This window comes from Cetorhinus maximus, chromosome 7 (genome assembly GCF_964194155.1).
Source record: "Cetorhinus maximus chromosome 7, sCetMax3.hap1.1, whole genome shotgun sequence".
Lineage (NCBI taxonomy): Eukaryota > Metazoa > Chordata > Chondrichthyes > Lamniformes > Cetorhinidae > Cetorhinus > Cetorhinus maximus.
In genome coordinates, this window is record NC_135885.1 from 72,332,999 (window position 1) to 72,620,254 (window position 287,256).

The following is a 287,256-nucleotide window of genomic DNA, read 5'->3' on the forward strand; positions in this document are numbered from 1 at the left end:
TTCCAGTGTATGAGTGTCCAAAACAATGACCGGACATAGTAATGTACACTGGGAAGCTTGCTCAAGTTCAGCGTTATTCAGGTTTGAGAAACTGATGAGGGCACCCTGCTTTTTATCAGAGGGGAAAGGCACCATTTTGTAGGAAGTGGACAGGTGGACATCTTGGAGGTGGAGATAGTGACACAAGGGAAAGGAAGTAAGTGACCATCCACTGGGCGGTGATGGGGAGGAGGGGGCGTGTGAAGCGGATGGAGGAAACTCCAGGGGCTTTGGGGTTTTCCAATGGGTTTACAGTGATGATTACTTATGACACAGCTGAAGATGGCAACTGAAAGGCAAACCTCAAGCATCATTACAGTAAATTAAAACAAATTATCAGCCAGAGGAGAGGAGTTGGTGAAAAACAGCAAATGATTATTTTAGGGAATTCTATCGTTGCATAAATAAATAGCCTTTTCTGCAGTTATGGCTATGGGCAGAATTTTACAATCTGAAGGCGGATGGATGTCCCTCCCAATCTGGTGTAAAGTTGGGCAAGATGACATTGGGTCAGGTCATTGACGTCATTCCATCTAATTATGGAACACAACCAAAAGTCAAAAACCTGCCAGCCATCCATTTAAAGTCAATTATGCAGTAGTTGAGGCAAATAAATTGTCAATTCATCAATATTTTAGGCAGCTCATGTAATGTGGTGGCCGCATGGGAAGAAGGGAATCACAACAGTGTGCTCCAAAGGTTTTGAGGATAGGATAAGAGCCAGCACCAGAAAAGTACACTGAGGAGGAAGAGGCTCCAGCTGAGTATGCAAGAGAAGTCAATGAAGTTGTCCTGTGATTACTTTGTGGATAGGTTGAGTTACTGAGGGGTCATCTGTGAAGGACTCACTGGGAAGAGGAGTTTGAACCAAGGAGGGGCAATTGAAGAACAACCTGGAGCAACAGAAGTCAAGGTTGCCATGGAAATAGTCTACACCAGTGGAAGCTACTCCAATCAGGAAGAAGAAAGGAGGAGGGAGAGGAGGGCTGCAGCCCAGGGCAACACAACCAACCTGCCAGCAACATGGATGTCATGGTGATGGTGTAGGCCCAGAGGGCCAGCAAAGGGAGTGTGGGCACGTACGTCCAAGAAGACACTATCCTGAGGGAAGGCTGTACAGGCAGTGCTCCAATTACCTTCAAATGAGTGAGCACCAGTTTTGCAGAAGACTCCATCTCTCCAGGCAGGCAGTGACATCCATCTGCAACATGATTGCTCAGGAGATCAGTTCCAACTGCCTTTGGCACTGAAAGTAATGGTCGCCCTAAACTTCTGTGCCTCAGGAGCCTTTCAGGGATCTTTGCAGCATTTTGCAATCTTCAGCCCATCACTGTATCAAACTAGTGATGGTCGCATTGTTCAGGTAAGTAGAAACTTTCGTATGGTTCATCATTGATGATTAAAATAGGTTGAGAGACTGAGAGTCTTTGGGGCTATTGCAGGCTTCCCTGGAAGACATGGGGCCATTAAGGCATCCGTGAGCCAGCCAGGGTCTTTTGTTAACCAAAAAGGTTTTCATTTCTTCAACGTCAAATTGACTGTGATCACTGTAAACGCATCTTACAGGTGCCACAGCTACATCCACAGGCACGTCCAGGTGCCAGGGCTGTTCTCACTTCCTGCTCAAGCGGGTGGCTGCTTAATAGGAGACAAGGGCTATCCATTAAGGACGTGGCCTATGACACCCATCAGGCATCCATAGACCCAAGTGAAACAAAGGTACAATGCAAGCCATGCCTCCACCAAGACAACCATAAAGAGAACCATAGGTCTTCTAAAGATGAGAATTTGTTGCCTCAGCTGCTGTGCTGGAGCTTTGTAGTACGTCCCATATTGTATACTCTTGATCATTGTCATGTGCTGTGTGCTGCACAACATGCCAATGTGAGATGAGAAGAACTTGTGGATGATGACATGGAGGACCATTCTGCATCCTCAGATGATACATCCAGCAATGACTCAGAGGAGGTACAAGATTTTGATCATGACGACGCACATGATGGCAGAGGCTAGGTGCTAGGGAGAAGGGAGACGCCCTCACGATGAGGCAGTTTAACTAAGGCTTTGCTGGCCTCTCCAAAACAGCAATATGGAGGCAACATCTGGTTCTGTCCAGGTCTAAGAGGCAAACACTTAAGACATCCAAAAGTCTCGCCTCTGCAAACATCTCTTACAAGGGGCTCTGATTTTCATCAGGTGGTGTCATGGCATTGCGACCCGTCAATATAAGGGAGTCCCCAGTCCTTGCAACATGTAAAAACCATAGAAATTGTCAAGAATTTAATAAAAAGGTGAACAACAGAACATTCAGTCTTACACATTGAGCAAACACCAGTGATGCTCCTTCTGTGTCTATAGTGATTTCTTCATTCTTTCACAGGTGCTACACCATGGTTCTCCCCCATCACTGCCAGCTGGACTGGAGGCAGGCTGCTGATCCTTATGTTCTGTTGGCCCCCATGACCTTGGCAGACGTCCTCTGATTGTCTGAAGCCGTGAGGATCCTGGCATTATGAGGGGTGCCTGCCTGGAGGCCTGCTCTGTCGCTGCAGCAACCTGAGGTGCTGGTGTCATTGGCAGAGGTGCGGAGCACCTGTTGTAACCATCAGGAGCGCTTTGAAAGGAGCCCCCAGATGCAGACATCTGCTGCTCATCTGCCAATGAGAGGTCCAAATGGCCCTTCCTGCTTAACGGAGATGAATGAGGACCTAGTAGGGACTCCAGGTGCCTTGTCTATCTTTTGCATTGGCAGTGCCTACCTAAGGTCATTGTCAATGTGAGGGCTTACAGGTCTGAATGCATGCCCAGAATCCCAATCATGCTGCTGAGTCAAACTCTCATGAGAGTCGCCAATCGCTCAATGGAGGAGGCGACATGTTCGGAGAGAAGGTGAATTCCTTCATTATCCATTCGAGGACGCACATAAGCTCTGGAATCTCCTCCAGATCTTCATGCACCTCCCTTTGGGCATGACTCCACAGGATTGTCATCTGTCTGTGGCTCAGCTTCTTCCTGGTCACCCACACTCCTCTGAAAGTCAGAGGCTTGGACTGTCAAAGCCTCCAACAGCTGGACCGGTGGTCGTGCAGTCCTCAAACCAGTAGGTGGAACTTCAGCCGACGCGCTTTTGCCAAACTCAGAGGTACCAGTATCTGAGCTGGTGCTAGGTGCTGAGCAACGATGGAATAGTGCACCCTTTGAGTTCCCCTCCTCCTTCTCAGAGGTTAACTCTGGACCCCTAGGGTCAATGTTTGGGCTGCCGAGTGACCTGAAGTAGTAAGATGGGTGAATGCTGAATAATGAGGAAAGGCACTGAGTAAAAGCAGATGCATCTCAGACACAGACATGAAAATATGACTCATGGGCCAAATGTGGTGTGACCTCCACCCATTGCACCACACACACCCATGTAAGAAATGGTACTTTTCAGATTACAACATTCTTATAGAATGAGCAGGCACTGTATGAGGCCAGCTTGCAAAAGGCTATTTCTCGTTTCAAAAACAGTCCCTAGCAGTCAAGGACTGAGGTAAAATATAGTAACCAGGGTGTCCAGTGACACCTCTTATTTATACGTGTCTGGCAGGAGTTAACAAATGGCACCCAGCATGACATAAGATAAAAGGTGGCCTCAGCCAAAGTGACGGACAGAGAGGATGGAGGAAGACCGGGGGAACAGCTTCCTAGCACCTCAGTTAGTTTGAGAAGAAAGAGGACAAAAGACTGCTGCAAACAAACAGACAAGAGACTGCCACTTCCAGCTGAGAGATAAGCTACATTGCTCATTTCTTCCTTGGGATCGGTAAAACCACTCTCACCTATCACAGTTGTATGCTTTACCTGTCTGTTTAGCTTATGCATCATTTTTAATCTGTTGCTTAACAAACTGCTTTAAAACCACTTATGAGCCCAACAGCCTTTTTGGGTAACTGATTCCCAGACCTTAAACTGAAAATTAGTGTCAGTAGTAGATGTCACAGTGGTCAAGATCATAGACTCAAGAATCAACAGTTTTATTTCATGTGTGGAGAAACCAGGAATATACAATGGCCTTGGCACATTACAAAGGTAGCAACCTGGCAGAGAAAGCAGGCGTATGCAGGACAAAAGACCTCCTGAAAAATTTAGGTTGAAACCTTCACTGAAGCTTCCGTGCTGAGAGAAATTAAACATGATAATTTTAGTGAAAGGAAGTTGCGGTGTTTCTTCTGTCTGAAGTCTGTCTTTGAAAAGTGCATGTGATCGATTGTTTTGATTTTAATGCCGCCCATCTTCCATATAGAACTATAAGTAGTTTAAAACTTCGTAATGTCATGTTTAATGTTAGCAGTACACAGGCGTGCTCTGCTTTCAGTTCGTATATACTAGTTTATTTTTGCGAGAAACTCAAGTTATGTCTTGGTTATGAACCAGTATTTCAAAGTTGCACAAAAGTATTGAAGTGTGCATGAGTCTGTTTTCCTGTAAGGTCGTGAACCCAGAATTGGAAAAATATAAAAACTCAATTACATTTTAAGTTAAAGGTGATAGTGCATATTTATTTTGACCAAATTTTCTTGTACAAATCAAAGGCACCAAAGAGGTTGTTTCACAATAAATAAGTTTCAATCTTGAAATTATGGGCTGAGTCTTCTGGGGAATGGCAATAACAATAGGATTTCTTTCTCAGCACCACAGCTCCACATTTCTGGCCCGAGCTTCCGAAGCAGGGCTACTCAGAAACGCGGAGTGCACCTGTTCTCAGAGACCTTCCATGGTCATCGGGGGATGCCAAGCCACACCCCCTTTTTACAGCACCTGCTGCCATATTCTGGTAAGTCTTCATTCACTAACACACTGAAGAACTTTGGGACATTAATACGGCTTTTCACTGTATTAGTGAATGAGTATGAGTGAGGTAAGTGGGTAGGGTGGCATGGTGGGTAGGATGAACATTATGCCCACTTCTGCCTATGGACCCACTCCTTCCCCGTTAAATTCTGTCCTATAAGTTTGAAATGGTCAGTTTTCTCCCAGGTCTTGTACATTAATAGATATTATGGAACAGAAGGAGAAGATCCAGAAAGTGTAATGAACACCTTTTAAGTTGTGGTTCATTTTGGAGTTAGCGACAGAAAATAATTGGATGGCCAACTTACAAAAGAAATTTGAGTAAGATGTTTAATGAATAATCTCACACCTGTGACAGAGCCTGACCAATTAGGTAAATGCAAATTAAACACAGAGGGTGGAATTTAATGCCCACCCCTCAAGGCAAGTTCCAAGGGTTGATTAGGAAGGAGGATTTGAGGTGGAGATCCTGCCACTTTCCCCTGATTAAGTCCAGGGCAGGAGTGCTTGAGGGTGGCCTTCCCACCCAGATGCCAATTGAGGCCATTAAATGGGAAATTAATGCCCACTTAAGCCCCTCAACCCACCGCCACTGATGTTTGAGTTTGCTTGTGGAATAGCCGGGGGTTGCCAGGGGGGCTCCTTCATTCAAAGTCACTCAGTGCTTGATCAAGCCACCTGGCATCTGGAAGGGGGTTGCCCTCCGACAGCCATGCGGCCCCCTTCTCCCTACCTCTCAACGGTGACCCCCTCATTGTAGCCCCCACCCCATCATCATTTACCTTACTCCAGTGAGCTCTGGTTAAAGCCCAAGTGTTTTACCGGCAGTAGCCACCGTTCCTGGTGAAATTGCAGGGAATGGACTACTGTCAGTCTCTAATTAGTTCTATCTAGAGACATATCATACGGAAGATAGGAGAGGACAAGAGTAAAAAATAAATAGGAAAAGGCTGCTGAAAAATACATGGATTGGGATTGCAGTGATTACAAGTCAGGGGACTAGTGGCACTAATTAGAATAGAAAGGCATGATATTGTAAATATGACATAAAACTGGCTTCAGCCAGGGCAAGACTAGGATGAAACCATGATCAGTTACAATATTTTAAGAGACATAGAAAATGAAACAAATACATTAAAATACTTATTAAAAGAGACAATTTCAACCACAGGTAAGGAAATTGTATTATGATGGTGCACAGGCAAAGATTGTCTAGGTGGAATTTTTTTTAAATGAGGAAGGATTGTTGTGGTTAAACAGTCTGCCAGCATTCACCATCTAAGCCAAAACATGAAGCATGGCCACTTGAACAAGAATGCCTGGCACACATTAAACCATCTTCTAGTATGATCAGCACCACTGGCACAGGAAGGAAAAAACCAAAGCACTGGAGGTGCCAAAATTCAGTTGTGGTATGAGGAGGGAGACGGTGGCATAGTGGTAGCATCACTGGGCTAGTAATACAGAGGCCCAGGCTAATGGCCTGGGGACACGGGTTCATAAAATCTGGAACTGAAAACTAGCGATAGTGACCACGTAACTATCAATGATTGTCATGAAAACCCTGATCTGCCATCCTCGTAGTGTCTGACCAACACGTGACTCCAGACCCACAGCAATGTGGTGGAATCCTAACTGCCCCCTGAAAGTAAGCCACTTGGTCATCAAAGGCAATTAGGGATAGACACCTACATCGTATGAAAGAATTAAAAGAAATTTTATAAAATTTCCTACACGACAAACTGACATGATTTATTTAAAGAAAATATGATAACAGGAATAACAGAAATATAATCTTTAAGACCTTTTAAACGCTGGATAAATGTAACATCAAAAGGCACATATGTAGAATGAAAGAATTAAAGAAGGGAGCAATGAGAAACAAGTGCGTTTTCAGTTACAAGTCCAGTACATTCTTACATGGGAAAAGATGGAGGCACTGACCTCGCATCATTTCTCTGTTACTAAGGTATGGAATTGTTCACAAATCCAGTGAAACACAACTTATATTTGAATCTAACTGTCTGACCAGCAAACCATAATTCAGAGATGTAATCTTAATACAAGATACTACAAGTTAATAATCTAATCAAAGTTATGGATCATATTAGAAAATGTAGGTATCAAATTAACAGGGTATGATTTCAATTACAAAACAAGATTCATTAGGTTAAAAAAATGCCCTTTCCATTGGTGATTAGATAGTCTGACCCCCATCACCAAGTACAGACTTACAGGCAAAATGTAAAATTTCTCTTCTAGGTAACATGAAGACATCAGTTGTTGTAAATTAGGCAAAGCAAGTTGTGCTGTGAACGGAATATACAGCAATCGAGTCGAAAATCGGTAACATTCAGGAACTATATTCCAATTAGAATATAGCTTAATGATTAAGAGAAGGGTATGTTTCATCTTACAATGACACTAATGCATTTTTCGCCTCTTCAATCCACTTTTTAAAGTATTCAACTTCCAGAGCTCGTGCTTTCCCGACAGAGGTAGGGTCCTTATCATTTCTAGAGCGTAGATCTAAATGATGAGCTCCTTCAGGAATAACTATGGCAATCAGTGTATCAGAGATCGATTTAGTCACCCCTCCACTTGCCCAGGGATCCAGGCCACCATTGCTATGAAAAGTAAACAGTACATGCAGTTAACATCAAGCTCAAACAAAATTATGCAGAATAAAGCACTGGTGTCCCCCGCTTAAAGTGTGTTCTAGTAACGTGTTTCCATCTTAACAGCACTGTTAAATTAGGGACATTGCCTAGTAGCAATGTTGCCACTTCTGCTTTAGCGCTGTTACTGAGCCTTCTTCCAAAGCCAAAATGCAGCTTGCTGTCTCCCTCCCCGACCCTCCTGACTCACCACCTCTCCTGGTCATCGACCCTCCCGCTCTGCCAATTCTCTCCCTGACCCTCCCGCTCACCGCCATAAATTTGCTGCAATTAAGGCAGATACCAAGAGATCTGTTACACAGACTATATTAGCTCCTAGTATATTAAAGCTTGGACACCAAAACCCAGACTGAGATTTACTACTGCTAATGAATTCCTTTACTTAACAATTGCCCTTTGGATGCATCATTTTTGCTGTATACTGGAAGAAACTATCCATACAAAAGTACTTCATAAATTGAAGGACGGAAGCAATATTCACTGGATGAAGTGGCTTATCGACAGGGAAACGTGGAAATACATACAAATTCAAATGCTAATAGCAGGTGATGTATAAAATTATTGATCCAAAATTGTGGAACATGTTATAGATATTATCTATCTAGATATTGAAGATATTCAAGGCTGAGTTACATTTTTGATTGAGAAGGAAATCAAGGGTTATGGGGGGCATGCAGGAAAATGGGGTTAATGATCTTATTAAATGACAGAACAGGCTAGAGAGGCTGAATGCCTAGTCCTGCTGCTATTTCTTATGTTATTATTAAAAATGCAACTTGTTGTCATTGCAATGACCATCTTGGCTGATTTAATCTTCCCACAAATAAAAGTGATATCTGGTTTCTGATGTGAGGCATCATAATATAATATTTTGCCAATAGTAGAAGGCAGAGATAAAAGTCTCAACAGCTTGATTGTTTCACAAAGCTCAAGCAGTCTACAGGAAATCTAATCTTTAGGCTCACCAAATCCACATACTGGTCTTCCAAACTATTTGGAAATACATTGTTCATTTATAGCTGCTTACTGTTGAGACAGGGCAAGGAAGGCAAATACTCCTGCACAGCTTCCAACATGAATACTACCTAATGACTTACTTGGCAGGGCATCTGCTTTTAATTCAGTTGTGAATATCCCATTAAAAGATTCTAAATAATCACACAATATAGCTACTTGGTAATCAGGAAAGAAGCGCAAGTTAAGTACAAAGATCTTTTCACTACCTATTCATCCAAATCTTTCTAGTAACCATTAAAAAAGGTTAGTACCTGACGTCCCCAGCCAAACCACTGCACATTCTTTACATCTAGAGGTTTTCTCCATGCATCAGCAGCACCAACATGACTCTAATAAGATTTATTTCTTTTTTCTAAACCAGCAACTCTATTCTTATTTAAAAATACACTCTGGTTCCCAGGTGATACTTGAAAATTCTTCCAGTTTTTAAAAACACACCTGAAGACAATATTGCTGTGTGAACTGATATTTTTCCCACCATAGAGTGTAGTGATCCAGTCAGGTCTAGGACGTAGTCCCCAGTCTTTCTTGCAAGTATCAGAAAATAACTGTAAGTCCCACGGCACCGGTTCAAACATGTCATTGACTCCATCTGAACAGAAAGGCATCACCATTTCTGTACAAGTCTGACAACAAAAAAAAGTGACAAAAATATAAATCTGTGACCAATTTCTTTAGACAGCCTGGCTTAAATTGCACATACATTAGAAACTCAGTCATCAAGGAAGTGAGAATGTTGAAATCCTGTTGGGAAAAACAGCTTTCCCAATTAAGAACAAGTTAACCTGTTAAGATGAAAAACAAAGCCCTGTAGGTGGCATGTGCTGCCATTAACTTATGAATATGGTAGACTCATCGATCTTTCACTTAGCCATGAATATATGCTTGCATGGTGTATTTGAAGAGAAGAGAACTTAATACCTTACAGTTATTGAGGATTTTATTAAAGTTAAACAAGTGTTAATCAGGCTCATCACTGTCACATTTAAAAATGCAGAAAATTGCTTCTAAAGATAAATTTGAAAATTTTACAGAAGCAAAGATTATTTTTCTACTATAATGAACTTAGTCTTCAAGTAGTTAACAAAATAAATCAAGTTTAATCACTTACTACAGAAATTGAAGACTGTTTGTTATTTTGTTCAGCTTGTGTCATCAACAGGCACAATAAAAATCACTGTTCTAATATAAGGAAATATGACAGTCAATTTGTAGATAGTGAGGTTCCACACACAGCAATGAGATGAATGCCTAGACTCAGACTAGTTACAGCACAGAGGAGGCCATTCACCCCACTATGTCCGTGCCAGCTCTCTGCAGGAACAACGCAGCTGGTCTTGCCCTTTCCCTGTAGCCCTGAAAGATTTCTCTCTTCAGGTGCTTATCCAATTTCCTTTTGAAAGCCATGATTGAATCTGCCTCCACTACACTCTCAAGCAGTGCACTCCAGATCCTAACTGTTCACTACGGGAAAAAAAAATTCTCATGTCACTGTTTGTTCTTTTGCCATTTGTCTGAAATCAGTGTACTCTAGTTCTCAACCCTTCCATCAATGAGAACAGTTTCTCTCTATCTACTCATGATTTTGAACATCTCTATCAACCTCCTCTCAATCCTCTCTCCTCTAAGGGGAACAGCCCCAGCTTCTCCAATCTATCCACATAACTGAAGTTCCTTAAACCCGAAACAATTCTCTTAAATCTTTTTTGCACCCCCTCGAAAGCCTTCACATCCTTATGAAAGTGCAGTGCCCAAAATTGAACACAATACTCCATTTGAGGCCGAACTACTGCTTTATAAAGGTTCACTATAACTTTGTTGCTTTTGTACTGTGTGCCTCTATTTATAAATCCTAGGATCCCACATGCCTTTTTAACCAATTTCTCAACCTACACTGCCGCCTTCAAACATTTATGCACATATACCCCCGGGTCACTCTGTTGCTGCGCTCCTTTTAGAATTGTATCCTTTATTTTATATTGCCTCTGCTAGTTCTTCCTACAAAAATGCATTACTTCAAACTTCTCTACATTAGATTTAATCTGCCATGTATCTGCCCGTTGCATCAATGTATCGATGTCCTCTTGAAGTCTATCACTATCCTCCTCACAGTTTACAACACTTCCAAGTTTTATGTCATCTGAAAATTTTTGAAACTGTGCCCTGTACACCCATGTCTTGGTCATTAATATATATCAAGAAAAGCAGTGGTCCTAGTACTGATCCCACTACATACTTTCCTCTAGCCCAAAAAACAAAAGTTCACCAATACTCTTTGTTTCCTTTCACTCACCCAACTTTGTATCCACGCTGCCATAGTCCCTTTTATTTCATGTGCTTTGCTGGCAAGCCTATTATGTGAGACTTTACCATATCAACCAAATTACCCTCACTGATCTGTTATTTGGTCAAAAAACTCAATCAAGTTAGTTAAACACAATTTCCCTTTAACAAATCCATGCCGGTTTCCCTTAATTGCTCCACACTTGTCCAAGTGACTGTTAACTTTGTCCAGGACTATTGTTTCTAAAAGCTTTCCCACCACCTTGGTTAAACTGACTGTCCTGTAGTTGCTGGGTTTATCCTTGTGCCTTTGTTTTTGAACAAGTGTGTAATATTTGCCATTCTCCTATCTTTGGCACCACCCTTGCATCTGAGGTAGATTGGAAGATTAAAGTCAGTGCCTCCGCAATTTCCATCCCTACTTTCTTCAATATATGCAGCCACATCCCATTCTGGTCCTAGTGAGTTTCAACTTTAAGTACAATCAGGCTGTCTAATACCTCCTCGTTATCAATTTTTAGCCTATCCAACATCTCAATAATCTTCCCTTCATCTGTTCTAGTGATGTTAGTTGAGGGATAAAAATTGGCTAGGTTCCCACAGAAAACACTACTACCATTCTTGAAACAGTGTCATAGGATGTTATGCATCCACCTGAGGGGGCAAGATTCACACCTTAGCCAAAGGCAACAGCCCTGACAATGCAGCACTCTCTCAGTAGTATGACAGAGTATCAGCTTGGATTACATTCTCAAGTCTCTGAACCCACAACCTTCTTACTCAGAGCAATAGGCATTATCACTGACCCAACACTAAAACTTGCAAAAATGTCTCACTAATGTTTTTCAAGGTTGTGTCAAACCTATAATAACTTATTTATTATATTTATTAGTTCAAAGAAACAGTGTTAGATTTATGAAATGCACATTTTTTAAAAAAAACTTAATATAGCTCCTCAGAAGGCACAGCAGATCTGAAAATAGAAAACAGCAGCACATTTCATTCAGGAAAGTCATGCTTACTCTGGTTATAAATGTCAGTCCAACACAAGTAGATGGATAAGAAAGTAGTTTGAAATAATACTGATGTGCAAGTCTGAGATGAGAAATTCCTAACTGTGTCTTTCCCTTTCTTATTCCTACCATATAAAATGTTAGACGGTCTCTCATCAGAACAGATGTGATCAATTTAGATGCTGTTGCCCCTGCTGCAGAGTCTAAAACTAGGGGTCAACCATTTAGGACTGAGGTGAGGAGAAATATTTTCACTCAGTGGGTTGCGAATCTTTGGAATTCTCTACCCCCAGAGAGCTGTGAATGCTCGGTCATATTCAAGGCTGAGATCAATAGATTTTTGGATGCTAAGGGAATCAACAAATATGGGGAAGGGGTTGGAAAGTGGAATTGATGTAGAAGATCAGTCATGATCTTTTTGAATGGCAGAGCAAGTTTAAGGGGCTATGTGGCCTACTCCTGCTCCTACTCTTTACTCTAGCCCATGGAATGAATTTATAAATGTTTTCTAAAACAGATCAATTTCAAGTAGACAATTCTAGTGAGCACTTCAAAATTGTGGAAGAACCTGATCATTTTAAATATCGAGGGTTTATTTGAAATTTGTTTTCAGGATGGGAGGTGACATTTGTGAGATGACATAGTGGTATTGTCACTGGACTGGTAATCCAGAGACCCAGGGTAATGCCCTGGGGACCTGGGTTTGAATCCCAGCACGGCAGATGGTGGAATTTAAATTCAATTAAAAAAATCTGGATTTAAAAGTCTAATGATGACCGTGAAACCATTGTCAATTGTTGTAAAAACCCATCTGGTTCACTAATGTCCTTTAGGGAAGGAAATCTGCTGTCCTTACCTGGTCTGGCCTACATGTGACTCCATACCCACAGCAATGTGGTTGACTCTTAAATGCCCTCTGAGCAAGGGCAATTAGAGATGGGCAATAAATATTGGCCTAGCCAGCGACACCCATATCTCATGAATGAATAAAAAGGACACATTTCCTGCCCAGTCCTCATTGGTGGTTGGCCTCCTGGAACTGCTGGAGTCCTTATGGTTAACTTTTCTTCAAAGTGCATTCAAAGGGTGTTTAACTTTCTAAATTCTTTCTTATCCCCTTGAAGCATATTGCGTCTTCAACTTTGCCAGACCAATTTACCTCAAAGGACATCAGAAGATGCACAGAATGTGGTGCTGAGCCCACGTCTGCATACTACAAACTACTTGTGTCAGGTCTGGCAGGATGAGGAGGAGGCAGCTAGAAAACAAGATAAACAAACCTATGAGATGTCCTTTTAGGTTAATTTTCTTCAATTACTATATTTTCCCATTAGAATCAAACTGGAAGAATAATTTGGCATGTTTAATTTAATCCTGCCTGGATACCTTATGTACCTCAGGAAGGTCTATTTGTCAGAACTTAAAAGTGAGCAGAAAGGTCAGGTCATTGTAAGGAAATACCAAAACTAATATCACACAAAGTTCCTAGGCAGCATGTACTATGATCTGCTGTCACTGCACAGAAAATTGCTCATATTAGAGTACATTTATTGGCATGTTCATGTTACATCAACTTCATACAATAGTGCTCCACATGTAACAACATTCACCTGGTAATACCAGCCTTGATCATCAAGGTTGGAAGTTGCAGTCTGCGATATATTCAGGCACTCTGCATTGCCTGTGTAGTTATAATATACATTCACAGCCTGAAAGATGTTTTGCAGTAGCGACTCTGCTGATAGTGAAGGATCCTTAAGAAAGGTGCAAACAACCTGAGAAGAAATAATTTTAAAAATGGATTAACATGTCTTTGAAGATAAATTAGTCAGATTTTAGTAAAATTTTCAAGTTGATTAGATTGATAAAATTAATGAAATAAAGGTATATGCACATATAAACTTTAAAATGTATCTACTTCAAACCCTCCTCACCCCCACGTGTATCTCCACTGAGCTATAAGACGCTGGATTATTTTAATTCTCTAATACATAGGATTTTGTGCAGGTTTCTGTAGTTTGCATATAAAGCTTGGAGAGATTTTGACAGGTCACAGCAACCCCACTGCACGAAGAATGCACAGCATCACTTGGCTTGTTCCATTATTGGACTATCTTGGCACCACAACAGTGGTCATAATTCTATTAACCATATAAATAAAATACACTTTTTGTTCACTGCTAGCCCTATATGTATGTGTTACACCGAATTTGTGAAACTGCCCATTTCATGAAATGGCCAATCAAATTGCTCATTTCTTGAAATGGGCAGCCTACTTGCACAGTTCATGAAACTGGCAGTTTGACCACCCAGTTCATGAAACTGGCATTGGAAAACTTGCCCAATTCATGAAATGGACAACTTTTATGAACATAAAATTTAATTCACAAATGTATAATCTGCTTAATTCTGTTTACTGTTCTATGTTTCATCTAGTATTATATCCAAACCATTCAGATTTAGATTATATTCATCAATGATTACAATACAGCTGAAACAATTCATAAATGCATAATATGCCTTTATTCAATGTACATTTCAGATTCATTGTGACATCCAAGTTTTTCAAATTCATTGGTTTATGTTCTGTTTTATTTCATTCAGGATCACACCCAAACCATTCAGATGGCTTATACATCAATATTTACAAAACTAGCGTAAATACAATTCATACATATTTAACATGCCAGCATTGGTCAACATTGTCACAGGACTTGTGGCTGTGACAGGCAATGTCACAGTCGAGGTCTGCTTTCAAGCAGAACGTCATCTTAATAAGCAGTTACTCCTGCAAATGGCAACTCTGGAGGCCTTGCCCACGACAAACACTTGGAGCACATACAATCTCACAAGGCTGAGTTGTTCTGGTGGAATGTCTTCTGCACTCATCCACTGTACTGCACAAATTCAAACTGATTCCTGGCAAGTTTGCCTTTCACAATCTCCTTAGCTGTTCGAATGGTGTAGCCAGTCCCATCTTCTCCCAGCACCACACCTATAACATTTGGTGGGTCACCTTGGCTGCAGTCAAATGCTGACTCTAGGACAGCCACATTGTCACCAAAACCAGCAGCCTGCAGTGACCTTGTGCTGCGGGCCATCATCTGCTTGGCTTGCTATGTAATGCCCTGGTGTGCCACCTTCCTTGCATGTCTGGCAGGATGAAGTTCTTCATCAGATTTAGGGTCATGTGTAATGAATGATCCAAAGGCCTGCTCAGGGTCATTCATGGAGGATAGTCCCAGGGATGTCTCAAGATCATCCATGTTGAATGATCTGAGGGCTGGCTCAGGATTGTCCATTTTGGGTGGTCCAGGAGCTGACTCAGGGTGATCTATGGTGGATGGTTCTGGGGCTTGCTCTGGATCTTCTGTGTTGGATGGTCCAGAAGCTAACTCAGAATCATCCGTGGTGGATGGTTCTCAGGCCAGCTCAGGATTGTTCATGGAGGATGGTCCAGGGGCCCAGTTCAGGATCAGGATTTTCCATGTTCTCCTCAAGAAGTCTTTCCACTTCTTCTTCTTCACTGACTGTGGAGATTCTGTTGAGGAACTCATCTGGCAACTTTGATCTGAGGCCGCATCGTGGTTTGTTTCCAGTGAGTGTTTGGTAAGGTGCCATCTTTATAGCTTCATGGTAACTGCTGTTCATTGCCCACTGAACAAAATGGACACTATAGCTCCACTGAGCAGAGTTGGTGTCACACATCCAGGCCATTAGCTTCAACTTCATTTCACCATTGCTGCGTTCCAGAGCCTTGACTCTAAGTATGTCTGGGATGCCCGTTGACCAACACCAGTTCTTCTCAAGAGTGTTGCCAGTTCGTGGATGACTTGTGCTGTGAACTCCCTTCCATTATCTGACTGAAGAATATGTGGAGCTCCGATGTCTAAAAATATTAGAAGCAGGTCATGGGCAACTTCAGCTGCTGTCTTGGATTTCAGAGGATGAATGGTGTGGAACTTGGTCAGGTACACCATGTAGTGCAGTATGAAACGATAACTTCTGTCCTTCATAGTCTGCACGTTAACCAGGGCTACTTGTCCACATTTATCCAAGCTGTTAGCAGACTCAGGCCTTACAACCACTCCTGTTGCTGTCTCCTGCCTGCAATGCTTTTCTATGCATCTCTCACAATGACTGATGTACTGTCCTATAAGAGACCATTGGATGTTTGCATAAATTTCCGAAAGTTTCTTGAGTCTTATTTTCACCACCATGGCCAGTTCCAATGTGGGCTTGCCGCACGATGTCCAGGACTGCTTCCTTGGTAGCCATGCACTTAATATTGTTCTTGGTAACCTTGTCCACACCACCTAGAGATGTAAGCATGAAAGTTTTCAGGATGTGATATTCATTTCTTGGGAGTTTGTCCAGTTTTCCCATGCTTGAGGGCAGCAGTAACCTTCTGTTCGTATTCAGCAGATGACAAAACAATACAGCTCTCAATACAGTATCACAGAATCTTAACAGTGCAGGAGGCCATTCGGCCCATCGAGTTGTACTGGCTCTCTGAAGAGCATTCCAGCTAGTTCCACTCCCTTGCCTTATCCATCTGCCAGATACAGTCATCCATCTTCAGTGTTTGCATGGGTTTTGATAGTATACATTTCTATGCTTATATACTAGTTCTACAAGAGGTGTGAATGCCATCACATTTTCATCTGAGTACAACAAAAGAGAGATGAACTTGTCACCAATGAACTGTTAGGTGTTACTTGCCATATGAACTTTTGAAGTCAATGCCATGTTATTTTCACTCCAGCATGGAATTCCACACCTTCGATCACCTGCTGTGAGCCTTTGAAGTCAAATAGGCAGATGTAAACTGGTCCTTTTGAAACTTGCATTAAATTTTACACCTTCCACTGGCCACCATTTGTGCTTTTGTAGACAAACTTGCTTTCCCAAATTTACAATGTTCATGCTGTCACTGGGCAACTTAGTACATTATGTTAAGCTTGTACAATGCTTGAGCAACAATTCCATGAATAAGATTTTAAAACTCATACACATAGCATTGGCCATTTCATGAAATGAGCAGTCAAACTGCCAATTTCACGATCCATGCAACGTGTTTGCCAATTCATGAAATCAATTTGACTAGTGCCCATTTCATGAAATGAGCAGTTTCACAAATTGGGTGTAACACCTGAATATAAGTCACTGCTAGCCTTATATGTGCACATATAATTCACTGCTAGCCCTATGTGCATAGTGATATTAAAAATTAGGATGATAAATATTTATAAATTCTAATTTTTTATTAAGCCAATCAGTGTTAAACCTGAGATTTAGTGAATATACTTTCACCAAACGCATTCCACTGTCTCTATTATTATACAGGTTATCAGTATAAAAAAATAGTTTACAGCATACCCTCAACAAACCCAAGGAACACTTTATTAATCTTCAAGATGATACTGTGGGTTACACAAACTTCGGAAATATAAAGTCAAAAACAAGGAATGTTAGTCAATGATTAAAGAATCAAAGATATTTCAGCTCCGAAGTTGCTCATTCCATTCATTTTGCCATAAGTGTTATTTATTCCTGCTTCCCTGCTCTTTACCAATACTCTTAACATTTTTGTACACCTTCAAATATTAATCAAATCCTTTCTTAAGTGTTTTGATTATCTCTGCTTTAATAATCAATCATCAAAAATACCTATCATATTCTAATAACCCCCTACATGAAAATATTCCTTCTAGCTTTGTGATTTGTATGTCTATTACCTATCCCAAAATCACGCCCTCAGGAGTGGCAGCTTAATTTTCTTTAAAAAAATACATATAACGGCATCATTTATTAGCTGTGAATGAGGTTAAACATGTGGCAACTAAACATGCATAGAATTCATATGTCCCACCCTTTACTGCATGGTATCGATTGTCAGAACAATGTGTCAAAATGCAATACATATTCAAACAACCATTTATGCAAAAAAATCTTTTAACACACTCATAGATATTGAGCATGGCAAATAGTTTGGAAATCATCCCAGTCAACGAGAATTAGAACATCTTGATATTCCTGATCTCATCTGTTCTTAGAAGTTAAGTCAGGTCAGGCCTGGTTAGCGCTTGGATTGCAGAAATCATTCTGGACAAGACACTGTGATAGCACTTCAGCCAAAGCAGGGTATATATAGAATGCTCAGATTTCAGCGTTTAAGAATTCCCGCAGCAAGTATTGTACTGGAATCTTTCTTCTTTTTCCATTCCACCTCCTGCTAAATGGATTTAAAATAGTTGCATACGTTAATTACCTTAATAGGCCAGGCAGGGAGAGGTTGTAAAAAGTTGGCCTCATATGGGTAGTCCACCATAGCCAAATTAACCCAAGTGTCAATCAGCCATGATTTGAAGGATGCCACATCAGATGCTTGTAATGGTGAGCAGAGATGGAATGTACGGGAAAGAAAGGTTAAACCTTCCGCTAAAAATGGGGACCAAAAAAAAGAGATCAAATGTCAAAAAATATTTAAATGTTACATTAATTTGGAAATGTAGGAACATAGGAACAGGAGTAGAACATTCAGCCCATTGAGCCTGCTTTGCCATTCAATCAAATAATGGCTGATCATCTACCTCAATGCCGTTTTCCTGTGCTATCTCATATCCCTTGATGTCATTAATCTCCAGAAATCTATTGATTTCTGCCTTGAACATGCTCAACTGAGCTTCCACAGCCCTCAGGGATAAAGAATTCCAAAGATTCACTACCCTCTGAGTGAAGAAATTCCTCCTCATCTCAGTCTTAAATGGCCTACCCCTTATCCTGAGATTATGTCCCTTGGTTTTAGACTCACCAGCCAGGGGAAACATCTCATTACCCCTATTAATAAAGCCCAGGATACTGTATGTTTTATTAATTGCTCTCTTCACCTGTCCTGCCTCCTTCAATGGTCTATGCACATATACATCAAGGTCCCTCTGCTCCTGCAGCCCCTTAAGAATTGTACCTCTTATTTTATATTGTCTCTCAATGTTCTTCCTGCCAAAATGCATCAACTCACATTTCTCCGCATTGAACATCATCTGCCACCTATCTGCCCACTCCACCAACTTGTCTATGTCCTTTTGAAGTTCTATACTGTCCTCCTTACAGTTTAAAAAGTAACTTAAACTCCTTCAGGGGTGAAAGTGACTTAAATTTCTTACCGGTACAGTCCTATCCACACCAATGTAGTTGAGTTCTAACCACCCTCTGACATGGCCTCGTAAGTCACTCAATCGTATTAAACCACATTTAGTGGTTCAAGAAGGTCCATCCCCGCCTTCAGGACAGCTAGAGATGCCCATATTCTAAGAGTAGCACTGCCTATGTTAAATCTGTTTTATAATGCAGAAGCAATAAACCACATCACAACAAACATCCTGTTACTGATGGGAACTGAGAGCAAGTTGGTTGAGTTAATTAAGGATGGATCTTCTTATTGTAAATAAGCATTTGATAATTAAAGTCAATTCAGTAGTATTGTGAGCAAATTTCTCAGAAATCAGCAGGAAAGGGCAGTTACTTCTTTTCTTTGCTGATTTGCGATCCAGATTTGCACTTGTGACATCTGAAGTGCGCTGTATATGTCACAAAACATTATATGCATTGTGGAGCTCCTGTTGTGCCAGGGGAGGGAGAAGAAATTGTACAGTAGGCAACATGTAACTCAGTCAAGTATTAGTTTGTGTGTTTTGTTGAGAAGGGAATAATGTTTGCACAAGACTGTAAGTGTGGGGGTTATTATAATAGATCAGAAAGCACCTTTTTGACAAATGGGAGGGACTTAAAAGTTTTGCTGCAATGCATTATATGTTTTTCAGGAGGAGCTTGGCAAATAATCTTAGCTGATTAGGGACATTCAAAGCTTGAGTCTATGATGCACTGACTACAAAATCATATTGTTGTCTTCCTTCTATTTAGACTTGCATACAATCTATGTATATCATTCATATTAAACTATGAATCCATCTACAAGCTACTTTCACATTCCAAGTCAATTTTTCATTTGCTTCCCTTATTCTGAAAATAATTTGCTCTCTGTTCATCCCTGTCAGCCAGCATTAACTATGGTAATTCTCTTGGGTTTTCTTATTAAACGTCTGGCAATCATTAATTAACTTTTTTTAATGTGCATTTGCCACACACAGCTGGTCTGCGATCAAACTACTTGGGTGGAAGCTTCCTGAGACTTCAGTGAGTAACTCAGCCACACAGAACAGCTAGGTCTCAAGTTAGATTCCCAATTGATTCTGTGTTGAACCACTCAATGGGTAGAATTTTCCATGCCCACCGGCAGCGGGCATGATAGGTGGCGGGCACGGACAATATGGCGCGATCTGGTTCACAATGGCAGGAAGGAAGGTCACAATCGTCCGCTCAGCCCGCCGACGGTGGGCCGCATTTTCTGCCTAGTCAGCAGGGAGCTCATTGTAATACATCAGCATCTCATTAAGAGGCCATCCCGCCAGGTTCTGGACCCCCAGTCCACGTTGACGGGAAAGCAAGTTGACAAGCTTCATAACGACACACAGGCGACGTGCACTTGGCGGCCTTCGCTTTGGGGGAACTGAGGTTAGTGAACAGCATCGTTTTCCACAGCTCGCCAGGGTCATCTGTTGCTCTGCAGGCTTCAGGGGCACCGGGATGAAGTGCTGCCCTGGCCTGGAGGTGACTGTAGTCCGGGGGGCGTCCTGGGTCAACTGCTGCCTGGCCCCGGGTGTGTGGGGGCGGGGGGGGGGCGCGCGCGCAGTGTCCAGGGGCAACTGCTGCCCTGGCATGGATCCCACGCACAAGCAATTGAGGTAGGGGGCAAGGTAGGCGAAAGAAATGGCTGGGCAGTAGGGACACTTGTATAAAATGACCATCCCTCTGCAACTGAGACAGTTCAGGCGCAGCCACAGTGATATGACTGGGGTCCTAGCCTGCCCGCTAACGCAAGCGATGTGAAGACACCAATGTGCCACCAAGCCATCCAGACCTTACCCCCCACCACCCCAGCACAGACTGCAAGTCTGCAGCCACTTTATTGGACTGCGCAGCAATTGGACTGCACAAGTTGTACAATCTCCTCGCTAACGCTGGCCACATAGAAGTCACTGCTGGAGGCATTCACAGCCTCTTGTCCAAACTGGAATGCTGAGATTACCAGTGTTCCCCATGTTGCAGGTTGACAGGGCAGGCATGCAGCACATTCATCTGTGGCCACCCGAGGAGTGGCCAGTACTTCCCAGGAAGCGTTAAGGAGTGGTCACACAGGGTCAGAGAAGGGTGCCAAGTACACCAATGCTAACCATGACTCTCTCTTTCATGCTGCAGGAGGACCACATCAGGATCATGGATCCTGGTGACCTAGCTGTGTGCCTGATGGCCTATAGAGAGCAAAGAAAACGAAGGAGAGCGCGACTGAGGCCCCTGGTCACGCAAAGGCAGCAGCAACATTAGGAAGAAGGGGCTGCTGGAGCTCCCGCACACACTGCCCAGGAGCGACAGTGAGTCATGGCTGGTCATCACCTAGCAACACCCAGGGCCAATAGGCGCCGCCTGTCATTCCCGCAGATGACCGAGAACCAGAGTCACAGATGACTGCACATGTCTAGGGTTAGACCTGGTCACTTATATCTGCCACTCACTGCAGGACTTGGCACCAAGGAGACATGGAGGGCATTCACTGCCAGTGGCTGTGAAAGTGACTGAGGTGCTCAATTTCTATGCCAGCGGCTCCCTTCAGAGCTCCGCAGGTGACCTCTGTGGGATCTCATAAGCCACCAACCACAAATGCACAAGGTCACGAATGCCATCTTCTTGAGGGCACACAACTTTATGCATTTCACTCGGGACCGGGACAGCCAGGATGCAAGGGCCATTGGATTCGCCCAGATCTTGGGATTCCCACAGGTGCAGAGTGTGATCGACTGCACCCATGTGGTGCTCAGGTCTCAGTCGCTAGACACGGTGGACTTCTTCAACCGCAAGGGCTTCCACTCACTGAATGCGCAACTAGTATGCGACCACCAGAAACACATCCTGTAGGTGTACACGCTGCTTACATCCTCAGTTGCTCGCAGATCCCTGCAACCTCCCAGGACCCACGAAGGCTGTAGGATTGGCTCCTCGGAGACAAGGGCTACCCGCAGAGGCCATGGCTGAAGACACCGTGCGGTCCTCTGCAGCAGCGCGATGGTACAATGAAGCTCATGCTGCAGCTCGCAACTTGGTGGAGCAGACCATCGGGATGCTGAAGATGCGGTTCCAGTGGCGGGGCAGATCTGGTGGTGCCCTGCAATATAGTTCACAGAGGGTGTCATGCATCATCGTCATCTGCTCTGCCCTTTACAATCTGGCGCTCCAACAAAGGGACGAGCAGGCTGAGGAGATGGAGGTCTCCTCGGATGAGGGAGACGGCAGCAGGGATGAGGGTGAAGAAATCCTCGGTGGTGACGATGATGGGGATGAGGCTCTCGCACTGGCTAGACAAGGTAGGCACACTCGAGAGGCCCTCATAGCTGCCAGATTTGTGAAGGATGCTGACAAAATGCAGTGAGGTGTCCCCATAAATCCTTGCATCGCAGTTGTGAACATTTGACTCCTGTCTGACTTATGGCAGCACCAAAAGCCTCTATGAGAATTCTCCTGTCATGGAGATGCAGTGGAGGCCCAAATAGTCGCTCGATCGCAGGAGGATGATGACAACATGCAGTGAGGACACTCCACGAAACTTCACATAGCCTCTGTGAATGTCTGACTCCTGACTGATCAAGGGCAGCTTGCTTGCGCTCCACGATCAGGGCCATCTCATGGAGATGCAGCCATGAAACTTTAGACGCATCCGATGCTGTGTCCGCCTTCACCACCTGAATCCTTCAGGAGCTGGTGCACATCATCAATGGTTGCAGGCGCTGGTGTGATGGGTGCCAGCCCCACCTTAAATGTCCTGAGAGCATGCAGAGAGAATGAGAACACTTTGTGGCATCTGCCCACTACATTCTAGCAGCAATGACCAGCACCGCCAAGGAGCAGGCATCAGTAATGTTTCCAGGAAGTGAGAGGCTGGACCATCACTGTGGTCTGAAGGCTGCACAGAACACAGGGAAGAGGCCTTGGACTGAGACACCTGCCTTTTATCTTGTGCAGAAAGGTTTCATAACTGAGTGACGAGAACACTGCTCATCAGAACAAGGAGCTACAGGCAGGGAGTCATTCTTAGGAGTTTATTGACTACAGTGAACAGTATGTACAAGTGACCAACACCTGTGTCCAGGCTGTGTAACTACTTTTCCTTAACTTTCCTAACCCTGCCACTATGTCTTGGTGCTCCATGGAGATCCACAGCGGAGGTGGAGGCAGCCTGCTGACTGTGACGCCCTGTCTGTGATGACTATGGCGGGCGTCCTCTGGAGGGCCAAGACTTGGAGGGCCCCGGCCTGCTTTCGGGGTCTTGCTGTGTGGCAGTGGCACCTTCCTCGGCCTGTGAAGCTGGAGTTGCAATGGTCGTAGGAAGAGGGGATTCGAATGGGCCTGACACTCGCGGAGTCACCTGGGTGGATGACCCTGGGGTGTGCACATGCTGATACTCCTCCCTTTGGGTGCCCAAGGGCCCCTGGCTGACTCCATGAGGGGAAGGGGTAAGCCCATGTAACAGCGCAGGAGCAACATCCTGGACCAAGGTCTCCATGGTGGCTGCCATCCTGCCAGTGTTGACCTCTGTGCGTTGCAATTCCGGCGCTATCACTTCAGCCTGAAGATGGATGGACTCCTCCATCATGCCTTGCAATCTGAGAAGTGCAGCAGACATCCTCTCCTTATGTTCCCTAGTTTGCCTTTGCAGCTCCAGCAACTGTGACATGACCGATTCCAGAAGCTCGTCATCTAACTCGGACTCAATAGGTTCCTGGCCTCCAGCAGCCCTCTGAATGCTGGGGACCTGGGAAGCCCCTGCCGCCGCCTGCTGTGGATCAGACTTTGCACTGTACTCACCACTATGTGATCCCATGCCTATTCTAGAGCTAGGTCCCACTGAGGTGTGTCTCTCTGCGCTGGTGGAGGGTGTGGGTGAGTGCCATGACGGAACTTGTAGGGGGGTGCATTCCGGTTCCCCTTCCGATGTCCCTTCCAAACTGGCTTGGAGGCCCTGGGTCATGGATTCCATTGGCTCTTGGGAGTGATGAGCCTGTGGAAGCAAGGGGAGAAAATTAGTTCAAGGCAGTGGCCTGTGGTACAGAACACATTACTCACAGCTTGGTTGTCTGCTGGACGTTGCACTGCTGGATCCTCACTTGGTAGAGTAGCGCCGACCTCACCGTCAGCACAGGACCGATCCCGATCATCGCCGGCCAGCTGGGTGGCTGTGTTCTCAAATTCCGTAAGGACCTTGAACTCCGGCATTCCTCCACCGGTCTGCAGCCTTTCCCTCCTGTTATGCGCCAATTTGTCCTGCATGGAGAGAGGAGAGAGTATATCAGGACGCCTGCCGGGCCAGATGATACATGTGCCTGTCCTGTGCAGGTGGTGAGTGGTCCCATGGATGGGCTGAGGACAATGCAGGTGTGTGTGAGTGTGTGAATGGTGATGTCCCTTGAACTGGCAGTGAGGGTCCTGTGGTTGTGTGATGGGTTTGAGTGTGTATGAGTTGAGAGTGATGAAAAGAGTGACTTACCCTGGCAGAACGAAAATCATCATTCATCCTCTTGCGGTACTAGGTGGCTGTCCTCATCTGTGGGGCGTTTGCACTGACCACTGCCTCCCAAGTTGGGTTGGTGCCATTGCTGCCCATCCTGCGGCCAGGGAGGGGGTACAGGACATCCCGATGGGCCTCCACGGCATCCAGTGGTTGCTCAAGGGACCCGTTGTTGAAGCGGGCGGCTGTAGTCTTTTTACCTTTGCTGGCCATGTCTCCCGGGCAGCGATGGTGAGCTGGTAGTGATGAACGCTGTGCTGGTGGCTGCCTTTTAAACATGGTTGCTGGTGTGAAGCAACAGCGGGCTGATGGCAGGAGGGCAAATGAGAGCCCACCCTCCATGGAAACGGCATGTTTCCTGGGAATGCATAAATAATGAGGCAGGTTTGGGACAATACCACGTGAAAACCTGCCATCGCCGGCAGCGGCTAGGATGCCATTTTGCCCGCCCGCTACCACACTTAGTGCAAATCTGGGAAAATTCCACCCACTATCTTTGCTGTTGACAGCCTTGGACCAAGCAAGTGAAATTTAGCCACAGTTACCATTTATTATTGCTATCCAGGGACCCTTGCTGGAAGGAGGATTGAATCAGGATGAACCGTAATATCCTGAATGCTTTCACCACTTTCTTACTGGTATGCTGTACTGGGCTGAACCTGCTTAATTTCACCTCTGCCCTCCTTAGATAAGGGGACCAAAACTGTACACAATACTCCAGGTGAGGTCTCACCAAGGCTCTTTACAACTGCAGCAAGACTCCTGTACTCAAATCTCCTTGCGCTGAAGGTCAACATACCATTCGTCTTCCTAATTGCTTGCTGCACCTGCATGCTAACTTATAGTGACTCATGAACAATGACACCCAGATCCCTTTAGACATCCACACTTCCCGAGCTCTCACTATTTAAAAAATATTCTGCCTATTTTTTCTACCAAAGTGAATAACTTCACACTTATTCACATTATATTCCATCTGCCATGTTCTAGTCCATTCACTTAACCTGTCCTCTTGACCAAGTCCTCTTGAAGCCTCCTTGCACCCTCCTCACAACTTACATTCTATAACCCAACTTGGTGTCATCAGCGAATCTGGAAATATTACAATTGGTCCCACATCCAAATCATGTATATAGATTGTGAACAGCTGTGGACCTAGCACTGATCCTTGTGGTACCCAACTAGTAACAGCCAGCCATCCTGAGAATGGTCCATTCATTTCTACTCTCTGCTTTCTGTCTGTTAACCAATTCTCAATCCATGCTAGTATATTTCCCCCAATCCCATGCACTCTAATTTTATTTACTAACCTCCTGCATGGGATCTTATCAAATGCCTTTTGAAAATCCGAATATACCACATCCACTGGTTCTCCTTTATTAATGCTACAAGATCCTCAAGAAACTCCAACAAGTTTGTCAAACATGACATCCCTTTCATAAATCCATGTTGACTCTTCCCAATTTTATCATTCTTTTCTAAGTGTCCAGTTATCACATCCCTAAGAATAGATTCTAACATTTTCCCCACTACTGACATCAAACTAACAGGTCTGTAGTTCTCCATTCTCCCTCCCTTCTTAAATCGTGAGGTTACATTTGCTACTTTCCAGTCTGCAGGAACCTTTCCAGAATCTACTGAATTTTGAAAAACCACCAATACATTCACTCTCTCTCTAGCCATTTCCTCCAACACTCTAGGGTGAAGCTCATTTGGTCCAGGGGATTTATCAACCTTCAATCCGGTTAACTTTTCAAGTACTATCTCTTTACTAATACTAATTTCTTTTAGTTCCTCAGTTTCACAAGTCCCTTGGTCACAGAGTATATCTGGGAGATTTTCTGCTAATTCTTCCATGAAGACAGAAGCAAAGAAACTCTTTAGTTTCCCTGCCATTTCCCTGTTCTCCACTATAAATTCTCCTGTCTCCACCTGTAATGGGCCCATCTGTCCTAGCTAATCTTTTCGTTTTCACATGCCTAAAGAAGCTTTTAGAATTCACCTTTACATTCCTCGCAAGTTTGCATTCATTTTTTTTTCCCCTTTCTTAATCAGTTCCTTGGTCCTCCTTTGCTGGGTTCTAAATTGCTCCCAATCCTCAGGCATACCACTTTTTCTGGCATCCTTATAAGCCAGTTCCTTTGATCTAATGCAATCCTTAACTTCTTTAATTAACTATGGTTGATTTACCTTTCCCTTTGGGTTTTTGCACCTGAGAGGAATCTATATCTGTTGCAGACCATGCAGTACTTCTTTAAATAATAGCCATTGCTTGTCTACTGTCAAATCTTTTAATGTATTTCCCCAATCCACTGTAGCCAAATTGCCCTTCATAACCTCAATTTCCTTTCTTCAGAATTAAGACCCTAGTTTCAGAATGAACTATATCACATCCAAGCTTAATACAAAATTCTATCATATTATGATCACTATTTTCCAAAGACTCCTTTACAGCAAGGTTATTAATTAGCCCTTTCTCATTACACAACACTAACCCCAAAACAGCCCGATCCCTAGTTGGCTCCTCAATGTACTGCTCCAGAAACCCATCCCATACACACTCCGTGCAGTACTTCTTTAAATACTAGCTATCGCTTGTCTACCATCAAATCTTTTAGTGTATTTTCCCAATCCACTGTAACCACATTGCCCCTCATAACCTCAACTTCCTGCAGGAATTCCTCCTCCAGAGCATTCGTGGTGATTTGGTTAACCCAGTCTATGTGTAAATTGAAGTTGCCCATCATTATTGTATTACCCACGTTACATGCATCTCTAATTTCTGATTTATACCGTGCCCAACATTAGCACTACAGTTTAGTGGCTTATAAGTAATTCCCACCAATGCTAGCTGCCTCTTGCTTTTTCTTAGCTCCACCCAAACTGATTCTACATCTTGATCCTTCGATCCAAAATCCTCTCTTACTAATGTTTTGATCTTGTCCCTTATTAAGAGTGCTACCCCACCTCATTTTCATTTGTGCCTATCCCTCCTAAATGTCGAATATCCTCGGATATTCAGTTCCCAATCTTGGTGACCCTATATTGTCTCTGTTATATCAATAGCTACAGCTTCGAAATCATAAACTAACGTAAACAGACTTGTTTTTAGCCAACCTGACGACTGTAGCATTTAATGAAGCGAGCGAAAATGGGCAGCAACACTAGAGCAAGATTAGACAGGAAAAATGCTCAACACTTAGGTAAATGTGCTTTCTTGGGCACTGGCAAGGATTGGTGGCATGTATTACAGTCTACTGTTGTATTATGACGAGAGATATTATTAATAAAGTCAGGCTTAAGTCACAACACAGATGGTTTCCAAATCAAAATATAATTCCCCAGAGAACCTGCAATAACAGTGTTATTTTTCCTACTGCAATACCATCATGTTGTAAGGTAACTGTGCCACATCACGTGTACAACGTTAGTAGATAAAATGGACTAAAATTACACCCCATGACCAATAAATGATGCTGATCATCTTATTAAACAGTTGACATATGTAGCACTACAAGGACACCAGGATATTATAAACAAAGAAAGTAACGCGATGTTCCCTCACTTAAGGCAAAATTAGTTTTAACGCTTGATTTGGCAAAATTAAAAACAAAAGGTAATAATAGTCAAATTCAAACAATTTGTAAATTATCTTCACATGGAAAGGAAACATTTCTGTGTTTTTAATTACATCTACAGGTACCGTACCCCATATCTGTGAAGCTTGGGACCAAACGTGTGCTCGGTCCCAACTGCACCCAGCGTCAAGGCAGCTCAGATACGTGAAGTTCTCCCGCTTGAGCTGATGCAGACCCCAAAATCTCCCTCAGTAACTTTGGACCCATAACATGAGCCATCTCTCAGAAAACAATACATTTCATTCCACCCTGCATGGAGGTGCTTCCGGCTCTTGCAACGTCCTTGCCCTTGTTGGCAGTCTGGACAGGCCGTGGTGTTCCATCCTGCTGTTGGAGGAAGCGGGATCCCCAATGGGAGGCTTTCTACTCGGGAGGCTTCCCTTTATCCATTGGGGACTTGGCATGGCAGGTGTTGCACATGGCAGTTCCGTGCAAGTCAATTCACAGAACCCTGGCTTGCCTGTAATTTTGGTGAACAAAAGATCCAGGAGCAGGAGTAGGCCATTCTGCCCCTCGAACCTGTTCCACTATTCAAGAAGATCATCACTGATCCAACTGTGGCCTTAACTCCACTTTCCTACCTAGCCCCCCATAACCCTGGACTCCCTTGACAATCAAAAATCTAACACAGCCTTGAATATATTCAATGACCCTGCCTCAACTACTTGCTGGGGAAGAGCATTCCAACAACACCTCCAAGAGAAGAAATTCCTCTTCTTGCTAACTTAAGTGGGAGACCCTTTATTTTGAAACCGTGTCCCCTAGTTCTAGATTCCCCAAAGAGGGGAAACATCTCAACATCTACCCTTGTCAAGCCCCCTCAGAACCTTGTACATTTCAATAAGGTCACCTCGCATTCTTCTGAACTTCAGTGAGTATAGGCCCAACCTGCTCAACCTTTCCTCATAAGATAAAGTCCTAATCCCAAGAATCAGCCCAGTGAACCTTCTCTGAGCTGCTTCCAATACAAATACACCCTCCTTAAATAATGTGGCCAAAATTGTACACAGCGTTTGAAGTATGGTCTCACCAATGCCTTTTACAGTTGTAGCATGACTTCTCTACTTTTATACTCCACTCTTTTGCAATAAAGGCCAACATTCCGTTTGCCTTCTTAATCGCTAGCTGCACCTGCATGCTGACTTATTGTGATTCATGTACAAGGACACCCAGGTCCCTCTGTACCACAACATTCTGCAGTCTCTCTACATTTAAATAATATTCTGCTTTTCTAATCTCCCTGCCTAAGTGGACAACCTCACATTTTTCCTATATTGTACTCTATCTGCCAAATTGTTACCCAGTCACTTAACCTATCTAAATCCCTTTGTAGATTCCATGGCCCCATGAAAACTTAATCTCCTGCCTATCTTTGTGTCATCAGAAAATTTAACTATCTGTGCTAGAAAGGCTAAAAATTTATACAGGAAATGTACTAGAAAAGCTGGCCGTGCTCAACGTTGTTAGGTCACCGGGGCCAGAGGATGCTGAGGGAAGAAGGATGGAAACTGCAGAGGCATTTACCATGATCTTCCAATCTTCCTCAGATACAGAGTGGTTCCAAAAAAAGATAAATCCAAAGCTACAGGTTAGTCAGTTTAAGCTCAGTGGTGAGAAACCTTTTTAGAAATGATAACCCCGGTGACCTAACAACGTGAACCATGGCCAGCTTTTCTAGTACATTTCCTGTATAAATTTTTAGCCTTTCTAGCACAGATAGTTACATTTTCTGATGACACAAAGATAGGTAGGAGAGTAAGTTATCAAGGGGTCATACAGTCTACCAAGGGATTTAGATAGGTTAAGTGATTGGGTGACAATTTGGCAGATAGAGTATAATGTAGGAAAATGTGAGGTTGTCCACTTTGGCAGGAAGATTACATTTATATAATATTCTGCTTTTCTAGAGAGACTACAGGATGTTGTGGTACAGAGGGATCTGGGTGTCCTTGTACATGAATCACAAAAAGTCAGCATCCAGGTACAGCTAGTGATTAGGAAGGCAAACGGAATGTTGGCCTTTATTGCAAAAGGGTGGAGTATAAAAGTAGAGAAGTCATGCTACAACTGTAAAAGGCATTGGTGAGACCACACTTCAAACGCTGTGTACAATTTTGGCCACATTATTTAAGGAGGGTGTATTTGTATTGGAAGCAGCTCAGAGAAGGTTCACTGAGCTGATTCTTGGGATTAGGGCTTTGTCTTATGAGGAAAGGTCGAGCAGGTTGCGCCTATACTCATTGGAATTTAGAAGAATGAGAGGTGACCTTATTGAAATGTACAAGGTTCTGAGTCATTTGGACATGTGTGGATTAATTAAGGAAAGCGAGCATGCATTTGTTAAAGGCAAATCATGTTTCAGTAGCTTGATTGAGCTTTTTGATGAGGTTACAGAGAGAGTAGTATGGTTGTTGTGGTTTATGTAGACTTCCAAAAAGTGATTGATAAAGTGCCACATAATAGGCTTGTCAGCAAAGTTGAAGCCCATGGGATAATTGGAACAGTGGTCACATGGATATGGTGTGGGCTGATTGCCAGGAAACAGAGAGAAGTTGTAAACGATTGTTTTCTGGACTGTCACAAATGTCTTGTAAATGTCAGTGTTTATGTTTGGAAATGTACCTTTAATTCAAAATTTAACAGAGAATTCCAGTAAACACCTTAGCTCGGAGACACGCTCATGTGATTGGTTACCATGATGGTTAGAAACTCAAATAGAAACCCACTGAAGTGTGATCACTTTTGATCCGGAAGCATTAAGGGAAATTTGTAATTATTTTAGAATGTTTCCAGAATCTGTAATTGTATTTTTAAAATGTTTAAAAAGCACTTTTAAGAGTGCATCACTGGTAAAGGGGTCAATTATAATTTTTGGATAAGAAGAAATACTGGCCCATGTGACCTGGCAATCTTTGACCTGGAAGCAGTACCAACAAAGAAGAAGTTTAAATACAGAAGCCGTGTGGCAGATAGAAAAGAACAAAGAGGAAACAGAAGAGTCGGAGAGGAGAGGCCAAGTTGGCGATGGAATCTTGAGCAGTCGCAAAGCATGTTTAGGACTGCTGCCGCAGATTCTGTCATTTCTGAGTGACTGAATGCCCAGAATTGGCTATACTGTGTGGAGGTAAAGGCAGTTTCACACTACCACGACCGACAGGAGCTGAGAGTTGAAAAGGTTCCAGAAGGTCACCATACAGGAAGATTGCAAGGGTGGAACCCTGTTTATGTGGAAGCTGATGTCTACGGAGAATCAGTCAAGCCCCTGAAGAAAGGGCACTGGAACTCTGCTGGGAAGAACTGTGTGGCTGAAACTGGGACCATAAAGTGGAGTGGGCTGCCTAGAAAATCAGTGTGATAGTCTGTTGTATCTGCTATTCCATGTGTAATTTATTGATCGACTGACAGTGATTTGCCTGTTATGTTACATTTAATTTACATTGATTCTGACCAATGTTAAAGTAAAAGTTACAAAAAGCGAAATCTTCATCTGGAAGGTTGTTCAGTAAATTTGGATATTTTGGTTTATGGATTCCCATGCAGATGTAACAGGACTGGAGGGAGGCATGCAGTGGTGTTTCCCAGGAGTCAGTACTAGGATCACTGCTTTTCTTGATATCGCTTTATGACCCAGTCTTGAGTTTGCAAAACTTGCAGATAACACAAAACTTGGAAATATACTGAACTGTGAGAGAGTTAGTGATAGGTTTTCAAAGGACATAAGATGGTCTTGTAGAATAAGGAGACATGTAACAAGTGCAATTTAATGCAAAGAAGTGTGAAGTGATACATTTGGTAGAAAGAACAAGGAGAGACAATACAAGCCAGAGGGTAAAATTCTGCAGCAGGTGCAGGAACAGAGACACCTAGAGATATACATGCACAAATCATTGAAGGTGGCAAAAAAGGTTTAGAAAGTGATGGAAAAAGGTCCACAGGATCCTGGGCTTTATAAATAGAGGCACAGAGTTAAAAAGCAATGAAGCTGAGACTTTATAAAACACTGTTTCGGCCTCAACTGCAATATTGTGTCCAATTATGGATGTAGCACTTTCAGAAGGATGTAAATGTTTTAGAAAGGATGGAAAAAATATTTATGAGAATGGTTACAGGGATGGGGGATTTGAATTAGGTGAACAGGTTTGAAAAGCTGGGGGTGGTTTCCTTAGGGAAGCTTGAGGGGCGATTTGGTAAAGATGTTGAAAATCATGAGAGGCGTAAACAAAGTAGATAAAGAGAGACTAGTCCTACTGGCAGAAGGAATGAAAACCAGAGGATACAGACTTAAAGTAATTGGCAAAGAACCAAAGCCGACATGAAGAATTTTTTTGCTGCAGCAGCCGGTGGCTACTATCAAGAATGCACCGCCAGTAAAGGTGGTGGAGGCAGATTCAATCATGGCTTTCAAAAGGGAATTAGTTAAGCGTTTGAAGGAAAAAAAGTTTTCAGGGCTACGGGAAAGGGTTCGGTGTGGGTCTAGCTAAATTGTTTTTGCAAAGAAATGACACAGGCTCAATGAGCTGTATGGCCTCTTTCTGTTCTGTAATTGTTCTATGAATCACTCACTTAAACTGGCAATATCCCGTTGCAGCTTCTTTGCATCCTCCTCCCAGCTTACTTTCTCACCTAGCTTTATATCATCAGAAAATTTGGAGAGTGTACACTTAGTCCCCTCAGACAAAACATTGATATTGATTGTAAATAGCTAAGGCTAAAGCACTACTCCTTGCAGCACTTCATTAGTTACAAACTGCCAACACAAAAATGACTCAGTTACTCCTATCTCTTTTTCAGTCCATTAACCAATCCTCAATACTAGGTAATATATTCCCCAATGCTATTAGCATCTTCTGCAGCACCTTACCATCTGTAGCACCTGTTCTCTGTAAACAAAAGGATATGTTTAAGTCTTGGGCCTTTTTTGAATAACCCAGAGCTTGGAGAGCCTATAGTTCCCTGTTGCTTTCTCCATGACAACATCTCGGCCAATCAGAGTCCACTTGCCAACCAGTCAGTACCCTTTTCTCCTCTGGTATAAACTGTTGTGATTGTTTGAAATTTGGCATTCTTGCATTTGTCCCGATCAGTGCAAGACGACAAATTTCAGAAACATCTCTCTTTTCAGTAATATACATGAAAATAGTACAAATTGGCAAATTACTTAGTAAAAAGTAAACAAACGGGTATAATCTGAAAGGTGAATATAATGTCTGTATTTGTAATGCTATTTTGGTCAGGACTTGGGCTGATCCAGATTCGTAAAAGGAATACTCACAAACATAATGACATTCTAAGAAACAACGGTGCTTTCACATCAAATTTACAGCTACTAATTGGTGTATTTTCGCAGGGGAACAAGTATATGAGAGGATAATCCTATTTTTCCCTAACTCCAGGAACATGTATTGTGCAGCACAGATAGAATTCTTCTTTTCCACATTTTTTAAACATCAGTGAGTTACATGGATGTGCAGAGCCATTATATAGGCTAACATGTACAATGCAAGAAACTCTTCAGCTCCACAAGTTACTTTCTCAGACCTAGAGAAAAAGATAGTGAAATTGAAGTAAAATTATTTGAGATTTTAATCTATTGGGAAACGGTCAAACTAATAAGAAATAAAAACTGCAACAATTGTCAAATCTCAGACAGGGCTTTGTTACCTGTGGATGACAGGTTATTTATTGCATCCCAAGAATTCTTGATGCTTTCAGCACAGCCTTGCCCACTCTTCAAAAAGTCATTGGTTACAATAGTGTAGAAGCTTCCACATGGCGTTAACTTTTCAAACTGCCAGATTGGAGCAGAAGCAGCAAGAGCTCTACAACACAAACACAAATTGCTTCAAATTCTGATGTTCAAATATTAGTGGAGATTAATACTTAATATGATTGTATGCAAACTGTCCACTATTTTAACAATGATTGTTGGGAATTTATTTCAATACTGGTAGGAAATGGTAGGAAAAGAATTTCATATTAACATATTTACCAACAGTTCAGTCATCTTCATATAGCACAATTTTAAGGCCAAACTAATTGCACAAAAAAGCACTTGTTCCTTTCCAGGTTTCAATATTATAAAAAATGTTCAAAAGAATTACAAAAAAGGCCCACAAACACACACTATTTGCACCAGACTTAAAATTTGCCAGTGTAAAACATCTGGATCTGCCACAGAATCATACTTTATTAAATAGATTCATTACTTTCAAAATGGAACATCTGAACTAAAAGAAAATTGTCTAAAGACCAAGAGGAAGTCATTTATTTTACTTCAAAAGTTGTACATTCAAAAACAGTTCAAAATTTTGTGGTAATTTAAACTGTACCCAATTGTTTAACACAAAGACAAAGATTTTTCTCCTGTGGGTACTTTCCCTTTCCTCCCAAACTAATACTCACCCAACAACAATGTTTGGATACTTCATCCTAAACCAGGCTGCTAGCATTCCTCCATAGGAGCCACCAATAGCAATAACAGGACTAGTCTGAGCTCCAGGGATGGTCTGTTTGAGACTCCTAATCAGAACTGCAAAATCAGCCAAAGCTTGCTCAGAGGTGAAGTAATTCAAGTGCTTAAGATTCTAAAAGAGAAACATTCGTAAAATGTAATTCCAAATAACAAGAGAAAGTGAATATGTCATCTCTTAATAACCTGTGCACATTTCAAAATATGTCCATGTGAGGAAAGTTATTTTTATAAATAGGTAAACAGTATAAAGAGAACAATTAGGGAATCAACACAAAATGAGCTGACAATTACCATACATACAGCATCAAACAACTTGGGAAGACAGCTGAAATGCAGGAATCTTTTGCCAGTGGCTTGGAAAACCATTGTGACTTTGTCCTGTTTATGCTATACCAAAGGTATTGGTCCCAGGGCCAAGACAGCACAAGCACCAGCAGCAAACGTACAGCATAAAAACAAAGTACGAATAACGTAAATAGGATAGGATCACTGTGTAGTTTTAATGTGTTACAGATGGCCATTTCAAAATATACATAACAATCTACACTAAATATGCCTAAGCATTTAGTGGTCAAAGAGTTAAAACACTGTTACTGTCCGTTCATTATTTTACATTCTTTGTATTGGGCATTTGAACTGTTTCCAGTGAAGCAATTTTACTGTATTCATCTGAAAATGGCTTTGAACACAGGTTCAACTTTTGAAAAAGCAAGAAATATAACCAAGTACTTATTACTTAAGGTCACAAAGTACACGAGGGTAGTAAAAGCAGCATTTGTCTGATTAAGTAAACTGGGATGGAAAAAATACTTTTGCATGCAGATCCTGACAATCATTTTCCGTTTCTTACAGACTACTTTGCAAGTTGTTCCCATGGTCTGTGACTTATGGATTCACTTCCTTAGTCATGTATTTCTGTTATACAGGGACCAAGAGCTCTAAGACAGGGTCATAATTTGCCACCGACTGTTTCATAAAATTATCCAATACTCCAAGATGAGTTAAAAAGGAAAGGAAACACCCATGGCAGCCCATATCCATGGTGCTCTTGCATCATGTTCTTCCCCCACTCAGTCCACTACCTTTCCGCTGCATATGAAGTTTAAAAATCAAAACCAAAATCACAAACGTTTGTTCTACTGCATGCCTAGATTCCCTTCTCCCATACATGCTCGCTCTCTTTCACTTTTCCCTCTCATTTAATTCACTTCTGTGTTATTTTAAAATTTACTGCCTTGAGAGCAGGAGCAGAAGTAAGAAAATCTTTTTGAGGCTGTGGGAATTTGGCAGTGAAACCTGCCCCGCTCTTCATGCCTCTTCTGGTGGATATCATTGAATCAATTCAAACATAGTCAATTAAGGTTTATAGCTGTAGTACGAGTTGCATTTTATGCACATTCAACTCACATTTGTCACCATAAACAGCCATCACCCACACAGAATTACCTTCCTTGTTCCTTTTCATTCGTCTAATTTAGCTTTCAATGCTTCCTGACAAACTATTTTGGAATTGCTGCATCCTTCCTCACCAGCACACAAAGACTGACTGCTAAGCCAAAAGTAAAAGGCATAGGGCATGGCTAAAAATTACATTATAAATCATATTTAGAAACTGAACAAGCATTTTTCTATATTTTATACACCTTAGTCTTTCATATTACCAGTCATCAATTCCAACATCTTTCCCTTTCCTTGTCTAATTTTAAACATCTTTTAATTCCTTAACTTAATTCCACTGTGCAGTTGATGTAGTTTATATGGATTTCAGCAAAGCCTTTGACAAGGTCTCACATGGGAGACTTATAAAGGCGGCAAATGCACATGGGATACAGGGTAATTTGATAAGGTGGATTCAAAATTGGCTTAGTTGTAGGAGGCAGAGGGTGATGACAGAAGAATGCTTTAGTGACTGGAAGCCAGTGTCCAGTAATGTACCACAGGGATCTGTGCTGGGTCCTCTATTATTCGTGATTTATATAAATAACATAGATGACTACATGGGGGGTAGGATTAGTAAGTTTGCGGATGACACGAATATTGGCCGGGCGGTTAACAGTGATGTTGAGTGTTTTGGGCTACAGGAAGATATAGACTGGATGGTTAAATGGGCAGGTAAGTGGCAGATGGAATTTAACCCTGAAAAGTGTGAGGTGATACGCTTTGGAAGGAGTAATTTGGCAAGGAAGTATTCAATGAACAGCATGACATTAGGAAGCTCTGAGGAACAAAGGGACCTTGGCGTGTGTGTCAATAGATCTCTGAAGGCGGAGGGGCATGTTAGTGGGGTGGTGAAAAAGGCACATGGGACACTTGCCTTTATCAATCGAGGCATAGATTACAAAAGTAGGGACATCATGTTGGAGTCGTATAGAACCTTGAAGAGGCCAGAGCTGGAGTACTGTGTGCAGTTCTGGTCACCACATTATAGGAAGGATGTGATTGCACTGGAGGGGGTGCAGAGGAGATTCAACAGGACGTTGCCTGGGATGAAACATTTAAGTTATGACAAGAGGTTGGATAGACTTGTTTTCGTTGGAGCAGAGAAGACTGAGGGGCGACCTGATTGAGGTGTACAGGATTATGAGGGGCATGGTCAGGGTGGATAGGGAGCAGCTGTTCCCCTTAGTTGAAGGGTCAGTCACGAGGGGACATAAGTTCAAGGTGAGGGGCAGGAGGTTTAGGGGGGGGAATGTGAGGAAAAACTTTTTTACCCAGAGGGTGGTGACAGTCTGGAATGCGCTGCCTGGAAGGGCGGTGGAGGCGGGTTACCTCACATCCTTTAAAAAGTACCTGGATGAGCACTTGGCACATCATAACATTCAAGGCTATGGGCCAAGTGCTGGTAAATGGGATTAGGTAGGTAGATCAGGTGTTTCTCACGTGTCAGTGCAGACTCGATGGGCCGAAGGGCCTCTTCTGCACTGAGAGATTCTGTGATTCTTAGTCCATTAGTTTTTTGATTTTTTAAAATTTAAAACAAAAACCAGGTGCTGATCAAAGAACTAACTTGGATTTAATGTGCCTGGCAGAGGGCAAACTGAATTATAACTAGAGAATTGTGTCATAATCATCAAGTTTCATGGTTCATAACAATATTTAAGAGGTCATTTTTAGTTTCGGGAAGATTAAATTTGTAAGGGTAAGGTAATTAAGATGCTGGAATTTATAACTTTCCAGAACACCTCAAGTAGTGGCAGTTCAAAAAGTGACCTGTTTTTAGTTAATAAGATCAGAATAAGAAGGGAGAAAACTTAAACGATGGATGTTCCATTTCTGAGATTTAAATTAGGTATGTCGTTCCCAGATGAAAAGAAGCTATAGGAGTCTTTAAATAAGGGAGTTTCTTGGTAGAATCAGCAAATCTGGAAGAGAGGGTCATTAACTCCATTAGAGATATAAATTATTTATGTAGGTCTCCAAATCAAAGGTTTGGTTTTGAAGCTAGGAGTTGATTAATGTAAATTTCTATTTGGAACATCTAATGGTACGCCCTGTTGTTATGTAGATAGGTTACAGGGAACTGCCCTTTTGTGTAGGGTTTGTGTGTGTGTCTTGCTCACAGAGCCAAGCAGTTCAGCTTGAAGAAGCCAAAAGACTTTGGACTTGGAGCTGGAAGCAACTAAGTTTGTGTATAAGCCCCGAGTTTAAAGGCTGAGGAAAATAAATTACCAAGAGTTGTGGAACAGCTGTGGACCAGCCGAATAGAGCTATCAGAAACCAGGAATGTTTCTAATTTTCTGTTAAAATTCATTGTGCAGGAATTGAGAGTGAAGCTCAGGCTCGAGCCGAAAAGTCCCAGACCTTACAAGGGAGCTGTGAAAAAGTTTGGAGTTAGTCCCAAGAACCTGATTAGTAGCCAAAGACTTTCTGGAGGAAGTCATAAGGAAAAAGAGGAGATTGATTGAGAATTTGAGTCTAAAGTTTGTGAGATTGTGTTCTATATGCTTTTTGAGGTAAACTGTATGTAATCACCTAAGAGGGTGTTTATCCTTGATCTGCTATTAACTCCTTCTGCTGACTTAACTTTATGCGGCTATCAACACCTGTTAGTCTTTAACACTGCATTACCACTTCCTTTGTATTGTGTCCATGACATCTTTGTTAAATCTCTTCTGAGTTCCAACCTATCCCTGACCAAAAAACAAATAAAACCCACCATATTTCTATCACGCTTCAGCTCTGAAGAGTCATACAGACTCGAAACTTTAACTGTTTCTCTCACCACAGATGCATTACTAGCATCTACAATGTTTATTTAGTTGTGTTTGCTCTGTTTGATGCTTATATAGTAAAATTAATTTGTTTAAACCATGGAATCTTGTGGCTTCATACTATCAGTAAACAACGGAGATTTCAAATTTGTCTTTTAATGTTTAATGATCTCTATGGGGATCGTAACAATTGTGATTCCAGATTTCAGAACAGAGCTCAATACCAATCACAACTTGCACTCATATGGTGCCATTAATGTAAAGAAACGTCTCAAGGCACTTCACAAATAGGTGATGACTACAGACTATTCTGCTCCCTCAGCCTGTTGTGCTCAGGAACTTCGCCAAGCCGAATGTGTGGATGAGACTCTATGAAATAGCCGATTGTCTAAATAGTTAATCCACAGAATATTTTTCGAAAACTATTTATAGTATTTATTTTAAATGCCATTACCACAGTCCATGTCAAAATAAGACCATTGGAAAATCTCGGCTTACATTTCCTTATCTGAAGATCACACTACATTTTCGATTCAATGGCATTAATTGAGCATTACAATAGTAATGCTATTGTGGTCAACACTAAATTTCTATTGCATTGAAATAGCATGATTTTTCTGTAGTCAGGTTTGTAGCAGGAACAGAAGACAGTGCTAGCACGGTATTGCAGAGAGCAAAACATTTGTCTCTGAAACTGACCAGATAGAAGGTTAAGTTTGTAATGTGTTTTCTCCAAACTTACACTGAATGATTTTTCCCCAAAAGGCATAGACTCTCCATAATAACGGTGTTCAGCAAACACTAACATGGCTTCCAGTTCCTTCGATACTTCCCACATAAAACCCTGAAAAAAATCATACATTTAAAACCTATGATTTTAACATTGATTATATAAAATGAAATCAAGAAAAAGATGTTGTGATCAAGTAGGGTAAAGTTAAAGAGAATATGGAGGAACAATATGAAATTACCTACCTTGGGTATGGTCTTCAGTATTTCAATGTTCATATAGAACTAGGATATGCCATCGTGCACTACTTTGTTTTTTGAGGTGGTTTGTGGGGGTGGAGGTTGTGGTGGGTGGCAGGGATTAGAGGAGAAAGGAAAGATCACCATCTAAGGCACTGATCCTTTTAAGGATGCCATGTGCTTGCACTAGAATTTATCTGGGTAATGCCCCTTTATTTGCTGTAAGCTACCATTAGTCCTTTAGCCATGGCAGTCAGTAAAGACAATACAAACATATCTAACTGAACCAGCTAGACAGAGGAATATCAGAGAAGTAAATTAGAAAGAAGAAAGGAAAAGCAAAAAATGTAAGGAAATACATTAAAAATTAAGCCAAACAGCAGGAGTGAATAACGGAGAGAAAGAAATAAGGCAAGTGGGGGCAACAATAAAAATAAAATGTGGAAAAGAAATGAAAGGAGGAAGAAAGGAAAACTTTGCCTAAGCATTTAAGATACAGCATTAATTTTGAAAACTTTTCACTGTTTTATATAAGAAAATGTAGAAACTAATTTACCACGGCAAGGTTCTACAAACACAAGGTGATCAATGGTCAGTTGACCTGTATTTTTTTATCCTTTTAAGTAATTGAATGCACTTTTGTTCCTTTAATGCCTTGTCTTACTGAACTTTTATATCATTTAACAGTTTTCTATTAAGCAATTATTCAACCCATGATGGGCGTATCAGTTGTTTCTTCTCCCTCCTTTGTTCCCTCCTCTTGGTCTTAACCTTATTAATTTTTAAGAACCTTTTCCTTTTAAGTTCTGATGACGGCATATAACAGAAACATTAACTTCTGTAAAGAATAAATAACAAGTTGTGTATTTCCAGCATCATCCACCTTTATTTCTAGCTTTCGCTGATATTTCCACTCACAACAAGGAAAATCCAAAGCAACACATTCTATTACCCAATTTCCATGGCCTCTACTCAGCAATGGGTTTGCCAAGGCTTTGTTCCCATAGCTGTCGATTTGATAAATACCATTAGTTCTGTACAACTAGGATAAAGCTCCGCACACATCTACGAAGTGATACTCCCATTCAATGGAAGAACAACAACATGCATTATAAGGCACAGTTAACATAGAAAAACATCCCACAGCAGTTCACCGAGGCACAAGGAAAACAGACACCAGCCAAAGCAGGAGGAGCTAATCTTAGCCAAATAAGTGTGTTTATGGAGACTTAAAGGGAGAGAGAGAGGTGGAGGAGTGGAAAGATTTAGGGAAAGAATTCCAAAGTGTGGGACCTAGGTGACTCAAGGCATGGCAATCAATTGACTGAGGGACCAGGGGGAACAAGTGGAAATGTACAAGGCTGGGGTCAGAGAAACAGAGGAAGCATGGGGGGAGTGGTTACGGAGGTGAATCAGGCTTTAAAAAGAGAGGGGGGCAAGGCCATGGAGGGACAGAAACACATGATTAACCCCCACCCCCTAAAAAAATAAGGCTTAATGGGTCAATACAGAAATCTGAAGGTGTGCTTATTGTCCAAAAATTGGTGTTGAAAACTTTTGAAACTAACCTAGCTGAAAATGACAAACAGCTTTCAAAAACCAAAATTTTTAAAGAGTCTCTAAAAAAGCTGCTTATCACTACGGAAATTTTTAGTGTAAAGTATATGCTTAAACCATAAAAAAAACTTAGTCTCCACCAGCTAAGACACGTGGCAACAGCAGAAGGCAAAATACTGTTCAAAAAGAACCTAAATAAAATGAAGTGGGATAGATCATCCAATTTCATCCAACAAAATGGCAGTATAAGATCACAAAAGTTTTGAAGAGACAGTATCCCTAGGCCCGAATCACATGTTCGTCAGGCACATGCGATCAGTGGGTCTGGAAGCAGACATGAAATGCGCTTCCGCCTGCTATCGGCCCCCGAACGCAATTTCACGCTGACTGGCCAATTAACGGCCAGCCAGTATGAAACGCTAGCTGAGAAAGCCTCAGCGCTGCCAGATGCGGGGGTGGGATGGGGGCAGGCGTTGACAAAAGTGAGGGTGCAGGTGGGCGCTTCTAGCGAGCTCCCTGAAGGCAGATAGCTGCTGCAGAGCAGCCTCAGAGAGCTGCAAACCTGGACAGATTAAATGGCAAGAAAAAAAATATACCAAACTGTGTCTATGCATCACATTCAAGCACCTGACAGCAGAACTCAAAAAAATTCAGTCCCTATATATTTTTTTTAATTATATTTCACCCCGGACATATCATCCTACCCTGGATTGAGGTTTCAGCAAAAACAGGCCGATTGGCTCGTCCACCAACCGTAAAAATGGACGGGCCACCTAAAAATGATTTCAATTGCCTCCTTAATGGGCTTAATTGTCCACTTAATTGCCGGCGGGCGCGCTTCCAACTGGCATGCACGCCCATCAAGCAAAATATCGCGTAACTGTACAATGACGTCAGCACGTGTACCCAACGTCTTCTCATGCGATTTCATGCACTGTCAGGTTGGGCACCCGCACAACCAGTGTAAAATTCTGGCCCTAGAGTTTCATTGTAAAGAGGAGGAATGAAGTAGGCAGAAATCAGGCTGACACTAAATAATAGTGGAAAGGAGGATGCAGAACCACCAGCTAAAATAAAGTTAATGAAGATAAAATAAGGATGTCAAAAATTTAACCTAACTTCTGTTTATAACAATACAATGAACAGAATGGGTGACTTAGAAGTGTTGGGAAGTAAGGAGAAAATAAGCTTCATAGGGATAACCAGAAGCTTGACTAATGAAGTGAGGGGAATGGAGAGTAAACCTACAAAGCTTGTCTGTGCTTTATGGAGAAAGAGAGAGGGGGGGCAAGTGACAATACTTGTCAGGGAGGGGTTATATGTAACTAAAAAGGAGTATTAGAAATGTGTTGAATCTCACAGATTTAGAAGACAGAAAAGTGAAAGGAACACGCTGTGGGACAAATAACAACAGTATGGCTATATTACTTTAGATTTCTAATTAGTGTTGAACAATTGGAATTTAGAAATACAACACAGCGTCTTACTGCTGTTGCTGGAATAGGTTGACGACTGGGACCAGGGACAATATTGAAAGATTTTGAGCAAAGCATAATCCTTTATCTGCACAGTCCTTCATGCATGCCAATATGCATTTGCAACCTTTCTGACCACTGAAAAATTAGCAAAAGAAGTGAAAAACTGATAAAACACAAAAACAACAGTGAAAGTACAAAGCAGAATAATCATAAAATCAGATGACTAACATAGCAAAAAAGATCATAATCCAGATGAGGAAGTAAAAGCCAAGGAGGAAGCAGAAGAGAACAATTGCAGGAAGCTAAAAACTGAAAGCATGAAAAGAGAAATCACAGCTAAGTTCGCCAATTTTAAAAACCAATATACATGCTGTAAACATTCTAAAAAGATTTCTGTACACAAGAAATTCAGTCCTTGTAAACTATTGCTCAAAACATTTTAAACTTTTTGAAAAAATAGTTCAGCAGATTCAACTGTATAAAATGGAGTATTCTTTTTAAAACACAGCTCGATAGTAAATTAGTAACTCTGTATAGTATATTAAAATCAATTGGAAGCTGCCGTATCTTCCCGGTATGCTGTTTTTTTTTCACATAATTAACATTCTATGACATGGAAATTCTTTAGCAGACTTAGAAAGTGGTAAAATCAATTCACAGTATCATTGTATACACGAAAGCATTTATAGGGTCAACTTCCCCGGGTCTGGATCAGTTAAAAACTGCATCATCTGAGCTCAGTGAATATCAGAAAATCAATGTGCATGTCTATCAAAAAACCCATCCAATTTCCCATATTCACTGTATCCATGCTATCAGTACAGCTGGCTGCCAATATATCACCCCTTCTAGCTCATTAAATAAGCAAACAATGTATAAAATTATGTAGTTATTTTAGGTTGGAAAAATTAAATAATAAACTCAGCACTGCCAACACTGCAACACTTTAGCATTTTAATTACCCCAACTTAATTATACAAGAGTATCAAATCTATAGTAAGATAAAATTACCTGGGTGACAATAAGTAGCTATGTTTCCTGATTGCTATCCACTATCTCTCCTGGGAAGTACACAAATGATTTTCTGGTGAGGACAAAATTGAACTCAGCCAAGGCTCCAGCTCTACGGTTAGCACTTTCTAAGCTCATAACTGAAGAATGGCCATATTGGGGTGTGTTTTGGTGGGGGGGGCTTGGGTGGAGGTGGAAGGGAAACAACACACACAGCTATGGCAACAAAAGTCAATGATTTTAGGACAGAGACAAAAGAGAAAAAGAAAGAAAACTTACAAAGTAAATTGGTCTTACCGTATTGTTACAGAACCATACGATGTCTCCCTCATTCCCTGTATAGAAAAGAATGGGGCCGCCATTGTGATTCCAATATCTGTCTGCTATCAAGTACCTTTGCTTGAATGTAACATCTTCAGCAAAACCAAAGTGATCAACCTGTGAAAAATATAATCTTCATATTTAGTTAATGCTATAATTTAGCTAGCTATATTTTTTATATTTTTCTGACACTAATCCAGTATATAAATGGCATTAAATATTTGTTTGGACTAATAGATTCCCCATGGTATTTTAAACCTGGAGTGCAGTTTGATGGTTTATTTGATCCTTTTGTAGCCTAAATGCAACAGCATTATAATACAGCAAATCTATGAAAGGAATATATCAAAAGACTATCACAAAGTTTAAAAAAAACGCATATGCCACATATGTTATAACACAAACTCAAGATTATCACCAGAAGAATGAAGGGGAGAATTTATCAAAATTTTTCTCATAATTATTAGAACATGAAACGCTTTACTATAAGTGACTGTTGAGGTAAGTAAGGCAAAGTCATTAAAATAAGTATAAAAAGATGCAGAGATAAAGATTAAGTTGTTCCAGTTGAAGAACTGGTATCAGCATAGCTTTGTGGGCCAAATGGCCTCTTTGCTATCATAATTATTATCCTGTGAACTCTCATGATGCAGTGTAAACATACATACATCCCCAAAGTTCTCCACAATAGTATAACTGCGTGATTACATGACAAGCTACCACAGTTATTCAGGGTATTATCATGTGTGTTATATTCTCACCAAACAAGAACTCCCACATTGCATTCTCCTCCCAGTCAGGCGTAACTTTAACTTAATCATCCATTGTGCACCAAAATGACTGCCCATTATACATACAACTCACTCAAATTTCCTTTGCTTTAAAATCAGGTTGTTGGCACTCACACAGAATTGGTGCACAGCAGCTGGAAATCCCCAAGCGAAATTACCATGTCAAGCTAAGGGTCGAGACAAAAACACAGGTCTTTTGGGGAAACTTTCTGAAAACCTTGCAAACATTAAATGCTCAATTTTATAACGATATTGTAGTGAGTTTTTTTCAGAATTGCTTAATCAATGCGCGTGTGTGTTTTATGTTGTAAATGCCATTTCTACTTCCATACATCACCAGAGTAAAGGAAAATGCCCATTAACAAAGTGAAACTCTTACTGATTTGATTGGTTGTTTGTGTTGTAGTACTTTCTGATTTATGGATGGTGGCTTAGAAAAGAATTGAGGGATTTAATTGCTTGGTATCACATTCACAACTTGGTACTTCTTGTGGAATCCCATGAAATCCATACATCAGATTTTCTTGCTAATTAACAAGATAAAACTTAGACACCACGTCTGATCATAAATCAGATGATTTTTTTCACTAGTATTGATAATATATTACATTGAAGTATATTTGTAACCTTGTTTGTGATGTGCCTTGGTTGAAGGGGTTGAGAGGCGGCATGGTGAGACACCGTGGTCTGTTTTATAGACCCCAATGGAAAAAAAAGGCAAACTTCAGCAGAAATTCAGGCAGAGTGTGGGTGCATGAAAACCAAAAGATAACATCTTGGTAGAATTTCAGAGACCTAAATAGAGGTAGGAGAAAACAATAGTGCCATGTATCCTGGACAAGATACCTGGGTATCAGGGCCACTGTGTTATAATTGCTTTGGGCAGTCGCTAGCATGGAAATGTCAACATACTGATAAGGGTCGAAGAGTAAGAAAAACAAATGACTTTAGGGATCTCGAGACACCAGCCTGGGAAGCCAGATTGGTGTGCCATATGTCTTCCAATCGGGCAGTTAAAGTCATAAAGAAGAAAATGATTGGGTTAAACAGTTCTCCATAGCAATGCTGTGTAGCAAGAGAATAAGAAAGAGTGCCTTGAGCATGCAGGGTGTTTGGCCAGAAGTTTGAGACCATTCCGCAGGCAAACCTCTCGGAAGGATGGGCTGGCTAGAAAAGCGTTAACAAAACTGTCCCCACACACACTAATTTTAAAGCCTCCAGCTTTCAAATAAACAATAGGTGGAATCATCCCAGATTTGCACCAAGTGCTGTAGTGGGCAGGTAAAGCAACGTTTTACCCACAGGCCACAATGGTAGCTTCTCACGCTGTATCATCCCAAACCCACTGTATTAATTATGCATTCCCAGGAAACACGCCCTTTCCATGGTGGATGGACTCTGATTTGCCCACCATGCCGTCACCTCTCAGCTTCATCACACCGGGTGCCACATTTAAAATGCATCGATGCGTATACCTCTCAGTGATTCCAATACAGGACTGCTGCAAATAAGACATGGCCCTGGAAGGCAAGACGACTGCAGCCCCCAGGTTTAGTGACACGTCTTTCGAGTGCCTTTTGGACACCGTGGAGGCCCACCGTGATGTCCTCTACCCCCACTCTGGCTGCCAGAGGGGCAGCAACATTACCACTCCAGCTTGGCAGGTGATGGCAGCGGTGATCAGTGTCAATGCTGCAAAGAAGAGGTTGGCCATCCAATGCAGATACAGGATAAATGATCTCATCCGTGCAGACAGGGTATGGCAACCATCCCATCACTCTAAATTCACACACTCAAGCCCATCACATATTCACTGGCACCTCACTCACTGCCAGCTCAAGGGGCATCACCACTCACTCTTTCACACACACCCTCACATTTCCATCTGGCCTCATCTGCTCTGGAGACTGTCTCCTCAGCCCTCACCATCTTGAGGCCACTTGCACAGATCAATTTGTGTCCCCGAACAAACCCTGGGATACCCCACTTCATCAGTGCAGCCTCTTCCATTGCCTGAGGCCACTTCTCCTATTTCCCCAAGCAAGCCCTAGCCCTACAGCCATGCAAAGCCACCCCCGCCTTATGGCTGGTCTGGTAGGTAGAGTCCTGCCTGTGAGCCCCACTAAAAAAGTGCTGTGCTGCTGTCTGCAAAGCCTGGCACTGATGACTGTGAGTGCTGCCCGAAGCAAGATAGGCAAACAAAGCTCAAAGTCCCAAGCGAAGTGCAGCTCGTCAGGTGCGCGTCACTTATGTGCAGTTGTGAAACATGTCGGCGTGATTTGTGGGCGAACAATCCAGCAGGGGGGCGGGATGAGTCCAACGTGCTAACCTTATAATGATATGCAGATGTATTAGAATGAGGTTCCCGACGTCCGATAGCGGGAAACGCAGCCAAGCACGCCCGACGCCAGCAGGCCGACGAGTCCACAATGTTTTCAAAAGTAACTCCAAATTCCGAAGTCAAACCACTTGTCCCACTTAAGTTATACGTTCTGTTTCTAGATGATATGCATCCAAAGTAACTCTGCATCAACTCAAAAGCAAAACTTAAGCTATTGTAACCAAACTCCAACAGTTTGCATAACCCATCTGCATCCATTGAATAAAGTATGAGGGCACTCATTGTCCTACAAGTTATATAATTTCAACCTAGTGATGACTGCTAAGACACGGAACACTAATTTAAAAAGTCACTACCAGCTTTAGGTTCTTCAGTTCACACCTATATTAGACATGCCACATCTCACAACTTTATCAGGAGATTCACAATTTCAAGGTAAAATTAAACCCCAATCGCGATCTCGCAAGAGGACTCTAAAATCTCAGGATTTTTGATAGACATTCAAAATGTGCCTTTCGAAAGTCCTGTTCCTCTGTAGATGGAACTTTGTGTCTTCAGATCAACACAAAGACAAATGTGTGACGATACTGTGGGAGGATCCTTACAAGTGCAAGGAGGCTGCTCTTTTGAAATGGGAACCAAAAGACTCAAGTTGAAGCACAAATCTACTTTTATACTGCATGCCACCCATTGCCTGACTGTAGAACCTACACAGCAAACTAACAGTAATTTCACTGAAATTAACTTCAGTTTTTAAATCAGGTCATCTCGCATAAGCCTTAACAAATCTAGCCAAGTTTACTTTCCAGTCAAGACCTGGGATTGAAAGCTTCAACTTCTTTCCCTCGGCCCAGGAGCTTGGCCCTGTCCTGGCCAGTTTCATGCTGCCTTAGGTTGCCCTGGAGTGAAGAACCACTTCACCATTTTGGTATTGGGCAACAGTCTGGTGACTGCTTTGCACCATATGATGTGGCTGGTCAGAGTAAGACTTAAATTAGAAGGGCATTCTGGAAAGCCACACCATCACCCACTGCCATCTGCTTGTATCCAGCAAATGAAGGGTATAATACACTGGTTTATTGATGAGGCTACAGAAAGTAAACTATCAAGGCGGATTGGACACTGCTATAGACACCTGCCTTAAGATTTGTAGGAGTGTGAGAAGACTCCTGAGGTGCACAAGTCTCTATCTTTTGCTTATTTATCCCAGCCCACATAATCTACAAAGAAATACATTCAGTTGCCTCTCGAATCAGCCTTTTAAATGGAAAACATTAGCTTGATTTGTTAGTATTTATGATGATAATGCCACACTAGTAGCACACACAGAAACTCAGCTACAAGACTCATGGATTGTCTCTCCCATGCTGTAACTTGTTCGCCCTCCCTGTAAGCGTCAAGAAAACTATAATTATGGGACAGGTTGTCTCTGCACTCGATCACTCGAAGTAACACCCTGTTGTAAGTGATTAGTAAATTCTGCTACCTCGGGTCCACGATGACAGACAGTCTCTCTCGATGCAGAACTCAAAGCACACATGGGGCTGGATATTGCCCTCATGCCCAACACATGGCATGCAGACGTGGCAGCGAAACTGACCGCCATCCACAATCAGGCCCTGACCATGATTTCACGTTGGCAGGTCAATTAAGCCCCGCCCAGCATCAAATGCAACTTGTCACTGGCCAGGAAGGGCTGAGCATGGGCAGGAGGCCTGTTTGCCGCCGGGTCCAATGACGATCCAGCAGCCAGTATAAAGAAGGCCCAGAAAGGCTGCCAGGAAAGGACATCTGGCTGCCATCTGACGATGCACTCCAGTGCAGCAGCAAAGGATAGGCAGGAGGGAAGGTCGGGGTGGGCATTCAGCCCCCAACCTTTTGGATGAGTGCCCTGCTGTCCTCCTGGAGGAGATGGCTGCCAGGAGGGGCACTCTTGTCCCCAGAGTTAGGAGGAGGAGGCCATCACACCTCACCAAGAGGGTATGGGAGGAGGTGGCAGCCCGGGTGAGCAGCCATGATGTGGCGCACGTGGGTGCAGTGCCAGGAGTGCTTCAACTACCTGCTGGCTCAGGGAGAGCGAGTACTGTATTGGCATGGATCAGTATGCAGTGGTGTTAAGGTGTGGCCATCACCCCGTAGATCTTAGCGGTGCTAGAGTCTATGTGCCAACTGTCAATCACACTGGAGCTGGCCAAAGGGGGTGAGCCCTGGCTGCTTGGACGAGTGCCTTGCAGCTCCAGGTCCACACTCAGATGTGCCCTGCAAGGTGTTCCTCAGGTGGGGTTTGCCAGGCTGCAATGGCACTGCAGGTAGAGTGGACTAATCAATGCTCCTCTGTCCTTTCAGGAGAAGACAAGCCATAGCCAAGCATGTACAGGCAGAGGCCCACCCAGCCTTCTGCCACTCTCCCTGTTCAAGGAAGATACCCTGGAGCTGGAGAGGCGGCACACTCCCCATGCATCCTGTCACAGAGAGGCAGGGGTGCCAGACGAAGGTAAGAGCGCAGTACAGAGGTTAGACTTTCGGATTGTGCAACCATTTTAGTGCAGTCTCCTCACTGATGTGAGCCTCGAACCTGGCGTCCCCATTGATCATTGGAAGATGACAGCACCATGATGCAGATCTCCATTGTCTCACCAGAGTGCCTGGCATGCACAGTGACAGTGTGATGACTTGAACTAACAACATGCCTTTGTTCTCCTTTTTAGGTTTGCAAGCAGGCGTTCGCTCTGCAGACCTCGAAGGTCCACTCCTGACACCAGAGGACCACCGGGTGTCACTGTCACCTGCATCACACCTGCTCTCTGAAGGAGGCACCAGTGCAGATACCAGCACCTCGGTGGCCATTAGGTTGATGGCTAGTATCTCGGTGCAAAGTGGTGAGGGCACTTCACACTCGCTTGAGGTTCAGGCGAAGGCAGAGAGTGTGCCCAAGGCGATGCTCAGTCGAAGGTTGATGATGAGCCTCTGGAGTCGTCCATTAGGCGGCAGATGCTGGATGTACAGCGAGATGTGCGGGTGCATCTGGCAGAGATCCATGAGAGGGTGCATGCCATGGTCTCCGTGATGCAGGAGTCCATGCGGAGCATGACCACTGCGCTGACCGTCATGGGGAAGCGCGTTGCCTCCTCCATTGAGAGTGGTGACTCTAATGGAGGCGCAGCTCCAAGGACAGAATCAGGGGTTCCTGGGGTTGTGCTCGGATGTGCAAACCCTCACACAGGCAATGACCTCAGGTCAGTGTGGGAGATGGATGAGGCACCTGGTATCCCAGCTAGGTGCCCGTCCATCAATGGTGTACAGGGAGGTCCAAAGTGAACTCACGTTGGTGCACGAGCTGCCTGTTGTCTCTGCAGGCTCCTCTCAGGGCACTCCGGATGACGGCAGCAGCTCCTCCGCCCCTCCACCAGTGACCGTGGCATCTGATGAGGCTGTGGCGGCTGGGGAGATACTCACACTGGCAATGCTGCTGACATTTTTTATCTTTCCCTTGGATGAGGTTTAAGGAATTGTCAGCTGGCTACCTGCCCGACGAGCAGAAATTCACACGGTAATGGAAAATTTCAGGCAACTACATTGTTAAGGGCCTTAAGTGGTCTATTAATTAATGGCGGGCACCGCTCCGGCACCTGCTGACCGAAAGGTTACAAGAGTGCGCGATGACATCATCACATGCTATTTTACTCCCGTTCAGGTCAGGCGTGCACCCACCTGCCGGACAAAAAATTCAGCTCATAGGGAAAGAAACAACAACCTTTGGCCAACTCACAAACGTGCATGGAATTACATCAAGCTGACTCCTGGGACCAAGATGCAAGTTTATGAGGACTGTATTCTCAGCGCCTCATTATATGTATGTGTAACATGGATGATTTACAGCTATTGCAAAAGTAAGCCTAACAATTTCCATCTTCACTGATTGCAGTGCATTCTGGTCATGTCATGGAAGGACAAAATCATGAATATGGCAATTCTCTCACATATATCGACACTCATAAGCAGAGGTGACTTTGCTGGCTCAGGCGTGTTCGCAGGATCGAAGACAGACATATACCCAAGGAATTTCTGTATGGCAGACAATGTAGCTGGAGCCAGTAGACCAGTAAGACGCCCAAAGTTCCACCTCAAAGAAGCCTGCAAGCACAGCATGAAGGTTCCAAACATTGATTATCACATCTGGGAGAAACTAGCCACCAACAGAGGGAAATGGTGACATCACCTGTGGGCCGGTATGTGCCACCATGACAATCAGTGGCTACAGCAGCTTGGCAACAGGCACCAACACCGAAAGCAACCCACAAGGACATCTGGCAACCAACTGCCTCTCACGGATTAGTCTCTGCAACCATCGGCAAAAGTGCACTAGTTGAAATTAGCCCATCCCAATGGATTTGATTTGCTGCACAACCATCATCTTCTGTAGATGAAAAGACACCAATGATGTTGTTAGTCTGTAACTCACCACGTCTTCCCCACAGACTCTTTCAGGGCATCACATAAGAAATTCTCTATTAAACAGGAGCCAGAGCTTAAGTAAAACACTGGAGTCATTAAAGTATGATAGCTCTGGAATACTGATGAGTAAATACTGCAGAGGCATGATGATTTTTAAAAATTCTAAAACCATAAATTGGAAAATGAAGTCACATTCTGGGATTACATCTTAAATCTGGAACTCACTAGATGGAGAATTTACAGGATCAAACCCATACCCTACTATTGCAATGTCATTCAAAGTCTAATATGCTGCCACGACTTTTTATATTTATAGGTTTAGGCTTGTACAGGTGCCATCTTCCCCTAGAGCCAGTCCCAGTGTCCCGGGAATCTAAAGCCCTCCCTCCTTTGCCATCTTTCCAGCCACACATTCATCTGCCTATCCTCCTATTTTTGTACTCACTTGCACATGGCACTGGGATTAATCCAGAGATTACTGCTTTTAAGGTCCTGCTTGCTAATTTTCTACCTAGCTCCCTACATTCTGTCTGCAGGACCACATCCCCCTTCCTACCTAAGTCATTGGTACCAATACGGACCACGACCACTGGCTGTTCGCACTATCCCAGAAGTATGTCCTGCAGCTGCTCAGTGATATCCTTGACCCTGGCACCAGTGAGGCAACATACCATCCTGGAGTCACATCTACGGTTGCAGAAACGCCTCTCTGTTTCCCTGTCTATTCATTAATAGGCTTAAATAACAACCTGGCACACTGGGTCGATAGCATAAAATGCCACAGGGCAAAGAGAATCAGGTTGATCTTTCCCAAAGTCACAAATCTAAATTTGGATACTTTAAAGAAGGAAGAAACAGAAGCCTCTTAGGAGAAGAGGAAGAATAAATCGTCATCATTGCCGTGATCTGTTTCCTTGTGACTACAGGAAGTGTATGATCTGATAAACGTTTTAACACTAATACCGGCTTTTTGAAGTTCAGTTTTCACAATAGCTGAAGTTATAGTAAATTACAATTTGTTGATTATTGCATGCAGCCTTTATAAACAACCTAATTGAAGCAAATTCACACTTTTACATTTTAAACAATGAAATAACGGGTCACTGTTTAATGTGGGGTTGAGGTTACATTCAGATCAGCCAGGATCTTAATAAGCAGCAGAGCAGGCTCGAGGTGCCGAATCGCCTACTCGTGCTCCGAATTAATATGTACATACGAAATGGGTTGCTACTCAGTATAAATATAAACTGGAGGAGCATATTTTACAAAAAGAAAGAGAATTAGATTCGGTCACAGGCGAAAGGAAACAATTATTAATTTGAGATCAATGAAATGGGAAGGCAGCTTCCAGAGTCCGGGGCACAAACACGCTTAATTTCTGTGCTAAAACTCGAGTCCGCAGTTGGAACTTGTTATGTGAAACCAGGAGGTTGTGCAACTCTTCAGTAATGAGGATGTTTGCGGTCCGGCTCTGCTGAAATGTTTCTCTGAAACAAACTCGGTGCTGAGATTTCCAGTTAAACTTACCCAGGCGGCGCTGGCAATCTGCACATTCATTAGCTCAGTTATGATAATTCAGGGACACTAGGTTTAAACACCCCACTCACCTTCTGCTGGAAATACCGAGTCTCATAATCAAATTGTTCCGTGTGTCCAGAGGCCCACTGGCCGGACAGAGCTCCGGGCCGAGAGCGGGCGTCAAACGCCGAGTTGCAGGTTGCCAAAGCCAAGGCCGCAGTCGCTATGGTGACCACCGCAACCGGCAGCTCCATCGCCATCGTCAACAGCAATGTGAAAAAGTGAGGGAAAATGAAAGGGGCGCGGCCTGACCAACCGATAGGGGAGGGGCTTGAGAAGGAGGCGGGCCTAACAGACAGCGGGAGGAGCTTGAGCCAGGGGTGCAACTTGAGAAAGGGGTGCAGCCTGACTGAAACGGGAAAGAGCCCAAGGAACAGGGGCGGGGCCTGATTGACTGATGGGGGCGGGGAGCAGAGGGATATGGGGGCGGGGGAGAGGGATAGGGGGAGGGTGGACACACAGGGTCCGAGGGATATGGGGACGGGGGACACACACACAGGGTCCGAGGGATATGGGGACGGGGGACACACACACAGGGTCCGAGGGATATGGGGACGGGGGACACACACACAGGGTCCGAGGGATATGGGGACGGGGGACACACACACAGGGTCCGAGGGATATGGGGACGGGGGACACACACACAGGGTCCGAGGGATGGGTGGGTGGGATTGGGATTGGGGGGGACACACAGGGTCCGAGGGATGGGTGATTGGGATTGGGGGGGGACACACAGGGTCCGAGGGATGGGTGATTGGGATTGGGGGGGACACACAGGGTCCGACTGACGGAGAAGGGACGGGGACACACAGGGTCCGACTGACGGAGAAGGGACGGGGACACACAGGGTCCGACTGACGGAGAAGGGACGGGGACACACAGGGTCCGACTGACGGAGAAGGGACGGGGACACACAGGGTCCGACTGACGGAGAAGGGACGGGGACACACAGGGTCCGACTGACGGAGAAGGGACGGGGACACACAGGGTCCGACTGACGGAGAAGGGACGGGGACACACAGGGTCCGACTGACGGAGAAGGGACGGGGACACACAGGGTCCGACTGACGGAGAAGGGACGGGGACACACAGGGTCCGACTGACGGAGAAGGGACGGGGACACACAGGGTCCGACTGACGGAGAAGGGACGGGGACACACAGGGTCCGACTGACGGAGAAGGGACGGGGACACACAGGGTCCGACTGACGGAGAAGGGACAGGGTCTGACTGATGGAGGAGGGACAGGGTCCGACTGATGGGCGGGCAGCGTCCGACTGATGGGCGGGCAATGTCCGACTGATGTGGGGCGGGGGGGGACAGAGTCTGACTGAAGGGAGGGAAACAGAGTCTGACTGATGGGGTGGGGGGACTGGAGCGGGGAGTGTAGCTGCTTGAAAGAAGAATGTAATTCAGAATGAAGGGTAATTGACAGTAGACAAGAGAATCATCAAAGAAGAAGGAAGCATAGTGTAAACATCAGGAGTGTTCAACTGTCAGATAGATGAGAAATGTAACTAGCAGGAGAAAGCGAAGTACAGCTGACAGAGGAGTAAAATTGCAACGTAATGGAGGCAGAGGTGCAAGTTGGTAACTGACAGGAAGCAGATGGACAGTAAACAAAATGTGGAGGATTTGTATGTGTGTAACTGGCAGGAAAAACAATGCAACAGAAAGGAGATGAATCAGGAAGAAGAGATTAATTAACGGAAAGACTGCAGGTCATTTCTATTGTGCAGCACTGACATAAAAGATTCCAAGGTTCTATTTGAAGAGAAACTGGGAAGTCTCCCTGGTGCCCCGGCCAATATCACTTAAAAAGAAACAGAATATCTGGTCATGTCCCTGTTTGCAGAACTATGTTGTGCATAAATTGTTTCTGTGTTTGCCTACATCTCAACATTGAATACAATTAAGAAGCATTTCATTAGCTATGAAGTGCTTTGGGGCATCCTGTATGAAAAGTGCCATGTAAATACAAGCTCTTTCTTGTTTTATGTATTTTCCAGATTTTCGCCCCTAGTGACCTGCATTTTCACCTCTACCAAGGGTTCACATGCTTGAAGGTGGCAAGTGGAGGGGAAAGTCTATATATTGAGATGCCTAAAGAATCAAGCCAGGGGTGAAGTTGAATGGTCTTATCACATCCATTAGTTCTTGTATCGTCACAGATACCTCAGTGGCATCTCTCTTAGCTGTTTCCTTTCAATACAAAAATTTTAAAAATAAACCAAAGGAGTCAGCAATAAGTAGCATCTATGTTGAAGCATAAAGCATTCAAAACAAAATTGGAGAGTTAGAACCTCTCTTATGCAAAAGTAACTCTAAATTTGTATAAAGCGTGTTATAAATTCGGATCTGCCATAAGTATCTTCTAGGTTCAGGTTTCATCCAGTACCACTGGAGTGTTTAAAAAAAATCTGGAATCTCGAAACATTGTTTCCAGGAATATATTTTAGATGCCCCATCTGAAAACTAATATAGGCATTGGCACACTATCATGTGCATTTAATCCCTCAGAAGCAGAGTTTGCCTCAACTGTACTGTTATTAACATATGTTACACCAAGGTTCACTGCTCCTTCTTAGGCTCAGGATCGAGGATGATTTGCTTCCAGTTCCAGTTTGATGGTTTCTGAGATTGCTGATCAGTCCAATGCGTGATCTACAGACTCTGCCACATTCTTTCGAGTTATCAACAGTCACAGATTGCAACTCTTTTGAGTACAATCACAGTTCTTGGATTCCAGGAGTGGGACATGAACCCACAACCTTCTGATTCAAAGGCGAGGGTGCTATGGACTGAGCCACAGCAGACTCTGCCACATGCTTGGCAGGTGGTGATTGTAGGGTTGGGTAGATGAATTGTTTGCAAGTTGTGCGTTCGCTCTGAGGTGTCGACTGCACCTCTCTATGCACCTGACTAAGCCTCTCGACAAGTTTGGTGCCTTTCCAAATAAATTTCTCCATTTTGGTCAGTCACAAGCCCATGAAATCGGCAGGGATGTTTGATTTCTTCAGGTATGCTTTGAGGACCGTCATCCTGGGAGTCTCCTGCCATGACCCAATTCAGAGTAGAGTAGTTGTTTCAGGAATTTGGTGTCAAGCATAAAAACATCTCTGGCCCAACAGAGACGGTTTTGGGTGATTAGCCCCCTGATGTTGGACATATTGGCTTGGGAAAGGAGCTGCTTTTGCACCTCCTTTCTTACCACAAGATTTGGAAAATCTTGCAAAGACACCACTGGTGGTATTCCTCCAGTGCTTTAAGGTGACTGCTGCATGTTATCCAATTCTCCGAAGCATATAGGAGAGTCAGGATCACTGCTGCCCAGTAAATCATGACTTTGGTCTTGGTTTTGATATCTTGGGCCTCAAATATACTTTTCCTCAAATGACTGAAGGCTGAACCGGCACATTGGAGACAATGATAAATTGCATTTAATCTCTCATGCCTTCCATTCTATCATAGACTTTTTCCTTTTGTTCTTTCCCCCTCCCCTTTTCCCTCCCTCTGCACTTGCTTAAAACCTGTTACATCCCAAACTTTTCCTGTTTTAACAAAAGGTCATCAACCTGAAATGTTAACTCTGTTTCTTTCTCCACAGATGCTGCTGGATTGGAGTATCTCCAGCATTTTCTGTTTCCATTTCAGATTTCCAGCATCTGCAGTATTTTGATTTAGTAACAAGGAATTAGATTTGATTTGATCCATTTAGTCTGTCCCATAAAGTGATGCCCAATACAGTGTAATGCAGACACCCTCTAACCCATGCAGGCCATTTAACCTCTTGGGAAAGGTGAACAATCAGATTGAAACCAAGTTCAATTAAGGGAAGCAACCTGGAAAACACTCTCATCCAGACAACTGAAACCATTTCAGATCTCTTTGACCCTGATTTATATGACAGGGTACCTACATCCTATAGGAAGTGATCGCCATCTCAGTCAGAAACAGGATAAGTTCTCTCTTGAAGGAATACAGAGATTTATTGTTCACTGCATGAAGCAGTAATCTGCTCTATGTACAAAAAGCAAAATACAGCAGATGCTGGAAATCTCAAATAAACCAGAAAATGTTGGAAATACTCGGTAAGTCAGACAGCATCTATGGAAAGAGAAACAGAACTAAATGTTTCAGGTGATGGCCTTTCATCAGTTCAACGAGGGGTCGAAGCAGGAGACAATAACGTTTTAAAAAGAGACTATTTGAAGCAAGGGAGGATATAGGGCAATGGGAGAGTGCAGCTACAGTAGGATTAGATTTTGGATTACACTTTCTGAAATCTGACACACACTTCATGAGTCAAATGCCCTGAAAATCACTACAGGGTCCAGTAGTGAATATGCAGTAAACAATAAATTCCTTCAAGAGAGAACTCAACCCGTTTCTGACTGAGGTGGCAATCACTACAGGGTCCAGTAGTAGATTGTTAATGTTACTAGACTGATAATCCAGAGACCTGGACTACTGATTCAGAGACATGAGTTCAAATTCCACCATGGCAGCTGGTGAATTTAAATTCTGCTAATTAAATAAATCTGCAAAAAAAAGCTAGTATCAATACAGGTGACAATGAAACTACCAGTTAGGTCACTAACATCCTTTAGGGAAGAAAACCTGCTGTCCTGACTCAGTCAGGGCTACATGTAGCCCCAGAATAGAGACAGGCAGGCAGTCAGACAGAACAAACCCCTCGACCGCCCACAGCCTGGATCTGACGTTGGCCATCTTGGCCAGGCCTAAAAGCAGTCCCATAAGGAGATTCTCCGATCTGCAACTCATATTTGCATAGATGTGAAACACAGACTGTTCCAGGACACAATTGCAGGTGGCCGGGGAGTCTGTAAGTCGACTTTATAATTGATGCAGGACTGCCAAGTGCAACATCCTCCACACCAAATCCCTGATGTTTGTTCATCAGGACTTCTGCATAGAGAGCCTCCCACTAGGGATCCCTGCCTCCTCCAGGATGGAATACCATGGCGTGTCCAGATGATTGATAGGGGCAAAGAAGTGAACAGTATGCACGAGCAGTCCCTAGAGGAAACCCCTCCAAGCAGAGTGGAATGGCATGGAGGGGATTGCCGAGACAGCTAAAGGTTGTGGGGCCTAAGCTCCCAAGAGAGGTTTCGGGGCTTGGCACTAATGAAAAGTTCTGTCCAAATAGGGATCAGCTTGGATGAGCGTGCTCCATATGCCTGAGCCACCTTGACACCTCAAATGCAGTCAGGGCTGAGCACCACTTTTTAAAAAGATTTTCAATGGCTTCAGTCATGAGTTGATGCCAACTAAGGAAGTGCATCAAGCCAGCTCTTACAGTGACATCCAACCTGGTCCTCTACCATGCAGTACATCCCCGACTCTAGTCACCTTAGCACTTCCTCCTTCAGCGGCATGAATCTGTACTGATGGAGGTATGGATTCCTGAGCAGCAGCTCCTGGATGATAGCTGCCACTCCTGATAGGAGAGAGCACCAGCTGGCGGCAACCATGTTCCAGATGCTGATTATTTCCTGGTAAAGGACAGGCAGCTCCCATAAGAAGGCACGAAAACATCCCAGGTTTATAAACTGGAGTCGCTTGTCGTAATTGAGGCCATGCAGCCGGAAGAAATATGTCACCAAGCTACACCATTTAGGAGGAGGACTGACATATTAGTTTTCTCGGCAGGGTCTGAAGGTGGAAAGTCACCACCTAGCATGAAGGCACACCAGCACCTGACCACTCTCCCTAAACAGGAGCTTCTGCTTTGCAGAGACCGGAGTATGTCCTTTTGTCCCAGAAGTAGTTAGGAGCTTCTTCAGTATCTTGGCAACAAACTCCAGAGGAGAGATCAAAGTGACCAACCAGTATCACAGCAGAACAGCCACCAGTTGGTTCATGACCAACACTTAACCACTGTAGGATTACACACAGAGTGGGCCTCTTTAGCACCCTAGGCAAATGGTGACCTTGGCTTCTTGCCCGTTTGCTGGCTAGGCTTCCTCAGCAGGGCTAAGGTGATCTTCCTGGTAGAGGAGGTGAATGGTGTGCCAGGGAAAAAAAACAAAGCTTCTCCAGCAAGAAGTCCAGCCATGCATGACCTACCAGGAGACCAGAACATTTCTCCCAACTGATCTTGGCAAGGAATGCCATGAAGTAGAGCTTCTGATATTCACACATCCTCTGCAGGTCTATGGAATCCATGACCATGAGAGCACGTCATTGGTACAAGCCAAGTGAACAACCTCCATACCTGGCCCGCGCAGAGCCTGTCAACCTCCTCCATAAGAGACACAGGAAAAACTCCACGTAAATGACATGTAACTTGCATGGCATGAGGGACCCCTGACACACTTCCTATTCAAAGCAAAGGGGCACCATCAAGGACCTGTTAACCTTAATGAGACACTCACAGTGACCTACAGAAGTCGATCTGGATGCTGAAACATGTCCCAAACCTGACTGTTCAGTCCAGGACCATGTAGGACTGGTCAGAGTGGACCATGTGGGCCAGCACAGTGCCAAGGCAAGCAGACATGGTCCTGGCAAAGATCTATTTATCTGTGCTGAGGAGGGAGACAGGACACTAGTTCTTAAGCAGGTGAAAATTGCCCCTCTTGGGCACTAGGACAATATCAGCCCTGCGCTCCGAGAGGGGCATGTCCCCAATCAACAGACTTTCCCCAGAAGTTGCGCATATTTGCCCCCAGGACATTCCAGAAAACCCTGTGGAACTCCACAGTCAGCCTTTCCAGCCCTAGGGACTTACCGCCCACCTCCACAGCCAATCGAGAGCACTGGTCAGTTCTGCTAGGTTGAGTAAAATATCGTGTTATTCAGCGCCCTCTGGGCCAACCTTCAGCAGGTCCTCCCACAAAACTCTAAATATCCTTGCTGGTCAGATCCAGAGAGAACAGAGCACTGTAATGTCCTGGGCACTGATGGCTTCCGGACCAGAAGCCAAGGATCCATCACTGGCCCGTAACCCCAAGAGCTGTTTACACACCCCATGCCATTCTTCCAGTGAGTAGAGGAAGGGGGAGCCACCATCCAGGTCTTAGAGGAACCAGATCTGTGACCTCACAAACGCATCTTGGGCTGGGTATTTGACAGCCTGAATGAGAGGGGACTCTAGCTCCAACCACTGGCCTTCAGCCACCTTGTCGATTCCCTCGCTTATTTCTGACAGATGATTCAGATATAAGCCATACCCACATCCCAACTTTGGCTCAAGAAAGGGATGCCTCCCAACTTCTTTCTCCAGTCAGCCTAGAACAAACAGAACGAGTCCCAAAACTGGTCATCGTGCTGCAGCAGGGTTTTAAAATACCAGTATGTGGACCCGGCTCGTGCATGGTGCTCCACCAGCTCTGCCCACATCAGGCAGTGGTCTGAGAACAACACCGGCTTCACCAAAACCGGCAGAATGCTGGAGGTGTACGCCTGAGAAATGGAAAGGCAGTCAATTCTAGACTCTCCTCCTCCAGACCTCACAAATAGTGAAAAAGCTGGACACGGGGTGGAAATTTCACCAGTCTACACCCTCACCTCCGGGGTGCAGTTGAAATCCTCCCACCCAACTGAGTACATGTAGGCACCAGCGTCAATACAGCCGAGGTGAGCTGACACTTCTTCAAAGAAATGTGCTTGCTGCATGCCAGCCTGGGAGCGCACACATTCACTAAGTGAGGCGGCATATCCCCCAGCTGGGCAGTGAGATGATACAAGCAGCCTGGCAAAAGCTCTTGACCCCCCCCCAAGATCTCCAGCTGAAAATGGGGGCCCAGCATGATAGCCAACCTGCCTGAATTGGAGGCAAAGTGGCTCATGCAGACCATTCCTTGCCACTCCAGGAGCCACAAAGCTTGGTGTCCCAGAATAATGTGGGCTTCCTGTGGGAAGCACCATATACACCCTTCCTTAAGGAGCAAGAAGTTGAGAAATCTATGGTGTGTCTCTATGTTGCCATTATGTTCAGGCTGGCTATGGTTGTCTTCATGACAAGAGTATGGTGCAACTACCACGGATGGATTACTTTGGGGAGGGAATGGAGTCACTCATGATCCTCCAGTTCGGTCAGAACCATCTTGAGCTGGCACAGCTCAAGTCAGCTCACGTCCTTGCTCATGCCTGCATTCTTGACATCAGAGCCAACAGACTGACAAACAGCGCCAGCTCCGACCATCAGTCAAGGGTCAGCTAGGCTATGTCACAGTGACCCAAGCAATCGGCGAGGAATTCTCAGAGTTCCACAAGGGAGACTTGGTAGGGGGCACAAGGGTTTCTACCTCCTCACCTCCTCAAAATCATCCCTGACATCCTACACCAAGCCACGTCCTGCTCCTGCTTGTCACCATCAGCAACTGACTCACCTACCAGTGACCCAGCATGTGGAGCCTTTCTATTTGAAACCTCCACAAGCTCAAACAGATCCTGGGTGATATCACCATGTGCTCATGCAGGCTCAGCCTCGTCACCTACCTCAGCCTCCCAAGTCGCAACACTTTTTTCATGGATGGACAATCCTTCTCAGGGCTCTCCCCTGCTTTTGAGGAGTAACGACTCTTCCTTTTCTTGGAGAGAAGTGGAGGGAAGATATCCATGTTTGTCAAGGCCTCAGGCTCCATACCCTTTCTCCTCGCTCCCTCAGCTAAGCCCAGCCTTAGAAAATATATGTTCCACCAAAGCGGGCATGGTTTCAAGCTCGGGTACAGCCGCGCAATTGCAAATGGATCGCTTGCAGGCACAGGGACGCACACAGGGTTACTAACTGCTGGCTCACACTATCCAGGAGGGTCGCTTCAAGGCGCTTCATTTCTCGAGGCACTTACCATGCCTTCCTTCCACCAAGGACATCCTCCTCCATCCACACTGACATTGGTCGCCGATGCTGACTGCACCCCCAAGGGTTCAGATGTGGAAATAGAGGAAGGGGCAGCAGCCCCAGCCTCATGTACCTGGGAGGTTTTGGTACTCTGGGAGGGGAGCAGTTTTCTCATATGTACCCCACCTCCTTACAGGTGAGGAATTATACACTGTCCAACGTCCAGAAGACAGCCCCCTGGTGCTGAACAGTGAACATGCTCTCCATGTCTTCCTCCCACACTAACTTCAGAAAAACTGCAAGGTTAATCTCCCAGAAGCCAAGCAGAAACAACACTATCCCCAACCTCCCCTCTCCCAGTTGACCAAGATGAGGGAGAAGGAACTCAGGGAGGGGGAATGTTTTTAAATTACTAATCACTGTGCGGTAGCCTCAAGAGGGTCCCACCCACAATAAACGCCCCCACCCCCCAAGGGGCAGGTTCACCGCATGCTCTATCTTCAAAAAAAGAACATGGCCTTCCTGTACATTTTCAAGTTGGCTACAATGGCCAAAGGGCTGACAACTGTAACCATGGCTTCAAGGCATGCCTTGACTGTCATATTGGGTTTCATGTAGCTCTTCACCTTGCATTTTTTGATGATTAAAGTGAATGGTGATGGGGCTGCAGGAGCAGTGGGTGCAGCAGAGGCAGCCACTCCTGCGTAGCTCCTTGCAGACCCCGCCATCAGCAAAGATGGAGTCACCACTGAAGCTTCTTGAGTTACATCCTTCCCAAGTCTCAGGCCTGATAACAATCTTCATGTGCACAGAAAAAGACAAACCACCCCTCCCTTAAATTGGGATGGCAGAATGGCTTCCTCCATCTGTGCAATTCAAAGAAACAACAATAATCAGAGAGACCAAAGGTCAAGTCAATTGCCTCTTAAGGAAAGAGACAAGAGAAGGAAAGGAGGAAGATTTTAGGATAGGATTGCCACTTAAAAGTCAGGCTCGGTGGATGTGTGCTACAGGCTGCATCTTCTGGGGATTATCAAAGTCTCTGCTAATGATCTTCCTGGTAGGGAGAGTGTTCACCCTGGATACTCCTCCACAGGCCTTATTGATGGCATGACAGAAAACTTCACCAGGCAGCTCCAGTTGTCCTGGGCTTGGCACTGAGAGAGAGAGGCTTATTTGTGTGCACAGCCTAGATAATTTTCAGGTGAACAGACCCACGTTCCTCACTATCTTCCAGCCACCATCTTCTTTCCTCCCTTCACCTAAAAATAACAGTCTTCAATTAAAAAATGCATCAAGCATCCACCTCTTCCTGAAAGAATTTGCCTCTCTTTCTTCCTCTCCCTCCACTGAAACAGATACTGATAATTCTGGCTGTTGTCTCTCTCCCTCTCAACATGGGGATTCAGCAGCAAAGCAACTTAATCTCTTTTTCAGGCTCCTTCACACACTCTTGCACTCTGTCTCCTCTCGGACCCAGGCAGCAGGATCAGCAGATATCTCTCCACATCTTTTTTTTAAATTCATTTACAGGATGTGGGCATCACTGGCTGAGCTAGCATTTATTGCCCATCCCTAATTGTCCTTGAGAAGGTGGTGGTGAGCTGCCTTCTTGAAATGCTGCAGTCCCTGTGGTGTAGGTACACCCACAATGCTGTTTAGGGATTTTGACTCAGTGACAGTGAAGGAACAGCGATATATTTCCAAGTCAGGATGGTGAGTGGTTTGGAGGGGAACTTTCAGGTGGTGGTAATCCCATGTATCTGCTGCCCTTGTCCTTCTAGATGGTAGCAGTCGTGTGTTTATAAGGATCTGCCTCAGGAGCCTTGCAGAGTTTCTGCAGTGCATCTTGTGGATGGTACACACTGCTGCCACTGTTCGTCGATGGTGGAGGGAGTGAATGTTTGTGGATGTGGTGCCAATCAAATGGGCTGCTTCGTCCTGGACGGCATCAAGCTGCTTGAGTGTTGTTGGAGCTGCACTCATCCAGGCAAGTGGGGATTATTCCATCACACTCTTGACTTGTGCCTTGTAGATGGTGGATAGGTTTTGGAGAGTCAGGAGGTAAGTTACTCGTCGCAGGATTCCTAGCCTCTGAACTGATGTTGTAGCCACAATATTTATATGGCTAGTCCAGTTCAGTTTCTGGTCAATGGTAACTCCAGGATGTTGATAGTGGGGGATTCAGCGATGGTAATTCCATTGAATGTAAGGGGTGATGGTTAGATTCTCTCTTGTTGGAGATGGTCATTGTCTGGCACTTGTGAGGCGCGAATTTTACTTGCTACTTGCCAGCCCAAGCTGGGTTGATCCCCTGGCTTGGGCGTAATGGTAGAGTTGGGATATGCCGGAGCTCGAGTGAGATTACAGGTTGTGTACATTCTGCTGCTGATGGCCCACAGCCTCATAGTTTCCCAGTCTTAAATTTCAAACAGATCTAGTAATACATTTCATTTAGCATGGTGGTAGTGTCACACAATACGATGACGGGACTTCATCTCCATAAGAAATGTGCAGTGGTCATTACCGATCTGGCACTGACTGTTCTCTTCCAGAAAGCCAGTTGGTACAGGATACAACTGGAGCCTTTACACACTGTTCTCCACATTCACACATTACAAGCATGCACCTCCAAACCCAACAACCATATTTTAAGTCAGTGTCTATTTAAGGGAAACAAGTGAATCCGTATTTTTGTTTTATTCTTTCATGGGGTGTGGGCGATTGCACACCTTAATTGCCCTTGAGAAGAGGTGGTGAACCGCACTCTTGAACCACTACAATCCATGTGGTGTAGGCACACCCACAGTGCTGTTAGGGAGAGAGGTCCAAAATTTTGACCAGCAAAAGCGAAGGAATGGGGATATAGTTTCAAGTCAGGATGGTGTGCGACTTGGAGGGGAACTTGAAGGTGGTAGTGTTCCCGTGCATCTGCTGTCCTTCTAGGTGGTAGAGGTCACAGGTTTGGAAGGTGCTGTCGAAGGAGCCTTGTTAAGTTGCTGCAATGCATCTTGTAGATGGTACACACTGCTACCACTATGCATCAGTGGTGGAGGAAGTGAATGTTAAAGGTGGTGGATAGGGTGCCAATCAAACAGATTGCTTTGTTCTGGATAGTGTCAAGCTTCAAGTGTTGTTGGAGCTGCATTCATCCAGGAAAATGAAGAGTATTCCATCACACTCCTGACTTGTGCCTTGTAGATGGTGGGCAAGGTTTGGGGAGTCAGGAGTTACTTACTGCAGAATTCCCAGCCTCTGACCTGCTCTTGTAGCCACTGTATTATTATGGCCGGTCCAGTTCAGGTTCCTATCAATGGTAACTCCCAGGCTGTTGATAGCGGGGGATTCAGCAATGGTAATGCCAGTGAACCATCTTCAAGGGAAGATGGTTAGATTCTATCTTGTTGGAGATGATCACTGCCTGGCACTTAAATGGCAAATAATATTCATGCCACACATCAGCCTAAGCCTGCATATTGTCCAGGTCTTGCTGCATATGGGCACAGACTGCTTCAGTATCTGAGGAGTCACAAATGGTGCTGAACATTGCACAATCATCAGCAAACATCCCCATTTCAAATCTTATGATGGAGGGAAGGTCATTGATGAAGCAGCTGAAGATGACTGAGCCTAGGACACTATCCTGAGGAACTCCTGCAGTGATGTCCTGGGACTGAGATGATTGACCTCAAAACCACAACCTTCTTCCTCTGTGCTAGGTATGACTCCAACCAGTAAAGAGTTTTCCCACTGATTCCCATTGACTCCAGTTTTGCGAGGACTCAATGGTGCTACGCTTGGCCAAATGCTGCCTTGATGTCAAGGGCAATCACTCTCATCTCATGAGTTCAGCTCTTTTGTCCATGTTTGGGTCAAGGCTATGAAATCAGGAGCTGAATGGCCTTGGCGGAACCCAGCATCAGTGAGCAAGTTACTGATGAGTAAATGCCGCTTGATTAACATTGTCGAAGACCCCTCTCATCACTATGCTGATGATCAAAAGCAGACTGATGGGTCAGTAATTGTCCGGTTTGTATTTGCCCTGTTTTTTGTGGGCTGGACATACCCGGGCAATTTTCCACATTGCCAGGTAGACTCCAGTGTTGTAACTAAACTGGAACAGCTTGGCTAGGGCACAGCTAGATCCGGAGCATAAGTCTTCAGTACTATTGCCGGAATGTTGTCAGGGCCTAAAGTCTTTGCAGTATCCAGCCCCTTCAGCCATTTCTTGATATCACATGCCATGAATTGAATTGGCTGAAGACTAGCATGTGATGCTGGAGACCTCAGCAAGAGACTGAGATGGATCACCCACTCAGCACTTCTGGCTGAAGATGGTTTGCAAATGCATCAGCCTTATCTTTTGCACTGATGTGCTGGGCTCCTCCATCATTGAGGATGGGGATATTTGTGGAGTCTCCTCCTCGAGTGAGTTGTTGAACTGTCCACCAGCCATGTTCACAATTGGATGTGGCAGGACAGAACTTAGGTCTGATCCATTGGTTGTGGGATCGCTTAGCTGTGTCTATCACATGCTCCTTCCGCTGTTTGGCATTCATGTAGTCCTGTGTTGTAGCTTCACCAGGTTGACAACTCATTTTTAGGTATGGCTCATGCTGCACTCTTCATTGAACCAGGGTTGATTCCCCAGCTTTATGGTAATGGTAGAGTGGGGGATATGCCAGGCCATGAGGTTACAGAACGTGGCGGTATACAATTATGCTGCTGCTGATGGCCCAGAGAGCCTCATGGATGCCCAGTTTTGAGTTGCTACATCTGTTTGAAATCTATCCCATTTAGCACGGTGGTAGTGCCACACAACACAATGGGGAATATCCTCAATGTGAAGACAGGACTTTGTCTCCACAAGGACTGTGGTGGTCACTCCTACCAAGGTTTATCCTCTTGTTGGCTCCCTTCCCCTGCCATAGACCCAGTCTTAATGCCCACAATCTGCCTACAATTAAGCACAATTAATATACAATTAACACCTGGCCTGACCATCTTCAGCTTTTTTTTTTATTCATTCATGGGATGTGGGCACTGTGGGCTAGGCCAGCATTTATTGCCCATCCCTAATTGCCCTCCATTAACGAGCTCCCTTCCACCTTAAGGTCAGAAGTGGGATGCTCACTGATGATTGCAGTGTTTAGCTCCACTTGCTATTCTTAAGATAATGAACTAGTCCATGCCCACATGCAGCATGACCTGGGCAATATTCAGGCATAATAAGTAGCAACTAACATTCATGCCACACAAATGCCAGGTAAATGACCACCTTTAATAAATGAGGATCGACCCACCTCCCCTTGGCTTTCAATGGAATTACCATAAATTAATCACCCACCATCAGTATCCTGGGGGTCACCACTGACCAGAAACTGAACTGGATGAGCCACTTAAATGCTTTGGCTATAACAGCAGGTCAGAGGCTGGTCATTCTGCAGTAACTAACTCATTTCCTGAATCCTCAAAGCCTTTCCACCATCAACAACACTTAAGTTCAATACCATCCAGGACATAGCACCGCACCTGATTAGCGCCTATCCACTGTCTCAAACACTCACACCTTCCTCCACCAGTGCACTGTGAATGTAGTGTGGACCATCTACAAGACACACTTACCATGCCTTCTTTAGCAGCACGTTCCAAACCATGAATTCTACCACCTAGGACAAGGGCAGCAGATACATGGGAAAACTACCATCTGCAAGTTCTCCGAGTCATACATCATCCTGAATTGGAAATGTATCATTATTGCTGGGTTAAAATCCTGAAACTCCATACAAAAGAGCACTGTGGATGTAGCCACACCACACAGATTGCAATACCTCACCTCCATCTTCTCAAACGCAATTGGAAAGGGCAAAGGATCCATTTTGTGTGCGTTCTGAGCTGTTGAAGCACAACTACCTGCAACTTGTACGATTTAGTTACATAATTAACTATTCAACTTCCTCTGTTGGTTGGTACTCTTCTATAATTGGGTGCTAAGTAGAGCGTACGAATATAGCAAGATCTCATTCAATTTCTCCGTATCATTCACGGTGTAAGTGTTTTCCCATTTTTTCTCTTTTGAGCCATTTATTCAAGTTCAGTTTTATCTCAGAGAGTTACAACCATTTAAATATTTTATCGAACTAGTTCTGAGTATCCCTGACCACCTCATCAACTAATTTCCACTGCGTCCCACTACTTACCTATTACATTAAATTAAAGTTTAATAATTCCGAGTGTAAATGCCCACAACATTCCTCAAACTAAGTGGGTGTCCACTGCTTCCCACCCTTCAGCTCACCGACAATCCTGCATCTTAACAAGTGTCAAAGTGATTAGCAATAAAGAACTGTACACCCCACTTCATCCGGATCTTCACAGGCTCCACTTAACTGAGATCACAAACAGGCCCCAAGTCCACTCCCCAACAACCTACAAACACCGTCTGCAACCAACTCTCCGGCGGTTAACACCGACCCATCGCCTGTTCGGCCGGAAATATTTTTCCAAACCCCAACGCCAATTTGCGACTCCCACCCACTCTGCTGTAAACCCAAAGACGGAGACCCGGAACGGAATCCGCCCGGACTATTGACTCCGAGACTGAGCTTCCGGGAACCCAAAAGGCGACGGACAGAAGAACAATCTCATTGGATGGATCATTTCCGGCGGGATTTTCAGAAAAAAGACTAATTAAAAACGGCGGCTAAAGTAATGTACAAGAATCACAGTGAGTGTCAACTGGTGTGGAAATGCACAGACTCTCTCTCTCTCCCTTATGGTGGATGTACAGCAGCAACTATAATTTTGCCAAAAATAGAATCCTGCGGTTGCTGGAAATCTGAAATGAAAACAGAAAATGTTGGAAATACTCAGCAGTTATGGCAGCAATTGTGTTAGAGAGAGAGAGAAACTGAGTTAACATTTCAGGTCTGTGACCTTTCATTAGAACTTGGAAGTTAGAGATATAATAGGTTTTGAGCAAGGATAGAAGGAAGGTCTGTGCTAGGGTAAAAGTCAGGGGAGATTTAATAATGTTAGTTTTCCAGACCCAAAGGGAATGGAGATGGGACAAGAAAAGGAATAAAAGATGTGCCTAGAGCAGGTGTGCTGTTAATAGAAAGAGAAAAATCAAAGAAAAGGAAATAAAATGGGCACCAAGATTTTGGCCTGAAATTGTTTAACTCAATGTTGAGTCCAGATGGCTGAAAAGTGCCTAATTCAAAGTCCTAATGCTTATGTTTTCACTGGAACAGTACAATAGGCTGAGGACAGAAATATCAGCATTGAAAGCAAGATAGAGAAGTAAAATGGCAAGACCCTGGAAGTTTGGGATCATGCTTGCAGACAGAATGGAGGTGTTCTGCAAAGCGGTCACCCAATCTACATTTGGTTTTCCTGATGTAGAGGAGACCAACTGTGAGCAGCGGATATAGTATTCCAAATTGAAGGAAGTACACGTAAATCACTTTCACCTGGAAAGAGCATTTGGGACCTTGGATGGTGAGGAAAGAGGATGTAAAAGGGCAGGTGTTACATTTCCTGCATTTGCATGGAAAGGTGCTGTGGGAAGGGGATGAGGTGTTGGGGGTGACTGAGGCGTGGATTACAGAGGGAATGGTCCCTTTGGAATGCTGAAAGGGGTAGGGAGGGGAAGATGTTTTTGGTGGTGGCATCATGCTGAAAGTGTGGAAGTGACAAAAAAATGACCTCCTGAATATGGAAGTGGGTGGGATGGAAGGTGAGGACAAGAGCCCTATTATGGCTCTGGGAGGAAGAGGAAGGGGTGAGAGAAGTGTGGGAAATATGGCAGACACGATTGAGGGCCCTATTTAGCTATGGTTGTGGGGGTTTGGGTGGTGGTGGCAGGGGGAGGAATCTTTGATTGAAGGAAAAAGAAGATATCTCAGAAGCACTGTTGTGGAAGGTTGCCTCATCAGAACAGATGCAATGGAGACAGAGGAACTGGGAAAATGAAATGGAGTCCTTACAGGATGTAGGGTGTGAGGAAGTGCAGTTGAGGTAGCTTTGGGAATCATTGAGCTAATAATGAATATTAATTGATTGCTTATTGCCAGAAATGGAGACAGAGAAGTCAGGCAAGGGAAAGGAAAGGAAGAGTCGGAGATGGACCATGTGAAACTGAGATAAGGGTGGAAATTGGAAGAACAGTTGATGACGTTTTCCAATTCATTTCAAAAGAAGGAAACAGCACTGATACAATCATCAATGTAATGGAAAAAGAATTGAGGGAGGGAGCCCTGAGTAGGATGAGAACAAGAATTGTTTGACGTAGCTTACTAAAATGCAGGTACCCATAGCAACATCTTTCATTTGGGGGAAGTGAGTGGAGTTGAAGGAGAAGTTGTTCAGAGTGAGAACCAGCTCAGTCAGACAGAGCAGAGTGGTGGTGGATGGGGACTAGTTTGGCCTCCATTCGAGGAAGGAGAGGGAACTGTCAGACAATCCTGGTGGAGGATGGAGGAATAGAGAGATTGGACGGCCATGGTAAAGAAGAGACGGTTAGGGCCAGGAAATTGAAAACTTTAAAAGTGATGGAGGGCATTAGAATAGTCATGGATGTAGGTAAGGAGAGACTTGACAAGGGGAGAAAAATAGAGTTAGGGTAGGACAAATCAGTTCAGTAGGGCAGGAACAGCAACAATAGATCTACCAGGGTAGTCCCGTTTATGGATCTTGGGCAGGAGTGAGAAGTGGTCTGTACAGGGTTGGGGAATGAAGAGGTGGGAAGCTGCGGAGGGAAGATCACTGCAGGAGATGAGGTCAGTGACTGTTCTGGAAAGGATGGCTTGATGTTTGGTGGTGGAGTCATGGTCCAGGGGGAGATAGGAGGAAATGCCAGAGAGTTGGCATTCAGTCTTTGCAAGGTAGAGATCAGTTCACCAGACAACAACAACACCCCTTTGTCAGCAGGTTTGATAACAATGTCAGGGTTAGACCTGGGAGAATGGAATGCAGAAATTCAGAAGGAGACAGGTTAGAGTGAGTGAGGGGAGCAGAGAAATTGAAATGGCTGATGTCAGGCTGGCAATTCTCAGTGAAAAGATCAAAAGCGGATTAAGAGGACAGAGGGAGAGATCATATTGGAGATGAGTGAAAGGGTTCATTGAGTGGGGTGGAGGAGTGGGATGGGCCCTGACCAAAGAAGTGAGGTGAAGGTGATGGAAGAAGAGCTCAATGTCATACCAAGCTTGAAATTTATTAAGGTGAGGGCATAATGGGATAAAGCTGAGTCCTTTGCTAAGGACAGATCATTCAGAGGAAGGTCAGAGGGTTTCGTGAATACACAGCAAGCAGCAAGATTAGATGAAGAAGTGGGCTCAAAGGGAAGAGAAGGGAGGAAGGATCCAGAATGGCATCGGCACCCATGAGTTGTTGGAGCTTGCGATCCTTAACACCTGAAGAAAGAGAGAAAAAACTATAATTTTACATTCAGGTTAAGCTAGTTAATTGTATCAGGAGTAGCTTAGTGTTTTGCTGTGATGCCTCCTTCATAAATTGTGAGTCTGGTAGTGAGTTCCACACTCCATGGTTTTGTCTGGGTGACCACCATAGTGGGGCATAGTTTTGTATGGTGGGGCATTTAATAGGGTCTGCTGTTGGTTAGACCAGTCCTTGCAAGTTTAGGATCTTAAATTTTTTTGTATGGCAAGTTACTGAACGTGTATGCGGATAACCCAGTGGAAAGTGAACCTGGATGTCTGGGATCTGAACTGGGCAAGCAGCTATATTTTTACTAATCCAGATTGAAAGATTGTGAAATTAACTTGGACTGAGAAGGAATTGTAAATTCAAATGGGTGAATTCAATGTTAAATAAAGTATCGAAAGAAAAATAAGGAGGGAAAGATCAGATTAAGAGATAAAGAAAAAAATGGAATAGGAAAGTTATTAAAAACAAGTAATCTTAAAATGTTACATATTTTAAAATTTCCAACAGTTGAAACCTGATGGAATGTGACTCCACACTTTCCATAGTTAATTTTCAGTGCCAGGGGTGTTGATTGGCTGTAATTAAAACTTGTCACATCGTTAGCAAGTTAAATTATGTCATTTTAAGTCTATGGTCAGTTTAATTCCTATTCACTGTGTAAATACAGGAAATTCAATGGTGAGGCAGGAAGCGAGATATAGTTTTCGTGAATCTAACAGCATGTTAATTCCAATAATTGTATTGTCATGACTCACTCGGGATAGTGCATTGTAATAACAAGCCTCACTGTTCACCGAGCCGCGACAAATATGAAAAGTTTGACCAAACCACCAGATTGCTCCAATTCTACCTAACTGTTTAATTTAGGTTAACAGAATACGAGCACCGGGTTTGTAAACTTAATGAGTAAATAACTGCTTATTGAACAAATTCTCCTTAACTAGTGGCAAAAGAAAGAAAGATGAACTGCTAACTTCTAACTCAATAACTTAAACTCTACCCCTACACAAACACACAGACACATATAAGACACACAAAACATGGATTTTAAGGGTGAGATAAAACAATAGCACCAATCTGGTGTACAGGATTAGTTGGGTTGATTGTGATTGATGTCTTCCAAATTCCTTGCAGTTTGTTGTTGATGAGACGAGGTGGTCTCCCAGCACTTTTCGTCCGTGGTTCACTGGGTGTAAAAACCTGCTTTTCAATGTCTCTACTGGTGATTTTTCCCCTTTTCCTCTTGACAGGGGTTTTCAGAGAAAGCAGGTTACAGAGATGTAAGGGTTAGCCAGCTAGCTATTATGGCAGAATTGCTAGAATCTTACAAACACAGGAGAGAGAGGTTTCAGTATGTTGAGGAAGAATGAGTCTGAAGCTAGCCTGTACCTTAAAACCAGTTTATTTCCAAGACAGCGAAACAAAGTCACAGACTCTCCCATACACCAAGAGTGAACTGGTTTATATACTCTTGCAGTGATTCCCTAATCCTTCTCCAGTTGCGGACAGCTGAGCTTAATTACCAATTTAAAGCATGTATTCTGTTGCAGCACAATTTCAACATTAACATGGCGAGAGGTGCATCTAGAACAACAGTTTTTGGATTTCTATATTTAATATTGCATCTGCCCTTGCCTGAAGTTGCTGTAACATTTACACATAACAGTGAGTGCCATTCACCTAACCATTATTTTGACAGAAAATTATGGGGCAATGATTCTTCAAGTGTCAACTTGGTTCAGTCAGAAGATTCCAAACCTCTGACAGACTTAAGCTCAAGTCTAGTAAGGTGCTTCTGTGCATTACTATTTGGAGCGTTGCATTATTTGAGATGGCGCCTTTCCAACAAGACATTCATCCAAGGTGCCATTCACCTATTAAGGTGCACATACAAGATCCCATAGCTCATTTCAAAGAACAGAGTGGTCCAGATTTTGCAGTCAGCGTTAAAGTGACAGAACTCACCACTGATCTCTGAGAAAGCTGCCTACAAAGCTCTAGCGGACTCTGTGGCATGGATTTTCCCTTTCCCGCGTTTGTTTGAATCTAGCACCAAATCAAGGGGATTTCTAGGTGTCAATCAAAAGTGATGTCATCAAGCAGAGTAAGCAGCCAGTTACATTGAAGTATCCTGACAGACAATAAAGCAGGAAGTAAATGCAATTATTATCCTTCATTTTTAATTAAGTTTTACAGAAAGCAAAATAAATGATTGGCATATACACATGGGATTAAATTAAAAGCTGAAATATCAGAATGTTTTTAAAAAAATGTAACGTGTATTTTTTTTTAATTATAATGGAGAAATTTGACAATCCACAAACACAAAATTATTTTTCCAGGGTCAGAGAGGTCATAAAGCAGTAATTATAAACCTTGTATGCCATTTAAAAACCCAGTTCCTCCTCAATCAACTAGGTGGAATTTTTTCAAGAGTTTTTTCAACAAGACTAACAAGAACAACAACTTGTATTAAGGAGGTATTGGGTCAGATGAACAAAAACTTGGTCAAAGAGGGAGGTTTAAAGAGGTTTTTTTTTAAGGAAGAAAGTGAGGTGGAGAGGTGTAGGGTCCTTAGCAACTGCAAGCTTGACCATCTCTGGTAGTGCAATTAAAATTGGGAACGGACAAAAGGCCAGAATTAGAGGAGCACAGATATCTTGTAGGAGATTTCAGAGATAGGGAGGGGCGAAGCCATGTGCAGATTTAAACACAAGGATGAGATTTTTAAAGTCAAGATGTTGCTTGACTGCGAACTAATATAGGTCAGTGAGTACAATGGATGATAAGGGAGCAGGGCTTGCTGTGAGTTAAAAAATCAGGCAGCAGAGTTTTGGATGACCTCAAGTTTACAGAGGGTGGAATGTGGGAGACCAATCAGATGTCTGTTAGAATAGTCAAGTCGAGAAGTAACAAAGGATTAGGGTTTCCGCAACAGATTAGTTGAGATGGGGGCAAAGCCAGGTGGTGATACAAGGGTGGAAATAGGCGATCTTAGTGATGGTGCAAACATGAGGTTGGAAGCACACCGTGCGATCAAATATGATACCAAGGTTGTGAACAGACTGGTTTAATCTCATTGTTATCAAGGAGAGGGATGAAGAAAGTAGCTAGGGAGCAGAGATAAAAACAAAAAACTACTGCGGAAGCTGGAAATCCAAAACAAAAACAGAATTGCCTGGAAAAACTCAGCAGGTCTGGCAGCATCGGTGGAGAAGAAAAGAGTCGACGTTTCAGGTCCACATGACCCTTCAACAGAACAGTTCAGTTGAAGGGTCATGTGGACCTGAAACGTCGACTCTTTTCTTCTCCACCGATGCTGCCAGACCTGCTGAGTTTTTCCAGGTAATTCTGTTTTTGCTAGGGAGCAGAGTTTGGTGTGGGGAGGAGAGTTTGGTGCGGGGACCAAAAACAATGGCTTCAGTCTTCCCAATATTTAATTTAACAGCATAAAAGGGCAAGTTCTTATCAGTTCAGTGATTTCTAAATTTATTGCAGCATGGGGAACTTCAACAGAACATCTTATGGAGAAGCGTAAAATCAGTGATAGCAACTTCTGAAATTCCAGGTTTAAGTGCGCTTGTGTAGATTCCAGAAGTTGCTGTGAGTTTAAAGTGAACGCTAATAGTCCCACTAAATCTGAGCCAGAGTTTCAAATAACCAAAAAAATGTTTAACTGGTCATTTATCTCATTGCTGTTTGTGGGACTTTGGAGTATGCAAATTGGCTGCTACATCTGCCTACAAGGCAACAGTAACTACACTTCTGAAATGCTTCGCAGATTGTGAAATGCTTTGCAGATTGTGAAATGCTTTGCAGATTGTGAAATGCTTTGAGATGTTCTATGTAAGGTACTTATAAGTGAAACCTTTGTTCCTTTATGTCACAGATGAATTGCCTATGGTTTATTTACAAAATAGTTTAATGTTTAGAGAAAGCAGTTTCATTTCAAATGGATAGCAGCTCCAGTAATCATTGTGGTTCCTTCTGCAGTTTCATTCAATGTTACAGGAAAATAGCATTGGTCATTTGAGGTTTGTAACTGTGAAATCCATGGCTAAGGCTTTGTAGCGTGAACAATTTTGTACTGAAGACAAATTCAAATAGGTATCAGTCTAACATCAGTTGACTCGCTATAAACATTGTTGTCCATTCCATATTTGAACATTTTGACTGAAGAATTTCACTATCGTGACTTAATCTAATACAAACACGTTATTAACTATATGTTCTTGTGTTGCTTTTTCCCCCTCCCCCAGGAAACCACATGAATGGGAAGAGATCCTTTGTTATTGCCTCAATATTATGTCTTCATGACACTTGTTTTCTATATCCAGCTTGTCACAAATGTGGATCGCGATTACTTTTAAATCTTGGCAGGTATGAAGTTAAAGTGACAAAATGTTTTCAGATGAAAATAATATTACAATACATCACACAATTTCATGTATTTTTTCCGTATTTCTCTGTCTTTCTTCTATTTAAAATCTGCGCATGTATTTTAAAATATAGCTTTCTTTTGCTCTTTAGATTCTTGTTACACCTAACAAGAAGCTATGAAGATTCATACAACTTGTTTTGTGGTCCTCTGTTATATCTGGCTTAGAGTGACATTTGAAAATATTGAAAGAATCGCCCTGGTGACTCTGGGGATGTTCTTCCCTGTGAGAAATTTCTCATCTTGACAATCAAAATTGGGAGTTTACTGTATGAGAAATCCTAGGATTAACCCCATGTTTATCATTTGTGACAAAGCAAATTGACATATCAACACATTACATAATTATTTCTTTCCATATTGTGTAACATCCTGGAGAATCCATAATGACCTGGAAATATAATTTGTATTTCATAAACTTACCCGATAAGTCACAAGAAACAGTGGAGATTATAAACCATATCTTATGAGTTCAAGCTCCCATCAATGATTAGCACACAATATAGGCCAACATTTCAGTGGTACTGAGGGAATACTGTTTGTTTTCATGGCATTTTTTAGGTGAGACATTATACGAACACAAATGCCTGTGAATGTAAAAAATCCAATGGCATTATTCAAAAAAGAACAATTTTATTTTTGTGTCTGAACCATCTATTCTCGATCAACACCGTTTAAAGGCAACAACTTCAATTTATATAGCACGCTTAATATAGTAAAACAACCTAACACGTGTCACAGAAGCGTTATCAGACAAAGAAAGAAAGGCTTGCATTTATATAGTGCCTTTCATGACCATCAGACACCCCAAAGTGCTTTATAGCCAATTAAGTTTTTTTTTGAAGTGTTGTCACGGTGTGGTGTAGAAAAATTGGACACCGAGCCACGTGGAGGAGATATTAGGACATGTGACCTTGGCCAAAAGGGGTAGAATTTAAGGAGTATCTTAAAGGAGGAGAGAGAGGTGGCAGCAGAGTGGCTTAGCAAGGGAATTCAGAACCTGAGGCCTGGACAGCTAAAGACATGGCCATCAATGAAGTGCAAAGGAAATCTGGAATTGGAAGAACGTAGAGTTTACAGAGGGTTATAGGACTGAGGACCTTACAGAGATAGGAATGGGCAAGGCCATTGGAGGGAATTGAACATTGGAATGAGAATTTTAAATTCAAGGTTTGGCTGGACCCTGAGTCAATGTACAGCAGCAATCACAGGGTGTGGTGGGTGAGCATGACTTGGTGTGAATTAAGATATGGACAACAAAGTTTTGGTTGACCCCAAGCTAACGGAAGGTGACGGAAGAAAAGCTGACTGAAAGACGTTGGGATAGTTGATTCTGAAGATAGCTAAAGCATGGATAGGGATTGCAGCTGCAGGTGGTCTAAGGGTGGCATAAAGATGAGCAGTATTATGGAGGTGATGGAGAAGATGTAGGATCGGAAATCCAGCTCAAGGTCAAATAGGAGTTTTGAAGTTTGTCTACTAGTTTAACAGGCTACTTAAAAAGTTTAGCTGGCTATTAATCTGATTCGCTGTTTGTGGGATCTTGCTGTGTTTATCCACATAATTACATCATATTAAAAAAGTGATATGCACTGTGTGATGTCCTGTGGATGTGATTAGATGATGTATAAATGCAAGTTCTATCATATCTCATCAATCTTTGTGATGTTTTGTTTTGAATTTAACGGTTAAACTTAACGATATATTGAGATTCATTGAAAAGTCTTTAAGATACTTTTCACTGACATGTTTTCAGGTTGTACTATTTACTATAACATTATTAATTATCACAATACCTTTACACCAAATGCATCAACATTTCATCTGTTTGATTTACCAGTTCATGCCCTGTGGCATTGTAAAATAAAAGTCAAAAGTAATTATTTTGTATATCTCCATGATATTTAAGCAAATGCAATATGCACCAGCCAAATACAACTTTTATCAGAAAGTATGAGTGGCAAAGTTGTCAAGTCAAATATTGTATCCAAGGGATCCTTGGTTATATATCACATAGTAAAGTTGCAAAAGTTGAGTGAGAAGCAAAGACTAGAGGATTATTTCTATACTAAGCAGTCACCCCATCATCTGTTTAAAACACTACTTTTTGTACAATATTTCTAACCCATATGTCTCAATTGATGGGGAGTACTATCCCTTATTCAGTTGCTCCACATCCACCTCCATGCTAACCTAAAGTACTGGTGTCCAATGAAGTCAATGGAGCTGCTCTAAAGTATGATTACACCAAAAACAATTGAAGAAAATACAAACAACATATTGTGCACACATGAGGATGTTTCACAATAGTAGAAAATATTGTGATAACATTCCTCATATAATTAAATAAATACCATGTACATAAAGTATTCTCCAAGGATGGTGTTATATTCTATTGTGCTTCCAGTGATTCATCTTTTTCTGTGTGTGTGACATTAGAATTTCTGCATCTGGAACATTTTATCCAAAACTAATTTTAAAAAAAAACATTTCCTGTAATTAGAATATGCTGTGATGTCTTTCAAATATGGATTTAATATTAGATATAATAAAAAGCAGGACAAATCCGACCAATTACCAGGGCCAACTACCGACCCATCAGTCTACTCTCAAACATCAGCAAAGTGATGGAAGGTGTTGTTGACAGTGCATTCAAGCAGCAGCAACCTACTCACCGATGCTCAGTATGGGTTCTGCTAGGGCCCCTCAGCTCCAGATCTCATTACAGGTTTGGTCCAAATCTGAACAAAAGAACTGAACTCCGGAGGTGAGTTGAGAGTGAATTGGGGACTCTATTGGTTGGAGTCATACCTAGTGAAAAGGAAGGTGGTTGTGATTGTTCCAGGCCAATCATCTCAGCCCTGGGACATCACTGCAGGAGTTCCTCAAATTAGTGTCCTAAGCCCAACCATCTTCAGCTGCTTCATTAATGACCTTCCTTCCAGCATATGGTCAGAATTGGAGATGTTCATTAATGATTGCACAATGTTCAGTACCATTCATAACTGCTCAGATACTGAATCAGTCCATGCTCTGTGCAACTGGACAACATTCAGGCTTGGGATGATAACTGGCAAGTGACATTCAAGCCATACAAGTGCCAGGCAGTAATCATCTCCAACAAGATAGAATATAACCATCTCCCCTTGACATTCTAAGACATTAACATCCCTGAATCCCCCACCATAAACATCCTAGAGGTTACCATTGACCGAAAAGTGAACTGGATCAGCCATATAAATATGTGCTGACAATAGTAGGTCAGGCTGGAAATTCAATGGCGATTAACTCACCTACTGACTCCCCATCTAAAAGGCACAAGTGAAGAGTGTGATTGAATACACACCGCTTGCCTGGATGAATGCTGCTCCAACAGCACTCAAGACACTGGACACTACCCAGGACAAAGCAGCCTGCTTGATTGGCACCCCATCCAGCAAATTAAACATTCACTCCCTTCACCACTGAAGCACGGTAGCAGCAATGTGTACCATCTATACGATACACAGAAGCAACTCACCAATGCTCTTTGGATAGCATTTTTCATACCCGCGACTTCTACCACCTAGAAGGACGAGGGCAGCAGAAGCATGGGAGCACCATCACCTTTAAGTTCTCCAAGCCACACACCATCCTGACCTGGACCTATATTGTCATTCCTTCACTATCACTGGATCAAATCCTAGAACATCCCCCCCCCCCTAACAGCACCATGAGTGTACATACGTCACATGGACTGCAGCAGTTCAAGAAGGTGTCTCACTGCCACCTTCTCGAGGGCAGTTAGAGATAGGCAATAAATGCTGGCTTTGCTAGCAATGCAACATCCCAAGAACAAATTTTTAAAACCTCAACATTAAGTAACCTTCTGTAGAATTTTCAATATTTTGTACAGTATTTCCCATGTCAAAGGCCTGAATGAATTGTTTGCATTTTACTTCTGTGCCTACGGAGCTTCCATATGGATTTTAAATAAGCATCTTGGCAATTGCTTCCTTTTGACAATTTGTAACATACTAGATTTAGTTTTTTGCTCATGAAAGTTGTTCTTATACTGTCTTTGACAATCGTGGGTGAATCGTGTACATGTGCATTCAATTCACTCAGTCTCATGATGTGCAGAACAGTTTTCTATTTACTACATGAAGCATAAGAAATGCATACGTCTTGTGAAAACTGAATTATAATGACCTTCTGTCCACCAATTTTTCTGTAGGTTCCATTGCCCAAAGCCTGCCTGTGTCTCCACAGCACAGAATACGAATTACAGGTACAGACTTTCTGTTAAAGTTGCCGGGAAAAATGACATATTTAATATTACTGTCTTCGGGAGTTGCCTCGAACCTTATTTTGGAACAACAGCAGGATGTCTACACAGGTAAAAATTTAATATCTTAAAATATCTTGGTAACATCATCTGCCCTGTTTATAAAACCATTATCATCAAAGAATAACCTATTATTGAAACATAATAATTAGGCCCCTTTAACAATTTAAGTAAAAAGAAAGCCTAAAGTATTTTGAATGCTGAAAGAAATGCGTCCTGTGTCTTCCATGCCTTTCCCTGGGATCAAATGGCGGAGAAATTACAAAATATTATCAGTTATATTTTTATTCAATCTGTAGAAACAAAAGCTTAAATAACAACACGAAAGTCTAGTTAACGTTTCGAGTCCGTATGCCTCTTCATCAGAAATGATGCTGTCAGCCTGCTGAGTTTTTCCAGCTATTTTTGTTTTTGTTTCAGATTTCCAGCATCCGTAGCATTTTGTTTTTAACACAAAAGTCTAAATTGACTATCCATAGTGGAAACTAGAGTGGCAAAAATCAGGTTGCAATTTTTTATTGAAAATTATGAATTTAGTTATTCAGAACACCTATTTGATCAGGTAGCTTATTAAATACAGTTTTTCTTTAAATAGCCCTTTGCCAGGGTCATGCAAGTGCTGTCTCATGTGATGAGCGACTTTGTTCTGCAATGAGGTTTAAAGGGATGCATGTCAGAAAAAGGATTATGTGAGATTAGTGCCCAAGTACAACACAACTTGTCTTAAATGAGAGCATGAACATGTAGCATTAAGGATCTTTTTGCTGGCATAGTAGTTAGTGCTTGTTATTTGTCACATTTAATGGAGGCCATGATCAGCACGCTATGACAACAGTGCACTAAACAAGTTACAAACATAAACATACCTATTCATTTAGAAAGTGGAACATTTGGTAAATTTCCTAAAGCAAAATATTGGGGATGCTGGAAATCTGAAATAAAAACAAAAAATGCTGGAAATACTCAGTCGGTCTGGCAGCATCTGTGGGGAGAGAAGCAGAGTTAACATATCAAGTTGTGACCTTTCATCAGTTCTGAATTCTATTGTGGAGACTTTTCCCTGATTCACATTGATTTCAGTTTTGCCAGGACTCCTTGATGCCACATTCACGCAATTGCTGCCTTGATGTCAAGGGCCATCATTCTCTCCTCACCTCTAGAATTCAGCCCTTTTGTCCATATTTGGGACCAAGGCTGTAATGAGGTCTAGAGCCAAATGGCCCAAGCAGAACTCAAACTGAGCATTGGTGAGCAGATTATTGGTCAGTAAGTACCACTTGGAAGGTGTTATCAACGTTGCTATCCATCACTTTTCTGATGATTGAAAGTAGGTTGATAGGGCAATAATTGGCAATAGTTTGTCCTGCTTTTTGTGGTCAGGGCATACCTGGGCAATTTCCACTTTGTCATGTGGATCCTGTGTTGTAGCTGTACAGGAACTGCTTGGCTAGGAGTAGGGCTTGTTCTGGAGCAAAATCTTCCATACCAAAGCCAAGATGTTGTCAGGGCTCATAGCCTTTGCTGTATCCAGTACGATCAGTCATTTCTTGATATTTTGTGGAATTAATCAAATTGGCTCAAGACTGGTTTCTGTGAGGATCTCGGGGAGAGGCTGAGATAGATCATTCACTTGGCACTTGTGGCTGAAGGTGAGTGCAAATGCTTCAGCCTTGTGTTTTGTACTTAAGTGCTGGACTCCCACGTCATTAAGGATGGAGTGTTTTTGGAGCCTCCTTCTCCTCCAATTACTTGTTCAATAATCTGCCACCATTCACAACTAGATGTGGCAGGACTGCAGAGTTTTGATCTATTTGTTGAGAGTTTGCTCAACTCTGTCTATAGCATGTTGCTTCCACTGTTGAGCATGCATGTAGTCCCATGTTAAATTGCTATACCTGTTCCAGCTGTTGACCACTTATCTTGACCTCTATTTTCTCCCCATTATTTCTTCTAATACTTATAACTTTGGTCTTTTTTACATTAATTTTCATTCTGTAAGCTTTCCCCACTATTCATTCTATCCATTAGTATCTATAGATCTTCGATTGAGCTAGCCACTAGGACCTGGCTGTCTGCAAATCTCGCCACCTTCACTAATTGACCTCTTACTTTGACACCTTTCTGTACTTCATTGTTACAAATTAGAGGTTTTATGGGATTTTGTTTAGGGGCTGTTTTTAATTTAGGATAAAATGGAGGAATGAAGGGATTATGTGACCTATTCTGAATTCTACTGATAACAAGCCTGCGTGGCTTGTGTGTTAAATATTAAAGGGGCACCCAGTTTGTTTTACTGGGAAGGAGGTGCAAGGTGTTCACACTTGTAAACAATGACCAAAGCATTTGTGCTGACAGTGGACAGACTGTTAGTCTCCAAAAGCCCCGGGAGTTGTTAGAAATGTCAGCTCTTATAAATGGCTATTCTTTAAATTGTCTATTTAGTTGTTTCAAGATAGAATGAAATTGGGAGTCTAGGGATGGCTAATTAGCATTTCTACCTGCATACAAAGCTTATGTGATTCGTGTTGTCATGAAGATGGGCTTTGAGAGGAGACGAGTCCATTGGAAGCCATGTAGGATCGGGTTGCAGGTATTTTCTTAAAATATCACTGACCCTCACATCAGGGTCAGTCTGACAGATTGGAGAGAGAGAGAGAGAGCTAAGAGATAAAGGCAGCAAGTCTCTTTGATTAACCATGCAAGAACGCAGGTAGGAGCTTGCATTTAAATTGAAAACACCAAATTTGTAATGATTTAAATGAGACTGGAAGATTTGCCTAGTTTTGACTAGAGGGAAAAATCTCCTGGATAACCTTCACCGTAAAAGCCAGTTCAGGGATTAGAAGTTACCCGGCTAGAAAAGGAAAAGAAGGGAAGCAAGCCCTCGGGAGCTAAGAAGTACTTTGGACTGGTTTCAGCAGAATAGTGTGTCTACTTACGGGACACAGTAAAACATAACAATGGGGGGAGTTTTCAGTCAAGTTAAAGTATTAACAAGGGAAGTTCCTTATAAAATAATGTTTAGTCAATGTTGCTTTTAGTTTGTTTGTTACAGTACAAGTCTTAAAACTTGAAACCTTGTGCAATTCCTTTAAGTTGGCCACGAGGAATTTGAATTTCTTTTTAAAAGTGATCAGTCTCTAAAGAGATTGTGACATCATTTAGTGCTTTTTTTAAATCATGGCTTCCACATAGATGTTAATAAGACATGGTGATAGTAGACAGCCTTGTCTCACACTGTGTCTGAATGCACCAGATTCAGTTTCACCAAATACTGTTCTGATTGTAAAGTCTGATCCATGTACAGAGCTATAATCGATCTTCTATTTCTCCTGTCAACTCTGATCACCTACAGTACTTTCAACAGTTTTTACATCCTATCAGAGGATGGTGTTATGAATACATATCTCGAAGAACTATGTTTTTTAACTGGAAGGACATTGAATTATTTGTACACTTTCTTGGGAACTGACCTGGGTTTTTTTTTAAAAGGTTATAAATTCACTTTGGACTGTGGGCAAACTGCCTTTCCCAAGAAGTCACATGACTTCAGTTAAATGAGCAGCAAGGCACCTGAGAAGATAATAACTATTTGTTTATTTAAACTTTAATTGTTGGAGAAAAAATCTACTGCTTTCAGAGGCTGTGAGGCCCGGGTGATTTTCTGGAAACCACCTGACTGAGATGAGTTACTGTTTTGAACTTTTTTTTTTAAACTCAGTTTGGGAATAAACTGAAAGGGAGAAGGTTGCCCAACTCGCGCTCTTCCTGTCTTGTCTGAAATTTAGTGTGGTTATCAGTATCCAGCTGGAAATCCTAATTTGAATATAACTTGTCTGTATTTGGAAACCTAAGAAGCTGAGATGAGAGAGAGGTCCCAAGGACATTGATCCCACTCTGTTCTCCTCCACACCACACCTTTGGAAAGAACTTCCAGACAACTACTGTGACCAGCAATCCATCTTCTCACACAGAAACACCAGATCGACAGCGTCAAAACCCTTTGAACTTTATCCTTTTTTCATAAGTTTTCCTATTGGCCAAAAGGTGTTTTTTTTCCCTTAAATGTCAACCTATTTTTTTTGTCCTTTATGTGTGTGTGTTGGCATTTAATGGGGTATATAGGTACACTTCTGGATTGTATGTTAACCAGTTTTTGCAACTAGCTGTTAAAAATAAGTTTAATTTCCAAATAAACCAATTATTCTGAGTTTTTTGAAAGAGAAACCTGGTTATAGTCTCTTTTATTTTGGTTCTAACAATAGCGAAAGTAAACAATTGGCCATTTTAGTGAGTGAATAAAACCTTTACACTTATGGTGCAACCTGTGGAGTAGTGGGGCTAAAGAAACTGTGCACTCCTCCCATCCCAGTTGTAACATAGATTGGAGGTTCTCCTGTGATTTGAAACATGGGCAACGGGTGATTGGGCGTGGAATAATAATAATTGGTAAAGGATAAATGGACAGATACCAGGTTTCTTATACATTAGTAAACCAAAATGGGTTTGGAAGTTGCTAAGACTTTTTTCTGAAGATGGAAGATTTACCACTGACTGGTTTACAAAAAGTAACTAAGGCTAAGCTAATGGAATTGGCGGATAAATTGCAGTTAGAATGAATCGTAGTGGCGAGGAAAGCAGACATAGATGAGGTAATAGCGCAGCATTTGAAATTGGAAGAGATACAAGAAAGACCACATTCTCCAGGGGATCAGTCAATTGAGTTAGCTAGGACTCGGTTGCAAATGAAGCAGCTTGAACAGGAAAAAGAAATGGAGAAGCTTAAACTTGAATAGGAAAGAGAATTGGAACTGAAAAAAAAGAGGAAAAAGAGCAGGAAAAAGAACTGAAAAGGAAAGCGAGAATATTTACGAAGCTAGAACTGGAATTTCAGCCAAGGGAGAAAGATAAAGAGAACCAAAGGAGAGAGAGAATGTACAAGAACGGGAATACTAGCTTAGAAGGCTGGAATTTAAAAATGAGGCCTAAGATGCTGAGGGAAGTTCTGATGATGAAAATCTACCCCCAAACCAAAGCCCAGTAGGGAGATGTTTAAATTTGTACAAGCCCTTCCAAAGTTTGAGAAAAGAGGTGTAGAGGTATTCCTCATTTCATTTGAAAAAGTAGCTAAGCAAATGAAGTGGCCAAAAGAAAACTGAACACTGCTTCTGCAAAGCAGGTTGACAGGCAAAGCTCATGAGGTTTTCGCATCACTTTCAGAAGAGGTTTCTATGCATTATGATGCAGTAACAAAGGCGATTCTTAGTCTGTATGAGTTGGTCCCTGAGTCATACAGGCAGAAGTTTGAAATCATAAGGAAACAGCCTGGGCCGACCTATATTGAATTTGAGAGGGTAAAGCAAGGTAATTTTGACCATTGGATAAGGGCATTAGGGCTAAATGTCACATATGAAGTTCTCAGGGAAATAATTCTCCTGGAAAAATTTAAAAATTCATTTCCTCCAGTAGTTAGAACCCAATATCGAAGACCAGAGGATTGAAACAGCTAGCCAGGCAGTGAAGATGGCTGATGATTGAGTTGGTCCATAATTCCAAACCCTTTTTCTGTCACCCACACAAACCCAAGAAAGTTAGAAGGTGGAAGGGTGAAAATAAGGCAAGTAGCCAGGGAAGAGAAGGGACAACTGGGAATGTCCCGGAAACTCCTCCTCAGACCAGAAAGGAAGGTGCTGAGGGTGGAAGTGATATTCAAAGGCCTAAGTGTTTCCATTGTAACAAGTGTTTCCATTGTAACCGTCATGCAGACTGCTGGAAGTTGCACGGGAAATCCATGGGACTTATTGGGGTATGTGAGGGCAATTCAGAAAAAGGAGCCCTGACTGAAAATACAACAGATCAAGTTGTAGCATTAACTACAGCTGTGAGATCAAGTGTGAACATTGCTGTGAGTTAAGGGGAGGTGAATAAGATACATTAGGGTTATAAAGAATTTTTGTCAAGAGGAAAAGTAACCCCTTATCACTCAAATGAGTCAGCTAAATCTATAATTTTATTAAGAAATATAGGAACCACTCAAACACTTTTGCTGGGGAAAGTCATAACTTTTCCATCAGAGAGTGCATTAAAAGCCAAAGTTTTAATAAATGGTATTGGCGGGGGTATATACCCGTACTATTGTACCAGTGCACTTGGAGTGTGACCTAATGTCTGGGATAGTGACGGTAGAGGTTGTCCAGAAGTTACCTGTAGATGGATAAAAACAAAAAACTGCGGATGCTGGAAATCCAAAACAAAAACAGAATTACCTGGAAAAACTCAGCAGGTCTGGCAGCATCGGCGGAGAAGAAGAGTTGACGTTTCGAGTCCTCAGTCCTGCTGAGTTTTTCCAGGTAATTCTGTTTTTGTTACCTGTAGATGGAGTTGACTTACTCCTGGGAAATGGTTCAGCACGAGCAAAGTAGCTTTTCCCATAATTGAGGAAACCCCAAGTGAGGTTAAAGAGATGGAGCAGTTTACAGGAAAAGGTTACAGGAATTTTTCCTTTGTGTGTGGTGCCCTGAGCAATGGCTCAGGAAAGTCCATCATCGGAGGTCAAAGTGACACCAAAGACAGATATTCAATCAACCAAAGCCTTCTTTAGAGACTTGGATAATCCGAAAGAAATGTTTAGTAAATCTTCTCTAATTGAGACTCAACAAGCTGATCCAGAGTTAAGTAAGGTAGCACAATCAGTCCAAACTGAAGCTAAAGCTGAGGGAGTTCCGGAATGTTGTTATGTTAAAAAGGAGATTCTGATGAGAAAGTGGGTACTTCCTCACAGACCTGAGACAAAGAGTGAATGGTTGTTCATCAGTGCTACCACCTAAATATGATAAAGCGATATTACGGATAGCACATGAAATTCCTATGGGAGGACACGTAGGGATAAAAACTTAAACACGGATAAACCGGCATTTTACTGGCCAGGTCTTCACAAGGATGTGGTGCAGTTTTGTAAAATGTGCCAGATGGTGGGAAAACCACAACCTACAGTCAAACCGGCACCCTTGATTCCCATACCATTTTTTGGCGAACCATTTAATAGGGTGTTAATGGACTGTGTGAGCCGCTATTGAAAACGAAAGCGGGACAGCAGTATATCCTTACTATTATGGAAATGGCAGCTCGATTTCCAGGGACCATCCCTTGAAAACAATTACAGCTAACGTAGCAGTAGAGAAGTTAATCCAATTTTTTTACTCGATATGGATTATCAATGGAGATCCAGTCAGATCGAGTTTCCAATTTTATGTCTAAAATTTTTCAAAATATAATGAGTAGTTTGGGTATAAAACAGTTAAAGTCCACAGTATACCATCCACAGACATAGGGAGCTTTAGAGAGGTACCATCAAACCCTTAAAACAATAATTAAATCATATTGTCATGAATCTCCCATGATTGGGACAAAGGACTGGACTTTCTTTTATTTGCTACCTGAGATTCCCCACATGAATCTACAGCTTTTAATCCTTTTGATTTAATTTATGGACATGAGGTAAGAGGCCGTCTGAATTAATCAAAGAAAAGCTTTTAGGATAGAGGGGTGAATCCTCCATGTTAAATTATGTGTCCGTGTTCCGGGAATGGCTCACAGGAGCTTGCAAAGTGGCTCAAAACACAAAGTTTCACAAAGCAGATAAGCAAGCTGAGACCCGAGCATTTCAACCAGGGGATGAAGTGTTAGTGTTATAGCCTTTACAGGGGAAACCTCTGAAAGCACAGTTCAGTGCTCTATACGAGGTAATTAACCTTTGTAAAATAAATAATTTGATAGACCCCCCCCCCGGCCCCCGCCAACCACCACCACCACCACCCAAGTCACAGGAAAAAGAATTGGCTGTGTCATATCGATATGTTAAAACAATACCATCATAGGGAGGAGGATAAGAAGGAGCAGGTATGTCAGGTAATAAGGGCAGTGGAGGGTGAAAGAGACATAGAGAGTGAGGCAGAAGAAGATTTTAGACAGTTCACAGATTGAACATCCTACTATCTGGTTAGCTAACACTGAAATATTAGGACAGTTAGACATCATATTTTCATACTTCAAGGTAGGACAACAAGAAGATCTAGTGGGGTTACTTAGAATTTTAAGGAATCTGTAGAGATAAACCAGGCTGTACAACTTTAGTCATTCATGATGTGGATGTAGGGAAATCTTCTATCATTCATGTCTGGAGAAGCTGGCTCAGGTGAAAGCAGAAATTCAATATATGTTGGAAAATCACCTAATTGAACCTAGTCAAAGCAGTTGGAGTTCTCCAGCAGTGTTAGTACCTAAACCTGATGGACAAACCAGTTTCTGCGTAGATTAGAGAAAGGTGAATGCATCAACAAAAACAAATTTCTACCCAGTCCCTCGTTTGGAAGATTGTATTGACAAAGTTGGCAGTGCCACATTCTTTACTAAGATTGATTTATTGACAGGATACTGGCAAATACCTTTAATGTCTCAAGCTAAGGAGATATCAGCTTTTTTCATGCCAAATGGGCTGTACCAATGCCTTGTAATACCATTCTGGCAAAAATGCTCCAGCACTTTCCAAAGACTAATGAATCAAGTTGTAACCAGTGCTCCTAACTGTGTGGTTTACTTGGATGATGTATTGATTTACAGCAACAATTGGAAACATCATTTAAAACAACTGGAAGCTCTATTTTAACAATTACAGTCAGCGGATCTAATAATAAACATTGCTTGAGTGAGTTTGCGAAAGTGCAGTAGCTTTCCTGGGCATATCGTAGGGCAAAGACAAGAGTTGCCAAGAACAGTGAAAGTGCAGGTTTTGGTGGAATTCCCTTCTAAAACAAAATGGGAAATCATGAGATTTTTGGGAATGTGTGGCTTCTATCACAAGTTTGTGCCAAACTTTAGCATAATAGCTACTCCACTAACAGATTTATTGCAGAAAAAGGTAAAGGTGATATGGTCAAGAGAGTGCCAGGCAGCTTTTGAGAAGCTGAATGCAATCCTAACTAATGAACCGGTGTTGACCACCCCTAACTTCACTAAACCCTTCAAGTTGGCAATTGTGCAAGTGACTTGGGGTTGGGTGCTGTCCTACTGCAACAAGTTGAATTGGGTGCAGAGAAGCCAGTGGGCTATTTTTCTAAAAAAAAATCAAATCGGCATCAAAAGAACTACTCTACAGTAGAAAAGGAAACCCTGGGATTGTTACTGGCTCTTAAACATTTTCAGGTATATGTCCGTCATGGCTATAGAGAAACACTAATATATACTGACCATAGCTCTTTGGCCTTTATGGAAAAACTTAAGACACCGAATGCCAGACCATTTTGATGGAGTTTGCTAATAAGCCTTATAACTTAAAGGTTGTTCATATTGCTGTGACGGATAATATAATTGCTGATGCATATCAAGAATGTAATTTTATTGAAATTATCTGGTATTCAAGAAGGTCAGAGAAAACTATAGGTTCAGTATAAGGAGTGAAAGAGAATGAGTGAGTGAACGTTTGAATGTTTTTTCTTATATATGTTTCCCTGTACACTTTGTAATGAAGCACATTTGGAAATGGCATATCATTCCTTAAGAGTGGCGGTGTTATGAGTACATATCTCCAAGAACTATATGTCCTTTAAAAATTGGAAGGACGTTGAATTGTTTAGACGCTTCCATGGGAATTGACCTGGGTTTTTTTTTAAAAAGGTGATAAGTTCACTTTGGACTGAGGGCAAACTGCTTTTCCAAGAAATCACATGACTTCAACTAAATTACTAGCAAAACACCTGAGAAGATAATAACTTTATTTATTTGAACTTTAATTGCTGGAAAAAAAAACTACTGCTTTCAGAGGCAGTGAGGCCCTGGTGACTTTCTGGAAATCACCTGATTGAGATGAGTTTCTGCTTTGAACTTGTTTTTTGGACTCACTTTGGGAATAAACCATTTGGAGAAGGTTGCCCAAATTGTGAAATTTAGTGTGGTTAGCAGTGTCCAGCTGGAAATCCTCATCTCAGTAGAATTCATCTGAATTTGGAAGCCTGAGAAGCTAAGACAAGAGAGAGATCCCAAGGACATATGTTCTGCTTCACACCGAAGTTCCTTTGGAAAGAACTTCCTTGCAAGTGACCAGCAGCCTGTCTTCGAACACAGGCACACCAGATCGACAGCATCAAAACCCTTCAAACTTTATCCTTTTTCTTAAAGCTTTCTTATTGGCCAGAAGGTGTTTTTATCTTAAATGCAATCCTCTGCAGCGACTCTATTTGTTTTGTCCTTTGTGTGTGTGCGTGTTGGGATTTAAAGGGGCATATAGTTACACTTCCGGATTACAAATTGTATGTTAACCAGCTTTTGCAACTTGCTTTTAAAAGTAAGTTTTGTTTCCAAATAAATTAATCATTCTGAATTTATTGAAAGAAGCCTGGTTAAAGTCTCTTTTATTCTGGTTCTAATAATAGCAGAAGTAAACAATTGGCCATTCCGGTGAGTGAGTAAAGCCTTTACACTTATGGTGCGACCTGTGCAGTAGTGGGGCTAGAGAAACTGCACACTGCTCCCATCCTGGTCCTAACAATGGTTACCGCTGTAAATACATCATTTAGAATATCAATGGCAAAGAATACATTCTCAAACAAAAAGCATTGCTTAGCATAAGAGTGAGTAGAATAAGAAAATAATTATCAAGACAATAATTTGGAGTGTCTTGTTGTACAGGGCTAAAGTATGGACCTTGAGAAAAATGAACATCCAAAGATTAGGAAGTTGTGAGATGTCATTCTGAAGAAGGATAGAGCAGTTTAGTTGGACAGAACACAAGCAATGAAGAAGTTCTCAGAATGGCGGAGGAGGAAAGGTGAGCTAGTGAATATTAAGAAAAGACAATATTTGATTGGCCATTTTCTAAGGCATGAGAACTTGCTGAAGGAGCTGATTGAAGGAAGATTAAAGAGATATAGACCAAGAGGGAGAAAGAGAATTATGATGCTAGACAACTTGAAATTGAAAATGGGAGGCTCCTACAAGCAACTGAAGAGAAAAGTGCAAGACCGCAAGGCATGGAGAAATGAACAGAGGAGCTTCCCTTAGGCAGATCACTATGGCTGCCACCACTAATCCACTGTTGTAGCTCAAGCTGGCAGCTCATTTATAGGTATGCCTGGTACCGCTCTTGGCATGGGCTCCCACACTCCTCACTGAACCTGAGTTGATCCCCTGACTTGATGGTAATGGTAGAGCTAGGAATATGCTGGACCAGAGGCTACAAATCTTTTGCTGTTGATAACTCACAGTGTCTCATGAATGCCCAGTTTTGAGCTGAAAAATCTGTTCTGAATCTATCCCTTTAGCACGCAACACAATGGAGGCTGTCCTCAGTATGAAACTTTGTCTTCACCTCCACAAGCACTGTGCAGTGGTCACTCCTATCAATACTTCAGAGGATAGGTGCATCTGTCACAGGTAGATTGGTGAGAACAGGGTCAAGTACCTTTTTCTCTTGTTTTGTTTCTCTCATCACCTGCTGCAAGCACAGTCTGGTAGCTATGTCTTTCTCCTCTGTTAGTAGTTGTGCTATCAAGCCACTGTTGATGATGGCCATTGAAGTTACCCTCCTACCTATCAATGCTTCTTGCAAGTATTGTTCACCATTCCTCCTCCTTCAGGTACCATGCCTAAGAGGATTGGCCTGTGATTATGTTTGGCAAAGTACTGCAGTGGTTTGCCATTGCCTTCTGCAGAATGGCTGACCGGGAAATTCTCCCTCTCTTACTGCCTGCCCGCCCATCAGGTGTATTGGAAAGATTTACAGGCTGATAATCGACCTGTTTAGCCACGTTATGAACCTTCCATGGCTGTCAAGTCCTGAAGTGGGACTTGAACTTGGGGCTTCTGGCCCAGACATTACCACTGCACCACAAGACCCCCACAGTGTTCACCATTAAGAAATAATAATCACCAGTTGAGGGAGGGCAGCAGGTGGTAATAAGAATTTTCCTTGCTCAAGTTTGACCAGATACCATGAGATTTGATGGGGTGTGGAGTTAAGATTGAGGACTCCTAGAGTCACCCCCTCCTGACTATATACCACTGTGCCTAACACCTCTGGTGGGTCTGTCCTGATGATAGGACAAGGCATTCCCAGGGATGGTGATGGAGGAGTCTGTGACATTGGAGGTAAGGTGTGATCCTGTGAGTATGGCTATATCAAGCTGTTGCTTAACTAGCCTGTGGATCGGCCCATCCAATTTTGTCATAAGTACCCAAATGTTAGCAAGGAGAACTGTGGAGTCAGCTGGATTGGATGTGCCTTTGTCATCTCTAGTGCCTAGGTCAATGCCAGGTAGTTTGTCCATTTTTTTTTAATTAGACTTTTTTGTAAAGGTTTGATATGACTGAGTGGGTTGCTAGGTCATGGGGAGGTAGTGGTATTGTCACTGGAATGGTATTCCAGAGACCTGGGTTTGAATCCCAACATGGCAGATGGTGAAATTTGAATTCAATAAAAATCTGGAATTGAAAGCCTAGTGATGACCACAAAACCATTGCTGACAAAACCCATCTGGTTCACTAATGCCCTTTAGGGAAGGAAATCTGCCATCCTTCCATGGCCTACATGTGATTCCAGACCCACAGCAATATGGTTGGCTCTTAGAATGCTCTTTATACAAGGGCAATTAGGGATGGGCAATAAATGCTGGTCTAGTCTGAGAAGCCCACATCCCATGAATGAATAAAAAAAATTTCAGTTGAGTCAGCCACATTCCTATGCATTAGGAGTCACTCATAGGCCAGACCAGAAAAGGATATTACTGAACCAGGTAGGTTTTTATGACAATCCAGAAGTTTCATTTTCACCATTACTGATACCAACTTTTTATTCCAGTTTTAATTAACAAAATTTAAATTGGTGGAATTTGAGCTCATGTTTCTGGATCAGTACTACAAAACCACAATACTATCAAATCTTGACATTCTTTCCTGCACTGCCTATATTTCCTAGGAATGAGGTAATAATTATATAGTTAATAATTCAATACTGTCATTTCAGCACATCGGCATCAGAGGGTACATATCATAGGTTATTGGTATTCACACTGAGCTGCTGTTGGTAGGAAGATGAACCGAATCTAACCCTACATAATATATAACAATTGCAGACTTTGTAATAATTTGGGGGATGTACAGTCTTGCCTCTCTTTACAATTGTAAATCTAATACTCATAGATTATAATGTCCTCTGAAGTTTGTAATTTGTAATCTCACTGATATATATTGTGTTTCCTGGAACATGTCTAACTTCATGTTGTGCGGATGTGCATATGTAATGGTAGTTGATAGTTGTGGCACTCTGGTAAAAGCCCTAATCCCTCAATGTGACTTTCTACGTGTAGCTCTGATGTCACTAACCCGGTTATATTCATCATCTACTCTCCTTCCTCCTAACCATGCAGCATCTTCAATTCCAAATAGATACTGTGAAGATTTGGAGAAATTGCAAGAGCCAGAGGGACATAAAGTTCAGGATTTGCTCGTCCAGGCTGTGGAACACTGCTTTATTGGAAGAAGCTTTATCTTCGGAGTGAAGGTAATTTCTGCAGTTTTTCCGACAGGAATGGGTTTCTTCTTTAGAAATCAAGGGGAGAATTTTTTGCCTGTCGGGGGGGTTGTGCGGGGGCCTGATCGGCGCCCCCTATCGGGTCTGCGCCGCCATTTTACATGGGCGGGCCAATTAAGGCCGCCCAGCATGACGTGCACCCGGAAGCGCTGTGCGCTCCTGTGCAGGCGAGGGGAGGGTTTCCTGAGTCGGGAGTGCGCTCTTTCACGCTTGAATGCGAAAGAGTGCAGAAATCTCCCTGAAGCACCTCTGTGCTCAGGGAGCTAAGTTTTAAGTTTGAAAAATTTTAATAAAGAAAAAATAATTTTAAGACATGTCCCCTCATGTGACGGCGTCACAGGAGCTAGGACATATCAATGAACTTTAATGAAAAACTTTATTTAATTTATAAACCCTTCACGAAACCTCAAACCGCCTGTGGATGAGATTCCATGAAAAATGCGAAGGCCGCCTGGGCTCTTCCCCTGCCCACCAACCTTAAGGTTGGACGGGCAGCTTTCTCAATAGGTTTAATTAGTTAATTAATGGCCTTAACAGACCTTTGACAGTTCTTCAAACGAAACTGAAAATCTAAATGACGTGTGGTGATGTCGGGACGCACGCCCGACATCACCCCGTGTCACTTTACGTCTCGGCGAGCCGGGGCCGAAAATTCTCCCCCAAGAGCCAAAACAATTTCCTACCTCTGATTAGAAAACAGATTATTTCAGCCAATAATTTAATAGTGATTAATAATAGTTGTGCTTAACCCAAGTAATGTCAGTTTTGCTCAATCTTTAATGCTTAGACCAACATTCATTGTTAAAATCTGTGAACCAGCTTTGCACTAATTGATCATTTTAGTAATTAAAGATGTATTATTCATACAGGCACGTAAAATGGTACAAACATCCCGGTAAACTGGACTGTGTCTCCTGTAGGATAATATGGAACTGGTTAAATTTGTGTGATGAACTAAGATCAAAAGTTGCATGTTCTCTTGCAATTGACTTTACCAAAAAAGAGGCTTTACAATATTGAAGAGCAGCTTTTACATTAGTGGTGTGCAGACTTACCTCTAATTGATTTAAAGTTAATTGTCCCTTGCACAGCTAATGATGAGAAACCCTAAATATTTTAAATGCAAAAAATACTTTGGAAGGAGTTTCTTATTAAATTATTTTGCCTGTATTTAAACAGATATATATAATTAGTTGTTTTTACTTCAGCAATTATCAGTCTCCTGGAGATCTGCACAGTTGGTCCATGTGCCAAACACATTTTCATTGGGAGTGCAGACCAGCATTTTTCCCAGTTCCAGATGACAATGACAGTGCTAAAGTTTCCAAACAATTTCAAAATTCGGCACCAGCCAGGACTTGGAGGTCCCACCTTCACTCCATTTTTGTTAGTCAAAAAAATCCCTGTAACGCCACAAAAATTCACATACAAACATACAGAAACATCAGATAGGAAAATTCACGAAGATCCGTTTAGCCTATCGCATAGAATTGCAATGTCTTAAGCATCACACCAAGAAACTCCTTACCCCTAGGTGCTATGTTGTCTCCTCAGAGAGGCAAAAAGAAAATCAAAAACCCAAGGCAATGGGTTTATGGGGAATTAATAGGGAAAGAAAATCTGGAAAAGTCCTCTTCAGTCCCTCCAGGTAATTGAATCTAGCCCAGGAGACCATTGACAATGACTTATATTACTCCCTCCTGTATGATGCGATTTCAGCTCCAGCCAGGAAACAGTCCAGCTCGCTTGTAGATATAGGCCAGGATTTTCCGTGCCTGCCGGCATCGGGCGTGTTCAATGGCGTGAGTGGACAATATGGTGCAATCGGTTTCATGCTGGCATGAAACCATCTCGTGACCATCAGCTCAGCCCGCTGTTAGCGGGCCGTGTTCTCCACCGTCGGACATTGGGAACCTCATTGTAATACATCAGCATATTATTATTAGGCCTGCCTGCTGGAATCGTGTCCCCACCCCACCTCACCCCTCCCCCTGCTGGATGGTCCGCCCACATCGGCAGGAAAGCACGCCAGTGTAGAACACATCTTGACAAGTGTGACGTTCAGAATTCGGGGCATACAGCCAGGGCTTTGCTCATGTTGTGGACATCCAAGGAGCAGAAGATGCTGGAGCCCAACACCAACGGCACACCAGAGGAACATCCAAGGATGCTGGGTTGATTCTCGTGGACATGGATCTGCTGTGAAGCAGCGCATGGAAGTCGGAAAGTCGCCATTGGTGCTCACAATGGGCAATGGTCGAGACAGTGAGAGAGGAAGGGCTAGGAAAATGCTGGGAGAGGAAGAGGTGTCAGGGTGGGGTGGTGAGATTGAGAGGGGGGATGAAGGTGTCAGGATGGGGGGAGTTTGGGAGGGGGAGGAATGAAGGTGTCAGGATGGGAAAAGATTGGGAGGGAGAGAATGAAGGTGTCAGGATGGGGGGAGTTTGGGTGGGGGGGGGAATGAAGGTGTCAGGATGGGGGGGAAGTTGGGTTGGGGGGGGAATGAAGGTGTCAGGATAGGGGGAGGTTGGGAGGGGGTTGGAATGAAGGTGTCAAGGTGGAGGAGGGAGAGAGAACGGGGTAGGAGGGGGAAAAGACTGCAATTGGGGAGGTAGGCGTAAGGGGCAAGGGAAGAAGTGTGGAGAGGGGAGGGTGTCCAGTGGGTTGGAAGGGATGCAGAGAGGGCAGAATGCCCGGGGGAGGAAGGGATGCAGCGAGGGTAGGGTGATTGGGGGGAGGAAGGGGTGCAGAAAGGGGAGTGGGTAAGGGTTGAGGAATAAGTAAGAGTGGAGGAAAGAGGCTGGTGGAAGAGGTAAGGATGGAGGAAGGAGTCGGGAGGGAGGTGGTACTGAGCGGGGTGGAGAGGAATCCTGGACGGGGGAGAACCTGGAGGGGTTGGGGGGAAAGAGGTTCCGGTGGGGTAGGGTGTGAAATGGGGGGAGAGAAGGGGTACAGAGTGGGGGGAATGTGCAGTGAACGTGTATGGGAGGGGTCTGATGGGTCCATGTCTGCCTCCTGGGGAGCAAACTGAAGGTGGGAGTGGTATGGAGGAAGGGTGAGAATGACCGAGGGCAGAGTGAGGCGGTAGGGTTGGAGGGTGAGAGTTCGACGGTGACAATAAAAGGGTGGTTGGTGGGAACCCGGAGGCAGACACAGACTCTTGGGGGTGGAAAGGTGGTGGTTGGTGAGGCGAATGTGGATGGGGGTGGGATTTTCGGGAAGAAAGGGAACGTGCACGTTCACCTTGACATTTTTTTTAAAATTCATTCACGGGATGTGGGCTTCGCTGGCTGGGCCAGCATTTATTACCCATCCCTAGTTCCCTTTAAGAAAGTGGTGGTGAGCTGCCTTCTTGAACCGCTGCTGTTAGGAAGGAAGTTTCAGGATTTTGACCCAGCGACAGTGAAGGAACGGCGATATATTTCCAAGTCAGAATGATGAGTGGCTTCGAGGGGAACTTCCAGGTGGTGGTGTTCCCATGTATCTGCTGCCCTTGTCCTTCTAGGTGGTAGTGGTCGTGGGTTTGGAAGGTGCTGTCAAAGGAGCCTTGGTGAATTCCTGCAGTGCATCTTGTAGATGGTACACACTGCTGCTACTATGCGTCGGCGGCGGAGGAGAGTGAATGTTTGTGGATATGGTGCCAATCAAGCGGGCTGATTTGTCCTGGACAGTGTCAAACTTCTTGGGCGTTGTGGGAGATGCACTCATCCAGGCAAGTGGGGAATGTTCCATCACACTTCTGACTTGTGCCTTGTAGATGGTGGATAGGCTTTTGGGAGTCAGGAGGTGAGTTACTCATCGCACGATTCCTAGCCTCTGACCTGCTCTTGTAGCCAAAGTATTTATATGGCTCATCCAGTTCAGTTTCTGGTCAATGGTAATCCCTAGGATATTGATAGTGTGGGATTCAGTGATGGTAATGCCAGTAAACATCCAGGGGCGATGGTTGGATTCTCTCTTGTTGGAGATGGTCATTGCCTGACACTTGTATGGTGCGAATGTTACTTGCCACTTGTCAGCCCAAGACTAGATATTGTCCAGGTCTTGCTGCATTTGGACATGGTCTGCTTCAGTATCTGAGGCGTTGCGAATGGTGCTGAACATTGTGCAATCATCAGCGAGCATCCCCGCTTCTGACCTTATGATGGAAGGAAGGTCATTGATGAAGCAGCTGAAGATGGTTATGCCGAGGACACTACCCTGAGGAACTCCTGCAGTGATGTCCTGGAGCTGAGATAACTGACCTCCAACAGCCACACCCATCTTCCTGTGTGCTAGATATGACTGTAACCAGCGAGAGATTTCCCCCTGATTCCCATTGACTTCAGTTTTGTTAGGGCTCCTTGATGCCACACACTGTCAAATGCTGCCTTGATGTCAAGGGCAGTCACTGTCACCTCACCTCGGGAGTTCAGCTCTTTTGTCCATATTTGAACCAAAGCTGTAATGAGGTCAGGAGCTGAGTGGCCCTGGCGGAACCCAAACTGGGCGTCAGCGAGCAGGTTATTGCTAAGCAAATGCTGCTTGATAGCACTGTTGATGACCCCCTTGCATTACTTTCCTGATGATCGAGAGTAGACTGATGGGGCGGTAATTGGCCGGGTTAGATTTGTCCTGCATTTTGTGTACAGGACATACCTGGGCAATTTTCCACATAGCTGGGCAGATGACAGTGTTGTAGCTGTACTGGGACAGCTTAGCTAGGGGTACGGTAAGTTCTGGAGCACAAGTCTTCAGTACTATTGCCAGAAATATTGTCAGTATCCAGTGCCTTCAGCTGTTTCTTGATATCACATGGAATGAAATGAATTGGCTGAAGACTGGCACCTGTGATGCTGGGGACCTGCAGAGGAGGCCGAGAGGAATCGTCCACTCGGCCTTCTGGCTGAAGATTGTAGCAAACGCTTCAGCCTTCTCTTTTGCACTGATGTGCTAGGCTCCTCCATCATTGAGGATGGGGATTTTTGTACAGCCTCCTCCTCCAGTGAGTTGTTTAATTGTCCACCACCATTCATGACTGGATGTAGCAGGACTGCAGAGCTTAGACCTGATCCATTGGTTGCGGGATCGCTTATCCCTGTCCATCACTTGCTGCTTATGCTATTTGGCATAAAAGTAGTCCTGTGTTATAGCTTCGCTAGGTTGAGACCTCATTTTTAGATATGCCTGGTGCTGAAGGAAGGAAAAGGGTTGTGGCTGATAGGTAACGGAGGGGAGATGGAAGATGATTGCGGTGGGGGGGCCAACTGTGATAGGGGAGAGGAAATGGGTAATTGAGGGAGGGTAAAGGATGGGGGAGCGAAAGTAAAACCGAATTAGCACCATGTTATCGAAAATGAAATGAGAGTCATGATGGGCGAGATCAGTTGCTTCATGGGAGTGTGATCATCAGGTGGATGGAGATGCAGGTCAGCTCAGATGGACAACTGAAAGTGAACCCCAGCAGGCAGCCTTCAAAATGCCCAGGACATTGAGATGAGTGTGAAACGTGAAGAATCCGCATGTATATGAGAGTGCTTGCACAAGGCTCCAAAAGGGCCCGCCATACACACACACACTTTTCCCTCCAAAATCACTTGTGGGCCAGCTGTTCCCTCTGCGGTGTTGGGTCTTCTGGGCTGCTTATTTCCACCTCTTCACTGGAGGAGGAGTCCTCTTGGCTGCATATTAGGATGTGGATGGAGCTGGGGGACTGGCTGGCTGAGGGTGTCAGTCCCTTGGCAGAGCTCCCTGTGAACCAAAGTAGAGATAAGTAGTGCATGACAGCAGGGTCAAAAGCGGGAGAGAGAGAGAGAGAGCGCTCACAGTTATGTTGAGGGAGGGATGATGTGGTGCAGGATCCTCAGGTGCATGTTCGCCGCTGACCTTATCGTCTCAGCAGGCAGGGTCCACATCCTCACCAGTCAGCACAATGGCATGTTCCTCAAAGTGAGTGAGGGGCCTAATGTGGGCCACTCCACCCCTGGTCTGGTCTGAGATCTCTCCCTGCTGATGTGAGCAGGCTTCTCCTGCGTGAAAACAGATGGAGAGAGCGTAAGCAGGACACATGGCACTGCATGGAATGTTTGTGTGATGAGCGGAGCCATTGACAGGATGAGGATGTGAGTTTGAGAGGATATGAGCCTGATGGAGATGTGAGGTGTGTGTGAGAGTTAGTGGTGTTGTCCCTTGAGGTGTGAGATCCCTGTGGATGTGTGATGGGTTTGTGAATGTGGGAGTTGAGAGTGATGAGAAGAGTGAGATACCCTAGCGGAACAGATGAGACCATTTATCCTGTAGTGGCACAGGATCGGTGCCCTCTTTTTTGCAGGGCATTGGCACTGACCACTGCCTCCCAAGCCTGGTTGGTAATGCCAGTGCCCATCCTGCAGCCAGAGCTGGGGTAGAGGACATCACAGTGGGCCTCCACGGCATCCAAAAGGCCTTCCAGTGACGCGTCATTAAATCTCAGGCCTGCATTCTTTTTGCTTTTCATGGACATCTTTCCTGCAGTACTCGTGGCCTGGAAGCACTGTGATGTGTGCACGCAGCTAGACTCTAAATATGGCGCCCGGCATGATGAAGCGGCGAGGTGATGGTGGGCAGGCGAACGAGAGCCCACCCATCATCGAAACGGCATGTTACCCAGGAACACTTAAATAATGTGGCATGATTGGGACGATACAGCTTGAAAACCCGCCATCGTGGCCAGCGGGTTTACCCGCCCGCTACCACACTTAGTGTAAATCTGGGATGATTCCGCCCATAGAGTGAATTTCAGCACTCAATTTACATAAATGCTGAACAATTGAGATAAACATACTGAACTGTTGGTTGAAATGAAGATAGCTTGCCCTGTTTTAGTGAGGTTAATCACCTATACATTAGATGAAATTTGCAGGTCCAATTTTTTTACAGCCAATCAATTTTACCTTGAGGGTTTTTGAAAGGAATATGAATATAAGTGGCTGTAATGGTAATTTACACAGGTTTTGTTGTTCTGGAATATATTTTTGTAGTCACCAAAGGTATTTGAAGTACTTCAAGGTTTAGGGAGGGAACTTGGTCAGTATAAATGTCAATTTTGCAGTGTTCTATAAATTTCAACTGCAATTTAATATCTTTATATTTATCTGATATTTAAGATTGCAGATTTATATAATCAGATGTTATATTTGTAGTCAAATCTTATACTTGCACCATTTGAGATTATGTTTTTATTCACAGGTATCTGAATTTCTACCTGACATGCTGTCATCTTCTCCGAGTCCCTTACAAACTACCATCAACAAGAGTAGACATAAAAAGCACCTGGTAGCCTGCCAGATTGCAGTGCCAAACACTGCTGTGTATGGATGTACTGTTATCAATTATTACAAGAAGCTGTTGGATTCAGGCAGTATCCAAGATATGTCCTCCATTTCACTGCTATCTGGTAGTCCTTTCATTGCTGTTGACCAATCCAGTACCATGATCAAGAGCTTGACAAACTTGTTGTCTGGTAACACTCAATCTTTCACACAGTTAAATTATGCTAACCGCTTGTCAAACCCTTGGCTACAGGATTTTGCGCTTGCTTTATCCTCTGTTGATTGTATTACTATTGAAGAGTTTTCAACAGCAGAAACTAGCAGGGTTGGTTCAAAATGGAGCATCAGCCCCCCTTACCATGTAGAGGAGGCAAACCAGAATAGGAACTGTGATAAAAGTACCTCGTCAGCTTTTCCTACTTCAGCTTCTCATAATGGCAGTGATATCAATAACTGTAGTACAAATGTAATGGTGAATCTCCCATCTAGTTTGGAAGTACTAAGGTTACCTAATAATGACTCTACACATCAATATTATAGAATCAGCTTTGATGAGTTACAGGAAAGTTGCCTTAAGTCAAGTTTCTATATGCAGAGCTGTTACGTGCATAAGCCTGGGGACTTATTGATTAATGGCAAAGGCAGTGATGAGTTCCAATCTGTTGATAAATCTTACAGCCTACTAGACAATAGCATGGATTACAATGACTCTAAATTATGGGATGACTTGCTGTTTTCAGAAAGCCTAGGTGAATTTATAGCAAAAGTGGAAGCAAATCAACAAAGATGTGATGAGAAAGTTGCATTGTTCACTTGTGTGGCTGCTGTTGATGGTTCCATACATTCCTGCAATTTGGAAAAGCTAGAAACTGATAACCTTCTGAATGGAACTCAAGAGCAGAATTCCAGAACCAGAGAAGTGTGTACAGATTCTACTAACTGCAATTTAACTGGGACCAAAGAAAATGATTGTGCTGCTTCTAACAATCCAAAGAGTCTTTTAAATAAGATAGTGGATGCTTTCAAAAGTGATAATGTAATAGGAAAGGAGGTACCTCTAGCAACAGCGTTACCATTGTCATCAGTTGATGGTTCTATTTCCAGTGATATGCACACTCCCAATCAGGAGGCAATTATACAGATTTGTGATACCTTTGTGAACCCTGTGAGTGCAGATAATTGCAGCAACAAACATGCTCAGACATGTGAACCAAAGCTGCACAACCTTGAGGAGGAGCAAATGGGTGAATATTCAAGTTATCTGTCTGAACATAAAGCTACTGAAGTTAACACACTCACAGATCCCTTGTACACTACAAATGAGACTTATTTACTGAATAATATTGATTTTCAAACTGCATTTCCTTCTGCGAAACAACTTGTAAAAATGAAGAAAAAAATTGACAATGAGTTTCAAGATCAAACATGCATTAACGGATGCAATGTCGATAAATGTGACATTAAACCTGCAAGTAGATCTCAATTGTCATCGGCTTTGAACCTCTACAAAAACATCTCATTCCAAAATATGTGTATCAGTCCCACTGAGCAAGAGTATGATGTTTCTGGAGATCTCTTCAATGATACAGGAGGTAATAAAGAGGAATCATCAATATGTCTCAAAACAAACCAGTGCATTTTATCTAAACCAAAGTCTACTTCTAAAGCATTCAATAAGACTAACTGTAAGCTCAGTGAGCAACAGTGCAATATTTCCCTGTGTTGTTTAAATGAAGCTGCTGATGCTGTGAAAAAACAAAACAATAATCATTCTCCAGAGAATGATTCACTGAGCTTGTCTGAGCATGACTTTTCAGACTCACAGGACTTTGTTCCATTTTCTCAGTCTACACCTGTTTCAAGATTTCAAAGTTTAAAAATTTTCAGGGGGAGAGAAACTAAAGCTCTTAAAATGTCACCCTATGTTAGGCCAAGTCCAAGACCAGCTGCTTTTAAACAAAGGCAAAATGGTCAAGTTAAGCAACAATTGCTTCAAATCCAAAATGTGTTACAACAGCAATCTGGGAGCAATCAAACCTCTGTTTCATTAAATTCCTCTTCGTTAAGCAACAGTCCAATTAGCAAATCTTATGAGAGTGACTCTGATGAATGGATTCCACCTTCAACAACCAAAACTCGAATAATGTCATCTCATTTATCTTGTGCCTTTAATATAAACAAATCACGAGGTGTTAAACTATTTACACATGTGTCATATGCCAATGCTGCTATGGAAACTGCTGATTCCAAGGCTACAACAGAGGGCAACAAAGAGAATGACAGTAGCAACCAATGCAGGGGCAACCTATACATGAAAAGGCCACCTGCAGGAAAGCATACCAAACCATCATTACAGCAAAAAGTATTCAACTCAACAAAGGTTCTTCTGAACAAAACAGAAAAACTCAGGCCCCTTGTTTCTAGTGAAATTCAGATTAGGAAAGGTTTAAAAGTGAATGACTGCACCCCAGCTGCTTTTCATTCATTTCATGTAAAGAGTGAGGCACCAAGTTGTTACTCACCAGAACTATTTTAAGCAAGAACAGAGATTTTTGAAGATGAGTGCCAATTGCTTGGGGAAAAAAAAGTTTCTGGCCAGTGCAAAACTAAAAGAAAACTATGATGTTTTTCTTTTCAGTAAGGGAGAAAATGAGTTATTGCTTAAGGCACTTTGTACTACTTGTAATTCCGAGGTAGGAGGTGAATTTCTCCCTATTGTCTGCAGCAGAAGAGCAGTGAAAACCCTGAAGAAACTTTTACAGCAACAAAGCGGGACTCTGTAGAAATTCACCCCATGGTGTCCCTTTTGATCAGCCTGTTAATTCCTTATATTAAATGAATATCTGAACTATCCAAGCATGCAGCAAGTACTGTCTTAAAGGAATTTTTGATGAACCCTTAGAAAAGATGCTTCGTTCTTCTTTCTGGTGTTTTCTTGATTTCCTTCCAAACTGTTTGAAGTTTATTGGTTGTTGGCAAAAACGTTTTTTTTAGATCTGGATAGCTGGGGATTGGGCCTGTGATTGGCAAATTACATTTAAAAACCAAATTGCATCTATATTGTGCCTTTAATTTTGTAATATATCCAAAACCACTCCACAGGAGCAGTATCAACAAGACAGTAAGGCAGATGACCAAAAGCTTTGTCAGAGGTGGGTTTTAAGGAGCGTCTTAAAGTAGGGAGGCTCAGGGGAGGAATGCCAGAGCTTAGAGACAAGGCAGCTATAGATTTGGCTGCTAATGGTGGCAAGTTTAAAATCAGGAATGCACAAAAAGTCAACTGGAGCAGCACAAATATTTTGGAGGGTTGATTGACTGGGGAGGTTACAGGGATAGGGAGGGGGGAGACCATGGAAGGATTTTGAAAACAAGGATGATTTAATGGAATCATTAAAATTTAATTTAGAAAAATGCAGTGTTATGTATGTGGGCCGCTTTAAAGCAAAACATCTAAACAAAGGAAAGATCCTTTTGTTTTAGTACAGCAATCTATTACAGTTCATGAAATTATAGCTAAAGCTAATAGGATGATGGTGTTTATTAACAGGACAAGTCACTATAAAGCAAAGCATACCCTTTTGCCCCTGCATACATAATACCCTGGTTTGGTCTTAGAATGTCTTTCTTTCAGTCTCCTGATGCTGTGAGTGATATTGAAAGGGTGCAGAGGAGGACCACGAGATTAATTCCCAATTTAGAACATCTCAGTTTGCCAGATAGGCTGAAAGAGCTGGATCTTTTTAAAGTGGCAAGTAACATTTATGTCACACAATGGACACCTCCAACAAGAGAGCCTAACCACCCCACCTTGAAATTCAACGACTATTAGTATCACTACTTCCCCTACTAATTAATTCCTGATCTTAAGCAGTGTCTCCCAAAACTGTAGTCTCCTCCACCACCTAGAAGAACAAGGGCAGCAGATGCTTAAGAAATCAACACCTCCAAGTTACACCTACCCACCCACCACCCCCTGCCCAAGTCATCTACCGTCATGACTTTGATATATATCGCTGTCCTTTTCTGGCCACTCACTCATAATCCAGAAATTCCCCACCTAACAGCACTGTCGAACTACATTCACCACACAGACTGAAGAGGTTCAGGAAGGAGCCACTATTCCCTTCTCAAGCAAATAAGAATGGGTAATAAATACCAGCCGTAACCAGTAATGTCCACACCCCAACAATTTTTTTAAGTTCGATTAAATGGCATGCAGAACTCAAATTTCTGTCATTAATTCTGAAAGTTACTGATGTTTATTCTAGGATGTAGGTGAATTAGTTTTTCCTTAAAATATGTTAAAGTATTTCCCACAAGGTGGCAGCAGAAACATGTGGAGTAACATTAATAAAAGAAGTATGGTAATTCACATGTAATATTATGTCAATAAAATGTCACTAATCGCTGTTTTTGTTGTACAGCATTATAACTGGATCAGCACAACTTAGACCTTTCTGTTTTACCACACTCAAAGGTTCAATAGTTAAAACACCTTCCTTGGAAATAGTGTTCCTGAGTTCAAATTGCAGCAGTGCTAGCAGCTAATGCTTGTCTTCGTGTTTTGGATAGAAGAGAAAAAATGTGCAGGACTATGGAGAAAGGGCTGAGTTTTTGCAGAGCTCTAGAATGGACACACTAGGCTGAATGGCCATCTTATGTTCTGTAGCCATTCTACGATAAGTAACAGCTACTACTATCTGATTACAAATAAAGATAAGTAATATTAGATTGTCCTGGCCAATTTACCTCTCAATGTGGAGTTTTTATGATTGGGCAATGCCCATTTGCAAAAGTATTACACCAATAGGTTCTCCCTCCCAGAAATTACTTTTTCACACTTAACTTCCCTGCTCGTTGGTGCTTATGATTTTAAAGTACAAATAAATACTGCATTTCAAAACCAGTGGATGCAACCTGGCAAAACAAGCTCTTACACACTGGCCAAATGATACCCTTCCAACTACCAACACACAATTTTCACCTCACCCAGCATGATATGCACCACTATCTCCAAATGAATCGTGCAGACCTACACAATGAAAACTCCATCTCGCAACACAAAAGACCACTTTCAAAGAAAGGAAAAGTATAAACTGCAGGAAGTTAACAGAAGAATGAATGTCACCATGTTAATCCCAAGAACTGCACTGCTAGCTTCACCCTCAAACAGGACACTGCCCCCAGAATGTAAACAACTACTGATGATCCCCATTACTGTCCCTGCCTTGGCTCATTTACTGAAACCCTCATCCATGCCATTGTTACTTCCGGGCATCACTATTCCAATGCTCTTTCAGTCAGCCTCCCAAATTGCACTCTCCATAAACTTGAACTCATCCAAAACTGCTCCCTAAGTTACATCAAGCCCTGTTACCCGTCACACCTGTGTTTGCTTATCTACAATGGCTCCTGGTTTGGCAAAGCCTCTATTTTAAAATTCTTATTCCTGTTTTCAAATCCATTCTAAGGCATCGCGCTTCCCTACCTTTATAACTTCCTCTAATCCTAACCCTTCCAAGATATCTGCATTCCTCCAATTTTGGCCTCTTGCACTTCCCTTAAGTTCATCACTCCATGATTGCTGGACCTACCTCCAGCTGCCTAGACTTTAAGCTCTGGAATTCCCTTCCTTAACCTATCCACTTTCTACCTCTCCTCCTTTAAGACCCTCCTAAAAACCTATCCCTTTAACCATATAACCGGTCCTATATCGCCTTATGTGGGATTTGTGTCAAACTTTGTTTGAATAAGCTCTTGAAGCATCCTAGTATGTTTTACCACATTAAAGGGGCTATATAAATGAAAGCTGTTGAATTTCACTGTTAAAATTATATCATCAGATTCAGATGAGGTTTATAATACAAACAACTTTTGTTTACACATTTTGATCTCACCTGAATCTCTCAGCTCTGTAATTATACGCAATCTTACAATGCCAGACATCAATTTATTTTTGCATATGGCGAGCAAGTATTTCCAATCAATAGGAATGTTCTTGCCAGGCTGAATTGGACATGTGGGAGTATGAGGGCATCTCTTCCCTTCAGCAGTCTAATCTGGTCTCCATCAGGAACTTGTCCTGTGTGAATTTCCAATTGGCCTTTAACGTCTGCGTATAATATTACTGAGGAAGTTTCTGTTCTCCGATTTTCTACCTCCTGGAGCACTGATTTGTGCTGGGATATAGTTCACCAACAACCTTCTACTCCCTTTCCGAGCATCCATTTTCATGGGGAGCCTTGGATAGCGAACATCAGCAGGTTATTCACCAGAAACAGAATTTTTTCTTTCTTCCACACTATAGCACCTCAACTCCTTATTGAGTGCCAATCAGTTAGTTAACTAACCATGGACCAATTATCAATTGAGAAAAGTTTATTTATTTACGGTATTTGTGCAGGGCATGGTCAGATACATTTGAAGCAATGTTCTGAACTTTTAACAGTAAAAACGTGTAGGTCATTGTTTTATAAGAAATCCTGTCATTGCTAGTTGTGCTTTGTACTTAAACTGAACATACAGCACGGAATAAAGATTATCAAAAACAAAATCAGGACATGGCAATTGAAAACAACACTTGCACTGATTTAGCACCTGCAGCATAATGAGTACTAGGGAGAAGAAACATGGAGCGACCAGAACAGTTAGGTGAGATGACCCAAAAATAGTCTAAAAGGTTTGAAAGAGGCCTTTATTGGTGAGGGAAGAAATAACAAGGTGGAGAGGTTTAGGGAGGCAGTTTCACAGATAAAAGGCTAGAATGAAGAAGGCTCTGCCACAGATAATTGCATTGATGAATACAAAGAAGGCAAAGCTGGAAGGAATAAGAACAGATATTGCTAGAAATACTCCATGTCAACACCATCTGTGGAGAGGGAAACAGTGTTAATGTTTCAGATCCATGACCTTACATCAGAACTAACCCGTTATTTGCTATTCTGTTTCTGTTCAAATGATGGACTACTGGTAGCCTGTTTTGAAATTTTGGCACAAATCCAAGAAACAAAACAATGGCTGTTAATATTAGTATTCTGCGAAGCTTATTTTGTCAAATAAAGCCTCTGCTCTTAGTTAATATTTCCCAGTTCCATTCTCTGAAATAATAATCCTAATTAATGTACTAATTTTCCTTTATCCATTTCATGTTTTCTCGATTTTGTGGCTTATTCCCACTTCTGATGAAAGGTCATTGTAACATTAACTCTGTTTCTCTTTTCACAGATGCCGACTGACCTGCTAAGTATTTCCCACATTTTATGTTTTTATTTCAGATTTCCAGCATCTGCAGTTTTTTGCTTCCACAAAGCTGGAAGAACACTGACTGAAGTGGGAACGGAAAATGCTACAGTGGCAGAGTAAGATGAGAAAACTGGATTTTAAATATCAATAATTTAATAAATAACGGACAAGCTTGATGTACAACATTATATATATTAAAATAAAAACAATAATTGGAATGATCTTATGACATGGGTCAGTAATTGGTTGTAAGGGACAGAGAGCAGGGGTAATGGGTTTATTCTATGATTGTCAGGATATGACAGGCCTATGGGATCTGAGATATGGAACAAAGGCAGGTAAATGGAGTTGAGATAAAGTCAAACATGTTCCAATTGAATGGCAGAGCAAGCTCAGGGTCTGAGAAAAATGTGCTGAAGAACCTCAGTATTACACCACTATATTGGGACATGCTTTGTAGCTCAATTTCTGCTATAAACAAGTAACCTATCACTGGGTCTTTGTCGGTCACTATGTGTAATTGGTGTTACTAGAGCAGGACGATATTGAGCAATTACAAAACTTGGAAAAAAAAGTTGAGTTACAACCAAATTTTTTAATGACTTGTAGATAAAATCAATTTTTTTCTTTCATTCTTTATAATCCAAAATAGGTGATTCAAATGCCACAGGAAATGGTCTATTCTGTTTCTATTCAAGTGATGGACTACTGGCAGTCTGTTTCCAATTTTGGCACAAATCCTAGAAACAAAACAAAGTGGTTGTTAATGTTGCTATTCTCTGAAGCCTATTTTGTTGAATAAACTTGAATAAAATGTTAGTTTCTACTTCTATTTAGTTTCATTCCTTGAAGTAATAATCCTACTTAATGTACTCATTCTCGTTTTTCCATTTCCATGTTCCCTGGATGCATTGTGGAGTTTAGTCCCATTTCTAAAAAACATCCTGAAAGTCTAATGAATTTTAGTCCTCCGAGGCCAGTTTATCGCAAATGTCAGGTAATGGAGTTTTGACAAGACACGCCCCCAAGGATGAACAGAAACTAAATTAATTTAAATAGTTGTTTGGTAGTACAGAACTTGAGTATTGCTGAGAAAATACATTTTGTCAAAGCTTTTCATCTTACACTCACCAGGACCATCACAAGAATACCAATGCCAGGGATAGCAATAACTTTATACTGTATGAGAAGAGAGTGCTGGTTGGTTGGCAAGTGGACACTGATTAGTAGAGACATTGCCATGGAGATTGCATCAGTTAATAGTGACTGACAGTTAACTGCCAAGCATTGTTTGAAATTTTAAACCAGGCAGCTTGACTCTGATTGGTCAAGGCATTGCCCTGAGGAATGAACCAGCAAATGGCTATCACTTATTTTGCTTAGCTGAAACAGGTGCAATGTGTGTACACGTTCTTTCTGTCTGCAAAGAACAGGGCCCTGTGTATTAATATATGTAGCTTCCAGTACACGCAAATGTGCCACACTCGAGCCCAACTGACAATCTTAATTGGTTGACAACGTAATTTTTAGCATACTGAGGATTACTTAGCAAACATTGCCCAATCGCGGAATCACATCTAATGTTGGACACTGTTATGAGTTTTGCAAGCATAGTGATACAAAGTTAGGTGGGAAAGTAAGCTATCAAGAGTATGCAAAGAAGCTGCAAAGAGACATAGATAGATTAAGTGAGTGGGCAAGAACATAGTGAATTGAATATAGTGTGGGGAAGTATGAAGTTATCCACTTTGGAAGGAAAAATAGGAAAGCAAAACAAGCTTTTAAAATGGTGGGAAACGTTGGTATTCAGAGGGACCTGGGTGTCCCTGTACACAAATCACAAAGTCAATGCAGGTACAGCAAGTAATTAAGAAACCAAATTGTATGTTAGCTGTTATTACAAAGGGATCGGAGTATGAGTAAATAAGTTTTATTGCAATTGTATAAGGTCATAGTGAGACCACACCTGGAGTGCTATGTATGGTTTTGGTCTTACCTAAGGAAGGATTTACTTATCTTAGAAGAGTGCAACAAAGATTCACTAGACTGGTTCCTGGGATGAACAGATTGTCCTATGAGAAGATATTGAGTACACTAGGCCTATATTCCCTTGAATTTAGAATGAGAGGTGATCTCATTGAAGCATATTTTTAAGGGCTTGACAGGGTAAATGCTGGCAGGTTGTTTCCTCTAGCTCAGGAATCCAAATTAGGGGTCACAGTTTCAGAATAAGGAATGAGGTGAAGAGAAATTTCTTCAAAGGATTATGAAACTTTGGAATTCTCTACCACAGCGAGCTGTAGATGCTTAGTCATTTAGTATATTAAAAATAGAGATCAATAGATTTTTGCAGATTAAAGGAATTAAAGGATTTGGGGATATTGCAGGAGTGTGGAGTTGAGGCAGAAGATCAGCCTAGATTTTATTGAATAACAGGTCTTGAAGGGCCAAATAGGCCTATTCCTGCACCGATTTATGTTCTCATATTGTAAAACCCGGGTGATACCAGAACTGAGAGGTTATACCAAGAAATCCTAATAGAAGTTTGACGTTAGCTTTGAAACAATGCTTACTCGGGTTAAATTTACTTTATCTCAGCAGAAAAATTAGTTTAGGAAAAATTCAGAGTAGTGCCCATTGCTCAGAAAGATGTTGATCAATGTGATAAATCTCCATAGGAAAAATAAATGCTAAGTGCAGACATGGAAATTTCTAACTTGAAAAAGTTGACAGAAAAAGAGGGGCAGTAGGAAGTCAACCATCGCTGGCAGCAAGTGCATGCAGGTGCAACATTGTTTTAAAGGCAGCTGCTGGCTATGCTGTGGATGCAAGAATAGAGCAAGTGACCTTCTATTATTCCACCTCCAGTCTTTGGAATTGGCTCCATCTAACCAACTACCAAAGATGTTTTATCAATACATTAAGAGTAAGAGGATAACTAAGGAAAGAGTAGGGCTCATATAAGACCAAAAAGGTAACAGTGGATCCTAGTCACTAGTTTAGTTGAACTTACGGACCCAGGTTGCATACTTGTTTCGGGATGGCTGAGTTGGAACCATAGACAGAGTAAATCAGCAGACAGTTCTTAGGTAGAACACATTCTATTTATTTACAAAGGAGCTCAGCAGCTACTCTTGTGTGCTTTCAACTCAAACCCTGTCTCTACACTACAGACTCTAACTATAAACTCCTGACTACTGAGATAGTCCGCGCTACTTTGCTATTGGATACTAAGATCATGTGATCTTCCATTATAGCATTCTTCTTAAAGGTATTTACAAATTCAGCCTTTCTGGAGGTTTACTTGTGTATGTAGAACGTCTCAGCTCTACAACTTCAGATGCTTTGTCAGGAACGTCCTTTTCTGAAGTTGGCTGGACATCAGGTTCTTCGGTGGGCACCTGTAAATCTGTTTTCTCAACTCTTGCAGGTACAACTGACCCTTCAAACATATCTGTACCCTGTTGAGTTTTTTCAACAGGAGACATTGACTCAGTTGTGGACGCTTGTGGTACCATTTCTTGGTACTTCATTTCTCTCCTCTTGATATGATCCACATGTCTCCATATAACTCAGTCTTCCATTTTCACGTGGGAAGAAAGAGGTCCAGTCACTGCAATTATTTCACCCGATAACCACTTGCATCCTTCTCCAAAATTTTTCACATATACCATCTCTCCTATGGTAAACTTCCTGACATGACTATGCAAGTCATGTCCAGTACATATATCATCTCTCCTTCGGTAAACTTCTTGACATGACTTCCCTGACACCTTTCCACCTGCCCCCCCTCCTACATTTGGCATTATTAAACTCAATCTCGTCCTGAAATGGTGTTTCATCAACAAGTCCGCATGTGTGACACCTGTTGTTAAGTTGGTGGTCCTTTAATGGTAAAGAAAATGTGCTAGCTTAGTCAATGTGGAATCTCCAGTTAATTTTTTCATGCCAGCCTTGAACGTTTGAACCGCCCTCTCGGCCAGTCCATTTGAGGAAGGGCAGTAAGGTGAAGTTTTTACGAGTGATACCGTTGAGGCTGATAAACCGTTGAAACTCAGCACTCATAAATGCTGTGCCGTTATCTAATACGACCACTTCCGGCAGTCCGTGAATGGCGAAGTTTTCATGCAGGTTGTCAATTGTAGCAAAAGATGTTGGTGACTTCACCTTATATATGTTCATCCATTTTGTGTGCATCAATGAGCAAAAACATTGTTTCCATAAAAGGTCCCTGTCATGAAGCTTTTAATGTATATAATATTATTGGAAAATATTTTTCTTTTAAAATAGAGATTTAGTGTGAGGGTGTGTCTTAATTGGATTAAAGCCAGCTAGTCTGAGTGATTTGATGTATACTAGTTTTGAGATGCAAGAGAGGTAGAGTGTATTTGCATTTTTCAAATAGCGTATTCAAGAAGTAGGGTGAAATCTTGCACCTAGCTATCAGAGACCAAGCAATATGTTTATATTACTAATAAAATTGGTGCTATGAAAGGGGTTTTATTGTTAGAAGAGGTGGAGCTCAAAGAGATGATATAATGAGAATTTACATTTAATGAGCTGTGCTAGGTATAACTTCAGCAGTTTTGTGTGTGTGGAGCAGAGTCAATGTAAGATCAAAGCAGCTGTAAACCTCCAACTGTCTCCACAGGAACCAAAGTGAAAAGAATCTCATTTTGAATTTGTAAGGTGAAAATGTTTTGCCTTGTGTCCGGTTAAATCTATGGGTTGCTGTTGCCTTAATGGAGATTAGTTTGGGAATTTGTTAAAAGTTATGATAGTAGTAATTTGTAGCCATGTATATATATTTAACTTGTGTAAATTAATAAAATGTTTCATTTAGTTTACTATAAAACCTCTCAAGAACTGGTGGTCTGATTGCTGAATTTAGAGTTGCATCTCAAATATACCACTTAAAAATACAGGTTATGACAGTTGTTTAAAGTTTCCCTCTGGGATTTTTAAATAACTCAGCTTTACCGAAAGGCTATCTCATAACGGTCCCACATAGTCAATGTGTAATTGCGCCCATGGCCTTCCTGGCTGCTCCCGGGTGTGTATTGGAGCTGTTGGAGGCAATTTTTGCACCTGCTGACACTGCCTACAACTTCTCACTAAGCTCTCTATTTCTCCATCCATCCCAGGCCACCATAGATAGCTGCGTGCTATGATCTTCATTCAGGAAATTCTTGGATGTGGACTATGTAGTTCAATTAACAAAGGCTTTTGTCCTTTTGGAGGAACAATCACTCACGCTCCCCACAATAAGATACCCTGCTGGTTGGTTGTTTCATATCTTCTGTGAAAATACAGTTTAATTTCATTGGATTCCTGCTCTTGTGACCAACCAGAGTACTTTGGATAAGACTGGGTCTCGACTTCTCCAATCTCTGATCTGTCTGGCACATACTGGTGATGAATCTAAGAAGTTCAATAATAAAATGAGTTCTTGAGGGATTGGAACATCCTGCATTTCTTTAGGTTCTTGGGTCTTAACACCTTTTCCAAAACTGGAATGTTTTCAGCTTCCTTTTGGAATCTCTGAGACAAATCAAGGTTGATTTCCCTCAGCCAGTTTCACCCTAGTAGGCTTATTTCACCATCAAGGATAATTTTACTGATTGGCTTCCATACTGTACAGTATCCTTGCTTATGACTTTGACTTTGATGTCTTCTCCCATGTAAGTTTTCATTTTGGCATCTGTTCCTTCCAAATTTAATTTACGTTCCCATAATTCAAATATCTGAAAGTATGTTCGCCAGTTACCATAGTGGAAGCTCCTGTGTTACCATTATTCCATGTTTTCACTGCTAAGTCATTTCTTTTATTTATGACCCCACCCGTCCCCACCTGACAAGGGTAAGATTCTGCCCACAGTCTTTGTGTTCCATCCAATTTTGGTACCGGCACAATCGTCGAACTCCAGTTATTGCAACTAAACTCAATGATATCATTTTGAAGCATGAAATCAATTTCTTTTTGAACTTGTGATAACTTTGCCGGATTTAATCTGTAAGGTTGTTGCCTTATTGAAGATGAAACCAGTACAGAGACATCATGTATAGCTAAATCTTTCTTTCCCAATTTATTCCCACGAATAGGTTTGTGTTAACAGAACATTGCAAGTTTGGTATATCTATAAATGATGTGCTTATAGATCATTTGGTGTGCAGTGTAAATGAAGATATGATTCAGAAGAGATTACTGTCCAAAACAAATTTGAATTTTAAGAGGCAGTAGAGATAGCACTGGCCATGGAAAGCGCAGTAAGGGATTCGGAAGCCATGAAGGGAGTGCAAAATGCTGCCATCTTCCACGTTGGGTGGGAAGCCCCAGCCAAAAAGGGCACAAAAATGCAAAGGAAACGGGAGGCAGCCACCACTAGCAGACAAATAAAAAGAAATGACTTAGTAGCAAAAACATGGTAAAAGAGGTGGAAGCAGACACCATTGTAATAAATGGATATTTAAAAACATCAAATGTTTTTATTGTCATCGAAACAGACACCTCGTGAGACATTCCAAGGATGGAATTGGGCAGACTTTCAAAAATAAGAAAATACCCCCTGAGATCCACAACAAAGAGCCTGAAGTAACAGATTCAGATATTTATTTGTTGTATAATTTGATGGTGGGGAGAGCAGAATCGATCTATGTAACAGTGACAGTGAACAATAGACCTATTAGAATGGAGGTAAACACAGGAGCTTGCACTATGGTAATTGGTGAACATACTTTCAAATATTTGAATTATGGGGACGTCAATTAAATTTGGAAGGAACAGATGCCAAATTGAAAACTTACACGGGAGAAGACATCAAAGTCAAAGGCATAAGCAAGGTTACTGTACAGTTTGGAAGCCAATCAGTAAAACTACCCTGATGGTGAAATAAGGCAGAGAACCAAGCCTACTAAGATGAAATTGGTTGAGGGAAATCAAACTTGATTTGTCTCAGAGATTCCAAAAGGAAGCTAAAAACATTCCAGTTTTGGAAAAGGTGCAAAGACCCAACAACCTAAAGAAATGCAGGATGTTCCAGCCCCTCAAGAACTTGTTTTATTGTTGAACTTCTTAGATTCATCACCAGTATGTGCTAGACAGATCAGAGGTTGGACAAGTCGAGACCCAGTCTTATCCAAAGTACGTGAACAAGTTCTTCATGGTTGGTCACAAGAGCAGGAATCCAATGAAATTAAACCGTATTTTCACAAAAGATATGAAATAACCAGCCAGCAGGGTATCTTATTGTGGGGAGCATGAGTGATTGTTCCTCCAAAAGGACAAAAGCCATTGTTAACTGAACTACATAGTGCATATCCAGGAGTTTCCTGAGTAAAGACCATAGCACGCAGCTATCTATGGTGGCCTGGGATGGATGGAGAAATAGAAAATTTTGTGAGAAGTTGTATGCAGTGTCAGCAAGTGCAAAAGCTATCTCCAAAATCTCCGCTACACCCCTGGGAGCAGCCTGGAAGGCCATGGGTGCAATTATAAATTAACTATGTGGGACTGTTATGAGACAGCCTTTCGGTAAAGCTGAGTTATTTAAAAATCCCAGAGGGAAATTTTAAACAACTATCATAACTTGTATTTTTAAGAGGTATGTTTGAGATGCAATTCTAAATTCAGCAATCAGGCCACCAGTTCTCAAGAGGTTTTATATTATAAATGAAACATTGTATTAATTTACACAAGTTAAATATATATATACAATATATGGCTACAAATTACTACTATCATAACTTTTAACAAATTCCCAAACTAATCTCCATTAAGGCAACAGTAACCCATGGATCTAACCAGACAGAAGGCAAAGCATTTTCACCTTAAAAGTTCAAAATGAGGTTCCTTTCACTTTGGTTCCTGTGGAGACAATTGGAGTTTTCCAGTTGCTTTGATCTTACATTGCCTCTGCGCCGCACACACAAAACTGCTGAAGTTATACCTAGCACAGCTCATTAAATGTAAATTCTCATTGTATCACCAGCCTCTTTGGACTCCACCTCTTCTAACAATAAAACCCCTTTCATAGTACCAATTTTGTTAGTAATATAAACATATTGCTTGGTGACTGCTCGCTAGTTGCCAGATTTCACCCCACTTCTTGAATGCTCTACTCAAAAAATGCAAATGCATTTCTTATATCTCAAAACTGGTACACATCAAAGCACCCAGACTAGCTGCCTTTAATCCAATTAAGACACACCCACAGACTAAACCTCTATTTTAAAAGAAAAATATTTTCCAATAATATTATATAAATTATAGCTTCATGACATTTCTCTCCCTATGAAAAAATGAACTGTTATAATTCTAAAAGACGGCTTCATTTTAATAATGAACTATCTCCTATACTTATTACACTAATACATCACCAGATGCATGCATTAACATTATATATATATATATATATATATATATATAGTCCTTGGTATCAACAGCAATCACTCCAGTTCAGTGTCTAGGTTTTTTTTTAAAATGTCCCATTTTCCTTTAAGCTTCAAGCTCTTGATAACGCATCTGCGAACAGATTTTCTCTCCAGCAGTATGTATAATATGTAGATTAAATGGTTGTAGTAATAGACTCCATCTGAAAAGCCTTGCCCTTTTGTCTCGAAATTTGTCCAAAAACTTCAAAGGATTATGGCCTGTATAAACAATTGTTTCTGATGAATTGTTTGAAACATAAATTTCAAAATGCTGCAATGCTAACACCAAACTCAAAGTCTCCTTTTTGATCATTGAATATCTTCTCTATTGTACATTCAGCTTCTGTTTTTCAATTCCAGTGTCATCCAATTGTAACAGTACAGCCCCAATGCGTATATCGCTTGCATCAATGGCCAACTTGAATTGCTTGGCCTAATTGGGTACTGCCAACACAGGTGTCGTAGTTAATACAGTTTTCAAACTATCAAATGACCTCCGACACTCCAGTGTCCATTGAAACTTCTTGTTCTTTTTTAATAGTTCAGCTAGTGGAACAACCACTTGGCTATAATTTGGTACAAATTTCTGGTAAAACCCATTCATGTCCAGAAATCTCAAAACTTATTTTTCTTGTGGCACTGAGAAATCCATGATAGTCTTGACTTTCGCATCTCTCGGAAGCACATTACCATGTCCAAAGGTATGGCCTAGATATGCAACTTGCGCTTTTGCAAATTCACTTTTAGCAAAGTTCGTCACCAAATTAGCTTCTTGTAGTCGAGTAAATAATTCTTCCAGATGCTGTAAATGTTCCTCCCATGTCTGACTGAAAATATTCGATCATCAATATAAATGGCACAATTGCTTAGACCTGCAATTACTTTGTTTGTCAGTCTTTGAAATGTCGCAGGTGCATTCTTCATGCCAAATGGCATGACTTTAAACTGATATAGTCCACTTGGCATTACAAAAGCTGATATCTCCTTTGCTCTCTCCAACAGCTGTACCTGCCAATGTCCTTTTAGCAAGTCAAACTTTGCGATAAATTTCGATTGTCCCACTTTCTCAATGTAATCTTCCAACCGTGGTATGGGATATGAATCTGCTTTTGGCACTGTACTCACCTTTTGATAGTCCACACACAGTCTTTGTGTTCCATCCGGTTTCAGTACCAGCACAATAGGCAAACTCCAGTTACTGCAACCTGACTCAATGATATCATTTTGAAGCATGAAATCAATTTCTTTTTGTACTTGTGATAACTTTGCTGGATTTAATCTATAATGTTGTTGTCTTATTGAAGATGATACATCTATAAATACATCATGTAAAGCTAAATGTGTCTTTCCCAACTTATTTCCACAAATAGGTGTGTGTGATATAGCTTTACCAAATCACTTTGACACTTGCCTGGAAGGTAACTCAATATGTTGTTTAAATTTTTAAGCACCCCCTCATTATCTAATTTGATTAGAGGAAAACCAATTTCAGAGTCCTGCACTTCTACCTCTTTCTCATTATCCACCATCACTAATACCTCTTTTTGTTCCTCTTCCCTGCCAAAGTACTTTTTAAGCATAATTACCTGACACGCCCTCTGCTTCTTTCTTCTATCTGGAGTATTTATTAAATAATTTACTTCACTCAATTTCTTTTCAATCCTGTGCGGCCAACTGCAAAACTTTCTCAAAGATAAAAACAAAAAGCTAAAAGCTACTGCGGATGCTGGAAATCCAAAACAAAATAAAAACAGAATTACCTGGAAAAACTCAGCAAGTCTGGCAGCATCGGTGGAGAAGAAATCAGTCAACGTTTCGAGCCCTCATGGCCCTTCAGCAGAACTGAAGCATAGTTTCAACAAGGGAGAAATATAAATTGGTTTAAGGTGGGTGGGGGGGAAGAGACACATTGAGGGTGTGGTGTGAGCAGATAATCAAAAGATGTCAGAGACAAAAGGGTCAAAGAGGTGTTGAAGGTGGTGGTCTTTGTCTGAGAAAAGTGCTAATTAAGAATGCAAGACAGGATATTCAAAGTACAGCTCTAGTGGGGGTGGGGTGGAAAGACTAAAGGTTTTAGTTTTAGATTTAAAAATAATGGAAATAGGTGGGGAAAGAAGAATCTATATAAATTATTGAAAAAAAAGGCGGGTGGGGGGGGGAAAAGAAACGGGGTGGGGATGGGGGGAGGGGGAGTTTAAGATCTAAAGTTGTTGAATTCAATATTCAGCCCAGAAGGCTGTAAAGTGCCTAGTCGGAAGATGAGGTGCTGTTCCTCCAGTTTGCGTTGGGCTTCACTGGAACAATGCAGCAAGCCAAGGACAGACATGTGGGCAAGAGAACAGGGTGGAGTGTTAAAATGGCAAGCGACAGGGAGGTTTGGGTCTTTCTTGCGGACAGACCGCAGGTGTTCCGCAAAACGGTCGCCCAGTTTGCGTTTGGTCTCTCCAATGTAGAGGAGACCGCATTGGGAGCAACGAATGCAGTAGACTAAGTTAGGGGAAATGCAAGTGAAATGCTGCTTCACTTGAAAGGAGTGTTTGGGCCCTTGGACGGTGAGGAGAGAGGAAGTGAAGGGGCAGGTGTTGCATCTTCTGCGCAGAAGATGCAACACCTGCCCCTTCACTTCCTCTCTCCTCACCGTCCAAGGGCCCAAACACTCCTTTCAAGTGAAGCAGCATTTCACTTGCATTTCCCCTAACTTAGTCTACTGCATTCGTTGCTCCCAATGCGGTCTCCTCTACATTGGAGAGACCAAACGCAAACTGGGCGACCGTTTTGCGGAACACCTGCGGTCTGTCCGCAAGAAAGACCCAAACCTCCCTGTCGCTTGCCATTTTAACACTCCACCCTGTTCTCTTGCCCACATGTCTGTCCTTGGCTTGCTGCATTGTTCCAGTGAAGCCCAACGCAAACTGGAGGAACAGCACCTCATCTTCCGACTAGGCACTTTACAGCCTTCTGGGCTGAATATTGAATTCAACAACTTTAGATCTTAAACTCCCCCTCCCCCCATCCCCACCCCGTTTCTTTTCCCCCCCCCACCCGCCTTTTTTTTCAATAATTTATATAGATTCTTCTTTCCCCACCTATTTCCATTATTTTTAAATCTAAAACTAAAACCTTTAGTCTTTCCACCCCACCCCCACTAGAGCTGTACTTTGAATATCCTGTCTTGCATTCTTAATTAGCACTTTTCTCAGACAAAGACCACCACCTTCAACACCTCTTTGACCCTTTTGTCTCTGACATCTTTTGATTATCTGCTCACACCACACCCTCAATGTGTCTCTTCCCCCCCACCCACCTTAAACCAATTTATATTTCTCCCTTGTTGAAACTATGCTTCAGTTCTGCTGAAGGGCCATGAGGGCTCGAAACGTTGACTGATTTCTTCTCCACCGATGCTGCCAGACTTGCTGAGTTTTTCCAGGTAATTCTGTTTTTATTTTGTTTTGCAAAACTTTCTCTCCAGAAACAAAACTGCGAGCTTTAGCTTTCTTATCTACCTTCACTTTCATCATTTCCTGTGATATCTTTAGATGTTCCTTAGCCAACTCTGTTGCTCTGTTCAATTATTCCCTGAATTTTGATACATAATCCAAGAGAATAGTTTCTGAATTTTGACCGACCAATTTCTCAGAATTAATTTCAACAGTCCTCTTACCTCATGACCATAAACTAGTTCAAAAGGGTTAAAATAGATAGTTGCATTAGGAGCATCTCTAATAGCATATAGGAAAGAAGTGTTACTTCTCCTCCGACTAGAGAAAGAATATACTGGCCACAAAAATATTAATGTTATGATAGCCAGGACTTTAACAACAAAAGCAAACAAGCAAATTTCAGATAAACGGCATACAATCAAATTGGCTAAACTTAGAAATAAAATTAGTGCTTTCGATGAGATAAATGTTAATAATAATTCTACTGACTCTGTCTTCTTGTGAAGATGAGAGTAATGTAATGCCCGATAGGGAACAAGTTATGAATTATAGGTAAATAGGGAATTAGTGATATTGGGTAATAGATATGACAATATTGATATCTTAACATTAATTAGTATGACCCTTAAGTTGTTAAATAGGGATAAAGCAGGTTCTAGTAATGACCATATTAGTTGCATAATAGACCAAATTTTTGAAAGAGTAATTAATATCGGACAAAAAGGTAGACAAGTTAATAGTAAACAATTGGATGTAACTGATTGCACCAAGTCAGTTAATAAAAATCTATTCTTTAAAAGTTCCAGGTCTCGAAAGAGATATGCTGAAAAGAAACAAAAATATAAAGAGATCCAGACACTTCATAAATTTAATAGATAAGGCTTGGCTAGGAAATTAATGGGCAGCCCAAGCCAAATATTATGTCCCTTGAGTTTGGGTGAATTGGAAGAATACTTTAAACAAAGATTGTCTAAAATTAATAGTAAAGCAGTTTTAGGCAAATATTTTAAGTGTCTTAATATGGCTGACAATTCTCAATTGTTTAATGCGATTAGTGAGAATGAGATTAAGACAATTATTGATCATTTTAAGAAAGATACCGCCCCAAGCCCTGATAGAATTACAGTTAAGGACCTAAAGTATTTATTTGCTAAAAATCCTATGTCACTATCAAAAATGTTTACAATATGGCTTAGATTGGGTATCGTCCCAGATAAAATTAAGGTCTGTAGAATGGTATTAATCAGGTGCCTTCAAGGCACTCGAAAATAAAAATAACTGAAGGCCTATTGTGGCAAACTGGATGTATAGTCACTCCCTCCTGTCAATCATTGGTCATATGATGCACTGTGGGGGCTCCGACCAGTGAGCTCTTAGTGCGGGCAATCCGCGGGGCTGGGCTTTTCCAATGAGAGATCTGGACGAGCGTGCTAGCTCTGAAAATGTCACTGTAATAAAGTTTAACTGTTTCCTGACAAAACTTGTCTGCTCCGTAGAGCCATTACATTTGGCAACGAGGTAAAAATCAACTTTGACTTTGCACATCATTCTGTTACTGTGAGTAAATCGAATTTTTAATAACTGCTCACCAGCCATGCCGCTGTTTGGAAGAATCAATCCGTATGATGCTGATATTGAAGATTGGAGCCAGTATGTTGAGTGCCTTGGATTTTACATTGTAGCAAATGAGCTAACCGCTGAAGAAAAGCGGAAGGCAATCTCCTAAGCGTAAGCGGCAGTAAAACATGTAACTTGATTCGTAACTTGACTGCCTCGAGTGTTCCCAATTACAAATCATATAGCAAATTAGTGGACCTAGTGAAAACACACTTCCAGCCAAAGCCATCTGTGATAATACAACGCTTTAAATTCAATTCAAGAGTTCAGGCCCCAGGAGAGTCTATCGCAACCCATGTAGCAAACCTCAAGCAGTTAACAGAATACTGCGACTTCGAAGACATTTTAAACAATATGCTGCAGGACCGATTGGTATGTGGAGTCAAGGATGACCCCATTCAGTGCCGAATGTTTGCCGAGGTCGAAATCGATATTAAATGCGCCCTAGAAATCCCCATTGCCATGGAAAGTGCTGCGAGAGACTCGCAGGCTTTGCAACACATGGATAATGGTGCCGTACTTCATGTGGGGCTGGAATCTACCACTGAGCATGGCGTGAATGCCAGAACTGCAGAATTAAAGCGTGATTCAATGGCCACTGTGAGAAACATTAAGAAGCCTAACAGAAATGCTTCATCATCGGTTTCAAGACAAAATTGCTATAGATGTGGAGGTGACCACGGAGCAGATACCAGTAAATTCAAAGAGGCAGAATGCCATTATTGTCAAAAGAAGGGTCACGTGGTTAGGCAATGCCTGACAAAGTTGAAGCAGTCTGCAAAACAGCAAACAAACATGAGGATGTTTACTCCTTATATAATATGACTGCTGTGAAGACTGAGCTTATTACGGTGAATGAGAAGCCACTGACAATGGAAGTGGATACTGGTGCCTCAAATACAGTGGTAGGAGAGCCCACTTTCAGGTACCTTAATGGAAGGAAGACAGCCAATAAACTTGAAATGAATAACTGGTAAATTAAGAACTTGCACTGGAGAATCTATTCAAGTAAAGGGCATCGCCATTGTCCCAGTCTCTTACAAGCAACAGACAGCACAACTGCCTGTAATAATAGTGAAAGGAGAGGGACCCAGTCTTTTAGGTTGGGATTGGCTACAGAAGATCAAACTCGACTGGTCTGAGATATTTCACCTAAAATCAGATGGAAAATCAGAGTTTCTAAGGAAATGCAACGTAGTTTTTCAGGATGAATTATGGAAGTTAAAAGGCATGCACGCCAAGATACATGTTGATCCTCAGGTGACACTATTTCTCTAAGGCCAGGCCTGTGCCTTATACATTGAGAAAAAAGGTGGATGCAGAGCTGTGCAGGTTAGAAAAGCTGGGCATCATCCAACCTGGCCAATTCTCATATTGGGCTGCACCCATAGTTCCGGTAGTTAAGTCTGACCACACCATACGCATCTGTGGAGACTATAAATTGACTGTAAGTAAGGCGGCAAAAGTAGATAAGTACACCATTCCAAGGATGGGCAACCTGTATGCCAAGCTGGATGGAGGCAAGTCCTATACGAAATTGGATATTAGCCACGCCTACCAACAATTAGAATTGGTTAGCATGTCGAGAGAATATGTGACTGTGAACACACATAAGGGTCTCTGTCAGTACATTGGTCTACCCTTTGGAGTCTCGTCAGCATGCGCTAGTTTCCAGAGAACAATGGAGATTCTTTTGCAAGAACTCCCATGAGTGGTAGTATATTTGGATGATGATCTCCTCAATGGGCCAACCAAGATTTAGCACTTGGCCAACCTGTAGGAGGTGCTAAGAAGGTTCATGGAAGCTGGCGTATGGTTAAAGAAGGAAAAATGCACATTTCAAGCACCAGAAGTTTACAGAATGGATGACTTGGCTTTACATCTGGTAAAAGATAAAGTTCAGGCGATAAAAGATGTACCATCATCATCCAATGTAACAAAACTCAAGCCCTTCCTGGTTATAATCAACTACTATAGCCTGCTTCTTACCCTACCTATCAACTGTTTTAGCACCATTACACTCACCGCTAAGGCAAATTGGCAAGGCATTAACAATGATCCCGGAAGATCTAGCAGTTATAACAATGAGATGCACCTTAATTGGCACAAATACGAATTTAAGAAGTGGACTGCGTTAAATTACCAGGGCATTGATGTTTCATTTTTATAATATTATTTCAAACCACTGGTTGCGTTTTAATCAGTTTAAACAATCTATTTTTAATCAAAGCTCTCTTACTTAGATCCAATGCTTGCCCAACGAGATTTTTTTTATTCTTCAGTGGGACCGAATATATCAGATACAATACAGTCAATGAGGCTATCTGACACATTTCAGGCTGCAGTCCATACATCAAAAATGCAAGAATTCAACAACACAACAAAATTCTCCATCTCTTTAAGGGGTTGGTGATTAAACATGGATGTACAGTTTTTCTAGAATCCTACATTCGAATAGCTGAGGGATCACTTTTCAGATCAGATTTAGTTGTTTGTAGGGGTGACATAGTGACCATCATAGATGTTACAGTAAGATTTGAGGGCAACAACAATTTGTTAGAGAAGGTATGGGACGAGAAGGTTAAAACATATCATTTGACCTATAAAATCATTTCTTTGACGGGAGGCCAAAAAGTAAAGTATTTTGGTTTTGTCCTTGGATCGCGGGGTAAGTGGTTTGAAGAAAATAACTCTTTAATGAGCTACTTACAGATAGTTCGTTTTCAAAACTTCACATGCCAAGCATCCAGACTCGCCATATATATGTACGAATTTCACAGATTTTCATGAATGATTGACTACCATCTGCCCAATTTTTCTAAATCAATTTTTAATGTTTGTTTTATTTGTATTCTTAATGTTAATTTTTATATTTTTTAGATTTCTGTTTCAGTAATAAAGGTTAATTTAGTTTTGATTGATAAATTAAGCTGACACAGTTAAGTGATGAGAAATACGGTCCTGCTTGAACAGATTCTTATTCAGCTTTTTCATGGACGAGCCACATAAAGACTCGAAATATACATTCGATAATTTTATCAATGTTCTAGTTAGCAGGTCAATAAGATGGTGAAGACGACATATGGAATCCTTTGATAAAAGCAAAGAACTGCGGATGCTGGAAATCCAAAACAAAAACAAAAATACCTGGAAAAACTCAGCAGGTCTGGCAGCATCGGCGGAGAAGAGCACAGTTGACGTTTCGAGTCCTCATGACCCTTCAACAGAACTAAGTAAAAATAGGAAAGGGGTGAAATATAAGCTGGTTTAAGGGGGGATCCTTTCATTTATTAACCGAGGCAAAGAATATAAGAGCAGGGAGGTTTGGCTGAAATTATTTAAAACATTAGTTAGGCCACAGCTTGAGCAATGTGTGCCGTTCTGGCCACCTCATTACAGAAAGGACATAATTGCATTAGAGAGGGTACAGAGGAGATTTACGAAGATGTTGCCAGGACTGGAAAATTGCAGCTATGAGGAAAGATTGGACAGGCTGGGGTTGTTCTCCTTGGAACAGAGGAGGCTGAGGGAAGATTTGATTGAGATGTACAAAATTGTGAGGGGTCTGGATGGCAGAGAGGTCAGTGACTAGGCGGCATAGATCTAAAGTGATTGGTAGAAAGATTAGAGGGGAAATGAGGAAATTCTTTTTCATCCAGAGGATTATGCGTGTCTGGAATTCACTGCATGAAAGGGTGGTGGAGGCAGAAACCTCAATTTATTTGAAAAGTGTCTGGATATGCACCTCAAGTGCCGTAACCTGCAGGGCTGTGGAACAAATGCTGGAAAGGAGGATTAAGCTGGGTGGCTGATTTATTGGCCGGTGCAGACACCATGGGCCAAGTGGCCTCATTCTGTGCCGTAAACTTGCTATGATTCGATAATGCAATTGAAATGTGATCCGAGAGATTTTCTATGTGATTGACCCAATCACGCTGTGAGGTTGGTGTCATGTTTTGTTATTCTTAAAAATAAACTTAGTATCATCTTTGATAGTAAATAGACTCCAATATGCTAAAAAGATAAGATATTCTCCTTGATGGTTTACCAGACCAGGAAGATCTCAAATCAGTTCTGCAGTGTATGTTAGATTTATTGATGTCAGCCAGGTTACAGATGCTAAAATCAACTAACACCCTTGAAGTAGGGAAGAAAAATTGACAAAGGTTCTTGCTCCTGATCCTTGTCCAGTGTCACTGAAAGCAAGGATGAGAACTTTAAAGTCAAGATGTTGCATGACTGGGTGATAGGGGAATGGGACTTGTTGTAAGTTGAGACACAAGGTCATCAAAAACTCTATTGTTCAAATTTATGAAGGGCATAAAGTAGGAAACTAACCAGGAGAGAGTTGGAAGTTTTTTTTATTCTTTCACAAAATGTGGGCATCACTGGTTAAGCCAGCATTTGTTACCCATCCCTAATTACATTTGAGAAGGTGGTGGTTCTTGAACCATGCATTCCATGGGGTGTAGGGATAGCATAATACACTGGTATAGTTTGGCTCGGGGTGCAGCTAGTTCTGGAGCACAAATCTTCAAGACTATTGCCAGAGCCCATTATTGCAGAATATTGCAGTGTCCAGTGCTTTCAGCCATTTCTTGATATAACATGGACTGGATCAAATTGGCTAAAGATTGGCATCTGTGATGTTGGGGACCTCAGGAGGAAGCCAAGATGGATCATCCACTTGGCAATTCTGGCTGAAGATGGTTGCAAATGCTTCAGCCTTACCTTTGGCACTGGTGTGCTGAGCTCCCCCGTCATTGAGGAAGGGGATATTTATGGAACCTACTCCTCTGGTTAGTTTTTTTAATTGTCCATCACCACTCATGACTAGATATGGCAGGACTGCAAAGCTTAGCTCAGATACTATCACGGACAGATGCATCTGCGACAGGTAGATTGGTGGGGACTAGATAAAGTAGATATTTCCCACTTGTTTGTTCCCTCACTGTCTGCTGCAGACCCAGTCTAGCAGCTATGTCCTTCAGGACTCAGCCAGATGGGTCAGTGGTGTTACTATGCACTCTTGGTGATTGATATTGAAGTCCCCTGCCCAGAGTACAGTCTGTGCTCTTTTCAGCCTCAGTGCTTGTTCCATTTGGTGTTCAACATGGACGAATACTGATATATCAGCTGGGGGGGGGGGGGGGGGGGGTGGATGCTGCAGGTGGTGGTAATTAGCAAGAGCTTTCCTTGTCCATGTTTGACCTGATGTCATCCCACTTCCTAGGGTCTGGAGTCAATGTTGAGGACTCCCAGGGCACCTCCCTCCTGACTCATCCAGCCCAACCCCAGCTCCATGTTTGAGTTCGATGACAGCACTACACTTCAGCAGCTGAACATCAACCTGGGGGAAATTGCCAGATCAGAGGTCCAAAGAGCCTGAAGGAGAACAAGGCAACTGGGATTGATGAGGTACCAGCAGAGCTATTGAAACATGGCAAGAACACCATCACAACAAAGCTCATGGACCTGTTCAACAGGATCTGGACTGCGGAGGATGTCCCAGATGACATGGAGCAAGGGGCAACTGTTAAGCTGCCAAAGGTGAACTGCAACAACTGTAGGGGCATAACATTATCATCAGTACCTGGCAAGGTCTTCAGCAGATTGAAAGTGGAAGTAAATGGTACCTTCATGAAAAATAGGAATATTTCTGGGGGCAGATCATACAGCGAGTAGATCTTTACACTCAGGAACATCATAGATGTTATGATGCAGATGATGTGTATCAGGCAGATCAAATCCACGAGGGGAACTCGATCATGCGGTCACAATGGTTTTGCAATTTATATTTTATTTTGAGATGCATGCCCTGAATTCAATAGTAATAAGGCCACCAAGACTTGAGAGTTTAAAAAAAAACCAAATTAAACCTTTATTAAATAAAAGATTTCAAGCATGTACATAGGTCTACAAATTACTATTATAACTCCTAAAACCCCTAATTAATCTGGCTTCCAGTTACAACCCCATTAAGGCAACGGCAAAAACAAAGATTTAAACAGATCCAGGCAAGTCAACACAATACCCTGGACAGTAGAATTCAAAGTGGCTTTTCCAAGCTTCGGTTTCTGTATACAGCAAGCTTGATGTACAAATACTGGAGGCTTTTCACACTCCTGGTAGATGTTACAATGCCTTCCCTGACACACAGCATCAATCTCCTTTATACATGTTTCTCCCTTTTAATGTAAATTCCATTGTTCCCATATGTCTTTGGAACTTTACCCTTCTCATAATATTAATCTTTTCATGGTGCTAATATTATCAGTAACCTTTGAGAAAAATAAACACACTGCTTGGCCTAGCTTCTCTGGCTAGGTGTAACATCCCACCATCTCTGAAATTCAAACGTCCCTGATTTAACTAAAAATGTAAATTCTCTTCACCTCACCTTTTAAGACTTCAGTCATGTTTATGTATTTAGCATTTCAGACCTAGCTTTTGATGAGTCAAAGCCTCCAGACCAGTTGTCTCCAATTAAATTAGATCCCCCACACACACAAACTATCCAAACTCCACTATTAACCTACTTTTACAATAAGTCACAATAATATTATGAGAATTATTATACTTTAGTGACAGAGCAGAACCTAGAGTATCCAAAGCCGCTTTTCACGCAAGTTGGACGTCTTTCACCAGTGCTGCCGACACAAGATCTTGGGCATCACATGGAGAGCCAGTATCACCGAGGAAGTGCTACTGAATTCTGGTCAGAGGTACCTTGATGGAGAGATGACGGATGCTGGCAGGACACATCCTTTGCCTTCCAGACATATGCCCCGCGGAGTGACAGTAGTTTATCAACTTCATTGATTTCAAGGCGGCTTTTGACAGCAACCATCAGCAGTCACTCTGTTATATCGCAAGACAGTACAGCATCCCAGAGCGGTACATTAACATCTTCAAAGCCATATGTACGACTCCAGCTGCTGCGTCAAGACCAGTACAAGCACCATGGACTCCTTCAACATCATTACAGGAGTACGGCAAGGCTGCATACTCTCCCCATTCCTTTGGTTATTGATTTCATCATGTAGGCAATGGTGGAAGTATCCTGTGGCACCACCGGTTCACGGACCTGGATTTCACAGATGACATCACCCTGCTGGCTGAAGAATCACGCAAGACAATCAGACAAGAGTAGCAGAGTCACAGTTGGTCTACACATCAGCTGCAAGACGACCAAGACAATGATGACTGGATGGCAACAAGGAGTCAGCCCCCCCCATCACTGTCAGGCAACAGAACTTTGAGGATGCAACATTCCGGGGGGGTGATGTAGAGGTCGACATCGACACAAGAATTGGCAAAGCAACATCAATCTTCCAGAGGGTCCACATGCCTGGGAATCTAACACCATCATCATGGCCATGAAGCTGCGACTCTACATGTCCATTGTAGTACCAGCCACAATCTATGCCAACAAGACATGGAAGAGAACAGCAAAGTTTTCACACAAGTTGGACGTCTTTCACCAGTTCTGCCGACACAAGATCTTGGGCATCACATGGAGAGTCAGTATCACCGAGGAAGTGCTACTGAATTCTGGTCAGAGGTACCTGCGGGACATCTTGATGGAGAGATGACGGATGCCGGCAGGACACATCCTTCGCCTCCCAGACATATGCCCCGCAGAGTAGCAGTAGAATGGACACCACCAGGCGGAAGATGATGGGGCCAGCCGAAGGAGATCTGGTGAAGTATGTTTAAGGAGGAGCAAAAGAGATTGTGATGAACCAGAGCTAGTGGCAGAGTCTTGCTGCCCATTGTCCATCACAGGACTGGAGGAACTAATTCTTAGTCTAAGTGATGGCAAGGGGATAATGCTTCAAGCAGGGGGAGAATAATAGTAAGAGTTGGAAAGAGTCATATCAACATTGGAAATTAAAAGCAATCACGATCTTGGTTCATTTCAGTATATTTGTTATTTTCCCCTGTGATTTTCTATAAGCAGAGCATCAATGATATCACTGGTAGAGTGTACTCACTGAACCATAAAGACAGAGGAAGTTTAACCAACCATCTGTGAATATAGTCAGCAACACAGTAGAACATTTATTGTTCCAAAGTATTTAGCCAGGCATAACAACTCTTCCAAGCAATTCTTCCAGCTAGGTCAGAGAACAGCAAAAGAGGAAAGAAAGATCAGAAAAAGTGTATAAAAGATTTAAATACTAAGTTATGCCTAAATGCAAAATAGATTGTCTAAAGTGTATAATTTTGATATTTGTATAATTTGGAAAATTGTCTTTGATTTTTTTCATCAAACTGTTGATACACACAATTACAACTGGTTAAAAAAAAGACAACACCAAGTGTGGCAAAAACATTCATTTTGTTCAGTTTTGTTTAACAAGGTAAACATTCTGTTCAAATTAATTATAACAAACTATTTTTTAATCACGGACAGACCGACAGTTCTTTTATTCCAAATAACAGCACCATTAAGAACACAAGTGAAAAACATTTATGTATTTCTTAGATTACAGCTATTCACAGTCTAGATATTATTACAATACAATTTGTGCAATGATCAATGTAGTGATCTACAAATCTGTGCACACACCACTGTCAGCACTGCATTTAGAGTTGTGCCATTGTTGCTCTGCACTTTCAGCTTCAGTGCCATATCAAGGATGTCGTTATGTTGATGCCAAAAGTAGAAACCAGCTAGTGTTGTATAACTCGGCTCACAAAAAGTTCCTTCTATAAAAAAAACTCAGTGGCAGCTTGCACCAAAATTTTATGAATATCCCACCATGAGTTCTTAACCTTAGCGAAAAAATCATCAGCAATACATCTCACCAGTAAATTACAGCTCTGTGTTTGACCATGTATGTTTGGAGCTTTGCCATCTCTCCACCACAAGTAAAGTGTGACTGGATGCTCCCCATTTGGTATGCACATGTTGTCAGCACTGTACTGGTAAGTGCAATACAACAGCAGCATTAGACTGATATATAATCTGTACTATTGTTGATTTAGTGTGTTAGATCTAATTAAATGATAATTTTCTGTACACAGGCAGCATCCTAAAACACTATGCATCCTATCTTAAAGTTAGAAGTCAGCAGCATCACATTCATTCACTGATATCTGTGAAATATCACAAAGAGTAAATGTATTTTTAAAAATTCCATCATTTGCTGAAAGCTGAATAAGGTGGTTAGAGTTTGTACAGATCGTTACTGGTTTTAAAAACACAGTCTGACAGAAAGGAATGCCATTCTTCTACAGTATGGTACGCGTGCTCTGCCCAAGGGCAGGCCCTAGGCTCATTGTCTGCTGGTGCTTCATCCTGAGCTGTTTTCTTGGCAGTTTTTTTTTGTCAGTAGTGGTTTGACATTGCCTTCCACTCACCGGTGTAGGGCAAGGAGGGGCAGGTCCCAAGTCACCCTCAGCCAGAAGGGAATCAAATCCGCACTGTCGATGTTATTCAGAACCACATGCTAGCTATCTTGCCAACTCAGCTAACCAGCCCCGCCATTCTTCTAAACAATCTAAATTATTGTGGACAGCAGCATTTCAAACTTAGTCTCAGCATTTATTTCATGTTTGGCTGGTGGGAGGCAGGGGGCATAGGTGAGAAGAAAAACAAATGTATGATAATTAACTAATTTTTTTTGAACTAATATAAACATATAAAATTTAAAATGAGGGAAAAGTATATATTTCCTTAAATTAAGCAGTCTGGGAAAATAAAATCACAAGAGTTCTAATACAAAACAATTTCTCCCGAATATATTAACGCAACATTCAGGCACAGTTTTTACATTCTAGCTAGCTCAGCTTTCATTTGTCCAGTAAGGGACAAGTTTTTAAAAAGTTATGTACACCTTTGCCCTATTTTAATTGATACCATATCTAACATAAGCAATAACACTGCCATATTTTTCAATAAATGTTCCTACTTCTTAAAAAGAAAGCTTTTTGCTGAAGGTGATGAACAAAACATTGGATGTTACCAAGGCCGAATAGTCAATGGTGAAATGGTTTAAAAAGAGGGGGAAAAAAAACTTTTATTTTCCCCACAATGGAGCTGGATAAGGAATTTGACCATCCATTTTACACAACACTTAATCAACATTGAACATTCAAAGTCAGGAGAGATGGAGGAAAAGGAAGGAAAGCAGGAAAGAATTTTTTTTCCCTCCTCCCACACCAATACACTTTTTAAAACAGTCCCATAAGGCAGCTTGACAGGAAGTGGAGGATCGGGAATGGGAAAATTTAGGGTTTGACTGGGGAAGGTGGGAGACAAAATTCTGACCTCAAAATATTGTAATTCTGGTCTACGGAATAAATGCATATCCTTTTCCAGAAGTGGGCAATAGTTTTTAAAATTATCCTACTGGTTCCTTACAAGCTGCCATTTATAATGTGTGTATGAGAAAGTGCCAGAAGAGTGTAAAAAAAATTAGAACAGAACTGGTTCCTACATCCCAGCATCCCAAGGAACCACAATTTTAATATCACAACTGCAATGTTACCTGCAACTCTGTAATGCACAAAATCCAGAGCATTAGAGAAGAATAAAAGCAAAAAACTGCAGATGCTGGAAATCCAAAACAAAAACAAAAATACCCGGAAAAACTCAGCAAGTCTGGCATTAGAGAAGAAGTCAGACTAGGAAATCAAACTAAAAAAAAAATGGAGACTAATAAAGGGAATGTTTTGTGATAGCTTCTGTACTTTGACATTACGGACGTTAAAAAGGGTCTTAAAATGTCATTGTTAAAATAACCATCCCACTCTCTCTTTTGTGTGAAAATTTTCAATCACTCCTTGCAGGAGTTGAGGGCATAAGAACAAACAAGCAACACATTTGTATGCTTACAGTTAAATACTAGTTTTTCCTACATTACCCATAGGCATACTAATTCTAAACACTCGTTTTTGGGAGGAAGATGAAAATCGCGAAAAAATGAAAAGTTCTCTCTCAAGTAGAGTACACGACAGATTTAATATCAACTATATTCTTTTGGATCTTAAACAAAAATCAATGTGAATAAGGATCTTAGAACTCATTACCCTCAAAAGAAATTTTAGGTTAAATGTACAGAAAGATTAACTAATTCACTGTGCTATATAGTGTGTGTTTAGTGCTCAGGGAATAGGGGAGGTTTCCTATGAGGAACAAAATTGCTAACCTAACTATAAAGAGTTTGTATTTTACACATTGTGTGCAAAGGAAGTTTTGCTTCCTGGTTTGCCACAAAATGAGATCCACACTTCAGCTACATTGTTTGGAGATGGGAGCGTGCAGATTTCCAGCAGCAAGAGAAATTTGGAGGAAGTCAGTCCTAAGTATTCTCGCATACCTCTTTGTGACCTACTAGCAATGGAAAATGTTGCCCAACCCAACCCTTTTATGTTGAGCAAAGGGTGTGCCAGAGGAGACCCAAAATAAGAGAAAAAGAAATAATGCACTGCTGATTTTAGGATATTAGGCTTTACAATCACACATGTCCAGATATTCTAGAATGGCCATTGACATCCAATAGCACATTGGCTCTATCACCCAGAAGAACATTTTCATCATGTAAAGGGTCAAAGCTCAATGCTTTCATAACTCTCAATCCTTTGTAATGTTAATATGGGAATACAGAACAACCCTCAAGTCTTGAATGATAATTAACATTCTTAAAAGTGCATTTTAAAAACAATGTTGCTTTTGAGGGAATTCATTTCTTAATTGGGTCATTTTCTATCAAACTATCAGTATATAGAAATACATAGTAGTTACAATACAAAGACAGGGCAATCGGCCCAACCTGTTTGTATCACCATTTCTCCTCTAGTGAGCAATAGTTCTAATCATATTTATCCATCCTGTTCCCATATTACCCTTTCCATCATCCATCCACTCAATGTAATCTTGAGTGCTGACATAGTTTCTGCCTCAACCACTAATCCTGAACGCGAATTCCATAGCCTCTCAATTCTCCGAGAAGTTTCTCCAGCCCCCAATTCTAAATTTCTTAGATTAAATCTTGTTTTTATGTCCTCTCGTTCTTGACCCTCAAGTTACTAGAAACAGTCTGCTTCTATCTATCCTGTCCCATCCTTTCATAATTTTAAATGCCCCCATAATTTGGGATTTTGCCATAGAATTTCCCACAATATTTGCTCTTTGAGAACTATGATAGCACCTCTGCACCATTAATAGTACTAAAAGCAATAATATAAAAACAAGATTACAATATAAAAAAAAATACTGAAAGTTATGTTCTGAATCATCATTCAGGCCATGTTACTTACAGAAACTCTTTGTTGTTTATGGTTCTTAATAGCAGAAATGGTTAAAAAGGGGTTATTTTACTCTTCGGTAGGCAAATATCTTCCATATTGAAATGAATTTAAATTGTGTTCCAAGAAGAGATCTACTTCAAGGATAAATGTTTGCATTGTTTTTTAAAATATATATATATATACACATTTTATACATATAGTAGAATAATGGCCTGGTGTTTTTTTGTGCTAATTTCAGCTCGGTCAGAAGCAAATAAATTGCGGTCAGAAATCAGTCAGAGATTCACGTACTTGGTCTGCGCATTGCTCAATTATCACAGCAGTGAAATAGCCTCAGACACAAAACAAGATATACAACAATAATCTTGATAAGGTGAAAACCACAGTGGCTTGCAAGGTTCAGTTTCAGCAAATTACTAAGGTCGTCAATTCAAATAAAGAGATGTTAGGTTAATTAATACTTTTAGCTGCCAATATTTTTGGAAGAAATCAGTGAGTCTTGATTCAACGGTTCTCATATTACTGTCTTCTGTCAAGCTACCACTGCAGCTGTGCTGCAAGAGTGTTGTTTACTTAAAAAACCCTTTACTATCATGCAACCCATTACTGGTGTAAAATGTAGCAAAAGGCTTTATTTTTGAACAATATATTGTGTGATGGCTGGTTATGATCAAGTTAACGAGATTTTAAAAGGTTATTTTAAAGGCCAGCAGTTCTGTGGAAAATCACGAATGACATCATCCTATTCAACTTATACTGTTGAAGAGGAAAAATAAAAAAGGAAAGCTTCTGCCAGCATCACAACTGAAAACACTTCAGAATTTTCCACAATGCCGCAGCAAGTGATTTAGAACACAAAGGTCAGTGTTTGTGAATAAACTATTAATAACCACATGAGGCTGTTATGCTTGATGTAAAGTGCAAAGAAATCCAAAACAATAGCTCGGGGTACAAAATGTTGCTGCCGATATTATAACATTGGCAGAAATTGATGCAGTGATTACAAGAGCTGCACTTTATTTTGCAATGTCCTAATTCCAATTCAATCTATTAGATAAAAGCAAAATGATCAAGAGCCTATCATTAAATGAAAAAGTACCTTAATTAAAAGAGCAAGGTGAGTTTGGTACAACCATGCTATATGTTCATGGGATAACATCTAAAACTGTTTTATAATTAATAATCAATTTGCTTAAACAGCTCTAATTAATATAGTCATTTTCCATAACTGCCTTATGAATGTATTCAAGTATTATGAATATGTAAGCAAACAGAAACAAAATATTTAAAGCTGTTCTCCAAGGCTACTCTGTATCACAAAGCAGCAAAGCTTAATAAAACGGGAATTCAGGAATATGGCAAAAACCTGATTGATTGTGAGATGTAAATAAATCAAGAAGCAAAACATGTGCAATAACTAATATGATCGTTCATTTATGGGCTACACAAAGGAAATTGCAGTACTTGAATTGGTCCATTGTCATCTTTAAATGGAGTGTTGTAAATTGGTAATACCATAGGAAAAAACAATCATAGAAATGCCTCATAAATAGTTCAATCATTTAGAATCCTACCTTGGCTAGGATATAAAGGCTAAGTATAATAGATGGGTTTCCAAGGTCACATTTTCACTATGGCTCAACATATACCAGTAAGGTTACTATAATTCATAAACCCATTAGTACTCTTGCTTGAATTAGTGTTCATTGAATAAAAGGATGTGGTTCATTTCCGATGCTTTTCTTGCCTTTTACAACGATTGACAGTTAATACATTGGCCTGAAGTCAACAGCATTTGAAAATGCTAGAGCTAATTAACATGACGAAAGAATTTCCCTCAGGAAAAATATGGTAATCCAGTGCTTTCCACTAACCAAATTTCCACATAATATTACATTCCATACATTACAATGGGTCAGTATTTAAACATCAGCCCCATGACCAACACTAGTATATAAATGCAACCCTGATGGCTTATCCAATTTATATAAACTAGGAAGGTTGCAGGTTTAATGCTTAGTCTGTACTGAATTAGTCAGCCTCAGTAAGGACAGCGGAATAGGGGACACTATTGACCTTAGTGTTCTCCAGCATGGGGATGGGAATACAAAGAATGTTTGTTGCTTCTTTAAATCACACTCTGGAATTGCTCCTGACAGTGTTCATGTGATTCATGGAAGCCAGAGAACAGCACTGGGCTCAGTTGTGATGACACCAGACATGCAAGAATACGGTGTTGATGCTTACAATCATGCATGATTAATGGCCCCTTTGGGCAGGAGAACATTGGGCCTGTGAGAATGTTTCTCAGGATGAATCCACACCTTCAGAAAGGGATGTGAAACAGTTGGAAAAGAAAAATAATTAAATATAAGGAAGATTTTATCTGACTGCTATGTATAGCAAAGTCATAAATGTTTTATAAAATAAAATGCTTTATTAATTTAGGACTTTGTTGCATAACAGAGACAAAATCTTCCCTGATCGTCTCGAAGCAGGACTTAAAATTTACAGAGGCAGACCTAAAGCTTAAGTTAAAACCAGAACAAAACAGCTACTGTACAACAAAATACAGTATGTGGTTCAATCAGTAACATACGCAAGATGAATAAAGACAAATAAAGGAATGAGCTGGTTGCATAAATTCTACACAAGTGATGAAAAGCATCCTGTGAGAGTGGGAACTGGGGTTGGCAAAATATCCAACATTGGGCTATTTTAAAAGGGCTTAATGATCACATGCAGTGCTTATAAGAAAATGCACAATTTCCATATATACTAACTACCTCAATTCTCAAATGTAAAATGACTCAATAAAAACCCATTTAGCACCAAAATATTATTTGAAGCATGGGACCATAAAGACCTTAGTGGTTAAAAGCAAATCAAATAGTGTATCATCTACATTTTAAGTTACCTTTTCTATTAAACTATTAATACCAGCCTTCATTGTAAGAAGCAACAAAATGGCAAATTCCGTGCATCAAATAAGCATTTGGCAGAGCTATTTCAAAGCACAGCAAAGTTAAAGTTGAGAATTTTTTTCAATAATTCTAAATATTGTAGTGTTACTTCACTTGGGTATCTGAAGCGTAAAAGCTTTCTACATTTGTATGTGTCTTTTTTTTTGAAATATCAGCCTTCCATTCTGAAGTCCAGAAATTACCTTAAGCTTTGGTCAATAAGGTAAGAATTGCAGGAACTTTCTTCTTCATCAGATTGCCCCTGTAAACCGTCAGCTCTATTTCACGGATAATGTTCACATCATATCTAATTAAAGTTGCAACAGTTCAAGTAGCTGATGCTTCTGCCTTCACCAGGCAAAGGAGATGCTACATTATTGACCAGTGTGTGCTGCTTTGCCTCTCCAATCAACTGACATGCAAGGTCAAGGAACAGTTTTTCAACATTGTCTGACTCTTTTGCTGACGTTTCCAGGTAATGCATATTCTGAGATTCTGAGAATTCATCAGCCCTTTCTCTGGATACTTCTCGTTTCTCTGCTAAATCAATCTTGTTGCCTGTGAAATGGAGGAAAGAGGTATAAGTTAGAACATAGCTGAATGACCAGGTATCATTGCTAGAGTGTCAGAATTGGCATAGTGGTAGTATTTCTGCCTCTCAGTCAGAAGGTTGCACTGTACTTGAACAGACAGGTCTGAATGTGATCAGCAGTGATACGTCAGCGCTTGCCACTGACCTTGAAGAAAGCTACCCACAAAGGTTGTGATCTCCATGTCATGGATTCCATCTTTCCCAACATTAATATGAATCTGGCACTAAGTCAAGGGGATCTCCAGAAATTCAGCAATGGTGATGTCAACAAGCAGCCAATTGCACTGAAGAATTCTCAGAGCCATAAGTCAGGAAGAAAAACACACATTATATTACTTCAATAAAATTTTCCAGAGGACAAAAAATTGGGACATAAGCATTAGAAGCTGAAATATCAAACAAACTTCAAAAAGATAATTGTAAAGAAAATTATGAAATTGTTGGAATCATTTCTCTCGAGGCTGAACTTTTCTTTTACAAAATGGAAGGACTTGGCATTAATTATACATTCAGATGCCAACCTGGGATTTTTTTTTTAAAAAAGGTCTTAAGTTCACCTTGGAACTGTCAACAAGCAGGCCACTTCCAAGAAATCACCTGACCTATATGGCACTTAAGAAGGAGTTGTTTGTTTTGAATTGCAAAGCACTTTAATTAATCAAAAGCTGGAAGGTAAAAAGGCAATCGCATAGCAGAGACAAACCTTAAGTTTGAACCTGTGGTTTTGCTTGCAGTCTTGTTGGGGAACAAGCTGGGGAAGGAAGGCTACCCTAATTGACTCCCCCTCTCTACCTTGTCTGCAATTGTGTGTGGCTATCAACCTGTAGCCAGAGAACCCTCTTCTGAATGCAACTGGTCTGCATTTGGACCTGCAAGGCTGAGACCAGTTGGTGAGAACTTCCAGACATCCACCAGGACCAGCGGTCCATCTTCACACGAGGGAACTCCAGGTCGACGGCAATGAGACCCTGCGGACTTAATCCTTTATTTTATAACACCCATCCTCCAAAGCCCATCCCTGCAGAGACTCTATCTGTTTGTCCATTGTTTGTCTGTGTGCATGCTGGGGGAATTCTTTAGGAAGATATAGTTATAAATCGCAATTACAATTGTGTGTTAACTAGTACTTGCAACTTGTAAAAAGAAGTTTTGTTTTAAAATAAGTTAATCATCGAGTATTTTGAAAGAAGCCTGGTCAGCGTCCCTTTTCTTCTAGGTACTAGAGGTATAGGTACACAATTGGCTACAATTAAACATTTAATTAACGGTATGGCCTGCAGAGTAGTAGGGCTTGATAATTTCTGCACTCCTCCCATCCCAGTCATAACATTATAATGGAAAAAAATTGACATTCCAGAAATATAAAATGTGTTTTCCAGGGCCTAAGAGGCTCTTGGCTAGTAGTTATGACTTCATATGCCACTGAAAACCCAGTTACACCCCATTAACAAGGCATAACTTTCTTCAGGAGTTTTAACAGTGATATAATCGTTTATATTTAATGTATAAAACCCGAAGTTTACATCAGTTCAGTGATTTCAGAAGATTGTTGTCTGTGGGGACATCAACAACACACCTTGTGGAGGAGCAACTAGATTTCTGTTTAACTGTGCATGTATGGATGTCAGAAGTTGCTGTCAGTTTTAAAGGGTAATGTCAGCAGACACAGTTTCACCATCATTTCAATGCCAAAATCTGGGCTATTAACAAGCATGACAAATCAGAAGAAACATTAAAATAAACACATCTGCCCTCTCAGATGGATGTAAGAAAACTAGTGGCGCTATTTGAAGAAGAGCAGGGCATTTCTCCTCATGCCTTGGCCAACATCTAGATATCCCATCCAAACAGAATTTGATTATTTATATAATTATTGTTTGTACTACCGTACTGTGCACAATGTACCACAAACAACATTGTCTGCCATGTTTTACAACACAACAGTGATTATACTCCAAAAATTCATAGAAAAATAGAATATAGGAGTAGGCCATTCAGCCCTTCTAGCCTGCTCCACCATTCATTATGATCATGGCTGATCATCCAACTCAATAGCCTGCTCCTGCTTTCTCCCCATATCCTTTGATCCCTTTCACCCCAAGAGCCATATCTAACTCCTTCTTGAAAACATATAATGTTTTGGCCTCAACTGCTTTCTGTGGTAGCAAATTCCACAGGCTCACCACTCTCTGGGTGAAGAAATCTCTCCTCATCTCAGTCCTAAATGGCCTACCCCGTATCCTCAGACTGTGACCCCTGGTTCTAGACTCCCCCACCATCGGGAACATCCTTCCTGCATTTACCCTGTCTAGTCCTGTTAGAATTTTATAGGTTTCTATGAGATCCCCCTTCATTCTTCTGAACTGCAGCGAATATAATCCTAACCGACTCAATCTCTCCTCATGTCAGTCCCGCCATCCCAGGAATCAGTCTGGTAAACCTTTGCTGCACTCCCTCTATAGCAAGAACATACTTCCTCAGATAAGGAGACCAAAACTGCACACAATATTCCAGGTGTGGTCTCACCAAGGCCCTGTACAATTGCAGCAAGACATCCCCGTTCCTGTACTCGAATCCTCTGGCTATGAAGGCCAACGTACCATTTCTTCCTTCTTTACCACCTGCTGCACCTGCATGCTTACCTTCAGCGACTGGTGTAAGAGGACACCCAGGTCTCGTTGCACGTTCCCCTCTCAATTTATAGCCATTCAGATAATAATCTGCCTTCCTGTTTTTGCTACCAAAGTGGATAACCTCACATTTATCCACATTATACTGCATTTACCATGCATTTGCCCACTCACTCAGCTTGTCTAAATCACACTGAAGCATCCCTGCATCCTCCTCACAGCTCACCCTCCCGCACAGTTTTGTGTCATCTGCAAATTTGGAGATATTACATTTGTTTGGAGATATTACATTTGCATTCTTCTTCGGCTGTGAAGTACTTTGAACCACAATGGAAGGTGCTATAGGAGTCCAAATTATTTGTTTTCTTCAGATAAAGTGGATTAAAAAAAATCCATCAGGAAGACAGTCCAGAAGAACATTTTTAACCCAGGCAGGGGTCCTTATGTCCTTCAAAGACCTTCCACGATGATTTCGATTGGACATTATTCTTGGTATGATTCTATGGAGTCAATTCCCATTCCCCCACCCATGCCTGAGTGCAAGTTAGCAGATCTGAACTGCACTCCGCCTGAAAGGACCGAATCCTCCTTATATTTGTGGATTGAGTGTACATAACAATCCTAATATTCCCTACTGTGGTTATGCTCTTTAAAGGGGTTTATACTCAAAAGTAAGAGATGCGACTATTATAGCTGCCAAAATCAGTCATGACAGATGGCATCAAGGCCTTCTGGTTGCTAACCAAATACACATTTCATGCTCTGATAATAATAATCCTGCTATCTCTCTCTGTAGCCACAATGGGTTTGCTTTGAGCTCCTTCTCAGGAACTTTGATCTGAGGAGATGGGGCACTAAGGCCACTTACTGTGGATGCCATTGCATCTGGTTCAGGATCCAGGAACATGAACTGGGACACATGATGATATCAATCATAACTCATTACCAAAGCCTTCTGCCTACCTTGGGTAAACCCTCAAAAATTTGCATGAATCCAGTGTTACAGAAGTTACTTGTGGGAGAAGCTTGAAGGCCTAACAGTAACTGCACTGTTGGACAGGGTATACAGGAAGAAATAAGGGGGCTTCAAAGGAAGGTACGGCAATAATTATGGGTGATTTTAATCTACACATAGATTGGACCAATCAGATTGGCAAAGGTAGCCTGGAAGATGAGTGCAGAGAGTGCTTTTGGGACAATTTCTTAGAGCAGTATATTCTAGAGCCAAGTAGACAACAAGCCTGGTGGTGTGCAATGAGTCAGGTTTAATTAATGACCTCATAGTAAAGGAGCCTCTAGGGAGCAGTGATCAAAACATGATTGAATTTTGCATTCAGTTTGAAAGAGAGAGGGTGAGAAATGTGGGTTTAAGACTAATGTCTTAACTTAAATAAGACAATTACAAGGTTATGAGGACCAGGTTGGCTAAAGTGAACTGAGAAAATAGATGAAAAGGTATGTCTGTAGAAATGTAGTGGCAGATGTTTAAGGAGATTTTCCATAACTCTCAGCAGATATATTCCAGTGAGAAAGAAGGAGACAAGGAGGAGAAGGATGCACCATCCGTGGCTAATTAAAGAAATTAAAGGTAGCATCAAATTGAAAGAAAATGTAAACAATACTGTGTAGGTTAGTGGTAAGTCAAAAGACTGGGCAAATTTTAGAAATAAGCAAAGAATATGACAAAAAAAATTAATAAGGAGGGAGACATTAAGAGTATGAGAGAAAGCTAGCTAGAAATATAAGAACAGATGGAAAGAGTTTCCACAAGTGTTTAAAAAAGGAAAAGAGTAGCTAATTGAGCCTTGATCCCTTAGAGTGCGAGACTGGAGAATAAATGATGAGAAACAGAGAAACAGTGGAAGCGTTGAAAAAGGTATTTTGCGTCTGTCTTCACTGTAGAAGACACAAAAAACAAGCCAAGAACACTTGAAAAATCAAGCGGTAAAAGAGAGGAACTTAAAACAATCACAACCACTAGGGAAAAAGTATTGGGGAAACTATTAGAGCTAACGGTTCACAAGTTTCCTGGACCTGATGGCTGTCATCTTAGGGTCTTCAAGTAAGTGGCTGCAGAATAGTAGATGCATTGGTTGTGATCTTCCAAAATTCTCTAGATTCTGAAAAGATCCGACTGGATTGGAAAATCGCGAATAGAGTCATAGAGGTCTACAGCACAAGAAAAAGGCCCTTCGGCCCATCGGCCTGCCCCAGTCAAACAAGTACCTAACTATTCTAATCCTATTTTCCAGCACTAGGCCCATAGCCTTATGTGCCATGGCATCGGAAGTGCTCATCCAAATACTTCTTAAATGTTATGAGGGTTTCTGCCTCTACCACCCTTTCAGGCAGTGAGTTCCAGATTCCCTCCACCCTGTGGGTGAAAAAATTCCTCCTCACATCCCCTCTAAACCTCCTGCCCCTTACCTTAAATCTATGCCACCTGGTTATTGATCGCTCCACCAAGGAGAAAAGTTCCTTCCTGTCTACCCTATCTATGCCCCTCAATTTTATACACCTCAATGTAACAACTCTATTCAAGAAAGGAAGGAGACAGAAAGCAGGAAACTATAAGCTGGTTAGCTTAATGTCCATCATAGGGAAAATGCTAGAAACAATTATTAAGGACGTAATGGCATGACATTTAGAAATTCATAATATAAACAGGCAGAGTCAACATGATTTTGTGAAAGGGAAATACCAAGCAACAGGGATAAAAAGGGGATTTGCAGATGTGGTGTTCTTGGATATGCAGAAGGTATTTGACAGGTGCCACAAAGGTTACTTCACAAAATCAAAGCTCATGGTGTAGGGGGTAACATATTAGCATGGGTAGAGGCACTCATGCTAGCTGTATAGGCCTCGAGTAAGCAATATTGTACAACCTTTCCTATGACACTTCCAGCTTCAATAAGGGATGCTGGAAATATTGCTGCAGTAGCCCGATACAGCTAGGACAGCCTTTAACAGCCAGGAATTTTCAGATAACAGTAATAAAATACTAGGAACATGGAAGTCCATTGGACAAAATTTCAAGTGAGAAACAATTTTTTCAACGGGATTTTTCTCCCACCTTCCCAGCAGAAGGAGAAGGTAACAAATGCAAATGTAGTTACACATGTTGACCAATTTTCTCTCAGCCACAGATTGACCAAATTTGCATCAAAACAGGAAACTGGAAAGCCCTGGAGGATCAGAGGTAAAGAAAATTCAATGAAGTCATGGAATGTGAACTGCAGTCCCTTCAGGGCACTTTAACATTATAAGATCATAAGAAATAGGAGCAGGAGCGGGCCATTCAGCCCTTCAATAAAATTATGGCTGATTGGAAAGTGGACTTAAGTCCACCTTCCTGTCTGTCCCCCATAACCCTCAACTCCCGTGTCGATCAAAAATCCAACTCCACCTTGAATACATTCAGCCTCCACTGCTCTTTGGGGAAAGAATTCCAAAGGTTAACAACCCTCAAGAGAAGAAATTCCTCTTCATCTGTGTCTTAAATGGGATACTCTATTTTTAAACTGTGCCCCCTTAAACAACATTACTATACTTTCACACTGCAATCTATTCAAACTTGCTATTAAATAATGGAGGAAGGCTTGTTATTTCCAGTTAGTCTAAAATGTCTGTCAAAATATAATGTTTAATCAAACCTCAAATATATAGGATTCCCAACCGCCCCGAAATGACCAGGCATTTCCCAGAAAATACCAGGTGGTTTTAGGATTACCACTAGTTACGGGTAGAATATTAGGGTGTTACATAATTTACTCCTAGTTACATATAAACTATCAGTAAGTACTTTTGGTTATGTTAGGAATCTGAATTTTACTAGCATTACTTAGTTATAAGTGCAATTTCATTGAGTTATCATTAGTTACTGGTCCAATCAAAGTTCTTCCTATCTCTGGTTTCCTCTCTATACATTGCTCCCCCAACTTCAGTTTCCTCACCTGTGCTCTTCCCCATTTCCCACTCCTCTGTACCTCTTCACAGGTGACCTCCTGGTTCTTGAAACTTGTCACACAACAGCCACGGGTGCAAAATCAACCATTAAAGGTAAATGCAATAACATCTGTAGAGGTTTATGTGATGAGATGTCATGAGGTCTTTAATGGAACCATCTATACTCTAGACATCACCACTGGCCAGAAGCTGAACTGGACCAACCATAGCATCTCGGCCACAAGAGCAGAACAGAAACTGGATATTCTGATGTGGCTCACCTGCTGACCCTCTCTACCATCTACAAGGCTCAAGTCAGGGTACTTAATTTCTACCCCTGCATCTCAATTAATATTCACCTTCTCCAACACCGGCAAATTGTTGCTCCAGTATGTACAATGTACAAAATTCACTGCAACAATGCGCTAATGTTACTTCAACAATAACTTCCCTTTGATCTCAACAACATAAGTAGCATTGTTGTAGTAATACCACTGCTTCCAAGACACACACAACCCTGTCTTGGATGTACATTGCCATTTCTTCAGTGTCACTGGGTCAGAATCATGGAATTCCCCAACATTGTGGGTTCAAAAGGAATGCGGCAATTCATGGAGAACATGCATAAATACCTTCTCAAGGCAACAAATGCAGCTTTGCTTACATCAAAAGGACAAATTAACAAAACTAAGGTGCACAATTATTGCATTAACCATGATAAACTGTAGGCACTGCTCTTTTGACTTACCAACTAAAACAGTGGTAACTTTATTGCTTGCATACTGCTCAATCTCCCTCAGCCATTCAGGAAGACAGCGGAAAGATTCTTCACATGTGATATCATAGGTCAATATTAAGGCATTTGCACTGCGGTAGTAGCTCTGTGTGATGGATCGAAACCGTTCTTGTCCAGCAGTATCCCAAATCTGGAGCTATGGGACATTAGACAAAAAATAATTAAAAATCAATATGATTCATTGCAAAAGAATGTGAAACCTTTGGGCATCATTTTCACCTAACCCATCCAGCTTGAAGCTGACGGGATTGGGTTTACTGGCTGTTTTATATTCCATCAGGTTTTGCTTTCCACTGATTTTGGTGTGGCACGTTAAACAGGAACCCAACCTGTTCCAGTCAGTTTCCCACAGAATGGGAAGGGTTAAAATAAGCATTTACAAATTAAAATTAAAATTAATTAAATTAAAATTAAAATTTTCCTTTGTAGATTCAAACTCCCCAGCCAATTCTCTCCACTATTGGGAGTTATTGGACCTATGATCAGCACCTTCCCACAAAACTGGGCTTCAGAATGCCTTCCTAGCAGAGTGAAGTATAGAATCTGTATCCTACCACTCCACAACACCACATGGTCCTGCTCAAATATACCTGCATCAGGATTTTTTTTTTTGGAAAAGCATACCTACACACTTACTCATTTGGGCAGACATCCTGTTAATCTGCTTTTAGTAGTCAAGTATAGGAAATTCCATGATCTGTCTGAACCAATGCTAAAAGATTTTAAACCAAACTTTGTAAGTCACAAAAACTTGCATTTATATAGTGTCTTTAGCATGGAGAAATGTCCCAAGGTGCTTCATAGAGACATAGCAGACAAAACTGGACAGTGAGATAAAGGAGAGAGATATTAGGGTGGTCAAATAGATGGGTATTTAGAGAGGGAGGTGGAGAGGTTTAAGGAAGGAATCATGTATAACAAACCAATTAGAGTTTTTTGAGCATGTAACTAGTGAGGTAGATAAAGACAAACCTGAGAATATAGTGTATATGGATTTTCAAAAAGTATTCGATCTGCTGCCACATAAATTATGACAGTTTTAGGGCTCATGGGATTGAGGGTTGATTGACAGACAGAAAACAGAGTAAAAATAAATGGGTCAGTATGCAAGTCTCCTCTGAGTCAGAAGATTGTGCATTCAAACCCAAGCATGGAATCAGATGATTTAATCCAGGCTGGCACTTGAGAGCAGTGCTAAGAGAATACTGCATTGTCAGGGAGCGCTACCAGATCACTTGTTCAAATTTCTCCAATCGGGTTTTCCGTCTTTGCCACGATTCTGAAACAGGCTTAACATCACAAATGATATCCAATGCGATGCATTATCCCTCCTTGCAGTGTTTGACACAGTTGAGCACACCACCCATCCTCCATTACTTTCCCCCATTGTCTAGTTCAGAGGCATTTCCTGCTTGGCTCCACTCCTACATATGATTGTAGCAAGAGCATCTTCAGCAATGAATTTTCATTCTGTCCCACACAGTCACCTCTGGAACCTTGTAGATCTATCATTGACCCTCCTCCTCACCTATATGTTGCCCCTTGATATCACCCACAACTTTGGATCAGCTTTCACATGTGTACCCAACTTCTTCACCAACCATCTGCTGCATCAGTGTTGTCAGACTGCTTGTTTGGTATCCAAAGTTCAATAAGCTACAATTACTCAGAGTTAAATGCTGGGTAAGCCAAAGCAATCGACTTTGATATAAAAGCAAAAAGTGCTGTAAATACTCAGGAGGTCTGGCAGCATCTGTGAAAATAGAAACAAAGTTCACATTTTGAGTCAAGTATGACTGAAGAGTACATAATGAGGCTTGACTGAACCAGAAATCCATTAGCCTTTGAAACACTTGAGCCCCTGGGGGAAACACTGCTTGATTGATAGCTCTAGCTCTCTGATCTATTCTGTCAATTGCACAATGTTTATTTACACAAGATGAAGATATTTCAAGTACCTGCAGTTTCAGCTATTGATATACTAAAGGGTCTGGATGATTGACACTTTTATTGAGCTGGAGTAAAAAGGAGTATTTTTTTTAAAAAAGAGAGTTATCAATAAATGACTTTTTAAAAATGATTTTTCAAAGGCTTTTTTTAAAAAAGAGATCCTATTGCCATTTTCAGTTTGATTGGTTCTGTGCCATGTATAGTGGGTGAATGGACATGAAAGTGCCATAGCTTTGCATGGGGGCATAAGAGGGGCATAAGTTAGCATGAGGGATGGGTTGCATGCCATAGGTTTGCATGGAGGGCATGAGGGGCCATGGGATGGGTGGAGGGGCAGAGTTTGGCATGGGGGCATTAGGGGTGGATGTGAGAAATAGCTTGGCATGAGAAGAACCTTTCAAAACGTTCCCTCATGCAGACTATGGTTGACGACAACCCTGAGGTGGACAAATCCAACCCAGCCAATTAGCATCCACGTCAGTCTACTCTTGCTCATCGTCAAAGTGATGGGAAGGATTGTCAACAGTGCTATCAAACGGCACTTACTCAGCAATAACCTCCTCACCAAAGCTCAGTTTGGATTCTGCCAGGCCACTCACCTCATGACCTCATTGCAGCCTTGGTCCAAGCAAGGACAAATGAGCTGAATCCAAGGAAGGAGGAGAGACCACCTGCCCTTGACATCAAGGCAGCATTTGAATGAGTGTGGCATCAAGGAGCCCTAGCAAAACTGGAGTCAATGAGAATCAGGGGGAAAACTCTCCAATGGTTGGGGTCACAGAATCACAGAGTTTCAATGGCACAGGAGGCGGCCATTTGGTCCATCATGTCTGCACCTGCTCTCCAAATGAGCATTATGACCTAGTGCCATTGTCCTGCTTTATCCTCATACCCTTGCACATTGTTTCTATTCAAATAACCATCTAATGACCTCTTGAATGCCTTGACTGAACCTGCCTCCATCACATTTCCAGGCAGTGCATTCCAGACCCGGACCACTCGTTGTATAAAAAGATTTTTTTCTCACGTCACATTTACTTCTTTTGCAAATCACTTTAAATCTGTGCGCTCTCGTTCTTGATCCTTTTACGAATGGGAACAGCTTCTTCCTATCTACTCTGTTCAGACGCCTCATGATTTTGATCATCTCTATCAAATCTCCTCTTAGCCTTCTTCTCTCCAAGGAGAACAGTCCCAACCTCTCCAATCTATCCTCATGGCTGAAGTTTTGCATCCCTGGAACCATTCTTGTAAACCTCTTCTGCACTCTCTCCAATGTGTTCACATCCTTCCTATGTGGTGTCCAGAACTGTACTCAATATTCCAGCTGAGGTCTAACGAGTGTCTTATATAAATTCAGCATAATCTCCTTGCTCTTGTACTCTATGCACCTACTAATAAAGTCCAGGATACTATATGCTTTATAAATTGCTCTCTCCACCTGTCCTGCCACCTTCAACGATCAATGCGCATATACACCCAGGTCTTTCTGTTCCTGCACCTCCTTCAAAATTTCACCCCTTATTTTGTATTGTCTGTTCATGTTCTTCCTACCAAAATGAATCACCTCACACATATTGAGCTTCATCTGTCACCTATCTGCCCACTCCACCAACTTGTTTACATCCTTTTGAAGTTCTATGTTGCCCTCCTCACAGTTTAGAACACTCCTAAGCTTCGCATTATCCGCAAACTTTGAAATTGTCCCCTGCATACCAAGATCTAGGTCATTAATATATATCAGGTAAAGCAAGGGTCTCAATACTGACCCCTGGGGAAATCCGCAACAAACCTTCCTCCAGCCAAAAAAATATCCATTGACCATTACTCTGCTTACTTTTTTTCAGCCAATTTTGTATCTACATTGCTGCTGTCTCTTTTATTCCATGAGCAATAACATTTTTCACCTGTCTGTTGTGTGGCGCTGTATCAAATGCCCTTTGAAAATCCATGTACACCACATTAACTGCATTACCCTCATCGAACTTTACTGTTACCTCTTCAAAAAACTCCAGCAAGTTAGTTAAACACAATTTCCCCTTTAGAAATCCATGCTGGCTCTTCCTTATTAACCCATATTTTTCCATGTGACTATTAAATCTATCCCGAATAATTGTTTCTAGAATAAAAATATCTGGAAAAACTCTGCAGGTCTGACAGCATCTGCGGAGAGGAACACAGTTAACGTTTCGAGTCCGTATGACTCTTCAACAGAACTAAGGAAAAATAGAAGAGAGATGAAATATAAGCTGGTTTAAGGGGGGGTGAGACAAGTAGAGCTGGATAGAGGGCCAGTGATAGGCGGAGATTGCCAAAAGATGTCATAGACAAAAGGACAAAGAGGTGTTGACGGTGGTGATATTAGCTAAGATATGTGCTAATAGGTGACATTAAGGGTAGAAAGCAGGACAAGCAAGGTACAGATAGCCCAAGTGAGGGTGGGGTGGGGGGAAGGGATCAAAATAGGCTAAAAGGTAGAGATAAAACAATGTTTCTCTCAGGTCCAACCCTGACATTGTCATCAAACCTGCTGACAAGGGTGGTGCTGTTGTTGTCTGGCGCACTGACCTCTACCTTGCAGAGGCTGAGCGTCAACTCGCAGACACTTCCTCCTACCTCCCCCTGGACCATGACCCCACCACTGAACATCAAGCCATTGTTTCCAGGACCGTTACTGACCTCATCTCCTCTGGAGATCGTCCTTCCACAGCTTCCAACCTCAGTCTCCCAACCTCAGATGGCCCGCTTCTATCTCCTACCCAAAATCCACAAACAGGACTGTCCCGGCAGACCGATCGTGTCAGCCTGTTCCTGCCCCACGGAACTCATTTCTTCCTATCTGGACTCCATTCTCTCTCCCCTTGTCCAGTCCCTTCCCACCTACATCCGCGATTCCTCTGACACCCTACATCATATCAACAATTTCCAGTTCCCTGGCCCCAACCACCTCCTCTTCACCATGGACGTCCAATCCCTCTACACCTTCATCCCCCACCGGAATGGTCTGAGGGCTCTCCGCTTCTTCCTCGAACAGAGGCCCGAACAATCCCCATCCACCACTACTCTCCTCCGTCTGGATGAACTTGTTCTCTCAGTGAACAATTTCTCCTTAAACTCCTCTTACTTCCTCCAAATAAAAGGTGTGGCTATGGGTACCCGCATGGGCCCCAGTTATGCCTGTCTCTTTATGGGTTATGTGGAACATTCCTTGTTCCAGTCCTACTCCGGCCCCCTCCCACTACTCTTTCTCCGGTAATCGATGATTGCTTCAGTGCTGCTTCATGCTCTCGTCTGGATCTGGAAAAATTTATTAATTTTTCCATCATTCTCACATGGTCCATTTCTGACACTTCCCTTTCTTTCCTGACCTCTCTGTCTCAATTTCTGGTGATAGACTGTCCACCAATATTCATTACAAGCCTACCGACTCCCACAGCTACCTTGACTACAGCTCCTCACGCCCCGCTTCCTGCAAGGACTCCATCCCATTCTCTCAGTTCCTTCGCCTCCATCGCATCTGTTCTGATGATGCCACTTTCAAAAACAGTTCCTCTGACATGTCTTCCTTCTTCCTTAACAGAGGTTTTCCACCCACGGTGGTTGACAGGGCCCTCAACCGTGTCCGGCCCATCTCCCGCACATCCGCCTTCACACCTTCCTCTCCCTCCCAGAACCGTGATAGGGTCCCCCTTGTCCTCACTTATCACCCCACCAGCCTCCGCATTCAAAGGATCATCCTCCGCCATTTCCGCCAACTCCAGCATGATGCCACCACCAAACACATCTTCCTTGCACCCCCCCCCAGCGGCATTCCGCAGGGATCGTTCCCTCCGGGACACCCTGGTCCACTCCTCCATCACCCCCTACACCTCAACCCCCTCCCACGGCACCTTCCCATGCAACCGCAGAAGGTGTAACACCTGCCCCTTTACTTCCCCTCTCCTCACCGTCCAAGGGCCCAAACGCTCCTTTCAAGTGAAGCAGCATTTCACTTGCACTTCCCTCAATTTAGTCTACTGCATTCGCTGCTCCCAATGTGGTTTCCTCTACATTGGAGAGACCAAACGCAGACTGGGTGACCGCTTTGCGGAACACCTTCGGTCTGTCCGCAAGCATGACCCAGACCTCCCTGTCGCTTGCCATTTCAACACTCCACCCTGCTCTCATACCCACATGTCCGTCCTTGGCCTACTGCAATGTTCCAGTGAAGCTCAACGCAAAATGGAGGAACAGCACCTCATCTTCCAACTAGGCACTTTACAGCCTTCCGGATTGAATATTGAGTTCAACAACTTTAGATCATGAACTCTCTCCTCCATCCCCACCCACTTTCCGATCCCCCTTTTTTCCAATAATTTATATAGATTTTTCTTTTCCCACCTTTTTCCATTATTTTTAAATGTATTTCCATCCATTGTTTTATCTCTACCTTTTAGCCTATTTTGATCCCTTCCCCCCACCCCACCCTCACTTGGGCTATCTGTACCTTGCTCGTCCTTTCTACCCTTAATGTCACCTATTAGCACATATCTTAGCTAATATCACCACCGTCAACACCTCTTTGTCCTTTTGTCCATGACATCTTTTGGCAATCTCCGCCTATCACTGGCCCTCTATCCAGCTCTACTTGTCCCACCACACCCCCCCCTTAAACCAGCTTATATTTCACCTCTCTTTTATTTTTCCTTAGTTCTGTTGAAGAGTCATACGGACTCGAAACATTAACTGTATTCCTCTCCGCAGATGCTGTCAGACCTGCTGAGTTTTTCCAGGTATTTTTATTTTTGTTTTGGATTTCCAGCATCCGCAGTTTTTTGCTTTTATCTTAATTGTTTCTAGAATCTTGCCCACCACTGAAGTTAAACTGCAGACTGTAATTGCTGGGCTTATCCTTCCTTATAACCTTTTTTTGAACAAGGGCATAATGTTTGAAATTATCCGGTCCTCTGGCATCTCCCGAGCCTAAAGAAGACTGAAAAATTATGGCCAGCAGCCCTGCAATTTCTACTCTCACTTCCTTCAATATCTTTGGATGCATCTCGTTCAGTCCTGGTGCCTTCTCAACTTTAAGCATCGAAGGTCTATTCAACACTTCCTCACCAATTTTGAATCCTTCTAGTGACAGAGTTTCCTCCTCTGTGACCATGGCCTGTATAGCATCTGCCTCCTTGGTAGGGACGGGTGCAAAGTATTCATTTAATACCGCAGCCATGGCCCCTTCTCTATGTGTAAATTCCATTTGAAGACCCTAATCGGCCCTACTCACCCTTTTACCACCTTTTTTCTATTTATATGCCTACAGAAGACTTTGGGATTCCCCTTTATGTTGGCTGCCAGTCTTTTCTCACAATCCCTCTTCACTTCTCCGATATGCTTTTTCACCTCCTGTCTCAACCTTCTGTATTCCTCTTGGTTCTCAATTGTATTTTCTACCCGACACCTGTCATAAGCACACTTTTGCTTCTTTTTAAAAAATTTTCTATCTCCTTTTTTTCATCCAAGGAGCTCTGGATTTGTTTGCCCTACCTTTCTCTTTCGATGGACTATGCCTTGGCTGTGCCTGAACCAATTATTTTTTGAAGGTAGCCCATCGTACAGCTAGTTTTTCCCGCCAATCTTTTGTTCCAGTCTATGTGGCCCAGCTCAGTTCTTGCCCCATTGCAGTCGGCTCTCATCCAGTTAATTATTCTTACTTTGGATTGTCTATCAGCCTTTTCTATCATCTTCCTAAAACGTACAGTACAATGATCACTGTCTCCTAAATGTTCCCTCACTGACACTTGATCTACCTGGCCCACTTCATTTCCAAGAACCAGGTTCAAAAGTGCGTCTTTTCTTCTTGGATTGGACACGTACTGCTGTAGAAAATTTTCCTGAACGCAATCTAGGAACTTTTGCCCCTCTCCGCCCTTTACATTACCACTGTCCCAGTCTACACTCGGGTAATTAAAGGACCCCATTATAACCACTCTATAATGCTTGCATCTCTCTGCAATTTCCCTACAGATTTGTTCTTCTATGTCCTTCTCACTAGTTGATGATCTATAAACTACGCCAAGCAATGTAATTGCCCCCTTTTTGTTCCTTAGCTCTAGCCAAACTGATTGTCCTTGAACCCTCTGGGACATGCTCTTTCTCCAGCACTGCAATGCTCTCCTTAACCAATACCGCCATCCCTTCTCCTTTCCTATCTTTTCTGAACACCTTGTACCCAGGAATATTTAACACCCAGTTCTGCCCTTCCTTGAGCCAGGTCTCTGTTATCATCACATCATCATATTTCCACATGGCAATCTGCACCTGTAACTGCCCTTACCCTAGCATAAAGAAAAAAGATTGTGGTTGTTGGCAGTCAATCATCGCAATTCCGGGACACTGCTGCAGGAGTTCCTCAGGGTAGTGTCCTAGGCCCATCCAACTTCAGCTGCTTCATCAATGACCTTCCCTCCATCATAAGGTCAGAAGTGGGGATATTAGCTGATGATTACACAATGCTCAGTACCATGCACGACTCCTCAGATACTGAAGCCATCTGTGTCCATATGCATCAAGACCTGGGCAATATTCAGGCTTGGACTGATAAGTGGCAAAGTGACATTCGTGCCACACAAGTGCCAGATATTGACCATCTCCAACAAGAGAGAATCCAACTATCTCCCCTAGATATTTAATGGAATTACCATCACTGAATTCCCCACTATCAACATCCTGGGGTTACCATTGACCAGAAACTGAACTAGACTAGCCATATACATATTGTGGTTATAAAAGTAAGTCAGAGGCTGGGAATTCTGCAGTGAGTAATTCACTTCCTGACTGCCCAAAGCTGTCCACCATCTACAAGGCACAAGTCATGAGTGTGATAGAATATTCTCCATTTGCCTGCATGAATGCAGCTCCAATAAAACTCAAAAAGAGACATGCCAAGGCTTTTCACCTTGCACTCATTAGGGCACTTTGGAAGAATACCAATATAAGGGGAAAACAACAATTTATACTATATGAGAAGTGCGTGCTGATTGGTTGGCAAGTGGACTTGGAGTGGTGCCATGGAGAATGCACCAATTGATGGTGACTGACAGTTAACTGTCAACCATTGTTTGCAATTTAAACCAGGCAGCTCAAGCCCGAATGACTCATTCCTCAGGGCAATCACTCAATACTCAAAAAGCTTGATGCCATCCAGGACAAGGCAGCCCCCGCATGATTGGCATCCCATCCACTACCTTCAAGATCCACTCCCTCCACCAGTGACAGCAGTGTGCACCATCTAAAAATATGTACTGCAGCAACTCACCAAGGCTCCTTCGACACCATCTTCCAAACCTATGACCTCTACCACCTCGAAAGACAAGAGCAGCGGATGCATGGTAACATCACCAGCTGCAAGCTCCCCTTCAAGCCACACACCAGCCTGACCTATATCACCATTCCTTCACCGTTGCTGGGTAAAAATCCTGGAGCTTCCTTTCTAACAGCACTTTGGGTGTACCTACACCACAAGGCCTACAGCGGTTCATGAAGCCAGCTCACCAGCACCTTCTCAAGGGCAATTAGGGATGGGCAATAAAGGCTGGCCTAGCTAGCAACGCCCACATTCCATAATAGAATATAAATATAATGATTCTTTGAAAAGCTGGCCGACTCCCATGAAAATTGCAGAGGACTATGTCATGCCTATCCCTGCAATGAAGCCGGCCAGTTTGGGACCGAAGGGTGCAGGCCTGTGATCTGAACCTGCCTGTGATCTGAACCTGCCTGCAGTCTTAAAAGGCACTCCCAAAAATTGGAAGCCCTGGAAACGGGGTCAGGAATCCTGGAATCAAGGCCCGCCCACCATTTTTAAAGTGCTCGCAAGTCATCCCGACTCAGCGGAATTTTAGCCCAAAGTTTTCCTCTTACAATTGCATAACACTGTAAAAGCTGCACTTGCTTTTCTTTCTTTCCTGGCGTTGTCTGTTACTATCGAAGTAGGTTTCTTACCAACAAGAATGCCAGATAATTGTCTCTTTGTAGCAAAACGCACTGTTTAATTCAAAGCAGAATAAATGAATAACAAATTTAATCTTTCTTGTAGCAATCTGGTAGTTTAAAATTCCCTGCACATATCGCTTATAATTTGTGTCACTCTGTTCTTGTGCAGTTTTGTAGATGCCAAATAGCCTCCTTCTGCACTGTAACTATTCTATGATTCATTTTTCTATGACTCTATGTTTTTCCTTACAGTTTGAAATACACATGAGGAGAGGGAGAGGGACGAGAGAACAAAAAGGAGATAAAAAGAAAATGAGGAAAAATGCCAAGATGTCAAAAGATAAAACGCTACTATACTGAAACACAAGACACGCTGAAGCAAAATGCTTAATTCCCCAGCATGGCCCCAACACCCATGATGTACATTAAAAACTTGAATGGGAAAGAAAAAATAGCCTTAAGCAGTCATCTATTTATGAAGCTCCAAAGTCTATACTTAGTAAAACAAAATCCTATATGGATGCTTAGTTTGTCAGCGAAATATTTCACTTTGACAGATTTAAGTTTTTCAGGCACACTATATCACTATATCTGTATTTCTTAAAAGACTGAAGTGGTTACACCAGTCATGAAAACGATCAGCATTTGGCATCGATCAGGCAGTTTGATGTCAAATATGCAACCACAGGAATTATAATACATTTTTATTAGCTTATACACACAGCTTATATACACTAAAAACATTTTACTCAGAAGTCTATAGACAGTTTTCACCATCTGTACCTAAAACTTGAAATTTGATGAGAACAGCCACATTGAAATGTACCACAGCCGGTCAGTCTAATTGCTAAGGTAGTGAAGCGTTTCACTTCTGGCCAGAAAGTTGTATATTCAAGCCCCTGAGGTGCACTTATTTTGAATTCACATTACAGAGGTTTCCCTAGTTCTCATCTTCAACCTTCCTTTTTCTCTCCAAAGTCCTTGGAGATGCTGTTGCCTCCCAAACTGTGCAAATCTTTTCTGGGGCTCCATGTTTGAATCCCTCTAATCAGGTTTGCACCCCTGCCACAATACTGAAATGGCTCTTATCAAAGTCACAAATGACATCCTATATGACTGTGACAAAAATAAACCATCCCTCCTCATCCTTCTCAAATTGTTGGCATCCTTTGACGAGTTTGACAACACCATCCCGCTCCAACACCTCTCAGTCTTCCAGGTGGGTGGGACTGCTCTCACCTGGTTCCATTATTATCGACAATATCCAGTCATAGCCACAGAAACACCGGCAATGGCTTCTCTTCCTACTCTTGTGCCATAAATTCTAGTGTCCCTAAAGATCTTTCCTTGGCCCCCTCCTAATTCTCATCGGCATGCTGCCCCACATATCATCCAAAAACAGTGCTAGTTTCCACATGTACGCTGATGACACCCAGCTCTATGTCACCACAACATCTCTCGACTCCTTGACTATCTCTAGATGATCAGACTGCTTCTCTGACATCCAGTACTGAATGGAGAAAATTTCCTCCAATTAAACATTAAGATGACCGAAGCCATTGTCTTTGGTCCCTACTACAACTCCATTCCTCTCCCTGGCTGCTGTCTCAACCCACTGCTCGCAACCTTGGTGTCATATTTGACCCTGAGATGAGCTTCTGACCATATATCCCCACCATCACCAAGACTGCCTATTTTCACCTCCTTAACATTGTCAGGCTTCACTCCTGCCTCAGCTCATCTGCTACTGAAACTCGCATCCATGCCTTTGTTACATCTTGACTTGATTATTCTAATGCACTCCTGGCTATTCAACACTCCAAAAGTTTGAGGTTATCCAAAACTCTGCTGCCCATGCCCTAAAACGCACTGCCCTGTTTGTCCTTCACCCTATGCTTGCTGACATATATTGGCTACTGGTTAAACACGTCAATTTTTAAATTTTTATTCTTTTCAACTTCCTCCATGGCCTTGCACCTCCCTATCCTTGTAATTTCCTCCAGTCCTATATCCCTCAGAGATATCTGCAAATACTAAGAGCAGCACAGTAACTCCAAACTTTTGCATCAGATGTTGGGATAGTTTATCAGTTGCATTGTCCAATGTTATATTGCTTTATTATAAAGCAGAAGTACTTGAACTATTTCAGCACCACCTCAAGTTTAATCCTAGTTTATTATCCAGTTTTCCAATAGAAAATCTGAATTCAATGGTGGAATTGGCAATTCCCTGGCACAAACAGTGGGTTCATTCCAAAAATCTTGGTAAACAAGCAATCACTCCTACCAGTCAAGTATAGAAAGTACGATCAGAGAGAGAGAGAGAGAGAGAGAATGAGAATAATCACAATGACCATTTTAATGTACCTTACGTACTTCCTAGCAACTGGTCTCAGAGCTACACTGGCGGAGACCTGGAGCAGGCCATGCATCCTTTCAGCATTGGCATGTGGCATGAAAAGACCCAGCCAAGGGTGCCTCAGGATATCCACTAGATTTTTTTTTAAAGTAATGTGCTTTAAAACTCATTGTTAAGGGAGAAGGGGCTCTTATTGTATTGGCTTCAATTTTAAAATCTTCGCCCAGATCTTTTGATCCCAACATTGTCTCAACAATCGTTGCCATTGTGACCCTCAATAGCACTGGAGGTTCTGCAGAACTGATTTACACCGGAACCAGGACCTTTCAATACCTCAGAAATAGCTTCATGGGAGCCTCCTCGGATGGTCTCCTGTCACCAGATAAACTTGGGGAGTTTGCCCTATACTTACTTACCCTGGTTTTTACACTGATTTACTTAGAACTATTCCTGGCAGGTATAAAGCCTGTTCAGGAGTGCAGCTCTAAGTAACTCAGGTAGAGTGTCAAAAGCACTCCAGCCAGCACAACAGCAACTCCAAGACTACTCAATACTCCAGCCCTGAGTCCACTTACCACCACCCCCTAGAAACCACACAGCCCCCACCCATCAATGCTCACAACCACCACAACAACCCCATAGCCCACTACCATCCCCCTCCTGACAGCCCCAACATCACTCACCCCCACACACCCAGCACAGCTCAAGCACCTCCTGACAATATTCACCACCCAGACCCCAGACACTGCTCACAACCACTCCTAGCACCACTCAACCCCCATGCCCCACTCACCCCCTCCACCCCCACCCCTACCCCCCTGCTGCTCACCCACCCACACTCCCCTCTCAGCTCACTGTCTGGAATCCCTGGTTACTTAGTTGGACCAATGTCGGAACAGAGTCAGTAGTATCAGGGCATGCAGTGGGTGAAGATGGTAAGTATTGCCGGGTGGGGGGGGTGAAGCAGATTGCACATTGTCGCAGTAAGGGTAAGCAGTGTCGCAGCGTGGGGTGGGGTGGGGCAGGGGAAGAAAACTAAACAGGACAGGGACATATAAAAAAACTTTGCATCAGTGAACCTTAAGCAGCATGTCTTCACTTCATGACAAAAGGGGACCGTGGCTTTGCAAGAATTACACTTCACTACAAGCCCTCCCCACTCCGCTCGTTGCTGGATCCAAGCCAGAGCCGGGACAGGAAGGTCTTAAGACTTCTGAAGGCGGTCCCGCTACACCACTGAACAGTAGACCTAGGCCTTTGTGTTTGTTGCAAAGTGTTGGAAAACAGTTCGATAATCTCATGGGACTATCCTCCAAATCAAAGCAAGATTTCATTCCAATAACTTAAGCTCATTACTTCTTAAAAACAAAAAAAATATATTCCTCATGCTCTTATTTTCTTGCCCAGTTCACTCTCTAGGCTGAACTTCAGCAGCTTCAAATTTCCACCACCTTTTTCAGAGATGTCAGTCATGTTAACCCCGAGGTGCATGATGAGCTTTGTACACAGGGCATCAACCCTGTGCCAAAAACAATTCAAATTGGCAAGCTGCATCCATCACAGCAGAGTATTAAACAACTATTTCATGAATTCACTATGTCTTTAGAATGAGAAGTACATTGCAGGGAGAGATACATAATAAAAATCCACTCAAAGATAATGATGTCTTTAATCCTTTGTATAATGCAACACTTGCCATCAACTTCAGGAAAATTACATACAAATGCATTTGTATACATGAAAGAAAAGATGCTTTGCATTGCACAAAGCTTCAAGACTCAAGACAAGTGAGGCAAAATGCCAGCATAGGGAGTCCAATGATTGAGAGGCAAGATGGATTCATGGTCCAAAGAAAAGTACTCAAGGTGAAAGTGTTAAACTTGCAATATATCTTTTGCCATTTAGATACCAAGTCAGTTATAACACACAGAAAAATGCTCTGTAAAAATACGTCAGCTCTGCCCTAGCAACACGCACCTACTGGACAATGGTATGGTTGAATATGTTTGTGCCTGTGAGGAGATGTCCGATGCCTTTGCAGTAACCAGCAGCATAAAGTAAGGGTGTGTCATGACTCCGCAACTCTTCAACCTCTTCTTTGCTGCAATGCTTAATGAAGCTACCAGAGACATGGCGGGCATCAATATTAGATTCCGTTCAGTGAAGCTCTTCAATCTCTCCAGACCGCATGCCTCCAAAGTCACAGAGGCAGTAATCAGACATCTTCTGTATGCAGATGACTGTGACCTAGCTGCCCACAACAAGGAAGACATCTAAACAATGGCATGCCAAAAATTCTGGTCTCCAAATCAGTGTCGCCAAGACTAAGGTTATGTTTCAGCCAGTACCAGGTATACGCTGTGAAGCACCTGATATAACCGTTGATGGCACCTGTCTCAAGGCTGTGAAAAATTCTCTACACCAAACTAGCAATATCCGACATGTTCAGAGTAAGGACAGAGGTGGCACAGTTAGATGTTCCCACAAGCACCAATAATGACAACATAAACTGCTAGTTCTCTGAATGCCCATGCTAATCCTGCTTTGGACTCTTCAGCCATGAGAGGACCCACAGAAGATGATAAAATTACTTACAGCTGGAACACACTCATAATGAGGAGTCTACGATGAAAAACATGTTTCATTCACAACTTCAGAGGAACATCAGTGTGCCAGTTAGACATTCTTTCATTTCCTACCAAACATCGTGTGGTCTTCTCAGATTGAGATTACCATTTTAATGCCAAATTCAGAATAATTTTGTGCTGAAGGCCCATGCTCATTAGGAACTGGATAAGACTGCACAAATACATTTCACTCAATGCCATATCTTGGAGACACAGAAGTATGAAGCATAGCTGCTTCAACCTAACACACTTTGTGCTGGTTATTTACAATTTGCCAGGTGGGAAGTAATAATTTAGAACAGAGAAAAAGATCAAACTGGAACAGACTTCCCTTTTAAAAAAAAAACATACAGAAGTAACAAGGGCTTTTTGGAAATGAGTTTATTTGGTTTAGCTTTCAGATTACCAAAGGAATGTGATCTGTGAAACAGAGCACACTGTTCTCTAAGAAGTAGTGTACAATAGTCTCATGTTCAGCATGTGGTTATACAGCACGTGACACTTGCACAAGTTTCCCAAAAACACTCCTATTTACAAAAACTGCCCTGAGGGCGTTGGTGGAGCAGGGGGTGGGGAACAGGATGTGAATCAGACAGGAGGGAAACCCAAACTCAGCACTAATTTCAAATGGCCCTGCTGAGTTCAAACATGCTCCATTTTGGCTGTTGCAAGAGCCTTAAACCACAGTTGGGAGTCACAAATTGATAGAATAGACATAACCGTTCTTAAAAGGGTGGATAAGGTCTGCTTAAGTGTCATGATCTGAAGTTTTTTTTAAACTCCCCTGCTCTTTAAACATAAAACAAAACAGGCCAAAGCTGTCAGAGAGATTAAAAAAAAACCTTCTACTGTACTGATTAACCAGCCATTTGGTGTGGGTTAGAAAAAATAATTACCATCCGGTCGTGCAGTTTCAATAGGCTTCTTTGTTGATATTTCTCCAAGGCCCATTATTATGTCATTATGCTTGGATAAATTTCAAAAGCTACAATTATCCCAGCAGGGTTCACAGTTGACAGTTTAAAGCGGCCACTAAAAGGCTAGCTGTCTTTGATGTGGGGTCTGAATAGAAGTGTGTTTGTTTTTATTAGAGATTAACCATTTGCCGAGATTTAAAAGCTTTGAATGGGTTTCTTGAATGGGAGTTCTTTTTTCCACTATCAAGTGTATAAGAGGGAGAGCTCTTTTAGATTGTTAGAAGCTTTTTTTTTGACCTCCTCATGGCTCCTGAGGTCTACCCACGGTGGATACTGAGTGGCTATGGAGATGGCATGGCGATATGGGCAGCATGAGCTGGATTGGAGGTGGTGGCATGGGGGTGAGGGGGTGGAGGAGGTGAAGGGGTGAGGGATAAAGGGCCAAACAGCTCCTAAAACAACTAGGATAAAGTCCCAGAGAACTGAGGGAGGTCTTCTAACCAATCCACCTTGGTACTTGCCTCTCCCCATGGCTGCGGAGGATCTACTTCTGGGGTCAACGGGTCTGACTCGATCCTGCCCCTGCCCCCACCTCCCTGGAGCAAAAATTGGATCTAATGGGTCCTTTAAATCAAAGCGGGCCTGCCAATTTACTGTATTTGCTGCTCACAATGCAGTCTGCTCTACACTGGAGAGACCAGACACAGACTGGGTGACCACTTTACATTCAGTCTGCAATTATGACCTTGAACTTCCATTGCCTGCTATTTTAATTCTGCATATTGCTCTCATGATGACCTCTCTGTCCTCTGCCTTCTGCAGTGTTTCAACGAAGCTCAACATAAGCTCGAGGAATAGTTTCTCATCTTTCATTGTCACATTTTATAACCGTCCGGGCTCGACAATGAGTTTATCAATTTCAGACTTGATCCTCTGCCCTCATTTTCTCCCCCTTTTTATTTGCAGGTTTTGATTTTCTCTAATTTTTTTGCATTGAAATGGCAGCTGTTCATCATTCTGTCACACACAACGGCTCTAGACTGCTCTAGATCTGTTTCTTTACTTGTTGCATTACCACTCCCCTTCGCCTTGCACCATGAAAGCTTTTGTTATTCAATCACTGGTCTTCTGCACTATCATAGACCTTGCCTTTTGTTCTTTTTCCCTACCTATTCTCCTTTCAACCTATTACATTTCTAACTTTTCCCAGTTCTGATGAAAGGTCATTGACCTAAAATGTTAACTCTGTTTCTCCCTCCACAGGTACTGCCTGACCAGCTATTTCTGGCATTTTCTGTTTTCAACAGAAAATTAGTTCAAATCCCTTTCTTTGCTCAAAATATGAACTATCCAGCTTCATAAATTAAGCAATTTTAAAAAGCAGAATTTTTTTTGCAAAATTTCAATTTGAATTAACAGATAATGAAATTAAGAAACTTTTATCTAACAGGAGTAGGTTATATGTGCAATAGAGTTGATTTGGAAACAATTTTAAAAAGCTATATTTTTGCTATTCAATATGGAGCTTTAGTCAAACATTTAAAAAAAAGTCTATGCACAATGTATTCATTACAACATAATCAGGCACTGTTGCCACAAGGAACCATGGAAGTAAAAATAGCTGAAGCAAATACTTCTGTGTGCATGGCATGGTCAGCAGGTTATTGTCTAAAGATACTGCACAGCATTTACAGGAACACTCACTGCACCACTTTAAATGCAAACACTGTGGCTGCATTTTCATTGTGTAGCAAGTCAGCAATTTAAGCAGTTTGGGGTGGAGAAAAATAGCCATTTCTTCATGTAGAAGCTACAGCACATGATCTAGTGAAAAGAATCAAAATTTCTATATTTTCTCTTCATAACTAAAGCCCCTGATTCTGTGTGTTTATATCACTGAACATATTGCCTGTTTGTTCCACTTGATTTCTTGTTGCCATGTTTTTGTCATTCTATCAATTTCCCCAGACACCATAATTTCTATGTCCATAATTTTAATGGGATTGCACAATTTGACCACTGTGTGCCCAACTCCGATTTCTGAACCATTTCTACCAGCTCAAATGCCATGTTGGTTCTTCAGAAATAATCTCTCCTTTCAGTTTTCGTTTAAAATTTAACATTTTCTGCTTTTAAGTTTATTATAAATGTTTTATTTCTTGCCTAGACAGAAGAACTTAAAATCCCTTGCAATCACAGCAGCACATTACTCCAGTCTGCTTGCTCCTGCTGCTTCCACCGGTGCAGTCAGCCAGAGAAACTTCATCTGACTTGGATAGACATTCTTCCCACCCACTTCCCCAGCACTCGCTCATTGGTTTTTTTGTAATTCATTCGTGGGATGTGGGCTTCACTGGCTGGGCCTGCATTTATTGCCCATCCCTAGTTGCCCATGAGAAGGTGGTGAGCTGCCTTCTTGAGCTGCTGCAGTGGTTGCTCATCCACATTTGAAAACCACAGGGCCTACTGTGCCAATTGACTTCTTCATATTGTGTCCTGGTGCCTGCTTCCACATTTTTGACTTGTTGACCACTTGGATGTTCTTTCCACCCCACTATTCCCTCAATTCTTGACCATTTCTCCAAACCATGCTCTGTGGTCCACTTGCAGAAAGTGGCAATTAATGCGCTGAGAAGGCTTATTGGAGACCTGTAACAAAGTGAGGCCACTCATTCTCTGGTCCCTTTTTCTCCCAATGAGACACTGACTTTCTTCAAGAGAATTTGCCACCTCAGCAATACCGTTGTCCCTGCATCTAAAATAGTTTTCCACCCAACCCATCTCTACTGAGTTTTCCAGTGCTGAAATTTAGTTTCTTGTCTTTGCTCCCCAATACTGACCGTCTACAATCCTATACCCAATTGTCTTTCCCACTCTGCTGAATCTTTCCTCATTATGCAATGCTGGCAGTCAAAATTAATCAATGGATTTATAAACAAGTATCAATTTTATTACATTTTGTTTCATTCATTCAGAGGGTGTGGGCTTCGCTGGCTGGGCCAGCATTTATTGCCCATCCCTTGTTGCCCTTGAGAAGGTGGTGGTGAGCTGTCTTCTTGAACCGCTGCAGTCTATGTAGTGTAGGTACACCCACAGTACTGTTGGGAAGGGAGTTACAGGATTTTGACCCAGCGACAGTGAAGGAATGGCGATATATTTCCAACTCAGGATAGTGAGTGACTTGGAGAGGAACTTGCAGGTGGTGGTGTTCCCATCTGTCTGCTGCCCTTGTCCTTCTAGATGGTAGTGGTCATGGGTTTGGAAGGTGCTGTTGAAGGAGTCTTGCTGAATTCCTGCAGTGTATCTTGTAGATGGTACACACTGCTGCTACAATGCGTCAGAGGTGGAGGGAGTGAATATTTGTGGATGTAGTGCCAATTAAGTGGGCTGCTTTGTCCTGGACGGTGTCAAGCTTCGAGTGTTGTGGGAGCTGCACTCATCCAGGCAAGTGGGGAGTATCCATTACACTCCTGACTTGTGCCTTGTAGATGGTGGACAGGCTTTGGGGAGTCAGGTGGTGAGATACTCATCATAGGATTCCTAGCCTCTGACCTGCTCTTGTAGCCACAGTATTTATATAGTTAGTCCTGTTCAGTTTCTGATCAATGGTAACCCCCCCCAGAATGTTGATAGTGGGAGATTCAGTGATGGTGATGCCATTGAACATCAAGGGGTGATGGTTGGATTCTCTCATTGGAGATGGTCATTGTCTGCCACTTGTGTGGCGTGAATGTTACTTGACACATGTCAGCCCAAGCCTGGATATTGTCCAGTTCTTGCTGCATTTGGACATGGACTGCTTCAGTATCTGAGGAGTTGCAAATGGTGAACATGTTCGCTGATGATTGTGCAATCCCCACTTCTGACCTTATGATGGAAGGAAGGTCATTGAAGCAGTTGAAGATGGTTGGGCCCAGGATGCTACCCTGAAGAACTCCTGCAGTGATGTCCTGGAGCTGAGATTACTGACCTCCAACAACCACAACCATCTTCCTTTATGCTAGGTATGACTCCAATCAACAGAGAGTTTTCCCCCTGATTGCCATTGTCTCCAGTTTTGTTGGGGCTCCTTGATGACACACTCAGTCAAATGTGGTTTTGATGTCAAGGGCAGTCACTCTCACCTCACCTTGGGAGTTCAGCTCTTTTGTCCATGTTTGAACCAAGGCTGTATGGAGGTCAGGAGCTGAGTGGCCCTGGCAGAAACCAAACTGGGTGTCAGTGAGCAGGTTATTGCTCAGCAAGTGCTGCTTGATAGCACTGTTGATGACCCCTTCCATTACTTTACTGATGATTGAGAGTGGACTGATGGGGCGGTAATTGCCCGGGTTGGATTTGTCCTGCTTTTTGTGTATAGGACATACCTGGGCAACTTTCCATATAGCCGGGTAGATGCCAGTGTTGTAGCTGTACTGGAACAGCTTGGCCAGGGGTGCGGCAAGTTCTGGAGCACAAGTCTGCAGTACTATTGCTGGAATGTTGTCATGGCCCATAGCCTTTGCAGTGTCCAGTGCCTTCAGCCGTTTCTTGATATCATGTGGAATCGAGTTGGCTGAAGACTGGCATCTGTGACGCAGGGGACCTCCAGAGGAGGCCAAGATGGATCATCCACTCGGCACTTCTGGCTGAAGCAAATGCTTCAGCCTTATCTTTTGCACTGCTCTGCTGGGCTCCTCCAATGGAGGATGGGGATATTTGTGGAGCCTACTGTTCCACTGAGTTTTTAAATTATCCACCACCATTCACAACTGGATATGGCAGGACTGCAGAGCTTAGATCTGATCTATTGGCTGTAGGATCACTTAGCTCTGTCTATCACTTGCTGCTTATGCTGTTTCGCATGCAAATAGTCCTGTGTTATAGCTTCACCAGGTTGGCACCTCATTTTAGGTATGCCTGGTGCTGCTCCTGGCATGCCCTCCTGCACTGCCAGGATTGATCCTTGTCTTGGTGGTAATGGTAGAGTGGGGGATATGCCAGGCCATGAGGTTACAGATTGTGGTTGACTACAATTCTGCTGCTGCTGATGGCACACAGAGCTAATGATTGTCCAGTCTTGAGTTGCTAGATCTGTTTGAAATCTATCTCATTTAGCACAGTGGTAGTGCCACACAACACAATGGAGGGTATCCTCAATGTGAAGGCGGGACTTTGTCTCCACAACGACCGTGCTGTGGTCACTCCTACCGATACTGTCATGGACAGATACATCTACAGCAGGCTGTTTAGTGAGGATGAGGTCAAGTATGTTTCTCCCTCTTGTTGGTTATAATGCCCTCTTGGATCTTACCTACTATTGATCTAGTTATGCCTTTCATTGATGTACTATTTTTGAAAGTTTCTGGGCCTTTGGCACTATTTTTGCATCCAAGAATGTGGTCATGACATCTGCTATTTTTTCCCTGACTTCTCTCAGTATCTTAGGAAGCATGCCATCAGAGTCTTCCAATAATTTTTGTACTGGGTGAGTTCCAACCTTTTCGGTGTTATTTTCAATAATTATCCTATCTTAATTCTCACTCTCGTGTATCCTTTTTTCCCTCTATCACGACTTCTGTCCAAAAAAGCAAAGTGCCCATTTTCTACTTCTATGAGAAGATTTCTTATATCATAGATTTCTTATATTTCTTATATCTTTATCTTATATCAGCTTATTCTTTATTTTTTTTAAATGCATTTCACCCTCACCTCGGTGAATTTGAATAATCTAACCTGTAAGAAAATTAAAATAATAAATCTGAGCCTACTAAGCATTGAAATCCCAGTGGTGAACATTACTTTCCAACTAGACCTGGTAAAGAACTGTATGCAATTACATTTTGTGCTCGTGTTAAGTTACAGACTTCACAAATAATATGGATATGAATATTTAGCAATACAGTACCTTCACTTTTTCTCCATTTATGTCAATGGTTTTAATCATGAAATCAACTCCAATAGTGGCTCCTTGACCTGGTGGAAACAAACCCTGTAACAGTAGAAGGACATCTCAGTTTATATGAATTAATTCATTTTGTACACACCTTGATAAGTACAATCCTAGAACAAACATTAGTTAGTAGATATGCAGGGAATAAACCTGCATCCAGATATTAACTTTGCATCCCGCATCAAATCAAGTTACCTTTCTTATAAAAAGGGGAAAAATATAAATGTCAGAATAATACCAACATTGGAAAAATTAATTTGCAATAATGCAACAGGTGGGCTATCAATTCCAGAGTTATAAATACTGTATTACTAAAATAAAACAGCTGAAACAACATAAAATTAACATTCTTAAGGAATACACAAAACTAGAATTTTTTGTTGGTGATGCAATGTAATAAATGTCTAACACATTCTTACTAAATTTATCTCTCTAACCTTACTAGTGACCTTACTAGAGGCATTAATCTGCTTATTTAAAATAGCTCAACAACAGCATTAAAATACTGGAGAAAGGAATTTGACACAAGCATGTTATGATATTATTGGATAATATCACTGGTAATTTCTACTATATGCACCTATTAAAGGCTAATTTAATTAGCATTTTAATTTGACAGGCAGTCAGCTGAGCTGCAGTGCCACTCATGCCAAGATTCCACATATAGGTAAAAGCTACATGGAAAGCATGGGATTCACCTTGCAACCCATTTTATAGGTGGAAACTTCTTATAAAGATATTGATATCAGTAGCACAATAACTCTTTGCATCCAGCATTAGCATTTGAACTTCCAAGTCAGTGTCACAAAAAAATTGGAATCCCACAGATGGCCAAATTGGTAAACACACAAGAGTGTGGGTTCAACCCAAGATCCAGCCATAGTTTGTCTGCTGAGTGGAGATAAATGTTGGAGCGCTTCAACTGGCCTTCATGTCTCATGGTTTGTTAGTTGCTTAAAGATCTCCTTAATATTTAATAATGAGAGAAAATTCAAAAGAAAAAATGGGAGGAAACACAATACCCACAGTTTGTCTTTAAACAGTCCAATCCAACTGAAAAAAAAGCAGTAAGAAGCAGATACAATATAAATTTACCCCCTGATATCAGACTCTCTGAAAGGGATGGTTACAGGAGTATAAAAATGAATGCTGTCATGGGGCTGATATTCCTAGTTGTTGTCAGTTGTTAAGATTTCCTCCTTTCCTCACCTTTTTTGTTGTTTCATTTGCTAAAAACAATGGCCTGTAGCTTCTGGTGGACTGGCAACTGAGTCGGATTGCCACTCCGCTTGTAGTTACTTACCTTGAAATCTGGCCGCTCCTATCTCACCTGACCTTCTGACTCAGGGCTGGGTGAGACCTATGTAGCGCAGCAGGTTTCCACGGTCTTCTGTCCAGGGCTGTAGCATCGGCAGTAAGGAGGACACACACCCTTTTTTCCTAACAGCACTTGATTTTCTTAACCAAGTAAGTTTAAAAAGGTCCAGCCACGTTGACAAGCCAGGGAAAAAGTGTGTAAAGTAGGTAGGATTTGGCAGAGCATGGCGGGGAGGGGTGAGGGGGTAAAAAGAGTACAGGGGCGGTGTTTGGGTCGGATCAGGGGAAGTGTAGTCAGGGGGTGTTGGGGAAGGGGGTTGGCTGTGGGGGAAAGGGGTCCCAAGGTGGGGTAGTAGGAGTCCCATGGGGGCGGTCAGTACAATAGTTATCCAGAAGTGATTTTAATTTGAACTTTTTCTGGGTAACTATTGCTGTGAGACAGTCGGAACCATCCAAAGTTTGTAATTTATATCGGAGTTTCAGATGGTTCCCAGTGTGGGGCAATTGCCCAAAAGGAGGTTTGAACTTCCTGGACAACTACCATGCAATCCTTATCTAGGAACTTCCCGGGGGTGGGGGCTGCCCCATTGCATCTTTGGGGTACCCCCCTGGATACACTGCCCTGGAGCTCAGAAGTTACAGCACAATATGTATCTACTCATTTAACATGCTCTACATAAGTTGCTAAAGACAGGAAGATAAATGTAGTATATCTGCATAATTACTCTGCCTTTATACAGCTAACTGCATCTCTATGGGATACTGGAGATACATCGATTTTAAAATGAAATAAATGTATCCCTCCAATTTGCCAGTATTTGGGGCAGGAAAGTTATGTTGTGAAAAAGTAAATCCTATTAATTTGATTAAGAAATCAGAGATTACAGTTCCAAAAAACAATGACACTCAGACTGAATAGATGTTGATACGATCAATTCTCCTTAAGTTGCAGTACCATTATGCACAAGTATTCTATTTAATACTAGTCCTTTTCTCTGCTCTCCTGATAACAGTAGTTATACAGAGCGCACTGGGGGGGGAGGTGTGACAGAGCATGCCGTGGGATGGGCTGGGGGTGAAAGAGCTCCCGACGGTGGAGGGGGGGGGGGGGGGGGGGGCGGAAAGAGAGGCACACTCAACTCGGCTGTTGGCCGGGGGGGGGAGGTAAGCACGCGAGGGAGGGGAAGAGCATGCGCCGGGGTGAGGTGGTGAAGAGCGAGGGGAGGGGAAGAGTTCAGTGTGGGAGTGGGCAGATAATGAAAATGTTCGGCAACCAGAAACTCACGGTCATGCTTCCAGTCTGACTTTTGAGTGGTAGTTATTCTCGTTCACACTTCTCAACCCACCTATTGTTTCCTTACTTCCACCATCACCATCTCCATTTGCCTTGTACAATCATCCCTTTTGCTATTTAATCTCTCCTATCATTCACCCGACAACAGAACTTCCTTCATGTTCTTTCCCCCCTCCCTCTGTACTTGCTTAAACCCTGTTGCATCTCTAATTTTTCCCCAGTTCTGACACAAGGTCATCAACTTGAAACATTGGGCTGAATTTTCAATTCCATGAGGAGGCAAGCAGAGGTGCAGGCATTTTGAAAATTGCATTTCCAGAGGGTGTTATTGTATCCCAACGCCTCTGGAATGTGGCGATATTTTCATAGGAAGGTGGGGGAACTGGGAACGTGTTCACCTCCAATGCATAGCCCATTAAGCCCCTTGAGCCTGGGAAAGCTGGGGGCAATTTTCAAATTGGAAATTAACAAATCTAAACAGTCTGGAGCATGTCAGTGCATGGCTGTCAGGTTCAATACAGGAACTACAAAGTTTTTTTATAAAAAAGTGGAAAAGTTTCTGCCACCAGGGGTTTTCATATGAAAAACGTACATACGAACAAGGAGCAGGAGTAGGCCATTCGGCCCCTTGAGCCTGCTCCGTCATTTAATAAGATCATAGCTGATCTGATAGTAACCTCAAATCTGCATCCTGCCCACCTCCGATAACCTGTCATCCCCTTGCTTACCAAGAATCTATCGCTGCGAGATTGGGCACAGTATCTCAGAGATCAGGCATCGAGGTGGCCTCTGACCCAATTAGAGCATTAACATTTAAAGACTGTGCAGCATAAGTGATGCACCAGCAGCATAGAAGGGCAGTGTTATGACCTGGAAATTGACTGGGCATCCATTTCCTGACCCCAATTTGAAAATCAAGCCTTTTGACCCCATTTTTCTTCCTACACTGATGCTAACTGACCTGCTGAGTATTTCTGGCATTTTCTGTTTTTGTTTCAGATTTCCAGCATCTGCAGTATTTTCCTTTGGAATTTGGAAAATCAATTCTGCAGAAAGTCTGTTATAAGCAGTTTACAATGTCATGGCATTTTGCAGGTTAAGTTGGGAGGGGAAAAACTTACTTATGCCAAAAATGCTCCACTCTAAATTATTTCATAAAATGCAGTGAAACAAATTTATATTTTTTTATTTGTTCATGGAATGTGGAGGTCATAAACAAGACCAGCATTTATTGGCCATCCCTAATTGCCCTTTAGAAGGCGGTGTGAGCCACCTTCTTGAACCGCTGCCATCAATGTGATGTAGATACGCCCACAGTGCTGTTAGGGAAGGATGCTACCGCATCTGGTGGCTCTCGGTCCTGCTGGTGGGACAGGGCATACCCGGAGAGAATGAGATAAGACTATAAGGAATGATTGCGTGGGTATGACTTCGCCAGGCTCTTGCTTGACGAGTCTGTTGGATAACTCTCCCACTTTTGGCAAAGTCCTCAGAAGTTAGTGAGGAGGTATTTGCAGGGTTGACTAGGTAGGGTGTACCTTTGTCGTTTCTGGTGCCTAGATCAATACCAGGTGATCCATCTGGTTCTATTCTTATTCAACTTTTTCCATAACAGTTTGATACAACTGAGTGGCAGGCTAGACCATTTCAGGGAGCAGTTAAATGTCAACCACATTGCTGTGGGTCTGGGTAAAGATGGAAGATTATGGGACTAGCTTTTTATTTCAAAATGATTTAATTAATTGAATCTAAATTCCCCCAAGCTGTCATGGCGGGATTTGAAATTATGTCTTTGGAACGTTAGTCCAATAAAATTACCATTATGACTGAGGTACAACCAAAAAATGAATATAAAATGGAAGCCAAGAGGGGAAAGAACAAAGACAGTAGCTGAAAATAGAACTAAATATCAGCTTCTCGGGCAGAGTAGGAGTTCTCCAATTCACTGTGGGATAGCTTCACCTGTTCAATTCCCTTCAGAATAAATTTCCAAGCTTATTAATACTATTAACATCAGGTAGCTGGTGAGGCTGACACCCACCTGGGGAAAAGAGAAAATAAAAACAAAAATCTGGAAGACAAGTTACTCCTCTGTCTACTCTCATACATGTTAATAATATTTGGAGAGGCCTTGGGAAGGTTACCCACTCTACAGGTAGTAAGGGAAAGGATCTGGAACACAGAAAAACTCATTTAAAAGCAGCATTAAAACAAAAGTGCTATTCCAAAAATGAAGAGAAGGAAAATCAGTGCAGTGGGACACCATTACAAGCTAGCCAAATCTCAAAACTATGCATCAGCTCAAGTTTACTCAGGAGGAATAGAATGGTCTCCTGACAGCAAATAAAGAATGGCTGGGCTGATGCATAATTAAAAAATAAACTAATAACTTTAATGTCTCTCATAAGACTGAGAACACAACAGTGGAAGGAGTGTGTGGAAGAGGGAAAGAAATACAAAGCAAGCCACCATATAGAACATGTTTTTCTCTTAATTCATTCATGGGATGTGGGCGTCGCTGGCTAAGCCAACATTTATTGCTCATCCCTAATTGCCCTTGGTTGCTGTGGGTCTGGAGTCACATGTAGGCCAGGCCAGGAGAAGGCAGCAGATTTCCTTCCCCAAAGGACATTAGTGAACCAGATGGGTTCTTTCAACAATTGACAATGGTTTCATGGTCATGAGACTTTTAATTCCATTTTTAAAAATTCAATTCAAATTCCACCATCTGCCATGGCGGGATTCAAACCCGGGTCCCCAGAGCAACCCTTGGTCTCTGGATTACTATTCCAATGACAATACCATTATGGCATTGCCTCCCCCAGCAGCTCAAACCAAATCCCTGCATGAGCAAGTTATCAAACTGACTTCATTAAGTCTATTGACTTTGATGTCAGCCCACAATTTACCATGAAAACTCCAACTGGTATGGGCTCCCCATATTCAAACATCATTTGGACACAATCCCATTTCATTGTCCAGGTTATCAAACCTCTGTGGCAGTCATCCAAACCTTTCAGAAACAACACTTCTATCAATGTCTTGCAACCCCACTTATTTTAACACTTCCTAGTAATTCTAACAACAATGAAAGAATTGTGAAATAGCTAGGTAAATCTGTCAGACTGGCTAAATTGAACAGATAAGCCAAAAATCAATGCCTCCAGGTCCTCCTTTAAAATACCCAATGTCACCCTATCCCCAAGTAAATTCTTAGGATCCCCTGTACTAGTGCTAACATATACATGGTTTAATTTCTCAAAGACAACATGAAAAATACACATACCATACAGAGGCACTAGCAAAAGATTTAGAAGGATGATACCAGAACCTAGAGGTTGTAACTATCAGACATTACAAATATTACATCTGTAAGACTGTTATGTTTTGGGACCGTGTCCTTAATTTAGGGTAATAGGAGCACAGAGCAAGTAAGAAAGCACAGAGCCGAGAGACAGAAAAAGATGGAGAGAGTGCGCGAGGGCGAGGGCGAGCCAGGGCGAGCGAGCCAGGGCGAGGGCGAGCCAGGGCGAGTGAGCCAGGGCGAGCGAGCCAGGGCGAGAGGGCGAGCGAGCCAGGGCGAGAGATTAAGTTGCCGACTGATACAGTGTCTAGTCAATGTTACTGTTAGTTTGTTTGTTATAGTCAAAAGTCATAAAGCTTAAATCTAGTCTCAGTAATTTACTGGAAGCTTGTTTTCTTTTAAAAGTTATGTCTCTACAGGGATTGTAACACAGGAGACACTCAGCAGGATAGATTCTTTTCCCGAGTAAAGAGAAGGTTGGGCAATGATCTAATAGAGGTCTTTATAATATTGAAGGGGTTGACAGGGCAGGTGTAGAGAAGTTTTTTTTTTTAATTCTTTCAAGGGATGTGTGTTGCTGTCAAAGCCAGTTGCTCATCCCCAACTGCCTTTGGGAAGGTGGTGGTAAGTCACCTTCTTGAACCATTCCAGTCCATCTGGTACACCCACAGTGCTGTTAGGAAGGAAGTTGCAGGATTTTGACCCAGCGACAGTGAAGGAACGGCAATAAAAGTTCCAAGTCAGAATTGCGCGCAACTTGGAGGGGGTGAGGTTGAGTGTTTGGAAGGTGCTGTTGAAGGAGTCTTGGTGAGTTGCTGCAGTGCATCTTATAGATGGTACACACTGCTTCCCACTGTGTGCCGGTGGTAAAGGGAGTAACTGTTTAAGATGGTAAATGAGGTAACACTCAAGTGGGCTGCTTTGTCCTGGATTGTATCTAGATTCTAAAAAGTGTTGTTGGAACCACACTCATCCAGTATTCCATCACAATCCCGATTTGTGCCTTGTAGATGGTGGTGGACAGGCTTTGGGGAGTCAGGAGGCAAGTTATTGGCCATAAAATTCCTAGCTTCTGACCTGGTTGGTCCAGTTGGATTTCTGGTTAATAGTAACCACCAGGATATTGATGGTGGGGGATTCAGTGTTTGAAATGGTATTGAATGTCAAGGGCAGATGGTTCGATCCGCTCTTATTGGAGACAGTCATTACCTCGCACATGTGGCACGAGTGTTATTTGCCACTTATCAGCCCAAACCTGAATGTTGATCAGGTCTTGCTGCACGTGACATAGACTGCTTCAGTATCTGAAGAGTTGTGAATGGTACTGAACATTGTTCACTGATGATTGCACAACCACCACTTCTGACCTTCTGATGGAAGGAAGGTCATTGATGAAGCAGCTGAAGATGGTTGGGCCTTGGACACCACCATGAGGTACTCCTGCAACAATATCCTTGGACAGGGATGATTGACCACCAACAAACACAACCCATCTTCTTCTACATTAAAGTCTGACTCCAACCAGTGGGGAGCTTCCTCCCCCCACCACCGCCCCCGCCCCCACCTTTGGTTGTGAGATCACTTAACTTTGTCTCTTCTGTGCTGCTTCCGCTGGTTGGCATACATATAGTCCTGCACTGTAGTTTCACAGGTTGGCACTTTAAGGTATGCCTGGTGCTGCTCCTGGCATGCTCTCCTGCACCCCTTTTCTGCTGCTGATGGCCTGCAGTGCCTCGTGGATTCCCAGTCTTGAGCTGCTAGATCTGAATCTATCCCATTTAGTAAGGTGGTAGTGCCACACAACACGATGGATGATATCCTCAGTGTGAGGACAGGGCTTTGTGAGGACTGTGCAGTGGTAACTCCTACCAATACTGTCATAGACATATACATCTGCAACAGGTAGACAAGTAAAGGCGAGTTCAAGTAGCTTTTTCCCTCTTGTTAGTTCTGTCACTACCTGCCACTGGCCCAGTCTAGCATACATGTCCTTCAGGACTCAAATAGCTTGGTCAATGGTGGTCCTACCAAGCCAGTCTTGGTGATGGACATTCAGAGTATATCTGGTGCCCTTGTGACCCTCTTGTTCAACAATTAGGAGTGCTGAAGGAGTTTCCTTATCCATATTTGACCTTTTGCCATGGGACTTCGCCCTCCCAACTGTATACCACAGTGCCACACCACCTGTGTTGGATCTGTCATGCCAGTGGGACAGGGCAACCCAGGAATGGTGATGGAGATGTCTGGGACATTGGCTGTAAAGTACTATTTGGTGAGTACGACTATGCCAGGCTGAAGCTGTGGAACAGCTCTTCCAATTTTGGCACAAGTGTCCAGATCTTAGTAAGATGATGTGCCATTCTCATTTCCAATGCCTAGGTTGATGCCAGGTGGTCCGTCCAGTTTTATTTCTTTGACTTTTTGTATCAGTTTGCAATAATGAAGTAGCTTACTGGGCAATTTCGAGGGCAGTTAAGAATCAACCATATTGTGGGATCTGGAGGCTAGACCAGGTAAGGATGGCAGAATTTTGTTTATTACGGAGAGAACTTATGTTTTCTTACTGCCAGTGATCAATGTGTTTGTATGTAAAAGCTACATACCCCCAGAGTGATTGTCCCAATTCTTTTGAGAGTTTTAAAATAAAGGTTATTTATCATCACACACTTGCCCTAGATGTTTAAAACACGACATCTCACTTCCCCAGCTCTCTCACACTGGGCAGAGTTTTACGTCCCATGGGTGAGCGCGCACCCAACCCAATCAGGAGTAAAATAGTGCGCATGACGTCAGGAGAGCGTACCAGCGTCATCACGCACTTGCGCGAAATTTCACTCAGCAGGCGCGCGTGGGTGCCGGAGAAGCGCCCGTCATTAATTAAGCGGCCATTTAAGACTCTTAAGAATTCAACTAAATGCAATTTTTCCTTACCAATGCGAATTCCAGCTCATCGCACAGGCAGCCAGCCGACACTTTCACAAACCTCATCCAAGAGCGGGATAAAAAGGGTCAGCAGCATTGCCAGTGTGAGTGGAGAGAAGTTTTGGAAATAGCTTGCTGCTGGTTGCTTATTGGTACTTGGCAGCTTCATCTCTGTTCGGGGCTTCATTCTTCGAATTTTCAGGCTTCATTTTAGGACTCATTGCTGCCTGCAAGGCCCCCGGAGGATTCAGAACGTGTGGACCCTTCCAGGTATCAGACAATCTTCCCTTACCCTGGTAATGGGGATTGTGGTCTCTGCTGGAGGCACCTCCTCTGAGGAGAAAGAGAGGGGCAGAAGGGAGAGGAGGCCATGTGTCCCTATGTAGCTTCCAAGGGAAGGACCTGTGGGAGGAGAGGGTGCAGGCACAAGGGGTGCAGGACCAACAGGTAGCCCAAGGTGTAAGGGGCCGCAGAAGACGACACTATCTTGCTGCCAGGGTTTATAGGCGGCAATGCAGCTACCTAAATATGTCCGAGGTGCAATGCCGATGAAGGCGCCGCCTCTCAAGGGAGAGCGTGACCTCCATTTGGCAGACGATTGGGCCTGAGATCAGCTCTGACTGTGCGGGTGGACGCCCCATATCAGCAGCCACTTCTATGCCTCCGGCTCTTTCCAGGGCTCAGTGGGGTATCTGTGTGGAGTGTCCCAATCAGCTGTCCACAATTGCGTCAAGCTGGTGACAGAAGCTCTGTTCAGGCAGGTAAAGACTTTTATTCTTTACTATAAAGGATGAGGCCAGCCAGTCTGAGTGAGCCAGAGGCTTTGCAGCGATTGCTGGATTCCCCGCATCCAGGGTACAATCGACTGCACACGTAGCCATCAAGGCGCCAGTGGGTCATGCAGGTGCCTTTGCCAAGAGGGAGGGATTCCACTCCATGAATATGCGGATAGTGTGTGACCACAGGATGCAGATTCTGCAAATCTGTGCAAGATACCCTGGCAGCTCCCATGATGCTCCCATCCTGACACTCCCAGGTGCCGAGACTCTTCAATGCTCCAGCCCGACTGGATGGATGGCTGCTAGGTGACAAAGGCTATCCATTCAAGAGGTGGCTCATGATGCATTTCCACCACCCAAGAACAGAGGCAGAGAAGCAATACGAGTCATACCTCCACAAGAGCAGTGGTAGAGAGGACCATAGGTCTTCTCAAGATGCACTTCCAATGCCTGGGCCATTCAGGGGGTGCATTACAATATACCCCAGGGCGGGTGCCATTGATAGTGGTCGCCTGCTGCACTCTCCACAATCTGGCACTGGCAAGGGGGGACCCACTGGAGGAAGAGGATCTTGACGCAGCTGCACAGGCCACAGATGATGAGTCCAGTAGAGAGTCCAAAGAGGAGCACGGTGAGGAGAATGCTGAGGGCATGGAGACAGACCTCGGTAACCTCCAGGGAGGGAGGGACGCCTTGATCCAATGCTCCTTGAGCTAGGCGACCAAAGATCAGCTTCAACCTCATGCCAGGGCTGCCGCCTCCATCCTGGATGTCTGAAAGGACCCTTTCATTTGAACAAAGAACACCCAGTGCCTGTGCAATAAAGTTCAGAGCCACTTACGGCCAGCATTACACTGGCGTACCATGCACCAATATAATAAGAAGGTGAAGCATACTCAGGCCATGATGACAAAAGCAAAATTTATTTCATTTTGACAATTCCAAACTATTTGCATAAACTTCTCTGGTCTTCATTCCGAGACCAGCATAGATAAAGTAAACATTAATTAACATAAAATCAACCGTGACCTAGCCCTCTTGCACTCATGATGCCTTCAACTTACGCTTGCGAGTGCTATGTATAGGTGCTCACCTCTTGGCAGCACCTGCATTGGAGACAGCCTGCTGACCCTGCTGTCTTGTTGGCCTTGATGACCTTGGCAGTTGTCCTCTAGCCATTGGAGCCTGCGCTGGTCCCACCTGGGAGGAAGCGGCCAGTGCCACAGCTGGCATCTCCCCAGTCTCATCAGGTGCCACAGTCACTGGCAGAGGGGCTGCTGCCATCATCCAGAGCGCCCCAAGGAGTCCACAGAGACAACAGGCAGCTGTGAGGTTGCTGTGGACCTCTCTGCACACCATTGATGGATGGGCACCTAGATGGGATACTGGGTGCCTTATCCATCTCCCATGCGGACACTGACCACCTGAGGTCAGTGTGTGTCAGTGCTTGCAGGTCCAAATGCAACCCCAGGAATCCCTGATTTTGTCCCTGGAGCTGCCTCTCCATTAGAGTCACCATTCTCTCAATGGAGGAGGCAGTGCGCTCGGCCATGAGGGGCACTGCAGTGCTCATGCTCCGCATGGACTCCTCCATCATGGAGACCATGGCACACATGCCCTCATGGATCTCCTCCAGATCCTCCTGCACATTTGCTAGACATCCAGCATCTGCTGCCTAATGGATGACTCCAGAGGCTCATCATCAGCCTTTGACTAAGCATTGTCCTGGTCTCCAGCAGTCCGCTGAGTACCAGCGCCCTAGGCACTCTCTGCCTTCGCCTGCACTTCAAGCGATTGTGAAGTGCCCTCACCAATGTGCACTGAGATACCAGCCACCACTCTAATGCTTATTGAGGTACTGGTATCTGCGCTAGTGCCTCCTTCAGAGAGCTGTGATACAGGTGCAAATGACACCAGGTGGTCCTCCAGTGTCAGGGGTGGCCCCTCGGGATCCAGAGAGTGTACGCCTGCTGGCGAACCTAAAAGGAGAACAAAGACATGTCATTAGTTAAAGACATCACACTGTCACTGTGCATGCCATGCTGGTGAGACAATAGAGATCTGCATCACAGCGCCATCGTCTTCCAATGATCAGTGGGGACTCCAGGTTCGAGGCTCACATCAATGAAGAGACTACACTAAAATGGTTGCACAAGCTAGAAGTCTCACCTCTGTGCATTGTGCTCTTAACCCCGTCTGGCACCCCCACCTCTCCACGCCTGGTTGCACATGGGGCGTACTGGCTCTCGACCTCCAGGGGGTCTTGCTCATATCCTGAAAGCATTAGGAGGCTAGCGGGGCCCCTGCCGGTCTGCGACCTTTCTATTTTGTTGTGCGCCGTCTTCTCCTGAAACAACAGAGGAGCATTAATTAGTCCACTCTCTACCTGCAGCGCCACTGCAGCCTGGCCAACTCCAGCTGAGGAGTGCCTGGCAGGGCATTTCTGAGTCATGGCCCTTGAGCCACAAGGCACTCAGTCCAAGCAGCCAGGGTTCATCCCCTTGGCCAACTGCGGTGTGATTGACAGTTGGCACTCAGACTCTAGCACCTGAGGTCCATGGTGGGACAGCCAGACTTCACATATCTGCACACTGACCCATGCCAACATATTACTCACCCTTCCCTGTGCTCAGCTGCTCATTAAAGCGTTTCCAGCACTGCACCCAAAAGTGCCGCACCACGTCACCGCTGCTGACCGTTGCTGCCACCTCCTCCCATGCCCTCTTGGTGAGGTGCAGTGGCCTCCTCCTCCTCCTCCTCCCATCCCTGGGGCAAGGGCATCCCTCCTGGCAGCCAACTCCTCCAGGAGGACAGCGAGGCACTTATCCGAAAAGTGGAGGGTCTAGAGCCCACCCAACCTGCCCTCCCGTCATGTCCAGCCGCACTTGGGTCCATCCCAAAGGTTCAGGGGATGTCCTCCATGGCAGCCTGGGCCGCTTTTAAACTGGCCGGCGGGTCATCATTGGGCCTGGCAGCCGACAAGCCCCCACTTGGCCCTTCCTGGCCAGTGCGAAGCCACGTTTCACATTAGGTGGGCCTTAATTGGCCCGCCAGTGTGAAATCACAGTCAGGGCCCAATCGCAGGTGGCGTTCCGTTTTGAGGCTGTTACCGGGCCCGCCCGCCATGACTGCCCGATGAGGGGAAAGTCCCGCCCACTGTTACACACACAAAGATTAAATACAGGTGACAGTAAAAGAATAAAATTACAATTTGTTGACATATCAGTCTCTTTTTTGGCAGGCCTTTAGTTTCTTAGATTATTTGATGCTTTAGTTGAAGTAACGGTCTTGTAAAGCAGAGAGTGAGAGGGCTGTGGAGGGAGCCGGGAGGGACTTTCACTTTCGATGTATTGTTATTACCTTGGCTGTTTGGATAGATGACCCGATTTTCAAAAATCAAAACAGGGACACATTGAAAAGCCTGGGAAGGAAGGGCCCCATAATGTTTTAATGTTGGACAATCAATGGCAGGGGCCTGGGGGAGGGACAATTGAAGGTAGGGTGTCATGTGATGAAATTTCCCAGAATAGGTCCAGCTGGAGTATGCAACCCTACAGACACCAGTTACAAACCACAGACTTTTGTTTCAATTACATTTGTCCATTTTCTTTAAAAAAAACTGAACCAAGGCTTTATCTGTCACAAGATCCCAGAGTCCTTTATTCCACTCTAACTTTACTGTGCAGTGCGCAATGGCAAGGCCAGTCCCCATTTAAAAGCCTCATTTATTTTCATTTGCAAACTGGGTTCTAACAGTAGATGTTTTAAGCCAGAATTGGATTTTAAACTAGCAAATGTGGGAGCTTTTGTTTGCACCCAGAGCTGCAAGTAGAAAAGCATGCAATCGAGCATTGAGAAGTTTTGTGCCATAGCTCAACTGAACCTGCCTGCCATCTTCCTCGGTGCTAATTCTTGGTTTACTGATCTGTGCCATCTGACTACCTCTTCAAGTAAGTATGGCTTGCAATTGGCAGACACCACTATCAATCTTGTCTTCACCCAGAAGCTCCTGGCTCCCAGGTGGTACATGGCTAATTTATAGGAGGTCATGGAGGTTATTTACCCCCATGACCTCAGATAAATCACTCCCCTGCAGTGGCTCCTATAAGTCAGTGCCTCCCCAGCTTGCCTCTGGCTCTTCCAATCACAGCTTTGTAACGGAATGGCCAAATCAGGGCACAGAAAGATGAACCAACCAGCGCACCAAAAAGCTGTTCAATAAGAAACAGTCCATTTTGGGGGGAAAAATTCACCCTGGTGCCAACTCTGGATGCTGGGTTTTTACACATGTGGGAGCAACCCAGCACAGCTGCTTAATGGTCGCCAAGGAGGCAGCAGTCTGATTCCCAGGATGCAGCCAAGAGGGTTTTTTTTTTTGAGTTCGCCAACAGTAAGTGGAGCATGAGGTAAAGGGGAGGGGAGAAGAAGTGAAGAGAAGAGATGCTGATGTGTGCAAAAAGGTGAAGTGCTGACGGAAATCTCTGATATAGTTCATGTAGAGGGAAAACTGGGGCATTTGAGCTATTTTGAGCAAATTGTCAGGACACCAGGGTGATGGCAGTCCCTTGGGCAACAAAGCCTGCTGGACCCCTTTTGAAGGAAGAGGGAAAAGCACTGAGCCAATCCCCCTCTCCTTAGACCCATATACTTACTCAGTCCAGTTCAAAGCCAAATTGAAAAATTTAAGTGTTATTTGAGAACTCAACAGCAAAACCAGGATGCCTAGTCACCATATGCTTGGATGACTTGCAGCTGGTTCAATGGCTTTCTGATGGAACTGTGCAGAACAGCTTCTTGCTGTTATTTTAAAGCAGCTAACAAAATGGCTTCCGCACCATGTGACTTGTACAAGTTCAAAGACTTTTTTTCAAAAAGCAGTTGTGTGTTGATTACACATCCTGTGTTGTCATTTGACATCTTGAAATTCAACCAGTCTAGTTTAGATAAGGTCCATCATAATACAATGGAAGGTTGATAGAATCCATTCACATCTGTCTAACACAGCATTTCAATGTTTCTTTCGTCCATGGTGAAACAAAGATAAGCTGGCTGAAATGGCATAGCTTTTTTGCTTTTTCCCTGGATGGCTGTGAATAACCATATTTAGTTAGGTATATGCTTGAGACTCAGGACTACCTGGAGCTCAAAATGCGAAAGGTCACCTGATTTGCAGCAGCCATTTTAATAGTCTATGTTCAAAATTTTAAAGTATTGACTGAAAGCTCATAACATACTGCAGCATGACGCTTCCTTAAAGAGCATTAGTGAACCAGGTGAAAAGGTGGGTTTTTATTACAATCTGATAGTAAATGGTGACCATGAAACTGAGACTAGCTTTTAATTCCAGATTAATTAATTAATTGAACTTAAATTCCATGAGCTATTAGGATTTGACCTCTTGTCCACAGGCCATTAGCCTGGGCCTCTAGATTGCTAGGCCAGCAACATTGGGGACTATGGCATAGTGGTAGAGTGTTTCCACTTCTGGGCAGTCTAAAACTAGGGCCCATAAATAACAGATATCCGCCCCCACGCCCGACTGAATGCAGTAAAAAAAAAATCAGAACTAATATTTTAGCCAGGGAATGTATACAACACATGGAGTAGTTGAAGCAAATAATACAGCTAGATAAGTACATGAAGGAGTAAAGAATAGAAGGATATACAAATAGGATTAGATGAAGCAGCATGGGAGAAGGCACAGGAGCATGAACAACAGTATAAACTAGTTGAATGGCATATTTTAGTACTGTAAGTTTTATGCCATTCTATGTAATAAGAACTGCATTGATGATAATTATGCTCCGGAACAAACAATTCAATGCATATTGCATTGAAATACAAACTGATATTAAAAACAATATTGATCAGCATAGGAAAATATAGCACAGGAGAATATGTAGATGTACCGCAACAATTTGTTAGATGTGACTGTAAAATATAGAAAAAGCTGACAAGTAAATAACTTGGCAAAAAAATGAATTTGTAGAATCCTAAGATCATACTTTGGGGTCCTAGATTTTCCTTCACCATCTTGCCGAAATCAGGTCGGGTAGAAACAGCTACTGTGGGAAAATCTGGTTTGGTTTGGAGGCCAACCACTGTAGCCCCATCATGTCCTATATTTTAGTCTCCTTGCCCCTTCATTGTCCTACCAGATAAAAGGCAGCAGGGAGACAGGAGCTTGGCAAAACAGTTAAATTTTCCCTGCCTTCTGGTGCTGATTTCATCAACTAAAGGGTGTTGGGCCCCTTGGGCAACAACTAAAGCCTGTTGGACCCCTTTTGAAGGAAGAGGGAAAAGCACTGAGCCACTCACCCTCTCCTTAGACCCAAATACTCACTCAGTCCAGTTCAAAGCCAAAATGGAAAATTGAACAGTTATTTGAAAACTCTTCAATGGCCCCTTCTTGTTCAGATACTACAGTAGCAATGCTACACATTCAGGTTTGTGATCATAAGTAAGAAATACTTTTTCCAGCACAGCTAAAATCAATGTTGTAATTTTTTTTTTTAAAAAAGAGTTTCTCAATCATTCTCACCAATATGCAGCATCAAAAGGATATTGGTAAAATATGCAGAAGATGTCAGCTGTCCCTCGATTCAGAGAATGACGTCTACTCAGGATCACAAATTTCTGCCACAGGTCTCCATGTGAGTGAACAGGCCGGTTCTTGACCCGCCGATCTTTGGGCACACGGGGCAGGACACCCCATAAGGTAGAACAAGATCTGGAGCACAGGATTTGCTACCTTTTCTTTCCTTCTCTGCATCCGTTCTGTCTCATCATTAAGACATTGTGTCTCACAAAGCGTGATGCAGCTTGATGGACAGGCTGTCGCCATTTTGAACGACTGGTAGCAAGGTCCTCCTAGTCAGTGTCAATTTTGCTGTGCTTCAAAGAATAGGTCAGAGTGTATTTGACACATTTTCTTTGTCCGTCACTGGAACGTTGGCCATTCGAGAGTTGAGAAAACAGGACCTGGCTGGGGAAATGCTTTTCAGCCATCTGGACACAGTGTCCAGTCCATCATAGTCGATTTTGTAAGAGTTTTGCCCGAATATTGTGGAGCTGGCTTCAAGAAGCAACATATACACCATTTACCATAATAACCCCAATTTGGATCTTTTAACAATTCAGCATCCCCACTTTCTTACCTGAGTAAATCTTCGTACTAAGCAGGTCTTTCCTACTCCAGCATTTCCAATCAAGACAATTTTAAATAGGTAGTCATAATCTTCCATACTCATTTACACACCTAGAGGAGGACAAGAAGCTTTCATTACAAGTTAACCAATGTCTTAAATGCTCTTAAGCTGCCTAACTTGGAGAAAGAAAAAACATCACAGCAGTAATTCTAAAAAACATTCCCAGCTGTTGACAGCCATGTTGCTGGAATAAAATAAGAAATTCTAATAACCACAAAAAAAAAAAATGAGAATTGTTGCTAAAATTACATTATAATGGTTCTTACCAATTTTCAGTGTCACTTATGCACCTCATTAGTCTATGGTTTTATATTGACTATTATCAGAAAAAATTCTCAAGAGGTCCAATTAAAATTTTGATCTATTCATTACAGCTATTTCTAACCTTGATCAGAGAGTGTATTAAGAGCCTAAACATTTCTACCCACTTGTATCTGTAGTTCGTGCCCATATCCCATGACAGCTGAGCAATGATGGCAGAGAAATTTTAAACAAAACAGGGATGTGTAAACTTCAGGTATCCAAAAGGTTCACCCTTGCTTAATTTTAAATTTTAGAGTAAATAAATTAGAGAGTAAATAAAAGAAAATACAAAAGGAGGCTAACTCTAAATGTTTCTTAACATAATATTTGAAAATGTCATCAATTTACACCGTCAAACGTTTCATACTGTATTTTAACATATCTCTTGCTATTTTTCTTTACCAATGACTATAGTCTAAATTTAACAAAAACAGATTATGCATCAACATTCCAGTGTTAAACTCATGCAGAAAAAGAAAACCATTTCATAATTTTGATCCAAGATCTGTAGGTGTTACAGCAACATATAAAATAGAGTTTGAGCAGAACAAACTAACATCGTGTGATTTCGAATAACCTATGATTGTTTCCATGCTATTTTCCCAAGTGACAATTTTTACACAAAAACCCTGTGCATTAAGAAAACTGAGCTGAATAGGATGACTGACTTGACATAAGTGTGAGAAACTGGGATTGGATTTGTTAAACTGAAACAAAATGTAAAATTGTTTAAGCACTTATTAAAAAGTACTTAGTCGTGAAATACTAGTTGGATCTCTCAAAAATTAAAGAGTTTGTCTGTTTGACATAAAACCTTGTAATATTAGGTGGAATTCAAATCTATGAGCTCCCTGCATACACAAAAGGTTCGAATGTCAGGCAGCAAGATTCTTCTCATATTTCGTCCCCCACTCCCTCTTAATTTCTGTTCTTTTCCCCCTCCCCACCAGATCTCCTGTGTCAAATTTCCATCCCCAACTGTGCCAGGAATGTTGAAATTTCTTCTAAGAGAGTTTATTTTTCTAACTTGGCAAACCGAGTGGCACTGAAAGCCCCTAGGACATTCTGGCCGAGCACAATGATGTTGATACCAGAGATTGCACCTTCCCTATCAACATGGTTCAGCACCTTACCATCCACAACATTTATCCACTTAAACATTAGAAGCATCAGTTCTTTTTTGCAATATGAATGTGAGCTTTTTTCCAACCCTCCCATCACCATGCCAATTTTCTCCCAAAGTTTTGCCTGCTTACCCTTATCCCCCATTCCTGAAGACACTAACTCCTTCCTGAGATATGGTGTCAAGAATATGAATTGCCCTATGGTACACGATCCAAGTGGTCATGTTTAAAGCTTGGTAGTGAGTGTTCACTGTTTATCTGACTGCAGAGACCATCTCAAAAATGAGCCCTTTTCTGTCTTCATCCAGTACCAACACAAATCCACTTCCAGATGGATAATGATCAGTAGAATTCTTCGATTTACTACCCCTAAACCCAGAGACACTGGCCTAGATTTTTCACAGAGTAATGGAGACTCTACGGTGTATCTAAAATGGTACTGGGAACCTGGATCTATAAGTCCCGCTCCCATTTGTGCCAGTAGGGGGATAGGGGCAGGATGTGAATCACACATTGGGGTAAACAAATTCAGCAAAGCCATTTGAACTCAATGCAGAGTTTAAACAGATCCCATTTTCTCTGGAGCAAAGGCCTTGTCTCGCAGTGTGAGAGCTCCATTTTTTTTTTTAAAAAGAGTAAACATAAATGCTAGTAAAGGGCAGAAAAGGTCTCTTGAACTGTCAAGCTGTCAATTTATTTAAAGCCCCTACCCTTTAAAAATTGAAAATCACCAGCCTGTGTCTGAGAGTTGAAACAAATCTGTGTTTTTAGTTTCAATAGCTGTTTGTTGACATAACCCTAAATGCTATTGTTAAGCATTATTACTGCTTGACTGTTTCCACAACCTTTCATTATCACAGTGGGAGGCTGCATGTTCATGTTTTGATTGACAGTTCCAAGAGATCACTAAAGGATTAGCTGTTTTTATGTGGGGTTATGAAAACGAATGTTTATTTTTTTTAATGAGGGATTAAGTACTTGAGAGGATTTAAATCTATTGAAAGAGCTTTCATGATGAGTGTTTTATTTAATATTTTGAAGTCTGTAATAGATATTTAGGACTTTATTTTATTTCATCTCAGCATGGCTCCTGAGGTTTGCCATGATGTACTGCGTGAATTGGCATTGGAGGTTATAGGGCAAAAGGGTGGTGGGTGGGGGCACTAAATTGGCATAGAGACTATAAGGGGCCATGGGAGTAGGTGTCATGGGTTGGCATGAATGGACATATATGGGCCTGAGGAGTGGATGGGTTTTTTTTGGGGGGAGGGGGGGGAAGAGATGTCCAGAGAGCCTAATATTTAACCATACAACTAGGGTGAAATTCCAGTGAAACAAGAAAGGCTTTTTAAACCAGCCCACCTCAGTACTTTGCAACCCCTGTGGCCACTCCGATTCGCGTCCAGGGACAGATAACCCGACTCTATCCTGCACCTGAAATGAAGTTCCCGCAATTCAGGGCACTTTTTTCCCTGATGCAGGGGCGGGAGCCAGAATATTTCCAGACTCTGCACACCTGCAACAAGAAAGAAAATCCAGGCCACTAAATCCAACTCCAGCATCCTTCCCACCAGTCCAGCTGAGAACGCCAGAATTTGGAGGAGTAGGCCATTCAGCCCCTTGAGCCTGCTCCATCATTCAATAAGATCATGGCTGATCTGATTGTGGCCTCAACTCCATCCTCCTTGACTGACCCCATAACCCTTGACTTCCTTGTCAATCAAAAATCTATCTAATTCAGCCTTGAATATATTCAATGGAGAAGAGAATTCCACAGTCTAACAACCTTCTGAGAAAATATTTTTCCTCATTTGGATCTTAAATTTAAACTATATCTCTAGTTCCAGACTTCCCCGCAAGGGGAAACATCCTCTCAGCATCCACCCTGTCAAGTCTCCTAGGATCTTATGTGTTTCAGTCACATAACCTCACATTCTTCTAAACTCCAATGGGTATAGGCCCAACCAGCTCAGCCTTTCCTCATAAACTAATCCCTTCATCCTAGGAATTAGTAGGGTGAACCTTCTCTGAATTGCTTCTAACACAATTATATCCTTTCTTAAGTAAGGAGACAAAAACTGCACACAGTACTCCAGATGCGGCCTCAACAAGGCCCTGTACAGCTGCAGTAAAGCTTCCCTACTTTTATATTCCATTCCCCTTGCAATAAGTGCTAACATTCCATTAACCTTCTTAATCACTTGCTGTACCTGCATACTAACATTTTGTGACTCATGTACCAGGACACCCAGATCCCTCTGCACCATAGACTCAGTAGTCTCTCTCCATTTAAATAATATGCTGCTTTTCTATTCTTACTGCTCAAGTGGATGAGTTCACTTTTACCCACATTATACACCATCTGCCAAGTTTTTTGCCCACTCACTTAACCTTTCTAAATCCCTTTGTAGACTTTGTGTCCTCTTGACAACTTACTTTCCTACATATCTTTGTGAGGTCAACAAATTTGGTTGCCATACCTTCAGTTCCTTCATCCAAGTCATTAAAATAGATTGTAAGTAGTGGAGGCCTCAGCACTCATCCCTGTGGCACTCCAATAGTTACAGCTTGCCATGTTAGCTAACCAATCCTTTATCTTGTTAATATGTTACCCACTACACCATACATCTTAAATTGTGTAGTAACCTCAATGTGGCACCTTATCAAATGCCTTTTGAGATCTGCTAACTTAGTACAGAATGGGAATTAAACCCAGGGCCTTCCTGGTCTGTGCAGCTCAGTTCATTATTGGATAAATTAAGTGAACTCAGAAAACTTTTTCCAATTTTCCTTTCCACAGGTAACTTACCTCTAACTGATGCCTTCAGCTGACAGCAGGAATAAATTCAAAGAGTAATTCCAGTTCACAAGGTGGTTCAGTAGCAATAAAAATGGTGGGGGATCCAGAAGCAGTTTGAAGCAGAACATCAATCACCACATTAGGAAAGACAATAGCAGTGGAAACACGCAGAGTGGACAGATTATGTCTCCAGTCAACATCTAACCCTGACTTGGCACCCCATCTGCCACTTTGGATTCTGCAGGTCCTGTTAATAGACCCTCTTAAACCCACACAGCTGAACATGGGTTCAGCTGCACGAAGGACCTCACTAATGCAATTTAAAAGGCATTACCATGGAACTTCCAGGTGAGGCGCCTATGATTTTCTTTTTCTGCTGCATAGTCAGTGGATGCAGTGTGTACTGTGTTGTTGGAGGAGCTCACACATATGGCTGGAGTCAGAAGGGAGTGGTGCTGGACCTTTGCAAGGAGTTGGGAAGAGTTTGAAGGCCACTGAGCAGAAAACTTGTTCTCTTAGTCATGGGGCTATAGTTCCATGCCTTCTTGGGCTGCAGCATGATAGGGAAAAGGAGGAGAGGCAACAAGGAGAAGTTGTGCACAGAGGGAGAAAGAAAAGGGCTCTCAACAGAAGGTCACACCCAACTGGGGTCTTCAGAGAGCACTTCTATGACCTCCACCTCAGCCAGGAGCAGTGTCTGAGGTGGTTATGATTTGCCAAGGAGGTGGTTACTGAACTGGGCTACATCTCAGGAAGCTTCCAGGCTAGATCCAGCGACACTGCCAAAATCTCCAATTCACCATCCATTGCTGCAACAGGGAAATCACGGAGGCTGTGTATACAAGGAACTTCACCTTGGGAGAGAGAAGCAAGAGCATGTGGTTTTGCCAGGGTAGCAGGATTACCAATGGCACAGGGAGCCATTGACTGCATGCACATGGCTCTGTGGATGTCACATCTCAATGGGAGACGTACTAGAACCACGAGAGTTCCACTCCATCAATGTGCAGCTGATATGTGATCTTGTGTAGACCATCATGGTGGCAAATGCTCACTATCCTGACAGCAGTCATGTTGCTTTTATGCTGTGCCAGTCAGCCATTTCTGCCATATTCAAGCTATCAAATCAAGCCTGAGAGCAGCTGATTGGTGAAGTGAATACGCCACCTGACCCCCACATGCACACCACTCCTATAACAAAAGTCATACTGTGACCAGGAAAAACGCCTGGCATTCTCAAACAATGGGTCCACTGCCTAGATCACTCGGGATAGGAGGAGCCCTCCAGGACTCGCCAGTACATGTTTCTAGATTAGTGCTGTTCTGCTGCATCCTGCACAACCTGGTAATCATGAGAGCACAACCCTTGCCACCAGGCCTTCAGCGAGGACTTCAGGAAGAGGCGGAGGAGGAGGAGGAGGCAGCATCTAGACCAATAAGCAGCTCATCAGATTTGAGTCTCCCTGAAAAAAATCCCTGACTGCCATCATTGCACACTTTCCCCACCTGTCCATTTGTACTAACTGTATAGCAACTAAGTATTTAATTTTGTTCAGATGGTAACTGGGCATTAACATGCTCCTCTCCATAGGAACAGACTGAAAACATGGTGGTTGGGTGAGGGCCTGCATGTTTGTGATGTGTATCTCTACATACTTCACAAGTTTTTATTTCTAAAGATTAGACTCCAGTTCTATCCTTCACTGCCTGGCTTTCTGAAATAAAACTACAGACCATCACAGCATTCTCTTAGCTGAGATAAAAGACACCACAGAAGAACCACTTCATAACATCTTTATCCAACGCTTCCAACGATACATACAAATCTGAACTGATCATCCTTGTCCATTGCCTTATTGCTTGTGCCTGCCTAGTGTTCCTCTGCAGTGCCACCCCAATGGCTGTAGCATAATTGGTGGAAGGCCACTGACCTTCAGTAGGGGGAAGATTGCAGATGGCCTTACAGGATGCCCTGGAGCAGCTCTCAATCCTAAGGGCCTGCTTTCAGACTGCACCACCTCAGCATGGATAGCAGCAGTGTGGGCTAGCTTGTTAACAGACAACAGCAGGGTACTGGCAGGTGGGTGAATGCTGTCATCCCAAAAGAAAACAGCAGGACCATGCACCATGGAGTCATTGTCATTACCCCAGGATGGCACCTCAGCAATCCTTGTGACTTACTGGAGCACAGATTGCTGAACTGCTAAGAGAGTGTCTGCAAGTCTCTAAGTACTAGTATCTGCAGCCACGATGGGTTGGCAGCAGTCTGAGCCTGTATGGCATGAAGCTGACCTTACAAGCATAAACCTCATGACTGCAGTTTGAGCTTCCACTGCAGCAGCCAAACATTGCATAGCTTCTGCCTGTGCTTAATGAAAGCTGAGACATATGTCATCCATCAGACACTGCAACATGGCTGGGTCCTCAAGTCATGGAGATGGCTAGCATGTTGGAGTTGGACTCCTCCATGTTCCTTCTCCGTGACAGCAGGCTTTCTCGCAGGCCCAGCAACGTACCAAGTATTTCAGTATCCATGCCGATCAGCCTTTTCCTGAAAGCTGCCCCCCAGAAATTCTGAATCCTCTGCAGCAGAACTCGTGTGCGACCTTGCCCTCCAGGGGGTTGTCACATGCGCTATTCTTTTCCCCTGGCCTTGCTACAGTTCACCCATGCCCAGTCACTTGCCATGTACTGATGGCACCTCTACAGTGCCCTGTAAAATACACACACTTCCAGTATCTAAGCTTGTGGCGGTAAGTGTCAGATCAAGTGGCGGTGCTTCTTTCTCAAACACGTGCTTTTCTACTTGCCCTTCATCGTCAGGCTGCACTTGGATATCTGGAAGTGTCAATGCAAAAGGAGCAGGTTGTGGTGATGGAAGGGGGAGGGAGTGGGTGGAAAGCATGGTCATACCATCGGCGGTTTGTACTTCACACCAAATTGTGCGGTGAGGGTTGATGAGGGAATTTGAGAAAGTAGGAACATACAGTATCCTGCACTGGTTGCAAAGGCCTCAGTCATTGCCACGACAATAACTCAAAGCACCATCTCCTCCAAGGAGCTCAGGAGAAGCAGCTGTGTCTCCCTCTCTCTGGTTCTCTGCTGCTCTATCCCATTGTGTGCCACATTGTCAGTGAACGTGTTGCAATGCATTTGGCTGAAGTGACTGTCAAAAGTGAAAGAATGTGGAAGTTGCAAGATGAGGGTGTGAGGGCTACAGCACTGATAAATGTATGAGGGAGTGATGGAACATATGAATGTTAGGTATGAGTTCTTAATGCTAAAGAACGCTGATAGATGACTAATGAGGTGTGGTGCAATGAACACTAAGCTGGCAGTGCAGTGGCTATGAGATGGCTTTTAAAAATGTATTCTCTGACCTTAACCACTTGTGTGAGGTTAGTAAACTTTTTCCACCACTACAATCACGTTCTCAGGGCCAGACTCCTTGCATTGACCTCTGTGGGTATCTGCTCCCATTCCCTTGGATGTGATAATAAAATCAAACTACTGTGGCTGTTGCAAATCTGAAATAAAAACAAAATGCTGGAAAAACTCAGCAGGTCTGACAGCATATGTGGAGAGAGAAACAGAGTTAATGTTTCGAGACCGTATGACTCTTCTTCAAAAAGTCTTAAGAGTCATATGAACTCGAAACGTCAACTCTGTTTCTCACCCTTTGATGCATAGCGTCTGGATGGCCTCCTGCGGAAACATGTCATCTCTCCTCTTTTCTACCTCTTGCATCAAGGACTCCAATGTTGCACTGGAAAACCCTGGAGCCTCTCTCTCGCCTGCTGCTACATTGCTCCTCTTTCCTTTCACAAATAGTTACAACCCCTGGTGCAGCCAGATTGTACCTCCCCTTTAAGAAGTGCAGGCGAGTTTAATTGGTTCCAACCTCACACAAACCTCAGCCCTCTGCTGAAGTATGCAGCTAGTCTGCAGCAAGTTTAGGATTGGCTGAACAACGCAACCATCGAAATGGACAGGCAGCATAAAGCTGTCTGCCTGCATCACTTCCACCTGATGTGGGGTATCCCACATCATGATCCTCATGCCTGCAAACTGGCCTTATCAAATTCTTAGCACAAACATTTTTGATTTTCTAAATTTAGTTTGGCAAAAGTGAAAATTTTTCCCCAAAATAAGAACTGCTTTACTAAATCATAGGACATAGGAGTCAAAATCAAGAGCAATGTGTAACAGACTGACAATTCACTGTCACCCAAATTGCTCATGGCAAATTTCATCCTCAGTCCCTCCATCCATCTGCAAGTATTTGGTTTAAACTTTCTTGTTGGTCACAGAGAATCCTTATCTATTTGACACAAATAGTAAAAATTTTCAAGGCCCCAAAGGAGGCCAGGAAAAATGTGAGTACAAGCTAAATTTGAAGTCAGTCCCTGTAAGTAAACACTTTTCCTAAAAATGATTGCAGGGTAGCGATTATCAAACCATGCTAATGTATACAAAATTGTCAGATGTATCAATAGATAATATGGTCTCAAGAGTTAATAATAAAAATTAATTGTCATCTCAGCAAATTATCCTCTTACTTATAATTTCAAAATGTTTTAAAACTTGAATGTAAATGAGCAAGCAGCAAAAGAAAGTAGAAATAAAATTGAAAACAATTTCTTGCAAACACTGCACACTAAAAAAAAACATGGGTTTAGTCTAGAGATGAAAATCATTTGACACAGATTTGTCTAAAACCACAACCTGAAGTTAGCGAGCATCCTTCAATAGGCAGCTTTGGTTCAAAGGCAGCAAACACTGCTAAACCGTTACTTGCAACAGAGGATTCTGCTGTATTCAATCTAAGTGTTCTTTACATACATGTTTAGACCAGACAATATACAGTCAAGCTGTAGTCACAACAATCAAGCAATTAGTTTGCTTTCTAATTAGAATGGACTATTTATTGTAGATCATAGTGCACAAATTAGATTTATAGTAATGTTCATCCACTGCTGCACATCACTAATGGAATAAGTTTAATCAGTGCTGGGAATTCCCAGTCCCTCACCCTGTTTAAAACATATATTTGACCTTTGTTTCAGTTTTCCTTCTTTGTCAGTTTATGCCCACATTGACTTTGGAACGATGGCAATCTGTCTCGCAGGAACCAATTGCCATCCTTTTCCAAAACCTGCACATCTTCATTCCATGCTTGACTGGTGACCTTTCGGGTTCCTTCAATTCTCACTCATGTCATTTAGATTTTAACTCATCACTACATCAGGATCTGTCTCTTCTTTTAATATAGTTCATCAATATAAAATTTACCAAAAACACAAACAAGCTCCAGTCATTCACATGAACTTAAAGACTGCATTTTTAACTAGTAATCCATGTCAAGAGGGAGACATTTCAATACACAGCAGTTTGAAACAATAGTTCAGTTGATAGTCATGTGGCTTCACATGGAGCGTGATATGAAATAAACTATATATCCCACTATATGTCTTTCTGTATGTAATATAAAGCTCCTGTGTTTCAGCAGTTTATTCAGTAGCTGAGCCATACAGATCATACATTAGTATGTAAAAAACTTAGAAAATCCTACATTAAAACGATAGTTATCAATCCTGCCTACTAATTTATATGGTCAAATAATGCTAATTACATTTCTGCATAATATCAAGTTTAATATCAGCACCTTGATGAAGTCGTAGGTCAACTTATTTCACGATTATGTTTGACATGTAGAAAAGACTAATCTTCGTCAAGGAAATGCCGTTTAACGGTCTGCTTTATTTTCATTGACTTACCTATCACTTTGACACCAAGAGACGTCACCATATTTATTCCCTCCTCTCAAAAAGGCATTCATTCTTACCAGATTTGAGCCTAGACTTTTAAGCTGTTTGATTTCTCTAATCATCACAGCCAAACCCAATACTATCCCCACACAAGTCTACTTATCTGCACTTCCAGCAGTGATCACCAGGTAGAGATATGGAGTATGATCCCTGGCTCATAATTTCTTACCTAGAGCACTGAGGCAAATTTTAGCACCCCAAGCAAGATAGGTGAAGTCACCCTAGAGCAAGTCTTGCATCAGAAATCTTAGTGATCTGTATGGCTCAGCTACTGAATAAACTGCCGAAACACAGGAGCTTTATATTACATACAGAAATACATATAGTGGGATATATAGTTTATTTCATATCACGCTCCATACAAAGCCACATGACTGTCAACTGAACTATTGTTACAAACTATGTTTCAGAAATGCAAGCTACTTTTCCCCATCTACAGACAGGGTGTCTGGTCCATACAACACAATTGATGTTGCTGAGCAACAAGCATTTATGTAGAGATTTAGCACTATGTTTCTCACTGAAAGCTTAGCAAGTGGTGGAAATTGAATGTTGCACTTCCACTAATAATCAATGTCAAATGCATACAAAAATTCTTAAAATTGTAAAAAAAACTGCTATGTTTGAGCTTGTGACTACTTTTTAGCCTGAATATGGTTTAGATGCAGACAACCTTTGTGTAGGAAAGAAACCTTCATTTGTAAATTCTTTAAATTTACTGCTCACTTGATACAGCAATATCTCTCTAATAGGAGCTCAATAGATTAAAGTTCTGCTAGTGGTTAGACCACACCTGCAATGTAAAGATATGCTGAGAGAGATTAGAAATAAATGAGATATGAGTACAGTATCAGGCAAGTCAAAAACAAAAACAGAATTACCTTGAAAAACTCAGCAGGTCTGGCAGCATCAGCAGAGAAGAAAAAAGTTGACGTTCTGAGTCCTCATGACCCTTCAAAAAACTGAGTAATATTAGGAGAGGGGTGAAATATAAGCTGGTTTAAGGTGGTGGGGCGGGTGGAGGGGGGGGTTGTAGGGACAAGCAAGCAGTGATAGGAGCAGATAATCAAAAGATGTCACAGACAAAAGAACAAAGAGGTGTTGAAGGTGGTGATATTATCTAAACGAATGTGCTAATTAAGCGATGCTGCCAGACCTGCTGAGTTTTTCCAGGTAATTCTGTTTTTGTTTTGGATTTCCAGCATCCGCAGTTTTTTGTTTTTATCTCAGGCAAGTCATGTAAAGCCCAAATGCATTACTATCATCAACCTAGCTCTATTTTACATATCTGTTAAGACATTTCGATGTGAAGACGACAGCTTGTCTTAGGAGTATGCTTGTAACAGATGAAATGTAACAAGGTAGATTAGAACACAAAAGTGATTTTAACATTTGCTAACTCTGGATTAAACAATCATGTCCCAAGGGAAATTGTGTTGCCCAAAAAGTGTGGTTAGAATGCACTGAAAATATGACTCTGGATGCAGTTCTCCTCTTGCTGGCAAACTTGCTCTAGTCACTCATTCTCCTCTCTCCATCTCCTTCCCAAGAATGTCAGTAATATCTGTTGAAAGCAGAAGTTGCTAGCAACTATAAATAGATTCTATTTTGATCATCATTGTAATAATAAAAGCAAAATACTACAGATGCTGGAAATCTGAAAAAAAAAAACAGAAAATGCTAGAAAAACTCAGCAGGGCTGACAGCACCTATGGAGAGAAAAGCAGAGTTAACGTTTCGAGTCCATATCATTTGGACTCAAAATGTCAACTGTTTTACTCTCCACAGATGCTGTCAAGACCTGCCGAGTTTTTCCAGCATTTCCTATTTTTCTTAATGATGGCCGAGTTTGGTGATATCACAACTGCAGAAGCACACTCCCCACACATGCAGTTACAATGCCTGGTGATGTCCCAGGTTAGCTACCTGCATCAAAGATGGCACAGAGCAAACTTAACCAGAAAAAATTACACCTTGAACTGGAAACTGCAAACACTGCCCTATCCTTTTCTACAAAAAAGCATTTGCCGATTTCTTTTTTCAAATAAAAATGGTAATATCCAAGAAGATTGCACATCAGATGATTATTGCATGAGATTGTAGGGTAGACAACTGTTGAGTTCAATTTATTCCTGGAGGTTTCATCAAATGACTCGGCCCACATTCCAGCCATTAGTTGGCCAACACATCCATCCTCACAATGCACTGTCTTCCTGTGCCAGTTGGAAAGCAAAAAGGCTCATTACTCAATTGGATGATGCTGGACTGTTATGCACACAGTCTGTTTCTTCCCCCCCATTTTCAATATTTTTATGTCTAGTAAAGAGAAATATTCAAAGAAAATGACAAAAATAAAACAATCCTTTTTAATGTTCCTGTGATATTTCTCCAGTTACCAGAGCTATATCCTGGAGATTGATGTTCAATTCCTGGAGACTACAAGCCAATCCTGAAGGGTTGGCAACCCTATGAGATTATGACAGTTCCTGTGATAACCATTTCAAGTTGTGACTAATGGTCCAGAAAGCAGCACTTTTCTTATCTGATGGGAGACTGGCCGGTTATTTTGACAATTTAAATGGACAGCATGCTGCTTCATTCTGTACCTAATCCATGTTTTATCTTTCCTGGGGAGTACACGATGGGAAAGTGAACAGGATAGTTTCTTCTGTATCTAACCAGTGCTGTAAGCCCAGGATAAGGTGACAAGCGATGACTCAGACAAGGGGCAGCAATGGCTCAGGAGAGAGGCAGCAAAGGTTCAGGCCGGCGATAAACAGAACGGCGCAGGTGCAAAGCAGTAGTGTCACCAGCTGGTGGGCGCACATCAACCATGGGAGAAACCAAACAAGCTCAGCGGGTGCCGAGTGCACATGCTCAACTGTTCTTGTTCAGTGGTAGGAGTTTTTGTTTAATAATTAGTGTGGACAATCTTGTACAGAACATTTGGAATCACCGAATATATGTTGAAAAATTGTTAAATCCATCACTTCGCCAATCTTAACTATGGATTCCAAATCAGAGTAAGTTGCAGCCTCAAGTTTCTCCTACATTGATACAGAACATCCCCCCCAAAAATTTGGGATATTTTTAGAACGCTCACTAGTTCAGAGGCCTTATCTTGAACTCATCAATTTCAACCTTTTGATTAAAATTAACGTCATAGTAAACCTGACCTTCTGTGCATATTTAAAGGCTGCAAGTGCAAACATTACCAATGTGCTCTGGTCAGTAGAATAAAGAGAGGGCAAGTTCGCAAAACAGCTGGATACACAACCAAAGCTGAGGTTTGTCTTAAACAATCTTCAATGGGGATTCCACATTTAGCAGATAACATCCAAAACAAACAGGGTTCTTGGATTTCTGAGCAGGAATCTTTGTTATTGCAACAAAAATATCTGCTATAGTTTACCAAACATCTGTCCATCTAATCTTGGATCGGGATAAATAAGAATGAAGTGCTTGAAAGACACACTGCACGATTCTGCACAAATCAGTATGGGAAATACATCCTTGTTAAAAGATTTGGAATGGGAATCACTACTGTAAAGGGGGTAGAAAAATAGACTGAACATGTTCCATAAAAAATGCAATGGACTGATGCAAATTAACAGAAACAGGTACCTGGTGCCCTGCGGCAATGACAAGACATGAGGTAGCCATCCACACAAGCTACAAAGACCATTTGTTTCCAAGACAGTACATCAACAATCTTTCTTCCCAAGGACAATCCCACAATGGAACAAGCTGCCAAAGGAAAATTCACAGCTCCATCACCTGAAATCTTCAAGACCCATCTTTAGATTATTTCCATTGAAAAGCTTTCATTATCAGGACTATGCCATTTTTGCAGGTCATGCCTGGTTTAGCTAGCACTACCTATATAAAAAAGTGTTGCCAGAATATGGATATTTGTCTGTGATGGCAACACAACTAAGCAGCAACACAGAAATTATTCTTATTAAAATGCATCCCATTGAATATGCATTGAATTATGCAAGGAAGATCTAATAATGTTATTGGAATTTATTGTAAAATAGTGGTATCCGTGTCTGTATGTGTGTGAGTGAGAGACTTAATTAGATTAAAGGCAACTGGTCTGAAGGCTTTGGTGTTTTGGGAGATGAGCTAGGTTTGAAATGTTAAGTAGGTAAACATAGATGTAAAAGAATATTTGCATTTTTAAATAAATCAGACTAGATTGTTTTCAAACCAGGTAGTGAAATGTGTAGCCAGGTGAAGTTCAGAAACAGCGTGTTTATTTTTTCACGAAGATTACTGGTAAAATGGGCACTATACCTTTCTGATCATAAAAATTTAGCTAAGTCCAAAGACATAGTGAAACAATGGGTATTTGCATTCAAAGGGGAAAATATTTATAAAGGAGTGAAGGCTGTATGCAAGGCTAGGCATTTTAAGATCTAACAAGTGTGAAAAGCCATCAGCATCTACGCCTCAAGATGCTGTTAACAAAGAACTGAAGCTAAGGAAACTCACTTTGAATTGGATTGTCAGGGTATCATGTTTCTTTGCCTGGGTCTTTGAAAATCTATGCGTCTTACTGTTGCCTTAACAGAGGTGTAACTGGGAGTCAGATTAAGTAGGGGATTTAGAAGTTATTATAGTAGTAATTTGTAGACATATTTATGTGCTTAAAATAATTTCTCATTAATAAATGTTCAATCTAGTTTTGTAAAAACCTACAAGACTTGGTGGTCTTATTACTAATAAGTTCAAGGCACGCACCTCAAAATTTATACAAATTACAAAACAAGTTGTGGCAGTTGTTTCAACTTTCCCTTTGGGATTTGAACAACTCAGCATTTACCCTCAGTTATGTCATAACAATTCACTGAAGGATTTCTTGACATGGAAAATGTAAGGCAAATATAAGGTCATCCATCTTGGACCTTTATAAATGGTGAAAAGGTTATAAACAATGGCAGCCCTAGCAGACTTTAGGGGTACAGGTACAAAGATCATTAAAATGTAATAAGCAAGTATAGAAAACAATCAAAAGACTAATGGAACATTGATCTTTAGATCTAGAGGACTGGGATACAAGAGGCAGCAGTAATGCTGTAGCTATACAAAGACCAGGTCATACCACACCTAAAGTATTTTGTGCAGTTCTCAGCACCACATCTTGGGAAGAATATACTGGCCTTGGAGCGAGTGCAGTTTAGATGTACTAGAATGACACCTGGATTCCAAGGGTTAAGCTACGTGGACAGGTTCAACAAACTAGGGTAGTATTTCCTGGAATTTAGATGATTTAAGCAGTGATTTGATTGAAGCTTTTAAGATATTAAGGAGAACAGATAGATCAGATAAAAACTATTTCTAATAGCTGGGGAGTTTAGGAGTAGGAGCCGTGGCCTAAAAACTATATCCAAACTTCCCGGTGTAGCATTAGGAAAGACTTCCACACTCAGTAGAAGTTCAGAACCTTCTGCAAATGGCAATTAATACAAGATCAATTGTTACTTTTAAATTTGAGATTGATGGATTTTTGTTGAGGGGGCAAAGGCCAGTATATGGAGTTAGGTCGCAAATCAGATATGATCTCATTGAACGGCGGACAAGGTTCGAAGGGCTAAATGGCCTACTCCACTTTCTATGGATCTTACAGTGACTTTAAAGATCACAAAGTGCAAAGAAGATGACGCAAAAGGGAAATATGAGAAAAAACTTACAACATATATCAAGCTAATGGAAAATATTTATATATTAAGAGAAAGGAAATGGTAAAGGACAATGTCAGCCCATCATAGATGGATCATGGTGAGATTATAGTGGATTCAGAGAAATGGAAAACTTGTTAAATTAGTACTTTTTATCCCAGGGCAAAGTATCAGCTGTATAAGGGAACCTAAAATTAAGTCAAATTAAGTCAGGTATGTAGTTTTTTAAAAATGGTAATCAAGAAAACAATAGCACTTGAGCTAAACTGATCATCCGGATCTAATGGTTTCCATCCCAATGTATTATAAAGAAGTGAAGAACTTGCACAAGCATTAGTCATAATTTTCTAAAGTCGTCTAGATTTAGGAATAGTGCTTCTATTGGAAATTTGCATATGTCAGTCCATTATTTAGGAAGTGAGACACAAACCAGGTAACTACAGGCTTGTCAGTTTAACATCAATTGTGGGGCAATTACTGGAATCTATAATCACAGACTGAGTGACTAAGCATTATCAGCTGATCAAAGAAAATCAGCACTGAGTTTTGAAGGACCCACAGCTACACTTTTGTTTGAGATGACTAGCATGGTGGATAGGACAGTGTCTTCATGAGATTTCAAAAGCCATTTAAAAGGTTCCATACAAAAAAAATGAGCAAAATAAGTACATGGAATTGGAGTTAAACTTCTGATATGGGTCAGTAGTTGGTTCGGAGGTAGGAGGCCCATTAGTGATGAAAGGTTCGCTCTCTGATAGGTGAGATGTAGCAAATGGTGCTCCACAGGTATCTGTATTGGGGCTTCAGCATTTCATTGTATACATTATTGATTTGGATGAAGGAATAGAGAGTTAGTTATATATCTAAGTTTGCAGTTGACACTAAATTAGGAGACACTGTAGGATGTAATCAGGAAGCCGGAAAGGAACATAAACGGACTAAGAGTGGGAAAAACTGTCGGATGGAGTTCAATTCGAATGTGAGGTCTTCCACTTTGGATCTCAAAGATAAATCAGAATGTTTTCTTTATGGTGAGAGAACAGGAACTATGGAGGAGCAAAGAAGATTTAAGTGTCCATGTGCATAAATCACAAAGCTAGTGCATAGGTTGAAAAAAATACAAAGACAACCTTTATTTAATCATTTACTCAAAGAAGTTAGAATTCAAATGCAACTAGGAAACACTTCAGTTGCATAGAGGTTTGGTCAAATCCCATCGGGAGTACAACATTCAGTTTGGGGTGCCAAAATTCAAGACAGACAGACAGACAGACATTCTGGGTTTTGAAGGGGTACCGTGCATATTACCCAGAATGATACTGGAGCTTAAAAAGTATGAAAACACAGGTTGCATAAACTAGGGTGTTTAGAAGGTTCAGGAGTGATCTAATCAAAGTTGTTCAGAATGATAAAAGGGAATTGATAAGGTAGTCATAAAAAAAAACTTATTTCCATTAGTGGAGGCAATTGCAAATGAGGGGGACATAATTTTAAAAATAGACCTAGGCCATTTAGGACAGAGGAATGAAAGTATGTAGCTTGCTCCTGCTAAAGGCCGAGGGAGTTAGATCACATGAAATTTTCAAGATTGAGACCAGTAGATTTTTTATTAAGTAAGGGTATCCAAAAATACAGAACTGCAGTAAATGGAGTTGGGGTACAAATATAACAACGTCAAAGCAGATTTGAGGGGCTGAACAATCCTACTCGTATTCCTAAAATCAGAGCTACCAGTTTGCACCAATGATCCAAATTGTTCTAAAAATGTAAAGTGCAACACATTGGATAAATATTATGCAACAGGATAAAATAAATGGAACAGAATTAGCACAGCAAAGCTCAACAGAGAAGCTAGTAACAACTTAGCAATATGATGAGATGTCCCAGAGTTAAGACCTCACAAGAGATGCTAACAATCCTGTGAGCAGCAGAAACCAAGTTCAAAGGGAATTATACAAAGGCCATCTATATTTCAAAAGTCAGGCCTGGCTAATGGAAACTACTGGTCTGCGAGGACAAAGGTCCCAGCACCTTTCCTTTCCTAATGATTGAACATTAATAATCTCAAGAATCCAGACAAAGGAATATACATCCTTTGTCAAAGCCAATGTGAATAGATGGGAGTCATGTGACATGACCCCTTAACAGGAGGAACCTGTTACACACTCTTGCTGTACTGCCAATCAGTCTGCCATTTTCCATCTAGCAAGCAGCAGCTCAGAACAAGGACTCAGTCCAGGTGAATGCCTAGCCATTCTACACTGTTTCTACTGGAATGTCTGTGCCAGCGCCAACAAGACTAATTCATCTCTGCATGCCTATCTCACCATGGAAGTCAACTCTACTGGAAAAATGAATTATCCAGCATCAGTCATCAACCTTCCAAACTCCATGAAAGAATACACTATTGGACTTTGACTCTGGGCTCTGGATTCACATGAAATAATAATTCTTTATTCTGTGGTCTTTGCCCTGTGAATCTCTCTTTCTCTATCCCTCTTTTATTGTAGGAATGCACCAGAGACAATGTAGCGACATCCTGCCCCACCCCCCTCCCCCACGTTTTGAGCGTGTGCTAATAAACTAATCTTCTGAGTTTATCCTATCTCGAGTTTGCATTGCGCTTATTAATAGAAATTGGATCACACCAAAACTGAGGGGTTGGGAAATATGCCACTGCTTGTATGAGGGGGAAATAAAAATCACAACATATTTCTATTTATGGGCAGGTGGAGAGAGGGAAAATCAAGGCTGTTTAAATTAAACCCCCTCCTGTCCATAACAAAGGTAACAAACAAGAAAATGCTGGGATATACAGACAGGACAGTGAACTACTAGAAAAGTTTGCAAAGTTCACGCTCAGATTGTACAGTCAATCAGACCACATTTGGGAGTACTGTACTCTGTATAGTTCTCTTCATAAAAATAGGCAAGCACGGAAGAAGAATAATGAAGGATGCTAAATATGTAGGCGATGAGCTAAGACGACAGATTTCAAAAGCTCAATCTGTATTGTTGAGAGAGAAGAAAGTTAAGAGGGGTGTGTGCTCACTGAACCAAGTTAAACTAAACTGTTTAACATTTTACAAACTTCAGGTTACAATTTTAAAGTGAAGCAGTAGTCTTTAAAGCCTGACAGTGCCAAGTACAAGCTACTGAAAGATTAAATTTAAAGTGGAATTAAAAAGCTCTGCAGTAAAAAGGTTAATAAATGTCTGAAATAATTTGCCAGCAAGGATAAAAAAAATGCAAAAAAATTTGGGACAAAATTTTAACCCCCCCCCCCCCCCCCCCCCCCCCGGTGGTGCTCAGAGGTGTTTGAGTCTGAGTGCCAATTGTCTGTCATAGGGCTGAGCCCTGGCTGCTTTGACTGAGTGCATTGCAGCTCAAGGGCCACAACTCAGATCTGCCCTGCAAGGTGCTCTTCAGCTGGGGTTGTCCAGGCTGCAAAGGCAGAGAGTGGATTAATCAATGCTCCTCTGTCCATTCAGGAGATGACACCCTATAACATTATTGAGAGGTCAGGTACTGGCGGAGGACCCCCACACCTCCTCATCCTTTCTCGGTACAAGCAGGAGGCCTTGGAGCTCAAGAGGCGCCATGCATCTCGATCAACTGACTGCAGGGAGGCTGGGGTGTCAGACAAAGGTAAGAGGGCAGTGCACTGAGGCGAGCGTTTTGGATGGTTCAAACAATCTTGTGCGGTCTCACCATTGATGGAAGCCCCCAGGCTGGATTCCCACTGATCACTGAAAAATAACGGCATCCATGAGGCACATCTCCATTGTCTCACCAGGATGCCTGGCATGCACAGTGACAGTGTCATGACTTAAACTAATGACATGTCCTTGTTCTACCTTAGATCTGCCACCAAGCAAAGAAGCACACGACCTCCAAGAGCTACCCCTGACCCCGGAGGACCACCATGCTCCCCAAGCACCTGCGTCACACCCACTCTCTGAACCAGGCACCAGCACAGATACCAGCACCTCAGTAGGCATTAGTTTGGCGGCCCATATCTCGGTGCACATTGGTGAGGGAACTTCACACTCACCCGAGGTGCAGGCGGAGGCAGAGAGTGCCCAGGGTGCCGGCAGTTGGAGGACTGCTAGAGACCAGGATGATGCTCGGTCGAAGACTGATGATGGGCTTCTGGAGTCGTCCATTAGGCAACAGATGCTGGATGTCCAATGGGGTGTGAAGGAGGTTATGGTGGAGATCCAAGAGGGTATGCTTGCCATGGTTTCTGTTGTGGAGGGGTCCCTGCGGAGCATGAACACTGTGTTGACCCTCATGGCTGAGTGCAATGTCTCCTCCATGGAGAGAGTGGCGACTCCAGGAACAGAATCAGGGGTTCCTGGGGTTGCACTCAGACCTGCAAGCCATCACACAGGCAATGACCTCAGCTGGTCAGTGTCCATGTGAGACACGGATGGGGCACCCTGTATCCCAGCTCTGCCTGTCCATCAATGGTGAGGAGGGAGGTCAACAGTGACCTCACATTGGCGCACAAGCTGCTTGTTGTTTCTGCAGGCTCCTCTCAGGGCGCTCTGGATGACAGCAGCAGCTCCTTCACCCCTCTGCCAGTGACCATCACATCTGATGAAGCTGTGGCGACTGGGGAGATGCCAGCCGTGACACTGGCTGCTCCCTCCCAGGTGGGGCAAGCACAGGCTCCACTGGCCAGAGAACGACCGCCAAGGTCATCAAGGCCAAAAGGACAGTAGAGTCAGCAGGCTGTCCCCAATGTCAATGCCAGCGTGGGGGGAGCATCTAGAAGTAGCACCAGTAAAGCACAAGTTTAAAGTGCCTTAAGCACAAAAAGGACAGGTCACAGGTGATCTTTTGTTCCTCCATTTTGTTTTTCTTCTTTTAGTGGTGTGACTACCAACACCAGATATTGTTCCGTTCAACACTATGAGAGTTCTAACATCAAATTACACTTGGTTTTGTGTTATTGGCCTGAGTACACTTCATTTGTTTTCTATGTGCAGGGTAAGCCAAATCTAATGTTAGACGTGGGTGGCTCGAAACAGGTACTGAGCGTATCTTGGGGGCCAAGGAAAGGGTCATTTCTGCGATCCAGGATGGAGACAGTGGCCCTGGCATGTGGCGGTGCCCCTTATTTGGCAGCCTAGCTGAAGGAGCATTGGATCAAGATGTCCCTGGTGGTTACAGAGGTCTGACTCCACATCCTCAGCATTCTTCTCACCGTGCTCCTCTTCTGACTGACTATTGGACTCATCATCTTAGGCCTGTGCAGCTGCGTCAACATCCTCTTCCTCCAGTGGGTCCCCCCTTGCCAGTGCCAGATTGTGGAGAGTGCAGCAAGTAACCACTATCAGTTACACCCACTCTGGGGGGTATTGCAGTGCCCCCCCTGAATGGTCCAGCCATCGGAAGCGCATCTTGAGAAGACCTATGGTTCTCTCTACCACTGCCCATGACTCCTGTTGCACCGCTGCTCTGCCTGTTCTTGGGTGGCGGAGAGGCGTCATGAGCCATCTTATCAAAAGATAGCCCTGGTCACCCAGCAGCCATCCATCCAGTTGGACTGGAACACTGAAGAGCCTCAGCACCTGGGAATGCCTCAGGATATACGCGTCATGGGAGCTGCCAGGGTACCTTGCACAGACTTGCAGAATCTGCATCCTGTTGTCACACCCTATCTGCACGTTCATGGAGTGGAATCTCTCTGTTAATGAAGGCACCCAGCTGACCCACTGGCACCTTGATGGCCACATGTATGCAGTTGAAGGCACCCTGAACATGGGGGAACCCAGAAATCGCTGCAAAGCCTCTGGCTCACTCAGCCTGGCTGGCCTCGTCCACACAGAAATGAAAGAAAGTCAATGCCCACCTGAACAGAGCTTCTGTCACTAGTTTGACGCAACTCTGGACAGCCGATTGGGAGACTCAACACACAACCCCCACTAACCCCTGGAAAGAGCTGGAGGCATAGAAGTTGAGGGCCACTGTGACCTTCAGAGCCACTGGCACGGGGTGTCCACTCTCACAGTCGGAGCTAATCTCAGGCCCGATCGTCTGAGTGGAGGTCATAGTCTTCCCGGAGAGGTGGAGCCCCCTTTGGCATTGCACGTCGGACATAATGAGGTAGCTGCATCCCTGTCTGTAAATCCTGGCAGCAGAATAGTGGCTTCTTGTGCGGCCCCTTACGCCTTGGGCTACCTGCTGGCCCTGCGCCTCTCCTCCCACGGATCCCTCCCCTGGAAGCTGCATAGGGACACCTGGCCTCCTCTCCCTTCTGCCCCTCTTTTCCTCCTCAGAGGAAGTGCCTCCAGTGGAGACCACAATCCCCATTACCTGGGTAAGGGAGGGCTGTCTGATACCTGGAAGTATCCACATGGTCCGCATCCTAAGGGGGCCTAGAAGACATCAATGAGTCCAGAAATGGAACTGCTAAGAATGAAGCCCTGCTCAAAGATTAAGTTGACAAGTACCAATAAGCCACCCGCAGCAAATTATCTCCAAAACTCCTCACTACTCACATTGACAGTGCTGCGGACCCTTCTTATCCCGCCCATGGATGAGGTTTTGCAAATTGTGAGCTGCCCGCCTGCCCGTGCAACAAGTGAAAAAAAAATACTTTGCACAGGCAACATTAAATTGCCATCAATTGGGTTGTCAAGGGACTTAACTGGCATCTTAATTAATAGTGGGTATGACTCCAACTCCCACGTGCACCCGTCAAGCGAAATATCGCGTGTCATTTTACGCTCATTTGGGTCAGGCGCGCGCTCGCCCAACGAGTGAAAAATTCTGCCCTTGATGTTTTAGCTTGGGAGAGTTAGGACACTACAGGCATGACTTTACTTGGCTATATGATTCTCTCTCCCCTTTGACTTGATGTCCTTACAATCACTAAACTACATGTCATATAAGTTGAATTAGGAAAAACATGAAATGTTGAACCCACCAGCAGATTGAAAATACAACTTATATTTCACTATTTATGCTGCTACCAGGTCAACGGTGATTGCTTTGTGTTTCTCTATCCTTTGCATTGAGAGCGCAACAGGGAGGATAAAAGAATGACAGCAGCAGCAAGAGGAAGAGCGAGACTGGCAGGGAGGATAAAAGAGCGGCTGTAGCAATGAGAGCAAGACCAGGGGGAGCAGGTGCAGTGCTTCAGAGCTCACAGGCTGTGTTCAGAAGAAAAATCTTAATGTGACAGAGAAAAGTGGCTGTGGAGTAGGAAGAACACAGATCTGGCTGGACACACCAGCAGCATCAAAGGATAAAAGAGAGAGAGGGAGGGGAAGCAGAGGAAAAACGTGGACCCTGCTGGGGACATCAACAGCAGTGCATGGCCATAATCAGCCAATACAACACATACGAAATTTAAGGGAGACAGTGGCCTAGTGGTATTGTCACTGGACTATTATTCCAGAGACCCAGGGTAATACTCTAGGGGCTGGGATTCAAATCCCACCATAGCAGATGGTGATATTTGAATTCAATAGAAATCTGGAATTAGAAGTTTGATGAGCATGAAACCATTGCCGATTGTTGTAAAAACACATCTGGTTCACTAATGTCCTTTAGGGAAGGAAATCTGCTGTCCTCACCTAGTCTGACCTACATGTGACTCCAGTGATGTGGTTGACTCTTAAATGCCCTCTGAGCAAGGGCAATTAGGGATGGGCAATAAATGCTGGCCAAGGTAGTGACGCCCATGTCTCATAAATAAAAAAAACACACCCATGTAGCTCATTTAGTCATTGCCTTGACCAGATGCACCACTGGGAGAAGACAGGTACTCAAAATTACTGTGGCAATAAATATTTTCAGAAGTTAACAAATTCAGGATCATGTCATTGAAAAAAAGGGCCCAATTACAGTAGAGAATTTGATATATTTAATTAATTGATTGGCATTAATTGATTGCTAAATCACCAGCACCAAGGACCAAGCTGAGAGTGGTAGTTAAAATCATAATTGGGCTGTTACTATAAATTCCAAGCTAATGAACTCAGGCCCATCAAATTTGCAGGTAGTGTGAATTATGTTATTGTTAACAAAGCTGATCATATCCAAAACTAGAATGAACACATGGTGGATTTTCTGCCAATTTTGCTTTATTAAAAAAAATTCCATGTGGCAAATTCTTCCTCTCAAATGCAGTGCTGAGCAGAAGAGAATTTTAAAAAAAGACCATCATGACTACCAGACACCCCAAAGCACTTTGAAACCAATAAATTACTTTTAAAGTGTAATCGTTTTTGTAATGCAAGGGCAGTCAACTAACAAGGGGAAGATGAAATACTGGTGGGGGTCGTCTATAGGCCTATACAGTAGCTATACTGTAGGACAGAGAATAAATCAGGGGATAATTAGGGCATGTAAAAAAGGCATGCCCTCATTATCCCCTGACTTTAATCTTCATGTAGATTGGGAAAATCAAATTGGCAGAGGAAGCCACAAGCAAGAATTCAGAGTGTATTTGGAACAGTTTCCTAGAACAATATGTTGTGGATTCAACCAGGGGTCAAGCTATTTTGGATTTGGTAATATCTAATGAGGCAGGTTTAATAATCTCAGAGTAAAAGATCCCCTGAGAAACAGTGACCATAACATGGCAGAATTTAGTATTCAGTTTAAGAGTGAGGAACTTGGGTTGGTAACAACGGTGCTAAACTTAAATAAATAAAGGCAATTACAATGGAATGAGGGCAGAGTTGGCTGGAGTGGACTGGGATAGGATTTTAGCAGAAAAGACGGTTGATGAACAATGGCAGACGTTTAAGAAAATAGTTCATGACTCACAACAAAGATACATCCCAGTGAGAAAGAAGGATTCTAGGAAGGGGATAAACCAACTATGGTTAACCAAGGAAGTTAAGGATAGTGTCAAATTGAAAGAAAAAGCATACAATGTGGCAAAGAGTAGTGGTAAACCAAAGGATTGAGAAAGATGACCAAAGAAATAATAAAGAGGGAAGAAATAAACAGGGTAAACTAGCAAGTAATATAAAAACAGACAGTAAAAGCTTCTTTAAATATATAAAAAGGAAGAGAGAGGCCAATGTGAACATAGGCCCCTTACAGAATGAGGCTGAGGAAATAATTATGTGGAACCAGGAAATGGCAGAGGAGTTGAATAAATACTTGGCATCAGTCTTCACAATAGAAGACACTAATAGCATTCCAAAAATACTAAATAATCAAGGGGCAAAAAGGGGGAGGAAATAAATACAATAACTATTGCTAGAGAAAAAGTACTAGTGAAACTAGTGGGGCTAAAGGTTGCTAAGTCCCCTGCACCTGATGGGTTGCATCCTAGGATATTGAAGGAAGTAGCTACACAAATAGTGGATACACTGGTAGTAATCTTCCAAGAATCCTTAGATTCTGGAAAAGTCCCAGAAGGTTGGAAACCTGCCAACATAACACCCTTATTCAAAAAGGGAGGGAGACAAAAAACAGGCAACTATAGGTCCGTTAGCTTAACATCCATCATTCAGAAAATGTTAGAGTCTATTATAAATGATGTAATAGAGCATAACATAATCAAGCAGAGTCAGCATGGCTTCACGAAGGGGAAATCATGCCTGACAAATTCATTAGGCTTCTTTGAGGAAGTAACAAGCAGGATAGATAAAGGGGAACCACTGGATGTAACATATTTGAATTTCCAGAAGGAGTTTGATAAGGTACCACACATAAGGCTACTTAATAAGGTAAGAGCCCATGGTGTTGGGGGTAGTATATTAGCATGGATAGAGGATTGGCAAACTAATAGATGACAGAGTTGGGAAAAGAGGGGCATTTTCAGGATGGCAACCTGTAACTAGTCGAGTGCCACAGGGATTAGTGCTGGGGCCACAATTATTTACAATATATATTAACTACTTAAATGAGGGAAATGAATGTACTATCGCCAAGTTTGCGGATGACACAAAAATAGGTGGGAAGACAAGTGGGGAAGATGACACAGTGTCTACAGAGGGATATAGATAGGTTAAATGAGTGGGCAAAAACTTGGCAGATGGAAAATAATGTAGGAAAATGTGAGCTTATGCACTTTGGCTGGAAGAATAGAGGAGTTGAATATTATTTACATGAAGACTGCAGAAAGCTACAGCACAGAGGGATTTGGGGGTCCTCGTGCATGCATCCCAAAAAGCTAACATACAAGTTCAGCAGGTAAAAGGGAAGGCAAATAGAATGTTGTCCTTTATTTCAAAGGGAATGGAGTATAAAAATAGGGAAGTCTTACTAAAACTATACAAGGCACTAGGTATACCACACCTAGAATACTCTGAACAATTTTGGTCCCCTTACGTAAGGAAAGATATACTGGCATTGGAGGCAGTCCAGTGAAGATTCACTAGGTTGATCGCAGGTATGGAGGGATTTTCTTATGAGGTGAGGTTGAACCTGTACTTATTTGTAGTTTAGATGAGAGGAGACCTTATTGAAACATAAGATTCTTAGGGAGCTTGACAGGGTAGATGCTGAGAGGTTGTTTCCCCTTGTGGGAGAGTCTAGGACCAGAGGGCATAATCTCAGAGTAAGGGGTCACCCAGTTAAATCAGAGATGAGGAGGAATTTCTTTTTGCAGAGGGTAGTGAATCTGCGGAATTCTTTACTGCAGAGGGATGTAGAGGCTGGGCCGTTAAGTATATTCAAGGCCAAGATAGAGAGATTTTTAATCAGTAAGGGAATGAAGGGTCATGGGGGAAAGGCAGGAAAGTGGGGTTGAGGATTATCAGATCAGCCATGGTCTCATTGAATGGCGGAGCAGACTTGATGGGCCGAATGGCCTACTTCTGCTCCTATATCTTTTGGTCTAACTTACACACAGCAAACTCGCACAAACAGCAATGTGATAATGCCCAAATACTTTTTTTAATATATGGTGACAAATGATTTAATACTGGCCAGGATACCGGAATAACTCCTCTCCTCTCCTCTATGTGTGTCGTGGGATTTTTTTTTTTTCTTTACATCCACCTGAGGGGACCTTGGTTTAACATATCACCTGACAGTGTAGCATTCCCTCAGTACTGAGTGTCGGTCTTGATTTTTATGCTCAAGTCCTACCTTCTGACTTAGAGTCAAGAGAACTACCAACCAAGCCACAGCTGACACAAGATTATTTCTTATTGCTTACAACCAGCACTGAACAGCAAGAACAGGTTTAGTAAAGGAAAAGTTGCAAGTCACTGGCTTGCCCTCACAGGATCGGAAACAATAGAGAAGATGATGATAAAATTGGGAGGTATGGCAAATAGAAGCAAAGTTTCTCAGGCTCTTAAAATTGAATCCCTGTAAAAATTGGTACAAAAAGAAAATCAGAAAGCAATCCAATAGATTTCTTTCCCTTTATCCCAATTTCCTTCTTTCCTCTCTTTTTGAGACTTTACTTCATGTTCATTTAATATTTCCTATTCTGTTTTTGACTTTAGAACAAGCAACACTAAATGCTCACCCTTACCATATTCCTGAACTCAAGTCTTTAATTTTTCTCCTATCTCATGCTCACCCCAAGCTCATCTTGTCTACAAGACCCACCTTTTGTTCTCTTGGCTCTAATCCCACTAAACTGCTGTCACCCAACTTCCCTTCCCGGTCTCCATGCTAGCTGAAATTGTAAATAGTTCCATCTTCTCCAAGCACTATTCAATTATCTTTTAAATCTGCCATCATCATCATCTCAAGAAAACTGCCCTTGACCTCCTCTGTCCTTACAAACTATCACCCCACATCTCTAACCTCCAAAGAATTAAAATAGGTTGATTTCTAAAACCATGCTCATATTCCTGCACCTCCATATCGGAAGCTCTCCAGTTAGATTTTTTTCCTCTGCTACAACACAACGCCCCCAATTAAAATCACCATATGGCAATAGTACACTTGCTCCTCATCCTTCTCAGCCTGTCCACAGTGTTTGATAAGGTTGACAACACCATCCTCCTCCAATGTTTCTCTGGATGTTTCGAGTCATACGGACTCGAAATGTTAACTGTGTTCCTCTCCGCAGATGCTGCCAGACCTGCTGAGTTTTTCCAGGTATTTTTATTTTTGTTTTCTCTGGCTGAGTTGGGCCGCCCTCAACTGATTCCACTCTTATCGATCCAATCATTGGAAAATTTTCCTACAATGGCTTCTTCCTACACCATTATCTCTGGAAAAACCCAAGAACCTACTCTTGCCCCTTTCCTATTTCTCATCTACAGCTTGCCCTTCAGTAAAATCCTCCCAATCAGGTTGTCACTGTCACGTCATATGCCCGTAAAAAGTAGGAAGACGGGCACTGCTTCTAAAAGACGGCCTGAAATATGCAATTACCTCCACAAAATGGACTCCAAAGGGTCAGGTGAATTATTTTGGGGTTTTTGCAGACAGGGACTAATTTCATGCCTGGACATGCCTCTGGAAAGGCTTTAAAATGTAAATGAACTTGGAGGACCTTCCATTGAAGAGACTTAACAATGACTGTTCTACTTGCTGGCCCCATGAAGATGGAGTTACAAATAAAGACATTTGGAAGCATTTCAATCAATCCACTGATTTCCATTGTCCACATATCAATACTGCTATCACATAAAAGAAATTGGCCTGTAATAAGAAATACCTGGAAGTAACTTATCAATCCACAAGGCAGGTCTGTCGGGGATAAGACAACCAGAGGGAAGCCATCTTTCACCCAGCGAAAGGGAGGACCGTGCCTCAAAAGTCACCTTAGGCAGAGAATTGGGGCTTATTCATTTTACCTGCTAAAATATAGTTCTTCACTACACAGGCTCGACCAACTTTGACTGAAAAGACAGAAGCTTGCTGTTGTTTGGGGTGAACCAGTTCATACTCATCACCAGAAACCTCTGACCTTCATTTTTCTTCAACGCAAAAAGAGAGAATCCCTCAGGCCTGCAATGTTTCAACTACCATTTTGAGGGATGATGGGAAGCAACCTTTGTTTTACTAAGTACATGTAACATCTTTAGAAATAATCTTTTCTTGTGTGCGCATGTACCTGATGTGAATGAGGAATGGGTGTTTGTTGTGTCTACATTTTGAATGTTGTGAAAGATCAATGTTTATCCTTTCTTTTAATTTAAATTTACAAGAAAGCCAGTTTTGGTGCCTGTTCTTAAAAGTCACAGCACTCCAGGGGTTAAAACACTTTCTCTAAAATACATTTTGTTGCAGTCAGCTGAGAGTTGAGAAAAGGAGAAATTATCCCACATCCTTTCCCTGTCCATAACAAGGTTCCACATGTAAAGAAGGAAACAAAGACGTGTGTTTATATAATACCTTTCAAGACCTCAAGATATCCCAAAGCACTTTGCCAGCAATTAAATACATTTTACAAAAGGGACAGAGGGAAACCAGGGAATTATAGATCAGTAAGCTGAACATCCATTATCAGGAAATTGCTAGAGTCTACAATTGAGGATGGCGTGATGGAACACCTTGAAATTTTTCAGCTGACAGAGCCAGTATGGTTTTGTAAAGGGTAGGTCATGCCTGACAAATCTGATTGAATTTTTTTTGAAGAGGCGTCTGAAGTAATGGGCAGGGGAATGTCTATGAAGGTTATTTACTTTGTCTTCCAGAAGGCATTTGATAAAGTTCCTCATAAGAGATTATTAGCTAAAGTTGAAGCTCATGGAATTGAAGGCAAATTATTTTCCCGATCAGGAAATTAACTGAGCGGAAGGATTCAGAGAGCAAGGACAATGTGCAAATAATCCAATTGACAGGATGTGACTGGTGGTGTCCTGCAAGGATCTGTTAGGGTCTCAACCATTCACTGTATTTATTAGTGACTTAGACAATAGAATAAAAAGCACATATCTAGATCTGCTGATGACACAATGATGCAGTATTATAAGCAGTGTAGATAGAAGCGTAACATTACAAAGTGATATTGACAGGTTAAATAAATGGCCAAAGCTGTGGCAAATGGATTTCAATGTTTGTAAATGAGAGTCATCCAATTTGGACTTAAAAGGATAAAACAGGGTACTTCCTAAATGGTGAAAAGCCAGAAACAGTGGCAGTCCTAAGAGACTTGAGGATCCAAACACACCAATCATTAAAATGTATGAACAGATACAAAATATGATAAACAAGGATATATGAATGCTGGCATTTATAGCTACAAGAATATAATACCATAGGGGGAGAAGTTATGCTTCAGCGAAACAAATCCCTGGTTAGACCACACCTGGAGTACAGTGAACAGTTTTGGGCACCATACCTTAGGAAGGATATACTGGCCTTGAAGGAGTGCAGCCTTGCTTTACTAGAATGATATCTGGACTCCAAGAAGAAATTTAACAAACCAGGATTGTATTCCCTTGAATTTAGGGCCAGAATTTTACATTCGGCGTGTGAGCTCGGCAGGAGCGGGCCCGCGACTAGCTCCGCACCGAGATTTCACATGAATTGAGAGCGGTAGCACTGAACGTTGTCTGTGTGGGCTGGGGGAAGAAGGGAGAGTCGGGTCTAGCGCGCGAAAGAGCACTTCAATCTCCAGGGCACGGAGCTGCCTCAGAGAGATTGAAGTGCTTTTTAAAATAATTAATAATGACATTAAAAATTTAATGAAACATGTTCCCTCATGTGACTGTGTCACATGAAATGGAACATGTTTTTAATGGCAAAAGAAAGTTTTTATTTAATTAGTATTAACTTTAGAAAATCTCATCCCGCTTTTGGATGAGGTTTCCTAAAAAAATGTAAAGGCTGTTTGGCCTTTTCGCCTGCCCGCCAACCGTAAGGTTGGACAGGAGCGTAAAATTCAACTTAATTACCTTGTTAATGGCTTTAATAGACCTTTCAATTATCGGTGGGCGCACAGCTGACTCCAGTGTGCACCCGCCGAACGAAATATCGCGCGAGTTTGCAATGACGTTGGGACGCACACCCAACGTCATCACGTGTCATTTTATGTTCCGACATGTCGGGTGTGCGCCCGCACACCGAATGTAAAATTCTGGCCTAGTAGATTAAGGGGTGATTTGTTTTAACTTTTCAAAATATTAAAAGGGAACAGATTGGGAGAAACAATTTACCTATTTCCATTAGTTGGGGAGTCTACTATTATGGGGTATAGTCAAAACACTTGAGCCAGACTTTCAGGAATGAAAGTAGTCAACACTTCTACACACAATGCACCCCAAGAGTGGTAGGAGTTTTGAACTGTCTTTGGCAAATGGCAGTTAAAGCTCGATCAATTGTTAGTTTTAAACCTGAGACTGATAGATCTTTGTTAGCCAATGTTATTAAGGGATATGGGGCAAATGCAGACATATGGAGTTAGGTTGCAGATCAGCAATGAATGGGCAGAACAGGCTCAAGGAGCTGAATGGCCTACTCTTATTCCTATGTCTAGATGAAGTCTGGTGGTTGTTGCAATGTAGGACACAATACAACAGATTTGCACATAGCAAGGTGCACAAACGGCAACATGACAATAACCACATAATTTGGTGATGTTGGCTAAGGAATAAAAACATTAACCAGGACACCAGAGAGAGTACTCCACTGCTATACTTCAAATAATGCCATAAGATCTTTTACCTCCACATGAAAGGGCAGATGGGGCCTCAGTTTAATGTCTCATCTGAAAGATGACATCTCTGACAGTGTGGTACTTCCTCAATGATGCACTGAAGTGTCAAACTGAATGTGTTCAAGTCTCTGGAGTGGGGTTTCAATCCACAGCCTTCTGACTTAGAGGCAAAAGTGTTACTGCATAGCGTGGCATACGCCTGAAGAAATGAATGCTGATGACATTCAACTCTACTTCCCCACTATCTCTCCTTCCTCCATTGCCTGCATTGTTAGACTGCTTGTCAGACATCTAATCCTACCTGATCCAGTATTTCCTCTTATTAAACATCGAGAAGATTGAAGCTATTGTCTTCAGTCTTTGCTACAAACATTCCATAGCCCTCCCTAGCCAGTAATAGGCTGGACCCAACTGTACCCAACCTTGGCATTCTATTTGACCTGATTCAAATGTCCCATCCCACATCCCTTCCATCACAAGACTCCCAATTTCCACCTATGGAATATCACTTGTCTCTGCCCCTGCCTCATCAGGCTACATCATCCAAACAGATGCGATGGAGACGGAGAAACCGGAAGAATGGGATAATGTCCTTCCAGGAAGCAGGGTGTGAGGAAGTATAATCAAGGTAGCTGTGGGAGTCAGTGGTGTATAATGAATATTTACTGATAGCCTATCCCCAGAAATGGAGACAGAAGTTAAAGAAGGGAAGAAGGGAAGAACCGAAGATAGAAATGAAGGCAAGGAAAGGGGTGGAAATTGGAAGCAGTGAGCAGGGAATGACACCTATACAAGTAAGGCAAGCCAATGTGACAGCCCCCCAACCCACAGTCCCCTGCCCTGAGTAGGACTGGAACAAAGGATGTTCCATGTATCCCACAAAAAGGCAAGTAATAGCTAGGACCCATGTGGATACCCATAGCATATTATTCTGTTATCCAGTTGGGTCCACAAAATGCTGTTTTGTAATCATTAAATAAAATTTATTGCTGTGCTTACATTGATTTAGATTGTCATGTGTCAAGTAGCAGGAACCCTGTTGGACCCAGTATCATTATAATCAATGATATTAAATATAGTTTGACAGAAGTAGCTGAATAATAATGATTAGTAATAACATATCCCTGTCAATTAATTCCTTGATACCTCTGGTCAGTTAAAAGTTAATTTATTCTTCAACCAATACTGTATGCAGTCCTGCCGACGCCAGAAATGACAATCAACATTAAGAAACTTAGTAGTAAGACGACACAAGAATAGCTGAATAAATTTCCATCCACTTTTCCTACAACCCTTAGTGGAGGTGGGGAATGAAGAGGGCAGGTATCACATTGCATATAAATAAGTATTTGTGTAAGAAAGGAGTCACTGGACATTAATGATCTTCTACCCAGCTTCAGTGACTCATGTTGGATTATAGAGCATGATTAAATTTATGATCACTTCACCTGCATTACGATGCATCTAACACACTCAAAAATGGTATGAAGGGTGAAACTAAAATTTGATAAACATCAAATACGCACTTTGTATTAGAAAAAAAAACCAAACTGCTGAAAGGGAATTTATGAGAATTATTCAACTTTGGGAACTCCCTTTTTTTGAAGCAATTAGAATCACTCCATTGCTTTTTAATGCATTGCCAATCATTACCCTATAATGGCATAAACTGATTCTCTGGAGGTGGTGAGTAACATGAACAAAGCACCTCAACGGTAATCCATTTGTCAAAATACTATGACACATTCATGATTGATGCTCAGTGCATGTGATAATTGTAATATTAGGACCCTGCTGTTGGAGTTTTTTTTATTGGTTCATGGGGTGTGGGCACCGCAAGACCAGAATTTATTACCAAATTCTAAATGTCTTTGAGAAGGCGTTGGTGAGCTGCTCTTGAATCACTGCAGTCTGTGAGATGTAGGTGCACCTATAGTGCTGTTAGGTATGGAGTTCCAGGATTTTGATTCAGCAACAAGTAAGGAACAGTGAAAGATGTTCAAGTCAGGATGCTGCATGAATTTCAGGTGGTGATGTTCCCATGTGCCTGTTGCTCTTCAAGATAGCGGAGATTGTGGGTTTGGAGGGTGCTGTTGAAGAAGCCTTGACAAGTTGCTGCAGTGCATCTTGCAGATGGTACACATGACAGGCATGGTGCACTGGTAATGGAGGCAAAGAACATTTAAGGTGGCGGATGGGGTGCTGATGAAGCAATTTGCTTTGTCTTGGATGATGTTGAGCTTCTAGAGTTGTTGGAGCTGCACTCATCCTGGAAAGTAGGAGTATTTCATCACACTCCTGATCTATTGTCTTTAGAAGGTGGAATGGCTTTGGGAAGTCAGGAGGTGAGCTACAAGCCACAGAATTCCCAGACTCTGACCTGCTCTTGTAGCCACTGCATTTATATTGCTGGTCCAGTTTAAGTTTCTGATCAATGGCAGGCCCCAGGTTTTTGATGGTGGAGGAATTAGTGATAGCAATGGCAAGGGCAGATGTCTCTTAATGGCACTTGTGTACTCTCAATTCAACTTGCCATTATCAGCCCAAGCCCAAATATTATCCAGGTCTTGTTGCAGGCAGCCACGGACTATTATTTTTCTGAAGAGTTGTGAACGGAACATAGTAATCAAAGATTATTCCCACTTCTGAGTTTATGTTGGAAGCAAGTTCATTGATGAAGCAGCTGAAGATGGTTGGGCCCTGAGGAACTGCTGCAGCGATGTCCTGGGGCTGTGCTAGTTGGCCTCCAACTACCATAGTGCAGGGTATGACTCCAGTCAAGAGAGTTTCCACCCCATCACCACACCCAGCATAAGTTTCTATTGACTTCAATTTTACTAGGGCTCCTCAGTCAAATGGTGCCTTAATGACAATGATAGTCACGCCCACCTCACCTCTGGAATTCAACTCTTTTGTCAATGTTTAAACCAAGGCTAGAATGAGATCTGGAACTGAGTGATCCTAATGGAACCCAAACAGAGTACTGTTGAACAGCTTATTTTAAGCAAGCGCTGCCTGATGGAAGGTGTCATCAACACTCTCATTTTTGATGATCAATGGGGCAGTAAGTAGCAAATTCAGTTTGTCCTTTTTGTGAGCATGACATATCTGGGCAATTTTCCACTTTGTCGAATAGATGCCAGTATATTAGCTGCACTTGAATAATTCGGCTATGGGTGCAGTTAGTTCTGGAGAACAAGTCTTCAGCACTACAGCAGGGACGTCACCAGGGCCCATAGCCTTTGCTGTATCCATGCACTCAGCCCTTTTCTTGATATCACATGGAGTGAATTGAATTGGCTGAAAAATGCTACTTGTGATGGTGGAGATGAATTTTCCTTGCAAGCTACACAATGGTAGAACAATCAGGAATCTGCCATACAGGGAACAAAAAGGTCATGCACAAACCACGGTCCCTTTAAAATGTGTGCATGTGCAGCTATGCAGTAACCTTAAAGGGATCACGCATGCATCAAACATTCTGTGCTCAGTAATGGGGAATTAGAGGACAATTGGTGGCAACCTCAGGAGGAAGGCGGCTGAGATGGATTATCCACTCAGCACATTTGGCTGAATACAGTTGCAAAAGACAAGGCTGAAGCATTTGTAATCAGGCTGAATCATTTGTAATTTGTAAAACAGGACTACTTGCGTGCCATACAGCATAAGCAGCAAGTGATAGACAGAGCTAAGCGATCCCACAACCAACGGATCAGATCTCTCTGTCCTGCCACATCCAGTCGTGAATGGTGGACAACAATTAAACAACTTACTGGAGGTGGTGGCTTCACAAATATCCCTATCCTCAATGATGGAGGAGCCCAGCACATCAATGCAAAAGATGAGGCTGAAGCATTCGCAACAATCTTCAGCCAGAAGTGCCGAGTGGATGACCCATCTCGGCCTCCTCCGGAGGTCCCCAGCATCATAGATGCCAGCCTTCAGCCAATTCGATACACTCCACGTGATATCAAGGAATGGCTGAAGGCACTGGATACTGCAAAGACTATGGGTCCTGACAATATTCCGACAACTGTACTGAAGACTTGTGCTCCAGAATTTGCCGTGCCTCTAACCAAGCTGTACCAGTACAGCTACAATTCTGGCATCTATCCGGCTATGTGGAAAATTGCCACGGTATGTTCTGTACACAAAAAACAGGACAAATCCAACCCAGCCAATTCCCGCCATCAGTCTACCATCAATCATCAGTAAAGTAATGGAAGAGGTCATCAACAGTGCTATCAAGCAGCACTTGCTGGGCAATAACCTGCTCACTGATGCCCAGTTTGGGTTCTGCCAGGGCCACTCAGCTCCTGACCTCATTACATCCTTGGTTCAAACATGGACAAAAGAGCTGATCTCCCGAGGTGAGGTGAGAGTGGCTGCCCTTGACATCAAGGTAGCATTTGACCGAGTGTAGCATCAAGGAGCCCTAACAAAACTGGAGTCAATGGGAATCAGGGGGCAAACTGTCCACTGGTTGGAGTCATACCTAGCAGTGGGGTGGTTGTGGTTGTTGGAGGTCAATCATCTCAGCTCCAGGGCATCACTGCAAGAGTTTCTCAGGGTAGTGTCCTAGGCCCAATAATCTTCAGCTGCTTTATCAATGACCTTCCTTCCATCATCAGGTCAGAAGTGGGGATGTTTGCATGATGTTCAGCACCATGCGTGACGCCTCCGATACTGAAGCAGTCCATGTCCAAATGCAGCAAGACCTGGACAACATCCAGGTTTGGGCTGACAAGTGGCAAGTAACATTCACGCCACACAAGTATCAGGCAAATGACCATCTCCAACAAGAGAGAATCCACCCATCGCCCCTTGGTGTTCAATGGCATTACCATCACTGAATCCCCCACTACCAACACTCTGGGGGTTACCATTGACCAGAAACTGAACTGGACTAGCCATATAAATACTGTGGCTACAAGAGCATGTCAGAGGCTAGGAATTGTGCAACGAGTAACTCACCTCCTGATTCCCCAAAGCCCGTCCACCATCTACAAGGCACAAGTCAGGAATGTGATGGAATACTCCCCATTTGCCTGGGTGAGTTCAGCTCCTACAACACTGAAGAAGCTGGACAATGTCCAGGACAAAGCAGTCTGCTTGATTGGCACTGCATCCACAAACATTCACCCCCTCCACCACCACAGTAGCAGCAGTGCACCATCTACAAGATGCACTGCAGGAATTCACCAAGGCTCCTTAGACAGCACCTTCCAAACCCATAACCACTACCATCTAGAAGGACAAGGGCAGCAGATAGATGGGAACACCACCACCTGAAAGTTCCCCTCCAAGCCACTCACTATCCTGAGTTGGAAATATAACGCCATTCCTTCACTGTCGCTGGGTCAAAATCCTGAACTCCCTTCCTAACAGCACTGTGGGTGTACCTACACCACATGGACTGCAGCGGTTCAAGAAGGCAGCTCACCACCACCTTCTCAAGGGCAACTAGGAATGGGCAATAAATGCTGGCCCAGCCAGTGAAGCCCACATCCCGTGAATGAATTTTAAAAAAAAATCACATGCAGGAATTTGCCATCATTAAGGATGAGGATATTTGTGGAACTTACCGTCACCGGTAATTGTTTCATTGCCCCCCACCATTTATGACAGTATGCGACAGTACTGCAGAGCTTTGATCTGATCTGTTGGTTGTGGCACCATTTAGCTCTGTCTATTGCATGCTGCTTGCTGGTCAGCATTCATATAGTCCTGTGCTGTCACTTCACCTGGTTGACACCTCATTTTTAGGTATGCTTGGTGCTGCTCCTGGCATGTTCGTCTACATTCCTCATTGAACCGAGCTGGTTTCCTGGTTTGATGGTAATGGTAGAGCTGGGATATGCTGCGCATGAGGTTACAGGTTGTGATGGAATACAATTCTGCTGCTGTTGATCCACAGTATCTCTTGGTTGCCTAGTTTTAAGCTGTTAGATCTGTTCTGAATCTATCCCGTTTAGCATGATTGTAGTAGCAGACAACTTGATGAAGGATGTCCTCAAGTGTGAAGGCGGGACTTTATCTCCACAAGGATTGTACAGTGCTCATTCCTAACAATACTGCCATAGATAAATGCACCTGCAACAGGTAGATTGGTGAAGAGGAGGTCAAGTAGGCTACTCCCTCATGTTGGCTCTCACCACTTGACACAGGCCAAGTCTGGAAGAAAGATCCTTCGGGACTCACTCAACTTGGTCAGTAGTGGTGCTACTGAGCCACTTTTGGTGATGGACATTGAAATGCCCCACCCAGAGTACATTTTGTGCCCTTGCTTCCTTGACTGTGTGCCATGAGACTTAATGGGGTCTGGAGTCAATCTTGAGGACTCCCAGGATAACTCCTTCCCGATTGTTTACCTTAGTGCTGCAAACTCTGGTGATTCTGTCTTGCTATGGGATAGGACATAGGCAGGAATGGTGGAGGAGGCTGGGCCTCTGGCTCAAAGATATGACTATTAAACTGTTGCCTGACTAGGGCGTGGACAACTCTCCCAATATTGGCACAAGTCTCCAGTGTTAATGAAGAGCCAACTAGGCATAGTGCCCCATTGTGTGCAATATCTAGGATCGATGCCAGGTGTTGTCCGGTTTTGGAACATGAGCAATGGAGTTTGGATGACTTCAAATTTATGGAGTGTAGAATGTGGAGGGTGGCCAGGAGTGCTTTGGAATAGTTAAATCTAGAGGTAACAATGGGATGGATGACAGTTCAGCAGTAGATGGGGCAGAGCTGGGTGATGTTATGGAGGTAGAAATAGGCAGTCTTAGTGATGGCATGGATGTGTGGTCGGAAGCTTATTTCAGGGTCAAACATGACACCAAGGTTCAAACAGATTCAGCCTCAGATAGCTGTGAGGAAGAGGGGTGGAGTTGGTGGTTGGGGAATGCAGATTGTGGCAGGGACCAATGACAATGGCCTCAGGCTTCCCAATATTTTATTGAAAGAAATTCTGCTCACCCAATATTGGAAGTCAAACAAGTAGCGTAACAATTGAGAAAATGGAGCAGTTGAGAGCCGCGCTGGTGAAGTAGAGTTGGTGTCTTCGGAACACATGTGAAAACTGACACTAATTTCAGATTTGGAGGGGCAGAGTGTAGTTGAGAAATAGAAGGGGCCAAGGATAGATCCTTGGAGAACACTAGAAGTATTGGTGTGTAAATAGCAAGAGGAGTAGGTGATTCTCTGACTATGATTCAATAGATAAGAATTGAACCAGGCAAATCCAGTCCCACCCAACAGGATGATGGTGTAATCAATCATGTCAAAGGCAGGAGTCAGGTCGTGAAGAACGAGGGGGAATAGTTTACTTCTGTCACAGTCACAAAGTATCTTTGTGACTTCGGTACTGATGATTGCACAGTATTCAGCTTATTCGCAGCCCCTCAGAATATGAAGCAGATCATGCATGCACGCAGCAAAGCCTAGACAACATTCAGCTTGGGCTGATAGGTGGCAAGTAACATTTGTACCATACAAATGTCAGGCAATGAGCATCTCCAATCTAACCACCTGCCCTTGGCATTCAATCACATTATCAAATGCCCCATTACCAACATTTCAATACTGTGCCAAAGGCAGAAAGCTGATTGTATTTACATTGGTTAGTTTCGGATAGTAATTGTGACAAGGGAAATGGCATGGTGTTTGACTGGAAGATTTGTTTTTAAAAGGGTCAGTGTCTTGTCAGGTGTCTTATGTAAATGTGAAGTTAGATTTGAGACAGGCCAAGTGCCAAAGAGACAGAACATTTGGGGACGAAGGAAGAGAAAGAAATACAGGTACAGAAAGCTTGTGGCATTAAAGTGAGATTTGGGTTGTATGATGGGATCTGTGAAAGATAAGGGGAGGAAGGAGGAGGAAAGTTAGGGATTGCAGAGAGTTTGGTGATGGGTGCATAATTCATGAAATGAGGTACAACCTAGCATAGGAGCTGGTTCTGGAGTCTGGGATTACTGTGCCAGGATACAGATGCAATATGGTTTGGAGGGTTCTGGCAATATTGAGAAGGCGTTGCTGTGGGAGTAACTGAGAGTGTGACTTGGGGTGTGGCAGACTTGAGGAGGTTAATTTCTGAGACATCGGTTATAGCGTGTGGGAGCTTCGAGTATGGGAATATTGGATATAGTGGTATATGTGCAAACAAGTTCAGGGATCTTGTGGCGCAGTGAGTACAGCCCTACCTCTGAAGCAAAAACTCCAGGTTCAAGTCCCAACCCAGGACTTGATGGTCAAGGAAGGTGCGTTCGTAACACAGCCAAACCGGCTGAGCATCAACCTGCAAATCTTTCCAACATAAGCCAATAGCAAGCAGCAAGAGTGGGAGAGATCCCTGGTCAGCCATATGATAGAAAGGAAGTTGGAGCCTCAACCATCACTATCCATAACTCCAGACTATTAACTGCATGTAAAAGTGCATGTTGCCAAAGCAACTCGGAGTCCCCGAGTGAACTGTAACACACCACCACATCATATTGGGTTGTAGGATGGTCCACTTGACATTTGGAAGCAGTGCAAAGGGATAATTGGCACATAGTAGAAATAGCCCTAGGGAAGGCAATCTGACACACTGGACGAAGAGTTCCAAGGCATGGAAGCAGTAGTAGAGAGTCTGAGGGGCATCAGAATGTGTCAGTATTGGGTAAAGAGATGAAGAAAATACAATAAAGAGAAAATGACGAACAATGAAGCTTTTCAGATTTATTCATAACAGCATCCTTAGTTGGCCATTAGAGATTCTTGACACATTTTAGGTGGGAAATGATCCAATATACTAAATATGTTTTTCAAAAACACGAAGGCTCCAGGACCTGGATTTCTGTCTGTGAGTCAGGTGCATAGCCGCAAACCTGACTTCTATAAGTGGCCACCGGGATGTCAGATTTTCAGACTGGGGGGGGGGGGGGGGGGTGCGCGGTGTGGGAGAACGATGAAGGGGGCAACTAAATCAGAAGTTTGGGCGGGCGGGCCTGGAAGAACTGAGAAGGCTGCCAGGTGCAGAAGTGGCTGTGCAGAAGGCATGAGGCATGAGACAATGTCTATTTTTTTTAAAAAACAGCATGAAATATCCCTCAAAACCTCACCCTGCCCCCTCCCCCCCAATCACTCTCCATGCCATTTCATGCCCTCTGCCCACCCATGGCTGCTCATAGCCTTTATGTCAACCTATGCCCTGTTACCCACCTGTGGCCCTTTATAGCCAGTGTCAACTTAATGCCAAGTCAGGCCAATCCATGCCCCCACCCACCATCCTTTGTCCTTACACCTACCATGCCATCCTGGCCTTTATTGCAAGAGGATTGGAGAACAAGAGTAAAAATGTCTTGCTTCAATTATACAGAACCTTGGGTAGACCACACCTGGAGTATTGTGTACAGTTTTGGACCCCTCACCTAAGGAAGGATATACCTCTCATAGAGGGAGTGCAGCAGAGGTTCCCCAAACTGATTCCTGGGACTGTCCTTTCAGGAGAGATTGCAGAGACTGGGCCTGTATTCTCTAGAGTTAAGAAAAATGAGAGGTGATTTCATTGAAACCTACAAAATATTTTAAGGGGTAGTGAATCTTTGGAATTCTCTGCCCCATAGGGCTGTGGAAGCTCAATCGTTGATCAAGAGCATCATGTCCAAGATAGAGACCGATAGATTTCTAAATATTAAATGACATCAAGGGTTATGAGGAAAGCGTGGGAAAATGGCATTGAGGTGGACAATCAGTAGTCATGATCTAGTTGTATGGCATTGCAGGCCCGAGGGGCTGAATGGCCTAATCCTGCTCCTATATTCCCATGCTCCTATGCCAACTCACCGAGTATCCACCATCAGCAGACTTCAGGACGCATGCAGAGAGGCGATAAAATAAAGTTCTAAGTGTCTATTGCAAACTTCACTATATTGAAAAAGCTCTGATTCATAAAAACCCATTTATTATATTTACATTCCTTCAACTAAGTAAAGCCTCATAACAACAGGCATTTCATTCAAATGCACAGTCACTTATAACAACAAGCACTGGAATCCATTGTCCTATTTCAAACGAACAATTTATAACCACTTGTAGCTGTCAGTCAAACCTACTGTGTTAATGCATGTAAAAACAGAAATTGCTGGAAAAACCCAGAAGATCTAGCAGCATCTGTGAAGAGAGAAATAGAGTTAACGTTTCAAGTCCATATGACTCTTCTTCAGAGCTAAAGAGAAGTAGAAGTATGATGGATTTTATACTGTTTAAGAGGCGACGGAGCAAAATAGAAGGTCATGGATAGGTGGGAGCTCAGGAGGAGAGATTGGCAAAGGTGTCATGGACACAAGACAAAGAGTGTTAATGGTAGCGGCAAAGACTAAAGAAGGTGCTGATAGTGGCATAAAGGTAAAAAAGCAGAATGTGTTAATAGCAGATCAAGGGCCAGCGTTCTGTTAAAGCACAACATAGAAACAAGTGACAGATGGCCCTATAAAGTGGGAAAGGGGGGAGGGGGTGTTGGGGAAAAGGGATAAAAAAAATGAATAGGTGAATAAAAATAAATAAAAAATACAAATTTTTAAAAATTTTAAAAGGGATAAAGATGGAGAAGAGAGTTCATGGTCTGTAGTTGTTGAACTCAATGTTAAGGCCGGAAGGCTGTAAAGTGCCTAATCAGAAGATGAGGTGCTGTTCCACCCGTTTGCGTTGGGCTTCAATGGAACATTGCAGCAGGCCAAGGACAGACATGTGAGCATGAGAGCCAGATCATGTGTTGAAATGACAAGCGACAGGAAGGCCTGGGTCATGCTTGCAGACTTAGCAAAGGTGTTCCGCAAAGCGGCCATCCAGTCTACGTTTAGTCTCCCCAGCGTAGGGACCATCACATTGGGAGCAGATAATGCACCTCCTTCAATTTGGTTTACTGTAAGTGAAGTACTGCTTCACCTGAAAGGAGTATTTGGGGCCTTGGACAGCGAGGAGGAAGGAGGTAAAGGGGCAGGTGTTGCACCTTCTGTGTTTGCACAGGAAGGTGCCATGGAAAGCAGATGAGGAGTTGGGGGTAATGGAGAAGTGGACAAGGGTGTCCTGGGGGGAATGGTCCCTACGGAATGCTGACAGGGGGCATGAGGGGGAGATGTGTTTGGTGATGGCATCATGCTGGAGTTGGCGGAAATGGCGCAAGATCATCCTTTGAATGCAGAGGCTATTGGGGTAAAAAGAGAGGACAAGCGGGACCCTATCATGGTTCTGGGAGGGAGAGGAGAGAGAGAGGGCAGAAGCACGGGAGGTGGGTTGGACATGATTAAGGGCCCTGTCAACCACAGTTGGGGGGGGGGGGGGGGGGGGGGGCGCCTCGGTTAAGAAAAAAGGAAGACATGTCAGAAGCACCATTTTTGAAGCAGCATCATCTGAACAGATGCGACGGAGACGGAGGAACTGGGAGAATGGGATGGAGTCTTTACAGGAAGCAGGGTGTGAGGAGCTGTGGGACTCAGCGGGGCTTGTAATGAATATTGGTATACAGTCTATCACCAGAAATGGAGACAAAGAGGTCAAGGAAGGGGAGGGAAGTGTCAGAGATGGACCATATGAAGGGGAGAGAGAGGGGTGGAAATTGGAAGTTTCCAGGTATAGAAGAGAGCATGAAGTGGCACTGGTACAATAATCAATGTACTGAAAAAAGTTGTGGGAGGGGGCCTGAATAGGACTGGAACAAGGAATGATCCACATACCCCACAAAAGACAGGCATAACTGGGGCCTATGCAGGTACCCATAGCCACACCTTTAACTTGTCTCACTTCTTCCAAATAAAAGAAGAAAATTGTTCAGTGAGAGAACAAGTTCAGCCAGGCAGAGGAAAGTGTTGGTGGATGGGGATTGTTTGGGCCTCTGTTCAAGGAAGAAGCAGAGGGCCCTCAGATGTCCTGGTGGGGGATGGAGGTGTAGAGGGATTGGATAGTGAAGAGGCGGCGGTTAGGACCAGGAAACTGGAAACTGTCGATATGACGTAGGGCATCAGAGGAATCGCAAATATAGATGGGAAGAGACTGGACAAGAGAAGAGAGAACAGAGTCAAGATAGGAATAAATGAGTTCCGTGGGGCAGGAACAGGCTAACATGATGGGTCTATCAGGACAGTCCTGTTGGTGGATTGGTGGGAAGAAGGTAGAAGCGGGCTATGTGGAGTTGGGAGACTGAGGTTGGTAGCTGTGGAGAGATGATCTCCAGAGGACATGAGGTCAGTCACAGTCCTGGAAGCAATGGCTTGATGTTCGGTGGTGGGATCATGGTCCACCGGAGGTAGGAAGAAGTGTCTGAGAGTTGGCGCTCAGCCTCTGCAAGGTAGAGATCAGTACGCCAGGCAACAACAGTGCCACCCTTGTCAGTAGATTTGATAAAGTCAGGGTTGGACCTGAGAGAACAGAGTGCAGCAATTTCAGATGGAGACAGGTTGGAGTGGGTGAAAGGAGCAGAGAAATTGAGACGGCTGATGCAATGCCAACAGACCTCAATGAAAAGACCAAGAGCAGGTAAGAGGCCAGAGGGTGGGGTCCAGGTAGAAGGAGAACACTAGAGGCAATTGAAAGGATCCACTGAATGGGGGGAGGACTCTTGCCCAAAAAGATGAGCATGGAGACAAAGGCGATGGAAAAAGAGTTCAGCATCATGCCGAGCCCAAAATTCATCAAGGCAAGGGTGTAAGGGGATGAAACTGAGTCCTTTTCTGAGTACAGAATGTTCAGCAACAACAAGCGGAAAGTCAGAGGGTATAGTGAATTCACAGCAAGAGTTGGGATTAGAAGAAGGGATAGGAAGGGGTGGAGGGTCCCAGATGGGCCTTGGTATCAATAAGTTGCCTTTAGCACTGAAGAAGTCATACGGACTCGAAACGTTAACTCTGTTTCTCTCTCCACAGATGCTGCCAGGCCTACTGAGTTTTTCCAGAATTTTCTGTTTTTATTTCAGATTTCTAGCATCTGCAGTATTTTGCTTTCATCTTTGTATTAACAGTTGGTTGTGAAATCAGTCATGCAGCACTAATCCAGTAATGGAAACTCTCAGGCTTATGTCCATAGACAGAGTGAAATAGCAAGCAAGATTTTTTTTCCAAACACTCCAGGCATCTTTGTCAAAGATTTAAAGGGCAAGACTTTTAAATGCCTCGACAGTTTGACAACTTCCTTTCCACAACTCCTTTGATAGGGTCCTCTTGACAGTTGATTTTGAGAGGTCTGTTGACAGTTCCAATCAGCTTGACAGTTAATGAGCTTTTTACACACATTCATGCTTAATTTTAACAATTCCAATGGGCACCTTACCTCCCTCAATGGGCACCTGACCTATCCCAAAGGGCACCTTGCCTCCACCAAAGGTGTCCTCGGACCACATCCAAAGGGATACCTTACCACTCCAAAGAGGTACCCTGGCTATCCAAATAAATCTACAAAGTTCAGACCTGTCCTTATCAGGTCTAATCTGCACACTCCAGGTTTCACATGCCTAGGCTACCAAAATCCAACTTGAGCAGAGGCTGCTGATGATTTAAATGGCCAGCCGCTCCTGTAAAGTGCACATGCGTGAACCCTGCTCGAATCCCAGCCCTGTGAAAATGGGAACTGCCCTGTTCGGGGACTTATGATTTTCGGCCACTTTCGCCATTTTCTCCATGATGGAAAGGCTTTCTGTTCTGGCAAAAATTTGGACCCAGGTCTTCAAACTTTGTTGCTCAAATATTTGCTTCCTGCATGCTGTGATATGTCACAAAAAGCTGGTGTCACACTGAGACTGGTAAGCTGTATTTCACTGAACCTTCAGAAAACGTGAAACATTACTGTTGTAATCTCATGCTACCATGAAGATATTTGCCTTATTTATACATCCAAAGATAGACAGTGACACAATATTAACCAACTGCACCAAAGGGAAATTGGCAACCAAATTGTTTTGAATCAGGCAATGCAACAGATTCTCATTTTCCATGAGAAGACAAACAAATTCTGGGAATTTGAAACAAGAAGAAAATGCTAGAAAGATGCAACTGCTCTATCAGCATCTGAAATATTTTAATAGTATAATTTTGATCTACATCCCAAAATGTTGGCCTATTCTTTCCCTTTCCACATGTAACCACACCAGCTGAATTTTTCTATTTCATTATTTTCATAAACCTTGACATCATGTTTAGCGCAGACACTGATTTGTATTTATCAGCATTTGACTTTGATCCATTTCTATTTAGACTAAGGAATTTAGGTAAAGGTTCAGCATCGATTGTTTTTTTTTGATTGCCACAATATTTGTTTGCACTCTGTCAGATGACCCTTTAAAGGCATTATCCGAAAGTTGAGCCAAAACTCAATAATTCCTTACTTAGACATTTAAAAACCCAAGCAGCCACACTCAAGAATCAGAAACATAGGTCCCATTATATCAAATATTCACAATACAATGTGGATTAGTAGTCATGTCACAGCCTAACAGGATAAAAGTTCACACCGGCACTACCTCTACCACAAAACATGCCATGAATGGAAGACATAGAGCAGAAGCTACTCCTCTGACAATAAGAGGCGAGGAGGTTAAAAAAAAATCTAAACTATTATTTGATTTCTTCGATTCATTGGATAGAATGGCATTAGCAAAGGCCCAGGAACAAGCTACTCTCAGCTAAGAGCTTAATCTGTGACTTTAGGTTATCTAAATGCTTGATAAAATAAGAAACAAATGTTCATTGTCTCATCATTTTGTTTTCGATTACTAATAATGGTTGATTACTTTTAACCTTTTCTCAGTGATTCATTATACCAGTGTACCTCTGGAAGAAACGGTAACTATTTATATATACACACTATATTATTTATAATGTAGCGAGATTATAGTGCACAAAATTTATGTCTTATAGTCCCAGGATGCATACAACTCCAAAGTAACTGAAATGTTATTGCCAATTATTAGCATTTCACAAACAGGAACAACAGCTCCTCCAAGACTCAAGTTTATCCAGACAGTGGTTGAGATTACAGATCAGAAAAGGTCACAAGTTCAATCACAATCAAGTTTCATGATAAGGCTAATAAGAATGTCAAAATTATTCTCAGCCTCACAACAGTTGGAGGAGGGAAAAAAAAAACTTCAAGGTCCATATTTCTGATTGCCAACCAGCAACCTATGGAACCATAAAAAAACATTTACAGCACAAGAGGCCAGTCCTTTGTAGAATAATCCTTTGTAGAATCCCAAGGCCCCATTTTCTCCCCATAGCCCTGTATTTTCCTCTACTTCAAAATATTTACCCACTTCTTCTTCAAAGGACGCAATGACCTCTGCCTCAACCACTCCTCTTGACAACCCTTGCTGAAAGTCCCTGTGGATAACAAACAAGAAGAATGTAACTTTACCCCAACAAGGAGTTGATGCCTTCATAAAACAAAATATATACACACGTTAAAAATTACATTTTTTTTAAACTGTTTCAGCCAGTACAGCTTATACCTGTAATGTCACATTGCTAACAGATTACAATATAAACCATCCAATATTTTCCATAACATATCTTCAAACTTTTGGAATAGATTACTGCCTAGCAATTCACAGAAGTATTTAGCTTCCTCTTTATATCTGTGCTATATCAACTAGCCTTATTGAAAAGATAACATATATAGTAAACATTAGCAGTGATTATAAGTGTTGCATTTACCTTCCTTCTAAAATCATGTCATTTCGGATTTTTTTTTAAACCAGTCCATACCCTTCAACTTTCCCATCCACTCATAAGTCTGCCATTTATGACTTCCAAAGCTGTAAATTTTATTGAACACTTCATCCAGTGGCAGTTGGTCTAACAATATACACAGAAATGCACATACACATAACTTTGTTACTGTCAGTGGAGAAGCAAAAGTTGTCTTGGAATAAAGGGCAATGTGATCTTATGAATGAGTGGAGATAGAAATTTTCACTCATTAACAAAGGTACATTTTCAACAGGGCTACTACAGTTCATGCAGCATTACTCTCTTAATTATTTAATTGACGTAATAATGATGATCAACTCCCCTCCAGATTCTATTTTCATATTTAACTACACAGTCACCTATATTAGGATAACATTTCTCAAGAATCCATCAAAACATTTCAATCCAATATTTATTTCTGTTGAAGATTTTAGGTGAATTTTATGTCAATCAAAGTGATGAATGTCAATGCTAGGTAATAACATTCGTCCATTGTAAGGGAAACACCCAAGTCAAGTACAGAAGTGATTCACTGCAAGGTAATACCCCTGTACAAGACAGTGTAGTTGCACTCCACATTTAAGGAAGAGGGAGATTATCAGCAGTTGAAGTTGGTGTCGAAGAGGTATCTTTCAGGAAGATTTGAAGCAAAGGAGAGATGCAATAAGACAAAAATGTTTGTTAGGGAGGCTTCAGGTGTGTGGCCCCACATAATTGCAGATAACCACTAATGGTAGAGGTAAGAGACACCTTTTAGTGGATTAGTGTTGGAAGAACTGAAGACACAGGTTCTCATCTTGAGGAAATAGTTGCCCGACTACAGAAAGTGTATTCATACTACATCAGAAAACTACTATATCAGGTATCTTGTATGCTGTGAATATAATCACTGCAGAATATAACTTCTCGATCAGAGCATCTGTGTTAACTGCACTATGTCAATTTCATGCTCAAATTCTGCATTGATCACTTCATGCAGGCTTACATACTACAATAAAGATCTTCAACACAGTTTGTAGGTACATAACATAACTTATTTGCTATGTGGAATTAAATTTGATACTATATTAGGCTGCTTCAAAACAGAGTGTACTATCTTCATGTACATCATCCTAATTCTGTAAGGACACATCTATACTTCAGACTCAAATTATCAAAAGCTGTTGAATAACCCCTAATTCTACTTTTGAGCCAAGTTGATACTGTCTGCAGCTAGAGTGAATAAAGATTTTAATGTATTGTACCAATCGCAGCATCTTGGAATCTGAGCCACTGAAAATAAGGCTCTTAAACACCAAGAGGAACATATTTCATAGTCAATTAAAGTTAAACTTGGATAACACACACAGTACCTACAGATAAAAACAAAGTGCTGGAAATGCTCAGTGGGTCAGCAGCACCTGTGGAGAGAGAAACTGAGTTAACATTTCAAGTTGAATATGACTTCTTCAGAACTGTCATATTCAGCTTGACACATTACCTCAGTTTCTCTCTCCCCAGACGCTACCATACCTCCTGAATATTTTCAGCACTTTGTTTTTATTTCGGAGTTCCAGCATCCACAGTGTTTTGCTTTTATTTTAGTGCCTAGAGATTATTCTCTTGTGTCTCATATTCTTATACAACATGGAATGCAAGTGTTGGCCCATATTCAAAAGGAAGCATTCCAAAACACATGCACGTTGGTAATGCCCACAGGTAATACAGTATTAAAAATAAAGCAGTAATAAACTGATTAAATTCAGTTGTCACATTTTGGTTAAATCTTACACTAAAACCTAGCAGTTTTGCACAGTTGCACACCACAACCAAAGAAAGAGTGAAGTATGCTGGGGAACACAGGCAAGACAAGGTTAGCTCTACCTCAAACCCCAACCATTGGAAGCAGTCATGTTAAATTAAAGAAGTGCCAAAAACACCTAAACTTTGTTAAATCATAACTTTAAAATACATAACAAACATAAAACTTACAAATTATAGTGTAATCTTAAAACAATGAAGATTTTCTGTCAAGTCATTATATATGATCAATAAAAACACAACTCCACAAGATTTGACAAGGTATTAAGTATTGTGTTTAAATGGGCCAACAGAATTGTTTTTGTACAGTACTTGGAAATTGGAACTGAAGTATAAACAACCTCTAGTTTCACAGAAGCACAATTTGAAATCTTGTGAAATGGTTTTACAGGATATACTAAAGGCACTTTTCATTTTATGAGGTACAAATGTACTACCTTTACCAACATTATCTATGAAAAAGAAACACATTTTATTGACCTACAGTGCCTTGTCTCCTCAAGGTACCAATAGTAATTTGGGCAAAATAGAGCAGCCTTTTCCAATGTACAAATGAAATGGACTCAAGTCAAAGCCAATGACTTGTCTCCTCCTCCCTCCACCACCACACACCACCAAATTGAGCACAATATTTAATTTGGAAAAAGTTGCAATTTTAAAATCAGAGATTTTACAAATAAACTATTTTATAGTGTGAGCTGGCTCAGCATAAATCATAACTTTGTGAAATGAAACTTCGCGGTAAAATAAAAATAATGCATTCAAAAATATTTAATTAACAAATCAAATTTCCACTTTCGGAAGCTAAAAATAGCTTTTAGTCCTCTGTACAATAAGCTGCACCGCTGTAACTACTTAGAAATCATGCAACACAACAACAATATGCCAATATTAAACAGACGAATGACCAATCAGTCCGGAAACCAGGACCACTTCAGTCTGACTTCCATGAATTGTGCTGGAAGTGGAAGAAAACACAAGCTCAGCAATGAAGGAAATAAGAAGTCATTCACACACAAAAAACAAATTGAAATAAAAACTTACTTGTTTCGGTTTTTTTTTCTTTGTCACTGCTATGTAAGAAATGCGGAGTTACAGTATATCTCAGAGTGCAGCAGTCATACCTTGCTTGTGACTGCGTCCAGCGCTGCACCACAGACACTACATTGCACAATGCACCCACTTTCTGGGAGCTTTAACAATGACGTAATTTCTTTCCGAGCGGAAGCGCGAACATTGGGGCTCGGTGCTCGCCGGGAGTTGTAGTCCTGCCCCCGGCCGCGCCTGCGCACCATCATCCTGAGGTACTGTGTTTTCACTGGGTCTTTGTCTTCCAAGAGTACTGAAGGCAGTGGAAGAGGAATTAAATATTACTATGAATTACTGGTTCTGAATATCAAATATGATGTAGCCAATCACTGTAATTGTTTGTGCTTTTCTCCCCTTTTTTTTTCTCCCTTTGCTTTCCCTCTACTTCCGATGGTATTTTGTTGAGGTGCAGGTCTAATGTTTGAAGCCGAGACATTGAGTCTTGGTTGGCTATTCAGCTGCAGAGAAATTCAAAACCAGCACAATGCCAAACATCTACTCTTACAGTACGGTTTGCTAATGTTTTGTGTCCCAGACCAAAAAATTACAGTATCATTGACATATCTCACGTTAAGAGAAACATTTCATGAATAGGCATATAGATAGACATTTTTTAAATTCATTCATGGGATGGCATCACTGGCTAGGCATCACTGGCTAGGCCAGCATTTCTTGCCCTGTACAGAGGGCATTTAAGAGTCAACCGTTTTGCATGGGTCTGGAGTCACACATAGGCCAGACTAGGTAAGGATGACAGATTTCCCTAAAGGACATCAGTGAACCAGATGGATTTTTGCAACAATTAAAGATAGTTTCACAGCCACTAACACTGAGACTAGCTTTATATTCCAGATTATTAACTGAATTCAAACTCCACCAGCTGGAGTGGTGGGATTTGAACCCATATCCCCAGAGGATTCACCTGGATCTTTGTATTATTAGTCCAGCAACATTACCACTACACCACCATCTCCAGATTACAGTAGATGTTACAGATCAGCTATATACTTCCAGGAATTTCTGTTTTTAATTCAGATTTCAAGCATGCAATTTTTCTTTTTTTATTCCCTAGAATGGAAAATGTTTGGAATCTCTAATGATCTTTTTGTAATCAATATATCTCTTAAAAGTCAGTCCCAAGAAACATCTTAACTTTGTTTCCTAAATTTTCCAGTCCTACAAATACAGAACTTTAAAAATTCTGCTTATTAGGCTCTTTGAAGAATCCTGAAAAAAATCTGCATTTCCTGACTGAAAATTTTAAAATAATTTCCATAGGACACCTGAATGAATAGTTCATAGATTTCTCTTTGTTGAATCTTTTAATATCACTACAAAAGTAGAAATAATTCAGTGGGAAAAATGTTATAACAGCATTTTGTATCAGAAGGTGTCCACACACTGCTGTACTCAGAAAAGCAAATACGTTAATACATGAAGAAAATGAAAAAATTGTTGAATACCTGAAACAGAAATAGAAAATAGTAGAAAGTCAATTAGAATTTGCAGAAAGACAGGTTAATACTTTGGACAATGTCCTTCTTTAGAACTGCCAAAATATAATAAGGGTTTTGGAACTTTTTCATTATATTTTGTTAGAATCACCATAGAAGATTGAATGATGTTTAGCATATCTTCCAAAACTGCGACAAGGGCGATTTTTATTTTAATGGAACCCATTCATGAAGAAATTTGCTTCTTCGTCACAGATCCTGAGTTAACGTTAAGCTATTCTTTGATTTATCCTTATTATAGTTTCACATAAAACACTGAACAAACAAATAATAACCTTTTTATATATTTATGTCAAAATCTACACCGAAAGAATACATCACTGAGCTTCTCAGCACATAATTTTGCTTAAATTTTAATTATGGTTCTCTGAGTTCCCCCTTCATTCTATTTGTTTTCAAGGGAAATGGATATCTGTAATTAATGTGACTTTCAGCCACCTCTTTTACTTATTTTAAGTTGTAAAACTGCTGCTTAGAGGCAATCTGATTAGAGAAAGCAGATATTTTGCATAAAGGTTCCCTATGCAACATCATGAATGAGGAGTACTTCCCATGATCAGCGATACCAGTCATGGTATGATGGAAGCATAACTTCACAATATAATGTGCATCACTGTGGCAGCCACAAGCTTCAATGCAATTTCAAATTGCGCACACAATAATAAATAAGGAGACTCCCTACGGGGAATACAACCTATTTCTTTCTTGGAGCTTTCATGACTGAGTTAGATATTTGTTAGGTAAGGTTATCAAGGGATATGAAGTAAAGCCGGGTAAATAAAATTTAGCTGCAGATCAGTTGCGATCTAATTGAATAGCAGAGCAGGGTTGAGGGGCTAAATGACCTATTCCTGCTCTAACGTTCCTATGCTCCTAATATTTGTGAGATGAATATACAGAAGCTGACAAGTTAACAAAAACAATTGTAACCTTAGTGTTTGAGTAGATAGTGAAATACATTCCAAAGCCAACTTATCTCTGGAGATGGCCTCCATATATTACCACATATATTTTTTTTACCTTTTAACCTAAGTACCAACCGCTCTAAAATAGATTTCTTCACCATTTTCTTCTAGTGCTAAAAGGTCTTACTTGTTAAGGCCAGTGGAATGGCATATACTTCAGTTTCCCTTCAGGTAACATCAGATCTAAATGTTTTGATTTCCTTAGGTATAATGATCTCCAATCACTTATAATAATCCTCTGAACTTGCTGCTGTCTTTTCCCAGTGCTTTAATTAAAAAAATATCTTTCATGTTAGTCTTTCCTAAATTAAATATTGAAAATAGCAACGAGTAGTTATGGTCTGCAACACACTGTTGAGAATGCGGTGGAGGAAGATACAAGCGGGGCTTTCAAAAAGGAATTGGGTAAGCAAGCACCTGAAGAGAAAATATTTGCAGGGCTATGGGAAGAAGGAGGGTGAGTGGGACTAGCTGAGTCGCTCTTGCAGAGAGATGGCATGGATATGACAGGCCAAATGACCTCCTTCAGTGCTGCAACCATTCTAAGGTTCTATGAAACTCTATTATATGTAGAATTTGGATCTTTTCCAGCTTCTGCCTCACCATATGAAAGACTCCTATTTAAGTTTAAAGCAGGAGGTGTTTATGGCAAAATCTGGGAATGAATAACAAACTAGTTGAAAAGTAAGAATCAATGGGAACTTGTTAGGCAATGATGTAGAAGTGGAGAGGTAGTGCTGAGTGACATGAACCTTTGTAACATCTAATTTACATTAAAGTGTTGGATTCAGAAGGTCGTTGATGGTCAAGAGAGTCAAGGGCTATGGGGGGCAGACGGCAAAGTGGAATTGAGGCCATAACCAAATCAGCCATGATCTTATTGAATGGTGGAGGCTCAAGTAGCTGAATGGCCTACTCCGGCTCCTAAGTCCTATGTTCCTATATGCCTAATCCATATTGGTCAAATTTACAGATAATGCCAAACAAGGGAATGGGTCATTTGAAACTAATGAGGCAGACAATGTTACAAAATTAGATAAAATGTGCAGACAGAACAGTGACAAAAACCTCCAGTTCTGTGCTGGGGACATGCTGAATTGGCAGAAGTGCTGTGTCTTTCCAATGAGATAGTAAACTCAGGCCTAGCTACCCATTTAGGTAGATGTGAAAGATTCCACAGCACAACTGGAAGAACAGGGAGCTCTTCTGATGTCCGAGCCAATATTATTTCTTTGACCAACGTTACCAAAAACAGATCAATCATTTAGTTTGCTACAACAGTGATTAGAGTTCAAAGTACTTAATTGGCTGAGGAGAATTCCGGGACGTCCTAATGTCATGAAAGACACTATGTAAATGCAAGTCTTTGTTTTATTCTTATTTGTGGGACTTTGCTGCTTGTAAATTTTCTGTTATAGGGTACCTTCATTATAACAATTACTGCATGTCAAAAGCATTGGTTGTGAACAGCTTTATAATATTCTTGGGACATGTTAAGGTTCTGTACAAATACCATATAAATTCTTTCTTTCTCCTTCAATAGTCTTACATCAATTGAAATAATGGTAAAAAAATTAAGTTAATATTTGTTTAAAGTATTTTTTTGAATTGTTCATGTCTGTTACATTTCTAAAGCCTCTGCGTGACTGGAGTTCAAACAATAGCAGATAATTACATTTCCTTTATTCTAAAATCAAAAAAATAAATAACTAAACAATTATAAATTGTTAAAATAATTAAACAATGAATCAACATACAATCAACACACGATGAATTGAAGTGGCGGGTGTAAGTATACGTATAGATAAATGGTTTAGTATAGTGTTCCAGAAAGTGGAAGGTGTTTTGATGTAACATAAATATGTCCTGTAAACCTGAGAATAACTGTAACTGAAAATAGTTTAGTTTTCATGTGAAAATGTGTCACAGTAACAAAGTAAAAGTATGCGCATGTGGAAGGGAACTCCCCGCCATTCTTGATTGAGATATTTGGAGTAACTGTCCCCAAAGCTCATTGTTGAATTTTATGCTTCTGATACAGTAGAAATGATGATGAAATAATGAATGTTAGAATGCATGTAATCAAACTCCGACTAATAAATCTCTGGTTCCATTTCTTTCTACCAATTTCAAGTGACTTTTCACTGGCATACATACATAACAATTTTTCCTTAACTGTGTATGCAATTAACTAACTACAATAAACGAGTATCCATATGGCATCCCAAATCTCTTCACAGAGCAATAATATATTTCTAAAAAATCAAAATATCAAAGCTGAGCCAAAAAAGGAGATATTGAGTGGTGTGACCAAAAGTTGATCAAAGATGTAGGTTTCAAGGAAAGTCTTAAAGGAGGAGAAGAGGTGGAGAGATGGAGAGGTTTAGGAATGGAATTGCAGAGCTTGTAGTCCAGGCAGCTGAAGGCACAGCTGCCAGTGAGTGGGGGGAATTCACAAGAGGCCAAAGTTAGAGGATCTGACTTCAGGAATGGGTGGTAGGGCAGGAGGAGGTTAGAGACAAAAGGTGAGGCAAGGATATAAAGGGATTTAAACCAGTGGTTCTCAAATGTTCTTCGTTGAAGGACCCCTTTTAAAATAGATGAGTAATCATGGACCCCTCCCACCTAAGTTATACTATATAATACTTACAATAAAATGTGTTGGATGTAATAAATGTTTTAATAATGTTTTTACAAAAGATGTTTACTTACAAATATCAATGAGATGGGTATTATTAATCACTGCAGAACTTGTCCATCCTTGGCAGGAGCATGGAGAGAGCAGGAGCCTGGAAAAAGCACTAGGGGAAGAGGGGGACAGAAGGACCACTGGGAAAGTATACCACAGAGAGAGGATTCGTATTGGGAGAACAGAGCTGGAGAAAATCAAAAAGCAGTGTACTGCGGATGCTGGAAATTTTAAATAAAAATAGAAAATGCTGGAAATGCTCAGCAGCTTATGGCAGCATCTGTGGAGAGAAACAAAGTTAACATTTCAGGTCTGTGACTTTTCATCAGAACTGAGGAAATGATGATGAAAATTCTGATGAAAGGTCATAGACTTTAAAGGTTAACTCTGTTTCTCTCTCCACCGTAACCTGTTGAGCATTTCCAGCATTTTCTGTTTTCATTGTTGTCTGGCGAAAGCAGGATTCTGGAGAGAGCAGGAACATGGGGGAAGTGGAGCATGGAGAAAGCAGAAGCACAGAGAAAGCATGAGGGGAGCAGAGGGAGAGGAGAGGCACTGTGGGAGCAGCATGTTGTGGGGTGTTGGTTACATCCCAGTAGGTTTGATGAAGTTTTCACAGTCTTTAGCAAGCTAACTGTTAAGTCTTTATTAACTACCAGAACTATTTACAAATATACAGTAAAGGGTACAAGCTAGGAGTTGCCTCCATGCTTAGGTCTGCACGCGGCGCTGTCCAATACCACACTGACTCCTAGGTGTGGGTCATGTGCTCTCTTATATCACTGTGTGGGAGGTACTGTGCTCAGTCCCACATTAACCCTATATGTGCTAGACCCTTATACTACACAGAGCATGGAGAAAACTGGAACCCAGGGAGAGCAGTAGGACAGAGTTTGCAGGAGCCAGAGAGAGCAGGAGCATGGGGAAGTAGAATACGAGAAAGCAGGAACCCAGAGAGAGGCACACAGCGATAGCAGGAGCATAGAAAAAGCAGGAGTGTGGGGGAGCAGTACTCGAAGAAGCACCAGAGGAACAGGTGGCGAGCAGGAACCTGAAAAGAGCAGAATACACCTTCAACCCAGAAGGGAAAAACAGTACTCTTATTTCCCAGTTTTTACTGTCTTTTCCGTCTGGGAACGCAGCTTATTTGCTTTCACTTGACCATGGTGCCCTTGGCAGTTGCCCACCTGTCAGGTTGGCCCTGTGTCTCAGACCCTTGGAAGAACACCTGGGACCCCAATTTGAGAATCACAGATTTAAACATAAGATTAAGAAGTTTAAAGTGGAGGCTTAGAGAATGTAGCTAATGTAGGTCAGTGAAAACGAGGTGAGCATGATTTGTTGCAGAATAGACATGATGAGCATAGTTTCAGACATGCTGAAGTTTATAAAGGATGGAGGACAGGAGGCAGGCCAGAAGAGCATCGAAATAGTTGAGTATGGAAATGACAAAGACATGATGAAGATTTCAGCAGCAGATGGTTGAAGATAGGGGAGGAGGTGGGTGATTTTACAGAGGTATCTTGAACATCACAATTATCCAAAACTACAAAGAGAAATGCTGAATGAGAGTATCACTTCAGCTGCAGTAATACCAATGGTAGAATTTTCAATTGAGTGCTCAAGGCTCTTTTTCTTATATTTGTGAGTTTGGGAAATGCTGGTTAATAAGAAGGAATAGTAGCGATACAGTGGTTTTTGGAACATTTTTTCCAGTTGACCTGCTTTAAAGATTGAGAACTAATTGCTGGCAAAAATATTCTGCACCAAAATGTTCCATTCCTAGCATAATTATTTTCATTCATTCTTGAGATATGACTTGATAAGCATTCTCCTTGAAATGCTAAAATCCATGTGGTGAAGGTGCTCCTACAATACTATTAGGTGAAAGCAAAAAACTGCGGATGCTGGAAATCCAAAACAAAATCAAAAATAAAAATACCTGGAAAAACTCAGCAGGTCTGATAGCATCTGCGGAGAGGAATACAGTTAACGTTTCGAGTCCGTATGACTCTTCAAATAGGACTATTAGGTGAGGAGTTTGATCCAGTGGCAATGAAGGAATGGCAATATATGTAAAAGTTAGGATGGTATATGACTTGCGGGGAACTTGAAAGTGATGGTATGCCCTACTGTCCTTTCATGCTAGGTGGTAGAGAGTGTGGGTTTGGTAGGTAATGCTGAAGAAGCCATAGCGAGTTGTTGCAGTGCATCCTATGGATAGTGGGAGTAGATGTTTATGCTAGTGAATTAAGTGCCAATAAAATGAAGTGCTTTGCAGATACACCCATCCAGACAAGCAGAGAGCATTCCATCATACTCTTGCCTTGTGCTTCATAGGTTGTAGAAAGACTTTGCAGAGCAAGGAGATGAGCCACAGCTGCAAGAGCCTTTGGCCTGCTTTAGTGCACAGCAATTATGTGACTGGTCTGGTTGAGTACCTAGTCAATGGCAATGCCTAACATGTAGATGGCTTGGCACTCAGTGATGGCAATGCCATGGGATGGTGATTAAGCTCTCAGTTGTTGGAAATTGTCAATGCCTGGTCCCTGTGTAGTATGGTGTTAGTTGCTATTTATCAGCCCAGGCCTGGATGTTGTCCAGATCTTGCTCCTTGAGAGCATGGACTGCTTCATAATCTGAAGAATTGTGAATAGAGCTGAACACTGATAATATTGACTTGAACAATACAAGAATGTGACCAAAACTATTTTTAAAAGTTTAGCACTATCAACTAGATGATAAAAATATAAACATGCCTGCTTTTACATAGAAAACATTATCAAACCTTTGTTGTGTGATATGTCTTTGCAGTAATGTTCAAATGTTTATACACTGATAATAATTTAGAAACTCATACAAAAGCAAGAATGATTAACTCATCTTTTAATTAAATCATCTTAAAAATTAAGATAAGTTTGATCTCTTTACCAAGTTATCTGCCTAATAAATTAACTGAGTCCAAAATGTCAATTCCTGCATCAAGAGGAAAAGTCTACTCTTCACTCTCCTTCATCCAACAAAACAGACATAAAAATTGTCACACAGTTCTCCATCACCATGCTGCTCAGGGTAATCAGCACAGGAAACTCCTTTATAAACTCAAAAATCATAGCCCAGAATAGAACCTCCCATTCTTTCTAAACATCAGCCAAAACATACACTTGCCTCCAGGGCATGCGACCCATGAAACTCACACATTCACAAGGCCATCACACCTTCAATGGCATCTCACTCACTGACAGCTTAAGGGAAAAAAACCACTCACTCTCTCACACACACCCTCACATCTCCATCTGGCCTCATCTCCTCTGGAGACTGCCTCCTCAGCCCTCACCATCTTGAGGCCATTTGCACAGATCAACTTGTGGCCTCACACACGCCCTGGGATACACCCCTTTCCCCAAGCAAGCCCTAGTCCTGCAGTCGTTGAAAAGCCATTCCAGCCTTACCGCTGGTCTGATACGTAGAGACTTGCCCGTGAGCACCTATGAAAGCGAAATGGTGCTGCTTGCAAAGCTTGCACTGATAATCGTGAGTACTGCCCGAAGCAAGGCAGGCAAACAAACCTCGAAGTCCCAAGCAAAGTGCAGGTCGTCAGGTGCACGAAGTTTATGTACAGTTGTGAAACACATCTTCGTGCAATCACGCCAATGTGAGTTCATGATCTAGCTTGGGGGGATGATTCTGGCAAGCTGGGTTTATAATGAGATGCTAAAGTATTGAAATTAGGTTCACGGTGTGGTGGCGGGAAACACGGCCCGCCATTGATGGGTGGAGCGGACGATTGCAAATGTGAAACCGATTTTTGCGTTTCATGGTCTGCTCTGGGTGACCACTGTCGGACACAGGAGAGTTTTTAATTTTCCATTTGTGCATCTGGTATCCACATCAGCCATGGTTTGTAAGGAAAAACAGAATTACCTGGAAAAACTCAGCAGGTCCGGCAGCATCGGCGGAGAAGAAATCAGCCAACGTTTCGAGCCTTCATGGCCCTTCGGCAGAACTCAGTTCTGCCGAAGGGCCATGAAGGCTCGAAACGTTGGCTGATTTCTTCTCCGCCGATGCTGCCGGACCTGCTGAGTTTTTCCAGGTAATTCTGTTTTTGTTTTGGATTTCCAGCATCCGCAGTAGCTTTTAGCTTTTTGTTTTTATTATTATGGTTTGTAAGGATGTGGTTTAAGGCTGTCCATGAGCTTTGTGGGAGGCCAAACCAGAGACCTTCTGTGTCAGATCTTTCACGAGGTGTTTGTTCACAACTTCTTGTGAGCACCATTCACTTTTCCAAACCTAAATAGATAAGGAGAGAAATGCTGGAGTCCATCCATGCAAGCCATCAAGGAATTGAGTCTACTCTGAGGAAGTGCTTTACGGGCCAAACATGAGCAATGAGATATCAGCCAGTGTGGTGCTTGTAAGGAACATCAGGCTAAGGAAGCTAAAGAGCCACTCATGACACCCAGAAAAGACTACAAAGAACAAACAGTTTTTTGTCCATGCATGATGACTTTCTTTATAGACCATGGATGTGGTAACTTGTATCTGCAAATGATAGTGTATGCAATTTGTTTTTTTCTTTTTATGAAAAGGGGATGTTTGGAGACATGCTTTGTGCACTGTTGCCTTTTCAGTACTGTGGCTTGACGTTGTCATGACTTCTGAGATCATCTTTAGTAAAATAAAGGATTGAGCAGAAGCCATTTTATCCACCATATGAAACAACACCCATCATGGGCCAAAGGGCTGCCACCTTCATAAGTGTTGTGCTAGTCTTCATGGGAAAACTAACCATGTCACTCGTTCAGCCTGCAGGAGAAACAAACTCACACTAACAAGGAGCAGAATTTTCTGGCTGATGTGCGGGTGGCGGAGCCCGCACGTCAGCACTTAAAATGTCCGTCCCGACGTCAGCGCACGGCATCGTGATATTTCGGTCAGCAGGCGCACACAGCAGCGGGACGCTCACCCGCCATTAATTAAAGGCCTCATTAAGGCCCTTGACTTGCCAATTGTCCAGGATTTTGAGGGGCCCTTACGAACTTCGGGTTGGCGCACGGGCCCAACGGGCAGGCGGGTTGGAGATTTTTTAATAAAAGTCATGCACTGGCGGGATATGTAGACACAGGGGGGTTGTTCATGTTTTCCACGAAGTTTTAATTGCAGAGAGTGTTTTAAAGTTGCCTGTTTGATTGTTAGCAGTTCACATCGATTTCCAAGAGCTTTTTGTGTACTTTGAAACCAGTCTGCAGACAATAATCTTTCTAGGGCCTGCAGCTTTCCGGAGGCCTCCATTTAGCCTGGGGGTATGGGTTCTGACATCTCCACTGGAGGCAGCTCCTCTGAGGAGGAAGGGAAGGATAGAATAAGGAGGAGGCCAGGAGTGGACAATCAGCCTCTAGGGGAGCCACGTTTGGGAGGCCAGGCGCAGGCACAAAGGGCACAGGGCCAAGAGGTTGTCCAAGGTGGAAGGGGCCGCAGAAGGCGCTACCATCCTGCTGCCAGGGTATACAGGCAGCAAAGCAACTACCTCAATATGACTGAGGTGCAGTGCCGAAGGATGCTCCAACTCTCAAGGGAGACAGTCACCTATATCTGTCAGATGATTGGCCCTGAGATATCTCCTAACTGTGCGGGTGGACACCCCATGCCAGCGGCTCTGAAGCTCACAGTTGCCCTCCACTTCTATGCCTTTGGCTCCTTCCAGGGCTTGGTGGGTGATCTTTGCGGTATCTCTCAATCAGCTGTCCACACTTGTGTCAAGCAGGTTACAGACGCTCTGTTCAGATGGGTATTGACCTTCATCCACTTCTGCTGTGACCAGCAAGCCAGACACAGCGAGCCAGAGGCTTCACGGCGATTGCTGGCTTCGCCCGCGTCCAGGGTGCAATATACTGTACACATGTGGCCATCAAGGCGCCAGCAGATGAGCCCGGTGCCTTCGTCAACAGGAAGGGCTTCCACTCCATGAACGTGCAGATAGTGTGTGACCACAGGATATTGATTTTACAAGTTTGTGCAAGGTACCCAGGCAGCTCCCACGATGCCTACATCCTCGGACACTCCCAGGTGCCGGGGCTCTTCAGTGCTCTGGCTCGGCTGGATGGTTGGCTGCTGAGTGACAAGGGCTATCCCCTCAAAAGGTGGCTCATGACGCCTCTCCGCCATCCAAGAACAGAAGCTGAGCATCGGTACAATAGGAGCCAGGGCACCACAAGGGCTGTGATGGAGAGCGACATCGGTCTTCTCAAGATGCGCTTCTGTTGCCTGGACCGCTCGGGGCGCACTCCAGTACCCCCCAGATTGAGTCTCTCTGATAGTGGTAGCATGCTGCGCTCTGCACAATCTTGCGCTGGAAAGGGGGGATGCAGTTGACGGTGAAGACCTTGATGCTCTGGATGAGGCTGCACATGATGAATCCAGCAGTGGCTCAGAGGATGAGGAAGCACAGGGCAATAATGAGGGCCACAATGACGACCCGCGTTTACACCAAGGAGGCAGGGATACCCGGGACAATTTAATCCAAAGCACCTTCAGCTAGCTCCACACACATCGATCAGCAGGAACAGCATTGCCTGGAACTTCCACACATGACATTCAGGTGCTACATCTTCCACCTTATCAGCTGCAACTAAGGGCTTAGTACAGAAACATCAATGTCCACTCAAACACTCATGAGATGTCTGAGAAACATACAAATGCAGCACAAAGGAAACACCCTCAGCCATGGTAAGAAAAGTGGACTTTATTATGTCCAAAACATAACAGAGACTTCTCCATTGCAAACATAAGTATTTTGTTCCCTATTCTAAAGCCAACACAAAATCACCAGTGACATACCTGTTGAGTGCTTAACGTGCCTTATGCTTACGTTTGTGGGTGCTACGTCCAAGTGCCGCCCCATCGCTCGGAGTGGCTTGAGAGACAGCCTGCTGACTCTGCTGTCCTATTGGCGTCGATGACCTTGGTGGGCGTCCTCTGGCCCGTGGAGCCTGTGATGGCCCCGCCTGGGATCGAGTGGCCAGTTCCAGAACTGGCACCTCCCCAGTTGTCGCAGCCTCAACGGAAGCAACGTTGAGTGGCAGAGGGGCGGAGGAGCTGCTGCCCTCATCCAGAGCGCCCTGAGAGGAGCTTGCAGCGACGACAGACAGCTGCTGCGCCGACGTGAGGTCACATTGGATCTCCCTGCTCACCACAGATGCATCTGGAGATTCACATCAGGCATGATTGGCGTTAGAGTGTACTAAGTGTTTGTCATTTATTAACAAAGGTAACCTAGGATAGCATTAGCATAGCATGACAGCAATAGTAGTTTTAATGCAAAGGTATCAAGAAGGACCCTGTAAAGCAAAGACTGCTGGGATACTTGACATATGTTAGCCTAGACAAAGGACACAGAAAAACTAGCCCAGACTATTCCAAAGCAGGTGTGAACCCAGCTATTATAAATGGATAGGTGTCGGTCACTAGAGTACTAAGAAAAATGAGACAGTGGGTCTACAACACTTAGCACTTATTGTGATAGATTGTGACAGCGATTGCAGATAACAAAGTGTCATCACTGGAATGCTAAGATACACAGCAAAACAGGTCAGTTGATCTGAAACATTTTGCACCTATTGTGATAGATTTGTGAGCTTATGTGACCAAGAATGCATCCTCAGTCACGAAAGGACAGGGCCTAAATGTATAAAAGACAATGTAACAACTCAGACGGCAGAGTATTGACTTGGATTGGATTGACCAAGACAGACACTTCCTGTGTTCACTTGAATAAACGAATACCTGAGGTCTCCGGGGTGTTTCTATTTCATCACAACAGTTGAGATGAGGAGACGTGAAGCCCTTAACCTTTAAACATTTGTGATCTCACACATAATACCCGGCACTCCAGAAGGATGGTCAGCAGCAGAGACCAGGATCCTGCAATCCAACTTTAAGAAGGAGGAGGGATCCTCAGTTGGTGCAGTATCACATCATTCCCCCACACCTTCCACCAGCACAAATACTCTCATGTTGGTGGGTATGTGTTTGCGATTAGGTTCAGGGTCATAAGCTGGTGAGCACATCACAGACACGTCTGAGCAGCTGACGGAGGCTGTGACAGCTGAGGCCACTGACAGTCAGAGGATTGCCAGAGACTAGGCCCGTGCTGAGCGCCAGGCCTCTGATGTCAGCAACTCAACTACCTGCCGGAGTTGCAGCAAGAGGTGAGCTAAAAATTACCCATACAATATTACTATGAACTAGGAACTAGGTATTTATAACAAGATGCATCCTAGAACACGTAAACTCATACCATCAATGAAGATGCTCATCTACCTGGAGGTTTTGCTGTCATCGTTGAGGAACCTTTGATTTTCTTCACCACCTCAGACTTCTTTCCTTGTCCTGCCATCAAATAAAAAGAGTCTCCACACATATGGCTTCAAATATCATTATTTATATTGTGCTCAGAAAAGAAATAGTTCACTGTTACAGGTTGAAGACACTCGAGTGACCCACTCAGTGCTCCGCATGGGGCGGTGAGCTCCACTCTCAGCCACTTCTATTGTGACCTCAGAGGAGGTGCTAGCAGCCAATTCACTTTTCCTGTCATGGAAAATGGGTGTTGCTGGCAAGGCCAGCATTTGTTAACCATCCCTAATTGCCCTTGAACTGAATGGTTTGCCAGACTATTTCAGAAGGCAGTTAAGAGTCAACCACATTGTGTGGGTCTGAAGTCATGTATAGTCCAGACCAGGTAAGGATGGCATATTCCTTTCCCTAAAGGGCATTACTGAAGCAGGTGGATTTTTATGATAATTGTTTCATGGTCACTATTACTGTAACTAGTTCTCAGTTCCAGATTGATTAATTTTTAAATTCTACCAGCTTCCATGTCAGGATTTGAACCCTAGTCTCCAGAACATTAGCCTGGGCCTTTGGATTGCTAGTCCAATAACATTACCACTACACCACCATCTCTCCCATCTCTTGACTTGTGGCATGCAGTGGTCTTTCTCATCGTGCAGGTGCCCATGGGAGCTACTCCAGAGGCTGTTACACCTGAATCATTGCAAGGGCAGCCTCCATATTTGGCAGATGCTCCCACTGTTAGAGGAGCTAAGGAGACCGATGATGATGATGCTCTGTAAGGGTAGCACCATCCTCCTCGGTGATATCTGCAGCCACTGGCAGGTGTTCCAGATGACTGGAGGGGAGCAGCAGCTGAGATGCAGCTGGCATCCCCTCCAAACATCTCTGTGCCATTAGTGCCATTGACTGGTCCAGGCTGCATATTGTGGCATGCATCTGTTGTATGTCAGTGTGCAGTTCCTGCATGCACTTCAACTGTGGCTGGATATAGTTCTCCATCAGATTGGTCAGTTGCACCATGGAGGACCTTGTGGCCAAAGCCCTGAGCTGCAGTGGCACACATGAGCTGAACGGACCCCTCCATTTTCAGCCCATGACCTCACATTGCCTCAGGGAACTCTGACATGTGGGACCATATCTGCTTCTGCTGTTCCAGGCAAATCCTCCTTTCCAATGACTCCTAAAACTCAGCATCTGTGCCCACCTGAGCAGGGCTATATCTGTCCTCCATCCTCTAAGGGGAACTGTCTACAGATGCCTCTGTCTCTGGCACCTCTCCGCGCACACTAGTGTCATGCCCCTCACCCGGTGGCACCCTATCTAAAAGCACATAAGGACACAACAAGGTTAGTGTATCTGTGCAAGTGGACGGTGTGCTTTTAAGGTGTGAGGGCGCATCTTTGTAGCTTTGCTGGTCCTCCATCCAGTGATGGAAAGGGAGACGGTCTCCCTGGATGTACACCTGCACTGTGGGAGACACAAGAAGAAAAAATGAGAGCAAGACTTGGAGAGCAGGAGCGTCTGCAATGCTGAGGCTCCCCAATGCAACTCAGTGTTCAGCATGCTGTTGGATGGGGTGGAGTGAGCACATTGCCCTCTATAATCATCATCTCCACCATGATTGTACGTTTCATCAGGGCTATCTTCCTCGTGGTCCGTGAAACTGGCTATTTTCATCTCTCTATCCTCCATTTGCGTGGCAATGTGAAGGTAGGGTATCCCATTTTGGGCCCCCGTTATGGCATTATGTGCCCGTTTCTCCTGCAAGAACAAAAGAGAGTGACATAAGGCATTGCTACCCTCTATCATCACCTATGGCAGCTGCTCCTATTCACTGGAGGGTGCATGTATCAATGATGACAATTTCTCAGCAGCACTATGAGTTATTCAGTGAAGGTAGGGTCAATAAATAATTCGTGGACACACCCCTCCCATGCTCAGGAACAACATGCAGCTTGCGGCTCTTCCGCTAGTGTGTCTTCTGGAGGCGGTTTTTGACGCTTCTTAGAGGTGGAGTTGGCAGGGGCAAGGGTTAGGTGGTGATAGTGATTGCGGTTGCACCTGTGGGAGGCCCAGGCACAAGATAATTGTAGGAAATGAGCTGTGAGGAGTGGGATGCCCCAAGCATCTAATTTTTCCCCAGGTTTGCTTGAAGTTCACCAAAACAGCAGGATGTTCGAAGAAGTTAGCTGCTAGCTTTGCAACCAGGGGTCCCCTCAGATGAGAGGACCTTCTGAAAACAGGCAGAAAGGCACTGGAAGATCAGAATGCAACTTTTTAGCAGTCTCCTCAGCATTTTTAGACCTATAGGACATCTGACTGTTCTTTCTGGACACCAGCCAGAAGGCCTGGAAGCTATCAGCTGCAGCAAGCCTCTTCCGCTGTACTTCTGTCATCATTTCTACATGCTGGCCTACCACTGGAGACACATTGAAGGTTGAATAATGACTTAAACACTGAAATATAGATGGTTTTCAAACAATGAAGGCAGGGTGCCCTTCAGAAAATCACCTCCCATTTCTTTAAGTGCACATAATAAAGATGTTTGTTATGCATCCTTTCTAGGATTGTCATCTTTTGCCAGTTCACGCTGGCACAGAACAAAGAAGCTTAGGGTAAAGGACGGATCATACCTTGACTTCTAAAGTATGCATTGCTGATGATTAAAATTTATTATACATTTTAATAATTAATGTCTCTACACCATGAAACCCAAAAGCAAAAAATTGGACTTTAGTTTGAAACTTAATTTTTGGGAGTTAACTTTCTGACCTCATGCTTCCAGCCACACCAATCATAAATATCAATAGGCACTGCTCATGATTTTGTTCCATTCTTTTGGTGGGAAATCATATGCAGCATACACCCACATATGCTTTACACACGCTCCTGTGGGCAACTCTCCCTGTTAGGAGTGTGATTAACATCAGGTACCCAATTTATGTTTTAGAAATTTACAGACAGGTCTTCAAAAACTGAACTGTTTAAAAAAGAGGTAGCAGCCCTAGCCTTTTCCTTGAAGATGATATCACTTGGTGTATTGTCTGTGTATCAAAGGCTAGCCTAAGCATATTCGAGAGCACATTTCAAGGTCTAAAGTCTGCTAGGGTATAACTGTTGTAACCTTTAGATCTTGCAATCAGTAATCTAAGGCAGGATTAACTCTGATTAGAAATATAAAAAGTTTTATTGATGATTTAATTACTTTTAGATGCCTGGGCTGATGTCATTGTAATGTTTGTTCCAGTTGGCAAATGAAGAAATCCATTTATTTTTTGCTGTAATCATCCAAGTCCACTGATCAGTTAAGCACACGTCACCCAACCTGAGGCAATCAGTTAGTATATAACTACTGTAGAAAGATAGCACAGAAAGACTCAACACCACCTTCTCAAGACAACTAGCGATGGACAATAAATGCCGTCCTTGCTAGCAATGCTCATATCATCAGTTTGAATATTTTTTTTGAAATGATAGGTTTAAAACTATTATCAGAAGAGTTAACAAGGCGCAACCATTGTTTATATGAAACATTGAAGGATAAGAAACAGGTACCTATCATCAGACTGTCAGTTCCATTATTGTCCTGCCAGGAACAGGAGTCTCAAGACTTTTATTTTTAAAAAAGTGAAAACTGTGTAGGTTAATTTGCTCTACTGCATCAGTGTACATTAAATGACAGTTAATTTTTCCTTCTCAGTGCAGTTTAGTTGGTATATTCCCTTGGTGTCCAGATGCCAGTCAGTCAAAATACACCTGCTATAATGCTGTTCAATCACTTGCAATCCATCATAAAATGCATAGAATGGTTATGAAAAATATATTCAGTTATGAAGATCATAAATGTGACAGTCAAGAACTGTGACCAATTTAAGGGAGTGGCAAAATGTCCTCTGATGGGCTGAAGAGCAACCCCAATTAAAGAAAGATTTGCATTTATTTAGCACTTTTCACAACCACTAGAGGTCTCTAAGTACTTCACAGTCAATGTAGAACTTTTGAAATAGTCACTGGAAACACGACAGCCAATTTGTGCACAGCAAACAACAATGTGATAATGACCAGATAATCCATTTTTATGATGTTAACTGAGGAATTAAGATTGGCCAATACATCAGCGAAAACTCTCCTGCTCCTCGTCAAAATAGCACCATGGGATCATTTTTATGTTGATCAACAAGGCAGACAGGGTTTAAATTCTCATCTGAAATGTGCATTTCTGATAGTACAGCACTGCCTCAGCAGTGGTGTGTCAATCTTGACTATTGTGCTCCATTCTTAGAATGAGATTTGAACCCAGAACCTTGTGACTCAGAGGTAAGAGTGCTATCAACTAAACCACAGTCAGATAAACAGGCTAATAAACATGGAATTGAGCAGGCATGGGATGCCATCATGTGGCAGTAGAACATGGGGCTGGATTTTACCAACCCTCTGAAAATGGGCTGGGAGGTGAGAGGCCTCAGAAAATAACAGCAGAAGCGTTGGGTTGGGTTGGGGGTGGGGGTAGGGCAATGTTTGACCGCCATCACGGGATATTCTGAATGCCAGAATCGGCAGCAGCACGGTCGCACTGACCAGAGGTGGACAACAAATTAAACCAAATAAGGGCCAGTTCCTGCTCCTGCCTGCATTTTACTGGCATCTGGTGGGCCCCAACCACGTTAGGAGACCGCCAGGCAAACTGGTGGGCTCCCGGGACCTTCCTTAATGGCTGATCCATGACCCATGAAGGGGCCCCCAGCAGCAATGGCCACTCCTGCAGCTCCAGCACGCTGGTTAAAGATTCACCCCGTCTGATTCCTGGGGCTTGCCTGCTTAGCCATGGCAGAGTAAAAAAAACTTAGCTGGCCTTTGAGGGCGCCTCAACATGGCCAACTCTATCAGTGGTGCTGCTAAGGCTGCTGAGCTGCCAGCCCCCCTCATTGGACTACCAGCTGATGAGGGCCACTTCATTCAATTGGAAGGTGGCCCTGGTGGCAGCCTTTCAATTGGCTGCTGCCAGTAAAATGTCGTTGAGGCTTGCAACCCACTTTCAATCCGGTGGCAGGGCAACCCCAGAGCTGAGAAAATTCTGGCCATGATGTCCCTCGGGTAACATGAAAGAATGTATTAAAGGTATCCAATTTGAAGAAAAATGAGTGGTTAGCAATTATGACTATCCTACACCACTATAAATGGCTATGGCTGTCAATTATCTTACATTGTTATAAATGGGTATCCATGGATTTGAAGGTGTCAGGCATGCTTGGCTGTATTATTCCATAAAAGTCTTGTTAATCTGAATTTATGAATTAATCTGCCAGAAATTAGTTAAAGATGATATTTTGGAAGTTATTACATATAACTGGTGGAGATATAGCCAAATAAAATTGCTGACTACCTAAGCTCAAGCCTACTCAGGAGGAGAATGAAGTAAACAGGCCTCAGTTATCTCCATTATTATTATATCATCTATTATCTGCTATATTTCCAATTACCATTACATATGATGCTTATAACACATTAACCTTTCATTGAGTTTGATGGCTCAGGATGAAAAAGACTGAAGGGAAACCAGGGAGGCCTGATTGCATCAGAGGTGAACTGCTTATACCCATCATTATGAAAGCAACTGCCCCTACGTGCCTAAGGACAGCTACCTGGCAATGTCAAAGGAGAACTACTTTTGCAGACTTAGATTCAATAAGGAGGCAATTAGAGCAATGCTATCTGTTGCAAACAAAATGGTAGACAACTGCCAAGACAGTGTTGTTAATGCCAAGTAGTGTCACGACCACCCTCAATTTTAATGTCTCCAGTTCATGCCGTACTACCACAGAGGATATCTGCAATATAAACCAATTTACAGTACACTGGTGTATCATACAAGGGACTTGTTCATTACTCAGCAGAGCTAACTTATCCATTACCTTTTCCATGAACTGCAACAGCAGCGAGACAAGGTTCCCCAATGTCAGTATATTGCTGGAATCCCCAAAGCCCAGGCATGTCATTGTTGGCACCCACATGGTGATCTGCTCCCAAGGCACAATGAAATAGTCTACACACACAGAAATGGACTCCGTTTTATCAAGTTTGGTTAGTCAGTGATCATTTAGCTCAATGTCTGATTTCTAAACAGTGGTCACAATGCTTTAATTCTAAGGCAATCATCTGCTTCACACTTACTGCAAGACAAAGGCAAGCTGCAAAGGTAGTTCCTCAGAGAAGAAAGCTATTCTATTGCCAACTGCAGACTAGAAGCACAGGGCAAGATGCAAGGTTCATGCAGCTTCCAAGATCATTACAGACTGTAAAATTAATACCTTCAAACAGCTTTTCATAGGTCTTGGCAAATCAGGGTCAACTTATACTACAGCTCTGCCAGCATCTCCATTGTGAGGTTTTAACTCAGTGATGACCAATGCTCAAGAGGCAGACAAAATAAAATCGCATCTGACAAAAAGCTGTAATCATTTCACGTTCGGCAGCAATACCTGGACAATATCCAGGCTTGGGCTAACAAGTGGCAAGTAATATTCATGTCACACAAGTGCCAGGCAATGATCATTTACAACAAGAGAAAATCTAACCATCACGCTTGACGTTCAATGGCATTACCATCACTGAATCACCCAATATCAACATCCTTGGGGGTTACCATTGATCAGAAACTGAACTGGACTAGCCATATAAATACTGTGGCTACAAGAGCAGGTCAAAGGCTAGGAATCATGCGACAACTAACTCACCTCCTGACTCCCCAAAGCCTGTCTATCATCTTCAAGGCACAGGTCAGGAGTGTGATGGAATACTGTCCACTTGCCTGGATGAGTGCAGCTCCATCAACACTGAGGAAGCTAGACACCATCCAGGACGAAGGGCCCACTTGATTGGCACCACATCCACAAACATTCACTCCTTCCACCACCAACGCACAGTAGCAGTAGCGTGTAACATCTACAAGATGCACTGCAGGAACTCACCAAGGCTCCTTTGACAGCATCTTCCAAACCCATGACCACTACCATCTAGAAAGACAAGAACAGTAGATGCATCGGAGCACCACACATGGAAGTTCCCCTCCATGCCACTCACCATCCTGACTTGGAAATATATCGCCATTCCTTTACAGTCGCTTGGTCAAAAACCTGGAACTCCCTCCCTAACAGCACTGTGAGTGTACCTGCACCACATGGACTGCAGTGGTTCAAGAAGGCAGCTCACCACCAGCTTCTCAAGGCCAAAAGGATGGGCAATAAATGTTGGCCTAACCAGCGATGCCCACAACCTATAAATGAATTTTTTAAAAATGTAAATTAAGGCTAGGGAATAATGCCAAAGTGGATGTCCACTGCTGTCACCTCTACAATGATCAGGTTGTTTTCAGTAGTGCCACTGTTAATGAGAAAACCACATGTGTGTAGTCCATGGCCATAAAAAAAGGTTTTGAATTTAAAAATGACTTGGTACATATCCAAATGTCGATATTTTTAGAGTAACCTAGCATACACTTCTTTGTGAAATAAAGTTTGACCACAATAATAGATTATCCATTTCCAAAAATTGCAAGATACCTAACAATCAATAAGAATTAACAACAGAACAAAACTAAATTATTTTTGTGATTAAATAATGAAGTAACACCACTCATAGGGCGGGGTTTTCTGGCCCTGTCTGCTGCCAGCATCATCCGGTCCCGTCAATGGACTTTTGGCTAGGCCGCTGAATCTCCCACGGCGGGTCCCACCATGACAGAGCTGGAAAATCTTGACCATAGTAATAATTCTAGCTTATTTTGTGATTTTCTCACTGTAACCACAACAAAACATGTTTGTGTTGCACAAGGTACGGACAGGGACATGATCAATGTGACTTTCAATAGGCTTTGTTTCTTACTATTTTCTTCCAGTCCTGTTTATCGTTAATTCTGCATCAATTTAGCAGCTTTGAAACTGGGCATTAGTCAGAACAGATCAGTATTTTGATTTTAGATGCTAAAGAGTACAAGAAAAATGAGATTTGCGAAGTCAGGTACAGGCCAACAGTCTTCTCATATCACACCTTTTTCAGATTGCTAAAGAAAAAAAACCCTGCATTTCTAAAGTGTCTTTAATGTAAGAAAGCATCCCAGGCTGCTTCAAGCAGGCCTATTCAAAAAATAAATTAAATGATTACCAAGCTGAAGAGACAGAAATACAATGGTATTTATTGTCCAAATCTGCTGCTGTCAGACATGGCATAAGTGCGTGCGGTAGAGCAGGAAGTTGAGTCTTCAGCGTCCTTCCCATTATAAACTCGCACAGATCAACACCATTCTGAAGTGGGGTAGAACAATAACTTAGCAGTGCCAGGTTAATGTCATTGTTCTTTTTTAATGAAGCATTTAGGCCTTACCATTAGCTTGCGGGTATCTTGGCGAGATAATCATGTAACAAGCGCGTAAAATTCAGTGAACTCCCTGAAGTATTCATTAGCAAACTTCGGGCTGTTGTCCGAAATGACGACTTCTGGAATCCTGTGTGTGGCAAAAATTTCATTCAACGATGCAATTACAGCCTCAGACGTATGACCATGTGAACATCTCACCTCTATCCACTCTGCTATTGTGGGTTTTTCTCAGGATTCCTTGGTTTCTTACCCTAGAAGAGAACTTTTTGGAGGCGGTGGTCTTTCATTCAAAATTATTAACATAATTAACTATTTACAAGATTATAGAATATCAGGACATAGCTATAGCTCTTCTCTAAGATGCTGCTCACTCATCTTTTCTCAGTGAGTGACATCACTATGACACAGCTCCTTACTCACATGCTCAGTAGCTATTATTAGAATTAACCCTTTACTCCACATCTCCCCCTGAGTCTTTATCGCCATATTATTATGTACATATTCTCCTGCACCTCCCCCAACAAGTCTCTGCTTTTAAAGGGATAGTCCCTTTGGTGGTTTCACCAGTCTTCGTGAATGAGTGCGAAGCTCCTTCTGAAGTAGTCGGGAATCTGTTTGCTCCGAGGTCAGTTCCTGGAGGTTGTCACACCTGGTTTCCATCATTTGTGGTTCTATAGGTGGGACATTCTCCTGAGGTTCAGAGTATGTAGCCATCCTGATTGAGATCAGGGTAGCTCTATTCCTTCAAATGGTGCCTGACTGTGTCTTGACCAGATACGATCATAGTTGCTGTAGCTTTTCTACAACAGTACCTTCTTGCTGCTGATCACTAATCCATACCATCTGTCCTCTTTTGAGAGCAGGAGGGCCTTGAGCCCTGTATCACTGATTGAAAGTACAGGCTTGTCTTGCTTTGTAAGGTTCCTTCCTTTTTCTAACCTGACTGTGGTCTTCTACTGTGCCATTTGGTAGTAACATGTGGGAATGGAAAGGCAGATCAGTTCTTAACTTAGCTTACATTGGGCGAAACCATGCTACAACAATGTAGAGCAATAACTGAACAGAGCGAGCTGAAAGTCGTCATTCTTCTTTAGTAGGTCTTTCATAGTAGCTACTGCTCACTCAGCTTCTCCATTAGATTGAGGGTACTTTGACAACTTGTGACATGTACAAATCCATGTGACCCTGTAAAGAATTGGAAACACTCATTGGCAAATTGTGGGTGGCCCATTGTCAGAGGAGGTCAGAGGCTGGGAATTCTGCGGCGAGTAATTCACATCCTGAGTCCCCAAAGCCTTTCCACCATCTACAAGACACAAGTCAGGAGTGTGATGGACTATTCTCCACTTGCCTGGATGAATGCAGCTCCAATAATACTCAAGGAGCTCAACACCATCCAGGACAAAGCACCCTGCTTGATTGGCACCCAATCCACCACCTCCAATATCCACTCCCTCCACCACTGACACAGTGGCAGCAGCATGTACATCTACAAGATGCGCTGCAGCAACTCACCAAGGCTCCTCTGACAGCACCTACCTAACCCATGACCTCTACCATCTAGAAGGACAAGGGCAGCAGATGCATGGGAACACCACCACCTACAATTTCCTCTCCAAGCCATACACCATGCTGACTTGGGACTATATCACCGATCCTTCATTGTCGCTGGGTAAAACTCCTGGAACTGCCTCCATAACAGCACTGTGGGTGTTCCAACACCACATGGACTGCAGCTGTTCAAGAAGGCAGCTTACCACCACCTTCTCAAGTGCAATTAAAAATGGTCAATAAAAATGCTGGCCTCGCAAGCGTCGCTCACATCCCACAAAAATAATTTTTTTTAAAAATGCTCAGTTGTAGGACTTCCAGGACACATGTCACCATCCACTGAAAAATCTCAGGTGCAGATATGATACCAAATGGTGGTCTGTTAAAGCAATACCTTCCAAATGGTGTAATAAAGGTTGTAAGTAATTTGGATTCTTCATCTAAGGGTAACTGCCACTATTTGCATCTAGCTAAGTGAAAATCAAACTCTTTCCCAGCTTTTCCAGACTCTCATTCATAAACGACAATGGATGAATTTCCCTTTCATCAGCTTTATTCAACTGTGTAAGATCTATGCAGATTCTTAGTGATCTATTTGATTTCAGTACTGGAACAACACCTGAACACCAACTTGTCGGTTTTGTTACAGGTGAGATTACTCCTTGATGTAACATTGAATCAGCTTCTGCTTTATCTGCTGCAGAAGTGGATGAGGAACTTTCCTCAGTGTAAACAAATACACTGGCTTTGCTTTGGGACATAGAGTGGTGTGATAAGTCTGTGTCAATGCTGCCTTTTCACACCACACCAAAAACACTTGGTTATGGTGTCTACAGTGCCCTCTTCACACTTCCCTTGTTTCTGTACTGTAACATTTTTAATCTGAAACTTAATGAACTCCATTGAGTCAGTGCTTCTTTGCAAAGGAGTCCCCCTGTCATCTCAAAGTACTGAACAATTCTGCTTTCTAACCTCAGCTTACCTGGTCAACTGAGCAGCCTTGGTTGGTGTTAAATCATCCCTCAACTGCAAGAGGTCCAACAAGTTTTCATTGAAGACTCCAACAACGATTCAATCTCGAATGAATTCTTCCTTTAAGTTGCCGTACTCGCAATTTTCTGCCAGTCGGCATAGATCATTATTAAAGGAATTGACATTTTCCCCCAGTCGCTGGGTGCGTCTGTTAAACATTGCCTGCGCAAAAAATGTATTTTTCCTGTTAGGATTATATCTCTTTAAACTGGATTTTACTTTTTTAAAATATGGAAGGGCATTGCATCATTTGGACATTGGAGGCTGCCCGAGAGTTTTTTTAAAAGGGTCATAAGTTCACCTTGGAACTGTCAACAAGCAGGCCTCTTCCAAGCAATCATCTGAGCTGTATGGTGCTTGGGAAGGAGTTGTTTGTTTGTTTTGAATTTGAACTGCAAAAAACTTTAATTAATGAAAAGCTGGAAGACTAAAAGGCAATCACATGGCAGAAGTAAACCTTAAGTTGAACCTGTGGTTTTGCTTTCAGACTTTTTGGAGAAAGGCTGAGAACAGAAGGCTACCCTGACTAGCTCTCTGTTTTTCTTTTTCTTACAGTTCAACTATGCTTCAGCTTGATTTGTATCTGCAACTTGCTCAAAGCAATCTGGTAATGGCAATGACTTCATCATTCCTTCTGTCCTTTGTTTTAACCTGTTGCTTGTCCACATGCTATTTGATCACTGGCTGTTCGTTTTCCTGCTGTCCGTTTACCTGCTGCCACAATCTAATATTCTTGTGTTTGAGGTGTTATTAATGACTATTGTTGGAGTCTTCTGAGATAGGATTTAACATCAACTTTATTCAAAACATAACAGAAGTATAACTACATCTAGAATGAGACTTCACCCTTGCCACGAGTCTGCAAGAGAAAACCTAATCATGATAGTCATCTGATCTTACATCACTTCCCCAAGATGATGTAACTGTCTCATTTACATATTCACATTAACCCTTTACATTACATGTAGGGGCAAGTCCCTGCTACAGCAAATTCTGGCCTATTACACATTAATCTTGTCCAGCTGAAATTACATCCTACCCCGGTGGAGGCACGGCAGCACCACCACTGAAAGAAATGTTAATTATAGGCTGGAAATTTATGGAGGTAGTTTCCATTATCAGTGCAGACAAAATATTTATAATGAAAATGCAAAATAAAATGTCTGTGCAGGCTCATCGAATTGTCACCTGCCCACTAACTACATTTCACCTAAAGACTATATTTGGTCTTAACTCTCCATGTGCAACACCACAGGCAATCAACTGCTAATGTATTTTTTAAAAACTAGGGATAGAACTTCTATAAGGGTCCATCCATCTTCTATTGTAACTTTAGCTGAAACTCCAGATGTCAATGGTTGTGCTGTAACTATTAAAATTTCTGCCATAGTTCCAGCCAGATATGAGGAGATCTCCATCTTCCATGTCTATGTGTACTAAGTTCTTTGGTTACAAATCCCTAGGTCTGCTCATATAATGGAAAAATGTCTGTAAACTTATCATGTTGTATTTATTCCTACCCATCATTGGTGACACTATAGTTCTCCCAGCTCCTCAGCCTGTACTACAAAGAAATTATTCTGTATTCCCATTGCTGCAATCATTTGTGTAAAAACTGTAAAATGGTGTGAGCAGTTGGAACAATTTGGAAACTTCTGTGCAGCCTTTAAAAAACAGTTTGGCCTTTACTCTTCCATCGCAGAATGGGGGAGAAACAGGTAAGAGGACCGGGTGTTTGGCTCTTGAATAACTTCATTGCATGTCATGTCGATTTTATTATAATTGTACAGAATTATGGCTATACAGATTGCGTCTGGACCCAGGGGGCACCAGGGTCTGGCACCAAACCAGAGCATACCACATCTTCAACTCGGTAATGTAACACACTGAACAATCTCTTTTTCTTCCTTTCTCAGCTTGGACACAAGCACAATCTTCGTCGTCTTAAGGCCACCCTTGCAGAACTAAACCCTTTATAATGGTTAAGGGCAGCTCTAATTTGCCGTCCTACAGTATAGCTGCTTAGTTCATCTCACAGCAATGCACAACTCCAAAACATCTTCCTCTACTTTAAAAATCTCATAATCTTAGATCTGTTTACCTCTGCCATGCCATTTGGCATACTTCAGAACTATTAGCCTTACCTTATTTACCCAACCTTCTTGTCGGACAGATTGGCATATGTTGCTTGCCAAGGCAAACCACTGGTTGGTGTATCCCACCTTTAAGCCCTTCAGGCCCTTTGAGACAGACATACAGCTCATCTGTACTCACAGTTCTTGCTGTGAGATGGGACAGTTGTCGACATCTTGCTAACACCAGGTTAGTAACTAAGCATCAACACTGTTGGCCTGACATTGCCCTGAAACATCACACAGACAGAACTTCCCACCTACTTTATTTGCTTAATCATGAGTGCGTAATAGCTCATTCATTCTTTGCTTGTATGATCCTTTCCTGCAATTCCACATCAAGGAGGAGCACAATAGAAGAATATGATAACAATAAGGAGGAGGAGAGAAGCTGGGCAGTTTTTTTACCCTTCATTGTATGTAGTAATGGTGATGAGGAATAGGAGGATGAGGAACCAGCCTACTCACTAATGGCAATTGCTTCATCCTAGCCTGTCTTCCTCTAACCTAAACCCTTCCAACTTATCACCTGAGGGCACCTGCTTCTCACCTCCAAGGCTTCAGCTCAGCCACTTTCACCCAGAAGCATTAGAGAGTGGATGTGAGGGTATGGCACTGAGTAGTTTACTGATCATGAGAAATGGGGATTTTGTGAGAATGCGCTCATGGAGATGGCTGCCAATGGCATTAGAGTCATGGAACTCAGATGAAAACAAGGATATTTGAGGAACAACATACTTACATGTAGGCTCTGAGGTCAAGCTTTCAGGAGAATAAAGAGCTCTCCTTGCCAAGTGAAGACAATTAAATTGACAACTAAAAAGATAAGAGAGACATAAAACTAAATGAATAAGCATACAAAAATGCAAAACAAAAGCATGGATCTTGGTGAATTGAAATGATACAAGGAACAGCAAAGATTTACAAAACAATAAGAACTACAAAAGGGAATATAAGGAGAAACTTGCAAGGAATCTCAAAATCAACACCAATTTTTTTTACAATTAGTAAAAAGGATGGTCAAGAGCAATGTAGGCATCACGGAAACTGATAATGGTGATATTGTTAATGAAAGTAATGGTGGACATGTTGTACAATTACTTTGCATCAAGGAAATCCCAAGGAAATTAATACTGAATCAGTCACAGAGACTCACCAAAATTAATAGAATTAATATAACAGTAATGAAGAAAATAATGGCACCAAAGACCAGCTGGTTTAAAAAGAATTAGGTGAGACCATTGCAGATGCCCTAACTATAATCTTCTAAAGTTCTCCTGATTTAGAAATTCAAAACTATTTCTTTAGGTTAGAAAATTGTGCATGTCACTCTGCTAAACCAGGGAATTAATAGACCAGTTGGCTCAAAATCTGCAGTTGGGAAATTACTATAATTATTGCTGAAAAGAGAGACATGTTGCCAAAGCTTTTCATCTTGCACTCTTTGGGGAAAATGTAAGAATGCCAAATTTCAAACAAGCACAACAATTTATACTACAGGAGAAAAGGGTGTCGATTGGTTGGCAAGTTGACTCTGATTGGCTGAGGCATTAGCATGGAGAAAGCAAGGGGGAAGCAAGCATAGGCTCCCCAAGCTCCCAGGTAGTTCAAAAAAGGCACAAGGCCTGAACATATTCCTTTGTCTGCAGAGAACATGTCCATGCAAATGAATGTATGTTGCTTCTAGCAAGCATAAATGAGCTATGTTACGAGTTTGACTTAAATTGTTTGTTTGCGTAGCTATTAGTACACTCATAATACTATAATTAAGGATAGAATGACTGAACAACTTGAACATTTTCAGCTGATCAGAGAAAGACAGCATGAATTTGTATAAGTTATGTTGTGCCTGATGAACCTAGTTGAATTTTTTGAACAGATGACTAAGGTTTTGGACAGGGGACTGTCTCTGGATGTTATTTATATGGTCTTCCAGAAGGCACTTGATAAAGTCCCTCATAAGAGACTGTTAGCTAAAGTTGAAACCCATGAAATTGAATGCAATTTATTGAACTGATTAGAAAATTAGCTGAGCAGAAGGACACAAAGAATACCGACATTGGGCAGGTACTCTTTATGGCAGGATGTGATTAGTGGTGTCTCTCAAGAATATGTGTTGGAGTCTCAACTATTAACATACTTATTAACCACTTAGGAACTTGGAAGTGTAGGTACATAGATCATTAAATTGTCCTGAACAGATACAGAAAATGATTAAAAAAGCTAATGGATGGTGATCTTTATATCTAGAGGACAAGATTACAAGGAGGAAGAAGTCATGCTTCAGGTACACAAAGCCCTGGTTAGATCACACCTGGAGTACTGTGAGCAATTCAGGGCACCACACCTTCAGGAAGGAAACATTGGCCTTGCAGGAAGTGCAAATATTGGTTTACCAGAATGATATCTGGACTCCAAGGGTTAATTTATGAGGTGATAACACAAACTAGGGCCGTTTTCCCTGGAATTTAGAAGGTTAAGGGTGACTTGATCAAAGCTTTTAATATATTAAGGGAAACAGATAGGGTAGATGGGGAAAACTATTTTTACTGATTGGGGAGTTAAGGACCAGGGGCCATAGTCTAAAGATTAGAGGCAGAGCTTTCGGAAGTGAAATTAGGAAACATAGGGCGGAAGTTAGTGGTGCTCCAGGGAGCAGGGAAAGAGGTGGTTAGGAGAACTTAATTGGGCAGGAGGCGAATTTTCAGCTTCCTGATGTTGGGAAGAAGTCGCCGAATTAAGTTGGTGGCAGCTTGGAGACAGATCATGTTTCCTGATGGCAAGTGGTGAGAACCTATTTGTAATGCATTAGCATGTCCTGAATATTCATTAAAACACGGGTTTCTCCAGATTAAATGGTCAATGGTGAACGGGAAACACGTGCCTGCACTTTCATGACCATTTAAAACTGGTTTGGAGCAGTTGAGCTGGATTTGAGTGATTAGGAGCTGTCTTTCTTGTTTGGGGAAGGTTGCTGGAACAGAGGAGAAGAGGTTCAATTGCTTCATTTAGTGCGGGTTTTGACTGAGAGAGGGTGGTGGCTGTCCAAGGGAGGGTGGTGACTGGCTTAAGGAGGGTTGTGGCTAACAGAGGGAGGCTTGTGGGTGACAGAGGGAGGGAGCTGGATGACAAAGGGGAATTCAAGGTTGACCAGGGTAGCTCAAGTGTGATGGAGGTGAGGTCAAGGGTGACCGAGTGTCACAAAGGTGTAATGATGATATGACAGAGTTTAAGGACAACTGCTTGAGAAGCACATGTTTGCTCAAAAAATGTTTAAAAAGCCTTTGTTCCGAAAAGTGATCAATGGACAGACAACTTAGCACCTTTCTGTGTTGGTTCCAAAAGCCAAAACATATCAAACTGCTTATCTCAACAAGGATCATAAAAGACAATTAACGTTTCGAGTCCTTATGACTCTTCAACAGAACTAAGGAAAAGTAGAAGAGAAGTGAAATATGAGCTGGTTTGAGGGGGTGGGACAAGTAGAGCTGGATGGAGAGCCAGTGATAGGTGGAGATTGCCAAAAGATGTCATAGACAAAAGGACAAAGAGGTGTTGACAGTGGTGATATTAGCTAAGAATTGTGCTGATAGGTGACATTAAGGGTAGAAAGCAGGACGAGCAAGGTACAGATAGCCCTACCTTGCTCGTCCTGCTTTCTACCCTTAATGTCACCTATTAGCACAGGTGAAATATAAGCTGGTTTAAGTGGGGGGAGGGCGGGACAGGTAGAGCTGGATAGAGGGCCAGTGATAGGTGGAGATTGCTAAAAGATGTCATAGACAAAAGGATAAAGAGGTGTTGACAATGGTGATATTAGCTAAGAAATGTGCTAATAGGTGACATTAAGGGTAGAAAGCAGGACGAGCAAGGTACAGATAGCCCTCCCTTGCTCATCCTGCTTTCTACCCTTAATGTCACCTATTAGCACATTTCTTAGCTAATATCACCACTGTCAACACCTCTTTATCCTTTTGTCTATGACATCTTTTAGCAAACTCCACCTATCACTGGCCCTCTATCCAGCTCTACCTGTCCCGCCCTCCCCCCACTTAAACCAGCTTATATTTCACCTCTCTTCTATTTTTCCTTAGTTCTGTTGAAGAGTCATACAGACGCGAAACGTTAACTGTGCTCCTCTCTGCAGATGCTGTCAGACCTGCTGAGTTTTTCCAGGTATTTTTATTTTTGTTTTTGTTTTGGATTTCCAGCATCTGCAGTTTTTTGCTTTTATCACAAAAGATAATATTCAATTATGTTCCACAAGTGTAAATTAGATCCTTTCATTTGTTGGTCTTCTTTCAGAACAAAGACAATTAACTGATAAGGACCTTAATAAAAAGAACCCCAGGTGGGAGAAAGGCTGTTTGACTGGCCAATACCTAATATGGAAGCATGATTTGTCAGTTTGGGAGCAGCCATATTTGTGTTTCATGCTATAAGAAAAGGCTGGAAGCTGCCTAAAATGAGAACCATTCTTGAACATCATGAGAGGCACCTTGAAACAGAAACTGATTCTCAACAGGATGGTTTCCAGAAACAGCTAACAGATTGCTGTATTAAATCAAGCTATCACAGTTGCCACCTGCAGTACTGAAAACAGAAACCTTCACTCACAGCCAGGACCTGTTCTGCTTGTTGAGTCCATCTGCAAAGGCAAGCTCCAACTCTTCAACTATAGAAGCCATCTCAGCTGCTAAACAAAACCTTAAGTTTCAAACCTGTCACTTTGAAAAGAAAGAATTCAAGCAACAGGCCTGCATTGATGTCTCATAGAGACTGATTTGAAATCTCATCTTTAAGTATCTTTTTATCTTTATATTCTTTTCAACTTTGTATCTGTATTTTAATTGATATCTTTATCACTTTTACCTAAGTACCTTTCAGCAGTAGTTTTTGGAATAAACTAACCTTTATCTTGTTTAAAGACTTGTCTTAACTCAACTTGTCTGCTGGGTTATTATTAAATTAAAAGGGGGCTAGATACACACACACAAATTCTTAGCTTACGGACCTCTATAAGAAAACAACTTTTACGTGGCTGTGAAACTGAGGGAAAGTTGAGGTTTATTGAAGACAGGTCAAGGGTGATTAGGGAGAGCTGAGGATGATGGCAGGCAGGTCAAGGTGACAGCATCTGTATTGAGGGTGACAGACAGAAGATTGAGGGTGACTGAGAGTAATTCATGGATGATGGTGGAAGGGTGGAGGGTAATTGGGGGAAGGCAAAGGGTAATGGACGGAAGGTCAAGGACAATAAAGGTAAAGTCAAGAGTGATTGTGGGAAGCTGAAGAGTGTTGGCTGGCAAGTGGAATCTGCTGAAACTCTCCCTGAAGACCCGTCACAGCGCTCTCACACACCTTCCACTAGTGCAGAGACACACACCTCAGTGGGACCTAGCTTTAGAGTAACCTCAGGATGACAATCTGGTGAGCACATCGCACTGTCTGATCCACAGCAGGCTGCAGCAGGGATTTCCCAGGTGTCCATCAATCGGAGGGCTGCAGGAGGCCTCTGGACTCGGTCACTTCTCAGTTGCTGGAGCTGCAAAGGCAAGCTCAGGAACATTAGAAAGGGACGTCCGCTGCACTCCTCAGATTGCAAGGTACAATGGAGGAATCTGTCTGCCTGCAGGCTGAGGTGATAGTGCTGGCATGCCAATGCACTGAGGTCAACATGGGTAGGATGGCGGCTACCATGTAGACCTCGGTCCAGGACATCGCTCCTGCACTGCCGCACGGGCTCAACTCCATCGCTGATGCCATAGTTGGCCTCTAACAATGTGTACGGGAGAGGGGTTCTGGGCAGCTCGATCTCACTCCAGCTACCCCTTCTCCTCAAGGAATGAACCAGAGGACCCTCGGGCACCCATAGGGAGGATGATCAGCAGGTGCACACCCCAGGGCCATCCATCCAGGAGACTCTGGGAGTGTCCAGCCCATCCGAATCCCCCCTTCCTGTGACCTCAGGAGCTCCACTGGCCAAGGAGGGTGCCACTGCCACACAGCAGGACTACGAAAGCAGGCCAGGGCCCTCCAATCTCAGCCCTCCAGAAGACGCCCGCCAACGTCATCACAGACAGGGCATAGCAGTCAGCAGGCTGCCTCCACCTCCGCTGTAGATGTCTGGAGAGCACCGTGACATAGCAGCAGGGTTAGGGCAGTTAAGAAGATGTAGTTGCACAGCCTGGGCACGGGTGTTAATCACTTGTGTTCACTATAGTGTTCACTATTGTCAATAAACTCCCAAGAATGTCTCACTGCCTATGGCTCCTTGTTCTGATGAGCAGTGTTCTTGTCACTCAGACGTGAAATCTTTCTGCACAAGATAAAGGCAGGTGTCTCGGTCCAGGGCCTCTTCCCTGTGCTTTGTGCAGCCTTCAGACCAAAGTGATGGTCCAGCTTCTCACTCCCTGGACACATTATTGATGCCTGCACCTCGACAGTGCTTGCCATTGCTTCCAGAATATAGTGGGCAGGCGTCATAGGGTTCCGCCATTCTCTCTGTTGCTCTCAGCACCTTTAAGGTGGGGCTTTAAGGTGGGGCATCTCTTCAGCATCTGTGACCAGTGATGCTGTGCTCCTGAAGGGGTCAGGTGCTGAAGGCGGACAAAAGATCGGATGCTTTTAAAGTTTCATGGCTGCATCTCTATGATGTCACCCTGATCACAAAGTGCAAGCAAGCTGCCCTCAGCCAGACAGGAGTCAGACATTCTCAGAGACTATGTGAAGATCTATGGAGTGTCCTCACTGTATGTCGTCATCATTCTCCTGCAATCGAGTAACGATAGGGCCTCCACTGCGTCGCCATGACAGGAGCATTATCACTATGTCAACCACAAGGAATTCCATTCGCTGAGTGTGCAGCTGGTGTGCGACCACCATAAACACATCCTGCAGGTCTGCGCAGAGTTTCCAGGTACTCTGCACAAATCCTACATTCTAAGTCGGTCACTGATCCCTGACATCTTCCAAGGTCCACAGAGGCTGCAGGGATGGATCCTTGGGTACAAGGGCTATCCACAGAGGACGTGGCTGATGACAGTGCAGGATGCATTTATGGTGGTCACACACCAGCTGCACATTAGCGAATGGAATTCCTTGTGGTTGATATAGTTGACTGCGTGTTGTGATGGAGATCCGAGCATCACATGAGTGCAGTCGATCGCACCCTGCACCTGTGGAAAACCTGAGATCTGGGGAAACCCAATCACTCTTGCAAAATGCACAAAGTTGTGTGCCCTCATGAAGATGGCATCCGTGACCTCATGGATGTTTTTGTGCGTGGAGGCTTGTGATATCCCACAGAGATCACCTATGGAGCCCTGAAAGGAGCCACTGGCTTAGAAATTGAGTGCCGCTGTCACTTTCACGACCACTGGCAGTGGATGCCCTCCATGTCCCCGTGGCGCCAAATGTTGCAGTAGCTGGCAGATGTGACAGACAAGTTCCCTAGACATGTGCAGTCTTCGGCGACACTGGTTCTCGATCATCTGCAGGAATGAACGGCCCTGGGTCCAGCTAGGCGCTGACTAGCAACAGCTCGCTGTGGCTCTTCGGTGGCATAGGCGGGAGCTTCAGCCGCCGCTTCTACCAGAGGGTGCTGTTCCTCCCTCTGCACGGTCAAGCACCTCAGTCACTCTCCATTGTCTTTTCTTTCTGTATGCCGCGAGGCATACAGCTAGTTCACAAGGCTCCATGATCCTGATGTATTCCTCCTGTCGGATGAAAGAGAGAGACATGTGGGTTAGCATGGGTGTACTAAGAAGCTCTCTTGGTTAAGTCTGAAGGCCCCTTAACACATCCCAGAGAGTGCTGGCCACCATTTGGATGGCCAGAGAAAAGTGCGCTGCATGGCTGCCCGAAACCCCACATTACTCTGCCCCACTGCACCTGACCGATTGGCAGCAGCTTTGCCAATTGGACTGCATTCTGTGCTCTCAGCTCAGGTGCAGGCATTCTTCTAACCCGCGTTGCAAGGCTGCACTGTTAGCTTGAACCATGGGAGAGACTGGTCCAAACTGGGATGAGGACATTACAAGGGGCTGTGAGTCCCTCCAGCAGTGACTGCTCCATGACCAGCTTTAGCAAGGAGGTTGTACGATGTGCCCAGTCGTCCACGTGTTCTGCAGTCTACTAAAACGCTCATTAGTTTGTAATCTGTGCCCAAGGGGTAACAAGCTCTGGAGCATTTGGTGGCACTTTCATGCCTCTGCATTGCTTGAGTGGGCAGATAAGCCAGATGCCCAACTCCAGTCGTATCAATGTAGCTGCACCTGAACTATCTCTGCTGCAGAGGAATGGTCACTTTATGCAAGGTGGCTAATGCGTGGCTGTTTCCCTCGCCCACTGTCCCCCCCACCTCGCACATGCTTGTGCGCTACCTTCAATCGCAGGGCAGCCTTCGGCCGCCCCCCCACCCCCAAAGTCACCTCAACTGCGGGGCAGTCCTTACCCCCACACATCCCCCCATCCCCCCCAATGTGCCCCAACCTTGAAGTCCAACAGGCGACCCTCGCGAGCGCTGTGCTGCACAACTTTACTGTGCACTTGCCTCCGAGTTCCCCTTAAAGTGCAGTGATTATAATATGATTGAATTTTCCATTCAGTTTGGGGGAGAGAAGACTGGGTCTAATACATAGTATTTTAAACTTAAATAAGGGCATGAAAGCAGAGCTAGCAAAAGTGAACTGGCAATTTAGGTGAAGGGATAGTTCAACAGAGATGCAGTGGCAGACATTTAGGGGGATATTTCAGAATACACAAAATAGACACATTTCAACAAGAAAGAAAAATTCCAAGGGGCAGATCCACCATCTGTGGTTAACTAAAAAAGTTAACGATAGTATCAAACTTAAAGAAATAGCATATAATTGTGCAACGATGGGTGGCAGGACAGAAGATTGGACAGAACATAAAAAACGGCAAAGAATAACTAAAAGATTAATAAGCTGAGAAAAAATAGGGTACGGGAGAAAGTTAGCTAGAACTATAAAAACAGATGGTGAGGGTTTCTATAGATATTTTGTGATGAATGGATTTTTAAAAATATTTTTTGGATTATGGTGGTAATGTGTAAAGAAGTTGTGTGTGTGTGTGTCACTAATTAATTAAACTGGGGGAGTTTGATAGAGGCAGATTGTCTATGAGGACTGAGAGATGAAAGGTAAAGATGTTAGGATGATGCATTTTAATGAAGAGTTATGGTGTGTTTGCGTTACAAGTAAATAGGTTGGGTCAAAAAATTGCATTATAAGCGGGGGCTTGGTTTTTCAGCTGTTGAATTTCAAAGGGGAGAAATTACAAGGAAATTTTACAACTTACAGAGGTTTCATAGGTGAATTGGGGAAGGCATATTAAATTTTAGTGACCCAAAAGTAGAGATAATTGGAGAACATAACAGATTTTTATATTTGGAGAAGTTGAGTTCAAAGAGGTGTGAGGACAACGGAATTTGAGATGAACGGAGAAAAAGATATTTAAGGAAAGATGTGTTGCTGAGTTGTGGTGGCTAAGTTGGGAAATGTCCTGAAGACCAGATCTGTGTACTGAGAAGGTGTGAAAGTTCTGAGTTTGAAGCTGTCACCCAGATTCAAGCCAGAAATGTCTTTGTTTTCAGAAAGCAGTTTGTTTCTGAGCTTTCTTTTTGGATTTCCACATCTGAGTGGAAGTATCTGAAGAGTTGTGTGGTATACCTTTATTAAAATGACAACAATTCTTTGGGTAATATTACTGGATTCTTATGGTTAAAAATCTACAAGGGAATTGTTGCCAAGAAGTTGGTTAACTTGTGTGTTTTGACCAAGTGGGTTTTTTGGGGGTTGTTCTGTAAGACTGTTTTTAAATGTGTAATTTTCATCTTATGTACTTTAGTATTTTTTCTTTTCAATAAATCTTTTAATTTTTAAAATCCTAAAGGTGTTACTGGAGTTCCGTGCTTTTGGCGTCAGTAGCTCTTTCTCCTCATTCTCAAAGAAAGAAAGGTTTATGACCAGTAAGTAAGGTTTCCCTATGGGACCTGGCTTGCTCAGCAATAACATCTGCTGTTGTTGTAAAAAATTTTTTAAAAGAGTTAACAAAGTGAGCATTGGTCCTATAGAAAGTGAGTCTGGGGAATGAATAATGGAAAATAAGGAGATGGCAGATGAACTTGTTAGGTATTTTGCATCGGCCTTCACTATAGAAGATACAAGTAACATCCTAGAAATAGCTGTAAATCAGGAATTGGAAGGGGGGGAGGAACTCAAGAGAATTACAATCATGACGGAAGTGGTATTGAGCAAATTGTTGGAACTGCGAGTTGACAAGTCCCCAGGTCCTGATGAATTTCATCCTAGGGTCTTAGGAGAAGTGGCTAGTGAGATAGTTGCTTTGGTTTTAATTTTCCAAAATTCACTAGATTCTGGGAAGGTTCCATTTGATTGGAAAATAGCAAATATAACTCCTTTATCCAAAAAGGGAGGGACACAAAAAGCAGGAAACTATAGGCCAGTTAGCTTAACATCTGTCATAGGGAAAATGTTGGAAGCTATTGTTAAATAGTTTATAACAGGGCACTTGAATACATTCAAGGTAATCAACTAGCGTCAGTATGGCTTTGTGAAAGGGAAACCATGTTAACCAATTTATTGGAGTTCTTTGAAGAAGTAACATGTGCTATGGATACAGGGGAACTGGTGGCTGTACTGTACTTAGATTTTCAGAAGACATTTGATAAGGTGCCTCATTAAAGGTTATTGCTGAAAATAAAAGCTCATGGTGTAGGGGGTATCAAATTGGCATGGATAGAAGATTGGCTAGCCAACAGGAAACAGAGAGTAGGCATAAATGGCTCATTTTCTGTTTGGCAGGATGTGACAAGTGGTGTGCCACAGGGATCAGTGCTGGGGTTTCAACTGTTTACAATTTATATAAGTGATTTGGATGAAGGTATGGTTATTAAATTTGCTTATGACACAAATATAGGTAGGAAAGTAAGTTGTGAAGAGATCATAAGGAGGCCACGAAAGGATACGGATAGATTAGCAATAACATCTGCTGTGGTTGTAAAACATTTTTAAAAAGAGTTAACAAAGTGAGCACCGGTTATATAGAAAGTGAGTCTGGGGAATGAATAATGGAAAATAAGGAGATGGCAGATGAACTTATTAGGTATTTTGCATCGGTCTCCACTATAGAAGATACAGTCAGGAATTGGAAGGGAGGGAGGAACTCAAGCAAGGGGAATTGAATACAAGAGTAGGGAGGTTATGCTTCAGTTATACAGGGCATTGGTGAGACCACATCTGGAGGACTGTGTACTGCATTGGTCTCCTTATTTAAGGAAAGATATAAATGCATTAGAAGCAGTTCAGAGAACATTTACTAGATTAATGCCTGGAATGGGCAGGTTGTCTTACCAGGAAAGGCTGGACAGGCTAGACTGTATCTGCTGGAGTTTTGAAGAGTAAGATCCTGAGGGGACTTGACAGGGTGAATGTGGAAAGGATGTTTCCTCTTGTGGGAGAATCTAGAACTAGGGGTCACTGTTTCAAAATAAGGGATCGCCCATTTAGGACAGAGCTGAGGAAAAAAATTTTCTCTTGGAGGGTCGTGAGACTTTGGAATTCATTTCCTCAGAAGGTGGTGAGGCAGAGTCCTTGAATACCCTTAAGGCAGAAGTAGATAGATTCTTGATAAGCAAGGGGGTGAAAGGTTGTCGGGAGTGGGCAGGAATGTGATGTTAAAATCAGATCAACCATGATCTTATTGAATGGTGGAGCAGGTTCAAGGAGCCAAGTGGCCTACTCCTGCTCTTAATTTGTATGTTCATATGCATGTAGCAGATGGACTGCTGCAGGTAAACAATCCATCAAGACAACACCTTCTCAGGGGTGAAAAGTGAGGCACAACATATGCTGGCTTGCCAGTGATGTACTAATCCCAGGAAAGAATAAAGATTGAAAAACTTAAGAACATTCAATTAGCAATTAACACAGACATGCCACTATCCTTGCCTCCCTAATAAATGAGATGTCACTAATTCCCCTCCAGCCATCAATGATGAGGCCGTAGCTTACAAACCATTGTCTGGCTAGACAAGTCCTACCAACATGACCAACCACCACATATTAATAAAATGATCAAAAGTATATATGTACATATAAAGTTAGAATGCCATTGAATGGTTGGACACCTGAGCCACCTTTGTGCCATCACAACATCTTACGCTTACACCTATAGCTGCAACACCTTGGTGAAACCCCTCCAATCGCAGCTGAGGTGGAGGCAGTCTGCCTGGTGCTATGTCCCATGGCCTGAGATGACATTGGTGGCCATCCTCTGGTTGTTTCAGGCCTAGAAGACTCTGGCCTGTTAAGGGTCTCCTGCACTGGTGCAGGTGCATCCTCCTCAGCTTCTTCTACTGGAGGCACTGAGATTACTAGCAGAGGGGTTGAGGAGTGGCAGCTCACCCTTGGAGTGCCCTGAGTTGATGCCCTGAGGCGGATAGCTGGCACTCCTCCTTCCTCTTGGTGTGCGATGGCACTTCCCTGGCTCCCAGAGGAGAAGGAGCACCTGGAGGGAGGTCCGAGTGCCTTGACCACTCTCTCGCCTAGCCACCACCATATGGAGATCATGGTCAGAGGAACGGAATGCAGGTCAAAGCGCATATCTGGCAGCTACTGAGAAATTTTGCTGGGCCAGGCTGTCCATGGCAGTCAGCATCCTCTCCATGGAGGGGGCCATGTGCCCACATGCCTGAGACATGGCTGAACTCATGATTTGGTTGGACTCCTCCACAATCTGTGCAAGGCTGCGTATAGTCTCTAACAACTGAGCCAGATGTTCCCCTGCCTGTTTCTGCATCTCCAGCAGTTTTTTTGTGGCCATGACCCGTTATTAGCCTGGGGCTCAGCATGGGCCTGGACTCCAAGGGCCCTCTGATTGTTAGGGATCTTGACTGTCACTGCCTACGTCAGCTGCTGCAACATGCCTGTGATGTGCTCACCAGAGTGTGACCCCAAGGTTAATCATGAACGTATTCCCACTGAGGTGACTGGCTCTGCACTGATGGAGGATGCAGTGGAATGATATGATGGTGGTTCCTCTGAGTGTTCTGTGTCATCATCCTCAGAGGTGGACTGTTGGGTTGCTGCCAGTTGAGCTGGCCATGCCTCCGGGATGTGAGGAGTTGCAGATGAAAACACAAACATTATGTTCATGTAAAGCACAATCTCTAATCCCATCACTGTATCACATGCGCCTCCTGTGTGCCCAGTGCTCAACACCAGGTTAGAGGCATCCTCACTCCGCTCTCTTGCCACTCCTGCCTTGCTATCCGCAATTGCCCGGCTGCCCTGCTCTCTGGCAAGTTCAACCGTCTTCTCTTCTGCAGGGGTTAGTATCCTTATGCGTCAGGTACTCCTCTACCCATCTTCACTTTTTCCTTCATGGTATGCACAAATTTGTCCTTCAGGGAGACTCAGTGTCATCTCACTGAGCGCCTAATCCCTTATGTGCAAACGGCCCTCTAAAGAATAATGGCCTCTTCCTAATAACTGGTCCACATGTGCACTTTCATGCAACTTGTACAACTTATTCTGCATGAACTGGTTGACACACATTCAGGCCTCATGTTACAAGTGGTGCTGAGGCTAAAAATTCAATCTCTCACCTCGCCTACCTCTCCATTCACACAGATACATTGCTGATGCCCTCATGAGAGCCGCTTTGCTGTAATGCCACTGTGCCACTTACCCTGTTGGGCAGAGGAGGTCATTGACCCTTTTTCTGCACTGGAACCAGGTGCACTTGAGGACCTTACATCTACTAATATCTGTTGCAATCTCCATCCAGGCCTCCTTGGTCGGGTGGGAAGGTATCATGGTGCCGTCACTGGGGAACAGCATCTCCCACCATTTCTGGGCAGCCTAGAGGAGAACATGAAGGGACCAATTGCTGGCCATGTATTGTCTGCTCTGAGACATCTCTCTGACTGTTTAGAGGGTGGCAGCAGGTCATGGGAAGCAGCAGGTAGGTACATGATAGCAGAAGCCTCCCAGCTCCAGGAGCGGCAAGTGGGTAGTGGGTGGCAGCAATCCCACAGTTGCACACACAGTAAAAGGGAGTGGACACCTGTCCGGATGCCACTTATAAATGGCGCCCAGATTTTCGATCCATCAGTTGACAGTGAGTTTGTTGACTTCCTTCCCACCCCTGCTGCGTAATTAGCTGGGCCTCACATCTCTGCATATCTAATTGGCTTTCCAATGTTCAACTACTTGTGACCCGCCTTTCCTGACGTGAACGGAAGTCCCGCCCACTTCTGGAACTGCCAGTGGGACCACCAGTTTTTCAACTAAATTCTGCCCAATGAGCGATACAAATTTGGAGCTCTCTCATAAACGGCAATTGATGCTTTATCAATTTTTAAATTTTAAATATGAATTGATAGATTTTTATTAACAAAAGGCATTAAAGGATCTGGGGTTAAGGCAGGTAAATGGAATTATGTCACAGATCAACCACGATTACACTGAATAGCGGAACCGAATTGAGAGGCTAAATGGCCTACTCCTGTCCAATGTTCTACATGTGATAACCGGTAAGTGAGTCCTTTTGCTGTCCTTTGTGGGAATATGACAGAAGCTTTGTCTTCCTTGCAGAGAGCAATGCTGTGAGTGGCAGCTTCAGGGGAATCTGTAGCACTTCCACAGCTAAGACGTGATCAAGGACTGTGTCTCTCCATCTCCATGGAAGCAAGGATGCCATATTGGAAGGAATAGGGTAACAGAGTGGAGTGTAGGGTGAATTATGGCTCTCAGAACATGCTGAATTCTGTGTCCCAGGGCTAACAAGATCTGATAACTGCCATTGGACCAGCTGTCCAGCTAATCAATAGGACCACTGATCCAGGACTCAGTGAACAGCAACGGCTGAAGTCCACACACATTGTAACTGTCAAGAAAGGAAGATACACGTAACATCCAATCTAATCCTGCCTTTATTTAACTTGTAAACGGAACCTCTAGTACTCCCTGGCCTATTTGGCTGAAATAATTGGTCTACATGATGCTTCCTAAACCTTGATTAAATCACCTATGATTCACTTGAGTATAGAAATGAAGTTCAACACAAGCTTGACAAAGATCACCTCACTTTTTGATTAAGCAATCATTTCAATATCTTTTGACATAACAACCATTTTCTCAGATGGGAGGCGCTGGAAATGGTTCTGTTGTCACAGTTAACTCATCTTCTAGATCTATCTTTTCTTTCTTTACTTGTCCCATTTGTACCTCCTTTTGCCTTGCACCATCATCCCATTTATTATTTAATCACTCCCACCCTCCAACCTAACACAAAGCATCCTTTTTGATCTTTCTTCTGGTACCCTTCGCTTTCCCTGCCTCTGTACTTATTTATAAACTGTTAAATCTCTAATTTCTTCTAATTCTGAGAAAGGTCATTGATCTGAAATGTTAGCTCTGTTTCTCTCTCTCTGCAGATGCTGCCTGGCCTATTGAGTGTTTCCAACATTTTCTGTTTTTATTTCAATATACAATGGTTGGGCTTATCATTTTTACATTGTTTCAGAGAACAGGCAAAAAATCAACAGTTTTATTTATGTATCAGTTTGACTGTTAAATTTGCAGCAAGCAGTGTAATTGTAGCCAGTACAAAGTTGTCATTTCAGATACCTCATTTGCACATTTGATGCCGAAAAGAACTATTTAAGCTTTCTTTCTGCTACCAGAAAGTCACTCGTGGTCAGAAAATCTGAGAAGAGATGCATTATTTGCATAAGCTATTACCCTTTAGTTTCACCTGGTGCTGTATTAAAAGTAACAAAAACAGAGATGTGAAGAAGTCTCAGGGGTATTTTGACTTTAGGCAAAAGTTTAAAACAGGTGATACTGGATTAGCCACCTGTTACATATCTCTCCCAGCTTTAATTTTCAATGTACAATGATCAGCTGATCCAATAACACCTGCTTTACACTATTGTCCAAAGTGAAAATTACCTTCTCGTGTTTTTGTGTCCAGCCTTTGTGATAAAAATGTGGTGAAGTTAATAACTCAGAGCAGCATTAATTAAAATGGAGAAACTACTAATATATCCCATGCAAAGAACCAGAAGAGTAAAGCACAGAAGTATGGGTCAACACACATAAAAATTGACAAGTGAATAAATTGTAGCAAGTGTTTGTCTGATAGAAGCATGAAACTCTAATTTGTAAATTAAGTTTCTGAGAGGGTAATTACAGAGAATTTTAAATTATAAAAATAGGCCATTCAATCCAACAAGTCTGCAATCCAACAAGAGGTGTAAGACAGACAGAAGGGAGGGAAACTTCGACAGCAGGAAAGCAGCAGATGTTTTTCAGTATCAATATCCTGAGAGGATCTGAGACCTTTTTGCATGGAACTTTTTTTTAAATGGAAAAGATTTTGGAACTTACTTGATCAGATTGTTTTAGCTTTATTGTCAAGGTTAACAATGGGAGAGTCACCATGAGCAAACATGGGCAATAGTACAAATTTTGAATTAAAACATAATTTAATTCTGGAGCTTCAAGATTTAATTCCAGAAAAATTAGGTATGGTCACCCCTGTGAACACTTCAAATTTTCACGCGTGAATCTGCAGAGTTTCCTCACATGAAACATTACGCATGAGTTGATGTTGGAGTATTAATTCATTCTGAAGCCAAAAGGTGAATTAGGAAACCTGACACCAATCCTTTACTTAATATTAGATTTACAGAGTGCGACATTACATATATCTGCCTCCTACCTAAACAACATCCAATGTCCCAGAAGCTTCTTTACTCTTTTGTGTAAACTAAAACAAAATGAACAAATTAACTAATGACCAGCCCCTTAAATGGGCACCAATCTCTCTTCATGCTCTTTTTTCAGCAAAAAAAATTGGCAAATTAACAAATTAAATTAAGGTGATAAAACACATAATTTTCTTCCGCCGGTAATTACTTAGACAACTTCTCCCAGTAAATGAATTGAACCTCAGTCTCCTGCGTGACTGGTGGGGACACTAACCACTACATTAACGAGAAGCTGCATAAGTCTCTCTTTATATATTTTCAAGATGCTTAATGAGTCAATGCCCTTCACCTTGGTATCCTTAATATTAATAATTCATTAAAATGTCACTTACATGAAGGAGGACAACTCTAACATTGGCTCGGTTCAACACTTGTTGACAGAAACATAAAAAGGTTATCATTAGCTCAACCTTTCTATTGAATTAGTGAGCCCTATGCTGCAAGACTAGAATTTATTACTTCCAATATTACAGTTGTTTTTTATCAATTCAAAGGATGTGGGCGTAGATGGTAAGGCCAGTATTTATTGCCCATCCCTAATTGCCTTTGAGAAGGCAGTGGTGAATCATCTTCTTGAAGACAACTGAGCTTAATTGCTATGCTACTTTAGTGGGCAGTAAAGAGTCAGTCACATTGCTGGGCAGCTGGAATCTGCTTATGTTATCCCTATGAGCGACTGATAGCGAAATAAATATTTCCTATATTCAAACCAGCAGCATTTTACTGTAGTGTGCTTACTCTAAGTTCTATATTATTGATATCAAAGTTGGGACAATTATAACTTGTAACAACTGTTTTATTTTAAATAATGCCCCTGGGATCTGGGTTCGAGTCCCACCATGGCAAATGGTGGAAATTGAAATTAATAAAAATCTGGAACTTAATAGCCTGATGATGACCATGAAACCATTGTCACTAATACCCTTTAGGAAGGAAATCTGCTGTCCTTACTCCTTCTGGCCTACATGTGACTCCAGACCCGCAGCAGCTCTTAAATGCCCTCTGAAATGGCCTAGCAAGCCACTCAGTTGTATCAAACCGCGACGAAGTCTAAAAGGAATGAAACCGGTCGGACCATCGACCTAGGCACTGGAAATGACAAACTTAGTCCTGTTGACCCTGCACAGTCCTCCTTACTAACAATTGGGGCCTGATGCCAAAATTGGAAGAGCTGTCTCACAGATTAGTCAAGAAACAGCCTGACATAGTCATATTGATGGAATCATACCCTAAGACAATGTTGCAGACACTACCATCACCATCCCTATATCAATATGTATGCCAATGTGCCATCAGAGGTGGTGGCACAGTGGTATAGAGTCAGGAGCGAGTTGCCCTGGGAGTCCTCAACATTGACTCTGGAACCCATGAAGTCTCATGGCATCAGGTCAAACATGGGCAAGGAAACCTCCTGCTGATTACCACATACTGCAACCCCACAACCCCCTCAGCACCCCCTACCCACTCCCCCCCCTGCCACCACCCCCCACTCCCGACCCCCCACAATCCCCTGCCCTCAGCTGATGAATCAGTGCTCCTCCATGTTGAACACCACTTGGAGGAAGCACTGAGAGTAGCAAAGGTGAAGAATGTGCTCTGGACGGGGGACTTCAATGTCTATCACCAAGAATGGCTCAGTAGCACGGCTACAGACCGAGTTGGCCGAGTCCTAAAGGACATAGCTACAAGGTCTGCAGCAGGTGATGAGGGAACCAACAAGAGGGAAAAACATACTTGTCCTCATCCTCACCAATCTGCCAGCCGCAGTTGCATCTGTCCATGGCAGTCTCAGTAGGAGTGACCACAGCACAGTCCTTGAGGAGATGAGGTCCCATCTTCACACTGAGGATACTCTCCATTGTGTTGTGTGGCACTGCCAGCATGCTAAATCGGATTGATTCCTAACAGATCTAGCATCTCAAGACTGGGCATCCATGAGGTGCTGTGGGCTATCAGCAACAGCAGAATTGTACTCAACCACAATCTATAACCTCATGGGCTGTCTTATCCCCCATTCTACCATTGCCACTAAGCCAGGGGATCAACCCTGGTTCAATGAAGAGTGCAGGAGGGCATTCCATGAGCAGTATCAAGTATATCTAAAAATGAAGTGTCAAACTCGTGAAGCTACAATGCAGGACTACTAAGTATACCTAAAAATGAAGTGTCAAACTCGTGAAGCTAAAATGCAGGACTACTTGCATGTCAAACAACATAACTAGCAAGTGATAGACAGAGCCAAGCGATTCCACAACCATTAGATCAGATCTAAGCTTTGCAGTCCTGCCACATCCAGTCGTGAATGGTGGTGGATGATTAAACAACTCAATGATGGAGGAGGCTCCACAAATAACCCCATCCTCAATGATGGAGGAGCACAGCACATCAGTGCAAAAGATAAGGCTGAAACATTTGCAGTGATCTTCAGCCAGAAGTGCCAAATGGATGATCCATCTCGGCCTCCCCCGGGGGTCCCCTGCATCACAGGTGCCAGTCTTCAGCCAATTCAATTCACTCCACATGATATCAAGAAATAGCTGAAGGCACTGGATGCCGCAAAGGCTATGGCCCTGACAATATTCTGGCAATAGTGCTGAAAACTTGTGCTCCAGAGCTTGCCACACCCCTAGCCATTCCAGTACAGCTACCGGCAATGTGAAAAATTGCCAAGGCATGTCCTTACATGGACAAATCGAAGCAGGACAAGTCCAACCTGGCCAATTACTGGCCTATCATTCTAAAATGATGGAAGGGGTCATTGACAGTGCTATCAAGCGGCAATTGCTTAGCAATAACCTGCTCACTGATCTTAAGTTTGGGTTCCACAGGGTCACTCAGCTCCTGACCTCATTACAGTCTTGGTTCAAGAATGGACAAAAGAGCTGAACTCCAGAGGGGACATGACAGTGACTGCCCTTGACATCAAGGCAACATTTGAGCGAGTGTGGCATCAAGGAACCTGAGCAAAGCTGGGTTCCTGAAAGCTCTCAACTGATTGGAGTCATACCTAGCACAAAGGAAGATGGTTGTGGTTGTTGGAGGTCAATCATCTCAGTTCCAGGACATCACTGCAGGAGTTCCTCAGGATAGTGTCTAGGCTCAACCATCTTCAGCTGCTTCCTCAATTACCTTCCTTCCATCATAAGGTCAGAAGTGGGGATGCTCACTGATGATTGGACAATGTTCAGCACCATTCGCAACTCCTCAGATACTGAATCAGTTCATGTCCAAATGCAGCAAGACCTGGAGACTTGGGCTGACAAATGGCAAGTAACATTTGCGCCACACAAGTGCCAGGCATGACCATTTCCAACAAGAGAGAATCTAACCATCGCCCCTAGACATTCAATGGCATTACCATCATTAAATCCCCCACTATCAACATCCTGGGGGTTACCATTGACCAGAAACTGTACTGGGCTAGCCATATAAATACTGTGGCTACAAGAGCAGGTCAGAGGCTAGGAATCCTGTGGCGAGTTACTCACCTGCTGACTCCCCAAAGCTTTTTCCGCCATCTACAAGGCACAAATCAGGAGTGTGATGGAATATTCTCCACTTGCCTGGATGAGTGCAGCTATAACAACACTCAAGAAGCTTGACGTCATCCAGGACAAAACAGCTCTCTTGATTGGTGCCCCATCCACAAACCCCCCCAATCACTACCATCTAGAAGGAAAAGGGCAGCAGACAAATAGGAACACCACCACCTGTAAGTTCCCCTCCAAGCTCCTCACCATCCTGACTTGGAAATATACTGCAGTTCCTTCACTGTCGCTGGGTCAAGATCCTGGAATCCTTCCCTACCAGCACTGTGGGTGTACCTACACCACATGGACTGCAGCGGTTCAAGAAGGCAGCTCACCATCACCTTCTCATGGGCAATTAGGGATGGGCAACAAATGCAGGCCTAGCCAGTGATGTTCACATCCCATAATATAAAATAAACCTCATGCCCCACTGCACTTTCAGCAAACCCAATTGCTTCAACATCAGAGGTAAGGCATTTGTTAGGAATTTGCATCCTGTCATAAATTCATATTTTTCTGAAAATTTGCAAATTAAAACCATGAATTTGCAACATGAAAGTTGAGTGTCCTTTAAAAAGAAACGTACTGAACAGTTGCTTGGACGTACAGAATTTGAAATTTGCTGAAAAGAGAGACATGTAGCCGAAGCTTTCTGTCTTGCACTCAGCAGGACAAACACTAGAAAGTCAAATTCCAAATAATCACAACAATTCATACTACAGGCGAAAAAGGGTGCTAATTGATTGACAAGTTGATTCTGATAAGCTGAGGCATTGCCATGGAGAATGCAATGGCAAACTATATGCTCCCCACACTCCAGGGCAATTCAAAAAAGGCACAAGGCTAGAACATATTCCTTTTGTTTGCAGAGAATGGATCCCTGTGTATAATTGTACGTCACATCTAGCAAGCATAAATGAACCTTATTACAAGCTTAACTGATTATCTTAAATTGGTTGTTAGTGCAGCTATTAGCACATTCAGGATTGTTCAGCAAGTGCTGCTCAATCATGGAATCACATCTAACAGTGGATGTTTTATTTTGGGTTTTGCAAGCGCGGGCTGGTTGAGTATGGTCTGTACTCTATCTAGTATGAACAACCAAAGAAACATGCTGTTTGCTTCGATCAGCCAATCACTGGGACCTGTGGCCTACGTACTTGGCATTGCACCAACGTTGCTCTGTTGTGTGGTAGGTGGAACGTCTTTTTGGACTGACAGCAGCATCCTGTTTGTGGAAAATGACATTCGCCTAGCCACTGAATAGTAGCAGCATGAAAAAGCTTCATTAACCTTTTGTTTAAATTTTTGAGAATCTTTGTCTTTCGAGAGTAATTTGATGTAGACTAGACACTTTTCAGGTCTGAAAGTGGCATTTTATGGCCCATTTGAGAGTTTGCACAATACACAGTGAACAATGGTCTGATCAGGATCACCATTGTCCCGCCAGATAGCTTTGATGTGCACTTTTTGTGTTGTTCTTCAGTTGTTTGTAATAGGCAAAGTACAGACTGTAGTCAACCAGCCCTTGCTTCAAAACGTTTACTGTTAGACATGACTCCGTGATTGAGCAACATTTGCTGAACAATCCTGGATGTGCTAATAGCTACACTAACAACCAATTCAACATAATCAGTTGAGCTCATAATGTGTCTCATTTACACTTGCTAGGAGGGATCCACTCTCTGCAAACAAAAGGAACATGTTCAAGCCATGTGCCTTTTGTGGAATTACCCAGGAGCTTGGGGAGCCTATAGATCCCTTTTGCTTTCTCCATGGCAATGCGTCGTCCAACCAGAGTCAACTTGCCTATCAACTAGTAGCCTTTTCTCCTATAGTATAAATTATCGTGGTCATTTGAAATTTGGTATTCTTACGTTTGTCCTGATGAATGCAAGCCAAAAAGCTTCAGCAGCATGTCTCTCTGTTCAGCATTATTTAAACCTACTGAACTTGACTTATGCTGATGGATGAAGTTGGTAGCACTGTCTGAGTCACTGATAGACAAGGGAGACATCAAGCCCTGTAGGTAATCAGGGGACAGCCAAGAGACTGATTTCTCATGACAAAGGACTGAGTTATGAGGAAAGATTGAAAACAAAACGTAATCTTAGAAGCTAATGAATGAATGGTCTTATTAATGAATGAATGATCTTACAATGGTACATACTATAATGAATAATGTGGAAAAGATATTCATAACACTGATTCACAATGAACCACCATTTAGCAAATGGTTGTCATGTTGAGGTATTTTGGATCAATAAATATTTGACTTGCCTAATGTTTATCTAACTTGTGATTTTATGACATGTGACCTTCTGATTTTTGGGAATCTCACAAACTTTAGTTTTATTTGACTATCAGCTTACTTATAAACCTGGTGTGATGACACCTTTTGTCCCCAGTTCACCATTTTTAAAAAAGTTTAAAAACATTAAAATAATCAGCAAAGATGAAAGGGGGTAATTTTAACTTCTGGCAGTAGTGAAAATGAGGCAAATCAGATTGGTTGCCTGTTACCAACTCTCCCAATTTTGTTTCCACAACAAGTTAAAATTACCCCCTTTGTATGCAGAAGCTGTTGTTGAGGTTGTTCGCATCAGCAATTGATTGATTAAACATAACATAGTCCCTCTTTTTAACCATGGGCTACAAATTTAGTCTATTGGAAATATTTTCTTGGGTTCAGTGACATTTAAAGAGAGTGCAGAAGCAGAGAGCTCTGGGATTGTTTGTGCAGAAATCTTTGAAGGTGGCAGGACAGGGTAACAAAGTAATAATAAAACATATGAGATCCTGGGCTCGGGGAACCATCCGACAGGATCCACCATCTCCTTTGCCCGCAGGGCCTCTAAGACATTACATGCCTACCACTGCCTGATGGACTTGTGGTCAAAGGTGTTTCTCTGCAGAAATTTTTCCACGAGGGACAGGTGGACTACTTGCAGCATTCTGCGGCAGTGTGGCCAGACCCATCCTTCACAACACTGGGGACAGGTAGAACCTCAGGACGTAGTGACACTTGGTGTTTGTGTAATGATGGTCTACGTACAGCTTGATGCAGCCGCACACAAAGGTGGCCATCAGGATGAGGGCGATGTTGGGCACGGTTTTTCCCCCCTTATCTAAAGGCTTGTACATCACGTCCCTGCGGACACGACCCGTTTTCGACCTCCAGATAAAGCGAAAGATGGCTCGGGCGATCGCCACCGCGCAGGAGTGTGGAATGGGCCAGACCTGCGTCACGTACAGCAATAGCAAGAGTGCCTCACACCTGATGACCAGGTTCCTACCCGCAATGGAGAGGGAGCATCACTCCCACATGCCCAGTTTTCTTTGCACCATTGACACTCGCTCCTTCCAGTTTCTAATGCATGCCCCGGTCCCTCTGAACCATATCCCCAGCACCTTCAGGCCGTCAGCCCTTACGGTGAAGGGGACAAAGGATCGATCCTGTCGGATGGTTCCCCGAGCAGACTGTCAAATTCATTTGGCAGAATGCCTCATCGCCAGAACTTTCCAACAAGCACCAAGATGTAGCTTAGCTGGTGGTGAGAAAGGCCCTCCCCATCAGATCCTTCCAACATGCCAGGAGTCTCACCCCCTCTGCACGTTGCCCTCGAGGTGGCTGTGGTGGGGACGAGACCGTTGTTCACCTCCTTGTTGATTGTGCCTTTGCAAAGAAGGTCTGGAGAGAGATGCAGTGGTTTCTGTTGAGGTTCATCCCGAGCAGTTCTGTGACACAGGACTCTGTACTATACAGGCTGTTCCCAGTGACACACATCGAGACAAACATCAACTGCAGCTGGAGGATCATCAAACCGGTGAAAGACGCTCTTTGGTCCCCGAAACTTGTTGGTCTTCCAGTGCAAAGAGTTGTCCCTGACCGAGTGTTGCACTCTGGCACATTCCAAGGTCCAGGACTATGTGCTGAGGGACGAACTAAAGCTTGGGGCAGCCGCCGCAAAGGCGCAATGGGGAAAGGTCACTGTCTAAGACCTTTCTGCCATAGTGCACCGAGGGGCTGGGAAAGGTATAGACCCCTCGGGCTGTACGGCTCACAATGAATGTATGCATTGAATACTAATTGTATTATAATTGTATTGAAGCACCTCAGAGTGCAAAATAACGTATGTTGATAACTCCAATACCATTGCACTGTCTGTCTGTAATGACCATATTGAAATTATTGTAATATTCATTGATTGTATTGAAGCACCTTGTGATCCATGTGTAAAAGTTGAATCTGATTGTACATTTTGTGATGGCGATTTAGAAATGTTTTGTAATGTTCTTCCAGATATTTTGTGAATAAAGTATATTTTTCAAAAAAAAATATGAGATCCTGGGCTTTATAAATACTATAGAGGCACAGAGTACAAAAGCAAGGAGTTTTTGCTGGACCTATATTAAACATTAATTCTGCCCCAGCTAGCAAGAAGGTGCTAGATTGTGTCTAATGTGGGAATGTGTGAAGCTATCCACTCGATAGGAAGAATGGAAAAGCAGAATATTGTTTAAAAGTTGAAAGACCAGTAAAAGTTGGTATTCAGAGGGATTTTGGGGGTCCCTATTACACAAATCAAAGGAAGTTAACATATACATAGAGCAATGAGAAAAGCAAACAGCATATTAGCCTTTACTGCAAGCAGGTTAGAGTGTGATATTAAGGAAGTCTAGCTGCAATTACACAAGGGCTTTGATGTGACCACACTTGGAGTACTGTGTCCAGTTTTGGCCTCCTTACCGAGAGAAGAATATACTTGGCTCAGACAGGTTGCAAAAAGGCTCATTGGATTGATCCCTGGGATGAGAGGACTGTCCTATGAGGAAAGGTTGAGTAGGATGGGTCTATATTTTCCAGAGTTTAGAAGAATCAGAGATGATCTCATTGAAATATATTAAATTTTCAGAAGGAAAGACAGGATAAATGCTGAGTGGAGGCTTTCCCTGACTGCAGAGTCTGTAGCCAGCGATCATAGTCTCAGTGTAAGGGCTTGGTCATTTAGGACTAAGATGAGAAACGTTTTCACTAAGCATTGTGAATCCTTGCAATTATCGAGCCCAAAGACATATGGATGCTTAGTCGATGAGTATATTGAAAACTGAGATTGATAGATTTTTCAGCACTGAGGGAATCAAGGAATATGGAGAGAGGACTCAAAAGTTCAACTATGACCTTATTGAATGGCTGAGCAAGCTCAAGGGGCCATATTTCTTATATATTGTGCCCAATTCAAGCAACCACATTTTAGGAAAGATGTGTAGGCTTTGGAGAGGGTACAGAAGAGATTTACTAGAATGGTTCCAGGGACAAGAGATTAAAATTACATTGATAGACTAGAGAAACTATGGTTGTTCTCCTTAGAACAGATAAATCTAAGTGGGGATTTGATAGAAGTGTTTTAAGTCATTAAGGGTTCAAACAGAGTAAATAAGAAGAAATTGTTTCCAATGTCCGAAGGATCACTAACCAGGGACACTGATTTAAGATGGCAAAAGAAGCAGTGGGAGCATGAGCAAAAGCTTTTACACAATGAGCAAATAAAATTTGTAATGCACCGGCTGATAGGGTGGTGGATGCATAGTCAATAGTAGCCTTCAAAAGGTAATTGGATAAATAATTGAAGGAGAAATAAATTGCAGGGTTATGGAGAAGAACGGGGGGGTAGTGGGGAGCATATATAGTGGGACTAACCAGATTGCTCTTTGAAAGAGTCAGCAGACTGATGTGCTGAATGGGCTCCTTCTGTGCTAAGCTATTCTATGATTAGTCACTTCGGTAAATGGTTTTCATAACTCTTATGTGCTGGAGGAGGGTCACGCTCCCCAATAAATATTTATGCAATTGCATAACCAAGGAGTAAAACAATAGTATCACCTTGTGGTCTAAACTGGATATTTATGTGCTCTGGATGTGCCCACACATGCCTCTCCAAATTTTCAATAGCATGTCAACAGAACATTAAGATTAGACTGGTATGTATCAGCGTATTGCTTTATTTTTCACTGCAAATGAATATAAAGAGCAGCAGTTATGATCAGACTCACTTAATTTAATCATATCCATTTGGATCCTGTTAATTTTAAACTTTCTACTAACAATTGTCAACTGTTCTTCGAGTTAAGGATGACATCTACTCGGGGTTGCAAGTTTCTGCCACGGATCTTCATGTGACTGAATAGTCTGATTTTGTCTTTAGGCACTTGCGGCAAGGATGCCTCATGAGGTAGTGGGATCCAGAGTGCAGGATTTACTTTCTTCTCTATCCTTCCCTACTGTTGCTCTGTCTCATCAATAAGGTGTTAGGTCTCAAAGCATTATACAGCTTCATGGACAAGTTATTGCTATTCTGATGGAGTGGCTCCTCCCAAGTATTACATCAAAGCTGCTGCACTTCAAGGAGAGCTTCTGAGTGTCTTTGAAGTTGTCCTCCCTGAAAGGTCGGCCTTTTGAGAGTTGAGAGAGCAGGACCTGGCAGGAGATATGGTATTCAGTCACACAGACGCAGTGGCCAGTCCATCAACATTGATTTTGCAGTTTTGCCTGAATGTTTGTGGTTCTGGTTTCAAGGAATCTTATGCCATTATGTTGTTTCTGATTAACACCAAGTTACCTGCTTCCTTCCCTGTCATTTCTCAATAGATTACA

The 287,256-nt window shown here is 42.6% G+C and overlaps 3 protein-coding genes across 7 annotated transcripts; 1 reads left to right on the forward strand and 2 right to left on the reverse strand.

Moving 5' to 3' along the window:
* Positions 1-6,567: 6,567 nt before the first annotated feature.
* On the reverse strand, positions 6,568-53,610 carry LOC144682868 (lysosomal Pro-X carboxypeptidase-like). 2 transcript variants are annotated; one of them, XM_078545693.1, is made up of 9 exons: positions 53,388-53,610; positions 44,170-44,310; positions 39,600-39,701; positions 34,577-34,758; positions 33,836-33,993; positions 18,132-18,301; positions 13,471-13,635; positions 9,003-9,190; positions 6,568-7,496 (listed from the first exon to the last, which is right to left on the reverse strand). In XM_078545693.1, the coding sequence occupies exons 1-9, from the start codon at positions 53,556-53,558 to the stop codon at positions 7,283-7,285; spliced, it is 1,491 nt and encodes a 496-aa protein (XP_078401819.1). In that variant the 5' UTR covers positions 53,559-53,610; the 3' UTR covers positions 6,568-7,282. The 2 variants fall into 2 exon arrangements, with proteins under 2 accessions (XP_078401819.1, XP_078401820.1); XM_078545694.1 differs by lacking the exon at positions 39,600-39,701.
* A 15,165-nt stretch (positions 53,611-68,775) lies between these two features.
* ddias (DNA damage-induced apoptosis suppressor) lies at positions 68,776-107,092 on the forward strand. The gene is made up of 5 exons (XM_078545695.1): positions 68,776-68,893; positions 75,876-75,996; positions 80,271-80,432; positions 93,819-93,933; positions 101,170-107,092. The coding sequence occupies exons 1-5, from the start codon at positions 68,878-68,880 to the stop codon at positions 103,786-103,788; spliced, it is 3,033 nt and encodes a 1,010-aa protein (XP_078401821.1). The 5' UTR covers positions 68,776-68,877; the 3' UTR covers positions 103,789-107,092.
* A 23,214-nt stretch (positions 107,093-130,306) lies between these two features.
* Positions 130,307-233,748, reverse strand: rab30 (RAB30, member RAS oncogene family). Of its 4 annotated transcripts, none has more exons than XM_078545697.1 (6): positions 233,591-233,748; positions 230,311-230,377; positions 183,700-183,800; positions 166,882-166,965; positions 145,124-145,307; positions 130,307-137,766 (listed from the first exon to the last, which is right to left on the reverse strand). In XM_078545697.1, the coding sequence occupies exons 3-6, from the start codon at positions 183,790-183,792 to the stop codon at positions 137,516-137,518; spliced, it is 612 nt and encodes a 203-aa protein (XP_078401823.1). In that variant the 5' UTR covers positions 183,793-183,800; positions 230,311-230,377; positions 233,591-233,748; the 3' UTR covers positions 130,307-137,515. The 4 variants fall into 4 exon arrangements, with proteins under 4 accessions (XP_078401823.1, XP_078401822.1, XP_078401824.1 ...); XM_078545696.1 differs by having other exon boundaries at positions 230,307-230,377; XM_078545698.1 differs by lacking the exon at positions 233,591-233,748 and adding an exon at positions 233,031-233,131 and having other exon boundaries at positions 230,307-230,377.
* Positions 233,749-287,256: the final 53,508 nt, after the last annotated feature.

Bases quoted from the DNA above. Each gene is read 5' to 3' on its own strand.
- ddias (XM_078545695.1), top strand. The intron at 80,433-93,818 runs GTAAAAATTTAA...AATTCCAAATAG, and splicing joins ACAGCAGGATGTCTACACAG to ATACTGTGAAGATTTGGAGA. The intron at 93,934-101,169 runs GTAATTTCTGCA...TTTTATTCACAG, and splicing joins GCTTTATCTTCGGAGTGAAG to GTATCTGAATTTCTACCTGA.
- rab30 (XM_078545699.1), bottom strand. From the start codon at position 183,792: ATGAGTATGGAAGATTATGACTACCTATTTAAAATTGTCTTGATTGGA. The intron at 166,966-183,699 runs GTAAGAAAGTGG...CTACTGTTACAG, and splicing joins TAGTACGAAGATTTACTCAG to GGTTTGTTTCCACCAGGTCA. The intron at 137,767-145,123 runs GTAAGTCAAAAG...TCCATTTCACAG, and splicing joins AGTTACCACTGTTTTAGTTG to GCAACAAGATTGATTTAGCA.
- LOC144682868 (XM_078545693.1), bottom strand. From the start codon at position 53,558: ATGGCGATGGAGCTGCCGGTTGCGGTGGTCACCATAGCGACTGCGGCC. The intron at 44,311-53,387 runs GTGAGTGGGGTG...TATTTTTCACAG, and splicing joins CTCGGTATTTCCAGCAGAAG to GTTGATCACTTTGGTTTTGC. The intron at 39,702-44,169 runs GTAAGACCAATT...GATTTTTTTCAG, and splicing joins TATGGTTCTGTAACAATACG to GGTTTTATGTGGGAAGTATC.